The 288,358-nt window shown below is 41.0% G+C and overlaps 8 protein-coding genes, 4 long non-coding RNA genes and 1 pseudogene across 31 annotated transcripts in view; 5 read left to right on the plus strand and 8 right to left on the minus strand.

Moving 5' to 3' along the window:
- Positions 1-2,223: 2,223 nt before the first annotated feature.
- On the minus strand, positions 2,224-20,406 carry LOC128084431 (tetratricopeptide repeat protein 38-like; annotated as a pseudogene).
- A 104-nt stretch (positions 20,407-20,510) lies between these two features.
- On the plus strand, positions 20,511-28,101 carry LOC128084425 (polycystin family receptor for egg jelly-like). Its single transcript, XM_052690443.1, has 2 exons — positions 20,511-20,710; positions 21,351-28,101. The coding sequence occupies exons 1-2, from the start codon at positions 20,526-20,528 to the stop codon at positions 27,967-27,969; spliced, it is 6,804 nt and encodes a 2,267-aa protein (XP_052546403.1). The 5' UTR covers positions 20,511-20,525; the 3' UTR covers positions 27,970-28,101.
- Positions 28,102-29,681: 1,580 nt separating this feature from the next.
- LOC128084432 (tetratricopeptide repeat protein 38-like) lies at positions 29,682-53,541 on the minus strand. Its single transcript, XM_052690461.1, is given in 15 exon segments — positions 29,682-30,793; positions 31,612-31,685; positions 31,958-32,117; positions 32,998-33,163; positions 34,037-34,118; positions 34,287-34,325; positions 35,580-35,639; positions 38,389-38,508; positions 39,523-39,598; positions 41,231-41,404; positions 50,305-50,476; positions 51,245-51,326; positions 52,066-52,143; positions 53,258-53,355; positions 53,358-53,541. Coding segments are annotated over 15 exon segments (1,644 nt in total). The 5' UTR covers positions 53,527-53,541; the 3' UTR covers positions 29,682-30,699.
- On the minus strand, positions 45,447-46,947 carry LOC128084439 (uncharacterized). The gene is made up of 2 exons (XM_052690483.1): positions 46,808-46,947; positions 45,447-46,000 (listed from the first exon to the last, which is right to left on the minus strand). The coding sequence occupies exons 1-2, from the start codon at positions 46,905-46,907 to the stop codon at positions 45,480-45,482; spliced, it is 621 nt and encodes a 206-aa protein (XP_052546443.1). The 5' UTR covers positions 46,908-46,947; the 3' UTR covers positions 45,447-45,479.
- Positions 53,536-61,829, plus strand: LOC128084424 (polycystin family receptor for egg jelly-like). Its single transcript, XM_052690442.1, has 2 exons — positions 53,536-53,852; positions 55,253-61,829. The coding sequence occupies exons 1-2, from the start codon at positions 53,635-53,637 to the stop codon at positions 61,695-61,697; spliced, it is 6,663 nt and encodes a 2,220-aa protein (XP_052546402.1). The 5' UTR covers positions 53,536-53,634; the 3' UTR covers positions 61,698-61,829.
- LOC128084445 (uncharacterized) lies at positions 60,206-87,942 on the minus strand. Its single transcript, XR_008208554.1, has 3 exons — positions 87,831-87,942; positions 60,582-60,739; positions 60,206-60,372 (listed from the first exon to the last, which is right to left on the minus strand). It is a non-coding gene; the product is annotated as an uncharacterized LOC128084445 (long non-coding RNA).
- On the plus strand, positions 62,494-109,264 carry CDPF1 (cysteine rich DPF motif domain containing 1). Of its 4 annotated transcripts, none has more exons than XM_052690487.1 (5): positions 62,494-63,259; positions 95,103-95,299; positions 99,184-99,303; positions 101,517-101,628; positions 107,654-109,264. In XM_052690487.1, the coding sequence occupies exons 2-5, from the start codon at positions 95,289-95,291 to the stop codon at positions 107,795-107,797; spliced, it is 387 nt and encodes a 128-aa protein (XP_052546447.1). In that variant the 5' UTR covers positions 62,494-63,259; positions 95,103-95,288; the 3' UTR covers positions 107,798-109,264. The 4 variants fall into 4 exon arrangements, with proteins under 4 accessions (XP_052546447.1, XP_052546449.1, XP_052546446.1 ...); XM_052690486.1 differs by lacking the exon at positions 62,494-63,259 and adding an exon at positions 89,595-90,360; XM_052690489.1 differs by lacking the exon at positions 95,103-95,299 and having other exon boundaries at positions 62,498-63,259.
- LOC128084433 (tetratricopeptide repeat protein 38-like) lies at positions 65,388-80,698 on the minus strand. Its single transcript, XM_052690463.1, is given in 15 exon segments — positions 65,388-67,259; positions 67,975-68,048; positions 68,321-68,480; positions 69,445-69,610; positions 70,046-70,127; positions 70,934-70,972; positions 72,131-72,190; positions 73,416-73,535; positions 73,920-73,995; positions 75,695-75,868; positions 77,463-77,634; positions 78,403-78,484; positions 79,224-79,301; positions 80,415-80,512; positions 80,515-80,698. Coding segments are annotated over 15 exon segments (1,644 nt in total). The 5' UTR covers positions 80,684-80,698; the 3' UTR covers positions 65,388-67,165.
- Positions 80,682-88,930, plus strand: LOC128084426 (polycystin family receptor for egg jelly-like). Its single transcript, XM_052690444.1, is given in 5 exon segments — positions 80,682-81,009; positions 82,410-83,788; positions 84,383-84,507; positions 85,357-88,076; positions 88,078-88,930. Coding segments are annotated over 5 exon segments (5,163 nt in total). The 5' UTR covers positions 80,682-80,791; the 3' UTR covers positions 88,799-88,930.
- A 1,449-nt stretch (positions 109,265-110,713) lies between the features above and the next one.
- PPARA (peroxisome proliferator activated receptor alpha) lies at positions 110,714-150,067 on the minus strand. 7 transcript variants are annotated; one of them, XM_052690479.1, is made up of 10 exons: positions 149,930-150,067; positions 147,187-147,287; positions 145,362-145,414; positions 144,491-144,589; positions 128,353-128,597; positions 126,329-126,489; positions 124,782-124,920; positions 122,155-122,357; positions 119,432-119,879; positions 110,714-117,929 (listed from the first exon to the last, which is right to left on the minus strand). In XM_052690479.1, the coding sequence occupies exons 5-10, from the start codon at positions 128,558-128,560 to the stop codon at positions 117,682-117,684; spliced, it is 1,407 nt and encodes a 468-aa protein (XP_052546439.1). In that variant the 5' UTR covers positions 128,561-128,597; positions 144,491-144,589; positions 145,362-145,414; positions 147,187-147,287; positions 149,930-150,067; the 3' UTR covers positions 110,714-117,681. The 7 variants fall into 7 exon arrangements, with proteins under 7 accessions (XP_052546439.1, XP_052546435.1, XP_052546438.1 ...); XM_052690475.1 differs by having other exon boundaries at positions 145,347-145,414; XM_052690478.1 differs by lacking the exon at positions 144,491-144,589.
- A 416-nt stretch (positions 150,068-150,483) lies between these two features.
- Positions 150,484-158,408, minus strand: LOC128084444 (uncharacterized). 4 transcript variants are annotated; one of them, XR_008208553.1, is made up of 3 exons: positions 157,901-158,408; positions 157,747-157,818; positions 150,484-157,308 (listed from the first exon to the last, which is right to left on the minus strand). It is a non-coding gene; the product is annotated as an uncharacterized LOC128084444 (long non-coding RNA). The 4 variants fall into 4 exon arrangements; XR_008208550.1 differs by having other exon boundaries at positions 150,484-157,342; XR_008208552.1 differs by having other exon boundaries at positions 150,484-156,755; positions 157,196-157,818.
- A 27,171-nt stretch (positions 158,409-185,579) lies between these two features.
- The window catches only part of LOC128084443 (uncharacterized), a 119,494-nt gene continuing 16,715 nt past the window's right edge, over positions 185,580-288,358 (minus strand). For 2 of the 7 annotated variants that reach the window (XR_008208545.1, XR_008208544.1), the window contains exons 4-12: positions 281,702-283,638; positions 280,968-281,165; positions 261,707-261,872; positions 241,095-241,184; positions 226,551-226,662; positions 206,122-206,293; positions 204,863-204,959; positions 192,308-192,506; positions 185,580-188,275 (exon numbers count right to left, since the gene is read on the minus strand). This is a non-coding gene — a long non-coding RNA (uncharacterized LOC128084443). The other 5 variants (XR_008208548.1, XR_008208546.1, XR_008208547.1 and 2 more) reach the window with 4 other exon arrangements.
- On the plus strand, positions 283,629-284,904 carry LOC128084442 (uncharacterized). Of its 2 annotated transcripts, XR_008208542.1 has the most exons (3): positions 283,629-283,895; positions 283,990-284,319; positions 284,555-284,904. It is a non-coding gene; the product is annotated as an uncharacterized LOC128084442 (long non-coding RNA). The 2 variants fall into 2 exon arrangements; XR_008208541.1 differs by having other exon boundaries at positions 283,629-284,319.

Raw genomic sequence — 288,358 nt, forward strand, 5'->3', positions numbered from 1 at the left:
ATTGGAATACTGAAGAATGCATTCCACAATGGTGTCCTAGACACAAAGTTTTTATCTCCCTACTCCATGTGTCCATTAGGGAAGCGATATTTGTTATGGCTACATGAACAGCGGTGTGACCTTATTTAATTCTCCGTAAACTACTGTCATTCTCCATGTGCCATATGACTTCCATACTGGCCATACGGGAATTATATAGGCTATGTGCAGATCTTATGATCCCAGCTTTTTCTAATTCCAGCACAGTCCTCAATATTTCATCTTGCCCTGCTGTGGGAGTCTATACTGCTTCACATTAGTAATCCAGCGTGGTTCTCATGCTTCACATGGCCTCTCAACATCACCTGCACCACCCAGGCACTAATACACCTTTCACAGAGTCTGAACTCTCCTACAGTTGGCTGGAGAGCCAGACCCCATAAAACATCAATGCCAGTGGCAACTAGCATGGATTCTGCTGCTATTGCAGGACAAAGATCTTTACTGCAGGAACTCACAACCTTTTATACCCCTGCAACAAACCCTTGGTCATGTGTACTCGCCAGGCGCCCCATGCATGTTTATGTCTGGCGCAAGTAGCTGCTGAGCTTGTTTACTCATCCCAAGGTCTTTTACATCTCAGAGTGCTTTGTTTTCGTATGGTCCCACATCTCCCCCTTCTTTATTAGTTTGAACAACAACCATTTGATTGAATATAAGGAATACTTACCAACAAGCATGCAAAAACAAAAAGACACATTAATCTGCACCCTTTTGGACCCACAGTCCTAAACCTTGATATCACCCATCAAACCAACCCCATGAGTTTTCAACACGTAGCTTTTGCCCCACAAAACAAACTTTCTGAGGTAGTTGTCACATTGCTTGATGTTGAGAGATTACTTGCAGTCTAGTTGTACCAAGCGGATCCACAGAAGGTTGTTATGGATCCAAAGACGCTGATGGTACAGTCAAGAAGGGCTTTATGACTCTGGCTGGAACCCATCATGGACCAGCGCCTGTGGAAACACAAGCATAACCTTTTCCCCCAATTATTAGCAAAGCTTTCACATTTTGGTGTTAAAAGGTATGCAATAACTACGTCTGTTCAAATGTGCTAGGTACAATCGCAACACCTGCCATTTGATCTGCGTGTTTATTAACTTCTGTAAACAGTCTGGGCAAGATGGTATGGGACCAAATATGTGTGATGAAGTAACATTCCTTTCAGCTATTAATCAAAAACAAAAGGGAATACAGTAACGTGAATAGCCGCTCATTAGACACCTCTTTTAAATATGGCGCTGGGCGGCCACGCTGCCACTGCCTGCCTGGTGCCGAGACTCTCGCAGCTGGAGCTCTCCATGCTGGGCTGTGAGGCAGCCCCGGGGTGGCCAGCTGAGTGACTTTTTTGTTTGGACAATTTCGGTGCAAGTGACCTGGCTGACAACATGCAAAGTAATTCTGAAAAGTTTGATTTCATCGCCGCAAACGCTGCAGCCATGATGTTGCACTGATGCTGCATAGTGCCCACTTTATTGCAAGTGTCTATTAGCTGTAAGAGGGTAGGCTTATTCAGAGGGCGGAGAACTCCCTGACAATCCTCAGCAGAATTTTTTATAGCCGTCTTTTGTAGCAATGTTTCCCGTGCTTCCTCATTTTCCACCTGTTTAACCAGACTACTTTTCAATTTATCAACAAACTGCACGAACGGTTCACCCGGGGCCCTGCCTTATACTGGTAAACTAATGTTGGGGCTTACTTGCATCCGGGACTCTTAAAAAGGCACTAAGGGCTCAAGTCTTTGGATTGATCCAAAGCTGCAGCATTCAATTGTATCTGAGCCATTGTAGTAGCTCACTTCAGAGTGAGCGGCAAAAATAAAACAAGAGCAAGGATGTGTTTGTGTATACACAATCTGTGCAAAAAAGCATCACAGCAAATGCTTACATCATATTGGTAACAGCTGATTTTCAACTGTTCTACTGAGATTTCAAAAGGGGAGCTTCTAGGAGTCAGCACGCTCTTTGGTTAAGTTCTTCCTCTGCTTCTCCTGTTCTTGACCAAGCTATGTGTGTTTGTTGTTTATTTCACATAGCAGTTACTAAAAATGGTTCAGAAAGACCAGTTGGATCATTTCAAATAAAAGGAAGAAGAGAAAGATGGGGCAGAAAAACAGAAAAGTGCTCATTTATAGCAAAACGTAGTACTAATGAATGAAAAAAGCTTCTAGTCACATTCATGGAAAAAAAAGACAAAGCATATTTTATAGGTTTACAAACTCAAGTTGAATAACCCATTTAGAAGATTCATCCTTAGAGGCAAAGAAATCACACGCTTCTTGTTCAGCTGAGCTCATCTCTGAATTTACTGATGCAAAGCAGACAAGGTTGTAAATCATACATGATTTACATCATGTAAATCAGAAGTACTAAAAACATCATTCTTAGATTTGCATAGCAATTCATCACTTAGGATACACATTTTGTAAGCAGGCAGCAGATTTCCCAGGCTTTTGTTGCCTAGTAAGATTTCTGACATTCATTGAGTAAAAATTTATTTGCTGAAGTCACTGCTTGAAATACAGACTAAAAATGAGTTGGACCATGCCTGGGCACATAAACTACTGACTTAGCTGATACGCTGGGAACTATGACTCTCCCCAGGATTCAAAAGGATGCAAGCCTTTAAATGATTTCACACTGTCATCAATTTATAGCTAAAATATTTTTCCTTAAATGAAGGAAGAAGGCTGGCAGCAAGGCACTTGCTCATTTGAAGTCTAGGTGTAGGAACATCAGGGTAAGAGTACGACCAGCTACACATACGCTTTGCATGAAAAGGATTACATGTGAGAGAAAACTGCAGTGGGACATGGGGATGAGCCTGAACTGGAAGGAAGGAGGTGCAGGCACATGAGTTCAGGAGTGCTTGCACATGTCAGAGCTTAGGTAGTTAAAGAGGGAAGCATTTCTCTTCTGGAACAAGAGGAGGCCTTAAAATTGCTTTGAAACTCTATCTTCCTTTCATTAGGGAATTCTGTATTACTGCTCCAAGACAACGTTACCTCTGCTACCCTGCAGAGGCAGAAATCCAGAGGCACCAGAAACTCTCAGAGCTTCACAGTTCATATCACGCCTTATTTGCAGCATCAAAGCCTGATAAATCATTTGCGGCAGGATAAAGCTTTGTGTTGGTTACTATTAGCTCTCCTTCCATGAGAGCTTCCTTCCAGTCTTTATCTGCACTGAGATACCCAATGTCCCTCTCAAGTGCATGAAAAATAGTTTTAAACACTACTTTGCTAACATGGCATGTGCACTATCGAGATGGTAGTAAGGCCTGACATTCCCAGAGTTAAGGAAAGTGCTAAGATTGTAGCTACTACTCAGAGATCGCACAGTTTTAGCTGAAATCCAGGCTTAAAATGTCTAGTAAAAAGAAGATAACATGCTAAGCAACCATCCACATTAAAATAGTCCAAACAAGCAGTTAGCTATTGTCCCCATTGTCTGGTTTCATTCCCCTAGTAATTAAAGGAAACTCTGAGGGAACATACTGAAAGGAAAAAAATGTAACTTACTCTTGTAAGAGAGTGTTTAAAAATACGCACCACGAAACAGATTCTGAAGGCAGACAGATTGGTAAAGCCAGTGTAAATCAAGACTTAGTGGATTGAAAACCTGACACACTCTATTGGCTCTGGCTCCATACTTTCCTGTTCTTATGCTGAGAAGGTCCATCTGAATTGTCTGGAAAGTTTACTGATTATTTAACATATTTTCACAAAGTAACAAACTGGGCCAATGAAGGACTGAAAGCCTGGCATTGCTACTGTACTGAATATGAGCACGCTCAGAGGGAGCTGCACAGAAACTCTACTAGAAAACGGTGTCCCAGGAAGATTCAGGTAGCTGTGCATTACAAGCAGGTAATCTTCTAATTTCCTAGTGGAATCATCCAGGATTTAAAGCTGTTGCATTTCAGGTTGTATCTTCCAAGTCAGCTGTCATCAGATCTCTCGCTCCTAGGGATTCTCCAGCATGCTTTACAGCACTGCATCCCTCCACCCAAAGCACCCAGACTTCGATTGATGAGCTTATTGCTAGCAGTGAGGACAGATTTATGCCACTGAATGAACAGCCGCTGCCCTCCTTATGAGTCGCTCTGTCATTGGTGAATTTGGTCTCATCACATCACGCTCTCTCAGGAGGCACCTGAAAAAGGAGAAGAAGTAGCAGGAAAACGGGAAGAAAGTCACTGAGCACATCGCTTTTCCCATAAGACTCTCAGCAACAGCCCTACAAGAGCAGGAAGACAACACCTAAAGACCTGCTCTTGATTTCCTTCACTGAAAACATCTGGCCTTGGCAGTCAGATCAGGCAGAAGAGTTCTTTCCAGCACTGACACAGACTGAAAACCAGCACGCAGAGGGCACACAACAGTCGTTCTGATATTCTATCTACTACTCGTGTTTCAAAAAGACTTCAAGAGGCAAACAGGCAAGGCTTCACGTTGTCCTGAGGAGACAGGCGTTCCTTTAAGTGCACAGCAGGCTCAGTTAACAAATTTAAACAGAACTCTCAGCAGGACAATGAGGAACACCTATGATTTCTACTAAACAAAACTCTTGTGATTTGCACAAAAGCAAGCAGGCATATCAGAATCTGTTCATCCTATTTGCCAGGAAAACAGCTGCTAGCATGAGGATAACCTTGATTTCCAGCAGGTCACCAAACCTTAGGAGTCCATTAAGTACACAACCAAGCGGCAAGATGCCACAGGGTAAGACAGAACATCTGAAAGTCAACTGCCCTTCAACAAACACAAACGAATCATCCATACTGTAAGACTGCCCTTCTGGAACAGACAGCTACTGCGCTTCTCATCTTAGTTAAGTGTTACTACATTCAGCGCGAATGCTTGCGTGTAATTTCAGCACGGACGCAGTTGTTTGGAGCTACTCTGCTACATCCTGACTTTAAAACAGTCCTGTCACCACAGAAAGAAAAAATTACCAGGAAAAATACTCACTTAGCGAGGTTTTGTTTGGCTTGGGATTTGCAATTTAAAGCAGCATGAATCAACAGCTGGCTGAAAACATCCCTCTGAAAAAAGAAGTGAGTCAAGAGCTAAGTTAGTAAGTAACCGAGAAAGTACTGCTGCTTACAAAACAGCCCCCAAGTGAAGTTTTCCTCTTGGCACCTTGAATAGCTGACACTGCTGGTAAGTGCTGGCAAACAGGACTCAGTCACAAGCACAGCTCGCTTGTTCCCTTTTCCAGGAATCAAGGGCTCTTAATAATGAAAGCACCTAAGGGAGGCTACTGAAAGTGGACCGAGTCACATCTCGGGTCGCATCTTCTGTTCATGTCCTTTACCTGAGCATTACTGCCTCCTAGCTGGATCAGTTGGTAACGGATCGGGTACAGCAGATCGACAGCTTTGTCACAGTTCCCATTCTCAAACTCCACCAAAGCCTGCAGTAATGGCAACCCCACACTGGGAGCCAGAGAAAGCTCGTGGTCTTCGCCAGGTTCTCTGTACAACGAGAAAGTGATTAACTCTCATAAATCAAATCAGAAATACGCATATTTAATGCCAGCCTGGCACTGCCTGCAGACAGAATTACTTCTGAGTCAACCAAGCGTGATATTTCAGGTACCATACTTACACGGTTACTTTTGCTGAGGTTATTTTACTTGCACCTTTCTATTATGGTGTAGTGCTTGTGGTGGCAATGGTGATGAGAGACCATCACTAGAAGATCTTATATGTTGTTACCAACCTTGTGACTCTAGGATTCCATCATTACTCATCAGTCAATCAGATTTCATCCTTCTGCACACATTCACACACGTCACAAGCCCAAGCCTTTGCAACATATCACCTTGGCTGGGAAAAAGCCAGAGAACTCTGCACTGATTTTAAATCTGATCAAGGTGTGAGTGAAAAACACAACGCTGTTAAGTTGAAAAGCTTCAATGCACGATTCATGCAAGTAAATGAACTCGAAAGCAAAATTCTCAAGAACTATTCCAGCACTGCTTAGAAACCAATTTCCCAGAGAGGGACTATGACAGTCTCACTACCAGCTAACTGTTACTTTCTTTTAAAACAGAGCAGAAAGAACCAGCACAGACAGCTGGCACACTGCACAGTGTCCGTATTGTTCTACAGGTGAAATCCTTTATCGCTGCACATTACGTAACTTAGTACGAACACACAGCAAGAAAATACAAGGCAAACGTTCCGTAGTGGCTGTGACAAACACAAGAGATTCTTGCTTACCACGAACAGAAGCTCCTCTCGACATCAACTCACAAAAAGAATTACAGAGATGACCTAAATGGACACTGCTCTATTTAAACCAGGCCTCACCCAGGGAGGCAGCAAAGCAGAGAGGAGCGTGTGGGAACACTTCTGCATCACTTCCGCATCCCTCAGATGCTCAGAGGCCAAAATATTTATTCAACACAGTACTTTAGTTCACGTAACCTACTTGGCAAGTTCTTGAAGAGTTGTTAAAAGCTCATTCGTAGTTTTGTGGTCTTTGGCTCCAAGGGAGGACATCAACACGTGTGCATCATTGAAAAGAAGAACGTGGTCTTTGCTGTGCTGCTTTGCACGCTTCAGGACATTGTCCCACCTGTCTCCAAGCTTCACACCTATCAGTAAAAGATATTATTTAAATAACAACACCAAGGGCAAGAGCATTGCTTAGTAGTATGTATCAGCATCATGTGCCATGGATAGCACTGCTACTGAACTCAAAAACACAGTCTCTGACGTGGCAAAATTATACTGCAATGTTTAGTTACTGCCTGCCTTATCCGGGCAAAGGGTTCACTGACTGTCAGTAATTTATCACCAATACTCTAGATTGCATTATGGGAGGATCTCTCTTCTTTAAGAGATTGCTACCATCTGCCTGGAGATGATGTTCATTCCAATTCACCCACAGCAATCAAATAACGCAGAGTCATAAGATGAATTTCATAAATAAACCCAATACACCATTGGTCTTTCAGTAGCATACAAGTAAAGTTACTCCTCTTTGCCTTGTTCAGGAATACAAATTTTAGCTTTGAAAATGTAACAAGAAATGCCAATGAGTTACAGAAGTACACAAAAGCCAGAGGCTAATCAATATCAAAATATGAAGTATTTAATTTGAAATTTGCTTAGAGAAAGCTCTATAGCTTTTTTAGAGGCTAACATACTTGATTTTTCATCCTCACATCTCCAGGGACAATGTAAGCTGAACTTTGAAATAAATAAATACGTGACCCATGTTAGCTTAAGCTGAATGAGATACTAACTCTATTCCACCCAAACCAATTCAGCTTATTATTATAAATATCACACTGGGGCTTTTCTCAGGAGCAGAATGGCAAGATTTCTTCTGCAACACTGACCAAGCTTGCTCTCTAAGTGTCTTCAAACGCTTTTCTGACATGCCAGGGTGTGTGTTGGAGGGGGAGACAAAAAGAAAACCGTTCCCCTTACTGTTTAAAAAGAATTACAGTTGGATATCATACCTTCCAGGTGAAGCCTGTACAGCATCGAAGAGCTATCTACTAAATCCAGCATGCTTCTACCCGACAGGAGCCTGGGAGCTATCTGTAATCACAAGTGCTCATAAGCTGTATTACCAGGAACTTACTCAGATAATTAAACTTACATGCACTGCACAAAATCATGGTAGGTTTCAATTTCTTGCAGAAGGAAGAAAACACATATCACAATCTGCAGCATGCCCTTCAATAAATATAAAAGGCTCCTACTCACATGGTTGTCATAAATTGTCAAAGCGGCCTCATGTTCCCCCTGTAAAAGCAAACAAGGACCATGTGATTAATATTCTGGAAGACTAAGCAAGAGTGATGGGTAGCAACCAAAGATATAAATACAATTAAGAAATGCCATAACATTACATCATTGTCTCCTGACTTCAGAAACAAAAAGAAAAAAAGAACAAAAAGAAAGAAAGACCAAGATAAAGCAGGATGTACTAGCTAAAATAGCCAGTATATTTAATTTGCTTTCAATAATGAGAACAAATACTGGTGCGTGTTCCACACAAAGGAGAAAGATGAGGTTTCATCTCTTTCTCATCTTTCTTTCAGGATTCTTTGCAAAAAAATACTGTTTCATAAAACATGCACTTTCTTAAGCAAGCTGTAAAAAAGATCTGTATGGACAGAAGGTGGCAAAACAAACAAGGTACTAGACTACTGTTGAGAGCTATGCTTTCTATGTCATTACTATGAAGCATAAACAACTGATTGTGATTGTGAGATAAAGCAGGATGTACTAGCTAAAATAGCCAGTATATTTAATTTGCTTTCAATAATGAGAACAAATACTGGTGCGTGTTCCACACAAGGGAGAAAGATGAGGTTTCATCTCTTTCTCATCTTCCTTTCAGAATCCTCAACTACTGTTGAGAGCTATGCTTTCTATGTCATTACTACGAAGCATAAACAACTGACACTGTGTTCTGACCAAAGGACGGCACCTCTGCAATGACATTGGGCTCAATTCATTAAGGAGACAAATGTGACCAGTGCTAAGCATTATGAACTCCAAGGAAATTCTGCACTGCAACCTGATATGCTGGGCAAGTTGCAATCGTTACTAAAGAGTTTCACTAGATCCTAAATCACTTGAATTACAGAGATTGAACTACAGAGATTAGTGTCTTGTTTCAGTCAGTCAATTTTGAGGTCAGCAGCTTTGCACTGAATTTGAAGAGAACTTTCTGTAATTTTGTTTTCTAAAAATAGGTGATCCAAGTTCTTATATCCATCAAATAATCGTGCCAGGTGTAATCAGTGAGATTATTTCACAGCAATCCTTCAACATTCCAGCAAAGATGATGGATCTTTGTTCGGTGTAATTAAAAGTTGCCAAAATAATGGTACTACAGGACTATCCAGTAAAAACATCACTGTGCTATTTTATAACAGCATCCCTTGAAATAACCTACAAATCCCTATACATGCTAGGACTGCCTTTTAACTAGCATTGGATGAATCCTCTGTCTGGACCGTAAATCATCAGTACGAAAATATCTCATACCTTTTCCATAAAGTATAAAGCCCAGTGCCAGTAATTGTGGCAAGCAAGCATATCACTGCCCTGCAAAAAAGAAAAAGGAGAGAAATGTTATGGTTTACACAATAACTTCTCATCTCAACATACCTAGGCGGATTTCGGTTTTCCTCTTCAACTGCCGAGTGCTCCAAAAGACAGGACAGACAAGAACTTCACATCTGCTGGCCTACATGAAATCTCTCACTCTTACACTCGCTCCTTTCCAATTCAGGCAGACACTACAAAAACCAAAGTTTCCCCAAGTCTTTTTGCAGAGAAGAACTGCGCTTGGATGCCTCAGGAGAATTCACCCTTTTGCAGCACTCCTTCGGAAAAAAATCCACAAACTGTCTATCACAAGAGTAAGATTTGTCTCATCTAACATGTAAGGGTCTTGACTGAAGCAATGTGGCTGGACAGTGTGCAGGAAAGGCCCACCTTATGAGGGCCATTCCTCCTACTCACCTAGATTTCCATCTCAGACTGAGTGATCACTTCTCAAACTTATGTCTTACTACTGACCACAAAATAGATACCAGATACGTGGGCAGTTCCTCAGATGAGATGAATATTCCCTGACCATTACCAACCTCGCACCATACTTCCCAGCTGACGCCAGGAGCTCAAATGCTCTTTCCTAGCCCGTATTTCGAGGCAATGTAATTGCTGTTAACTGTTGTGAGCAAGCTGGAAATAGACAAACAGGAATATAATTCCATTATCCTTAAGGGAAAAACCAAAATACCAGAAAGTTTTTCTGTTCTCATTCTCCCTCAACACAGTAGTTAAATTTAATCTACTCACAAGTAAAAAAAGCATCTTCATTATCATGCTGGCAAGTGCTTCAATTGCAGGAAGCATAAAGATACCCAGTGAATGTCAGAACTTTTTCGAGCTGCAGTAAGTCCTGTAGGAATCTTTCCTTGTTTAATATTACACCACAAAATCAACAGCAGCAGCTCAAAAGTTAAGTGTTAGGCCTAAATCTGATCATACCACGTTTACTATCGTATGAACATACCAAACAACATATGAATAATAGTATGGGATATTCACTGAATAAAACAAAACCCCTCTTCTGCTGCTGACCTGGAGTTCTGAATGAGATTAAATTGCTAAATGAGAAATGGGCAACAAGTAGAGCCCAAATACTCTGGCAGTACAGATAGGTAATCCCAATCATTAGAAAATTGATCACTCCAAAAACAAGCAACTATAGTTAAGGCTTTAGAGAGCTCTGCTTTCTTCCACATGGTTACATCTTAACTGGCTTCAGGATGGCTAAAATGAAAAATATTGCATAAGTGAATATATACGTTTCAGTATGACAACGTCAGCTATTATAAGCCTTATTATGACAACGTCAGTTGTTATAAGTCTTAACTATACTGGACCAGGCAAGAGGATATATCAGACAATTCTACTTCTGCTTTATTCCACATTTTGTTTGATTCATATAAAGGCTATAAATGATAGAGACATGGAACTATTTTAAGAAACAGAGTCCAAAACAGAGCCATTTCAAAAATGGTTGTTGGTGGTTTTGAAGGTGCCACCCAAACTGTCATTAAAAGTACTGTGTCAAAGGATGAGATGCCTTCTAAAGACATGACAGATATGAACCTCAAGAGATGGTTGTTTGCACATCTAAGCTTGATATCTGAACAGATTAAAAACACCTGAAAAGTAAACCATCCATCTAGTCTCATTATCCGGCCTTATTCTTAGGGTGAGGAGAAATGATGACCTCAGTTGACTGAAATAATTTCCTGGGACTTCTCTCAACAGCAAACCACACAAGCTCCTGCTCTGAACATTACTATATTACCTGCTTCACGGGTAATGGTCAGGAAAAAACAGGCTGTACATCACAAACAAAAATTAAGGTTTAGTTGCAGCAAAGGACCACATAACAGACTAATTAAGCTGTCCAATACAATGTTTTTCTATATAACAAACTAGTCAGACACACAAAGCAACTTCAGAAGACTAGTAAAGAGACAGAAGCATCATTTCTCTTTTATTTTCTTACAGTTGACATATGAAGCCTTTCAGATCCAGAAGCAAAGAAAACTGACCAAACTACAAAAACAAACAAAGAAACAAACAAACAAAAACACCAAAAAAAAAAACCAAACCCAAAACCAACCACAAGAACAAACTAATTACACGAGCTTTCTGAACTGTGTGTTTTTGATGTGTTATTTCACAGCTCATCTTTGGTCATTTTTGGTACTGACGTCTGATTCACAGTCTAAGCAAAAGGCATATGAAAATATAATTGCCCACTTTGCTGCTATGAACATGTGCATATCAATGAACCATAATAATCACAGCAAAGTTTTATCTGATGCCACATCTGCCAGCAGTGACCATGGCTTTATGTCACAAAAACATCATGGTGTGTGCATGTACAACTTACACTCTTGTTGAAAAGCAGCGTGTTGTTTTACTTAAACAATACTCCCAGCTAACATAAGGCACTGAGAGAGGACACACTGCATGAACGCTTCCCAACTCGTGTGCAATTTGGCATCCGAGTAATCTCAGTAAAGATGGCTTGAAGTGGTCCACAGCACGTGCCTTTCAGAATGGACATTTTTCTGCCTCTTGCTTCAAAATCAGCATGGATAACAGCACCTCAAGTGAAGCCTTCTACTCATTTCTGAAACTTGCATTGCTTGTAACACATACACAGGCAGAAAGGAATGAGATGAAGAACTGCAGGACTTGGCTGGAGCAGGCAAAGACGACCTACAAAGATATTTTTCAGAGATGCTGTGACAAAGCTTACCTTCCAGTTGTCTTCTGTTTCCTTCATGAACGCCAACCCTTTCTCCACCTCTGCTTTCATTTCATTTACGTGAGCTACAGTATGAACAGACCACGCATCTGTCCGCTCTATATCCAAAGCCTATGAGTGAAAAAAGGAAAACGTGATGATTCTCTCAAACTGGCAAATAACCATTTATTACTGGTGACAGGGAAACAAGAGATTAATTCTACTGGCTGGATGTTAGGTACAACCCTGGCCTGCTCCAACCAGCTACACCTGAAAGACTGATTTGGACAGAAAGGAAGAAAAAGTTTTCTGGTTAATTTCCTGAATTCTACTGCACAGAGGTGAACATGTGCAAAACAGCTTCAGAATGCAGGATTCAATGAAGCTTATCCAACAACATTTCATTCCACAGACATACGTCAGAACTGGCCATGAGAGAGTTGCATGCACAGGCATAATACAGTCTACAACAGTTCCTTGCAAGCAAGTGCTTTTTTCTTCAAGACCACAGCCAGAACTGAATACGGAGTAAATAACTCCTTCTTGCTCCAATTGCCACAGTATCTTAGCCATTTTGTAAGGTTAGTGAGTAGCAGTTTCATCTGCCCCTGATGCAACAGAACCTTGCCAAGACACCCATTAGAGATCAACTCCATCCAAGACCACAAGGCAACAGCAATAATCCTGAAGACTGCAGAAGATCAAACACAACTACTATCGTTATAAAAAGGGCATATGCAGACTAATTTTGATCCCCAGGAACACTGTACACTCAGCTGCTCACTAATCCGTGACTATGTGTCTGGAAAAAAGAAAAAAAAGGGAACCCAAGAGAGGGAACCCAAACAGAATGAACTGTCAAGAGCAGATTACAATAAATCAATTTAACATTCTTTACTAGAAATTAACAGCCAGCTACACTTAGGGGGATGCAGCAAAAGGCATAGACGAAGGAATCCTACTAAGGGATAGTTATTAACAGTTTCCTATGAAACTGAGCATTTCCAGTAGCTCTTTCCTACTTCTACTAAAAATTGCAATAACGAAGAGTCAGTTTACAGCATTTGTGCAAAACATCACTCAGAGATAGGGAGCACATGACTAACAACTCTGAAAACATTTCACCATCAAGAACGGGCAGTTTACCTCACGGGCAAGCTTCTCTGCACGATCAAAAAAGTTTGATTCCATGAGTCCAAAAGCATAGTAGCCCTTCACGTAGCTAAGCAAAACAGAAAAGAACACTTCACTCATTCAGAACTAGATTTAAGCAAGGAATGAAATACATACTAGAAACAGCATTTAACTAAAACCAGTCCTTGCAATGTATTTCCTGACCAATAGGAAGAGCTCACAGCCTACCTATTATAAATGTGTGTACTTAACAAAAGACCAACCCTCCCTCATGCCCAACAGATATTCTAAAAACTAATTGCATGGCCCGAAGCATAACATGGAACTGGGAACACAATTTTCCCAATGCTGAACTGTAGATAATGGAGACAATATTTAGACTCAGTGTCTCCATTCCTGTAGTTAGTCTCAACCACTGTCGTGCCATTTTTCAAATTCAACTTTGAATTTTACCAACAAGGGAAACAGAAATCATCCACAAGTGACTTCAGATTTACATTTCAAATGTGGTGAGTGGGAGTGTGTCAACACACACTCTGGTTTGTGAAAGTGACTACTCCAGCTCCTTCAACCCACTAGGCTGTAAGCGAAAGACATCCACTGTCAGGCTGCTGCTGGTGGCGGTGGCAAACCACATTGCTGTTATAGGACTCACAGGATTCAAGCTTGCAGAGTACAGAACAATGAGCTACTCCTCGTAGGAAAGGGGAGGCTCAAAAAAGCCATCACAGCAATCAGTGACAAGAAGCATACCACCAATAATTTAAGAGCTGCTGACATTTACCCTTTTGGATACGCTGGAATTAAGAGTTGCACAGAGCAATTGTAAAAATGAAAAATCAGGTGCTCAGAAGTAAGAAAGTGCTGCCACCAAAGTTACCTGAATATCTCAAAAGTAACACATATGACTGCAGCCATCTACACTTTCTTCACTGTCCACTGTACGCAAGTACCTTAATGCAATGTGGCAAAGGTTGCATCATTAAGCAATAAAGGCCCAAAGAAACTGGGCTGTTACAGGCTCCTGGGATTAATGCTCCTTAATTGTACCCAATTAAGTGGATAAGAGTTTGCACTTTGGTAGAACTGTGCCAAAAAAATTTTACTAAAGCTCGGTCCAAACTGCTAAGTCCAACCTTCCCAACAAACGACATTAGCATAAATAGTACATAAAAACAACAAAGGATTTCACATTTTCGTCAGCTGACACTGAGGGAAAAATGACACTGCCTTCTGAGCCGTGAGACTGCGCGATGCCATAGCTTCATTACTAGCTTAATATTCAGCTCACACTGTCTTCACTGTTTGTGGAAGAGAAAAGCACTCTGTCCTGCATATTGAGGTACAGTGCGTTTGTCCACAGGAAAAAAAAGGAAAAAGGAAAGGGGCACACAAGAGCCTGAGGGCATTTTGCCCCCGCCTGCAGTGAGTGCACCATTCCATCTTAGGCGTTACATGACACGAGCCTTATCTGACAGCAAAAGTCACTGAGCGAGCCACTGCTCACTTCTGAAAACTGAACAGAACAACCTCACTAACAGTGTCAGCAGGGATGCGGGGGAGATGATCGAGCTGGCGTCACCCATAATTCACTCAACTTCATCTAGAAGCTGTTAATCTTGTCTGCACTCCTGTTTCTAACAAATCCTATTATTTAGATGTGTTGAACCGAAAACAAAAGAGTAGGCATACATCAGATACGGAGCAATTTTGAAAGTGAAGCATGACCTACCTGCTCAGAGGAACGTCGGGTGTCCAGAAAGGAAAAACACGAGCAACAGAATCTCGCATTTGTATTTGATATCCTAAGTAGAAATAAGTGTCATGGGAAAATTTGAGGGCTAGCAAGTCAGTCGGATGGTTCTGTAGAATCTGTTCCCATACATCACAAGCTTTTGGAAGCTGTCTATAAACAAGAATTTTAAACGTTGAAAGAGGACATGCATACCTGCCCCTGCTGTCAGTTCTAAACTCCTCCTATTCTGAAAAAGAGAAGATTCAACAACAAATGCCTTTTTCTTCTTGAACAAATTTTAGTTACGTTTGTGTTTTCCTTTGAGAAACAATGACAGTGTTTAAGCAGGGCACTTACTGGGAAATCACATGAGAAGTACTCTTACAAAAGCTGCAAAAGGCAAGGCAAAAGAGACATGCTTGAACCATGAAGATTTTCCCGAGATTGAACGTGAACTTGGGACAGAGAGATCTGCTGCTACCTGCTTGGGAGCTGGAAGGCTCTGCAGATGGATCTGGAGAGGCTGGATCAAAGGGCTAAGTCCAACTGCATGACATTCAACAGGGCTAAGCCCCCAGTCCTACACTGGAGTCACAACAACCCCATACAGTGGTACAGACCTGGGCACGAGTGGCTGCAAAGTTGCTCAGCAGAAAAAGAGCTGGCGGTGGCTGCTGGCTGACAACCAGCTGAATGTGAGCCAGCAGTGTGTGCCCAGGCAGCCAGCAAGGCCAATGGCATCCAGGCCTGCATCAGAAATAGTGTGGTCAATGAGAGGAGGAAAAGGATTGGGCCCATACTCAGCAATCGGGAGGCTGCACCTTGACTACTGAGTTCGCTTTTGGGCCTCTCACCACAAAAATGATACCGAGTTGCTGGAACACGGTCACAGAAGAGCAACGAAGTCAAAGGGACTGCAAAACAAGACATTTCTGGAGCAAGAGAGGGAACAGGCTGTTCTGTTGGGAAGAGGCTAAGGGGTCTACCTGAAAGGAGGTGGCAGTCAGGGGGCTGCCAGTGGAACAGCTTCCCTAGGGAAGCGGTGGAGTCCCAGCCCCTCCCTTCCCAGTATTTACACTGCAGAACCTGGTGTAATGACGGAACTTGGTAGCTCAGCCTGATCATCGTGAAGATGTTTTACATGCTAAGCAATTCTATAGTTCAATAATTAATCTACAGTCATAAGCACACAGACACCTTTGTTCCAGTGGGAACTGAACTCACAACAGCAGGGCTTCGGTAGCTTCCTCTTTACCTCTGCTATGAATTACGTGAGGTAAAGCCATGTTCACTTGTTTGATGAACAATAAAAGTGAATGGTTTCTTCTCTAGAGTGCACAGAAATTCCTCGTACTGAATGGAACAATAATGCTTTACAGAACTGCTGATACTAGCATCTCCCACTCCACTTTCTGACACTAGGAGCACTGGAACAGCTTGCCCAGGGAGGCCGGGGAGCATCCTTTAATGGAGACATTCAAGGCTCATCTGGACGCCTACCTGTGCAACATGCTGCAGGGAACCCACCTTTGCAGGGGGTTTGGCTCAACAGCTTTCTGGGGTCCTTTCCAACCCCTGCAATTCTGTGAAAAGTACTTTTGAAGAATTGCTAGTGTGGGTTCAGGACTGCATTATATTACACTAGACCTTCGAGGAGTTATGCAGAAAAGTATCCCATTTCTGCCTAAGGCAGCAGTACGCTGCAACAACAAGGCCTTGAATGACAAAACCAGCCACTGTCCCCTTCCCCACAGGGCCAGCCACTTACCCACTGGCAAACATGTCCAAGGCCAATACGTGAAGCTTCTCCCGCTCAGTCAGAGGCTGAGATCTCGACAGCGTCATCATTGTTTTCAGCGCACTGCCCAGATCTCTGTTGAGCCGCACTGAGCTTCCAGTGCCAATAAGCTCCAATCCGTTAGCAATGACATGTCCCATGACTATGGAAATCAACAAGTCACATCATGAGCAGTACAGCAATGAACCTAATTCATCTCTACGAGAGCATGAAGAGGGTTGGGTTGCCTTGGGTGAAAATGGGTCCCCTCTGTAGCAAAGACTCATCAGCTTCCAGTTTTCATTGCCCTTCAGGACAGGCATTACAGAGGACTTGAGTGAAAAACACGGAAACATCACCACAGCCTGCTCCCCCCTCTAACGATGAATTACAGAATTCTACCCCACACACCAGTTGCTACTTGCCAAAATGAAGTACAGCGAACACAAAGAAACAGGGTAGAAGGGCTGCTCCAAAAGTAATACCTCCCATTTTATTACACTGATCCACAACATGGAGGTGCATATGAAGCAAAGTAGTGCCCCTGAATTCCTCCACGTGGAAGCAATGACAACTATGGACCTTACTGACGCTTGCTGAACACTTATGGAGACCAAACAGTGGGTGACAACACAGCGAGTTGGCAGGTGATTCACTTCAGCAGAGCCAACAAGAGGCCACTGCTGCTAGTGCAGATTTTTACGAGCGTGGCACACAAGCTCTCGATCGTCCCTGGAGAAAATCCATAGCCAGCAGTGGTCACTATGTTGAAAAATTCTGTTTTGTAGCAGAAAAAGAGCCACATCAAACAATACTATCGTGCTCTTTGAATCCATTGAAAGTTAAATGGAAATAAACAAGAGGCATTATTTTGGAGTGATTTACGTAGCATCCAGCACTTCCCGTGCAAACAGCTAAAGGTTACACTTACCAAAATTTGGATCTGCAGCCTTTAACTTGGAAAGACACCCTTCAATACCTCCTAGATTCTCATCGTTGCGCCACGTTGCATACTGCAAAAGGGACAGACAGTGCCAACGACACTGGGCATCTTCTCGTTCTCCCACACAATGACAGAATGGCTTGGGCTAGAAGGGACCTCCAAGATCATCTAGTTCCAAACCCCCTGCCACTGGCAGGGTTGCCAACCAGTCCAACAGGCACTAGATCAGGTAGCCCAGGATCCCAGGCAGGTTAAAGTTAAAGGAAGCAACACAAAAGAGAATCTTTACACGTAGTACACTGAGTTTACTTAGGAAGAAAACAGAGAAAATGTCTTCTTTAAGGTACTCTGGCCACCAGCAGAACTAACAATCTTCAGTTTCTAAGCAGCATACGTCTCCTCCATGATTCTCTAGTGTGAGGGGTGATAAGCACACCAGCTGAAGCTTTTCCCTCAGCTGCAACACTCAGCAGAGCTCCCTGCTAACTGGGTTTTCTGCTGACAGCCAGTGGCTGAACTCAGCCTCAGTCTCAGGCTCTGGTTCCTCTCCCTATTCCCAGAAAATGCGCGAGAGCGTAACACCTCTGAGACCACAACTCTCCTGTTAGATTTGACTCTGCTGTGGGAAAGAGTCACGAGCGTGCGTCTAAGTACACACTAGCAGTGACTGCTTAAGTGTTCTTTCCTCAATCGATAAAACTAGATCCATCTTCTCATCTTCCAGAGAGTCAGAAATTCAAACGTCAGCTACAGCAAAGACTACTTGGTGCACAAGACCCTCCTTCTCTTATTTTTGCTTCATGTCATACCTGGCTTAGCGCAGCATCAAATAGCTTACAGGCTTCGTTGCTAGCGGTCGACAGCCCAAGTCCAGCGTCCTGCCAGGCCTGCACAATAAACAAAAAAAAGAACTGCTTATTCCATGCCCTGCTTGCCCACACACAGCCAGCAGACTTCAAAAGCAATGATTTGCTGACGCTTTCCCCCGCAGGATGGCACTACAACCACAAGTTTGTCATCACACAATATGTGATCAACTCTTTTTCCCCCTCTCCCCCTCTCCCCCCCCCCCCCCCCCCCCCCCCTTGTGTAAGTGAACTGCTGAATCACCACCTGAACTGATTGAGCACTTGGAGAAAAGACCCAATCAGCTCTGAAAGCCAAGCTCCACCCTCTTGGACCTAATTTAAGGGCTGACTGCCACTCAGGAATGCTCTCTTAGTGGAGGTTGCTCCTTTGTGGAGTTTTTTTCTGTGAGCATTCTCATTCTTCATACCAGTTTTCCACTGTGCTGGTCCTTCTGCCCTAAAACCTTGGCTCAGAGCTCACTTTATGAGGCCTTTTTGGCGATAAGGCTCTATCCAACAACTGCAAATTATCTAGGAGGGCAAGTGGTGGATGTCACCATGCCACAACTTATGATTATCAGTATGAAGATAAGCAGAATTTGGAGGAGGGTTGGAGGCCCTGCTTGAAACAACTGGCCACTGCAAAATGCAATAATCCTCACGCACAGCAACGAAGGCACCACTCTTTTTTGATCTGGAGGGCCAGGAGTATCAAGCTAACAGAAAGATATTGAAGAAGAAAAAAAAAGTGGAGATGTGGGTGATAAAACGTATCCACTAAACAAAGCTAACTGGAGAGAAATTTCCTGAGAAAAACACATGCCTTATGAAAGAACCTCCTGGGCCTTACTTGCTGCCAGGCTTCACGGTTTTCTCCCATCTTTCATCATGACTGGATTAGTTCCGGGGATTAACAGACAGTCACAAGCTACATTAGACCCATGGTACTGACTATCCCTCTTGCCTTCCTTGCTTTTATTTCCTATCTCCTTTCCACTGCCTGTCATCCCTTCCCAATCTCTCTTTCTCTCTCTCTCTCTCTCTACATGAATATATATTTATATATATATATATAGGGTATATATATATGAAACAATTTCCTCTCTCTCCTGTAACTGCTGGGAGATACAGTCTCAGGTGCTTCCCTTCCCATCTTGTCCACATATTTCGTGTCTTCATTGTCAAAGCTTTTAGGTAGACTGGGAGACATTTTAAAAACGATATTCTAAAGATTTCTCATCGAAATTTCGTTAAAGGCTCACATTCCAACCACTCAAGTACCGGAGAGTTCACACTGCACGCCTGGAAGTACTCGACAATATCAAATCACAAACTTTTTCCTTTTCTTACAACACGCAAGCGTGAGTTCAGAAAGAAGCGAGCAGAAAATCGCCGAGAGAGCAGCCGAGGCAGGGCTGCAGCTCACGGGTTACCTGCCTTCCCCCAGAGGGAAGCGGGCAGCACTCAGCCCGCCGTCCGAGCCCCAGGGCGAGCGAAGCTCCCCAAACAGCGCCTCTCGGGACGACCCCGGACGAGGCCGCACGGCGCCAGGCCCGGCTTCCCGCGCCCCTCCCAGCCGCAGCCGCCGCAGTTCCCAAGCACGGGCTCCTTCCGCGGCGGTGGCCGAAGCACAGACCTGCTCGCCCTCGCCGCCCACCCTCCCGGCAGCTGCGGGACCCGCGGGCACAGCGGGCACAGCCGCCACCTGCGGCCGCGCAACGGCCCCTCGGCTCAGCTCGGCTCGGCTCCGTCGTTGCGCCGCTCCCTTCCGGCCCACCCGTACCTTGCAGTCCCTCAGCGGTGCCATGGCCGTCCCACAAGCCCCTCTCAGCCTTCGCCCGAGCGACTCCGCGCTTCCCACAGCACGCACGACAAGGGGCCGGGCCGGGCCGCTCTGTGGGGCGGGGCGGGGCGGGGCGGGGCGGGGCGGGGCCGGTCCTCCTCTCGGCGCGGCGGCCCCGCCGATCCACCCGCCGAGCTGAGAGCAACGCGGTGCTGCCGCCTGCCGCTCTCCGTGCGGTCCGTGGCCCCTTTCGACAGCCCGTCCCAGGGGCCGTTTCGAAGCCGACGTGGTTTTTTGGCAAGCCGCGCCATGGAGGAGGGCGGCAGGTACCGGTCTGCACGTTCAGGATTCCGAGGTCGCTCGCTGACAGTTGGCGCTACGCAACCGGCAGCTGCCGGCTGGTCACTCCGGAGGACGAGCGCTTTCCATCACCCGTCGTGCCGCCATGCCGACGCTTCTTTTTCTGCTCCAGCTGCTCGCCTTTTCCCTGCTAGCCCTGCGAGCCTGCTCTCCGCGCATGCAGCCGCCGCCCCTGGCGGTCAGCTGCCTCGGAGCTCCCGGGCGCGGCTCCGCAGGTCGCAGCGGCGACGGCTGGCTGTCCTGCCTGGGGAATGGCACCTTGCGACTGCGGTATGTTGGAAGTATCCAAATAATTTTCTAGTACGGTTTCTCTAAGAAAGAAGATTGTATTCGCAATTGCAATGGCGGGCCTCCTGCAAGGAGGAGAGCCCCGACAAAACACTGTTACATCTTTGATCCCCTATTGCCTGCCGCTGATCTCTTTCTACCTTGGTTCCTCATTGGCTGAGTAATGCAGGTTCACACGCTTTCCTGATGCTTCAATACTAATACTAATCTGTCCCTGCGTAGAGACAAGCTCGGGAGGAGGATAGAGGGGAGTATCTTGGAGCCAGTGTATGGCATCCTAACATTCCCACAGAGTGGGACAGTTCTGCTCTGTGTAAAGGCCCTGACTCCTTGAAAGTCTGTTAGATGTATTTTGCTTCTGCCGCACTAATGAACAACCTCACAGTATGTCTCCTAGTTCAGAATACTATACCCATACTGGTTAGAACATTGCAAACCTATTGCAGCTTTGTGAGAAAGTGTTTGTTAGGTAATTCGGTAGCCATGTTCCTAATATATGTTCCTAAGATGTATACGGTATTCTTACTTTCCACGTCAGTTATTTCTAAGGATATGTTACAGCTTAATTCTTTAGACCAATTGCCCTTTTCAATGCTCAATGCAGAAACAACACTTTCCACAGGTACCGGCCAGCCCCAGGAGCGACAGCGGAGGCAGAGAGCACAGAGAGGCAGCCTGCCTCCCCGCCGCACTGCCGCTGGTACCTGAATTGGGATTGGGTGAAGAACACCTCCCTCTGGTCAGGGCAGCTCACGCTCCAGTCAGGCCTCTCCCTGGGAAGCGCTCTCTGGCCGGTGGCCTCCAGTCTCATTACAGTGCAGTGCTCATCTGCCTCATGCGCCGCACCCGAGTGCCTTTATCGCAACTTGAGCATTGAGATGTCAGCAAGGTGGGACGCCCAGAAGAGCTCACACGCATACCGTGATGGCACGAGAAGCGCCGCCTGCTTGTTCCATTGCTCTGCTTTCCCCGGGGATCCTGAGAAACACCAAGGGTTCGTGGCAAAAGTGAGCAGCACCCGAAATGGACTGACACCGGCTCTCCCAAGCGTCAGGGATGACACTTCAAAAGCAACAGAGCTGGCAGTGCTTCACCAGGAAGCAGCCTGCAAATTAAACTCGGTTACAATTCAAAAACCTCCTCTTCATACCTCTGTCATACGTCAGAAAAAGGGGACAACGTTTTACCTGTATGCCAGAGTGCTAGTGGACTGCAACCTCCACGTGTCCATAAAGCCTCAGTGGATATTCTATGCTGTTAAGGACATGAAAACTAATCCAGACTGGGACCAACCTTTAAATACATCAGCGATGCACGGTGTCAACACAGTACAGCTAACGGTTCCCAGCTGGACCTTGGATTATGGAATGTATCAGGTCTACTTTACTGCTTCAGTATACGTGCTCGGGACCAAAAGATCCTTCAGTAAGACAGACAGGGTTTTCATAGAGATAGAGAGAAGTGATCTTGTGGCAAGTATTGCAGGAGGCAACTTCCGGACAGTGGGCTTTTTTGATAATTGGACTCTCGATGGCTCCGTGTCCTACGACCCCGATTCACCGGAACGACTAAAGGGACTCACGTTTACTTGGTACTGCACTAAGAAGCTATTGGACTATGAAAGCATGAGAATCAGTGCGGGAAATAAATGTCATCCAGCCCAGAGGGATTTGAGGTGGCTGACATCTTCAGGGGCTGTTCAAGTGCTAGCACCGGAATCGCTCCCGGGAAACACTGTCTACCACTTCCGTTTAGTCATTCAAAAGGATAGAAGACAGAGTTATGCCGACCAAAGCGTAAACGTGCAGTCTGGCTTCTCACCTCTCCTGGATGTGGCGTGCCTTGAAAACTGTGGCAGCGCTGTAATTCCGACAGAGAGGTTTACGTTGTCAGGCAAATGCCTCAACTGTCAAACGAGCAGCCAGATAGTCTACCATTGGTCGCTTTGGATGGAAAATTCTACAGAAATTAGCTTTGACTGGTCTTCTAGAACCTCAACGGGCAGGTCTGGTGCATACCTTTCTATACATGCTCTGACTTTTACCAGTACTGCAGATCAATCATACATACTGCTACTACAAGTGACTACCTGGGGCGGTAGGTCATCCCTCTACAGATATGCATTTAAAGTAAACTCTCCACCCAGGGCTGGCAAGTGTAGCGTCAGCCCACACCGCGGTACAGCTTTCCTGACAAAATTTGTTGTCCAGTGCAGTGGATTTTCGGACAGCAACTTACCCCTGACTTACAAAGTCATAGTAGCTTCCGACGTATCCAAAACTGCCAAAATTAACTCGGTGGAGGACAACACATTTGGCACAATTGTGTACTTTGGCTATCAGCCTAGAATGCCTCCATCTCCCCTCCCAGTTGGTGTCCCCTCCCGGAGGTACGCTCTGACACTGTACGTTCAAGTGTGTGACTCTCTGGGGGCGTTTACCCAAGTGAGTCTGCATGTCAGAGCACAGAACCCAGTGAGAAGTCGACCGCTAGCTGTTGTGTTTCATGAACTGTTTGCCTCAGTGAGCGGTTTAAGTGCGCCCATGACAGCTTATCTCCAGACCGGAGACTATTTTAATGCGGGTTATTTGGCTTATCTTGCAGCTTCTGTCCTAAACTACATCGAAGCCGCACCAACACTCCCAATACCCAAGGCTCAGTTGAGGGAAAGCCTGCTTAAGGCAGCCCTGAATATTTCAGTTGAGAACACGATGGAAATTAACCAAGTGGTAGCCTCTCTTTTTCAAGTCACAGAGCAACCTGAGGAAGTGAATGCTCGATCGCAAGAGATTGCCATTACAAAACTGACTGAAGTAACCGGGGTGTTGAAAACACAGAGGAATGAGAGCCGCTGGTCTGAACAAACAGAAATTCAGACCACTGGAATTCTAAAATGCTTGTCCAACATCCTAAGCGCTGCTCTTCTGCGTCGCAGGAAGGTCAATGTTAGTGCAGTTACGCAAGTCTTCTCCATCATGGAAAACTTAACTGAGATTGTTTTCCAAGGCAAAGTCCCTGGGGAGGAAGACACTATCATGGAAACCAGCAACTGGAAAATCACTTTGATGAAGGACGAAAACTGGGATGTTGCAAATGCTTTCTCTACCACAGAAGCCTGCAGGAATTGTTTCTATCCAACACTAAAAACTGGAAACTCTTCAAGGTTGTCTTACGATGCCGTCATTTCCACTGCCCTGTTTGAGTTTGATGAAAACCCTTTCCCTTGGTTGAATTATACTTCAGAAATTGCAACAGCCATCTTGGGCTTCAAAATGGCAGAGACCAAGGCTAATGGGGATCTGCTAGGCATCCTGCCTGAAGAAGCAAACGTCCTTATTGCTAGGAAAGATACCAAATCATCAACATTTCAGTTAGCAATGGGACCTGATAAAACACAAACCTACACAACCGGAGGATTTAGTCTGGAGGTGAACAGAGATACCAAGATCATATACATCCAGATCCTGACAAAATTAGAAGTGGCTTTCCAGGTGCTCGTGTTCACTGGCACTAATGTCACTCAGAATTTTCCCATAGCCTCTTTTGATGCTTTTCACAACATGACAACGGTGGCAAGCAAAACCAAGGCAGTGGATGAAGAGTGTAACATCAAGGCTCCTTACATCATCTGCCTCACCGAGTCAGTGCTGAACGTCGCAGCTCAAGGAAGCGGTGCCCAGAGTCAGAACATTTCCATCGTCTTGCTGACCCCCTACATCACAAGGTATCCAAACATGAGGCTGGTGAGCATACACACTTTTAGCGATCACTGCTTGTTTCTGGGGGGAGTTCAAAATCAGTGGAGGGAGGACACGTGCAGACTTGGTTCCCTGACCAACTGGCAACGGGTACACTGTGTCTGCAGCATGAAGCGGAGTCACAGGAGCCGGTCAGTCCTCACTGCCTCAAATACATCCACACTTGACATCAAGTTCCTGGCAGCCAAAGTCATTGTGACCCCCAACAGAGTAGATCTCAAAGGAAACCTAATAGCGGACATCCCTAAGAACCCCGTGACCCTTCTAACAGTGCTCTTCATTTTTGCAGCCTACTTTCTTTTGTCTCTGTGGGCCGTGCGGAAAGACAGGGCTGAGATGATCAGCAAAGACAAAATTATAGTTCTGCCCGACAACGACCCCTTTGATAAAGTCAGCTTTTTGGTCACTTTGTACACCGGCAGTCGCTGGGGAGCTGGAACCAGCGCAGATGTTTTTCTTCAGCTCATCGGCCAGAACGGCACAAGTGATATCCACTGCTTGCGGCATCCACAGTTTCCTGCTTTCCGTCGAGGAAGCACTGACTGTTTTCTCTTGACTACGAAGGAAGACCTGGGAGACATCTGCGCCTTCAGGGTCTGGCACAACAACAGAGGCCCATCGCCAGGCTGGTTCTTAAGCAGAGCCAAAGTTGAACACGTGTCCGCTCAGAAGACCTGGTTCTTTATGTGCAGGAAATGGCTTGCCCTTGACAAGGGAGATGGCTTACTAGAAAGGACATTTTCCGTCACCAACCCAAAAGCACCTCTATCCAGAAAGGATTATTTTTTGATTGATCTGGCCAGTGGTCTGAAAGAGGGCCATCTATGGCTCTCCGTTTTTGCTCAGGTTCTCACTGGCACTTATAGCAGGCTCCAAAGGTTATCTTCCTGTCTAACAATATTATTATTAAACCTGTTCGTTAACATTATGTTCTTTAATGCTGACAGGGATGAAGAATCTCCAAGACACCTGAGGTACTTGAGATCAATTGCCATAGGCATTGAATGTGCTTTGATTACAATACCTGTGGAAATGATTATAATGGCCTTATTTAAGTATTCCCAGAAGAACCCAGAGAGAAGTCTAACTCTGCTTCCTATGAATCTTAAAACCTGGAGAGTACATTCGCAAAAAAGGAAACGTTCAGAAACGTCAGCACAATCTGGTAGCATTAGTTCCCCGGAGAACGTTGCTGCTCACAGCGATTCTCAGGGCCCGACGCATAACTTGAAGAGAAGAAGAACTGAGGGAAAGACGAGAAGCCAGGGAGCTCCCCAGAACAGCAGTAACTGCCCAGTTTCTGAAGGAGGTGCAAGTACCACCGGAGACAAGGAGCAAACAGGAAAGAATTCCCGTCCAAAGGTTAAGGCCAGGCGGAGACTACCGTCAAATTCCAGTTTCAGCAATAACTGCGCAAAGGAAGCAGGTAACTTGCAAGAAGAAAGCAAGCTACTCAGCGTTAGCTCTGTGCCTTTTAGCAAGAGACCACCCATAGTTTGTTGTTGGTGGTGTGTCTATCTCTCGTGGGTGTTAGTGATAATTGTAAGTGGGGTATCGTCATTTTTCATTGTACTGTATGGTTTGTCTTACGGCTACCAGACTTCGCTGGAGTGGCTTTTAGCGTCGGCAACTTCCTTTATTCAAAATGTGTTCTTTGTTTCAATCATAAAAATCAGTTGTTACTCAGCTTTGAACACAGTTCGTCCAAAATACTGTGAAAACATTCCATGGTTTACCCAGGATCTCTCTTCTGAGATTCAAGCAGAAAAGGAAGCAATGAATGAAGAAGAGATGCGGGAGAAGCACTTCAAGCTTGCCCAGATCAGAGACACCGAGCAGTACAAGCCTTTAAAAGATGAAGAAATTGCAAAGATGCTGGAAACGGCAAAAATTAAAGTCAAGGCATTCATTTTCATAAAAGATGTTATCGGTCACCTTGTGGTTTTAGCAGTTGTCTTATGTTTTGCTTATTCTACTGTGAACACTAACAGTTTCCACTACAACCAATTTATTCGGAACCAGTTCTCTCCCAGACTCCCTGCTGTGGTTAAGCTGGCAGATATTTACACGTGGGTGAACGACACCTTCTTGCCTTTGATCCACAACGACGTTCAGCCAACTTTTCTTACCGACAGCTCATCCAAAATCATCGGTTTGCCTAGGATGAGGCAAGTGCGGGCTAAAGGTACTGAGAAAACTTGTTTCCACCCTCACAGCTTTGTAAATAAATTTGTAATCAGTAAAAGCCACTGCCTTCACAAATACGGCAGGGACCTCGAAGAGAAAGGTGACTATGCTGGCACGTGGACAAAAGTCACCAACCGTTCTTTTTCCGAGGAAACCAGCAGTTACCCTGGGTTTACTTACCAACCAAACAGGGCTCCCTGGACTTACTTCTCATACGGAGATCTGCACACATACGGACCAGGAGGATACACGTTTTACTTTTTCCCTGAAGAAGGAAGACGTAATTCAACAACAAGGCTGGATTTGCTGCAGGAGAGCAACTGGCTTGATGAAAAGACCTGGGCTGTGATCATCGAACTGACTACGTTCATGTCTGATGGAGATCTCTTTTGCAGCATCTCAGTCATATTTGAACTGTCTGATTTTGGGATCATAAAACCAACTTTGTCAGTACACTCATTTGCTGTCCCCATTTTCCATCAGCAAACTAAAGGTCAACAATTGTTTTTCCTAGCTGCTGTTGCCTTTCTGCTCATGTACGTTGCAGATGGCCTCTACAGCATGGTCCAAGGAAAAAAAAATATTTCCAGGACCATCAGCTTCATCTTAAAATTGGCATTCCTCCTGATTATTCCTTTCCAGGTTTTAAAGTTCAAGATGGGAGCTGATATCGTTCATTTTTTCTTACTTTATCCAAACGATTTCATTCCTTTTCACGCAGCTTCTCATCTAGATCAGAATCTAAGGAATACTTTGGGCTTTTTGGCATTTCTTGCAGTTTTGAAGACACTAAAGTATTCTCAATTGTTTTACGAGGTGCGTCTGGCTCAAAGATCAATCTTGGCAGCCCTTCCTGGGATCTCCTCAATGGCCTCTGTGGTGATGGTGTACTTCTCTATCTTTATGGCTTTTGGCTACCTTGTGTTTGGCCAGCATGAATGGAATTACAATAATATGATTCACTCAGCTCAGACCGTATTCTCTTACTGCGTGTCTGCTTTCAGAGATACTGCATTTTCATCCAGCAGGCTGATGGGTGGTTTTTTCCTCACCTCCTTCCTGCTGGTGATGACCTGTGTTTTGATCAACCTCTTCCAAGCTGTTATTATGTCTGCCTATGGAGATAGGAAACAACTTGTCTGTGAAGAACCACCTGATGAAGCAAGAGCGGTTGCTTTCCTCCTGCAAAGGATGAAAAAGATGCTGTGTTTTCCGATCTGTAGAACGGCCAAAAGAAGTGACCCCAATCTTTGCCACGGTGTGCCCAACGGGCAAGCTGAGAAGAGAGTTCAGTGACATTCGGGCCTTGAGAAAAGAAAAGCAAACGGGGAAAAATGGTTTGTCTTGTAATAAGAGCAAAGCAAGATACTATTTTCCAGACCACCTCTAGTCTGTAACACTTGTGTTTCAAATAAATGTTTTAAATTATTTTCTTGTGGTTTTTTTCCATGGATTTTGTAGGATTTAAACTTTTGTTACTGAGATTTTCTCAGCAGAGACAAATTGTGCGGAGGATATTTTGCACCCATTTCAGCAGCACGTGTTGCTGGGGTGCAGTCTGCTGACCCAGCTGGGAAGGTAAGCGCCCAGCTAGTTGGTTGCTCACTGCCTATACAGCAGGATGGGCAGGGAATTGGAATGGCAAAGTAAGGAAAAAACAACACGTGGGTTGCAGCCTGTGAAAGAGGATTTCTGAACCCCTCTCTTTATTCTCCCTGGCTCAACGCTCCCTTTGTGAGGCTTTTTTGGTGATAAGACTCTATCTGAATACTGGGAATTTTCTAGGGGGGCGAGTGGTAGGTGTTACTGTGCCACATTACTTGTGGTCATGATTGTAGAGATAAGCAGAAGGGGGGCAAGGAGCCTTTTTTGGGGTGTGGCTTGAATGAGCCAACCACTGCAGAAAGCAGCAATGCTTGTCCATGGTATCAAAGGCACCACTCCCTGCTGGCTTATCTGGAGGGCCAGGAGCATGACCCTAACAGACAGAAAAGAAGAAGGAAAAAAATGAACTGAGAAACAGGGTATAAAAGGTCCCCACTCACGTAAGTACTTTGGAGAGGTATTCCCCAAGAAAAGAAACCACTCTGGTGGAGGAATTCCCTAAGAGTAAGAAACCCCTTAGGACAAAACCCACTGTGCCTTGCTTGCTGCCAACTTTCCTGGCTTTCTCCCATTCCCATGATATTTGGACAAGTTCCTGGCATCAGTGCAAAACTATGAGCTATGCTGGAAACTGTGGTGGTGACTTTCTCTCTTCCATTCTCCAAAGACTCCTCGCTTTTATTTTTGCAATTGCACTAGATAGCCATGCTGCTTAGCTTGTACAACTTGGGCAGCCTTTGCCACCACCACTGTCATCTCATGTACTGGGCACTGCTTGCCTGGCCAGGTGGGTCAACACAGATAGGGAGCAGGAACAATCACAGACCCACAGTGAAAACAAAAGAACACATTTCTTTTCCATTCCTCTCTAACCAAAGCATTCCCTCAACACTCAGGCAGAGGCACACAAGCATAGACACAGGCAACAACTGAAATCCACTCATTCCAGGGAGTCACCAGTCTGCTGCTCATGCCTGTTTATCAAGGGTTTGCACAAGTGATGTCTACCACTGTGCCGTGCTCTTCAGTAGGCTGTGATCTTTTCCACATCAAGACAGAAATGTCCAGCACATCCCACAGGGTACTTCACATGTAAGAATCACCTATATTGTCCGTACACGAATGTTCTGCTTGTCCAACATTCCAAGGATATCCTATCCTTCTCACCAAGCTTCCATTTTTAACCTATTCCTCCCAACATGGCCCTCATCTGCTCGCTGCCAGGCACCACCGCCTGCTGCTCCTCATCAGAGCATGCACTTGGGAAAAGAAATATCCCGAGCACTGTGCACACGCAGTGACCTTTCTGACCTGGCAGCTTGTGACAGCAATGGGCAGTTGGCAATATCCAAGATCACCTACTAGAAAGGACATATTCCATCACAACCCCAAAAGCACCTCTATCCAGAAAGGAGAAATTTATTGCTACTTGAGCAAATAACATGACAGGGGGCTGTCAGTGGTTCTACATACTTGCTCACTTTCTCACTGGCCATTACAGCAAAGGTTATCTTGTTGGTTAGCAATATTATTACTAAAGCTGCTCTTTAAGATCAGGTTCTTTAAAGCAGTCAAGAGTGAACAAGAAACTTTCTAGCTTGTGCATTACCTTTGCACTGCCCTTTTTTGTTGAAACAGAACTTTTACTGCCAAAAAGTCACTGAACCAAACATGCCATAAAGAGTGCAAACCATGGGATGGCTAAAGATTTTTTTTTTTAATTTATTATTACTTATTTTTCCAGAATGTAGAGAGAGGGGGCCATTGAGTGTTCTGTAGCGTTCCTGTTCTCAGTGCCTGCTGAAGAGAACTCCTTTTACCTGCTCTTTCTGTTTTTTCCTTTTACCGACCAGCTAACACATGAGCCACGCTGTCTCCAAGAAGTCTGCAACTATGTACCATAATAATTTTGCACTAAGCCCTCTTCCCCCACCTGCTGATAGTCATAATTTCCTTACCACTAAATAAATTTCTTATTAAGCGTGCTTACATGTATGTATCTGTCTCAAAAGGTGTGTGTCTAAATCTGTAACATAAACGTTTGAATTGTCTGGAAAGTTTACTGATTATTTAACATACTTTCACGAAGTAACAAACTGGGCCAATGAAGGACTGAAAGCCTGGCATTGCTACTGTACTGAATATGAGCACGCTCAGAGGGAGCTGCACAGAAACTCTACTAGAAAACGGTGTCCCAGGAAGATTCAGGTAGCTGTGCATTACAAGCAGGTAATCTTCTAATTTCCTAGTGGAATCATCCAGGATTTAAAGCTGTTGCATTTCAGGTTGTATCTTCCAAGTCAGCTGTCATCAGATCTCTCGCTCCTAGGGATTCTCCAGCATGCTTTACAGCACTGCATCCCTCCACCCAAAGCACCCAGACTTCGATTGATGAGCTTATTGCTAGCAGTGAGGACAGATTTATGCCACTGAATGAACAGCCGCTGCCCTCCTTATGAGTCGCTCTGTCATTGGTGAATTTGGTCTCATCACATCACGCTCTCTCAGGAGGCACCTGAAAAAGGAGAAGAAGTAGCAGGAAAACGGGAAGAAAGTCACTGAGCACATCGCTTTTCCCATAAGACTCTCAGCAACAGCCCTACAAGAGCAGGAAGACAACACCTAAAGACCTGCTCTTGATTTCCTTCACTGAAAACATCTGGCCTTGGCAGTCAGATCAGGCAGAAGAGTTCTTTCCAGCACTGACACAGACTGAAAACCAGCACGCAGAGGGCACACAACAGTCGTTCTGATATTCTATCTACTACTCGTGTTTCAAAAAGACTTCAAGAGGCAAACAGGCAAGGCTTCACGTTGTCCTGAGGAGACAGGCGTTCCTTTAAGTGCACAGCAGGCTCAGTTAACAAATTTAAACAGAACTCTCAGCAGGACAATGAGGAACACCTATGATTTCTACTAAACAAAACTCTTGTGATTTGCACAAAAGCAAGCAGGCATATCAGAATCTGTTCATCCTATTTGCCAGGAAAACAGCTGCTAGCATGAGGATAACCTTGATTTCCAGCAGGTCACCAAACCTTAGGAGTCCATTAAGTACACAACCAAGCGGCAAGATGCCACAGGGTAAGACAGAACATCTGAAAGTCAACTGCCCTTCAACAAACACAAACGAATCATCCATACTGTAAGACTGCCCTTCTGGAACAGACAGCTACTGCGCTTCTCATCTTAGTTAAGTGTTACTACATTCAGCGCGAATGCTTGCGTGTAATTTCAGCACGGACGCAGTTGTTTGGAGCTACTCTGCTACATCCTGACTTTAAAACAGTCCTGTCACCACAGAAAGAAAAAATTACCAGGAAAAATACTCACTTAGCGAGGTTTTGTTTGGCTTGGGATTTGCAATTTAAAGCAGCATGAATCAACAGCTGGCTGAAAACATCCCTCTGAAAAAAGAAGTGAGTCAAGAGCTAAGTTAGTAAGTAACCGAGAAAGTACTGCTGCTTACAAAACAGCCCCCAAGTGAAGTTTTCCTCTTGGCACCTTGAATAGCTGACACTGCTGGTAAGTGCTGGCAAACAGGACTCAGTCACAAGCACAGCTCGCTTGTTCCCTTTTCCAGGAATCAAGGGCTCTTAATAATGAAAGCACCTAAGGGAGGCTACTGAAAGTGGACCGAGTCACATCTCGGGTCGCATCTTCTGTTGATGTCCTTTACCTGAGCATTACTGCCTCCTAGCTGGATCAGTTGGTAACGGATCGGGTACAGCAGATCGACAGCTTTGTCACAGTTCCCATTCTCAAACTCCACCAAAGCCTGCAGTAATGGCAACCCCACACTGGAAGCCAGAGAAAGCTCGTGGTCTTCGCCAGGTTCTCTGTACAACGAGAAAGTGATTAACTCTCATAAATCAAATCAGAAATACGCATATTTAATGCCAGCCTGGAACTGCCTGCAGACAGAATTACTTCTGAGTCAACCAAGCGTGATATTTCAGGTACCATACTTACACGGTTACTTTTGCTGAGGTTATTTTACTTGCACCTTTCTATTATGGTGTAGTGCTTGTGGTGGCAATGGTGATGAGAGACCATCACTAGAAGATCTTATATGTTGTTACCAACCTTGTGACTCTAGGATTCCATCATTACTCATCAGTCATCAGAGAACTCTGCACTGATTTTAAATCTGATCAAGGTGTGAGTGAAAAACACAACGCTGTTAAGTTGAAAAGCTTCAATGCACGATTCATGCAAGTAAATGAACTCGAAAGCAAAATTCTCAAGAACTATTCCAGCACTGCTTAGAAACCAATTTCCCAGAGAGGGACTATGACAGTCTCACTACCAGCTAACTGTTACTTTCTTTTAAAACAGAGCAGAAAGAACCAGCACAGACAGCTGGCACACTGCACAGTGTCCGTATTGTTCTACAGGTGAAATCCTTTATCGCTGCACATTACGTAACTTAGTACGAACACACAGCAAGAAAATACAAGGCAAACGTTCCGTAGTGGCTGTGACAAACACAAGAGATTCTTGCTTACCACGAACAGAAGCTCCTCTCGACATCAACTCACAAAAAGAATTACAGAGATGACCTAAATGGACACTGCTCTATTTAAACCAGGCCTCACCCAGGGAGGCAGCAAAGCAGAGAGGAGCGTGTGGGAACACTTCTGCATCACTTCCGCATCCCTCAGATGCTCAGAGGCCAAAATATTTATTCAACACAGTACTTTAGTTCACGTAACCTACTTGGCAAGTTCTTGAAGAGTTGTTAAAAGCTCATTCGTAGTTTTGTGGTCTTTGGCTCCAAGGGAGGACATCAACACGTGTGCATCATTGAAAAGAAGAACGTGGTCTTTGCTGTGCTGCTTTGCACGCTTCAGGACATTGTCCCACCTGTCTCCAAGCTTCACACCTATCAGTAAAAGATATTATTTAAATAACAACACCAAGGGCAAGAGCATTGCTTAGTAGTATGTATCAGCATCATGTGCCATGGATAGCACTGCTACTGAACTCAAAAACACAGTCTCTGACGTGGCAAAATTATACTGCAATGTTTAGTTACTGCCTGCCTTATCCGGGCAAAGGGTTCACTGACTGTCAGTAATTTATCACCAATACTCTAGATTGCATTATGGGAGGATCTCTCTTCTTTAAGAGATTGCTACCATCTGCCTGGAGATGATGTTCATTCCAATTCACCCACAGCAATCAAATAACGCAGAGTCATAAGATGAATTTCATAAATAAACCCAATACACCATTGGTCTTTCAGTAGCATACAAGTAAAGTTACTCCTCTTTGCCTTGTTCAGGAATACAAATTTTAGCTTTGAAAATGTAACAAGAAATGCCAATGAGTTACAGAAGTACACAAAAGCCAGAGGCTAATCAATATCAAAATATGAAGTATTTAATTTGAAATTTGCTTAGAGAAAGCTCTATAGCTTTTTTAGAGGCTAACATACTTGATTTTTCATCCTCACATCTCCAGGGACAATGTAAGCTGAACTTTGAAATAAATAAATACGTGACCCATGTTAGCTTAAGCTGAATGAGATACTAACTCTATTCCACCCAAACCAATTCAGCTTATTATTATAAATATCACACTGGGGCTTTTCTCAGGAGCAGAATGGCAAGATTTCTTCTGCAACACTGACCAAGCTTGCTCTCTAAGTGTCTTCAAACACTTTTCTGACATGCCAGGGTGTGTGTTGGAGGGGGAGACAAAAAGAAAACCGTTCCCCTTACTGTTTAAAAAGAATTACAGTTGGATATCATACCTTCCAGGTGAAGCCTGTACAGCATCGAAGAGCTATCTACTAAATCCAGCATGCTTCTACCCGACAGGAGCCTGGGAGCTATCTGTAATCACAAGTGCTCATAAGCTGTATTACCAGGAACTTACTCAGATAATTAAACTTACATGCACTGCACAAAATCATGGTAGGTTTCAATTTCTTGCAGAAGGAAGAAAACACATATCACAATCTGCAGCATGCCCTTCAATAAATATAAAAGGCTCCTACTCACATGGTTGTCATAAATTGTCAAAGCGGCCTCATGTTCCCCCTGTAAAAGCAAACAAGGACCATGTGATTAATATTCTGGAAGACTAAGCAAGAGTGATGGGTAGCAACCAAAGATATAAATACAATTAAGAAATGCCATAACATTACATCATTGTCTCCTGACTTCAGAAACAAAAAGAAAAAAAGAACAAAAAGAAAGAAAGACCAAGATAAAGCAGGATGTACTAGCTAAAATAGCCAGTATATTTAATTTGCTTTCAATAATGAGAACAAATACTGGTGCGTGTTCCACACAAAGGAGAAAGATGAGGTTTCATCTCTTTCTCATCTTTCTTTCAGGATTCTTTGCAAAAAAATACTGTTTCATAAAACATGCACTTTCTTAAGCAAGCTGTAAAAAAGATCTGTATGGACAGAAGGTGGCAAAACAAACAAGGTACTAGACTACTGTTGAGAGCTATGCTTTCTATGTCATTACTATGAAGCATAAACAACTGATTGAGATTGTGAGATAAAGCAGGATGTACTAGCTAAAATAGCCAGTATATTTAATTTGCTTTCAATAATGAGAACAAATACTGGTGCGTGTTCCACACAAGGGAGAAAGATGAGGTTTCATCTCTTTCTCATCTTCCTTTCAGAATCCTCAACTACTGTTGAGAGCTATGCTTTCTATGTCATTACTACGAAGCATAAACAACTGACACTGTGTTCTGACCAAAGGACGGCACCTCTGCAATGACATTGGGCTCAATTCATTAAGGAGACAAATGTGACCAGTGCTAAGCATTATGAACTCCAAGGAAATTCTGCACTGCAACCTGATATGCTGGGCAAGTTGCAATCGTTACTAAAGAGTTTCACTAGATCCTAAATCACTTGAATTACAGAGATTGAACTACAGAGATTAGTGTCTTGTTTCAGTCAGTCAATTTTGAGGTCAGCAGCTTTGCACTGAATTTGAAGAGAACTTTCTGTAATTTTGTTTTCTAAAAATAGGTGATCCAAGTTCTTATATCCATCAAATAATCGTGCCAGGTGTAATCAGTGAGATTATTTCACAGCAATCCTTCAACATTCCAGCAAAGATGATGGATCTTTGTTCGGTGTAATTAAAAGTTGCCAAAATAATGGTACTACAGGACTATCCAGTAAAAACATCACTGTGCTATTTTATAACAGCATCCCTTGAAATAACCTACAAATCCCTATACATGCTAGGACTGCCTTTTAACTAGCATTGGATGAATCCTCTGTCTGGACCGTAAATCATCAGTACGAAAATATCTCATACCTTTTCCATAAAGTATAAAGCCCAGTGCCAGTAATTGTGGCAAGCAAGCATATCACTGCCCTGCAAAAAAGAAAAAGGAGAGAAATGTTATGGTTTACACAATAACTTCTCATCTCAACATACCTAGGCGGATTTCGGTTTTCCTCTTCAACTGCCGAGTGCTCCAAAAGACAGGACAGACAAGAACTTCACATCTGCTGGCCTACATGAAATCTCTCACTCTTACACTCGCTCCTTTCCAATTCAGGCAGACACTACAAAAACCAAAGTTTCCCCAAGTCTTTTTGCAGAGAAGAACTGCGCTTGGATGCCTCAGGAGAATTCACCCTTTTGCAGCACTCCTTCGGAAAAAAATCCACAAACTGTCTATCACAAGAGTAAGATTTGTCTCATCTAACATGTAAGGGTCTTGACTGAAGCAATGTGGCTGGACAGTGTGCAGGAAAGGCCCACCTTATGAGGGCCATTCCTCCTACTCACCTAGATTTCCATCTCAGACTGAGTGATCACTTCTCAAACTTATGTCTTACTACTGACCACAAAATAGATACCAGATACGTGGGCAGTTCCTCAGATGAGATGAATATTCCCTGACCATTACCAACCTCGCACCATACTTCCCAGCTGACGCCAGGAGCTCAAATGCTCTTTCCTAGCCCGTATTTCGAGGCAATGTAATTGCTGTTAACTGTTGTGAGCAAGCTGGAAATAGACAAACAGGAATATAATTCCATTATCCTTAAGGGAAAAACCAAAATACCAGAAAGTTTTTCTGTTCTCATTCTCCCTCAACACAGTAGTTAAATTTAATCTACTCACAAGTAAAAAAAGCATCTTCATTATCATGCTGGCAAGTGCTTCAATTGCAGGAAGCATAAAGATACCCAGTGAATGTCAGAACTTTTTCGAGCTGCAGTAAGTCCTGTAGGAATCTTTCCTTGTTTAATATTACACCACAAAATCAACAGCAGCAGCTCAAAAGTTAAGTGTTAGGCCTAAATCTGATCATACCACGTTTACTATCGTATGAACATACCAAACAACATATGAATAATAGTATGGGATATTCACTGAATAAAACAAAACCCCTCTTCTGCTGCTGACCTGGAGTTCTGAATGAGATTAAATTGCTAAATGAGAAATGGGCAACAAGTAGAGCCCAAATACTCTGGCAGTACAGATAGGTAATCCCAATCATTAGAAAATTGATCACTCCAAAAACAAGCAACTATAGTTAAGGCTTTAGAGAGCTCTGCTTTCTTCCACATGGTTACATCTTAACTGGCTTCAGGATGGCTAAAATGAAAAATATTGCATAAGTGAATATATACGTTTCAGTATGACAACGTCAGCTATTATAAGCCTTATTATGACAACGTCAGTTGTTATAAGTCTTAACTATACTGGACCAGGCAAGAGGATATATCAGACAATTCTACTTCTGCTTTATTCCACATTTTGTTTGATTCATATAAAGGCTATAAATGATAGAGACATGGAACTATTTTAAGAAACAGAGTCCAAAACAGAGCCATTTCAAAAATGGTTGTTGGTGGTTTTGAAGGTGCCACCCAAACTGTCATTAAAAGTACTGTGTCAAAGGATGAGATGCCTTCTAAAGACATGACAGATATGAACCTCAAGAGATGGTTGTTTGCACATCTAAGCTTGATATCTGAACAGATTAAAAACACCTGAAAAGTAAACCATCCATCTAGTCTCATTATCCGGCCTTATTCTTAGGGTGAGGAGAAATGATGACCTCAGTTGACTGAAATAATTTCCTGGGACTTCTCTCAACAGCAAACCACACAAGCTCCTGCTCTGAACATTACTATATTACCTGCTTCACGGGTAATGGTCAGGAAAAAACAGGCTGTACATCACAAACAAAAATTAAGGTTTAGTTGCAGCAAAGGACCACATAACAGACTAATTAAGCTGTCCAATACAATGTTTTTCTATATAACAAACTAGTCAGACACACAAAGCAACTTCAGAAGACTAGTAAAGAGACAGAAGCATCATTTCTCTTTTATTTTCTTACAGTTGACATATGAAGCCTTTCAGATCCAGAAGCAAAGAAAACTGACCAAACTACAAAAACAAACAAAGAAACAAACAAACAAAAACACCAAAAAAAAAAACCAAACCCAAAACCAACCACAAGAACAAACTAATTACACGAGCTTTCTGAACTGTGTGTTTTTGATGTGTTATTTCACAGCTCATCTTTGGTCATTTTTGGTACTGACGTCTGATTCACAGTCTAAGCAAAAGGCATATGAAAATATAATTGCCCACTTTGCTGCTATGAACATGTGCATATCAATGAACCATAATAATCACAGCAAAGTTTTATCTGATGCCACATCTGCCAGCAGTGACCATGGCTTTATGTCACAAAAACATCATGGTGTGTGCATGTACAACTTACACTCTTGTTGAAAAGCAGCGTGTTGTTTTACTTAAACAATACTCCCAGCTAACATAAGGCATTGAGAGAGGACACACTGCATGAACGCTTCCCAACTCGTGTGCAATTTGGCATCCGAGTAATCTCAGTAAAGATGGCTTGAAGTGGTCCACAGCACGTGCCTTTCAGAATGGACATTTTTCTGCCTCTTGCTTCAAAATCAGCATGGATAACAGCACCTCAAGTGAAGCCTTCTACTCATTTCTGAAACTTGCATTGCTTGTAACACATACACAGGCAGAAAGGAATGAGATGAAGAACTGCAGGACTTGGCTGGAGCAGGCAAAGACGACCTACAAAGATATTTTTCAGAGATGCTGTGACAAAGCTTACCTTCCAGTTGTCTTCTGTTTCCTTCATGAACGCCAACCCTTTCTCCACCTCTGCTTTCATTTCATTTACGTGAGCTACAGTATGAACAGACCACGCATCTGTCCGCTCTATATCCAAAGCCTATGAGTGAAAAAAGGAAAACGTGATGATTCTCTCAAACTGGCAAATAACCATTTATTACTGGTGACAGGGAAACAAGAGATTAATTCTACTGGCTGGATGTTAGGTACAACCCTGGCCTGCTCCAACCAGCTACACCTGAAAGACTGATTTGGACAGAAAGGAAGAAAAAGTTTTCTGGTTAATTTCCTGAATTCTACTGCACAGAGGTGAACATGTGCAAAACAGCTTCAGAATGCAGGATTCAATGAAGCTTATCCAACAACATTTCATTCCACAGACATACGTCAGAACTGGCCATGAGAGAGTTGCATGCACAGGCATAATACAGTCTACAACAGTTCCTTGCAAGCAAGTGCTTTTTTCTTCAAGACCACAGCCAGAACTGAATACGGAGTAAATAACTCCTTCTTGCTCCAATTGCCACAGTATCTTAGCCATTTTGTAAGGTTAGTGAGTAGCAGTTTCATCTGCCCCTGATGCAACAGAACCTTGCCAAGACACCCATTAGAGATCAACTCCATCCAAGACCACAAGGCAACAGCAATAATCCTGAAGACTGCAGAAGATCAAACACAACTACTGTCGTTATAAAAAGGGCATATGCAGACTAATTTTGATCCCCAGGAACACTGTACACTCAGCTGCTCACTAATCCGTGACTATGTGTCTGGAAAAAAGAAAAAAAAGGGAACCCAAGAGAGGGAACCCAAACAGAATGAACTGTCAAGAGCAGATTACAATAAATCAATTTAACATTCTTTACTAGAAATTAACAGCCAGCTACACTTAGGGGGATGCAGCAAAAGGCATAGACGAAGGAATCCTACTAAGGGATAGTTATTAACAGTTTCCTATGAAACTGAGCATTTCCAGTAGCTCTTTCCTACTTCTACTAAAAATTGCAATAACGAAGAGTCAGTTTACAGCATTTGTGCAAAACATCACTCAGAGATAGGGAGCACATGACTAACAACTCTGAAAACATTTCACCATCAAGAACGGGCAGTTTACCTCACGGGCAAGCTTCTCTGCACGATCAAAAAAGTTTGATTCCATGAGTCCAAAAGCATAGTAGCCCTTCACGTAGCTAAGCAAAACAGAAAAGAACACTTCACTCATTCAGAACTAGATTTAAGCAAGGAATGAAATACATACTAGAAACAGCATTTAACTAAAACCAGTCCTTGCAATGTATTTCCTGACCAATAGGAAGAGCTCACAGCCTACCTATTATAAATGTGTGTACTTAACAAAAGACCAACCCTCCCTCATGCCCAACAGATATTCTAAAAACTAATTGCATGGCCCGAAGCATAACATGGAACTGGGAACACAATTTTCCCAATGCTGAACTGTAGATAATGGAGACAATATTTAGACTCAGTGTCTCCATTCCTGTAGTTAGTCTCAACCACTGTCGTGCCATTTTTCAAATTCAACTTTGAATTTTACCAACAAGGGAAACAGAAATCATCCACAAGTGACTTCAGATTTACATTTCAAATGTGGTGAGTGGGAGTGTGTCAACACACACTCTGGTTTGTGAAAGTGACTACTCCAGCTCCTTCAACCCACTAGGCTGTAAGCGAAAGACATCCACTGTCAGGCTGCTGCTGGTGGCGGTGGCAAACCACATTGCTGTTATAGGACTCACAGGATTCAAGCTTGCAGAGTACAGAACAATGAGCTACTCCTCGTAGGAAAGGGGAGGCTCAAAAAAGCCATCACAGCAATCAGTGACAAGAAGCATACCACCAATAATTTAAGAGCTGCTGACATTTACCCTTTTGGATACGCTGGAATTAAGAGTTGCACAGAGCAATTGTAAAAATGAAAAATCAGGTGCTCAGAAGTAAGAAAGTGCTGCCACCAAAGTTACCTGAATATCTCAAAAGTAACACATATGACTGCAGCCATCTACACTTTCTTCACTGTCCACTGTACGCAAGTACCTTAATGCAATGTGGCAAAGGTTGCATCATTAAGCAATAAAGGCCCAAAGAAACTGGGCTGTTACAGGCTCCTGGGATTAATGCTCCTTAATTGTACCCAATTAAGTGGATAAGAGTTTGCACTTTGGTAGAACTGTGCCAAAAAAATTTTACTAAAGCTCGGTCCAAACTGCTAAGTCCAACCTTCCCAACAAACGACATTAGCATAAATAGTACATAAAAACAACAAAGGATTTCACATTTTCGTCAGCTGACACTGAGGGAAAAATGACACTGCCTTCTGAGCCGTGAGACTGCGCGATGCCATAGCTTCATTACTAGCTTAATATTCAGCTCACACTGTCTTCACTGTTTGTGGAAGAGAATAGCATTCTGTCCTGCATATTGAGGTACACAGGAAAAAAAAGGAAAAAAGGAAAGGGGCACACAAGAGCCTGAGGGCATTTTGCCCCCGCCTGCAGTGAGTGCACCATTCCATCTTAGGCGTTACATGACACGAGCCTTATCTGACAGCAAAAGTCACTGAGTGAGCCACTGCTCACTCCTGAAAACTGAACAGAACAACCTCACTAACAGTGTCAGCAGGGATGCGGGGGAGATGATCGAGCTGGCGTCACCCATAATTCACTCAACTTCATCTAGAAGCTGTTAATCTTGTCTGCACTCCTGTTTCTAACAAATCCTATTATTTAGATGTGTTGAACCGAAAACAAAAGAGTAGGCATACATCAGATACGGAGCAATTTTGAAAGTGAAGCATGACCTACCTGCTCAGAGGAACGTCGGGTGTCCAGAAAGGAAAAACACGAGCAACAGAATCTCGCATTTGTATTTGATATCCTAAGTAGAAATAAGTGTCATGGGAAAATTTGAGGGCTAGCAAGTCAGTCGGATGGTTCTGTAGAATCTGTTCCCATACATCACAAGCTTTTGGAAGCTGTCTATAAACAAGAATTTTAAACGTTGAAAGAGGACATGCATACCTGCCCCTGCTGTCAGTTCTAAACTCCTCCTATTCTGAAAAAGAGAAGATTCAACAACAAATGCCTTTTTCTTCTTGAACAAATTTTAGTTACGTTTGTGTTTTCCTTTGAGAAACAATGACAGTGTTTAAGCAGGGCACTTACTGGGAAATCACATGAGAAGTACTCTTACAAAAGCTGCAAAAGGCAAGGCAAAAGAGACAAGCTCGAACCATGAAGATTTTCCCGAGATTGAACGTGAACTTGGGACAGAGAGATCTGCTGCTACCTGCTTGGGAGCTGGAAGGCTCTGCAGATGGATCTGGAGAGGCTGGATCAAAGGGCTAAGTCCAACTGCATGACATTCAACAGGGCTAAGCCCCCAGTCCTACACTGGAGTCACAACAACCCCATACAGTGGTACAGACCTGGGCACGAGTGGCTGCAAAGTTGCTCAGCAGAAAAAGAGCTGGCGGTGGCTGCTGGCTGACAACCAGCTGAATGTGAGCCAGCAGTGTGTGCCCAGGCAGCCAGCAAGGCCAATGGCATCCAGGCCTGCATCAGAAATAGTGTGGTCAATGAGAGGAGGAAAAGGATTGGGCCCATACTCAGCAATCGGGAGGCTGCACCTTGACTACTGAGTTCGCTTTTGGGCCTCTCACTACAAAAATGATACCGAGTTGCTGGAACACGGTCACAGAAGAGCAACGAAGTCAAAGGACTGCAAAACAAGACATTTCTGGAGCAAGAGAGGGAACAGGCTGTTCTGTTGGGAAGAGGCTAAGGGGTCTTGTCACGGAGTTGACCAGATCAATCTATGTCCGTGACAGGGGTGACAGGCCTCTGCCCTCCCCCACCACCCCAGTCCCACAAAAATGGGAAGGAAGGAAGGGAGGAAAAGAGCAGCGGCTGTGCTTGTTGTGTAATCAGCGCAATCCACTTACTCCAAGTGGCATCAGTAGCATGATGGGTGGAGGGAACCTTTCCTTTAAACATTCAGTTCAGCACTGGCAGTCAAGGTGCCAGAATGAGCTGTGTTTCAGTACCGACTACTTCAGAAGCAGCCCGAACCCCCTCAATAAGCAGCTAAGATCTCCTTCTCATTTGGAGTGTAGCCCTCTTACGACCCCCTGTAGGCTCAACTCCAGAATCCCAGGGGTCGGCCTCGGGTCTCTCCTGAGGCTCTTTGCCACAAACTCCAAGTGGGACCGTTCTCTCCAGCAGCAGTATAGAGGATATTCTTTATACCTTGTCCCATCCGTACTGGCCTGGCCCAGTTGTCAGCAACTGCGAAATTGCGAGACCCCCCCGCGGGGTCTGATGTGCTAAGCTCCCTCCCTGCTCTAATGATTGATGTGTGATGTAGGCCCCTAGGGGCGTAGACGAAGTAATTAAGCTATATAAGGTAGTTAATACGGGTAATAAACGCCATTTTACTGCTCATCATATTGGTGTCACCTCAGTAATTGGCCAAGCTGCGGTCTCCTGGGGAAGCGGAACGGGCGCGGACTGTAACATGTGGTGACCCCGACGTGATCCCTGGGAGTGAGTCAGCTGTCTGCCGGAAGCAGGAGCCCACTGCAGTGGCGGTAAATTCAAATCTGCGGAATAGTGGAAGCCCGGGGACGGGGAGGAGGTGGCCATTACTCCTCGTCAGGCGGGAGGCTCGGGAAAAGGAGCCAAGATCCCCCTAGGACGCTAGGGGAAAGACGCCAGAAGAGGCCAGGTGTACGCTCGGCCGGAGGCGTTATGGAAGCCGTTATAAAGGTGATTTTACATGCATGCAAAATTTATTGCGGGAAAAATGTTCCTTCTAAGAAGGAGATTTCGGCAACGCTTTCGTTGCTGGAGAAGGAGGGGCTATTATCATCCCCTTCTGACTTATATGATTCTGATAAATGGGATTCGTTTACTGCCGCTCTCTCACAGAGGGCAATGCTTACTCAGAAAGCAGCAGAGTTTAAGGTGTGGGGATTGATTTTAATAGCTCTTAAGAAAGCGAAGGAGGAGAAGATCGCAGGTGACCGTGCTAAGGAGCTGCTGGGGTTAGGGCCAGGGGGGGGTCTTGTCTCCCCTACAGATTCGCCGGAGGGCAAGATGGCGCTGACTCCTTCGGCCCCACCAGAAACAACAACCCTGGAGATAAAGAAGAACGAAGTGAAGCAGGAGCGGTCATACCATAAAAAGGAGGACCCACCTCCGTACCCGGCTCGCAGCATATATCCTTCACTTAAGCCCTGTAAAGATAACGGGGAAGGGGGGCCGGTGGAGGAAAGCAGTACAACTTCTAGCACAGTTGATAAGAGGGTCCTTGAGAAAGGAGAGATGTCTGGGGGAGCTGTGATACCACCTGTGGAATGCGACAGTGGGGGCGGGACTCACCTACTGTCCGATTCTGCCTGCTGCTGCAGCCACTCCCCACGGGGCGTGGATTGTCCCGCACAGCGTTGCTGTGGGGGGGGCGTTCCGACGGAGATGGCCTCAGGGTCTGCCCAGGAGGGGCGTGGTCCCGTATCGACAGCTTCATGGGGCCCGCCTACCCTCGCTGACTGGGCTCGAGTGAGGGAGGACATACGGGCTGCAGATCCAGCAGGTGTCGCTCTCACTTTGCCAGTGGTGATGAGACCAGAGGGTCCAGCTTGGATTCCTCTGGATTCCAAAGCGGTTACTCGTCTTGCGGATTTAGTTAAGAGCAAAGGCCTGCGTTCCCCTGTCACTATGGCAGCAGTGGAAGCTCTTATGGCTTCTAGTCTTTTGCCATATGATGTGGTGAACCTTATGCATGTTATTCTTGAGCCCGTACAATACACCCTGTGGCATGATGAATGGGATAGATTACTTGAAGCTGTGGTGGCTGCTGCCACCCGTGACCCCCACCATCCAGCCAACGGCCAGCGCAGAGGCGATAGAACTAATCTTGCACGTCTCCAGGGCCGGGCAGATGGAATGGTGGGATCCCCGGAGGGCCAAGCAGCTATGCTCAGAGCAGGAGAGCTGGCAGCCGTTACAGTTGCAGCTCTTCAAGCCCTGTGAGAATTAGCTAAGGTTGCGGAACCTGTGCTTCCGTGGGCAGACATAAAGCAGGGCCCCTCTGAGTCATTTTCTGATTTTGCGTCCAGCGCTAATTGGAATGAATCTCGCCTTAGTAAGGAAGCTTCTACAACATGATGATCTGCATCGACTATTAAATCGCATCAAAGATAACGGACAAAAGACCTTGATCACCATCCATCATGACGTGAAAGAGATACATCGTGTCTTGGAGAGAGTAATGAAGGCTGGAGAACATCACTGGTGGGAGGTTCTTTTTGGTTGGTCTCCCACAGCAACGGGAATGTTTAACTTTATACTGCATCCAGTAGTTGTTATATTAGGTTTAATATTATTGTGCTTAGTTCTTATAGTTATATTATATGTAAAGACATGGCGCTTGTTAAAGCAAGTGTCCCAGCTTGATTTAGTGTTAAATAGGGATACACTGCATCGTTTCTTGTAAGACTTATCTTAAGGCTAATAGACGGTTGTAACGTTAAGGTAGAATTTATATAAGATTTTAAGATATAAGATTTTAAGATTTTAGGATTATTAAGTTAAATAGGTTGTTATTAAATTGACAGATTATAGGCTATTAGGATAGGATGTTTTGCGAATCGGGTTGTAACGGGGCAAGGCTTAACCGAGAGGACAATGGCATGTATAGGCGCAAAGCGGGGATTTCGGGGTGTACGCGGTTAGGGTCCTCTCGAGTTGTAGTATGCTTTTTGAGCATGGAGAGGGGGAGATGTTGTCAGCAACTGCGAAATTGCGAGACCCCCCCGCGGGGTCTGATGTGCTAAGCTCCCTCCCTGCTCTAATGATTGATGTGTGATGTAGGCCCCTAGGGGCGTAGACGAAGTAATTAAGCTATATAAGGTAGTTAATACGGGTAATAAACGCCATTTTACTGCTCATCATATTGGTGTCACCTCAGTAATTGGCCAAGCTGCGGTCTCCTGGGGAAGCGGAACGGGCGCGGACTGTAACAGGCCACGGCACGGGCTATCTCCTGTTTAATCTATTCAAAAGCCTGCTGCTGCTCAGGGCCCCATGTAAACTCATTTCTCATTCGCGTCACATAATAAAGGGGGCTTACAATGAGGCTGTAGTTTGGAACATGCATTCTCCAAAAGCCCACTGCACCCAGAAAAGATTGTGTCTCTCTTTTGCTAGTGGGTGGAGACATAGCAGTGATTTTGTCGATCACATCTGTCAGGATGTGACGACGGCCATCTTGCCACTTTATACCTAGGAACTGAATCTCCTGGGCAGGTCCTTTCACTTTGCTTCGCTTAATAGCAAAACCAGCACTCAGAAGAATTTGGATTATTCGCTCTCCTTTCGTGAAGACTTCTTCTGCTGTATCGCCCCACACAATGATGTCATCAAGGTACTGCAGGTGCTCAGGAGCACTGCCCTGTTCCAATACAGTTTGGATCAACCCATGGCAAATGGTCGGGCTGTGTTTCCACCCCTGGGGCAAACGGTTCCAGGTATACTGAACGCCCCTCCATGTGAAAGCAAACTGTGGCTTACATTCTTTAGCCAAAGGAATGGAAAAGAAGGCATTAGCAATGTCAATGGTGGCATACCATTTGGCTGCTTTTGACTCCAGTTCATAGTGGAGTTCTAACATGTCCGGCACAGCAGCACTCAGTGGGGTGTGACTTCATTCAGGCCACGGTAGTCCACCGTCAGCCTCCATTCTCCACTTGCTTTACGCACTGGCCATATGGGGCTGTTAAAAGGCGAGTGAGTTTTGCTGATCACTCCCTGGCTCTCTAGTTGACGAATTAACTTATGAATGGGGAGCAAGGAATCCCTGTTGATGCGGTACTGCCGCCTGTGCACCGTTTTTGTAGCAATCGGTACCTGTTCCTCTTTTACTCGCAGCAGCCCCACAACAGACGGATCTTCTGACAGGCCAGGCAAAACAGACAGCTGCTTAATGTTGTCTGTGTCCACAGCAGCTATTCCAAAGGCCCATTGATACCCCTTAGGATCCTTGAAATGCCCCCTTCTGAGATAATCAATACCTAGTGTACCCCATGAGCCCCCCGGGCCCCTGGGCCCGTCACAATAGGATGTTTTTGCCAGTCCTTACCAGTGAGGCTTATCTCGGCCTCCAACACAGTCAATTCTTGAGAGCCCCCGGTCACTCCAGAAATATGGATTGATTCTGTTCCTTCATGACTCGAGGGTATCAGAGTGCACTGTGCACCAGTGTCCACCAGTGCCTTATATTTCAGTGGTTCCGATGTACCAGGCCATCGAATCCACACAGTCCAATATACTCTATTATCCCTTTCCCCCCCCGACTGAGGGCAGGGCCCCTCTATTCATTACCTGTGGTAACTGGAGCAACTGCACTGGTGGTTGATCTGCTTTGTAATTCTTTCACCCGGGCTCGTAGTACAGGAGTAGGTTGACCGTGCCACTTCCCCATGTCTTCTCCATGGTCACGTAGGTAATACCATAAGGCAATTCGCGGTATTACCCCTTGAGCCGGAGAGCGTTTGCTTCTGACAGCTGAGATCTTTGATGGTGCACGTGAGAAGGAAGGTTCTTCGTCTTTAGTTAGGTGGGCTCGCAAAAATTTCATCATCTCCTTCAGCTCCTTTGCTAGACTCATTTGATTATCCTGATCTTCATCAAGCGTCTCTGATACTGCTACAGGTTTGTCACGGTTAATCAGTTGAGACACTTGCTCCGTCATCATTCTTGATATAGCAGCAACGGCAGCATGAATTGGGGACAGCAATTGTTCGTAGTTTTGGAGCGTAACAATTAATTCATAAACTAAGGGCGTTCTCTGTTGTTCGTTGAATCTGTCACACGCTGACATTAGTGTGGCGGCATATTTGTCCGGCGCTGTTGTCATGAGTTTCTGCCATATCTCAGGCGTTGTCCTCACTTTTTCAGGGTCACGGTTTTGGTGTGGGTGGTTAGGAACAAAGTCAGGGTCATACAACATTTCCACCATGCCTATTTCCCTCAAATACTGGATACCCTTTTCAACTGTATCCCATTTTTTCATCGCAATCTTCAAGCCATTTTTGAAGGGATGCTTTTCCTTCACGGCTATTAACACTCGTTCCCAGAGGGAGGCAGCCTCATCTGAACATCGACTAATTCCTCTATCAATAGCTGGATCTCTAGCAATGGCACCTAGTTGGCGAGCTTCATTACCATCCAGAGACAAGCTATGGGCCCCATTGTCCCAACAGCGAACCAACCAGGAAACAAGAGTTTCATTCAGGCGCCGTGTAAACTCCTTTCTTGAACCTTGGATTTCAGTCATCTTTAGAGGCTGGCAAGTAGTAATAGAGATTTCCTCTTCATCACTCTCTTCTGCACGTCTCTTAGTTTTCCCTTTTGCCTTTCGCGATGGTGGTGGTTCTGAGGAGGGCCCCTCACCTGGATCTTCCTCCACCTCCTCCTCCTCTTCTTCTCTTTTTCGTTCAAGACGCGAAGACACTCGTTTCCATTTCTTGCCCTCCACAGGAGCAACTGGTATTGTTACTGGTGTCTCCTGTGATTGATTAGATTTGACTTGGGGATTTTCCCCTTTGGCTTGAACCTCAGCTCGGAAACTCTCTCTCTCCAGAATGGTATTATATAGGGCACGGTAAGCACAAGCCAAACCCCAAATAAGTTGTACCTCCTTAGATTTATGTAAGCCACATAGTCCCTGACTCAAATACTGGCTTAGTTTCTCAGGATCCCACAGGTGTTCAAGAGTAAAATCCCATGACACTGCAGGTCCCCATGCTTCTAAAACCTTTCCTAAACCTCTCCATATTCCCTGCCAATCATCATTCTCTGGTTTCGGAAGAGACTCCTTTCCCTTAATACGAATGCATAGGAACACATTCAGGAAAACTGATGACATGCACATCAACATGACTATTAATTCAGGATTCAAAAAACGTTTGACAAACCGAGAAGAAAACCCAGAGACTGGTCTGAACATCGTGTTGTTTGTAAAATTAGCTATTCCATTTGGGATGTAGTTGTTTGTGAAATTAGCCATTCCACTTGGGATGTAGTTGTTTGTGAAATTAGCCATTCCTTCTGGGATGTAGATGTCAAAGTTCAAATCATACCACATTGAGAGTAGGTAAAACACAGGTGTCTCCATCAGTGTCATTAGGTACCTATATATGGTTGCAATTCCACAACACATAATTATGAACTGGATTATTGGCCAGTAGGTTGTGACTAACACCATTGCTTTTAATCCTTTACCCAGCACCCCCACAATAACGAGTGGGTTCATCGCTTGCTAAAAAAGGGTTAATGAATTGAAGCTAACAAGAGGAGGGAAAAAAAAGGAAAAAAAGGCACTACTCAGACTAAGTAGTGCTCAAAGTTTACAAAAATCCCAGAACACTGGCAGTACGCCTAATCTTTCAAGGTCAGGTTTTCCAGCACAGAAACCTGAACTACTGATAATGCTCCCTAACGAAGCTCTCTAAGAGCAGAGAGAAAAAGAGATTCGTTCAAAAAGCTAAAAAGCAGCGAGCCCCACGTTGGGCGCCAAAAATCTGTCATGGAGTTGACCAGATCAATCTACGTCCATGACAGGGGCGACAGGCCTCTGCCCTACCCCACCACCCCAGTCCCACAAAATGGGAAAGAAGGAAGGGAGGAAAAGAACAGCGGCAACAATCTACGGAGGAAAACTTATTTTACTATAATATTGGAATACAAGACAACACAATCTATACAATTTAATTGAAATTGAGATTAATAAATCAGACAAGATAAGAGAGAGAGAGAGTTCCCGGGACCGAGTCAAACCTGAAAAGCTTGGAACGGCTAGGAAAGCACCCTCCAGCACCCACTGCCAGGCAGCAAGAGAGCGCCCCCCCCACCTGGAAGGGCCAGATCCCGTGACTGCTGTAATGTACAAAGATAGGTAGCTGGGATTGGGGCAGTGACACTTTAATGCCCCGTACACTACATGATGTTTTGATGTGGAATACTGAAACCCAAAAAACAAAAAACAAAACAAACAAACAAACAAAAAAAAACATAGAACCATGACAGGACTACCTGAAAGGAGGTGGCAGTCAGGGGGCTGCCAGTGGAACAGCTTCCCTAGGGAAGCGGTGGAGTCCCAGCCCCTCCCTTCCCAGAAGTATTTACACTGCAGAACCTGGTGTAATGACGGAACTTGGTAGCTCAGCCTGATCATCGTGAAGATGTTTTACATGCTAAGCAATTCTATAGTTCAATAATTAATCTACAGTCATAAGCACACAGACACCTTTGTTCCAGTGGGAACTGAACCCACCCTAGCAGGGCTTCGGTAGCTTCCTCTTTACCTCTGCTATGAATTACGTGAGGTAAAGCCATGTTCACTTGTTTGATGAACAATAAAAGTGAATGGTTTCTTCTCTAGAGTGCACAGAAATTCCTCGTACTGAATGGAACAATAATGCTTTACAGAACTGCTGATACTAGCATCTCCCACTCCACTTTCTGACACTAGGAGCACTGGAACAGCTTGCCCAGGGAGGCCGGGGAGCATCCTTTAATGGAGACATTCAAGGCTCATCTGGACGCCTACCTGTGCAACATGCTGCAGGGAACCCACCTTTGCAGGGGGTTTGGCTCAACAGCTTTCTGGGGTCCTTTCCAACCCCTGCAATTCTGTGAAAAGTACTTTTGAAGAATTGCTAGTGTGGGTTCAGGACTGCATTATATTACACTAGACCTTCGAGGAGTTATGCAGAAAAGTACCCCATTTCTGCCTAAGGCAGCAGTACGCTGCAACAGCAAGGCCTTGAATGACAAAACCAGCCACTGTCCCCTTCCCCACAGGGCCAGCCACTTACCCACTGGCAAACATGTCCAAGGCCAATACGTGAAGCTTCTCCCGCTCAGTCAGAGGCTGAGATCTCGACAGCGTCATCATTGTTTTCAGCGCACTGCCCAGATCTCTGTTGAGCCGCACTGAGCTTCCAGTGCCAATAAGCTCCAATCCGTTAGCAATGACATGTCCCATGACTATGGAAATCAACAAGTCACATCATGAGCAGTACAGCAATGAACCTAATTCATCTCTACGAGAGCATGAAGAGGGTTGGGTTGCCTTGGGTGAAAATGGGTCCCCTCTGTAGCAAAGACTCATCAGCTTCCAGTTTTCATTGCCCTTCAGGACAGGCATTACAGAGGACTTGAGTGAAAAACACGGAAACATCACCACAGCCTGCTCCCCCCTCTAACGATGAATTACAGAATTCTACCCCACACACCAGTTGCTACTTGCCAAAATGAAGTACAGCGAACACAAAGAAACAGGGTAGAAGGGCTGCTCCAAAAGTAATACCTCCCATTTTATTACACTGATCCACAACATGGAGGTGCATATGAAGCAAAGTAGTGCCCCTGAATTCCTCCACGTGGAAGCAATGACAACTATGGACCTTACTGACGCTTGCTGAACACTTATGGAGACCAAACAGTGGGTGACAACACAGCGAGTTGGCAGGTGATTCACTTCAGCAGAGCCAACAAGAGGCCACTGCTGCTAGTGCAGATTTTTACGAGCGTGGCACACAAGCTCTCGATCGTCCCTGGAGAAAATCCATAGCCAGCAGTGGTCACTATGTTGAAAAATTCTGTTTTGTAGCAGAAAAAGAGCCACATCAAACAATACTATCGTGCTCTTTGAATCCATTGAAAGTTAAATGGAAATAAACAAGAGGCATTATTTTGGAGTGATTTACGTAGCATCCAGCACTTCCCGTGCAAACAGCTAAAGGTTACACTTACCAAAATTTGGATCTGCAGCCTTTAACTTGGAAAGACACCCTTCAATACCTCCTAGATTCTCATCGTTGCGCCACGTTGCATACTGCAAAAGGGACAGACAGTGCCAACGACACTGGGCATCTTCTCGTTCTCCCACACAATGACAGAATGGCTTGGGCTAGAAGGGACCTCCAAGATCATCTAGTTCCAAACCCCCTGCCACTGGCAGGGTTGCCAACCAGTCCAACAGGCACTAGATCAGGTAGCCCAGGATCCCAGGCAGGTTAAAGTTAAAGGAAGCAACACAAAAGAGAATCTTTACACGTAGTACACTGAGTTTACTTAGGAAGAAAACAGAGAAAATGTCTTCTTTAAGGTACTCTGGCCACCAGCAGAACTAACAATCTTCAGTTTCTAAGCAGCATACGTCTCCTCCATGATTCTCTAGTGTGAGGGGTGATAAGCACACCAGCTGAAGCTTTTCCCTCAGCTGCAACACTCAGCAGAGCTCCCTGCTAACTGGGTTTTCTGCTGACAGCCAGTGGCTGAACTCAGCCTCAGTCTCAGGCTCTGGTTCCTCACCCTATTCCCAGAAAATGCGCGAGAGCGTAACACCTCTGAGACCACAACTCACCTGTTAGATTTGACTCTGCTGTGGGAAAGAGTCTCGGGCGTGCGTCCAAGTACACACTAGCAGTGACTGCTTAAGTGTTCTTTCCTCAATCGATAAAACTAGATCCATCTTCTCATCTTCCAGACAGTCAGAAATTCAAACGTCAGCTACAGCAAAGACTACTTGGTGCACAAGACCCTCCTTCTCTTATTTTTGCTTCATGTCATACCTGGCTTAGCGCAGCATCAAATAGCTTACAGGCTTCGTTGCTAGCGGTCGACAGCCCAAGTCCAGCGTCCTGCCAGGCCTGCACAATAAACAAAAAAAGAACTGCTTATTCCATGCCCTGCTTGCCCACACACAGCCAGCAGACTTCAAAAGCGATGATTTGCTGATGCTTTTCAACTACCTTTTCTTGTTGTGTTCTTGTGCTGTACAGACAACTTGGGCAGCCACAGAAACATTTTCTGCAGCCGTAATTACATGTGACATTACGTTATGACAATCAACAATCCATTAGCTGTGGTTAGCAGTGGGGAGGAAGAACCAACACACTGTAAACGGTAAAACTTAACGGCCTACAGACCTCCAAATGCAAGAACGATTCTCAACTCATTATGGTTCCCTTTTGACAAGTTCCTCTGCTGCAGGCACACCTCATGTAGAACTGGCACATGCTGAATGAAGGCCCTGGTTTTCTGCACCTCACAGCAGAGCAGTGCTTTCCCACACAGGGTGGCAACGCAACCACGAATTGGTCACCACCCAGGCCCAGGTGCTTCCTTTGCCAACTTAATCACACACTGAGTTCCATCCTTGTCAAAACCAGTAGGTAGACCGGGAGACATTTTAAAAACGATATTCTAAAGATTTCTCATCGAAATTTCGTTAAAGGCTCACATTCCAACCACTCAAGTACCGGAGAGTTCACACTGCACGCCTGGAAGTACTCGACAATATCAAATCACAAACTTTTTCCTTTTCTTACAACACGCAAGCGTGAGTTCAGAAAGAAGCGAGCAGAAAATCGCCGAGAGAGCAGCCGAGGCAGGGCTGCAGCTCACGGGTTACCTGCCTTCCCCCAGAGGGAAGCGGGCAGCACTCAGCCCGCCGTCCGAGCCCCAGGGCGAGCGAAGCTCCCCAAACAGCGCCTCTCGGGACGACCCCGGACGAGGCCGCACGGCGCCAGGCCCGGCTTCCCGCGCCCCTCCCAGCCGCAGCCGCCGCAGTTCCCAAGCACGGGCTCCTTCCGCGGCGGTGGCCGAAGCACAGACCTGCTCGCCCTCGCCGCCCACCCTCCCGGCAGCTGCGGGACCCGCGGGCACAGCGGGCACAGCCGCCACCTGCGGCCGCGCAACGGCCCCTCGGCTCAGCTCGGCTCGGCTCCGTCGTTGCGCCGCTCCCTTCCGGCCCACCCGTACCTTGCAGTCCCTCAGCGGTGCCATGGCCGTCCCACAAGCCCCTCTCAGCCTTCGCCCGAGCGACTCCGCGCTTCCCACAGCACGCACGACAAGGGGCCGGGCCGGGGCCGGTCCTCCTCTCGGCGCGGCAGCCCCGCCGATCCACCCGCCGCGCTGAGCGCCACGCGGTGCTGCCGCCTGCCGCTCTCCGTGCGGTCCGTGGCCCCTTTCGACAGCCCGTCCCAGGGGCCGTTTCGAAGCCGACGTGGTTTTTTGGCAAGCCGCGCCATGGAGGAGGGCGGCAGGTACCGGTCTGCACGTAGAACGTTCAGGATTCCGAGGTCGCTAGCTGACAGTTGGCGCAACGCAAGCAGCAGCCGCCGGCTGGTCGCGCCGCCATGCCGACGCTTTCTCTCGCCCGTCGTGCCGCCACGCCGACGCTTCTTTTTCTGCTCCAGCTGCTCGCCTTTTCCCTGCTAGCCCTGCGAGCCTGCTCTCCGCGCATGCAGCCGCCGCCCCTGGCGGTCAGCTGCCTCGGAGCTCCCGGGCGCGGCTCCGCAGGTCGCAGCGGCGACGGCTGGCTGTCCTGCCTGGGGAATGGCACCTTGCGACTGCGGTATGTATCCAAATAATTTTCTAGTACGGTTTCTCTGAGAAAGCAGGTTGTTTTGGCAATTCAGTGTTGCAAGCCGGAGCAGAGAGGTGATTGTTCCCCTGTACTCAGCACTAGTGAGGCCGCACCTCGAGTACTGTGTCCAGTTTTGGGCCCCTCACTGCAAGAAAGACATTGAGGCCCTGGAACGTGTTCAAAGGAGGGCAACAAAGCTGGTGAGAGGTCAGGATACAGGGCTAATGAGGAGAGGCTGAAGGAGCTGGGAATGTTCAGCCTGGAGAAGAGGAGGCTCAAGGGAGACCTCATTGCTCTCTATAACTTCCTGAAGGGAGGTTGTAGTGAGCTGGGGGTCGGCCTCTTCTCTCGTGTCATTAGTGATGGGAGCAGAGGGCACGGCTTCAAGCTACGGCAGGGGAGATTCAGGCTGGACATGAGGAGGTATTACTTTTCAGAAAGGGTGGTCAGGCACTGGAACGGACTGCCCAGGGAAGTGGTGGAGTCACCGAGCCTGGGGGTGTTCAAGGAAAGGCTGGATGTTGTGTTGAGGGACATGGTTTAGTGGGAGCTGTTGGGAATAGGTGAACGGTTGGACTGGGTGATCTTTTAGGTCTTTTCCAACCTTGGTGATTCTATGATTCTATGGTTCTGTGACAAAACAGTGTTACATTTTTGATCCCCTATTGCCCGCCGCTGATCTCTTTCATCCCTGGTTCCTCATTGGCTGAGTAATGCAGGTTCACACTCTTTCCTGATACTTCAATACTAATCATACAAATACCAAGTAGACACAAATCTTTGCCGCCCAAACACAAATGTCTTAATTGCTTAATTGACTTCTAACAATTGCTTTCTTAACAAACATTTGGTCATAACTTTTCAGACGTCAGGTTTACAGCATAAACATAGACGTATAGACACAGCCTCAATCGTTTAATTACCCCCCTAACGTTTGTGTCCTTTCACACTGGGTCACTGTTCTGGTCATCCATCTGTCCCTGCGTAGAGACAAGCTCGGGAGGAGGATAGAGGGGAGTATCTTGGAGCCAGTGTATGGCATCCTAACATTCCCACAGAGTGGGACAGTTCTGCTCTGTGTAAAGGCCCTGACTCCTTGAAAGTCTGTTAGATGTATTTTGCTTCTGCCGCACTAATGAACAACCTCACAGTATGTCTCCTAGTTCAGAATACTATACTCATACTGGTTAGAACATTGCAAACCTATTGCAGCTTTGTGAGAAAGTGTTTGTTAGGTAATTCGGTAGCCATGTTCCTAATATATGTTCCTAAGATGTATACGGTATTCTTACTTTCCACGTCAGTTATTTCTAAGGATATGTTACAGCTTAATTCTTTAGACCAATTGCCCTTTTCAATGCTCAATGCAGAAACAACACTTTCCACAGGTACCGGCCAGCCCCAGGAGCGACAGCGGAGGCAGAGAGCACAGAGAGGCAGCCTGCCTCCCCGCCGCACTGCCGCTGGTACCTGAATTGGGATTGGGTGAAGAACACCTCCCTCTGGTCAGGGCAGCTCACGCTCCAGTCAGGCCTCTCCCTGGGAAGCGCTCTCTGGCCGGTGGCCTCCAGTCTCATTACAGTGCAGTGCTCATCTGCCTCATGCGCCGCACCCGAGTGCCTTTATCGCAACTTGAGCATTGAGATGTCAGCAAGGTGGGCCGCCCAGAAGAGCTCACACGCATACCGTGATGGCACGAGAAGCGCCGCCTGCTTGTTCCATTGCTCTGCTTTCCCCGGGGATCCTGAGAAACACCAAGGGTTCGTGGCAAAAGTGAGCAGCACCCGAAATGGACTGACACCGGCTCTCCCCAGCGTCAGGGATGACACTTCAAAAGCAACAGAGCTGGCAGTGCTTCACCAGGAAGCAGCCTGCAAATTCAACTCGGTTACAATTCAAAAACCTTCTCTTCATACCTCTGTCATACGTCAGAAAAAGGGGAAAACGTTTGAGCTGTATGCCAGAGTGCTAGTGGACTGCAACCTCCACGTGTCCATAAAGCCTCAGTGGATATTCTATGCTGTTAAGGACATGAAAACTAATCCAGACTGGGACCAACCTTTAAATACATCAGCGATGCACGGTGTCAACACAGTACAGCTAACGGTTCCCAGCTGGACCTTGGATTATGGAATGTATCAGGTCTATTTTACTGCTTCAGTATACGTGCTCGGGACCAAAAGATCCTTCAGTAAGACAGACAGGGTTTTCGTCAAGATAGAGAGAAGTGATCTTGTGGCAAGTATTGCAGGAGGCAACTTCCGGACAGTGGGCTTTTTTGATAATTGGACTCTCGATGGCTCCGTGTCCTACGACCCCGATTCACCGGAACAACTAAAGGGACTCACGTTTACTTGGTACTGCACTAAGAAGCTATTGGACTATGAAAGCATGAGAATCAGTGCGGGAAATAAATGTCATCCAGCCCAGAGGGATTTGAGGTGGCTGACATCTTCAGGGGCTGTTCAAGTGCTAGCACCGGAATCGCTCCCGGGAAACACTGTCTACCACTTCCGTTTAGTCATTCAAAAGGATAGAAGACAGAGTTATGCCGACCAAAGCGTAAACGTGCAGTCTGGCTTCTCACCTCTCCTGGATGTGGCGTGCCTTGAAAACTGTGGCAGCGCTGTAATTCCGACAGAGAGGTTTACGTTGTCAGGCAGATGCCTCAACTGTCAAACAAGCAGCCAGCCAGTCCACCAGTCATCGCTTTGGGTGGAAAATTCTTCAGAAATTAGCTTTGACTGGTCTTCCAGAACCTCAACAGGTAAGTTTGGTTCTATACATGCTCTGACTTTTACCCGTAGTGCAGATCAATCATACATACTGCTACTACAAGTGACTACCTGGGGCGGTAGGTCATCCCTCTACAGATATGCATTTAAAGTAAACTCTCCACCCAGGGCTGGCAAGTGTAGCGTCAGCCCACACCGCGGTACAGCTTTCCTGACAAAATTTGTTGTCCAGTGCAGTGGATTTTCGGACAGCAACTTACCCCTGACTTACAAAGTCATAGTAGCTTCCGACGTATCCAAAACTGCCAAAATTAACTCGGTGGAGGACAACACATTTGGCACAATTGTGTACTTTGGCTATCAGCCTAGAATGCCTCCATCTCCCCTCCCAGTTGGTGTCCCCTCCCGGAGGTACGCTCTGACACTGTACGTTCAAGTGTGTGACTCTCTGGGGGCGTTTACCCAAGTGAGTCTGCATGTCAGAGCACAGAACCCAGTGAGAAGTCGACCGCTAGCTGTTGTGTTTCATGAACTGTTTGCCTCAGTGAGCGGTTTAAGTGTGCCCATGACAGCTTATCTCCAGACCGGAGACTATTTTAATGCGGGTTATTTGCCTTATCTTGCAGCTTCTGTCCTAAACTACATCGAAGCCGCACCAACACTCCCAATACCCAAGGCTCAGTTGAGGGAAAGCCTGCTTAAGACAGCCCTGAACATTTTGGTTGAGAGCACGATGGAAATTAACCAAGTAACCGGAGTGTTGAAAACACAGAGGAATGAGAGCCACTGGTCTGAACAAACAGAAATTCAGACCACTGGAATTCTAAAATGCTTGCCCAACATCCTGAGAGCTGCTCTTTTGAGTGTCAGGAAGGTCATTGTTAGTGCAGTCACGCAAGTCTTCTCCATTATAAAAAAAATAACTGAGATTGTTTTCCAAGGCAAAGTCCCTGGAGAGGAAACCACAGAAGCCTGCAGGAATTGTTTCTATCCAACACTAAAAACTGGAAACTCTTCAAGGTTGTCTTACGATGCCGTCATTTCCACTGCCCTGTTTGAGTTTGATGAAAACCCTTTCCCTTGGTTGAATTATACTTCAGAAATTGCAACAGCCATCTTGGGCTTCAAAATGGCAGAGACCAAGGCTAATGGGGATCTGCTAGGCATCCTGCCTGAAGAAGCAAACGTCCTTATTGCTAGGAAAGATACCAAATCATCAACATTTCAGTTAGCAATGGGACCTGATAAAACACAAACCTACACAACCGGAGGATTTAGTCTGGAGGTGAACAGAGATACCAAGATCATATACATCCAGATCCTGACAAAATTAGAAGTGGCTTTCCAGGTGCTCGTGTTCACTGGCACTAATGTCACTCAGAATTTTCCCATAGCCTCTTTTGATGCTTTTCACAACATGACAACGGTGGCAAGCAAAACCAAGGCAGTGGATGAAGAGTGTAACATCAAGGCTCCTTACATCATCTGCCTCACCGAGTCAGTGCTGAACGTCGCAGCTCAAGGAAGCGGTGCCCAGAGTCAGAACATTTCCATCGTCTTGCTGACCCCCTACATCACAAGGTATCCAAACATGAGGCTGGTGAGCATACACACTTTTAGCGATCACTGCTTGTTTCTGGGGGGAGTTCAAAATCAGTGGAGGGAGGACACGTGCAGACTTGGTTCCCTGACCAACTGGCAACGGGTACACTGTGTCTGCAGCATGAAGCGGAGTCACAGGAGCCGGTCAGTCCTCACTGCCTCAAATACATCCACACTTGACATCAAGTTCCTGGCAGCCAAAGTCATTGTGACCCCCAACAGAGTAGATCTCAAAGGAAACCTAATAGCGGACCTCCCTAAGAACCCCGTGACCCTTCTAACAGTGCTCTTCATTTTTGCAGCCTACTTTCTTTTGTCTCTCTGGGCCGTGCGGAAAGACAGGGCTGAGATGGTCAGCAAAGACAAAATTATAGTTCTGCCCGACAACGACCCCTTTGATAAAGTCAGCTTTTTGGTCACTTTGTACACCGGCAGTCGCTGGGGAGCTGGAACCAGCGCAGATGTTTTTCTTCAGCTCATCGGCCAGAACGGCACAAGTGATATCCACTGCTTGCGGCATCCACAGTTTCCTGCTTTCCGTCGAGGAAGCACTGACTGTTTTCTCTTGACTACGAAGGAAGACCTGGGAGACATCTGCGCCTTCAGGGTCTGGCACAACAACAGAGGCCCATCGCCAGGCTGGTTCTTAAGCAGAGCCAAAGTTGAACACGTGTCCGCTCAGAAGACCTGGTTCTTTATGTGCAGGAAATGGCTTGCCCTTGACAAGGGAGATGGCTTACTAGAAAGGACATTTTCCGTCACCAACCCAAAAGCACCTCTATCCAGAAAGGATTATTTTTTGATTGACCTGGCCAGTGGTCTGAAAGAGGGCCATCTATGGCTCTCCGTTTTTGCTCAGGTTCTCACTGGCACTTATAGCAGGCTCCAAAGGTTATCTTCCTGTCTAACAATATTATTATTAAACCTGTTCGTTAACATTATGTTCTTTAATGCTGACAGGGATGAAGAATCTCCAAGACACCTGAGGTGCTTGAGATCAATTGCCATAGGCATTGAATGTGCTTTGATTACAGTACCTGTGGAAATGATTATAATGGCCTTATTTAAGTATTCCCAGAAGAACCCAGAGAGAAGTCTAACTCTGCTTCCTATGAATCTTAAAACCTGGAGAGTACATTCGCAAAAAAGGAAACGTTCAGAAACGTCAGCACAATCTGGTAGCATTAGTTCCCCGGAGAACGTTGCTGCTCACAGCGATTCTCAGGGCCCGATGCATAACTTGAGGAGAAGAAGAACTGAGGGAAAGACGAGAAGCCAGGGAGCTCCCCAGAACAGCAGTAACTGCCCAGTTTCTGAAGGAGGTGCAAGTACCGCCGGAGACAAGGAGCAAACAGGAAAGAATTCCTGTCCAAAGGTTAAGGCCAGGCAGAGACTACCATCAAATTCCAATTTCAGCAATAACTGCGCAAAGGAAGCAGGTAACTTGCAGGAAGAAAGCAAGCTACTCAGCGTTAGCTCTGTGCCTTTTAGCAAGAGACCACCCATAGTTTGTTGTTGGTGGTGTGTCTATCTCTCGTGGGTGTTAGTGATAATTGTAAGTGGGGTATCGTCATTTTTCATTGTACTGTATGGTTTGTCTTACGGCTACCAGACTTCGCTGGAGTGGCTTTTAGCGTCGGCAACTTCCTTTATTCAAAATGTGTTCTTTGTTTCAATCATAAAAATCAGTTGTTACTCAGCTTTGAACACAGTTCGTCCAAAATACTGCGAAAACATTCCATGGTTTACCCAGGATCTCTCTTCTGAGATTCAAGCAGAAAAGGAAGCAATGAATGAAGAAGAGATGCGGGAGAAGCACTTCAAGCTTGCCCAGATCAGAGACACCGAGCAGTACAAGCCTTTAAAAGATGAAGAAATTGCAAAGATGCTGGAAACGGCAAAAATTAAAGTCAAGGCATTCATTTTCATAAAAGATGTTATCGGTCACCTTGTGGTTTTAGCAGTTGTCTTATGTTTTGCTTATTCTACTGTGAACACTAACAGTTTCCACTACAACCAATTTATTCGGAACCAGTTCTCTCCCAGACTCCCTGCTGTGGTTAAGCTGGCAGATATTTACACGTGGGTGAACGACACCTTCTTGCCTTTGATCCACAACGACGTTCAGCCAACTTTTCTTACCGACAGCTCATCCAAAATCATCGGTTTGCCTAGGATGAGGCAAGTGCGGGCTAAAGGTACTGAGAAAACTTGTTTCCACCCTCACAGCTTTGTAAATAAATTTGTAATCAGTAAAAGCCACTGCCTTCACAAATACGGCAGGGACCTCGAAGAGAAAGGTGACTATGCTGGCACGTGGACAAAAGTCACCAACCGTTCTTTTTCCGAGGAAACCAGCAGTTACCCTGGGTTTACTTACCAACCAAACAGGGCTCCCTGGACTTACTTCTCATACGGAGATCTGCACACATACGGACCAGGAGGATACACGTTTTACTTTTTCCCTGAAGAAGGAAGACGTAATTCAACAACAAGGCTGGATTTGCTGCAGGAGAGCAACTGGCTTGATGAAAAGACCTGGGCTGTGATCATCGAACTGACTACGTTCATGTCTGATGGAGATCTCTTTTGCAGCATCTCAGTCATATTTGAACTGTCTGATTTTGGGATCATAAAACCAACTTTGTCAGTACACTCATTTGCTGTCCCCATTTTCCATCAGCAAACTAAAGGTCAACAATTGTTTTTCCTAGCTGCTGTTGCCTTTCTGCTCATGTACGTTGCAGATGGCCTCTACAGCATGGTCCAAGGAAAAAAAAATATTTCCAGGACCATCAGCTTCATCTTAAAATTGGCATTCTTCCTGATTATTCCTTTCCAGGTTTTAAAGTTCAAGATGGGAGCTGATATCGTTCATTTTTTCTTACTTTATCCAAACGATTTCATTCCTTCTCACGCAGCTTCTCATCTAGATCAGAATCTAAGGAATACTTTGGGCTTTTTGGCATTTCTTGCAGTTTTGAAGACACTAAAGTATTCTCAATTGTTTTACAAGGTGCATCTGGCTCAAAGATCAATCTTGGCAGCCCTTCCTGGGATCTCCTCAATGGCCTCTGTGGTGATGGTGTACTTCTCTATCTTTATGGCTTTTGGCTACCTTGTGTTTGGCCAGCATGAATGGAATTACAATAATATGATTCACTCAGCTCAGACCGTATTCTCTTACTGCGTGTCTGCTTTCAGAGATACTGCATTTTCATCCAGCAGGCTGATGGGTGGTTTTTTCCTCACCTCCTTCCTGCTGGTGATGACCTGTGTTTTGATCAACCTCTTCCAAGCTGTTATTATGTCTGCCTATGGAGATAGGAAACAACTTGTCTGTGAAGAACCACCTGATGAAGCAAGAGCGGTTGCTTTCCTCCTGCAAAGGATGAAAAAGATGCTGTGTTTTCCAATCTGTAGAACGGCCAAAAGAAGTGACCCCAGTCTTTGCCACGGTGTGCCCAACGGGCAAGCTGAGAAGAGAGTTCAGTGACATTCGGGCCTTGAGAAAAGAAAAGCAAACGGGGAAAAATGGTTTGTCTTGTAATAAGAGCAAAGCAAGATACTATTTTCCAGACCACCTCTAGTCTGTAACACTTGTGTTTCAAATAAATGTTTTAAATTATTTTCTTGTGGTTTTTTTCCATGGATTTTGTAGGATTTAAACTTTTGTTACTGAGATTTTCTCAGCAGAGACAAATTGTGCGGAGGATATTTTGCACCCATTTCAGCAGCACGTGTTGCTGGGGTGCAGTCTGCTGACCCAGCTGGGAAGGTAAGTGCCCAGCTAGTTGGTTGCTCACTGCCTATACAGCAGGATGGGCAGGGAATTGGAATGGCAAAGTAAGGAAAAAACAACACGTGGGTTGCAGCCTGTGAAAGAGGATTTCTGAACCCCTCTCTTTATTCTCCCTGGCTCAACGCTCCCTTTGTGAGGCTTTTTTGGTGATAAGACTCTATCTGAATACTGGGAATTTTCTAGGGGGGCGAGTGGTAGGTGTTACTGTGCCACATTACTTGTGGTCATGATTGCAGAGATAAGCAGAAGGGGGGCAAGGAGCCTTTTTTGGGGTGTGGCTTGAATGAGCCGACCACTGCAAAAGGAAATAATGCTTATGCACCAGAATAAACGACAATGTATTGCTTGTTAGATTTATTACTGTCACCGGGAGTGGCGACACCAGGCCTTCGGTTAATACGGCGCTGCCCCTTTAAGGAGCGCGGGGCGCGTCCCCGCGATGTGACGCCTCGCAGTCGAGGCGGAAGCGGCGGCCGGCCGAGCTGCGCAGCTCAGCCATGGCTTCCGGTTGTTAGCAGTCACGAAGCAGTGCGGGCGCCGGCCGGCTGCGTGCCCGGGGTCCGAAAAACGCTGCCGCTTTTCTCCCCGGCGGCCGGGATCTCCGGGCCGCGATCGGGGAGGGCCTTGGGACCCCGTCCCGAGGAGCGGGCCTCGGGGCGCCGCGGCCGAGCGCGGGCGGCAGCGGCAGGACGGAGCCCCGCGCCCGGGTGGGAGAGAGGGGCGCTCGCAGCGGGGCGGCGTGCCGCCGCAGTGCCCGGCCGCCGGCGAGAGGGGTGCGGAGGGGCCGAGCCGGAGAGCGGCCTGCCGCGCGGCACGGGGGTGCGGTCCCAGCTCCCTGCTGTTCTGCGGGGGATCTGCGTGCAGACGCTCTCCTTGTTTGCGATAACGTGGCGGCCGCGGGTCGCTTCTCCTCGCTTGAGGCTGCAGCTGCGGGACGCGGCCCTGAACAGGATTCCCGGAGAAGTGAAAGGCGGCCGGAGGGCAGCGTGCGGCGATGCTGGTGGAGGTGCGCGGAAGAGGAGCTGTAAGGAGCCTGCAGGAAACCTTTGTGTCCTGTGCAACCTGGGTGTTTCCAGGATAAGGCCGCACCAACCCGGGTGCGCTTCGGCATCGCGGCTTTGCACTCAGAACCGCAGAGCTGCGGAGACAGTCGGGCACCCGGCTCCTCTTTAAGAACGAGGAGGAAGCAGGAAGTTTGCAAGAGATTTGAGAGACAGTTGCACAGTTTCCTTCCGAATTTGCTCTGAGAACCCCCAGTAAGTATCCCCAGGTCTCAGTAATGTAAGAAACGGCCTCCCTGCTGTAGGAGAGAGGTTGGTCGTCTCCAAGGCACTTGAGCAGGTAGGAGTCTCGGCTCTGGCTACGCTGCAGAATGCCATCAGAGCAGTTGTGCCTTTGGTGCAATGGACAGAATGATGCCTTGAGCTGCCTGCCATCTCTGTGCACCTGTCAATCAAAGAATTAGATTTGTGTCCTGGTAATCATTACCCCAAACAGGTCTGTGCGTTGTGGAGTTTTTTCCACCAGGATTTTCCCCCTGCTCTAATTTTACCAATAGACCAACTTGGAAGGACCAATGGCAGCGAACCAGTGCAAAGACAGCTCGTGTTGATTTCTTTCTCTTAACTGGTGTGGAATACAAGTTGTACTGATACAAACCCTCTTGGCAAACTAATTATGCGTGAGGGTGTTACGTTAACTGTACCCCTACACTTGCAATAGTGTATTTTATATGGACAAAATGTATGTCCTTTGTGCTCCAAGACTCTGTCCTGGAGGACTTTGCTAGACAAATACCACAGAAGCATTACTCTGTACGTTGCTTCAAGTAGAGGAAGGATGTACATGTCTACAAACATGGCATACTTGTATAATCAGGAGCAAGGCAGGAGTCCCTGCCAATTCTGGTCTGCAGATCATGCAGTTATTAACCCAGCCTGACATGGGACTTTTCTTGCGGAGTTGCTAAACTTTCTAGCTTGTGCATTACCCTTGCACTGCCCTTTTTTGCTGAAACAGAACTTTTACTGCCAACAAGTCACTGAACCAAACATGCCATAAAGAGTGCAAACCTTGGGATGGCTGGGGATTTTTTTTTTTTAATTTATTATTTCTTATTTTTCCAGAATATAGAGAGAGGGGGCCATTGAGTGTTCTGTAGCGTTCCTGTTCCCAGTGCCTGCTGAAGAGAGCTCCTTTTACCTGCTCTGTTTTTTCCTTTTACCGACCAGCTAACACATGAGCCACGCTGTCTCCAAGAAGTCTCTAACTACATGCCATAATAATTTTGCCCTATGTCATCTTCTCCTGCCTGCTCAGAATGTGGAACGTGGCAGAAACCCCTACGTTGGGTATTTGTTTTAACAGATATCCCCCACTGTTTTAGAACAAGCAGTATTTCTCTGTCCTATGGAAAACTATGGAAGCAGTTTTTGTAAGCGGGCTGTGATAGCTACTTGGTAAGAGTGTCAGGTATTGAAAGAAATAAGTTCAGCCTTATTTCTTTTTTTTCCTCTTTATTTATCTATCTATCTATTTATTTATTTATTTTTTAATGCAGAATCATTCAGGTAATGGTTGTGAAGCAAAGTTTTTCAGAGAGTAAAGAGATTAACCTTCACACCTGCTAAAAATCTACAATCTTAGTGCCTGGGCAATTTCACATTATGTTGCTACACATGCAGAAAACAGGAATTTACGGTATTTGTAAGTGAGGAGGACTTGTAGCTGCTAGTCCATGTTTTAGGAACTGGTTTACACTGTAGGCTGTAAATGAAATGGAAAGAAAAGCATAAAAAAACCCAACACACCAACCCATTCTCCCCCAGAATTTGGGAACTCTCAGCAAGCACACTGGAAAAGGAAACTCTCTAAGTGAGAGTGGGCTTCTGTCCTTTATCAAAGGTGCTGGGGATATCTCTCGCTTTGGTGGCTCATGCTCACTGATCACAACAGCCTGGACAGTGAAATCTGAGCACTACATCTTTCAGGGGAAATGGTCTTGCCTGCAAGAAGGTCTGTGGGGCTGTATGCATTAGAGTGTTATGCATATAGTAGGTACAGCACTTTGTTCTGTATTCTTGGGATTTTTAAAGCTGACGATATGTACCTTATACCACCACACTCATCAGTTTTGTGTTTTGTTTTCTAAGGTGTTGCTTAACTGGATTATGCAGTCCTTACCTTGGGCTCAGCTCTAGCAAACTGAGAGCACCAGTCACGTTTATTGGAAAGAATTCTATTCCCCAAGTTGCTTAATGCTTAACGTTTTGCTGATCTCAGGGAAAAATCAAGCACTGCCTCTTACAGCAAGGACACTGTAACATGTAACCCACATAGCAGAGGGTATTTCTATCAGAACCAACTTTGCTTACTCTAGAGAGATAAATCACCAAAGCTATATTTACTTCTTTCAGGATTATGTCAAGTTGCAGTGTCTTATTATCTGATACACTGTTCCCCTCCTCCCGTATTTCCACGAAATCTTGGTGTTCCTAGTGTTGTGCTGTTGAAAAGTGTCATGCTAAGTTTAGGTTGTATTTAACCATGCTGACACTTTGACTGGTACATGTGGTCCTCCATAACTTTTCTTAAGGGACAACTAAGGGGAAGCAGAATAGCTTACATATTAATAGAGCCTTACTATCTTCACCATGGTTATAAATCTAACAAAGCTGTAACAGGGAGCAGTAGCAGAGGGAAGAGAAAATCAGTTCAGGACAGGGTAAAATATGGCTGTAGCATGCTTTTTTGTCTGTACCAGAAGGGAGATGTACTGAAATTAAACCTCAGATCTGTTTTGCCTTTTTTTTTTGGCAAGGAATAGCTGTAATCCAGAACTTATGTTCCATTCAGCGTGTTCATTTGGTTGGTCTCGTGTCAGCTATTCTCCTCCAAGTCCCTGTAACTGCAGCGAGAAGAGCAACAAATTTGTCTTCTTTCAATGTATGGACCATTTTTCCTATAGAATAATTAGGGTGGGTGATAATCACGATGTAATAAACATTGTGCTCCACCTAGAAAAAGCTGTTGAAGAGCAGAAGAAGGAAGAGTAATGAGGGAGATGGAGGAAAAAAACAAACAAACAAACAAACACCAAAAAACCAGGAAAGACGATAGATTAATTTTGGGGTGGGTGGAAAGGAAGATCCAATGGTACTGCTGCTTCCTGTGCCAGCACTGCTCAGTGGCATGACAGAGATCCAACATTCACTGTGCTTCTGCAGGCAGACGTGGAAATGGCCTCAGACATGGGCCCTAATGGCCTGCCGTGCATACCTGGGCAACCTGCTTTTGTGGTATGCATTAATTCACGCTTGCGCGATCCACATAGCTGGTCTTTTACAACCGAGGCTCTCCTAACAGCTGAGTTACTGAAGCAGGAAATTTTACTTCCAAAAAGTCACTGAACCAAACATGCCATAAAGGGTGCAAACCTTGGGATGGCTGGGGATTTTTTTTTTTTATTATTACTTATTTTTCCAGAATGTAGAGAGAGGGGGCCATTGAGTGTTCTGTAGCGTTCCTGTTCTCAGTGCCTGCTGAAGAGAACTCCTTTTACCTGCTCTTTCTGTTTTTTCCTTTTACCGACCAGCTAACACATGAGCCACGCTGTCTCCAAGAAGTCTGCAACTATGTACCATAATAATTTTGCACTAAGCCCTCTTCCCCCACCTGCTGATAGTCTTAATTTCCTTACCACTAAATAAATTTCTTATTAAGCGTGCTTACTTGTATGTATCTGTCTCAAAAGATGTTTGTCTACATCTGTAACATAAACGTTTGAATTGTCTGGAAAGTTTACTGATTATTTAACATACTTTCACGAAGTAACAAACTGGGCCAATGAAGGACAGAAAGCCTGGCATTGCTACTGTACTGAATATGAGCACGCTCAGAGGGAGCTGCACAGAAACTCTACTAGAAAACGGTGTCCCAGGAAGATTCAGGTAGCTGTGCATTACAAGCAGGTGATCTTCTAATTTCCTAGTGGAATCATCCAGGATTTAAAGCTGTTGCATTTCAGGTTGTATCTTCCAAGTCAGCTGTCATCAGATCTCTCGCTCCTAGGGATTCTCCAGCATGCTTTACAGCACTGCATCCCTCCACCCAAAGCACCCGGACTTCGATTGATGAGCTTATTGCTAGCAGTGAGGACAGATTTATGCCACTGAATGAACAGCCGCTGCCCTCCTTATGAGTCGCTCTGTCATTGGTGAATTTGGTCTCATCACATCACGCTCTCTCAGGAGGCACCTGAAAAAGGAGAAGAAGTAGCAGGAAAACGGGAAGAAAGTCACTGAGCACATCGCTTTTCCCATAAGACTCTCAGCAACAGCCCTACAAGAGCAGGAAGACAACACCTAAAGACCTGCTCTTGATTTCCTTCACTGAAAACATCTGGCCTTGGCAGTCAGATCAGGCAGAAGAGTTCTTTCCAGCACTGACACAGACTGAAAACCAGCACGCAGAGGGCACACAACAGTCGTTCTGATATTCTATCTACTACTCGTGTTTCAAAAAGACTTCAAGAGGCAAACAGGCAAGGCTTCACGTTGTCCTGAGGAGACAGGCGTTCCTTTAAGTGCACAGCAGGCTCAGTTAACAAATTTAAACAGAACTCTCAGCAGGACAATGAGCATGAGGATAACCTTGATTTCCAGCAGGTCACCAAACCTTAGGAGTCCATTAAGTACACAACCAAGCGGCAAGATGCCACAGGGTAAGACAGAACATCTGAAAGTCAACTGCCCTTCAACAAACACAAACGAATCATCCATACTGTAAGACTGCCCTTCTGGAACAGACAGCTACTGCGCTTCTCATCTTAGTTAAGTGTTACTACATTCAGCGCGAATGCTTGCGTGTAATTTCAGCACGGACGCAGTTGTTTGGAGCTACTCTGCTACATCCTGACTTTAAAACAGTCCTGTCACCACAGAAAGAAAAAATTACCAGGAAAAATACTCACTTAGCGAGGTTTTGTTTGGCTTGGGATTTGCAATTTAAAGCAGCATGAATCAACAGCTGGCTGAAAACATCCCTCTGAAAAAAGAAGTGAGTCAAGAGCTAAGTTAGTAAGTAACCGAGAAAGTACTGCTGCTTACAAAACAGCCCCCAAGTGAAGTTTTCCTCTTGGCACCTTGAATAGCTGACACTGCTGGTAAGTGCTGGCAAACAGGACTCAGTCACAAGCACAGCTCGCTTGTTCCCTTTTCCAGGAATCAAGGGCTCTTAATAATGAAAGCACCTAAGGGAGGCTACTGAAAGTGGACCGAGTCACATCTCGGGTCGCATCTTCTGTTCATGTCCTTTACCTGAGCATTACTGCCTCCTAGCTGGATCAGTTGGTAACGGATCGGGTACAGCAGATCGACAGCTTTGTCACAGTTCCCATTCTCAAACTCCACCAAAGCCTGCAGTAATGGCAACCCCACACTGGGAGCCAGAGAAAGCTCGTGGTCTTCGCCAGGTTCTCTGTACAACGAGAAAGTGATTAACTCTCATAAATCAAATCAGAAATACGCATATTTAATGCCAGCCTGGCACTGCCTGCAGACAGAATTACTTCTGAGTCAACCAAGCGTGATATTTCAGGTACCATACTTACACGGTTACTTTTGCTGAGGTTATTTTACTTGCACCTTTCTATTATGGTGTAGTGCTTGTGGTGGCAATGGTGATGAGAGACCATCACTAGAAGATCTTATATGTTGTTACCAACCTTGTCACTCTAGGATTCCATCATTACTCATCAGTCAATCAGATTTCATCCTTCTGCACACATTCACACACGTCACAAGCCCAAGCCTTTGCAACATATCACCTTGGCTGGGAAAAAGCCAGAGAACTCTGCACTGATTTTAAATCTGATCAAGGTGTGAGTGAAAAACACAACGCTGTTAAGTTGAAAAGCTTCAATGCACGATTCATGCAAGTAAATGAACTCGAAAGCAAAATTCTCAAGAACTATTCCAGCACTGCTTAGAAACCAATTTCCCAGAGAGGGACTATGACAGTCTCACTACCAGCTAACTGTTACTTTCTTTTAAAGCAGAGCAGAAAGAACCAGCACAGACAGCTGGCACACTGCACAGTGTCCGTATTGTTCTACAGGTGAAATCCTTTATCGCTGCACATTACGTAACTTAGTACGAACACACAGCAAGAAAATACAAGGCAAACGTTCCGTAGTGGCTGTGACAAACACAAGAGATTCTTGCTTACCACGAACAGAAGCTCCTCTCGACATCAACTCACAAAAAGAATTACAGAGATGACCTAAATGGACACTGCTCTATTTAAACCAGGCCTCACCCAGGGAGGCAGCAAAGCAGAGAGGAGCGTGTGGGAACACTTCTGCAAGCCACACAAACCATCCCTCAGATGCTCAGAGGCCAAAATATTTATTCAACACAGTACTTTAGTTCACGTAACCTACTTGGCAAGTTCTTGAAGAGTTGTTAAAAGCTCATTCGTAGTTTTGTGGTCTTTGGCTCCAAGGGAGGACATCAACACGTGTGCATCATTGAAAAGAAGAACGTGGTCTTTGCTGTGCTGCTTTGCACGCTTCAGGACATTGTCCCACCTGTCTCCAAGCTTCACACCTATCAGTAAAAGATATTATTTAAATAACAACACCAAGGGCAAGAGCATTGCTTAGTAGTATGTATCAGCATCATGTGCCATGGATAGCACTGCTACTGAACTCAAAAACACAGTCCCTGACGTGGCAAAATTATACTGCAATGTTTAGTTACAGCCTGCCTTATCCGGGCAAAGGGTTCACTGACTGTCAGTAATTTATCACCAATATTCTAGATTGCATTATGGGAGGATCTCCCCACATTTGCAACGGGGAGAAGAATCAGAAGGGCAGAAGTGAGAACACTTGTGGAATCACATAAGGACAGAGAAATAGGTAAAACAAAAGCAGTGCGTGTGAGCCAAGCCAAATAACAAATTCATTCACCACTCTGCACTGGCAGGCAGTTCAGCCATTCCCCTCACTGCTCACAAAGAATTACAGTGGGATATCCTACCTTCCAGATGAAGCCTGTACAGCATCGAAGAGCTATCTACTAAATCCAGCATGCTTCCGCTTGACAGGAACCGGGGAGCTATCTGTAATCACAAGTGTTCATAAGCTGTGCTACCAGGAAATTACTCAGATAATCCAACTTATGTGCACTGTGCAAAAGGAACTTTATGTTCTCATTCAACCCAAAATACCTGTCTCAAAGTTGCACTGCTAACTGCACTGTTCCCAAATACAGCAATCTGAAGTGAAGAACGCTTCCATGCTGCTTCACTTGTCTTGTTTTACTTGGTATCCAATTCAACTCCGTAAGCACAGAGGATCACCAATTTTTTCTTTCTTCCTCCTAATCTTGTGCCATAAATATTACTTCACTATGCCAGAGTTAGTAGGCAGGAGCCTGCACAACAACTTTCTTAAGGACAACATTACTTTTACAGTCCTTACAAATACGTGCTATCCTATCAAATTTGATTTTATTTACTAAGATTGAGTTGAAATGTACACAGTACAGAACCACAGCATATTAATAGAAATGCAAAGACCTGCTTCTGTGAATATCTGAAGTGCAAAATCAATTATTCGCATGAGTAACTTGAGTTTATAGGACAAACGTTTTACATCCTTTTAAAAAGCTGCCTCTTCTTTACCACCAAAAAAAAACAAAACAAACAAAACAAAACAAAAAAAACCTGAGACCTAAAGAACACAAATAAGAGAGACACAGGTTTTTGGGCATTTCACGTGGTGAGAAATCACTTCCCTAACAACAGATGCAAATATTACATATGCACAGCACACTGCGGTAGGTTTCAACGTCTTGCAGAAGGAAGAAAACACATATCACAATCTGCAGCATGCCCTTCAATAAATATAAAAGGCTCCTACTCACATGGTTGTCATAAATTGTCAAAGCGGCCTCATGTTCCCCCTGTAAAAGCAAACAAGGACCATGTGATTAATATTCTGGAAGACTAAGCAAGAGTGATGGGTAGCAACCAAAGATATAAATACAATTAAGAAATGCCATAACATTACATCATTGTCTCCTGACTTCAGAAACAAAAAGAAAAAAAGAACAAAAAGAAAGAAAGACCAAGATAAAGCAGGATGTACTAGCTAAAATAGCCAGTATATTTAATTTGCTTTTAATAATGAGAACAAATACTGGTGCGTGTTCCACACAAAGGAGAAAGATGAGGTTTCATCTCTTTCTCATCTTCCTTTCAGAATCCTCAACTACTGTTGAGAGCTATGCTTTCTATGTCATTACTATGAAGCATAAACAACTGATTGTGATTGTGAGATAAAGCAGGATGTACTAGTTAAAATAGCCAGTATATTTAATTTGCTTTTAATAATGAGAACAAATACTGGTGCGTGTTCCACACAAAGGAGAAAGATGAGGTTTCATCTCTTTCTCATCTTCCTTTCAGAATCCTCAACTACTGTTGAGAGCTATGCTTTCTATGTCATTACTACGAAGCATAAACAACTGACACTGTGTTCTGACCAAAGGACGGCACCTCTGCAATGACATTGGGCTCAATTCATTAAGGAGACAAATGTGACCAGTGCTAAGCATTATGAACTCCAAGGAAATTCTGCACTGCAACCTGATATGCTGGGCAAGTTGCAATCGTTACTAAAGAGTTTCACTAGATCCTAAATCACTTGAATTACAGAGATTGAACTACAGAGATTAGTGTCTTGTTTCAGTCAGTCAATTTTGAGGTCAGCAGCTTTGCACTGAATTTGAAGAGAACTTTCTGTAATTTTGTTTTCTAAAAATAGGTGATCCAAGTTCTTATATCCATCAAATAATCGTGCCAGGTGTAATCAGTGAGATTATTTCACAGCAATCCTTCAACATTCCAGCAAAGATGATGGATCTTTGTTCGGTGTAATTAAAAGTTGCCAAAATAATGGTACTACAGGACTATCCTGTAAAAACATCACTGTGCTATTTTATAACAGCATCCCTTGAAATAACCTACAAATCCCTATACATGCTAGGACAGCCTTTTAACTAGCATTGGATGAATCCTCTGTCTGGACCGTAAATCATCAGTATGAAAATATCTCATACCTTTTCCATAAAGTATAAAGCCCAGTGCCAGTAATTGTGGCAAGCAAGCATATCACTGCCCTGCAAAAAAGAAAAAGGAGAGAAATATTATGGTTTACACAATAACTTCTCATCTCAACATACCTAGGCGGATTTCGGTTTTCCTCTTCAACTGCCGAGTGCTCCAAAAGACAGGACAGACAAGAACTTCACATCTGCTGGCCTACATGAAATCTCTCACTCTTACACTCGCTCCTTTCCAATTCAGGCAGACACCACAAAAACCAAAGTTTCCCCAAGTCTTTTTGCAGAGAAGAACTGCGCTTGGATGCCTCAGGAGAATTCACCCTTTTGCAGCACTCCTTCGGAAAAAAATCCACAAACTGTCTGTCACAAGAGTAAGATTTGTCTCATCTAACATGTAAGGGTCTTGACTGAAGCAATGTGGCTGGACAGTGTGCAGGAAAGGCCCACCTTATGAGGGCCATTCCTCCTACTCACCTAGATTTCCATCTCAGACTGAGTGATCACTTCTCAAACTTATGTCTTACTATTGACCACAAAATAGATACCAGATACGTGGGCAGTTCCTCAGATGAGATGAATATTCCCTGACCATTACCAACCTTGCAACATACTTCCCAGCTGACGCCAGGAGTTCAAATGCTCTTCCCTAGCTTGTACTTCACATGAGTAAGAATACGAGATTACCTCACTGCAAAAAACAAAACCCCTCTTCTGATTCTGACTTGTAGTTCTGAATGAGATTAAACTGCTAAGCAAGAATTTGCTAAGCAAATTCCAGGGTGCTCAAATCACTAAATAGAAACAGGCTATGAGAACTCACTGCAACAGTTCTGGAGAAAAAACATTCCCATTTAAGACTAAGCCACACTAGCACGGAGGTCCCTCGGCTGACCTGATGTAACCCCTCTGATTTTGTGCTCAAACTCACATCAAATGATAGGCAACTGCGTTTCTGTGAGAGGAACAATAAAAACTGTCATGCAAAGAAAACCTGCACTAAATCTCCTGTGCAATTTAGCATCCGAGTAATCTCAGTAAAGATGGCTTGAAGTGGTCCACAGCACGTGCCTTTCAGAATGGACATTTTTCTGCCTCTTGCTTCAAAATCAGCATGGATAACAGCACCTCAAGTGAAGTCTTCTACTCATTTCTGAAACTTGCATTGCTTGTAACACATACACAGGCAGAAAGGAATGAGATGAAGAACTGCAGGACTTGGCTGGAGCAGGCAAAGACGACCTACAAAGATATTTTTCAGAGATGCTGTGACAAAGCTTACCTTCCAGTTGTCTTCTGTTTCCTTCATGAACGCCAACCCTTTCTCCACCTCTGCTTTCATTTCATTTACGTGAGCTACAGTATGAACAGACCACGCATCTGTCCGCTCTATATCCAAAGCCTATGAGTGAAAAAAGGAAAACGTGATGATTCTCTCAAACTGGCAAAAAACCCATTTCTATTATATCTTAGCCATTTGGTAAGGTGAGTCAGTAGCAGTTTCATCTGTTCCAGATGCAACAGAACCTTGCCAAGACACCCATTAGAGATTAACTCCGTCCAAGACCACAAGGCAACAGCAATAATCCTGAAGACTGCAGAAGATCAAACACAACTACTATCGTTATAAAAAGGGCATATGCAGACCAATTTTGATCCCCAGGAACACTGTACACTCAGCTGCTCACTGTCAGTTTACAGCACTTGTGCAAAACAGCACTCAGAGATAGGGAGCACATGACTAACAACTCTAAAAACATTTCGCCATCAAGAACGGGCAGTTTACCTCACGGGCAAGCTTCTCTGCACGATCAAAAAAGTTTGTTTCCATGAGTCCAAAAGAGTAGAAGCCTTTCACGTAGCTAAGCAAAACAGAAAAGAACACTTCACTCATTCAGAACTAGATTTAAGCAAGGACTGAAAAATGTACTGGAAGCAGCATTTAATTCAAAACCGTCCTTGCAACTTGTACTTCACAATACTGAGCAACAGGAAAAGCTCACAGCCTACCTATTATAAATGTGTGTACTTAACAAAAGACCAACCCTCCCTCATGCCCAACAGATATACTGAAAACATGGAACGCACTGATTGCGTGGCCAAAACATCACGTGGAACCAGGAACAGAGCTTTCTCAATGCTGAACTGTAGATAATGGAGACAATATTTAGACTCAGTGTCTCCATTCCTGTCGTTAGTCTCAACCACTGTCAAGCCATTTTTCAAATTCAACGCGTTTTATAACAAATTGAATTTTAACAACAAAGGAAACAGAAAGCACCCACAAGTGATTTCAGATTTACATTTCAAATGTGGTGAGGGGGAGAAACTCAAAGGCAACACATACAACTGCAGCCATCTGCACTGTCTTCACACTTTCTTCACTGCCCACTATACACAAGCACCTTCATGCAATGAGGCTTTTCCAAATCAGTTGAAGACAATGTAAAAGCAAAAGGTACCGTCGTTAAGCAATAAAGGCCCAATGTACAGGGAAGCTTGGCTGTTCTATGCTCCTATGAATGTACCCGATGCAGTCAGTTTAAGGAATGTTTAACTGATACTGTATTTGCAGAATCATAGAGGGCAAAGCACCACAGGATATTCTTCTTTTTCTGAAAATACCTGCTTAGCTTTTGGTTTCAAACTCAGAAGGCAAAAATGTTACTAAAATATGTGGAGTATTATATTGCACCTGAGGAATAAAGACCTCTGGGTGCGTTGTTCAGTTCTGTTGTTTGTTTGTTTTTACATATATACTTAGTTTTTGCAGAAGTATAAATTCATACACAACTCCACATGCCTGTCAGTCCAAGGACACAAAATAATTGCCAGATTTTTAGATAACAAGGAAAGTTTGGTAAAGGGGTATTTCCCACTGCTTCACAATTAATTAGACCACAGACTGTACGCCCCTCTGTAGCACACACTCTTCTTGTGCCAAAGAAACTGACAAAAACCCAGTCCAAGCTGCTAAGCCTAACCTCCCCAACAAATGCCAGTAGCGTACATAAGAAGAAGAAAGGATTTCACATTTTCGTCAGCTGACACTGAGGGAAAAATGACACTGCCTTCTGAGCCGTGAGACTGCGCAATGCCATAGCTTCATTACTAGCTTAATATTCAGCTCACACTGTCTTCACTGTTTGTGGAAGAGAAAAGCATTCTGTCCTGCATATTGAGGTACACAGGAAAAAAAAGAAAAAAAGGAAAGGGGCACACAAGAGCCTGAGGGCATTTTGCCCCCGCCTGCAGTGAGTGCACCATTCCATCTTAGGCGTTACATGACACGAGCCTTATCTGACAGCAAAAGTCACTGAGCGAGCCACTGCTCACTTCTGAAAACTGAACAGAACAACCTCACTAACAGTGTCAGCAGGGATGCGGGGGAGATGATCGAGCTGGCGTCACCCATAATTCACTCAACTTCATCTAGAAGCTGTTAATCTTGTCTGCACTCCTGTTTCTAACAAATCCTATTATTTAGATGTGTTGAACCGAAAACAAAAGAGTAGGCATACATCAGATACGGAGCAATTTTGAAAGTGAAGCATGACCTACCTGCTCAGAGGAACGTCGGGTGTCCAGAAAGGAAAAACACGAGCAACAGAATCTCGCATTTGTATTTGATATCCTAAGTAGAAATAAGTGTCATGGGAAAATTTGAGGGCTAGCAAGTCAGCCGGATGGTTCTGTAGAATCTGTTCCCATACATCACAAGCTTTTGGAAGCTGTCTATAAACAAGAATTTTAAATGTTGAAAGAGGACATGCATACCTGCCCCTGCTGTCAGTTCTAAACTCCTCCTATTCTGAAAAAGAGAAGATTCAACAACAAATGCCTTTTTCTTCTTGAACAAATTTTAGTTACGTTTGTGTTTTCCTTTGAGAAACAATGACAGTGTTTAAGCAGGGCACTTACTGGGAAATCACATGAGAAGTACTCTTACAAAAGTTGCAAAAGGCAAGGCAAAAGAGACACGCTTGAACCATAAAGATTTTCCCAAGATTGAACGTGAACTTGGGACAGAGAGATCTGCTGCTACCTGCTTGGGAGCTGGAAGGCTCTGCAGATGGATCTGGAGAGGCTGGATCAAAGGGCTAAGTCCAACTGCATGACATTCAACAGGGCTAAGCCCCCAGTCCTACACTGGAGTCACCCCATACAGTGGTACAGACCTGGGCACGAGTGGCTGCAAAGTTGCTCAGCAGAAAAAGAGCTGGCGGTGGGTGCTGGCTGACAACCGGCTGAATGTGAGCCAGCAGTGTGTGCCCAGGCAGCCAGCAAGGCCAATGGCATCCAGGCCTGCATCAGAAATAGTGTGGTCAATGAGAGGAGGAAAAGGATTGGGCCCATACTCAGCAATAGGGAGGCTGCACCTTGACTACTGAGTTCGCTTTTGGGCCTCTCACCACAAAAATGATACCGAGTTGCTGGAACACGGTCACAGAAGAGCAACGAAGTCAAAGGGACTGCAAAACAAGACATTTCTGGAGCAAGAGAGGGAACAGGCTGTTCTGTTGGGAAGAGGCTAAGGGGTCTACCTGAAAGGAGGTGGCAGTCAGGGGGCTGCCAGTGGAACAGCTTCCCTAGGGAAGCGGTGGAGTCCCAGCCCCTCCCTTCCCAGAAGTATTTACACTGCAGAACCTGGTGTAATGACGGAACTTGGTAGCTCAGCCTGATCATCGTGAAGATGTTTTACATGCTAAGCAATTCTATAGTTCAATAATTAATCTACAGTCATAAGCACACAGACACCTTTGTTCCAGTGGGAACTGAACCCACCCTAGCAGGGCTTCGGTAGCTTCCTCTTTACCTCTGCTATGAATTACGTGAGGTAAAGCCATGTTCACTTGTTTGATGAACAATAAAAGTGAATGGTTTCTTCTCTAGAGTGCACAGAAATTCCTCGTACTGAATGGAACAATAATGCTTTACAGAACTGCTGATACTAGCATCTCCCACTCCACTTTCTGACACTAGGAGCACTGGAACAGCTTGCCCAGGGAGGCCGGGGAGCATCCTTTAATGGAGACATTCAAGGCTCATCTGGACGCCTACCTGTGCAACATGCTGCAGGGAACCCACCTTTGCAGGGGGTTTGGCTCAACAGCTTTCTGGGGTCCTTTCCAACCCCTGCAATTCTGTGAAAAGTACTTTTGAAGAATTGCTAGTGTGGGTTCAGGACTGCATTATATTACACTAGACCTTCGAGGAGTTATGCAGAAAAGTACCCCATTTCTGCCTAAGGCAGCAGTACGCTGCAACAGCAAGGCCTTGAATGACAAAACCAGCCACTGTCCCCTTCCCCACAGGGCCAGCCACTTACCCACTGGCAAACATGTCCAAGGCCAATACGTGAAGCTTCTCCCGCTCAGTCAGAGGCTGAGATCTCGACAGCGTCATCATTGTTTTCAGCGCACTGCCCAGATCTCTGTTGAGCCGCACTGAGCTTCCAGTGCCAATAAGCTCCAATCCGTTAGCAATGACATGTCCCATGACTATGGAAATCAACAAGTCACATCATGAGCAGTACAGCAATGAACCTAATTCATCTCTACGAGAGCATGAAGAGGGTTGGGTTGCCTTGGGTGAAAATGGGTCCCCTCTGTAGCAAAGACTCATCAGCTTCCAGTTTTCATTGCCCTTCAGGACAGGCATTACAGAGGACTTGAGTGAAAAACACGGAAACATCACCACAGCCTGCTCCCCCCTCTAACGATGAATTACAGAATTCTACCCCACACACCAGTTGCTACTTGCCAAAATGAAGTACAGCGAACACAAAGAAACAGGGTAGAAGGGCTGCTCCAAAAGTAATACCTCCCATTTTATTACACTGATCCACAACATGGAGGTGCAAATGAAGCAAAGTAGTGCCCCTGAATTCCTCCACGTGGAAGCAATGACAACTATGGACCTTACTGACGCTTGCTGAACACTTATGGAGACCAAACAGTGGGTGACAACACAGCGAGTTGGCAGGTGATTCACTTCAGCAGAGCCAACAAGAGGCCACTGCTGCTAGTGCAGATTTTTACGAGCGTGGCACACAAGCTCTCGATCGTCCCTGGAGAAAATCCATAGCCAGCAGTGGTCACTATGTTGAAAAATTCTGTTTTGTAGCAGAAAAAGAGCCACATCAAACAATACTATCGTGCTCTTTGAATCCATTGAAAGTTAAATGGAAATAAACAAGAGGCATTATTTTGGAGTGATTTACGTAGCATCCAGCACTTCCCGTGCAAACAGCTAAAGGTTACACTTACCAAAATTTGGATCTGCAGCCTTTAACTTGGAAAGACACCCTTCAATACCTCCTAGATTCTCATCGTTGCGCCACGTTGCATACTGCAAAAGGGACAGACAGTGCCAACGACACTGGGCATCTTCTCGTTCTCCCACACAATGACAGAATGGCTTGGGCTAGAAGGGACCTCCAAGATCATCTAGTTCCAAACCCCCTGCCACTGGCAGGGTTGCCAACCAGTCCAACAGGCACTAGATCAGGTAGCCCAGGATCCCAGGCAGGTTAAAGTTAAAGGAAGCAACACAAAAGAGAATCTTTACACGTAGTACACTGAGTTTACTTAGGAAGAAAACAGAGAAAATGTCTTCTTTAAGGTACTCTGGCCACCAGCAGAACTAACAATCTTCAGTTTCTAAGCAGCATACGTCTCCTCCATGATTCTCTAGTGTGAGGGGTGATAAGCACACCAGCTGAAGCTTTTCCCTCAGCTGCAACACTCAGCAGAGCTCCCTGCTAACTGGGTTTTCTGCTGACAGCCAGTGGCTGAACTCAGCCTCAGTCTCAGGCTCTGGTTCCTCACCCTATTCCCAGAAAATGCGCGAGAGCGTAACACCTCTGAGACCACAACTCACCTGTTAGATTTGACTCTGCTGTGGGAAAGAGTCTCGGGCGTGCGTCTAAGTACACACTAGCAGTGACTGCTTAAGTGTTCTTTCCTCAATCGATAAAACTAGATCCATCTTCGCATCTTCCAGACAGTCAGAAATTCAAACGTCAGCTACAGCAAAGACTACTTGGTGCACAAGACCCTCCTTCTCTTATTTTTGCTTCATGTCATACCTGGCTTAGCGCAGCATCAAATAGCTTACAGGCTTCGTTGCTAGCGGTCGACAGCCCAAGTCCAGCGTCCTGCCAGGCCTGCACAATAAACAAAAAAGAACTGCTTATTCCATGCCCTGCTTGCCCACACACAGCCAGCAGACTTCAAAAGCGATGATTTGCTGATGCTTTTCAACTACCTTTTCTTGTTGTGTTCTTGTGCTGTACAGACAACTTGGGCAGCCACAGAAACATTTTCTGCAGCCGTAATTACATGTGACATTACGTTATGACAATCAACAATCCATTAGCTGTGGTTAGCAGTGGGGAGGAAGAACCAACACACTGTAAACGGTAAAACTTAACGGCCTACAGACCTCCAAATGCAAGAACGATTCTCAACTCATTATGGTTCCCTTTTGACAAGTTCCTCTGCTGCAGGCACACCTCATGTAGAACTGTCACATGCTGAATGAAGGCCCTGGTTTTCTGCACCTCACAGCAGAGCAGTGCTTTCCCACACAGGGTGGCAACGCAACCACGAATTGGTCACCACCCAGGCCCAGGTGCTTCCTTTGCCAACTTAATCACACACTGAGTTCCATCCTTGTCAAAACCAGTAGGTAGACCGGGAGACATTTTAAAAACGATATTCTAAAGATTTCTCATCGAAATTTCGTTAAAGGCTCACATTCCAACCATTCAAGTACCGGAGAGTTCACACTGCACGCCTGGAAGTACTCGACAATATCAAATCACAAACTTTTTCCTTTTCTTACAACACGCAAGCGTGAGTTCAGAAAGAAGCGAGCAGAAAATCGCCGAGAGAGCAGCCGAGGCAGGGCTGCAGCTCACGGGTTACCTGCCTTCCCCCAGAGGGAAGCGGGCAGCACTCAGCCCGCCGTCCGAGCCCCAGGGCGAGCGAAGCTCCCCAAACAGCGCCTCTCGGGACGACCCCGGACGAGGCCGCACGGCGCCAGGCCCGGCTTCCCGCGCCCCTCCCAGCCGCAGCCGCCGCAGTTCCCAAGCACGGGCTCCTTCCGCGGCGGTGGCCGAAGCACAGACCTGCTCGCCCTCGCCGCCCACCCTCCCGGCAGCTGCGGGACCCGCGGGCACAGCGGGCACAGCCGCCACCTGCGGCCGCGCAACGGCCCCTCGGCTCAGCTCGGCTCGGCTCCGTCGTTGCGCCGCTCCCTTCCGGCCCACCCGTACCTTGCAGTCCCTCAGCGGTGCCATGGCCGTCCCACAAGCCCCTCTCAGCCTTCGCCCGAGCGACTCCGCGCTTCCCACAGCACGCACGACAAGGGGCCGGGCCGGGGCCGGTCCTCCTCTCGGCGCGGCGGCCCCGCCGATCCACCCGCCGCGCTGAGCGCCACGCGGTGCTGCCGCCTGCCGCTCTCCGTGCGGTCCGTGGCCCCTTTCGACAGCCCGTCCCAGGGGCCGTTTCGAAGCCGACGTGGTTTTTTGGCAAGCCGCGCCATGGAGGAGGGCGGCAGGTACCGGTCTGCACGTAGAACGTTCAGGATTCCGAGGTCGCTAGCTGACAGTTGGCGCAACGCAAGCAGCAGCCGCCGGCTGGTCGCGCCGCCATGCCGACGCTTTCTCTCGCCCGTCGTGCCGCCACGCCGACGCTTCTTTTTCTGCTCCAGCTGCTCGCCTTTTCCCTGCTAGCCCTGCGAGCCTGCTCTCCGCGCATGCAGCCGCCGCCCCTGGCGGTCAGCTGCCTCGGAGCTCCCGGGCGCGGCTCCGCAGGTCGCAGCGGCGACGGCTGGCTGTCCTGCCTGGGGAATGGCACCTTGCGACTGCGGTATGTATCCAAATAATTTTCTAGTACGGTTTCTCTGAGAAAGCAGGTTGTTTTGGCAATTCAGTGTTGCAAGCCGGAGCAGAGAGGTGATTGTTCCCCTGTACTCAGCACTAGTGAGGCCGCACCTCGAGTACTGTGTCCAGTTTTGGGCCCCTCACTGCAAGAAAGACATTGAGGCCCTGGAACGTGTTCAAAGGAGGGCAACAAAGCTGGTGAGAGGTCAGGATACAGGGCTAATGAGGAGAGGCTGAAGGAGCTGGGAATGTTCAGCCTGGAGAAGAGGAGGCTCAAGGGAGACCTCATTGCTCTCTATAACTTCCTGAAGGGAGGTTGTAGTGAGCTGGGGGTCGGCCTCTTCTCTCGTGTCACTAGTGATGGGAGCAGAGGGCACGGCTTCAAGCTACGGCAGGGGAGATTCAGGCTGGACATGAGGAGGTATTACTTTTCAGAAAGGGTGGTCAGGCACTGGAACGGACTGCCCAGGGAGGTGGTGGAGTCACCGAGCCTGGGGGTGTTCAAGGAAAGGCTGGATGTTGTGTTGAGGGACATGGTTTAGTGGGAGCTGTTGGGAATAGGTGAACGGTTGGACTGGGTGATCTTTTAGGTCTTTTCCAACCTTGGTGATTCTATGATTCTATGGTTCTGTGACAAAACAGTGTTACATTTTTGATCCCCTATTGCCCGCCGCTGATCTCTTTCATCCCTGGTTCCTCATTGGCTGAGTAATGCAGGTTCACACTCTTTCCTGATACTTCAATACTAATCATACAAATACCAAGTAGACACAAATCTTTGCCGCCCAAACACAAATGTCTTAATTGCTTAATTGACTTCTAACAATTGCTTTCTTAACAAACATTTGGTCATAACTTTTCGGACGTCAGGTTTACAACATAAACATAGACGTATAGACACAGCCTCAATCGTTTAATTACCCCCCTAACGTTTGTGTCCTTTCACACTGGGTCACTGTTCTGGTCATCCATCTGTCCCTGCGTAGAGACAAGCTCGGGAGGAGGATAGAGGGGAGTATCTTGGAGCCAGTGTATGGCATCCTAACATTCCCACAGAGTGGGACAGTTCTGCTCTGTGTAAAGGCCCTGACTCCTTGAAAGTCTGTTAGATGTATTTTGCTTCTGCCGCACTAATGAACAACCTCACAGTATGTCTCCTAGTTCAGAATACTATACTCATACTGGTTAGAACATTGCAAACCTATTGCAGCTTTGTGAGAAAGTGTTTGTTAGGTAATTCGGTAGCCATGTTCCTAATATATGTTCCTAAGATGTATACGGTATTCTTACTTTCCACGTCAGTTATTTCTAAGGATATGTTACAGCTTAATTCTTTAGACCAATTGCCCTTTTCAATGCTCAATGCAGAAACAACACTTTCCACAGGTACCGGCCAGCCCCAGGAGCGACAGCGGAGGCAGAGAGCACAGAGAGGCAGCCTGCCTCCCCGCCGCACTGCCGCTGGTACCTGAATTGGGATTGGGTGAAGAACACCTCCCTCTGGTCAGGGCAGCTCACGCTCCAGTCAGGCCTCTCCCTGGGAAGCGCTCTCTGGCCGGTGGCCTCCAGTCTCATTACAGTGCAGTGCTCATCTGCCTCATGCGCCGCACCCGAGTGCCTTTATCGCAACTTGAGCATTGAGATGTCAGCAAGGTGGGCCGCCCAGAAGAGCTCACACGCATACCGTGATGGCACGAGAAGCGCCGCCTGCTTGTTCCATTGCTCTGCTTTCCCCGGGGATCCTGAGAAACACCAAGGGTTCGTGGCAAAAGTGAGCAGCACCCGAAATGGACTGACACCGGCTCTCCCCAGCGTCAGGGATGACACTTCAAAAGCAACAGAGCTGGCAGTGCTTCACCAGGAAGCAGCCTGCAAATTCAACTCGGTTACAATTCAAAAACCTTCTCTTCATACCTCTGTCATACGTCAGAAAAAGGGGAAAACGTTTGAGCTGTATGCCAGAGTGCTAGTGGACTGCAACCTCCACGTGTCCATAAAGCCTCAGTGGATATTCTATGCTGTTAAGGACATGAAAACTAATCCAGACTGGGACCAACCTTTAAATACATCAGCGATGCACGGTGTCAACACAGTACAGCTAACGGTTCCCAGCTGGACCTTGGATTATGGAATGTATCAGGTCTATTTTACTGCTTCAGTATACGTGCTCGGGACCAAAAGATCCTTCAGTAAGACAGACAGGGTTTTCGTCAAGATAGAGAGAAGTGATCTTGTGGCAAGTATTGCAGGAGGCAACTTCCGGACAGTGGGCTTTTTTGATAATTGGACTCTCGATGGCTCCGTGTCCTACGACCCCGATTCACCGGAACGACTAAAGGGACTCACGTTTACTTGGTACTGCACTAAGAAGCTATTGGACTATGAAAGCATGAGAATCAGTGCGGGAAATAAATGTCATCCAGCCCAGAGGGATTTGAGGTGGCTGACATCTTCAGGGGCTGTTCAAGTGCTAGCACCGGAATCGCTCCCGGGAAACACTGTCTACCACTTCCGTTTAGTCATTCAAAAGGATAGAAGACAGAGTTATGCCGACCAAAGCGTAAACGTGCAGTCTGGCTTCTCACCTCTCCTGGATGTGGCGTGCCTTGAAAACTGTGGCAGCGCTGTAATTCCGACAGAGAGGTTTACGTTGTCAGGCAGATGCCTCAACTGTCAAACAAGCAGCCAGCCAGTCCACCAGTCATCGCTTTGGGTGGAAAATTCTTCAGAAATTAGCTTTGACTGGTCTTCCAGAACCTCAACAGGTAAGTTTGGTTCTATACATGCTCTGACTTTTACCCGTAGTGCAGATCAATCATACATACTGCTACTACAAGTGACTACCTGGGGCGGTAGGTCATCCCTCTACAGATATGCATTTAAAGTAAACTCTCCACCCAGGGCTGGCAAGTGTAGCGTCAGCCCACACCGCGGTACAGCTTTCCTGACAAAATTTATTGTCCAGTGCAGTGGATTTTCGGACAGCAACTTACCCCTGACTTACAAAGTCATAGTAGCTTCCGACGTATCCAAAACTGCCAAAATTAACTCGGTGGAGGACAACACATTTGGCACAATTGTGTACTTTGGCTATCAGCCTAGAATGCCTCCATCTCCCCTCCCAGTTGGTGTCCCCTCTCGGAGGTACGCTCTGACACTGTACGTTCAAGTGTGTGACTCTCTGGGGGCGTTTACCCAAGTGAGTCTGCATGTCAGAGCACAGAACCCAGTGAGAAGTCGACCGCTAGCTGTTGTGTTTCATGAACTGTTTGCCTCAGTGAGCGGTTTAAGTGCGCCCATGACAGCTTATCTCCAGACCGGAGACTACTTTAATGCGGGTTATTTGCCTTATCTTGCAGCTTCTGTCCTAAACTACATCGAAGCCGCACCAACACTCCCAATACCCAAGGCTCAGTTGAGGGAAAGCCTGCTTAAGGCAGCCCTGAATATTTCGGTTGAGAGCACGATGGAAATTAACCAAGTGGTAGCCTCTCTTTTTCAAGTCACAGAGCAACCTGAGGAAGTGAATGCTCGATCGCAAGAGATTGCCATTACAAAACTGACTGAAGTAACCGGGGTGTTGAAAACACAGAGGAATGAGAGCTGCTGGTCTGAACAAACAGAAATTCAGACCAGTGGAATTCTAAAATACTTGTCCAACACCCTGAGAGCTGCTCTTTTGCGTGTCAGGAAGATCATTGTTAGTGCAGTCACGCAAGTCTTCTCCATTATAAAAAAAATAACTGAGATTGTTTTCCAAGTCCCTGTGGAGGAAGACACTATCATGGAAGCCAGCAACTGGAAAATCACTTTGATGAAGGACGAAAACTGGGATGTTGCAAATGCTTTCTCTACCACAGAAGCCTGCAGGAATTGTTTCTATCCAACACTAAAAACTGGAAACTCTTCAAGGTTGTCTTACGATGCCGTCATTTCCACTGCCCTGTTTGAGTTTGATGAAAACCCTTTCCCTTGGTTGAATTATACTTCAGAAATTGCAACAGCCATCTTGGGCTTCAAAATGGCAGAGGCCAAGGCTAATGGGGATTTGCTAGGGATCCTGCCTGAAGATGCTTTTCACAACATGACAGCGGTGGCAAGCAAAACCAAGGCAGTGGATGAAGAGTGTAACATCAAGGCTCCTTACATCATCTGCCTCACCGAGTCAGTGCTGAACGTCGCAGCTCAAGGAAGCGGTGCCCAGAGTCAGAACATTTCCATCGTCTTGCTGACCCCCTACATCACAAGGTATCCAAACATGAGACTGGTGAGCATACACACTTTTAGCGATCACTGCTTGTTTCTGGGGGGAGTTCAAAATCAGTGGAGGGAGGACACGTGCAGACTTGGTTCCCTGACCAACTGGCAACGGGTACACTGTGTCTGCAGCATGAAGCGGAGTCACAGGAGCCGGTCAGTCCTCACTGCCTCAAATACATCCACACTTGACATCAAGTTCCTGGCAGCCAAAGTCATTGTGACCCCCAACAGAGTAGATCTCAAAGGAAACCTAATAGCGGACCTCCCTAAGAACCCCGTGACCCTTCTAACAGTGCTCTTCATTTTTGCAGCCTACTTTCTTTTGTCTCTGTGGGCCGTGCGGAAAGACAGGGCTGAGATGGTCAGCAAAGACAAAATTATAGTTCTGCCCGACAACGACCCCTTTGATAAAGTCAGCTTTTTGGTCACTTTGTACACCGGCAGTCGCTGGGGAGCTGGAACCAGCGCAGATGTTTTTCTTCAGCTCATCGGCCAGAACGGCACAAGTGATATCCACTGCTTGCGGCATCCACAGTTTCCTGCTTTCCGTCGAGGAAGCACTGACTGTTTTCTCTTGACTACGAAGGAAGACCTGGGAGACATCTGCGCCTTCAGGGTCTGGCACAACAACAGAGGCCCATCGCCAGGCTGGTTCTTAAGCAGAGCCAAAGTTGAACACGTGTCCGCTCAGAAGACCTGGTTCTTTATGTGCAGGAAATGGCTTGCCCTTGACAAGGGAGATGGCTTACTAGAAAGGACATTTTCCGTCACCAACCCAAAAGCACCTCTATCCAGAAAGGATTATTTTTTGATTGACCTGGCCAGTGGTCTGAAAGAGGGCCATCTATGGCTCTCCGTTTTTGCTCAGGTTCTCACTGGCACTTATAGCAGGCTCCAAAGGTTATCTTCCTGTCTAACAATATTATTATTAAACCTGTTCGTTAACATTATGTTCTTTAGTGCTGACAGGGATGAAGAATCTCCAAGACACCTGAGGTACTTGAGATCAATTGCCATAGGCATTGAATGTGCTTTGATTACAGTACCTGTGGAAATGATTATAATGGCCTTATTTAAGTATTCCCAGAAGAATCCAGAGAGAAGTCTAACTCTGCTTCCTATGAATCTTAAAACCTGGAGAGTACATTCGCAAAAAAGGAAACGTTCAGAAACGTCAGCACAATCTGGTAGCATTAGTTCCCCGGAGAACGTTGCTGCTCACAGCGATTCTCAGGGCCCGATGCATAACTTGAGGAGAAGAAGAACTGAGGGAAAGACGAGAAGCCAGGGAGCTCCCCAGAACAGCAGTAACTGCCCAGTTTCTGAAGGAGGTGCAAGTACCGCCGGAGACAAGGAGCAAACAGGAAAGAATTCCTGTCCAAAGGTTAAGGCCAGGCAGAGACTACCATCAAATTCCAATTTCAGCAATAACTGCGCAAAGGAAGCAGGTAACTTGCAGGAAGAAAGCAAGCTACTCAGCGTTAGCTCTGTGCCTTTTAGCAAGAGACCACCCATAGTTTGTTGTTGGTGGTGTGTCTATCTCTCGTGGGTGTTAGTGATAATTGTAAGTGGGGTATCGTCATTTTTCATTGTACTGTATGGTTTGTCTTACGGCTACCAGACTTCGCTGGAGTGGCTTTTAGCGTCGGCAACTTCCTTTATTCAAAATGTGTTCTTTGTTTCAATCATAAAAATCAGTTGTTACTCAGCTTTGAACACAGTTCGTCCGAAATACTGCGAAAACATTCCATGGTTTACCCAGGATCTCCCTTCTGAGATTCAAGCAGAAAAGGAAGCAATGAATGAAGAAGAGATGCGGGAGAAGCACTTCAAGCTTGCCCAGATCAGAGACACCGAGCAGTACAAGCCTTTAAAAGATGAAGAAATTGCAAAGATGCTGGAAACGGCAAAAATTAAAGTCAGGGCATTCATTTTCATAAAAGATGTTATCGGTCACCTTGTGGTTTTAGCAGTTGTCTTATGTTTTGCTTATTCTACTGTGAACACTAACAGTTTCCACTACAACCAATTTATTCAGAACCAGTTCTCTCCCAGACTCCCTGCTGTGGTTAAGCTGGCAGATATTTACACGTGGGTGAACGACACCTTCTTGCCTTTGATCCACAACGACGTTCAGCCAACTTTTCTTACCGACAGCTCATCCAAAATCATCGGTTTGCCTAGGATGAGGCAAGTGCGGGCTAAAGGTACTGAGAAAACTTGTTTCCACCCTCACAGCTTTGTAAATAAATTTGTAATCAGTAAAAGCCACTGCCTTCACAAATACGGCAGGGACCTCGAAGAGAAAGGTGACTATGCTGGCACGTGGACAAAAGTCGCCAACCGTTCTTTTTCCGAGGAAACCAGCAGTTACCCTGGGTTTACTTACCAACCAAACAGGGCTCCCTGGACTTACTTCTCATACGGAGATCTGCACACATACGGACCAGGAGGATACACGTTTTACTTTTTCCCTGAAGAAGGAAGACGTAATTCAACAGCAAGGCTGGATTTGCTGCAGGAGAGCAACTGGCTTGATGAAAAGACCTGGGCTGTGATCATCGAACTGACTACGTTCACGTCTGATGGAGATCTCTTTTGCAGCACCTCAGTCATGTCTGAACGGTCTGATTTTGAGATCATAAAACCAACTTTGTCAGTACGCTCTTTTGCTGTCTCCATTTTCCATCAGCAAACAAAAGGTCAACAATTGTTTTTCCTAGCTGCTGTTGCCTTTCTGCTCATGTACGTTGCAGATGGCCTCTACAGCATGGTCCAAGGAAAAAAAAAATACTAAAACTATTTCCAGGACAATCAGCTTCATCTTAAAATTGGCATTCTTCCTGATTGTTCCTTTCCATGTTTTAAAGTTCAAGATGGGAGCTGATATCGTTCATTTTTTCTTACTTTATCCAAACGATTTCATTCCTTCTCACGCAGCTTCTCATCTAGATCAGAATCTAAGGAATACTTTGGGCTTTTTGGCATTTCTTGCAGTTTTGAAGACACTAAAGTATTCTCAATTGTTTTACGAGGTGCGTCTGGCTCAAAGATCAATCTTGGCAGCCCTTCCTGGGATCTCCTCAATGGCCTCTGTGGTGATGGTGTACTTCTCTATCTTTATGGCTTTTGGCTACCTTGTGTTTGGCCAGCATGAATGGAATTACAATAATATGATTCACTCAGCTCAGACCGTATTCTCTTACTGCGTGTCTGCTTTCAGAGATACTGCATTTTCATCCAGCAGGCTGATGGGTGGTTTTTTCCTCACCTCCTTCCTGCTGGTGATGACCTGTGTTTTGATCAACCTCTTCCAAGCTGTTATTATGTCTGCCTATGGAGATAGGAAACAACTTGTCTGTGAAGAACCACCTGATGAAGCAAGAGCGGTTGCTTTCCTCCTGCAAAGGATGAAAAAGATGCTGTGTTTTCCAATCTGTAGAACGGCCAAAAGAAGTGACCCCAGTCTTTGCCACGGTGTGCCCAACGGGCAAGCTGAGAAGAGAGTTCAGTGACATTCGGGCCTTGAGAAAAGAAAAGCAAACGGGGAAAAATGGTTTGTCTTGTAATAAGAGCAAAGCAAGATACTATTTTCCAGACCACCTCTAGTCTGTAACACTTGTGTTTCAAATAAATGTTTTAAATTATTTTCTTGTGGTTTTTTTCCATGGATTTTGTAGGATTTAAACTTTTGTTACTGAGATTTTCTCAGCAGAGACAAATTGTGCGGAGGATATTTTGCACCCATTTCAGCAGCACGTGTTGCTGGGGTGCAGTCTGCTGACCCAGCTGGGAAGGTAAGTGCCCAGCTAGTTGGTTGCTCACTGCCTATACAGCAGGATGGGCAGGGAATTGGAATGGCAAAGTAAGGAAAAAACAACACGTGGGTTGCAGCCTGTGAAAGAGGATTTCTGAACCCCTCTCTTTATTCTCCCTGGCTCAACGCTCCCTTTGTGAGGCTTTTTTGGTGATAAGACTCTATCTGAATACTGGGAATTTTCTAGGGGGGCGAGTGGTAGGTGTTACTGTGCCACATTACTTGTGGTCATGATTGCAGAGATAAGCAGAAGGGGGGCAAGGAGCCTTTTTTGGGGTGTGGCTTGAATGAGCCGACCACTGCAAAAGGAAATAATGCTTATGCACCAGAATAAACGACAATGTATTGCTTGTTAGATTTATTACTGTCACCGGGAGTGGCGACACCAGGCCTTCGGTTAATACGGCGCTGCCCCTTTAAGGAGCGCGGGGCGCGTCCCCGCGATGTGACGCCTCGCAGTCGAGGCGGAAGCGGCGGCCGGCCGAGCTGCGCAGCTCAGCCATGGCTTCCGGTTGTTAGCAGTCACGAAGCAGTGCGGGCGCCGGCCGGCTGCGTGCCCGGGGTCCGAAAAACGCTGCCGCTTTTCTCCCCGGCGGCCGGGATCTCCGGGCCGCGATCGGGGAGGGCCTTGGGACCCCGTCCCGAGGAGCGGGCCTCGGGGCGCCGCGGCCGAGCGCGGGCGGCAGCGGCAGGACGGAGCCCCGCGCCCGGGTGGGAGAGAGGGGCGCTCGCAGCGGGGCGGCGTGCCGCCGCAGTGCCCGGCCGCCGGCGAGAGGGGTGCGGAGGGGCCGAGCCGGAGAGCGGCCTGCCGCGCGGCACGGGGGTGCGGTCCCAGCTCCCTGCTGTTCTGCGGGGGATCTGCGTGCAGACGCTCTCCTTGTTTGCGATAACGTGGCGGCCGCGGGTCGCTTCTCCTCGCTTGAGGCTGCAGCTGCGGGACGCGGCCCTGAACAGGATTCCCGGAGAAGTGAAAGGCGGCCGGAGGGCAGCGTGCGGCGATGCTGGTGGAGGTGCGCGGAAGAGGAGCTGTAAGGAGCCTGCAGGAAACCTTTGTGTCCTGTGCAACCTGGGTGTTTCCAGGATAAGGCCGCACCAACCCGGGTGCGCTTCGGCATCGCGGCTTTGCACTCAGAACCGCAGAGCTGCGGAGACAGTCGGGCACCCGGCTCCTCTTTAAGAACGAGGAGGAAGCAGGAAGTTTGCAAGAGATTTGAGAGACAGTTGCACAGTTTCCTTCCGAATTTGCTCTGAGAACCCCCAGTAAGTATCCCCAGGTCTCAGTAATGTAAGAAACGGCCTCCCTGCTGTAGGAGAGAGGTTGGTCGTCTCCAAGGCACTTGAGCAGGTAGGAGTCTCGGCTCTGGCTACGCTGCAGAATGCCATCAGAGCAGTTGTGCCTTTGGTGCAATGGACAGAATGATGCCTTGAGCTGCCTGCCATCTCTGTGCACCTGTCAATCAAAGAATTAGATTTGTGTCCTGGTAATCATTACCCCAAACAGGTCTGTGCGTTGTGGAGTTTTTTCCACCAGGATTTTCCCCCTGCTCTAATTTTACCAATAGACCAACTTGGAAGGACCAATGGCAGCGAACCAGTGCAAAGACAGCTCGTGTTGATTTCTTTCTCTTAACTGGTGTGGAATACAAGTTGTACTGATACAAACCCTCTTGGCAAACTAATTATGCGTGAGGGTGTTACGTTAACTGTACCCCTACACTTGCAATAGTGTATTTTATATGGACAAAATGTATGTCCTTTGTGCTCCAAGACTCTGTCCTGGAGGACTTTGCTAGACAAATACCACAGAAGCATTACTCTGTACGTTGCTTCAAGTAGAGGAAGGATGTACATGTCTACAAACATGGCATACTTGTATAATCAGGAGCAAGGCAGGAGTCCCTGCCAATTCTGGTCTGCAGATCATGCAGTTATTAACCCAGCCTGACATGGGACTTTTCTTGCGGAGTTGCTAAACTTTCTAGCTTGTGCATTACCCTTGCACTGCCCTTTTTTGCTGAAACAGAACTTTTACTGCCAACAAGTCACTGAACCAAACATGCCATAAAGAGTGCAAACCTTGGGATGGCTGGGGATTTTTTTTTTTTAATTTATTATTTCTTATTTTTCCAGAATATAGAGAGAGGGGGCCATTGAGTGTTCTGTAGCGTTCCTGTTCCCAGTGCCTGCTGAAGAGAACTCCTTTTACCTGCTCTGTTTTTTCCTTTTACCGACCAGCTAACACATGAGCCACGCTGTCTCCAAGAAGTCTCTAACTACATGCCATAATAATTTTGCCCTATGTCATCTTCTCCTGCCTGCTCAGAATGTGGAACGTGGCAGAAACCCCTACGTTGGGTATTTGTTTTAACAGATATCCCCCACTGTTTTAGAACAAGCAGTATTTCTCTGTCCTATGGAAAACTATGGAAGCAGTTTTTGTAAGCGGGCTGTGATAGCTACTTGGTAAGAGTGTCAGGTATTGAAAGAAATAAGTTCAGCCTTATTTCTTTTTTTTCCTCTTTATTTATCTATCTAGCTATTTATTTATTTATTTTTTAATGCAGAATCATTCAGGTAATGGTTGTGAAGCAAAGTTTTTCAGAGAGTAAAGAGATTAACCTTCATACGTGCTAAAAATCTACAATCTTAGTGCCTGGGCAATTTCACATTATGTTGCTACACATGCAGAAAACAGGAATTTACGGTATTTGTAAGTGAGGAGGACTTGTAGCTGCTAGTCCATGTTTTAGGAACTGGTTTACACTGTAGGCTGTAAATGAAATGGAAAGAAAAGCATAAAAAAACCCAACACACCAACCCATTCTCCCCCAGAATTTGGGAACTCTCAGCAAGCACACTGGAAAAGGAAACTCTCTAAGTGAGAGTGGGCTTCTGTCCTTTATCAAAGGTGCTGGGGATATCTCTCGCTTTGGTGGCTCATGCTCACTGATCACAACAGCCTGGACAGTGAAATCTGAGCACTACATCTTTCAGGGGAAATGGTCTTGCCTGCAAGAAGGTCTGTGGGGCTGTATGCATTAGAGTGTTATGCATATAGTAGGTACAGCACTTTGTTCTGTATTCTTGGGATTTTTAAAGCTGACGATATGTACCTTATACCACCACACTCATCAGTTTTGTGTTTTGTTTTCTAAGGTGTTGCTTAACTGGATTATGCAGTCCTTACCTTGGGCTCAGCTCTAGCAAACTGAGAGCACCAGTCACGTTTATTGGAAAGAATTCTATTCCCCAAGTTGCTTAATGCTTAACGTTTTGCTGATCTCAGGGAAAAATCAAGCACTGCCTCTTACAGCAAGGACACTGTAACATGTAACCCACATAGCAGAGGGTATTTCTATCAGAACCAACTTTGCTTACTCTAGAGAGATAAATCACCAAAGCTATATTTACTTCTTTCAGGATTATGTCAAGTTGCAGTGTCTTATTATCTGATACACTGTTCCCCTCCTCCCGTATTTCCACGAAATCTTGGTGTTCCTAGTGTTGTGCTGTTGAAAAGTGTCATGCTAAGTTTAGGTTGTATTTAACCATGCTGACACTTTGACTGGTACATGTGGTCCTCCATAACTTTTCTTAAGGGACAACTAAGGGGAAGCAGAATAGCTTACATATTAATAGAGCCTTACTATCTTCACCATGGTTATAAATCTAACAAAGCTGTAACAGGGAGCAGTAGCAGAGGGAAGAGAAAATCAGTTCAGGACAGGGTAAAATATGGCTGTAGCATGCTTTTTTGTCTGTACCAGAAGGGAGATATACTGAAATTAAACCTCAGATCTGTTTTGCCTTTTTTTTTGGCAAGGAATAGCTGTAATCCAGAACTTATGTTCCATTCAGCGTGTTCATTTGGTTGGTCTCGTGTCAGCTATTCTCCTCCAAGTCCCTGTAACTGCAGCGAGAAGAGCAACAAATTTGTCTTCTTTCAATGTATGGACCATTTTTCCTATAGAATAATTAGGGTGGGTGATAATCACGATGTAATAAACATTGTGCTCCACCTAGAAAAAGCTGTTGAAGAGCAGAAGAAGGAAGAGTAATGAGGGAGATGGAGGAAAAAAACAAACAAACAAACAAACACCAAAAAACCAGGAAAGACGATAGATTAATTTTGGGGTGGGTGGAAAGGAAGATCCAATGGTACTGCTGCTTCCTGTGCCAGCACTGTTCAGTGGCATGACAGAGATCCAACATTCACTGTGCTTCTGCAGGCAGACGTGGAAATGGCCTCAGACATGGGCCCTAATGGCCTGCCGTGCATACCTGGGCAACCTGCTTTTGTGGTATGCATTAATTCACGCTTGCGCGATCCACATAGCTGGTCTTTTACAACCGAGGCTCTCCTAACAGCTGAGTTACTGAAGCAGGAAATCTCAGCAGCTACGAATAAACACTACGGCCAGAGCTGTCCTGCTCCGACATTTCCACCGGGGGGCAGAAGTATGTGCCTGTTAATCAGCGCCTTGTTGCAGCGTTCTTGCGTGAAGCTGTTAAATTCTCACCTAATTTGAAATTCTTTACTAAGTGCTGTCTAATTCAGAGCTGGCTGGCTGCCATAGTCAAGTAAGGAGTGGTTGTGCTAGGGTGTTGGTTTTTTTTGTTTGTTTGTTTCACGGCGTTGTTAAATGCCGTGTTAACAGGTGTTCTTTTGAGATTCATCTTGTGTTGGGAAAACCTTTTTACATTAGGAAAGTTTTTGTTTTTCAAAAAATCTATGTTGCTCTGCTGCAGTATTTTCTCTGGCACAACCTACTTAAACATTTCCCTCCAGGTGCTCAGAAAACATGCTCACTTTCTCTTCTGCGTCCGCCTCCAGGGCTGGCCCCTTGGGATAACCCCTGGCAGGGCTGTTTGTCCTGCTGCCATGGGGACTCCCACTAGTTGTCATTAAAAAGCAGCGCTTGGGGCCTGCTATGTGACCTGTACCTTGAGAGAAGCCTGTGTCCTGCTGTGATCTCAGTTCCTTCTGAGCAGAGAGAGCAATACCAGCACCCAGCTGAAGTGAGAAGTTGCTGCAACAAGTCAAGTTTAATTCAGTCAAGTGATCTTTGTGCAAGGTAATAAAGATAAAAGTTCCGAATGGCCACACTTAGCTAAACTGCATTTCTAGACTAATTCTTTGCAGTGAATCCAAGGTAAATCAGCTCAAAGAAAGAGCAGGGAGGCAGGCCAGCAAGAGACCTAAGTGTGCCTTCAGGGCAGTAGCACAAAGAAACTGGAGGGAGAGAGAGCTGCTCATCTGGGATTAGTGAGCGGGAGGAAGGTTCTGCTATTTTATTTACTAGCTGAGCAGTGAGGCAGTGGATTGTTTTTCTGAAAGTGGTGAGTACGTTCCTGATGTTGAAGTGTGTTTAAACTTATTCCACACCAAATACTGCAGAATAACTTGGTGTTTACTAGGCTATGCTCCTAGCCTTCCAATAGAGAGCATTTCTTTCCATAGAGAATCAAGCTGTGAATATTTTAATATGTCATCATCGTGATCACTGAATAGAGCAGGAAAATCTTGGCAGGAGAAAGAAACGGCTGTAATTGGAGAGGATTAAAGGTGTGTCAGTGTTGGTTTTATCTGATGCTCTTTCAAATCAAAGTCTATCTGTTTGTAAGCAGGTTGTTTCTTGTATAGTTTCTTTAGTTTATTGGTAATTTAGAAATACACGAGTCTTGTGTAATATTAAGAGGGGCTTTAACCTATACATTGTGAAGACTTGTACTAACAAGGTTCCAAGCAGAGAAAATCAGATTACTTATCTGTGTCACTGCTTTGCCACTGACCCTGACAGTTTAGTGGTGATTTATTATTTCTGGCATGCCTTCCAGACCTGTTAGCAGAATGCTCCAAGCAGAACAACCCTGAAGTTTTTAGGAGTCCCTAGAGAACTGCACTGAAAGCCATTTCCTCCATCCGTATAATGTATCAGTCACAGCATGGAGAAACACTTTCAGAGCAATGCTATCTAACTTGCTCCTTCCTTTTAATGCAGTTATTTATTCAACATAACATTCAAGTCTGTGCTTTGCCTTTCACCATGACACGTGGGCCAACCTCACATCTGTCCTGCAGCGTTCTGGGCTTGACTTGGCAGGTTTCTGCTGAGCATGCTTGTTCAGTGTTTGCTTCGTAATCAAACGTGTGGGTAGCAGAACTGTTCTTTTCAGAAGAACTATGCATGTGCTTAAAGTAAGTATGTGTTAAAGTGCCTTGGGGCTTACAGCCAAGATGACAAATGCAGAATTTAGTTCTAAACAAGGTGTTCTTAAAGATTTCTTCATTACATCCCACCCAGAACATTTGGCATGTTACTGGGGTGTGGAGCTTAAAAGAGAAAGGTGCCAGAGAAAAGAGAAATGCCCAATGTTAGTACTGCTGATGATTTGAGTCGCTCAGGCTCACAGATTTGCCTGTCATTGTGGTAAAAGGATTAATCTCTTTGGCTTTTAACTTCCTCCAGAGATCCTTCATCCTGTAGTTGGTATGCTGGAGAGGAACTAGTCCTCACTCTTACTTTGTACATCTGCTTGGAGGAGAGGCAGATACTTTGTTGTAGTTTTCGTATTGGACATCTTGCTAAGATTGTGTATAAAACCAAAGCAATGAGCCTGGAGTCTGTGATCGTCTGTCTATCCCAGAAATGCTTATGTGCCTTTGTTATCTGAGATGAAAATAAGGTTCTTTAGTTGCAGATGAGCTTTTTGGAAGTACTAGAAGTTTTGTGTGAGAGTAGGATGCATGTGTTTGGTGGTTTAGACTGAAGGTGTGAAGCACATGCATAAACTAAAAGTTTATTACACCTGTCATTAATTTTTTTTTTTGCAGAAGGATGACAACCTTGCTTTTTTATGTAACAGACTTTACTTATGAATGGGAGCATTGGTCCTGAAATCTGTATGTGTGTGAACTTTGCACTGTCAGCTAACTTTCCTAAATGCTACTGTGTAGACAAGCTCTTGGAACAAATGCTGTTTCCAGTGAAGTAAAACTTGGTACAGCTGATCTGGTGACGTATAAGCCTGGATTAAAATGGAAAGCATTGTGAGTTCACCCGTGCCTTGCAGGCAGGATCATATGTTTTTCAACTGGCATAGCCAAAAATCTGTTTGTACGTAGATATCGTTCCTTCCCAGTGGTAGTCGGTGAACAGATTCTGCTCTACATCCCAGAGGTTTATAAGAGAGCTGGTGTCCCTGTATCCAACACACTTCATCTCTGAAGCCTGGGCTGTTGGTCTGACTTGGAATAAGGACACATTCATTCCAAAGTGTGTGATCCCCACTGCCATAAATATCTTTGTTTTATGTTGGTTTTTGTTTGTTTGTTTTTGTATTTAAATTGGTGTTTTGCTTTGTTTTAATGAAAGGATCACTGTGATTATGTTGTCTATTTTAATTCAAGTGACTTTCCGTACCCTATGGGGTTAATTATTTCCCCTGGTTTAAAAAAAAAAAACAAAAAAAACTGAAAATTGCATGCAGTTTCCTAGACTGAATTTGATTCAGACAGATGAGTGTCTTGGTATTGCTACCAAGCTGCTAACTTCCAGTGTGTTTGGGGGGTCTTATATGTTAAACCTAAAATGCGAGATTCAAAAAGCAGACTTCTTACTTGAGTTTGTGTATTGTTTGAAGAATCCAGATTTTAATATTCAGGGAGAAATATATAGCACATATGTGCTTTATATCTAACTGGAAAATCTGAAAGCACTTCAGTTAATTAAATTTCCTCCACATCCCTGTGGGCAAGGTAAAATGCATAATATCCAAGGTTTACATCACTTTCCAGAAAATGTAGTTGCCTAAGGTATTTAAGAGTTGCATTTATTTATTAAATTAGTATCCAGACCCATCTGTGTTACATTTGAAGAACTCGTACCCCTGAAATGCCAGGAATTGGTGGTGGTTGCAGGAATTAAATGGTAAGGGTGATTATTCCCAAAGTTAAATTTCACAGTGTAACAGAGCACGAATTTATGGACTGAATGTCTGTCAATGAGGCCTTGTAACCATTTGAGGATCTTGGGGCTCCTTGTGTTTCTGGAATATTAGTTGTCAAGCAGTCACAGCCCTGCTTCACCTTGCCCGCAATTCCCCTTAGCGCCATGTGTCTCTAAGGATTCAGTTTCACCACACAGGGTGAGCAGAAATAGCAGCTTACTGTCACTGAAAAGGGAAAATACACGTCCCTCATCTCAGCCCTCCCTTTCTAGCTCTGTGGTTTTGCTTCTTACCATCTACTGCTGTTAGCACTTGTTGGATTCCTCTGCAAGCCAGTTTAGCTCACAAAAGCAATAAGGGAAAAAAAGAAAAAAAAAAAAAGTAGTTCTTTTGACTACATAGGTAGCTAGTAGTAAATAGTATGATGCAATAAGAGCAAAGCCATGAACCCATGATGCCAGGTACTGGATCCCCACTCTGCATGCATCAGGGTATTTCCGACTGTCTGTAGTCCTATCCTGTAGACTGAATGCCCTTTAGTTGGACATTCGGATTGGAGTGTAATAAGATAGTTAATATGCTTCTGGAACATCTTTCAGTTGAGTTTTATCAGAAACTCTGGCTTGTGGGCTTTCAGACTGCTCCATGATGCCAACCAAGTGTGGTAAGCGGGGACAGTTACGCAATTAGTTTCCAAAGCATACCCCTATCCTCAGCTGAAACAGAGACATGGCCTTAGTGAATTGAATCAGCTCTGCAGGGGAAGGGTGCAGATGGCAAGCTAAGAGAGTAGGGGATGACCTGCTGTCCCTTGGCAGAAGGGAGCTGGATGACAGCTGACATACTTTCCAAATCTGAGTTCCTAGTGTCCACCTTCTGAACTACTTGATGCCAGCTCTGGTTCACTTAAAAAAGCTGACAGGTTTACAGATGAAAACTGCATGCCGTGCAAAGTGGGAAGACTTTAATTAAAAGTTGTTGTCTTGCCAGCTGCAGAGTAAAAGTGTCCATTCAGGAAAATGGTGCAGGTGAGCAGGGATTCCTGAACTGTAAACAAGTGATTACATTATATTCATAGACTGGGGCAAGTTTTGGGCACGCATGTTGTTAGCTGTGTTTGATCTGATCATGCCTACACATAAAAATCAGTCCTGAAAGAATACTTGCTGCACCGCACTTTTTGAAAACTGCAGTTTGTGACTCTCAAGTAAAGTGATACCAGTGTAGAATAAGCTCCCAAATGGAAATCCATGGCCAAAAGTTTAAACAAATAGTATTGTAAGCACTGGAGCTGACGGAGCACACCACATTTTATTTTCTGTCTTGGAGTTGATAGCTATGTCTTTGTAACAGGTGACTGAAGCCTATCAGAAAGATGGACAATAGCTTTCCTGTATGCAGGTTCTCTCATTATTAGAAATACACAGGTATTCTGAGTAAAGATAAAACAGTCTCCTTTCCCTTTTCTGCCAGTTTTCTTTAAAGGTGTAGAACATAAACATTTTTGATGGGACCTGCTCCTCTGTCCTGTCCTGTGGTTTGAATGGGCCAACACTCTCTCTACACAAGGCATGATTACATTAGCCTTGTTTCCATAAGGAGCCAGATAAGAACAGGGAGGCAGTATTAAGCTCCCAAAACTATGAGGAAGTGAACCAGATGCAAGGAAAAAAGGCACAGTAAATCTTTGCAGCACGCACCTTTCTCATACCTGCCTCATCAGTGGAGGTCCCAAGCCTTTTCAAAGACTCCATTTGTAGTTGATGGGATGAGATGAGCACTGCAGAACTGAACTGGGATTCTGCACAGCCTATGTCATGGCCTGAGAGGCACTAAAGGAGCATAGGACTCAGTCGTGTACCTTGCTACCTAAACTCTTTCATGGATCAGGTTCTAAATTAATTGGCAGATTTTTCTTTTTAGACTCCTATCTAAGAAATTTGGAAACTTAACTGGGACATGGGAAAATAACTTGTTTTGGGAGAAAATGTTTACTAGTTAAGATTTGCAGTAGCCAATTTTCCATTGGAATTTAGTTTGCAGTGCTAGATGTTTCATGTTTTAATCTTCTTGCAGGCATGCTCCCATAACTGCATTTTGGAGCTAAAATATTTTTGCTTTTTTTGTTAGTAGCTTAAAGATGGATTCTCCCAAAGAACCTGCGCCTACAGGAGAGTTCAAGTGTCAGCTATGTGGCTTAACAGCTCCATACACATACTATGGGCAGAAGCCACCCAACACACACTCTATTGTGTAAGTATAGTTTTTCATGTTTTACAGACTTCATTTATGCTCTCGGCATTGGAAACCTTGTGCTGCAGAATAATGTTTGCTGATTTAACCCAGTTATGCGCCATATTGACCATGAATCTTAGGTTTGGTACATAGTGATTTTCTTTTTACACAGGAAAGAAATTTTTTCAAGTGTCAATGTTGATAGCAAAAATAAAAATCAGCTTTCCTATCCTGCTTCAGTACTGTGGACAGACTTGTATTTTGCATATTTCCTAACTTAGTGGCCACCCTACAATTTACCATAATTTTCTTACTAGAATAGTATTGACTATCAGCACAACCTTTCTGGGAATAGCCTATACCTCACAGCTCTGTCAGCTGGGCAGCACGTAAACACAGCATGAATCTCATATGTATGGTAAATACACTTTTTAAGAACTGTTTGACATGTGAAGTTTTGAACAGCAGTGCTTTTTTTGCACTAGACAGTTCTTGGGCATTAAAGTGTGTGGCAATTTAGTACATATTTACTTTTTAGAAGACTTAAGCCTTTTCTGTCTGCCAAGCAGGAATAGTTTGACCAGAAACAATGAAGTTAGTGCTTTGTCTGCAGACATCATATTTACCACAAAACAAAGCACTTAGCTTTAAATGTGTGAGCAGTTCTTTTGAGGTCATCCTGGTTAACAAATCCATCAGGCAAACATATTCGGGAATGAACAGGAAATCAGGTGTAAACTCTGTGTTTCACCCTTCTAAGACCACTTTGTTTCTTATAAAGTTGAAGCAGCTGTTGATTGCCACCTACTTCAGCTGAGATTAGATTTGTTTTCCTTAGACAGCTGTATTTTCATCATTCCAAATCCCACAATGCTATTAATTTTTCCTTTGTCCACTCAGAAGAGGAATGGACCTCCTTCGATCACATACTTTTGTAAAGAGTCTGGATTAAAGCTGAGTGTAAATCTTAATGCTAGGTTATCCAAGCTTGGTTTTAACATCTAGACTGTAATTGAATTGTTGAGATTCAAACAGCAAAAGAATAACGATGTAGCATAACACTTCTGTATGTGCCTAAAAAATAGCTTTGCATACTGTCTTTAGTGATTTATTTTCTTGTCTCACTAGTTCTAAATGCAGTGCTACAGGAACCATATGCCAAACATGAAGGTTTGTACAATGGCCCGGACTCTATGCTGATGATGACTACATCAAGCTTAAAAATCTTGCAAAGGAAGCTTTGCAAAGATAATCCAGTGTTTATACACAGGAAGACTTGTTAAGGAGTTGATCTGCCATGTAAAGATGCCTGCTTCTTTCTAACAATGAAAGGGTGAAAGGCATAAGCCATGCCTCTTTATGAGCGAGGGGGAAAAAGGAATGCACCCACAGATGCTCATGTACGTACATGTGTCTGTATGCAGGCAATTAAAAGATGATAGTATGAGTTAACAGTATCTTTTAAATATGTATTATACTCCATATTACTACAGAATTCAAGATTGATTTATATGCAGAAATAAGCCAGCCTTGCAGGGTGCCCTGTGCAGACAGACAACAAACTGACTTCTGCACTGTTTTGCCTAGAGCTCCCAGGAAGAATAAGGCTTTATCTTTCCCAAGCAGGTTGCCAATTTATTAATAAATGCAAATTATTAATAAATGTTTCTCTGATGCAAATTATTAACAAATGTACTCTCTGAAAACTACAGTCTCTGACACGAAGAATATATTGGATCATTGTAATGCTTTGTGCTATCAGCTCCTGCTTGCTAGTGGTGAGAACTATAGCTTTATAGCGTGGACATAATTAAGAGCAGGCTCTTTTTATTTTATATTTGGTGTATGCAGCTTTGGAAGAGAAATCCTACTTAAAGTTGTGCAGTTGAGGTAATAACTTGAGAAAGTACTAAAACTGGCTGTGTGAAAGAGTGCCTGTCATGAAAGCAGACCGTAAGGAATACTTGAAAGCAAAGCACTGAAAAAATGCCTAATAAGACAATGTTGAGATTATCATCAATTGCCCTAATCTTGAAAGCTAGATAGTGGAGTATTGTTGGCAGCAAGCAGTCACAATGCTGGTTTTGAAGAAGGGAGCTGCATAGCTGCTACATTGCATCATGCAACACCAGAGGGAAGACTGCCACCCTTTCAGCCTCCCGATTTCCCTGTTTGAACCCTTCCCATACTGTGAGATTTACCTTTAAAAGTCTGAAATTATTCTCTTACAGGATTTTGGAAGACAGTTATGTCATGAAGGACCCTTTCACCCCCGACAAAGAGAAATTCCTCATCCTTGGGTCTCTGTGCAGTTTGTGTAGAAGAAGTGTGTGTGTTGGTGCAGTAAGTAACAAACAAAACAAACTTCTTCAGTCATTTCTTTTTGTTCCAGTCCAGGACCACACATCAAAAACCCAAACATCTTATTTTTAAGACTGGCTAACTGCATGTTCTTGTTGATTACCCTGTGGTAAAGCTAATAAATGGAAACAATCAGCAACTTTATGTGCTATTTACTGAGGAGCACACTCCATCCTCTCAAGCATAGTGCAGACTCTTTTCTAATTTCTCAGCACATACAAATGCAGGGGAGTTCACATACTACTTCAAGATCTTTAGGTTTCTTCTTATAGTATTGTAACAGTGGTAAATTTTTCCTGTACAGAGGATATGAACAACCATAGGTTTGCATCTGCAACGCAAGCTCACCGTTGTATTTGCAAGAGCTCATGTAGAAATTAAACAGAGAGGAGAGTTGTGCAGTGCTGTGATAGCTCTCTAAAGAAGAATGAATTTGAATAGCAGCCAGCACCAACTTTAAGCTATGAAATCTGAGCGCAGTCCAGAAAAGTGGTATAAAATTTCAGTTGTCTTAATAACTTCTCCTCAGTGCTGGGCTGGACCCTTTGTTTGCTGTGAGTTCAAAGCAAAAATGAAGACAGTTATTACACAGTTATCACTGTCTGGAGGCTGTACTGTGCTTCTTTAAGGCAGTACAATTAATGAGAAAATTCAGGTTCTACTCCTTTCCCTCAGCATGTCAGTTTTGTGGCTGAAAGAGACTTGGAACTCATGGAGTGGTCAGGATGCATGGATGAGTCAGCCCAGGAGGCAATGTCACCTGATCATTTAAATGGACTACAGCATGTATTTGTTCAACCAGATGCCACTGCCCTAAGAGTAGCCAAATCCTGGCCTTTCTTTCAAAGTGGTCATTCCTTATCTGAGATCAGTGTGCTTAAATCTGGAGTGCAGCTAATAGTATGTATCTGAGCACACCTTAATCTTAAGTGTTAGCTTTAGCAGTTTTCAAACTCAGCCTTTTCAGCCCTTTCTTTGTTTGCTCTTTGTAGGGAGTAGCTTCAGAGACATGACTCTTTCCAAAAGTAGCTAGTAGTATGAGTTTAAAAAAAAAACAGCCAAATGAAAAGAAAAAAATGAAAGACATGCACTTCGTAAAGGTGTGGAATTTTTTTCTCATGTTTGGTGGCCATTTTTCTGGTAGGACAGAGCAATATTGTTGGCATACTCAGAGCAGAAAGTGAGATAATATGGCAGCTGAGACAGCTCATATGCCAATGCCAGACAATTTAGGTGTTGGAACTGAGGAAATTCTTCTGAGATTAAAAATAAAGGTCAAATTATGCTCACAGAATTTGGAGGGAGAAACACAGCTGAGACTCTTGGACAAGTTGAAGCGTTATTCTGATTTGCAGGGAATTATTACTGAGCATGAATTTATTACACTGCTCTAAGAGGAGTGTGAAATTAGCACTTTTCTCCTGATTATGTTTGTGTACCATTTCTGAAGTCTCTTCTGTCATGTCAATGAAAGAAAATCACAAAAAGATCAGATTAGCATTTGCAACTGGGATTTGTTTTTCTTTTTAGAACTACCTGAGGATTCCTATGGGAATCAGATGAAGCCCGAGTGCTGAACTCAAGTTTCTGGAGACAAGTAGCTTAAGGCAGTTGTGTGCATGTACACAGTGTGGAGGTAAAGCTGACATGTGAGCAAGGTCTTCCTTGTGGCAGTGAATGTCCCTGTCTGGGCTGGTGGTTGCCTCACTCACACACAAACAGCCAAAGTAATAGCAAGTGTATGGGCAAGTGCAGATCACATAGTTAGGGGTAATGAGCTTGATTCTTGCCCTAACACGTCAGGTTTACCCCTCCTATGTAATTGCACAGGATTAGTAACTCAGGCACACTTTGGGCAAACTTGAGCTCTTTTTGCTATTTGCATTCACATTTCAAGTGTGTTGAACTTATGAAGGATTCAACAGATATTTTCAAGTCTGGCAATCAAATCTATTAGAAATATTGAGGTACAGCCTCTCAGTGTCCTGCCATGCAGTCTTCCTCTTCTGAATGTGGGTGTGTTTTTTTATTTTAAAAGGTTTAATAACAGTTTCAGATAATCTAGAGTGTGACAGCATAGAAGACATTAGCAATGAATAGTAAAAGCCTCTTTTAAAACTTCTTGTATCTTTTAACACTTCTTGTGCCTATTTTAGCTGTTGTGTAAGTATGTCAGGCATTTACTTTTTGTTACCTGAGTCTTCATTATTCCCCTAATGGTATCACTCAAAGCAAAATCATAATCATAAATTATTGAAAATAAATTCCTTACCAAACTGGCCAGGCCAGATAGTGAATCATGCATACAACTATGGTTTCCAAATCTATTTAGCAATGCTGCTTAGGTAACATTGAAAGAGATCTGCAGAAATGATAATTACTGCTTTAAACACCCACACCAAAGTAGGTAAATACATACTATTTCTCTTTCATGTAGGGAAGATTAGAGTGTAGAGAGGTAAAAATTTATCCAAAGCAATAGAGAGAGCCATAGTTAGGATAATATCTCTGTGGGTTGTTTCTGGTTCCTGCTATTGCTTGACCCAACTACATCAACTGAGCCTTATGCTGTTTCCACGATGTTATAACATAGGAATTGAAAGTAAGAAAATCATATTTTCTTGGTCCTTGTTGGCAAAGAGGCTGGAGCAACATGGTGGAAAGCTGTCTGTGACAGGTTGAGTTAACATTTCTCTGTTAACTCAAAATATAGTACTAGACTAACGTGTAGTAAAAATAAGACTTGTCTGATCCCAGGTTTAGCAAAGGGATTGGATTTAATTTGCTAGCTTTTGTATCTTAGAATGAGATTTTAGGCTTTTTTTGAGACACCCCGCACTAGCGGAAGTGTCTTTACAGCTGCTGTGCCAGGGGAAGTCAAGATTTATGTTCTATATGATGTTCATAAACTCACGTCTTCAGATAGTCTCTCAAGTCTCACTAAGTTATTTTACAGTCAACTTGCATTGTACTCACTCTACTGAACCAGTCTTTAGCACATTATTGATAAATAAGTTTGGTACAAATGGAAGTAATTCTAATGATTGTTTTAAAACATGCCAAAAAAAAAAAAAAAAAAAAACCACTGCAAAAAGTAGGATAATAAAAATATTTTTAAAGTCTTTAGAAAGACTTAGTTCCTTTTTCCTGTTTCTTTTTCATTAAAGGGGAAAGGAAATGATGTAATGTGATCAAGTTAGTCATTTAAAGCAGGCATTTCCTTTTATTGCAACACTTACTAAAAATAGGTTTTAAACACTTATAAGAAGCTACTTTTAAAGAAGAAATGATGAAAGGGAGCAATTTTCATCTGTTACTGCTCACTGTAGCAGGAGCTGAGTAGACGGTGACCTTGGACATGATTGTAGGTATTAAGTGATAAACATAACACTACAACTGCTTTCCACACAACTTTCAGTCATGCAGGGTCAGTCCTGAAGAAGGTTAGGCAGACTCTTTCCTTTACATAGGGTTTCCTTCATAAGTGTGCTAAAAATAATGCCGTTATCTATATTTTTGACACAATCCATGTGAGAAGAGAAATAAACTCTGTCAGTTAGCTTTGACAGCTCAGTTTTGCCTGAACTGAATGAAAATGCCCCCTCCTGACTTGACTGTGGTTGTGGTAAAACATACTAAGGAGTTAAAGAATTGTCTAGTTAAGGATGGAGTCCTGTCAGGACAGTGATCAAAGGAGGGCTTGGATATACATAATGAATGTAATTTGTAGCAGGTAGGCTATGTTATCCCATGACTGAGAGAGGAGTCTGAGGACTCCGTCCCTGGAGGTGTTCAAGGCCAGGTTGGATGGGGCCCTGGGCAGCCTCGCCTAGCATTAAATGTGGAGGTTGGTGGCCCTGCATGTGGCAGGGGGGTTGGAGATTCATGATCCTTGTGGTCCCTTCCAACCCTGGCCGTTCTGTGATTCTGTAAAGGTGTGTGTACCCGCAATCCGGATGCGTGTGGTTCATAGGCATGATTCTGTGTAAGCCCCCTAAGTAGAAATCAGCAGAAGCTGTCAACTCATTTCAGCTAAAAGAATGCAGATTGAGCGCCTGTATGTCTGTGAGGAGCTCGGTCTTAACATCTGAGTTTCTCATCTGCAGAGTGGGGCAAAAGCCTCTCCCGCCTTTGCCACTGCTGAGCAGTATCCTCAGGTGCAGTGGCCATCCCTATGGAGCCATGAAGTTAACCTGAGGGCCTGGGGAGCCGCATGCCGTATTGTAATACAAGCAACAATAGCAGGGCCAACTTACACTCTAATCCTCCCTTTTTAACTGGCAGCTTAATGTATTAAGGATATCAAAGGTCAAAAAACAATAGGCTGTGAGACCATGCAGGGGGCTTTTCAGAGGGCCTCACACAACTCTGAATGTGAAGAAGCGTGACAGCTGGTGCAGAAAAGGACAATAGATGAAGAGAATTTGTCACACAGAGGCAAGGAGACTGTGATTTTGATATAATCGAGTGGTACCTACTGTTGAAGTGCGGAAGGTGAGTGACAAGGGAAACAAAAGTGAGAACAGAAATGCAAAAGTATCCAAACCAAGTTCTTAGAGAAAGGCCAGCCACAAACATCGTGGCAGGAGGAAAACTTTGCCTGAAGAGCAAAACCCTTGAAATCTACTGCACCCAGAAAGATGTCCTGATCCACCTGAACTGATGTCTTTATTCATGCTTAAATCCCCAAGAATAATCCATCAGTAACACCGCTCTAGCTTACTTATTAAATCCTGTTTGGAATTCAGTGATCAGCACGCCTGGAGAACCAAGAACTTCAGTCTCTCTGCAGGGCAAAAGAGTAACACTTCAATAAGCTTCTCCTCCAGTTGTCTGAACTCTGCACTGCAAATAGATTAAAATATTCCAGCAATTTCCCTTCTTCCCATTCAATAATTCTAGCATCTGGTTAGAGCTAACTGTGTGGAAAATAAGTATGGGGTCTGTAACACTCTTTAACTAAATTAGATGTGAACTATGTCAGATCACAGAGCCATTCCATTTCAAGGGCAGGAAAACATCTTTGAGCACAACAGATTCTAATACTTTGCCTTCAGTAACTGCAGCAAGAGATGTCCACTCAACCTTTAGTACGATGCATGGTTTTGGTTTTTAATCAGCGAGTACATTTATTCAAGGTAAAAAAGGTTAAAGGGTGAAATCTTGGTTAAAGGATGAAATCTCAGTTGAATTGTCTCAGCTGAATTAAATTCAGTTAGCTATTCTGATTACTGGACATCTCTGTGATATTCATATAGTATACTTTAAGTATTCTCCTAGGGCTATGCAAACATGCAAATTACAAAGACAAGTTTTCGGGTAGTTGTGGAAAAATATGCAACTGAAGTCTCAGAGCTCACTGTTTCTGACCTACATTCTTTGTGCTTGACTTTGCCCTTCTGCAATTCTCCAAATTGGCAAGAAGAGCTTTCTGAAACTTCAGATCTCAAATGCCAGTTCAGGAAGCTGAAAGATCTTCCCAGCAGGGAGAAATCTTGGGGAGATAAATGAAGATTTAGCAACAGAGAACTTTGCTGTTTAGGTGAAGCCCACAGAATCTGTTACTCCCAGAAAGATGTTCTGATCTGTCTGATGTCTTCATTCCTGTTTAACTCTTCAGGAATAATCCATCAGCAACAGCAGCTTGGCTTACCCATTACACCTTGTTTGTAATTTAGTGATCACACGAGGAATGATTCTTGAAGGAAAAAGCAAACTGCAAGGAAATTGGTAACTGTTTACTATAGCACTGAGCTGATAAAGGTCAGTCCTTTAAAATAATTGTGTATTTGGTAAGCTTTTGTTACAGTCCAGTTTTTATTTTTCACTCAGTACCTCAAGTAAGATGTTAGAATTACTGAATAGAAGAAGCAAAATTGCTGGAGTATTTTAATATAGAAGAATAATTTAATTCAGAATAAAGATTCTACATATAAATGTGGTTCAATGAGAGTGGAACTTAAGCAGTTCCATTTTGTGTATCCAGCTAATACTGTTTTCTTTACAGGAATGTAGTCTGTTCTACACTAAAAGGTTCTGCCTCCCCTGTGTGAATGAAAACTTACAGGCTTTTCCTTTGGAAATACAAGAAGATATGGATAAAAGGAAGCCCCAGTCAAAGTCTAAGAAAAAAATGGATTCAAAAACATAAATACTGAAAGACCAAGAGAGAGAGACCGTTCTTCGGCTGAGCTTTCTCCTCTCTCCTTTTTAAGACTATCGTGTTGCTCCTTTTGAAGCAGTGACCTTCATTAACTCACTGCTACAGAACACAGCTACACGTTTCCCACTGGCTTGGCTTCAAGCATCACCATGCAGCAATTGCAGCACCAGCAGAATGGCCTTAGGGTGCTGGAAAAGCAGAAGGAATGTCAGAAAGGCCTGTTTGTTGCCTTATCAAATGCATGTAGTAAAAAACTGAACAGCGTTAAAGCACAGGAACTATATCCCAGTTTCCCATCTGCTGTTTTAATGTTTTGTATGGTTCTTGATAATCCTACAGTGTTATGAAAAATCTGAGAGATTTATCTGACTTAATTCGCTATACGTCCAAGAATGTAAGTAGCAATTGTGAACCTGCCATTGTTAGCTTGGTAAGATTACAGTGAGGAAGGAAGTCAGAGCTTTATTTTTAAGTCCAAAATGATACTGGTGGGACAAAACGTCATAGATAGCCACAGAAATATCTAAATTCAAAATTCCTGTATCAGTACTATCACAGAAAGTACATGCTTTTATAATGGCAACATTTAAATTTTTTAAAATAATAATTTTTAAAAGGATACAAATCTGCAGTCACTTTGCACTCAGCTTTCCAGTCCGTCTCTGCACAGTGATAGAAGAGGTTACTTTGTATGGTTTAATATGGAAATCCAGCTACTGAAGTCAATTATTTTCTGAAGCGGGCAATTGAACAATCAGGATTTGAGAAACATAGTTTTAGTAAAAAATATATGTATAAAAAATTGCTAGGAGAAAAAGCAATTTCTTTAGTCTCTATATTGGCATCATGAATGTCTGTGCCTTGACTTTGCCATAATTACGAGGAAAATTTATATGCTAATATAGTCAATCAGTCACACACCTTGAGGATATGTCCAGAGTGCTCCATAAGCTCCGCATTCATGCTTTTATTTTATTATTAAAAATATTTGATTTTTTTTTATTCATGCTTTTTTGGTCACTGGTTCAGAACCAGTATCAATGCCTCGGTTAACATTGCTCCTTTTCTCTACTCTTTCAGCTTTGTCATTTGTTTTATACGCGATCCTTTTAGGAGGATCAGCCATGTATCTGCTAGAAGAAATCATCATAATTTTGATGAGTTATTTTATGTTATTTAAGACTTTCTAATGTCCTGGAATCTTTCACTGTGTTTTTTACTGAACCTCATGTATTGGTTTCTGCTGTTGGAGAGTAGAATTTCTTGCAGTTACTAGAGGAGCAATCATGGATATATTGCAACCTTTTTCAAGCTCTACTTTGCACTTGAGTATGAAATGCATAGATCTCTTTAGTTGCCTAAAAAAATTCTTGTTAGAACTCAACATTTCAGATTCCCTTCTGCAGTAGTAAGAGGTTACTCTTTCAAATAAAGTGATGTGCATCTTGCTTAAAATTGGTGTTATTCAATTTCAGTTCCATGTTACACACAGCTTCTCCCCCCCCCTCCTTACTTAACACAAGATCCTATGGTATGTTTACACAGGCAAATGTCTTTCTAAAACATTATCTAAGTTTTTATTTTCTTCATTTCACAATGTTTGCAGCAGGTTGTATGTTAACTCTTAGCCTGAAAGTAGGTTTTAAAAGCCTGATGAGTGCAGTTCACATCTGAATGAAAATGTGCCTTTGGGCTGTGAGATACCTGAGGCCTGGGAGGTGCACCCACACGGTGCTGGGAAGGACCTCTGCTCTCTGAGCTGTTTTTCCTCTAATTCAACCTACCGTGTGCCCTTCTGTCATCTGCGATCCTTGTGCTAGGAAAGGAAAGCTGGCCTACCTGTGATTAGAGACCTCCTGTAATGACAGCTATTATCTGTGTCTGTTACTGCTTGCATATTCTGCATTCTGATATTTCCTACTGAACGTGGGCATTATGCTCTCTATCACAATGTGTTGGTGTATGTGTGATTTTACAGATTGAATGCTGTCATCATACCTGAACTTAGCACAGCTGAGCAGCCGCGAGTCCTTCTTTACAGGATGCACAGAGCCTTTACAGTTGGGTTTTATCAACTTCTCTGAGTACTTTCTTCTGCTGAAAATGAGGCCCTCAATCCTCCAGCACACAGATGATGAAAAAAAAAGTTTATTTACTCTGCTGTGATTTTCCTTCAGCACTGTTTTACCACTTCAATAAATCCCTGGGTTTGCAAAGGAAAGAATGCATATGTATGCTACGCACACATCCCTAACAGTTAATCTACAAGCATCCACACGTTCTAGATACTTCAAATAGTATTCTGTCATTAAAAAACCCTTGTAATACCAACACGTTATATAGTAAGCTTATGTAGTACTTTTTTTTAAAAACAGACATTTGTTGCCAGCCCCCACAGTAAATGCAGCCATTCCTACCAAAGCTCGCTTTATCTACTCCTGGTCACTCGTAGAAGTACTATCCCTGGTGTGAAGTTGAGCAGCTGAGTGCTTTCTGAAGCAGAGCCCTGGATATCAAATCAAGGCAAATTTGTCTGAATTATTAATTAACTAGAAGAGCACTCCTGCCACTGGTGCTGTCTCAGAAGGAGTGACGGCTGCCATGGTGCGCAGGCACATCACCACCACCCGCCCTGCACACCCGGGTTCTGACTCTGCACATGTTGACAGGAGCTGCCAGGTGAGGACATAAGCTGTACAGGAGGTCAGAGCAGAACTATCTTAGTGTACTTAAAAGCTATTGATGCATGTATGGTTATTGGAAGGGATTCAGTTAAGAAGTGGCAGCTGCTTCGGATAAAGTACAAGAGGCCACCAGCGGAGTGTAACAACTCTGCCAGTCTCAAAACCACAACAGTAGCATTACTTATTTTCTGGAAATGAAAGATCAGCACAAGTCATTAGGTTCATTTTAAAAATACTTTATTTTTTTTTAAACCATTAAGGCAAAAACGTATTGCAAATTAATCGTGTTTACATTCAATCTTGCAGGATAACTTTTTTTTTTCTTTTTAAAGCACAGAGGTTTCCAGCAGTCTCTATACAAACAGTGAATCCAACCATTTATGTTTTAAAGGAGAAGGAAACAAACAAACAAACAAAAAAAAACAATGTAAAAAAGTTCCAAGCTTTTTCATTCTATCTCGGTAGGCCAGTAACATCTGAGAAGCCACCATCACATTACACTAGATGTAACTTTTACATTCACGCATGTAAGTGACTTTGTCTTTCCTATAAGACCCTGTGAGCCCAGGGCTGCTGTTCTTTCCTGGAAATCCCGTCTGCATTTTGGTCTGACAGAAAGACCCTCTGGAACCCAGAGGCACTGGGTGGGATTTCACTGAGAAACACATTCCATGGGAATCAGGTTTACTATTCCCTTCCAGAAATGCCAGCTCTTTGCAATAAAACACACCCCAAAATTCCTCTAAAAATAAATTTTAAAAAAAAAAGACTGGAAACAATGATTTGGGTTTTTGTTGTTTTTTCTTTTTCTTCTTCAATATCATTATCTTGACATAATTAAACACTTATTAGCTCTACCGACTAGGATTTGGCAATGCTAACAAAAATGTGCTTTTTTTCTGTCGTAGCAGATGACAATTTAACACACCATGAAGGGTTCTAACATCGTGACGTAATTGTTACATTCCTACAGAAAATCAGAGTGATTGTATAGTGAAATATCAGGAGCGATATGAAATGCAGCTCATCTGAGAAGCTGATACCACAGATAGTGTCAAACAGCAACGGGGGGGGTTCTTTTTAAAATCTGCACTATTCAAACTTAGATCAGCTTTGCTGTCACTAAGGGAGCCGGAAATGTTCTTCCACTTCCGAAACCAGAGGAAAATATCTGTGGCCACTGAGAGGAAGCCACAGCCTCCCACTGCCAGCCACCCCACGGGAGCTGTCCCTGCAGGGAGCGAGGTGAGGGATTTCCTTGAAGCAGCCTCTTCCCATTCTCTGTGTGACTGTCGGGGACATAACGGCGCAGATGAGCGGATCTGCTCCATCCCCAGCAGCTCCGAAGTGCGCTGCAGGACCGACGGGGCAAAGGCGCCGTGTCTCCGTGAAGGCAATTCCGACACCGGGCAGCGAAACTTTCCTGTGGCACGCAGATGTGCCTGAGGTAGGGAAGCCTGGATGTGGATGGCTCTTTGTGTGGCAACTTGCATATGAATCACCCGGCAGTTTTGCTAATCTTACGATTCCCATTACACATCACCAAAGAGATTTTGAATGTTTATCCTGCACTCCTATGCAGTAGGAGGAGCGTGTGCCACTATTTTGGTTGGCTAATATTTACCACCACCATTTTTTTTTTTTTTTCTCTTTCAGGGGTGAAGAATGCCGTAAAACTTTTTGCATTGTGCTGCTTTTTTTTTTTTTCTTCTTCTTTTTTTCCCCTCCATAGTAGCAATTACAGCTCATGTGTATCCAACCTGAGAAAACATACCAAAATACTTAAAATGGCTTTTAAGTACCTTATGCCTGCTCTTGCAGTCCAGTTCATTCTTAAGGCCCAGCCTGTAAGGAGATTAATCTCTCTTGTGCCTGCAGCCTACCCCTGGGGCAGAGGCAGCCCAGCTGAAATTGAGGTCCTTGCAGTAGAAATTCTGTTTTGAAACAAGGCTTCGGCGGAATCTGATGAGATAACACTGATGCAATCAGTCAAGAAGATTAAGGGGAAAAAAAGGCTTCAGAAGCTGAAGAAGCTTTAAAAAAAAAAACAAACTGTAAGCACGTTAAGGAAACCAGAAGAGGAATGCCTTTGCCCTAGGATGGATTTAGTTAGCAATGCATTTATATGATATATTTACAGTGTAAAGTGACACATTTGATGGTAGCTTTTAAAGTTTTTTTTCCATTGCTGTCTAAGGAATTCAGAAAAGAAGCAGCCATAAGTTACATTTCATCCTAACCCAGACTTACTTTAAGGAAGTCTATATTCTGTGTGAAAATCCAATTTTCAATTTGGTGCCAACTGTCAATGCCAAACGGTGACAAGTTGCAGAATTTATGATAGGAATAAAACTCACACAGGAATAAATAGATGCTTGCCTTTGACTTAAGGCCCACCACCCTTACCCATAAAAGTAAATCTTTCCTCACTGTACAAAAGGCTTCACAAGATAAAGTATGAAACAAGTATTTAAATTAAATAATTTACATATTTTTCTTAAAGTACCTCTGTAATATAATTTAGTGAAAGTTTATACCTTGCAATTATATTCTGATATTTTACAAATCAAAACGTGAAGAAATGGTATTACATTACATTAAAAAATTCCATAGTACATACGATCAATATCTCAGATCAAACCCACATATAATTTAAATCTCTAGTAAGAGGACAGCAGAGCTAATTAACTCTAGATTAAAAAAATATATATCCAACTCATTATCAAGAAAGCACTTGAGATATAAGCAAGTACCAGATACCGTACTAACCCTCACATTTTGACATTTACTAAGGGATCAGGGTTTTCAGTGAAGGTCCACTCTTTATAAGAACTTATCCTTAAGTAATAACCCGACAGCTGCAAATGCATTTGTTAAAGGCAGTTGCAGATTTTCTACTAAGTAACATGGTCGCTTTTAAGGAGAGACAGAGCTGAAATTGTTCCTCTTTAGACACAGTAGAAGCAGCTACAGCACAATCTCTGATTTCTTTGTCTGACACGATGCTCAAGTTGTCCAGGCTTTCCATTAGAGATAAGGAGGAAGTTTCAATTTACCAGTGTGTGACCCAGCTCCCGTGATGAATAAATCTCCAAAGCTTTAGCAGTTTGAATAAACAAACAAATGTTTGGATGCTTATTATAAGCTCTTTGATTTGCAAACTTGCGCTAGCTCTCTCATGAGAACGGACTTAGTGCAACTGCTGGTATTTCCTAAATCTGTGCAGGCCAGAAATAAAGCTAAAATATGCTCTTTGGCAACACTTCAGCTTTCTAGCAGCTGGCTAGAACCAAAGCACAAAGGCACATGGAAATGACAAAAGAAGAACACTTCTTTAAATGCCAAGAAAGATTCAATTTCTGTAAATGGAGAACATTCCTATCCATTGACAGTCAATTTGTGTTTTAAATAAAAGTGGATTTCCGAAATTTACGTAAGGTACAATGCAATGTTTTGTTTTTTTTCTTAAAGACAGCTGTGCACTACCAAACTGAACACAGAGTACCTTTAAACAATATATTATAGAGTTTGAAAATGAGTACTCTTAATTATTAGAAACAACCCCCCTTTTTTTTTTTGCTTTTTCTTTTCCCTGCCATTAAAGTACCTAAGGCTTACCAATAAATCAAAAACTAAGAAACAAAAAGACCCTCCAAAGTGAATAGGTGGTAGGTTTATTGAAATCCTAAATTGCACCATTGCTCCTTAGGATCCCTATCTACCTGCTGCCTCTGGTTGTAAGCTCATTCCCACAGTTAGGCACTCCTGGTCCCTAACCAGGAGTCTTCAATGCTATTACATTAAAATAAGCTAGCGTAGATAAGAATCAGATCAAAACTATTCATAGCAAATTAATAAGCCTTTAATAAATCTTTATCCTGAAATCAGCTAACTTCATTTCCCTCCATAGATTGAACATTTTAAAATATTAAATGATCACTATGATGTGGAGATGCTGAAAGCTCCTCAGTAATATACTTAAAACTTGTCAGACTCCAAACTTCTTGAAAATGAACACAAATTGAGTACTTTTGATCTAATTGGCAAATACCTACTTTAGTCATCCACACAAGTCTCTGATGTAACTTTTTAGAAGCATAAGGTTTAAATTAAGAACTTCCTTTTGCACACTTATGCAAGTGAACTGTCTGCTCTGTTTCATTCTTTGAGAAACGCACAGAATTGCAGAATCACTGGGGTTGGATGAGACCTCTGGAGATCAGAGTCCAACCTCCTCTGCTAAAGCAGGTTCACTACAGGAGGTTGCATAGAAAAGTGTCCAGGTAAGTCCTGAATATCTCCACAGAAGGAGTCTGTGGGTACATGCACAGTGCAAACCTGTAGACGGTGGAATTTATCTGGAATTTTCAGCTGCATTATCATCTTGTTTATACTTCTGTAACTCACAGATGTATTCTTGCCATACATTTAAAGGCCTGCAATTTAATTTAAAATAGAAATTGAATGCTGGTGTCCAAAGGGATTATTCAAAAAAATGCTTGCATTTTCTTTTGTTATTAAGAAAAAACGCACCCGAAGTAAGGAAAAATGCAAATAACGCACTTTCCTAATTTCCTAAAGTAATGGGATCCTGTTACAAAGAGGCTTCTAATATAGATGCAAAGCTGTTTTAAATTCTTTATAATTTTGCCAAATTTAAGTATTTATAATGAAACTTTTCAGTTCCAGTTGAGTGTATTAGCCATTTTTGGAAACAATAACAGAGAAAATAAGTTTTCTCCACAGTGATTTTGTCTTTTCATTTGTTTGTTTGTTTGTTTTCTGAGAAACTTCAGTACATGCAAGTAATGGAAGAGAACTTTCAAATTTGCACTTTGCACATGACTGTGCTTTGGGGGAAAATGCAGCTTACGCTTCTTCAGAAGACAAACTTGAGCCAGTTGGCTGTCAGAGATTCCACCGTTAGAATTTCCACCACCATCAGCTGCACGCCGCTAAGCACTGCGCACTTCCTATGGATGGATGCAATGTTTACAGATTGCTAATATGCCATTGTGAGATATTGGCTACTTCCTTAACTAAGCAATATTGCTTATCAAATACCTCAGTGCTGACTATCTTATACCCAAAAGCCACCGTTTCCTTGAGAGACAAGGCTGACTTAAAGAATTAAGCAGCATTACTGATAAAACCTTCCTGTTATTTCTGAGGGCACAGTACTTACTGTTGCAAGACACAAGACAACCTATTTCTCATCCACTGTTTCCCAGTAAAACCAACAATCTTCCCTTACTGAAGTGTTCGAAGGAGCTGTAACATAATGCTTATTCATCCCAGCTGTGGGGAGAAGAAGGTAACTGACAGGGAACGCAAAGGAGGAAGTTCTGCACATGTGGACCTAATTCTTCTATCTTGCCTTAGAAAGTCGCCAAATTTGAGGCTGATGCTTTAGTATTTCGCACTAAAACTTCTGCTAATGGCCATCATCTAGGTAAATACCAAATTGCTGTTAAACCAGTAATTTATTCAGTGCCTAGCCATGCCAGTGGGCTTGTGCAAAAACAAACGTAACTAAATAAGCACCAATACATGATGTTCTCACTTCATCCATCTTAATTAATTCAGAGAATGTTTAAGATCCTAATGTTTCCAAACAAACTACAATAAAACAAGGAGAACTTGTCATCGTGTGGCACTGAAAGCTTAACTGGTTGCAAAAATGTTAAGACTGGCTCCTGAAGCCTTTGCTATGAAACAGATAGTAAAATACAGAAATAACAAACTGAAATTACCAGATTAAAAAATGTCAAGAAAAAAAACTAGCACAGTGCCTTGTATGCAACTAGCACTTGCTTTCACATTTTGTGCATTAATCTCAATAAGGGACCCTGCAAAATGCCAGAGGCAAGCAGTTTCCTTGTAGCTTATTTTTAATCAAGAGTAAGTTCTATCGTAAAACACTCGGGTATATGATAAACTTACTCTCAGTTGTACTCTCTTTCATAACATCAGACAATTGACAAGCTCTATTTTCTTGCCACTTTATCTACTATGGCTCTAATGAGAAGGAGAAAATTTGGTAAAATAATCCAGCTATTACTTCTATAGGCAACGTCTATCAAAGATTAGAAATTATGAGTGAAGAATTGGAAAAAAAAAAAAAAAAAAAAGTACTCATCAGAAAAGTAAACAAGTTCAATTAACTCCATACTGCCAAGATACAGGAAGAAAGTACCTTTCCTATGTAATCATTTCTTCAGAGTAAGTTATCATTGCACTAGAATGCTGTACAGTTGAAATTCTTCCCCCTCTCTCCCCCCTCGACTAGGATCAGATTTTTCTGTCTGTCCAGAACTCTGGCTGATTCAAAGTTGTATTCTTAAGTCAAAACTGACTGCATCTTGAGCTATTGTAAGTTTTCCAAGCTACGCACGGTTAGACAAGTTTTTCCTCGGGGAGATTTTTGCATTTCCTTTCCTTTCCAAACAACAGTTCCACGACTTAGCACTTTTACTCTTCCAGAAAAACCTGAATAGTACTATCTGCTGTATTGTTTATTTTAATGCTTGGGATTTTATTTCATTTATTGAAAGTATTGTCTTTTCAGTGCACTAATTGTAAAGTACACCAATGCCATGCTATGTGCAGCTGTAGTGTGCTTCATGGATTTCAAGCAATGGCACAAGAAAGGTCTTTCAAATTTTGTATATACGTATGTACAGTAATACCCAATCATTTGATAAATCTAGACTGATTGCCTCTAACGAAAAATATTAGTTGTCCTTCAGTATTTCCATTAGCCAAGAATGTGTCACCTTTATGACGGTGCTTGTAGCTGGAGGAATCTGCTGAATTTGTTATTGTAACTCTAAAATGACTAAGCCAAGAGGAAATACTTTTTTTTTTTTTCTTTTTTTTCTCCTCATTTCTGTTACTTAACATTCTGATTTATTAGACAAATATATGTTCTTTAGCAATCTTCAGATTTCCAAATAAAAGAACTGCTTTAAGGCGCTTCATGAACATTACGATCAGTATTTTTCTGCAGAACTCATTCGAATGAAGACAGAAGAACTCAAACAAAAGACCTGTAGCACTCCAGTTACTTAGCTTTTACATTTTTCACGCTCCGAACTGAGTGAACAGCTGACACCAAGTGATTTTGCTCCCATCTATTATTAATATTGCTGTTGTCTTTAAATATCGTGGAAAAAATACTAAAAATCCTTAATACATATCCCTGTAGATTTCCTGCAGTAAAGGGTGTAAATGTGCATCAGATTCAGTCTTCTTGATTATCTGCACAAGTTGAGCGTGCTCTGTGACAAGCTGCCGGAGGTCCGCCATTTTTTGGAGAAGTTTCGGGAAGAGGAAGATATCATCAGGATGGTTGGTCTGCAAGTGCAGTTTCAGTACATGCACAATGCTCTCCTGCATTTTTTCAATGTGTCCTACATTTACCAGACCAGGACGATCTATTCTCAAAACAGAAGAATACATGTCAAAATTTTTGAAATATTCTTTATTGTAGGCTATCTTATGGATTCTGTATTTCATAGACTAGTATAAATTTATATTATACACTTGAGGGCAACGACAATAACCTCATCAACTTCAACAGGTTTTGGAACAGGCTTAAAGTAAACTTTTAAAAAAATGCAGTCTTAGCCCTCAGGTCAAAGCATTTTCAGTGCCCACAGTTATTTGAGGAAAGCTCATAGTACTAAATACAACCTGTGCTGCTAAAGGAAAAAAAAAAAAAAAAGAACAAAAAACAAACAAACAAAAAAAACCAACAAAACTCACCCCTTCCACTCACAAAACTAAAAGAAGCATTCAGCCTAGGAACCCAGTTCTATAATCTGCATGCCACAATAAAATAATTCAAATAGTAAGGACAAGAGTTAAAAAACACATGGTTATTTCTAAAGATGTTTTCAAGATTGGGAGCTCTAATCGAGATACAAAATATCTGGCTTTCACCCTTGGTTCCCATACATCTTGCTATAGCATAAGTTATTGACAGGATGTAGAGAAGTACCTACTAAGGATGGTTCACACTTTTCAGCACTGGATCCCACTTGCAGCTACTTACAATCCTATACTTTAACTCTCTGGGTCAAACGTATCTGTGAGAAGTATGAGGTCACAAGCTAAATTTGTTTCTTGCAAACTTCAGCTATTTCCACAGAGAAGAAAAGAGAAAAATACCATTTTGCCTGAAGAGAACTCTCTTGACTTTCGAAAACTCAAAATATCAATATGGTGTGCAAAAGTAACTCAAGAGGTGGGAACTTACTGTCTAAACTAGCACTTGAAGCATTTGAAAGTCTACAGACTTTCTCTTCTTGTAATTGTTGAGGATGCTGCTATTAACAGTGAAATGTCTTACGAGTTTGGCAGCATATAAAAAAAAGCAGGCAACCATGCCATTGGAACTGTCTTGATCTTCTTATTTTCTTTTTTCAAAATGCCTATGAATAGTTTTGAACTTAACCTTAAGTACGTAAGCCCTTTCACGAGGAAAGAAGGGATAACATTTGTGTTCTTTCTCTCATAAACAATGAGCATAAAAACAAAGCCACATTCCGAGGGACTATGAAATTGTTTTTTAAAGCATCACAAACTACTTTCTGGAATTAGCTGATCAACTTGAGTTTTGAAAATAAGTTGCAATTTTAAAATCAGAAAATAGGACGTGCATCGATAGCACTGTGCAGTTGTGCAGAATTCATTACGTGATCCAATCAGCAAATCAAAAGGGAGCAAAACCATACCCCTCTGTCTCCAATTTCATTACAAACTGCTTTTCAGTCCATTGTGTAAATGGACTGTTCCTTAAACATTAAAAAATAATAATCCCCAAACATCAAACAAAAATACACCAACACTCTTTACATTCCCCCTTTAAAAATACACAGTAATTAGACCCCTCTCTAATTTTTACTGCCTTGAAGAATAAATATGTAGCACTTACCTCCACAGCAAATGATGGCAGCGACAAAAAGTGATATATCACTATCATCCAGTTCCAGTGCATTGAATTTCATCGCAAAATCAAATTTTGGCTCCATTATATCACAGAATGGCTTTCTCAGACTTTTCAGGAACTCTCGAGTTATAAAACCATTTCCATAGGCTACCAGCATCCCATCTTTGTTCATTACAGATGCTAACATGGCAAAGATGGCTTCATAAACTCCATATTTCAACAGCGTCACTTGATCATTCAAGTCAAGATTGGAGAAGCCAGGGATAGATTTGGCAAATTCAGTAAGTTCTGTGACAGTCTCTACAGATGTACACTGGCAGCAGTGGAAGATTCGGACTTCGGCTTCCTTGTTCTGAATTCCATTGGCAACCAATTTTGCTACCAGTGTCTTCTCTGCCATGCACAAGGTATCCATATCATGTATGACAAAGGGCTACAGAGAAAACATTATTAATTCATCAATAAAATAAAAGCTATTAATCATTGCTTTGCTAAAGAAATTGGATTTGGGTGAACCTTTCAATTTTCATAATAATCTGTTTTTAAACTGTCAATAAACCTTGAGTTCTTTCATGTTTCCGCATACAGAGAAACCACGTATTCCAGAACTATGAACTGCAGTGTTTACAAGCAAGTCAGCTCTTCATACAACAAGGCAAAAAGCAAAAGGTAAATAGGTATGACATATCTTCAATCTACTTTTATGCAGGATCATAGAATCCTTAGAGTTGGAAGGGACCTCTGAAGGCCGTCCAGTCCAACAAGTCACAAGAATGTAACCTGTTTATTACTCTTATGTTCACTATCAGATTTTCATAACTATGTCATAGCTGTTCTTCCATAGAAATTGTGCTCAGCTTGCCAGCTACAGTAAGTCTAAATAATCTCTAAATAATTCCATTAGGATGTCAGACAACACTAAACTTCAGTCTTGATCACACTCTTTTCTGTAAATAAACCCCCCTTCATTTAAAAAATATACGCATTACAATCTGATGAGGTATTGCCAAGGTCTTAGAAGCCAAATATAAAAATGACACCTTGTCATCATCAAAAATGCTAATTTATTCTGCAGTGAGTTACAGTAATGCCAAGAATTAGGATCTCCTGAAATCAAATATTAATGTATACTTCAGAAGTAGGTAGATTATTAATTACCAACAACAAACCTCTCTCTCCCCTTTGTTTTATTTTTATTACTTTATTTATTTATTTTAAGATAAAAGAAAATCAAAATATATTTTCCTGGAAGAGATGATAAGGTTAGGAAAAAAAAAAAAAAAAAAAAAAACCCTCTCCTCTTTCCTGCATATTGAAGAATGAGGAAATAACCTGTTTCTACCATACTAGTTCTGATTCCTCATTGTTTTTTCGCTCATGAATTCACTGATACACATGCAAGCTCTAGCTCCTGATAATCAGACAATTCTAATTTGAGTGCAATTACATCAACTTCACTGCATGAATACAAACACAAAAATTAAGACTTAGTGATCCAGGATCCCTACACTTAAAATCCATATTGCAACTTCTGGCACAATAACAAGCTTAAAAATGACTTCATGGAGATATCTACTTGGTAAGATAATTAAAGCATAGTACTTACTTTAGGCTTATGTCAGTTGTACCCTTCAAAACATTTACACTCATGCTTAATTTTTAGGCATCTCATCAATCCAGTGTAAAAGACTGGCATTATTCATATGTTTCTCTTTTAATGTGCTTGTAAGGTTGGCTAGACTAGACTATAATACACCAAATTCCGTAATTTGGAAGACAGCTTGCTTACAATTTTCATAACAACCAATTTTTTTTTTTCCTGGAATTAACTTTTTTTAAATTTTACTGCTGATTCTATCTTCTCTATCATATATACAAGACACCTCTTCATTGACGAACATTGATTTCCTTGCCATATTCAGTCACTTCTAGGAAAATTCTGTTCACTGTCAAAACAGCAGGGCTCTCTGTAAAATCTTGGATAGCAGTTGTACAACTGCTAAGTAACTATTTCACAATATCTACTAATTAGCAATGAACAGAATACTGTAAGTAAAAATTCATAGAGAACATTCATTATTTTTTTCAAGACCTTGGATAAATTTCCTGGAAGAAAATTAAACTGTTTAGCATACATGTCCCCACAACCCTGATTCTCCCTTTCAAAGTAACCATACAGTTATGACCAGGAAGGTTGCATGAGGAAATGTGTAGTACTGTTAACAAAGAATTAGACATGTGAGTTCCTTCTCTTCCTACCAATAATACTGTTGGGTTTATAGCAGCAGAAACTCAGAGCTGCTGTATGTCCTGAAAGATAACAGTATTTAATGCGGTATCTGTGGCAGAAAAGCATTTGAAATTCCCTTCCCCCCCCCAGTCCCCTTTCATAACAGGATATTAAATTTGAACCATTTTCCCCACCAATACCACAAGGTATTCACATTCAGATGCCCCATTTTGTTTTCTGATTAAGAACTGATTTTCGTTCCCTTACATATCTACTATAATTTAGTGGTTCCTAAAGCTATTATTCTCATAGTGCCTAACAGCATTTATATTTATTATAGGGATTTCTTTTTGTATATCTCATTTCTGTATTAGCAAGTTACTCATTTTCTAAAATGATACGCTTAAGAATTGAACAAATTATTCTATCACCTTATGACCTTCTAGCTTTACTTTAAAGTTACATTAAAATTACTTACTGGATTGTTGTTAGTTTTCCCTGCAAGGATGACTCTGGCTTTAACCTTGTTCATATTGAAGTTTTTCAGGTAAGCATCATGAATTCTTTTGGCAAGTGATTTAAGATCTGCCATTTCTGAATCTTCTAGATAATTTTCACCCGTTAAAATTTCTGCTTTCAACTTGGCCTTCTCAGACCTCGGCATTCGTCCAAAACGTATTGCTGATAGGAGGAAAAAATTGGAAAAAAAATTTAAAAAAAAGTTATAAAAAAACCTGTGCCTTTTCCCATTGCTGAACAGACAGCAAGATTTTCCATTCAGAATAACCAAAGTAGTGAAATAGTCCTTTCCAGCACAGATGATGACTGAGACCTGACTGATGAAACTCATCTAGTCAGTATACTAAACTGAAGGTAATTAGACATTTTAGAACACAAACTGGTATCTGCAATGATGTAGAAAGCATACCTTTTTCCTTCTACACTACCTAAATAGTTGTTCGCTCCTTATTTTATCTTATAGCTCCCAAAGTGAGACTCAAAGTCTACCACGGGAAATCTAAAAAAATTCAGTGATGAAGGTCATGTCAGGAGCTTGGCAGAGAGTACAAGTGCTGGCTGGAAAGCTGCCTGGGGAATTACTTAGCGGGGAGATGGGACCAAATTCCAGTGCCCATTCTGGACCTGCTAGGGCTTCAGCTATTTATGCACTGGATTTTTGCTCAGTTCAAAATATACGTACTGTCTAGAGAGAACAGAACAGATCAGACACCCATACTTATGCTCAAAGGTCGCTCAACAGGACTTTTTACCAGACCCAGATTAGCTCACCAAGATCGGAGAGGATGAGAGTAGAGTTTAAGTATCCAATCTATTTACTAGGACATTCTTTTGAGGGGCAGGAGACGAGTGTTTGAAACCTCAATGGAGATAGGAGTCTCCTGTTTCTTGGGCCACTGTTCTTGCCACTTAACGACAGAATAAAAAGCATATTTTGCATACCTCTTCAATTTCATCTAAAACCAAAAGGAGCTCCATTTTACAAGGGGCCCTGCCCTCTGATAGCGGCAAAGTTTTGAAAGTACAGCTGGTCACTTTTGCCTCATTTCAGCAGCTAACCAGTGGGAGGAAAGAACCTGACTGCTTTGAGTCTAAGCCTGTGTAGAGTTAGCACTTAAACATGCCAAGGAATTTTCTCACAATATACTTGGGGCATGATCTGCAGTGTAGTTGTGGACTTCAGTGGAAGGTCTGCTCTGAATCTGGCCATGAATCTATCAGAAAAGTGGAAGAATCTCTCTCCTAAAGTGAAATTTATACTGTAAAGATCATGGCTGTAAATCTAATTAAGATTTATTTCCTGAGAAGCATGGCCTGCAAGTTAGAAGTCTTTTCCTTCCTTCCTTCCTTTTTGGCCCCCCATATGTTTGCCCCAGTAGAACTGCTGCTTCCTTCAGCTGGAGCACATGTAACCCCGGGGAAATCATTTCAACTGAGGACTAACCCTGCTAGCCAGCACAACTCTCTACTCAGTTCCTGCTCCTGAGACGTTACTTTGTTAGCTGGCACATTCTTCCCAAGCCACACAGAGACTATGCACCCACTCCCAGTGCATTTTAGTATCAGTCATGGTTCCTCACAAAGGAGCCAGACTTCTCCAGAACCAGAAAGTTAACATTCTCAGTGTTACTTCCCAGGGCTCTAGATTACACAGCCATCGGTAGCTTCCTCAAGCAGGTAGCCACCCCAGCTATCTTGATGGCCTTGTTTCCTCAGAAAGTTTGTCTTCCAACCCACAGCTTTTCACCTAGCCCAGCAACTTACTCTCAGATCACACCTGCTCTCAAGTTCAGCCTTGACACAATCTGATTTACGTAGGGAAAGCAAACTGCTGTCATTTGGACACCTAAAATATGCTTTTTTGTGGCTTGGCCTCTCCCTCCCTTATCTTCACTCCTCTTTACCAAAGTTGCTCAGCAAGCTACATACTGTACATAAAACTGCCTTGTGGGGTTGAAATTGGCCTGTAAGCCACAGGCTTACCAGCCCTATATTAAGTCATTAACACAAACAATAACATAATTTTTTTTAACTGTATATCTAAATGCTCTAAATTTTTACCATTCCCTTTAGCAAGCAATCTACCAGATACCTGCTGCATGGTCAGTACACACAGTCAGCAACCTCCTCCCCCTTTCCAAACTATCTGTCCAAGAGCTGTTGCACGGAAGCCTACAAAATATTAGAGCCTGGTCTTCTACAGATTTCTGTCCTATGTCTTTCTCTCTCCCCCAATGAAATAGTTCTCCTTCTGCTCCTCTGCAAATCTCCTGACCAGCATTCTTCCAGTACTGGAGCTTGTTTCAGAGTTAGCAAAGTTCTTGGTGTAACAAACTAAATTCACCATTACATGGACAAACAGACAATCCACACAACTGTGTAAAGTTCTTAAGTGTATGTCTGGCAGGTGTTTACCAGTTACTTCAACTAGTCATGAGGGAAATTGGCACCCTCTGCCACAATATATACTGAAAAAAAATATGAAGTTCAACTCATGTAAAGAAGTGTATAAGTTTTCCAAGTGCTTGCTTCCAGAAGCAGATCATGGGTAGAAACAAGCAAATTATTAAGGGCACTCTTACCTACCATTATGTGACATTCCAACTGAAAGGCACTTTTGAAAACGACAGTATTGGCACTTATTACGATTTTTTTTCTGAATTTTGCAATTGCGATCACATTTATCATAGATGAGTTTTAATCGGATTGTTCTCCTAAAAAAACCCTGTAAGAAGTTTGAAAAAACAACATGCAATGTTAACAAGCTGTTGACTACTAAACTTTAATCATGTACATAATTTTTTTTACTGTTCATTGATATCACTAGCAAAACAATGTGAAAAGCAAAACCTGTACGAAGGTATGAATTTCCCACTCTCTGCAATGAGGTGGTGTGTATGAAGGTGTGTACAGAATGGAAACAGGAAAGGAGGGATAGTTTTCATCCCTCTTCCCTGTGAGAGAACTGAGAACCTTGAGTACCAGAGTAAATCTGCTATTAAGGATTATGTAAAACAGTCACACCTTCCTTTTGCATATATTTTCTCAGTGCCTGACAGAACAACCTTCATCGTTCACACGTGTAAGTCACACAAACACACAGAAACAACACATTTCTATTCAGCAAATGTGAGGGGTATTACAGGGCAGCACAGTGTGGAGAAAGAGCCAAGAACACAAAATAGGCATTACAGAAAAGCCCAGAACTCATCAGATCTTACCACGATGTCTTGATATTGCAGTGTAACACCAGACTCATACTGAGAAGTAATTAATGGGTTAGCAAAGCTTTTTAAAGTCGTTGCAACATTTTGCTTCACATGACATAGTAACAGATATAATTTAGGCTGTGGAGATTTCTGACCACAGGTGATTATGAACTTGCTTTCCATGTCCTCAATGTCTAGCAGAGTTTCTAGTATTATTCCATAAGATTTATATAAGATTTATACTTGAAATATCACCTTCTGACATGGAGCAGGAGAGAAAACTGTACACATAAAATTATTTCTCTCGCCTTACATTTTAATTTAGAAAAAAAAAAAAAAAAGGCAAAACTTAAACATAAGAAAAAAAAGGAAAAGAATTTTCGAATTCTTGGGCCATACAATTCTCCAAAATCATACATTAATGATGACATTAATTTGCCTCAGATATGTGCACTGGCTGCAAAACTACAAGAGGTACAATACTAAGTGATTCAAGCTGAACAGGATGGTGATGAGGTATTTGGGATTTAGTAGTGTTATAATGGAAATGTAACAAACTTGCATGCTTCTCACAGCTGTACTCCCAACACAAATAAAACACTAGTGGAGCAAGTGGGCTTTGATTTTAAGTCATGGTTTAGTGTTCTAAGTTGTTAAACTAACTAACTAGTTCCACAAAAGCAGCATTACAATTTTCATTGTGAATTGCCTCTGCTTGATGAAGGTCTGGAATTGAGTTAAGGTATCTAGTTACAGTACCTGAACAAATTATTTCCCAAAGAAGATCTCAGATGTAGTTATTAAATTATTTTAATGGCTAAAATTATACTAATTAAACATTTATGAAACAGATGCTTATCTTTAGATAACCCTGCAAATAAAGCGACGTGATTTAGGCTCTTAAAAAGAAAATTATGACTGTACCTTACAACCTTCACAAGCATGTACTCCGTAATGGTAGCCTGAGGCTTTATCCCCACAAATTCTACATTCAATGTTTAATGCTCCACTGGGTGATTCATCTATGCTACCTGGAGCTGTGGCAAAATTAATGGATGAAGGACTGGATGCTGGTGAAAGGGTGTCTAAAAGAAAAAGGAACACTTCATAATTACTATGCTAAACCCACAACAACAACACAGAAAAAGAGCTTATTAAAAAAAAAAATAAAATTGTGAGTCAATAGTGAATAATCATAGCCATTAAGTGAATTTGGCAATAAGTGTTTGAAATATAATTCTTATTTACTTTATCAGCAAAACCACAAACAGAATACAGGGCATACTTTGCTAATTTCAATGAGGAACACAACGTCAAGTTGACAAAAAGCCTTACTGAAGTAACCCTAACAACAAGAACTAGAAGGCAAATAATGATCCTTCAAGATTCACCAAGAATACTCCACACAGAATGAGAGAAAACCAAGCTTTTTTGGACTTTCCTGCATCCCATTTTTAACTTTGAATTTTTCTACTTTTTGTCTGTTGGATGTGAATATAAAATTGTTTAACTCCCAAACTTAAAATAAGTAACTAAAAAGTACTCAAATAATATTTCACTCAAATGGAGGAAATTTTCTTGATGTAAAAACGTGCATAGGAGTGTCTTCACTAATAATGTAAATATGAAACCAAGAAAAAACATTCAACATGTATCTCCTACTAAAGACAAACAGCACAAACTATGACAGGAGGGAAAAAAAGAACCCAACCCAAACAATAAAATAGATTTCTCCTCGTGGCTTCAATTTTGTATTACAATAACCATCCAAACTGTCAATCACTCTTTCCAGAATGGGTATTAAGAGCTCATCATGCTTTTATGTTTCCATCTCTCGTGCCATAATGTTTAGAATGAGATCTATTACTGTAGTAAGACAAGGGACATATTCCTAGCTCAAGTTGAATTTGTCCAACATTTGAAGATACATTTACAAATCCCACTGACTCATTGCTCATAGTTTTAAATGATGCTCTTAACTGAGACCTAAAATGCAGTTATACAGATTCATTTTCTAAAGAAAACATTTACTTAAAGTGAAAACATACTCCTTCACATCACTGAAAACAGACATTAAAAGGAAGGTAAAATGTACTTCTGAGATATCCAAGCAATAAAAGCCTTGATCAAATATTTTTACCTTTTGAATGTAATGGAAAAATAATCTTTGGAATTTCATAAAATGAAATAAAATCTCAATTTTATTAGTAGATGAGCATGTTACAGAACCAACACCTTTCAGCTTTACCTATTTCAATTAATATTTCCACCCTGTTTGAGGAAAATATTTTCTGAGGCCAGAATTTCTTTTATCTTCATCTTCCAACTTGTACCACAAGACTTCAGCAAATTAATGGGTGTGTTATTTTAACAGAAAGATTAAGAAACACTTATGAATGTAGGTCAGCAAGTATGACACTGGAAAAAACACTGGCACAGAACTTAGACTTCATTGCCAGCATTGCCAAGCCCACAGGCAGAGTCATCAACAACAGCCTAAAACACAGGATTTTTTTAACTTATAATTTTCATTTCTTTTTACTTGTGTAATGGAATTTAAGCCTTACAAGTTCATGCTTTCCAACTTCTCTAACAGAAAAACTAGGATCTTTTGCCATGAACACTAAATACTGAAAATAAGAAGGCGACACTAGAAACTGATCCAAATTACCATAGGACTTGAATGCACACACAAATAATTGAAAAAAAAAAAACCAACCAACCAAAACTTCATGTCTCAGAAGAGCTATATGATAACTTAAAAACCAGCAGCTTTATGTTACAATGTAGTAAATTAATTCTATCCTTATGTATATTAAGGCAAAGCTATAATCAGCTCATATGTTCTTAGTGTCATTTAGTCATAAACAATAAATATTACATTAAAATGGCTTTCATTTCTATCACTTTGTATTTGTAAAAGAAAGTTTTATGGTAACCTCTCTTACCTGTTATAACTGATCCATCAGATCCTGGACCATTTCCCAGTGATTGGAACTCTGTTAAACTTAAAGCTCCAGAGCTATCGTCACCTAGAGACTGAGAAATGTCTTGTATGTTCTCCATATCTTGTAGAAACTCTCCAGATAAAGGACTCCCTATATCATCCTCCTCTAGGGGAGTAAGTGGATACAGATGGTTTTCAGTGTCCACCATTTTGGTCAAGTAGAGCAGTCACTTAAACTCCTTTATGCTGGGGGAAAAAAAAGTTAAAAATAAAAAAATAAAATATCAGCACTTACAAATTCAGAATTATATATATATATATTCATATTTGATTCAGTTACACACAGTACATTGGATAAATGAGTTCTGATCTGATAATGAGATACTACACAGCATTCTTTCTCCAGAAGACTTACACAAAGTGAATCTCTGACAGGTTAGGAAGAAAAAGTCCACAAAATACTTCTATATAAAGAAAATACATGACAAGATCAATTTGTAGATGTTGTTTTCTCTCCTCTGCTCTTGAATGTTACAAATTGTGTTTCTACATTGGGTATTATGTACTTCTCACCAAATGTCATTGAAAAATAACAAGTATCAATATGTTGTATATAATAGAGTACTCTTTCCTCACCTCATCTAACAGGTTTAGATATGTTGATTCAGATTGATTTTCTTTAATCTCTTAAATTTGTTCAATAGCTCTCATGACACTGCAGAGAACAAAGTATGCCATATGCAATACATCTTTACAGAGACTAGCAAAACTAATAGTTTTAGACCTACTTAATTCAATACATCTTCAGCAAGAATGTTCCAGCATATGCAATCCAACATACTTATTATTCCTAGAGTTAGCTTTATTTCCCACAATGAAATAAGTTTTCAAAGTTGCCTTCCAAACTCACCAACAGTGTCATCAACTTTGAGTAACAGCACAGAATCCTAAGAAGATTAAGTACTTATTTCACAAATTTCAGTTATTCTTCTATTGCTATGTCAGATGACTAATTAATAAATGCACTGCAGAATTAATAAATGCTGCTCCTGCTGCCAAGATACACTTCTGCTACAAGACACTCATTTTTAGACTGAGCAGCTAACACTTGTCTACACATACAAACACACACTGATGCATTCAATGAGTTTGTGCTGGCTTTCAGAGAAGCTTTGGCTGTTCCCATGGTTCCCAATCAGTGTTGACTTTTACAAAGAGCCATATTTTTGCTGCCATTTATCATAGAGCATGAAGCCACCCAAAAACTGGCTATATGGGGATAGGCAAATGCTCCTTTTCCAATTCAAGTGCTAGCTTATGATAAAAGCAAGAACCAACCAACCAACAAAATATAAATCAAAAACAACCCAACTTTCCTTGATGCTATTTAAAGTTTCACAGGACTGGTTTGCTTTCAGTGACATTAAACACTTTATATTAAGCAATCAATCCATGTATCTGATAATCTGTAAATGACAGATTCATCCTATATGTGTAGGTATTTATTCAGGACAAAACCCCACGATTTTTTGGCTATATAATTAACCAAAAGATTACAGTTATGTGCGATACAAATAGCTGACTATTGCTTTACATACTGAAGAAGACATACAGCCATCACTTGTATTCAGTTGTATAAAAAGATCCTGAAATTTCAGACGAGCAATATCCCTACAATCAAGCCTTTCCTCCCCAGACTGATGGCAAAAGTCTGCCTTCAATTATATCTGTGTAACTTTACAAGGTGCTATTACCAGGTGGTATAACTGGGGCCAAAATGATCTACTCTGTGCAAGAGTAAGAGTTTGATTTCTACAACCTGGTATGTACACACACTTTTTAAGTGATTTGTTTTTCAACCGCACTTAGCAGTGTGCAATAGAATATTTATCAGCAAGGCAGGGATTTTCATGTGTATCTCAACCTCAAGAGAAGCCAAGTAGCAATGGTTGTGATGCCCAACAATTTTAGAACAGGACATTGCAATGGAAAATAACAAGACTAACTCATACCATACTGAGTACCAAACTGTACTTGCTGTCAACTATATTCAGTACAGAACTTTCATAATTTGAAATTATTTCGTAAAAACAATTCCAAATGCCACTTCTGAAGCTCAACAGATGTTCTGCCTCCAAGAATTGCTTTTATTTCTCTAGCAAATTGTACTGGAAGATACTATACTCCAGTTGAGAAATTAGGAATCACTTTTATGTACTTTACTTGCAAAAAATAAAAGCTACATTACTATCTGTTTGCTTTTCATTGTGAGGGAAAGGAGTAAAGAAATCTTGATGTATGTAATTTTTATAATGAGAGAATAACAGCAACTGTTCTCTGGCAATTCAAAGGGGCCTACCTAATCTATCTCTCCAGGGAGCCATCAAGAGAAAGGGAAGAGAAGTCTGCCAGAGAATTTGATCAGCACTGTTCTGTTGGTGTGCTCAGTCTAGCACAAACACATTACCTTCCTCTGCAGACATCACACGTATACTTTGCCAAAGCATTGCTGGGGAAGTTTCAGGAAGCACAAGGCTTTGCATAGCTCAGCATTACTTGCAGCTCCTCACTGAATCACAGCCATTTCTGCAAGTGCTGCTTATTAGTCTACCACAAGTATTTTTAAAAGATTAAGTGAATACTGAAGTTCAACTTCCAATAACATCAACATTAAACACTTGATAGCTGAACTCTGAACATGGCAACAGCTCTTTCAGCAGTACAATCAGTTTTGCCCAAATTGCATCATACTATCCACTTTATAATAAATATTTAAAATTCACTAGCCTGTTTAGCTGAATTTGTATAACAAACTAACAGCTAATGAAGTATAAATAAAGTACTTTTGTTTTTAACTGTTAAATGACATACCCTTTTGTACTTTCAAATATTACTTGTAAATTACTGCTGCTTAATCATTACTGCTGATGTCAATGGTTAACTAGCTACCTTAGCAGGCACAGCTATTACATAACCATTGCTGAAGACTGCCAAAACACACTAAATCTTTCCACTACTGAAATATATTATGCATTTTTAAATACTTTTTTTTTAAGAAGCATGTATACAAAACCTTAATCCAAATCACTTAGTATGCATGCAATAAAGCCCTTGCCTTTTGTACCTCTGTATCTTGTGCACGTTCACACATGCACATGCTTTCATTGGCAGGTTTCACTTAATATGCAGGGATACTGTTCACATGAATATAAAGTCTCCAAAATAAAGAAAGTAATGAGCATGAAGTTTATATAAATGATATTCTCAATGAGTGTTTTGCTCTACAAGTAAAGCTGTACATGTTACAAGAGCAGATGGTGGTAGCTGCAGTCTACACACACATTTGTATGAGCCAACTTTTCTTCTTATTCTTAAGACTTCAGAAAATCCTATGCCACAGAGACATTGGCAGTGTTTTCTCAATTCCCTAACAACATCTTAGTATCCAATCCCCTGCCCACATACAAACACACACACAAAGTGAACTGAAAACAAGATGATAAGACACAGAAAAATGAGAACACAATTTCATGCAATTATGGCTTTAAAGATGCATAGGTTTTACTAGCACTTTCTCACAGTCTAGTATCTCTGAAGTGTGACTGTTTTATGAAGACAACCCCCCTTCCCACCACCACATTGCAAGTACCTCCTGAGCAACTTACCCAAAACTTGAAGCAGATTTTAAAAGAATCAGTCAGACTATCAAAGAAAAATGCCTACTCATGCAGCAATCCTTTTGGTTTTGGTTGTTTTTTTTTTTTGCTTCATTTTTGGAAAGGGACGGTGGGACCCTAAAGCCCTTGTTCCACATTTAATACCTGCACATTAGGTGCAATCCCTCTAAGGAGACAGATCTTTGAGTTGCAAAGGTCTCTGAGAAACAGTAACAAAGTCTGGATTTACTGCATAAACAAATTGATCGTGTAAAGGGCTTGCTTGCAAACATCAAGGTTAAAGTTGAAACAATCATTACCTTTAGGTCACTTTGAGAATGTTGTAGCTGAACATGAAACATTTAGAACTAGGGGGTGCAGCAGACAGATGCTTTCAGAGAGCTTAGGTGAATAGGAAGAGCCTGAGTAAATAAATAAACTGCAGGATATTTCCTATATTCTGCTTAAACACATAAAAATCATCCACTGGAAATAAAGTTGGGCACCTAGAATACAAAGTCCATTCTCCTATCAGGGAAGAAACACAACCTTTCTCCTTTATCCTTTGATAGCTTTATTACTTTGTGATCTTTCACACCAGCAATATTTTGTATATTCCAAAGCATTAAAAACATAAGTCAAAGAGAATTTACAATGAATGAGATGAAAATTTTTGCTGTGCTACATCTTCCTCAAGGCTGCCAGATGGATGCATGCACATATACACAAACTGAAAAACTGTGGGTTTTTTTTCCCCCTTTACACAGCTGTACTCCAAGATATCATATACAACTTGAAAGTATCCTTCCCTTTAAAACAAATCAAAATTCACATACCCTAATTTTTGAAAATTACACAGAACTTGAAAAGCTGAGCTCTTAAAATTACAAAATTCAGAAGTTTATGCAACCTTAACTTTTTTTAGGCACTATGACAGTTAATGTATACTGCACAGTGTTCTTTCCCTGGATTGTTCCCCTTAGAATTGGGCAATGCATTAAGCAAAAGTTGAATCACAGCTTATAGGACAACCCAGTCTGTATAAGCCCACAGCAGGAAAAAAGCTGTACATTTTCTGTTTGCTCAAATGGGAAGAATATTCTTTGCCTAAGAAAACTGTGAGAGAAGAGGGAGAAAATAAAATTCTTCCCCGAACAAGAAGTACTCGCAGAAATGGAGGAACACTTGAGTTTCTTAAAGGAAGGACTCATGCCAGAGTCCACTGGCTCACAGAAAGCATGGAGCATGACGAAATGGTGAGTTTTAACTTTCTTTCCTTGAAGACGCTTCTCTAATTGCATTAGGAGATGAAGAGATAACATACTTTTAATCTCACACTGAATGTACTGGTAGAACTCCGACACACTGCAAGATGTGAATATTGGTTTGTTTTTATATTACTGAGCCAAACCCCAGCAGAACTTACTGAGTCAGAAGGCAATATTTCTTGGGTCCCAGGCTTTTCTGTCCTATTGGATTTTAAAAGACACAATTCAGAAAGAGAAAAGAAAGGCAAGATTTTCATGCTGAAAATCACCAGTGCTTTTCCAAACATAAATCATTGGTCAGCACCATAAGGAAGCACTTGTAAAGACAGGATTAAAACATGAATTAACATGTTGTACAAGTAAATCAACAAACAGTAAGAGGATGCACAGGAGCAATGCTGACTAATGGCAGGTCAGGTGTGAACAGTATAACATGCCCAACAGACTGTACACTGCACTAAACAGCAGTACTCTTCAACTAGATGTACTATGTCAGATTGCCAGGGGAATACACATTCCTTCTGCGGTGCAGCCCCAGCTACTAGCCCACCACAACTGGAAGAAAATTACTGAGAAGGCCAACATGGCTTATTTAGTCAAAGTGATAGGATTTTAAAATCAAGTGATATAAGCAGAACAGATATTTTCCAGCTATTTGGAAAGGTACAACAAAGGTGTTCCTTAAGTGCATAACATACAAAATCACAAGTTCAAAATTTAGCATTTGCATCAATATCATAACCTATGAAGACCAAGTAGCCTCAAAAACACAATGGAAATGATTGCTCAGAAAATTCAGACAGATCCCACATAGAAACAGACAGAAAATGATGGGGAAAAAAAGTGGATAATCAGTAATGGAAAAAAAACCAAAACAAAACAGAGACAGACTGAAAAAATGCAAAGGCACTATGCAACTACTCTGCATTTACCGACCCAGTCCCAACCCTGCTGGCCCATGCCTGCAGCCTTCTCCCAAGACGTAGCAGCAGAAAGTAGAAGCTACTTCATGGGTCCTAGCTCTCTGAAGTGGGGTTTCATTGATTGAAGAAAGATAAATGTCTCTGAACAGGGCCACTCATTCTCTTCTAAATACAACACGTCTGCTTTAAAACTATTCAGATGCCTTCTATACCTTCATGCTTATATACTGATAGTTTCCTTTTGTATTTTCAATTATGTAACACATTTATTACAGACGTATAAGTGGTTATAAAAGTTGTTTTGTCAAGGTTGCTTTTCAACTTGCAACAGAACAGCAGCAACACTGCGCAGGAGGTAAGTATTCCAAACTGAATGCCCTCTAACTTTGACACAAGTGAAGCAATTACTGACAGAGAAAAAAAATCATAAAAGCAGAAATCAATTTGCAGTGGACAGACATAAGAGGGGTATTCGCCTCACTTAATGACAAGCATCTCATGCACACATCCAAACTGAGCAAAACTCGATGAATTTTCAAGAGTGGGACTGATTGGTCTTTGAGGCCAAAATTGCCAGAGCTCTTCAACCGCATCATTTCTCTGTTCCAGTTTACTGCAAAGCCTTACAAATATTAGTGCTGGCTCAACACAGGGAACAGAAATAAGCACTCGTGGAGAGGGCAGTGTGCTGCACAGTCAACAAACACAGGTGTATGTGCAGACCAAATCCTCTCTGAAGAATCCAGTAATTGTACCAACAGCCTAGACTGCTAAGTCAGGTGCTTACATTGCCTGAAGAAAAGCAACCCTTCTACTGAAGTGGCTGCTGAGAGCAGAAAACTCCTTATAGCTCACACAGCCTCTGGATTAAAAATCATCTATTGATTTGTATGGCCACAGAACTTTCCTATCAGCAGGGGAGCTTGCACATATCCCAGTTATCCACTACTCTTCCGACAGTAAAATTCTCATAGAAATCGAGGCATTTACTTTCAGCTGAAACAACACACTCCACCCTCATCACCCCTCCTCCTGTTCAAAAAACACAAAACAACAAAAAAACTGTTAAGATTTCCAATTCTGGAAACTCTGAGAGGTATAATCTAGCTCAAAGAAACAATAAAATATCAAATGGATTTCTAATAGGAAATCTGAAATTCAACAACCCTCCCCCCAAGTTAGGGTGGAGGGAACTCAGTAGAGAACACTCTGAATTTACATGCATGACATTTACACTGACTTTACATTACACCTGAAAATATATTTCATCTGAGTTCTGTATTTGATACACAATCAATTCGTCAACCTCTAGCAGACAGATCTGGACTTATGATATGAAGAAATACCACAGTTTTAAATTATCAGTATGATGGGATCCAAAGCCTGTCTTTAAATCAGCCACTGCAAACCGCTTGAACAACAGGAGCCAGATTTGACTTTGTCAGCAATGGGACATAAAGGTTTTGCAACCTTGCCTTCAGGCTCCAGAGACAAGACTTACAGGTCTATTGCCTTAAGTCTACATTTATCTGAAGTCACGTTTGCTTTCTTCCACATAAATAGACACCAGATGTAACAAATATGACAGTACTTAAACTTGCATCTAGGTCTTTCTGATAGAAGAATTCTGTCTTACTTAGCTCATTTCTGTAAAGAACAGAGATTGTATTATTGCTTGAACTGATATGAAGCTCAAATAGTTTCAAGTCTGCATGTGTGTATGGAATAGCAATAGGACAATCAGAGGGTTTTTTTTTTTTTTTTTTTTTTGTTTGTTTGTTTGTTTGCTCCTCTAGATGTAAACTTTAAATTCATCTATTTCTGTATTTGGAACAGAAAAATCAGAGCTATTTTCACCCTAACGAGCGCTGACCATAAACTTTTGTCGGAAATCGCTGTATGTCAAAGTAAAGCATTTAAATCTCTCTTTCAAAATACATCTCCTTCAGTAGACTTTCAAAAGACTACTGAAAGACTTTCAAAAGTCTACTGAATCCTTCAAATTTTTGTAAGACTTCAATAGTCAGGAATGCAGCATTAGTCAACAAACTATTGAATAGCTATCAAGGTTTTTTTTGTAATCAAGATCATCCTTCACTTTTGTTTTCTTCAAGTAGCATTTTTTTTTGTCTACAATACAACCCGGTCAGATCTCTAAAAGATCCCCAACACTAAAACAAGCATCACCAGAGTTATAACTGGAAAATCTGGGGGAAAAGTCTTTACTATTGTTTTGACTTCTGTTGTTAAAATCCCTAGAAATCCTGGAAAAAACAGCAATTAATGATTATTTTCCCCCTTCTCCGGCTATCCAGTTTATGATTCCACTTTAATACCAAATAATGATCTCTGACACATGTGGATGATTGCTTAGTTTTAGATGAGGGCTGCTCCAAAAGTAATGTCTCCTAATTTATTCTGTTGACCTACAGTGTCAGAAGTGGATATTGGTGGTATAACAGTAGAGGCAATACTTCTTACTGACAATATCCCATTACGTTTTGTTGTTCTGCAACAGTTGGTTCCAAGGTCCCATTCTTTAGAACACCCCCATGGCCATAAAGACAGGCAGAGAGAGCTGGGGCTGTTCAGCCTGGAAAAAAGAAAGCTCCAGGGAGATCTAACAGCTGTCTTTTAGTATCTAAAGAGAGTGCTATAAGGGGACAGAATCTTTAGCAGGGTCTATTGTGATAGGACAAGGAAATCAGTTTCAAACTGAAAGAAAGGAGATTTAGATTGGATATAAGGAATTTATTTATTTATTTGTTTTGTTTGCTTTTAAAATAAGAGTAATGGAGCGCTGGAGCACATTGCTCAGAGGTATGGTGAAGGCTCACCCCCAGAGACCTTCAAGGTCAGGCTGGATGGGGCTCTGAGCAACCTGATCTAGTTGTAGATGTCCCTGCTCATGGCAGGAGAGTTTGACTATGTCATGTTTAAAGGTCCCTTTGAGCTCAAATGATTCCACAATTCTACCATTCCATGACAGATGGCAGCAGAGGGGCAGTCTTGACAAAATGGTGCTCAACGTGGAATGCTTATGAAGCAGAGGTGTGTCAGTGAATTCCACCATGAAAAAAAAAAAAAAGTACCCACTGACATTCATTGGTGCTTGCCAAACATCTACTGAGACCAAACCATGAATGTCAACACAGTGAGGCAGTGGGTGGTGTGTTTCAGCAGTGGTGACAGTGATCTGAAAGACAAGCCACATTTCAGACAGCCGTATGCAGCTGTCACACCACAAAATGAAGAGCTCTTGTTCATCACTGGCAGAAATGCATAGCTAGTGCTAGTAGCAAATATGTTGAAAAATAGTATTTTGGAGAAGAGAATTTGCTCTGTCGAATAGTGTTATTGAACTCTTTGTAGCTGTTGTAGTTTCCATGGAAATAAGTAGGAGGTACTACTTTCAGAGCAACTTATACAGAATAGGCACATAATAACTAGCATTTCAAAAACAAACAACACCTGCCAAGACAACAGTATGTGGGAAGATTATTCAATTTACCATGTTAGTTATCATTGTATATAAAGCAAATATTCAGATTGAAGTTACTAATATCCAGTATTTTGAGGCATAAATATGGACATAAATTAACTTTTTTTAACAAGATACTCAAAAGAACAACAAGAATTTGCAGCAGTTAAACCCACAGCAACAACTCAGTAATCTCTATGCTGTAGTGTAGTTGGTGTACCAGTGCACTCTGATACGTGCTCTCTTTCAAGTTCAAATACAGTTCCCCATGTACTTCTAACAGCCCACTACAGTTTCTAATAAAAACTCCACTTCACTGTTACATATACTTCTGTGCTTGCAACACACTCTACCTTTTTTTCTTTTCCTCTCTCCACATAATCTCTAGATTTACTCTTTACTCATTGCTGTATCAATGTCCATATCTCTTCAGGTCACTGTTACATTACACTCATATCATTCCATACTTGATCGAGATTCAAATGATTACGTGTTAATCATAGCAGCCATAGCAATTTGCTGTTTAAACTTTTACAGATTCTAAATCATCTATGACAGCACCATGAAGGAAATGCAGCTCAAACAATTTAATGCACAAATACGGTTTTTGTTTTTGCCACTTATATCTGAAGACCACAACAACCAAAGATACTAGGTAGTGTTTAAAGAGGCCCTTTTCTATACACGTACATTAAAATCTAGGATTTGATTTATGACTGATACTTGAACCAATGCAAGGTCACATTCAGACAAACATGACATTTATGTATTTGCTATTTGATCCAAGAACAAGGTCACATTCACTCAGATGTGTCCTCTGACTACCTGCTGTATTTTTATTATCACGTTAATCAACTCAAAGCTCTCTGATTTTCCCCATCTGTCTCAGAACTCCTTATCTATCTTTGTGATACTGACAAGTTAATTACCTAAGCCAATAGTCTGAATTAATTCACAGTTAAAGTCACCTTATGTATACTATGTCCAAAATTAAAACAACTTGAACAAAGCAAACAAAAATAAGATGGTTATTTATGAACTACATGCATATATTTGATGTCCTAAACTATTATCAATGCTCTTTTTTTAAAAAATAAGAGCATATGTATGTATATGTATGTATATATGTATATATATATATATATACACATACAAATATATATACCTTATATATATATATATATATATATATATAAGGTCTAATGTTCAAGTCAAGGTCTTTTTCTATGCATACAGCATTTACAAACAGCCTACACATCTGTCCTAACTTGCTCCTCACTGGAAACCAGATCCTTGAGACTAAATTGAAATGTTGCAATTGTTTCCTTGCACATGTGAGTAATGCATCTTAGATTATGCAAAGTGACTTCTCAACGACATTCTAACCATGCTCTGACATTCTACAGCAGCGTCATTTGTTGAAGGATAAAGATATAAAAGAGCAAGAGGCAAATACAAATTGCATTTTAACATGGTGACTAAATGATTATCTTCAATATAATCAATTTTTGAGTAAATAAAATGTAAGCCTCTTGCTAAGTCTCCCGCAAAGTACATTTTTACTACATGTGGTAAAAATAAACTTCAGAAGGTTAAAAATCAAAGACATCTGTGCAAATAAAATTGTCAACTGAAATTATAATCTATGTGTATACAGAGGCTGTGTCAGGCAAGTTTCTTGGTTGTTTTCCATTACACTTACTGATGATACTGTAATATAAACGTTTATAATTCAGAAATCTTACTTGTTCATGTACTTCATTAAGAAAAAAAAAATTAAAACAAAAAAAACAACACACGATTGTCCTATTCAGAAAGATGTAACCTTTCCTGCTAGCAAATGAGATGCTTTAGACAGAAAATATTTATATTAATCAATTGTCATTAATTTATTAATTAAAGTCAATTGTCCTTAATTTATGGAATCAACTGAAGTCTTCAGTGAGAAGCAATTTCTAAACCTTCAATAATATTACAGCAGTCTTTAGGATTCATGTATATGTACAGATGTCTTAAAATGCATTTCTGCAGACTAGCGTGTAAGAATTAATTTTGTTTTATCTCCACAGAGCCTTACATGTGCTATATATGTTGGTATGTGTTGTTAATAATTCCCTTCAGGCAAGATTGGTAATAATGTACTCTTAGGACAAAGAATTCTCAGTGTGTTGTGAATAGAAATATCTGCCTTCAGTTTAAATTTAAAGTGAATTTAAAATGAAGGCTGAGAAACTGTTTTGTGATATCCCTGTATGACATCATCTTTGCTGATTATTCAAGACAGCAAAGAAATTGTTTCTATAACAAAAATACTTCAGCTGACTATAACCTAATATCAGGCTTGACATTCTGCAACACAGTCTAAAATATTTTAAGGATACCAAGTAGTTTTGAGTTACCTGCCAATGAGATTTCTGAAGTTTTACATAACTTCATGAGTTCAAGCAATGAGATAAAATCTTGGCAGTATTAAGTTGTGACAGTATAAAAATGTGGAAGGTAATATTCATATTGATACTTTTTTTTTTTACTGTCAGTAGCACTGAAACACTGGGAAAAGTGCAACTGTTGTATGAAATAAAAAACTTAGATCTCTACTGATTATCTTTCAAAGACATAATATTTTCATGCCATTGTCACCTTACATCATCCTATCGTTTCTCCCTATCTTTCCTTTTCTCACCATACCTCTCCCCATACAACATCTCTGAACTACTGACTGGACAAACAGTGTGCATGTGCTGCAGCTGGTTCAGAGCTACATGTTGCAACTGGCTCAACACTGCTCCTGTGCCAACTGGCAATTGACAGGCCAAACAGTACAGATAATTTTCAAATTCATATTGCATCATTTCCTCAGTGGGGTCAATAACACATTTTCCTTTCTTCTTTACAGCTTCCAACTTTTATAGAAGTTCTACTATTTCAAAGCCTTTGCAACCACCACTCATTTGCCAGATTGTGGGTTTGAAGACTTGTAGGTTCAAAGCTATTGGTAGAGGAAGGCAGACTCTAATGCATATTTCTGAATTTCTGAAGTAACTAGACTAAAAGATATGAGAAAATAATCCTGAAGATGGTTATTAACATAGCACTTTAGAAGCATAATTCTTCTGATATTTTACTCCCCTCTAAAAAAAAAAAAAAAAATTATATATATATATATATAACAGTTTGCTTTCAGTTTTACATTCACTAATGTAGTTTTACATTAGTTTTACATTCACTAATATCTGCAGAGCACAGAAACTGTACACAGAAGCTGTGTGATGGATGCTTGAAGTTATGACAGTAACTGAAGTATTCTACACTTCCACAGGGTCCTTCACTCCTAATCACATACTCTTTAAGACAATTGGCTGTCCTTGAAATAGTGTAAAATAATCACATTGGCTATGGACTTCTGACTTGTAGGCAAAAATAGTAGTTCTTAGAGGCATTGTAATAACAGTAACAATGCAGTTACTGTTACAAACAAAACAGTAGCAAATAAAGCAAAGAGCTATTGTTTTGAAACAATACTTAATAACCAAAAATGGATTGGAAAATTGGATTCTCTAGCATATTGTTTCAAGACTATTCCTTTTATCTTTAAGATAACACACAGCTTTGACTGAATCTTACCTGTTCTTCAACCACAACCTGAGACTTGCTGTCTCCCCTTTTTAGGGCACCTGTCAGACACAGCTTCCTCACCTGGTGAACTCCCCAGTTTTGCTATCTCTGATTTCATCATACAGGCCCTATCCTGAAAAATCAAAATGAAAAACCTACAACTTTGCATCTGGATGTGTAACTAGAGTAGCTCTCCTACAGATGCTTGGCATTCCTTTGAAATGTACCTCTTTAAAAGGAAGCCTCATCTACAGCTTAAAGTTCCATCCTGGCTCCTTGTTCTGGTTCAGGAAATATGCCTACTTACTTCGACATGTAATGCTGCAGTTTCTGATTTAGGTATCAGCAACACTAAAAAAGTCTTTTTGCCTCAAGTAAATCTTCTTTTCAGCCTCCATCACTCTCCCCATCCCCAAATCTCAGATTTCAGTTTTTGGCCTTACACCAGCACGCTTAGATTCAATGCTCTTTCAGCTGTCTTAGCCTTCTCTTTCATAAGCCATGTTAACCCACCCTCAAAACACCTCCTTCATCTGCTTGAGTCCTCCAGTCTTCTATCTCAGCTCCTGTAGTATCTGCACAGCTGCACTCTTCTCACCATCTGCAACCGCCTGCATGATTCGTTATCAAACATAACAGACCATGATTATTTGCTAGTTGAAAAGCTTCAGTGAAATTTACATCTGTTTCTGGAAGAGATTCAAGAAGTCTGAATTTGCTTTCTTAGAGGAGAAGAACATTACTATCTGTTTTCTGTGGTTTTATTTCACTGATTAACTTTACTCCCCTGCCCAAACATCTAGCAAGATATATCTGATAATCTAATTTCAACTTAGTAAGACTGTTATCCAATAGAAGAGACTGACCTTCATATAAAATATTACAGATTGAATCCCCTTCTTCTTTTGAAAGTTCATGGAGAAATCCCAGTGAGTTAGCTTTCATGCTTTTCTACCAGTAGGCAAACTCTAATGTCTCCTATACACAGCATCTGAGGCTGGTTTATTTATTCCTCAGGGTATTGATTTTACTCACTCCTTCAAAGAATTTTTACAGGCTTTCATCACTCAGTGACTACATTTAAATTTAAAACAAAAACCAAAACCAACCAACCAAAAAAAAAACCCTGCTAAAAATAAACTAAATTTGATTTAATGGCATGCCACAACTCAGAGTACCTAGAGTGCAATTCTTTCATTTCAGTTTTGTTCCAGTAATTTAGAAATTCCTGCCATAAGAAGTTTTTCTTCACAATCATTTATCACAGAAACAAAGCCTACAGTGAATTAATATTGCAGACTGAAGTCCTGTCAGTGGGTATGAATGCAACGGATCTACATTTTTTGGCAAATGGACATCAAGCACTTGTACTTCCAGGCTACTGACAAGTCAGATAGAGGATATACTTGGTTCACATGACTTCACAGTTCTAAATCAGGTCACTCACAACAGTACAGAGATCACAAGCCTCTCACTCCTGCGTGATCAAAAACGTCAGAATACAACCAATTATTTTCCTAACATCTAAGCTCTCCGTTTGCCCTTTGCAAGACATAAAGGCTATCTACCTACTGGTTTAACAGCACTGTATTTAGTGCAGCGTCACCACTACTGCCTGCCTGTCATTCCACCACTCTCCTTTTTTTTTTTTTTTTTTTTTCAGTAAGGAAACAACTACATTTCAGAAAGGTGGAACAAAAACCATCAGACTATTGAAACGATCAGGATAAAAAAATCTTGTTCATGAAGTCATATATATACTTTCATTACTTTGCAATTACTTTGCAATTTTAGCTGACTGATCAAACTTTGAATAATCAGCTATAGGGATACAGCATTTACAGCAGAGTCAAACAGAAGTTCGGTGCTGCAAAATAAAGTTGCATTAAGGTTCGGCCAGCTTAAGTAATCTAATAGCTCCTTGACATCAAAAGAATACCCCTGCCATCGCTCCCTGACACTGTCCCCACCTCCCCTCTCCTTCATTTCCAGCCCTGCAGTCCCAGCCTGCCCTTGTGTTGGATCTCACACTCATCTGATCTCCCTGCCCACAAGTATGGCAGTAAATAAAACAAAGTCAAGAGTACAGGCTCGAGCCACACTGTAAGTGCTCTCTTTGACACCATTTTGGCCCACCTCAGCTTGGTGTTCTCCCAGATAAATGCTCAGGCAGGGTTAAGGGGACAGCAGAGGCCGAACAGTGAACTGTTCTCCATTGGCAATTCAGAGGCAGCCACTCTGGTTTGGGAGGAAGCCCAAGCTAGAGTGCAACCTTTCCACTTAGCTCTGGATCCAGAGAACAGTCCCTGTCATATTTTATTACCTAGTATAGACACAGCCTCAGTGAAACAATTTGGCTCCAGTAAAACATAAAAAACATAACATGGGAAAAATGTAAATAGACAGAGATAGCTGAACAGACTCACTAAAGGGCAGCAATGAGGAGGGACAGAACCACAGAGCCGACAGCAAAGGAGAGAAGCACAAGTGGGAGCATGACTGATCTTCAACAGCAATTGCCAGATCAGCTCAAGCCATGCCATGCAATCGCACTTCTTGCTGCAGGGCTCTCAGAAACAACAGAAAGGGAACATCCCATTCTATTCTTTTTTTCCATACACACATATGCCAGGTAGAAAAGAAATAAAACAATTGATAGCAGCAAAATAAGCAATTCTAAATTCTTAAAGGATAACTGCTGTTGAATTCTCACAGAATTTATCACAGAGTTTATAACCTCAAGAAAATGCAATTCGCTGTAACCTTAGAATTATGGCAGAAGGCTGAAAATCAGGTGCCCCAAACACACATGTAACAGCTCAACATTTAGCAGCTGTTTGAAAACATTGGCCTGCTTATGTACAGGCACTGTACATCTCTATGGAAGCACAGTACATCAGAAGTGCAGCTGCTGCCTTTTTCAGAAGCAGCATCCAGTGCTAAAAACTACTCTCATCTCACAGCTACCTGTTTTGTGAAGCTAATACCTGACTTATTTCTAGTTTGTCTGGCCTGCATCTGTCTCTTGCTCTGATGAGAATAAATAATTAAATAAAATAATAAAAATTATTTTCAGGCATAAAAAACAGCTTCTTACATGTTCTTCTCTTTGGGCAGCTACATGTAATATGAGCATACACACTAAACCATTTTCAAATTTCAGACATGTACAGCTTAATAATATAAGTATACTCACAGAGCAAAATTCTCTGTAGTAAGGCTGTCAGAATCAACAAGGGACAGAACACTCCTCTTTGTATGGCTCTCTTCTAGTGAAACTGCATCCACACAGCATCTTGCATTGACAAAAAAAAAAAAAAAAAAAAAAAAATCCACCCAAAAAAAACCCAGTAACACAGCACACTGATTCCAAACTATACGTATCTACAGACTAAAAATGATTTGAAGATCCACTTTCAACCTTTGCCAACTATACTGACCAAATGTCAGTATCCAATATTCTGTGCATAATTATACCAGTTATTTTTTCAAATTATTCTTAGAACTACTAACCTCCATGACAAATCTAGTTCTAGCCTCCATCAGAAACATGATGTTTACATTGGCAATGAGTAGTTCCTGCTATCCTCCCCTGAAAACTGCCAACAATCCCACAATCTTCACTATGAACTCTGGGCTGAGATTTCGTTTTATTTTCACATGAGTGGGTAAATTTGTATAATGTTGTATTGGAACATTCACCAGCCCCATGGCAAAGAATGCCACCAAGCACTGTCTGACAATAAACCAGGAATCTCTAAATCAGCCTCTTTTGACAAAGCACTCACCGTCTCCACATTTCCACCCTTAAATCCAAGTGGTTTCATTCTATATTTTTCATTCTAATTATGCTGGGAAACATTTTTCATAGGTGTTGAATGAAGATGTGAGAAGGTTTTGTTTTCTTTTCCATGAGCCCATAATGTTACTCTAATGCCATGTGCTTAGTAACATTCTTGCTGAATCTGTAACTAACAGGCAACTAAGAAGCATCAACAGTAATAGAAATCCTCACTTTCAAAGAGATTTTACTAATAGACAAAAGTTCTTACCATCTGGACACTCACATTCTGGTTTAAGTTCAGTGATTTCTTCTGTGAAATTGTTTTATCAGTCATTTCTGGTAAACAATTAAAATAAAACAGGCATGTAGCAGTCCATGTGTTTAAAAAAAATGAATTACAATACAACTATACATGAAGACTTAGAACTTTCTCAAACAGTGTCACTGTGCTAGATATGTAGATATATCCAACAAGAAGTAAACCCTCTTTCAAAGCCTTAAAATAGAATAGTTTCAAATGACTTTTTTTTTTTTTTTTTTTTTTTTTTAAATCTAAATAACATTAGGGCAGATAGTGATAGCAGTATTTCATGCACAACACACCAAACTCTAAGCTACTCGCAACACTAAATGCTCTCAGCTCTAATGTATATATATTTTGTTTGTTTGTTTGTTTTTTACACATTTAGATGAATAATTCATTCAGCCACCTATTCACCAAACACCAGCTCTGATTCTCTTTTACATACTTACCAACAAACTGGACTACAGAGAAATGAAAATATAAAATAGAAAAATGTTGGACTAATTTGTTTTCATATGCATTACAGCTGGCTGGAACCTTACAACTTCAGCAGCTGCTAAAAGCCAAGAAATGACTCTCAGTTTCTCATGGCAGATGCTTTTTTTTTCTTTTTTTTTTTAAACCAAGATTCTTCTGCTATTAGGAAAGTTTAATAATAATTAATCTTTCCATTTATAAGTAAATTTAAACAACTTAAATGGGGAGTTTGGTGGCCCTGCATGTGGCAGGGGGTCTGGAGATTCATGATCCATAAGGTCCCTTCCAACCCTGGCCATTCTGTGATTCTGTGAAAACCAAATATTATTGTGCTTTAGCAGTTCTAGAGAGGGACAGTTAACCTGCCAAATGCTTGCAAATATATCTCATGCTGTCAGCATTTCCACAGGTATGAGATAACTTGAATCTAAAATGATACATTTAGTGAATATAGTACAGCAGAATGAACTATCCTCTTTGTTGGTTCTCATCTTTCAAACTGCAAAGTACCAACAAGTTTCCACAGCATGCATGTAGAGCACTTTAAAACACATCGAAGAAACACAGTGATGTAACAAGCCTAAATCAGGATTAGAAAACTGCTGAATAGTATTTTATAATTTGTAATAATCTGTGCATAGAGAGCCCTTCATTGGATACAGATTATACTTCACAGATATGTCAAATACATATGCAAGGCACTTATAAATAAATACTGTTTCATAAGCAGAAACCATTAGAACTGGTATGAGGAAGCCGGATCACAATTGGCAACACCTCAATGCCACATGCAATCTGGTCAGACAGCAATCTTCCTATATCCATATAAAGTTTGACAAACATGCCAAATATCACACTTCTCAAGACAGAGCAATTTTCACTTTACTTTGAGTCTAGCGCTGATTTAGAGCCTAAGCTTACAGGATAAGTACTTTTTCACTCAGTGACCATTCAGCGCTCTCCTTCAAAGACTTGTTCAATATTTAACCTTACAGGCCTGGTCCTGAGAAATGTTGAACACTCTTAAACACTTCTAAAAATATTAAGAACTCAGAATTCTTCTGCATAAAACCTTTACACACTTCCTTCTATGTAGAAGTTGAACACAGAGAACAGACACCACAGCATAAGGAAATCTTGCTTATTCTGTTCTCCATGACCTGCCCTTTATCAACTGTTTGCACAACTTTATTCAGAATTCTTTCTTGGTCAATTGACTATTTTTACATCAATTACTCCTTACAGATATACTACCTCAAATGTTTTTTTCCTCTCTAGTAGTTTGGGAACATTGCCAAAGTAGTTCTCAGCCCCCATATTCACTTACCACTTCACGCAGCATCTGGCAAGGTTGAAACAGAAGCTGCTTTCCATAATCTGTTCCCTTTCCATTTCATGTGCACATTGGTGATAGCAAGTGGCTCTTCACTAAAACAAACAAACAAACAAAAAACAAAAAAAAAACCTTCTGATATTCTATAAAAAAAAAAAATCAGTAAAATTTCTGAAAGCTTACTAATCTAATTTTATGTTGATAGTACGTAACATAATGGCTTTTTCTTATTCTTAAAGTCCCTTCAGGAAAAAAAAAAATAAAACAAGCAAACAAACAAAAAAACCCAACAGCTACCAACAAGCACTTATTTCACTTGGGTGAATACTAATTTTTTTAAAATGACTGAGGCTAATAATACGTGCCTAATTTTACATGAAGACTACACTGACATCTAGCTAACTAGGGTCTATGACTGGTACATCCCAACAGCATTCAGATTTTTTTTTTCCTCTATACTAAAAGTAAATAATTAATTAAAAGCACTCAAGATCACTTCACTGAAAGCCTTCTGGTATTTTTACTATGTACTGTAAAACAAAATACTTCTACTCATAAGGAACATCCTCACAAATGTCCAAGTGTTTATGTGGACAAACGGTTAAGGTTTTTGAGGAACACACACATGCATCCCACAAGATGTCTTTGCAATTGGCCTTTCAGCTACCAATCACACCCCAAAGGGAGAGATTTTATTGTAACATGTAACCATTAAAGGAGAAAAAAAAAAAAAAAAAAAGGCTGCACATACATAGCTATAAAAATAAATTATAGTTTGATTAAATTGGCTCCATTCAGCTCAAAAACACACAAATTAAACCATTAAGGAGATTTTGCAAGTGATGCCAGATTTGATTAAAAATGTTAAAATTCCAAAATGCTGCAAGAAAATGTTTCATTTATAATAGATACAAATTCAGCATTATTTATTTTTCCAGACAATTATGGCATTCTCCTGTTCCTGGATATATCTTGTAACAGACATTCCAGTTGCAAGAGCGACAAGTCATAGCGCAGATCTCAGCTGGTAAGTTAAAACATTTCAAACAGGAGCTAAAAAACTAATAATAATAATAATAATAATAATAGGTTGTTATTTGCAAATTTGAAGAAAGAGCTTCTTCAAAACACTGAGAATAAAAAAATATATGCATTCCTCTCTTTGATCAATTCAGGCAAACAGTGAGCACTATAATCCATTTTCCAGAACAAGATGAATACCCTGGGCCACCCATCCTACTGTGCTGTGCTGTGATGTTTTCTCCCCTGAAGTTTTTATAACACTCAACATAAACTATTAAAAACAACTGAAACGCAGCCTCTATTCCATGGTTTAAACCTCCTAATTCCCTTTGAAAGCACTACAGTTTGGAGGGGCATGCACAGGAAATTAAGATATTGAACAAACAAACAAGGAAACAAGAACAACAAAAAAATCCAGTACCCTGAACTGCAGGTGAGAAAAATGCCAGAACACGTGGGATTATACGAGACAACAGAACTCTCTAAGCCACCTGACCGTGCAGGATGAGAGTCAATACAGGGCATCAGCAGACTGATAAGTACTTTTTTTGGCCTATGTCAAGCGCTCCTTCCAAAGATGGGAAAAGCAAGAGGGTGTGCTATTGACGCGGTTGTACAAACCTCCGATAAGGTCTGCGCGTGCACTCATCCTACTGAAACTATGCACTGTGCTACATAAAAACTATAAAGTTGCCACAAAAAGCTACTAAGAGCCCAGGGCTGCTGGCTGGGCAGCTCATGCCAGTGAACAAAAGTTACGACGCTGGTTTAGCTTCGAGCAGCGTGTGACCACATCACATGTACCACCGCTACCCTCAGTCCCAGCACTCCACCAGGTATCCTCAGCATTAAGACAGCGATTCAAAATATATCAAGGGAGCATTTTTACGGTTTCCCGCTTTACTACCTGCGAAGACCGCGCGAATTTCAGCCAAATAATTAATGCGAGACGCTAACAGGAAAGTCTGCAGGTGTCCTACAGCCCTGCAGGGGACGCCGGAACCAGGTCCTCCTAACCACGGACCCTTCCAACTCGAGCCACCCCGACTGCTCCCCAGCACCCGCCGTGTCCGCACAGCCCCTAATGCTGCCCCCTGCCTCCACCCCAGCCCCACTCAGGGCCGGCCCTCGCTCGTCCCTCAGCTCCCGGCACCCACAGCATCTCCTCGCCAGCAGCTCCCCGCCTCGGCTAGCGGGACGCGGCGTACAACAGGGCAAAGCACAAGGAGAATAGACGGGAAAGGGAAGGCCACGCCATCGGCAGCACCAGAACCGGCCCGCGCCCCCGCCCCGAGCCCTAGACCCCCCCAGCCCGGCCGGGGGCTGCCCCCGGGCAGCGCCGCGCGTTCCTTCCGCCCGCAGGCACAGCCGTCAGGCTGGGGCCAACGGCGTCGCGTCCCCCACCCACACCCGCCCTCCCGGTGCCGCGGGCCCGCCGGCCTCCCGGCGCGAGCAGCCCCCGGCGGCAGCAGCCCCCCGAGCTCCGGGACACAGTACCCCGCTCCTGCGCCTGGCTGAGCGGCTCCGGGCGGCGGTGACAGGTACCGGAAGTGAGGTCGCGGCACACACCCCCCGCCATGGCCACCCGCCATTGGCTCGGCGGGCGGGCTTAGGGCGAGTGCCGGCGGCGCCGGGTGCCTCCTCGCCCCCTTTTTCCCTTCTCTCACCGCCATTCCGCTTCCATTCCCGTCTGTTCGCCCGCGCCGGTACTCACCGCTGTCGAGAGAGAGAAGGCGAGACCGAGACTCTGAAACTTTCAGTCAAGGGCGGAGAAAGCCCCGCGGTGCGGAGAGACGGAACGGCCCGGCGCGAAGGCGGCCGTGTGGGGACAAAGTCTGCCCTCGCAGCCCTCTTATCCGCCCGCCCGAGCTATTTGCGGCAGGGGCCGGGCGCTCACGTGAAGGCGCGGCGCTCAGGCGGCACGAGGGGGGCGAGTGACCGGTGCCCTCCCGCCTCGCGGTGCCCACACAGGGGGCTGCCCTCACCTCGTCCTTCGTTAGCACGGCCCCCCGAGCTCTTTCTTGCCTAATAGAGCACGAAGGGGTCTTAGCGTGCCGTGGGGAAGAACCGCTTTGGGACTGTTCCCTGAGGGCCTTGGCAGGATCTTGGGGCAGCATGAGTAGGGCCCGAGGACGTGGCTATGAGGAACTTTGTTCTATTCTGGAAGTAAAGGCAACATCTACCGTGTAAAATCCCTATTCTTCACTAAAAAACAGCATGGACCTGAAAAGTCTTTCACAAAGCTTTGTTTATTTCTTTAATCTCTTAAATCCTCTCAAGGTAACCCAAAACACAAATGCTGTGGTTTTATAAAGGAGTCAGCCTTCCCCCTCCCCCCTCATTACTTCTCCTTGACTGCTTCATGAATACTACATTTCTTCATTATCCTCATAATTGTTGTGGTTATCACTACAAAAAACAAAAAACAAAAACCAAAAACAAACAAACAAACAAAAAAAAAAAAACCACCAAATATATATGTATATATATCAGTAGCTTGCTTTTTGTAATTGTATAATTGCTCTGTTAATTTCATATTCTTGCTCAGTACTGTCTGGAGTAGTCAATGGAGAAAACACAACCTGTTTCATGTGCTTCCAAAGGGAAGATCATTTACGTATATTGAGCATACGCTCATGGCTTCTGCTTATTTTTATTCCTACAGCTCAGAAAATAGAAACACAGGACCAGAAGGGAAAGAAAGACAGCTCTGCCCTGGAGCCTCAGCTGTATTACAGCAAGCACCATCTTCAGTTTCATACATTTCTCAGCCTCTAGGTTAAGCACACGGATCTGTATGCTGGAGCACTCACTGCAGAAACAGCAATGATAGAGCTTGTAGCACAACCAGAGAACACGCTTCAGTGAAAACTAATCAACAGCAGCTGCTAACAGCAGAAAACCAAAGCTAAGGAAAGCTGACATTACAGTAGTTGAAGGCCTTTTCAAATGTGTTCTGGAGGCAGCCCAACTTCTCAACCAGTTGTGCTCCAGCCAGGCCAACACCCAATGCTGCAAGAATTAGCTGGTTTAGAAAGTTAATACCTGATTTTAACACCTTCATATTTCCACATGATCTGTATGTAAGGGAGCTCAGATGATAACGAGACAGTAAGAGATATTATCTGGGGAGATCAGCTTTTCATTGTTTGCTTTTGCTCAGTTGTTGTTGCTGGTTTTTTTTTTTCTTCCTTTTTTCGTTTCCCTGAAAATATAACCAGTTAAGATGAGCTTCTGTACAATTACAACTATATTTTGTTTTGATTTGAGTTAATGATCAGCTCCTAAAAATACTATTCTTTGCCCTCTTTCAAGGAAGCTACCCAAATTTACCTAGCTTTAGATGGTTTGTTCACATGCATACTTCTTCTGCTAGTAAAATAAAATAAAATAAAATAAAAAATAATAAAAAACAAACAAAACAAAAAAAAAAAAAAAAAAAAAAAAACCACAAAAACTATACTTCCAGGCTTTTGCCTTTTGAATTTATGGATTTTAGAGATTTGCCACAGCCAGGGCTTTGCTTTTGCAGTGAGAAGCGTGCCAAGTTGTTTAGGCTTTGCCCTACCTCTTGAGCTTAGCTGTCTTTCCTGAGGACTAAGAGATATTTCGTGTGTGTTTTACTGGGTTGCACATTAATGTGATCCCACACTGAGTAAAAACTTTAAAATGTTTATCGGAATTTAAAATAATTTGTGGGCCATTTCCTGTTGACAAGCCATGGGTTCCCCCTCCTACGCTCTCTGATAGTCAAGCTTGCAGCAGCCTCTGTCTGTAGCAGTCAGTGAAGAGTACCATGTAGCCCAAGACCCCTCCACTGGGAGTTTTTTCTTTTCCATAAAATGTGTTTTGTCCATAAAAATGGCTGGTGTTGCAGGATGTATCTGCAGTACATCCATCTCACATTTCAAACATTTGTGCAGGGCACTTTGCTGATTTCTTTGGTACTGAAAGTGATTCTGCATGCAGCTTCCTGATAGGGTTGCATAAATTTGTATCACAATTCGAATCTTAATAATAGTAAGTATCAGAAACATCCATTAGCTGTTCAAATGTGCAAGCTTTTAGAAATCTGAAATTAGATTATTTACCAGGCTTTTAGATGGAATAAGCTATAATTACTGTTGCATTCTATTAATGTGCAATAACAATATTGGTGTTGCTCAATGGATTGACAGTTGTGAAACAAGCAGTCAGACTTGTGCAGTGGCTGATTTTCCATCTTTTCAGCATCTAGCTGGCTTTGTCAGAGGTCTCCATCACACGTAGTCTTTCTGTAATAAAATGTTTTCATTTGCAAAACAAGAATGTCTTCCTGGCTGTTAAACAACAGGCAGGGAGTCTTGCAGCATCTGTGTGGAAGAAGGTGAGCGGATCCAGTCAGACCATGGATCACAACTTTGGGAATGGGATCAGCAAAGGCTTGCTGTGCCTTTGCCAGCTCCTCTAGCTCCTGGTGACATGCAGGAAGTGGGCTGCCCCTGCACTCAAATATTTGCTGTGGTTTCTCTTGCTTATCCAGTGATAGGAATTTTAACAGACAATGTGTCTCAGTTCTGCTGTGTCATCATGAAAGACTTTCTTAACAAGGTCACTACAAGCCATAAAGTGGGGCCTTTCCATTAGACATTTATCTGAACAGAAACTGCAGCCCCAAACAGCACATACAGTGTTTCATAAGCTGGAAAAGCACACAAGTTCCTTTTCTCTTTCTGTGGCTAATGATTTAATGATGAGCTACTGTTCACTCACTGAAAATTATTTCAGTGTAACCGTATTACTCTTCTTAAAGGAAAAGAGGTGGACAGACTTTCACAAGAGAGCAAGCTTTACAAACAGAAGTCACTAACAGAAGTATATAAAAACTTTTGAGTGTAATTTAAGACTTTTGTGCATAATTTTGTGCAGGCTGAATCCTGCCCACTTGTGATCTGTCAGAGTAACGTGAAGCCAAAAGTCCTGAGTGATAATAAATGGAAGATGACAACATGAGTTATATCAGTTAAATACATGGCTTACGTACATATGCAATATGCAAATTATTCTTAAAGGACTGGTTCTCTCTCCAAATCAACCCACCTACACAAGCGAACTGGTGAAACAGAGGCAAATGTGAGATGAGCCCATCCTTACCTTTCTTGCTGTCCCACTGCAGAAGTTTCACAGAAAGGTCTGTGCTGGGATTAACTGCTGTTTTAGGGCAGGCTGTCTTTGAGGGCTGGCTGGCTTTAGATGCAGGTCTCTGGGCTATATAAGAGTAAACTTCTAAGAGTGGTAAATGAACACATTCTAAGATAAATGATCTCAAGCACACCTGCCTCATTTTAATATGACAAGTCCTGGACAGAACCAGGGAGCAGGTTACAGGCTTACACAAGCCCAATTTTCCACAAAACTCTCTAGATATTGGATTATTTTTTAATCTAAGTAAGGTTTACTTTTCCTACAAAATAAGAGATTAAAGTTGATAGCTATATTTAACTATATTTAATTTTCATTACAGATGTTTAAGATGCTGTTCCACTTGATGTAGACTGTGGACCAAGACAGTCATTTCTAAGATATTTTCTATCCAACTTTGAAAGTGAATTTACTCATTACTTCTTACTTACTAGTGAAATAGTTCATTGTTTGTCAGAACTTCAAGACCAAATGCTCCAGATGTCAGTACATCTCTTCCTGTCTCCTGTCTGAACAGTTGTATTTAAGATGCTGCTGCTCAAAACTTACCATTTAACCCTTCTTGGCCCAAAGTGTTTAGGAATTCTCTAATAAACAATATCCCTTTCATGCTGATGCTTTCATAATTACTATTGGCTGGCTGTTGTTATTGAAAACAATTGAAAGAATTGTGGATTTACATTTTGCTTAATGAGATAGTTCCCCCAATATTATTGCTGCAACTCATTTATTTCTCCATTTTAATAAAAAGGTGATTTTTTTGTTTTTTTGTTTTTAAGAAAAACTGTTGTTGGTGAGCAAATGCCTTTCTTACAGTAACAAATGATTCACACATTATGGGTAAATGAAAGGGGAAGCCCTGTCCAAGATCTTCCAGAGGGGAAGCCCACTCCTGACCCTTCTGTAACATGTCAAACAACCATCGGGGAAAGTATTAGATTGAAAATAGTTTACAGGAGCAAGCAAGTACTCTTAACAATCATCTGTTTGGTTCTTTCCTAAATACGCTCTACCTCTCATCCAAGTGTCTTCCTCCCCCAGTGTAAGATTCCTTTCCTGTGCATTTTGGTTTCACTTGGCATTCTATTACCAGATTCAGCAGGATTTAGCAGATTGAATAGTATTTAAATGTTTCCTGCTTCAAAGACAGCATTTTTCCTATCCAGGCCTTTCACTTCCCTGCTTTTGCCCCGTTGGCTCAGCAAATTCTCTGCTGCTTCTTCTTCCCCAGTCTGCATTTCATATTTGGTGTCTCATTTGTCACACTGAGGTTCTCCTCTTGGGCGACATCTTTAAACCTCTCTGTCAACAGCACCATCACTGTGATTCATGTCTTATTCATTATTTACTATTGCAACATATTTTTTGCCCTTCGTTCTTCCCACTCTTCAGTTAAAGCTATCCTTTACTCTCAAGCCTCTTTAGTATTTGCAACTGTTCTGTACTCCTTTCTAGTGGCTGCTTCCAACAACCAACCCTTCTTTCCTCTAATACCTCTAATGCCCTGTGCTCTGCCTACTGTTCTTTAATAATCATGCTAAAATCCACCATGTTCCTGAAGATCAATACAGAACACTGAAGCAATAAAAAATGCATGGTGGATCATGTTTCTTAATACAATTAGCAGCTTATGATAGGTTCTCTTTAAGACTTGTACTGTGTCCATTTAAATACCCATGCAGTGCATGCGTATGTCCTTGCATGCTTAGATTAGCACACACTACAAATGGTAAGTTCTCCCAGCATACTTTGATCAATACTTATTTATTCTTGTCTGGCTTTAGTTATAGCCTTAATCTAAGCTTCAGTAGTTTATGCGCCTTTTCTCATGTATTATGCAGAGTTTAGGAAGGAATTACCATGTATATGTCAGCTTCCTGTGATCTCAGCTCTTTGCAGCCCAGACACAGAAATCAAAACTACAGTTGGAAGTGATGTTTGCCTTCATACTAGGGATTGCACTTCAGCCCGCGTTCTTCATGCACCAAAGGTATAAGTACATTAATTTAGCAAGCAGATGCAGTGATTTTAAAAGTTATGTTTCTGCTGGAGCACCCAAGCAGAGTCAGCGTGAGTCATGTGCACTCATATTTGTTTTCCTGCAAAGTCCAGTGGTTTGGCTTAAGCTGCTTTTGAAGGTGAGTTTAAAGTTAAGCGTTGGGTTTTGACCTTTTTTTTATTTTTAAGGCAATTCAAGGGAAAGTACAGGTTGCATGCTGCTTTGAGAGTGGCAGAGTGGCAGCACATGGAAAGAGCAAGTTGAAAACAAACTGGGAGTTACTAGGACTTTGTATCCACACTTTTGCACTGCTCCAAGAGCCTTAAAGCAAGTGGTTTCTTTTTTCTAGTTGCTTTTGCAAGCCTAAATACAGTCTTCGAAAACACCTAATTTTATTTTTTTTCTCAACCTGGAGAAAGAGAAAGATATTTCTGTCAGTGTAGGTTTTCAAGTACATCATATCAAGTAGAAATTTTGAGTTTGGGTGCTAGGGTGTGTAAATCTGATACTTATTCAAAGCAATTAGCTGAGTAACTATTCTGCTTAAATTGTTTTCCTACCCTGTTTTCCAGGCCATGACTAACTCTCACTGTGCTACACCCATTTTTTCCAGCTTTCATGACTGATACTTTGAGCACATGCTAGAACAACCTTTTATGAAGAACGATCACATGTTTCATTTTTGGGCTCTTTACTCAATTATTACATATCCACAGATCAGATTTTTAAGTAAAAGAAGCTTGCAGTTGGGCAGATCCTTTTCAGGTGCCGCTTTTATCTTCACACTTCAACTGGCCATGACCTCGTTGAGGTATTTCTCACTGTTCTTTTTGCTTTTTTTTTTGCTTTGCTTTGTCATGTGAAAATCACGATTAACAAGTTTTTGAAAGCAAGACAGTCCAAAACTGTTTCAAATGTTTGACCAAATGATTTCCAAACAAGATATCTTGTTTTGTGGAAGAGGCCAGATGAGATTTGAAAATGCATGCAGATTTACTGTGCCAGGACACATCAACAAGCTTATTTCTTGTTAGATGTTCAGAGACAGCTCATCTGAGGCGAGCAGCAGTAAGGCCGTAGATTCCTGATACTGTAGACTCAGGAACGTCTCAGCACTACGTTCTCACTGTTCCCTCACTACCAGCAGTTTTTAGGGCCATTCTGTGAACCAGATTAGGAGACCTGTTCAGCTGAAAAATAACTTTTAAAAGCTGCAGGAAATAAAAATCATTTCCTGATCTAATTCCTGGCATATGCCCCATGCACTGGAGAGACAGTGTGCTGTGATGAAGAAATGCTGTCTGATTTCTTCCATCTGCAGTACTGCTGGAACCTGCCTGGCACCAAATCACAGTCAGGCCTAGGCAAAGAAGTGGAGAGCATGACAGCACTGAGTGAGCCAAAGAATCAGGAAAGAGAAAAGAGCTCATTTTCTTAGAAGGTAGCTACAGGGAATCCTGAAAAAGAAGGTGATTCTCAAGTGGATGAAGAAGAGTTAAGCTAGTAAATGTCTTCAGGACTGTTGCAGGTCCCCTTTGTTTGGATATGCAAGCAGCAGCAGGAACCATGACGTTCAAACCTGCTGAATTTACGGAACACCAAAGCATCAGCTCCTTAACACTGTACTTGTCCAAACTGTAATGAACAGTTGTAAGTAAGAAGATCTTATGGAGCTGTGTTTAGCAGGAATATCTGTGTGGGAGAGGGGTGGATACCTTTGGACTTTGTTAATAATTAACTGGAGGAGTGTGCTAAAGCCTATGGAATGGATAGTATGGCAGTAAAAATACCGTGACTCACTGAAGTCTGAGGTTAGCAAACGGACAGAAGTAAACAAAATCGCGCATGACAGATCCTTCTGCAGATAGACTTGTTTCTCTTTAATGAAACTGTCTGAAATGCTTCCTTCGCTTCTGGAAAACACATGTAAATAAAGTGATTCTAAGCCTGCAAGAAATAAAAATTGTTGCATTCAGAGCTGGATATGAATCCAAAGCTTTTTTACAACATTTGCAATATCCAGCCTATCTTCTGAACATTTTTTCTTTTCTCATAATAAACCCTATGTTAACATCTTGCCAGTTAAAAAAAAAAAAAACACAAAGAAACCTTCTTTTCTCAGGTCACTTTGCTTGAAAGGAAGTGAAAGCCAGGATAAAAATGTGGATATGTAATTTTAAAAAGCAACAGAAGGACATTCTGTGAGCAGCAGGCCTTTCCAGTCTGCTTTTCATTGTATGGGTGTCACTAAATGGTCAGTTTTTAACTGAGTTGTTTTATAGACCTTCCCCATTTTTAAAATTATTATTTCACTTATATCCATATAAGTATCTCCTGCTATCCCTTTTTACCTCATAAACCTTGGCTTGAGGTAACAACTTGTTGCTGCACTTGGTTCCAGGAGCAGACAGATAAAATTCCTCCTGTTTGAAAGAAAAGCAGCAAATATTCCAAAGTTGCTCTCCTACCAGCTACTCAGTGCTTGGAGGGTTTGCATGTACTTACTGGGAAGATTCCCTCTTTTGACAAACATAGCTGGAGACCTCAAATGTTCCCAAGCCAAAGGAAGTGCCAGGAACAGGGCACACAGAATGGCTAAGTTCTGTTCCAGAAGAACCCGAGTACAAGAAGCATGGTACAAGAGTGTTTAGAGACTTCACATAGATTTTGCATCTGTTTTAAATCATGCTACCCAACTGCAGTTCCTTTGATTACCTGGTCCATCAACGTGCACGTCTGCAAATATTTGTTAAAGAACTCAAAATATTTGCTGTTTATCCTGGGGTGTAATATTTCATATATTTGTTTAATGTCCAGGCTAGGATTTTCAAATGTATCAGCTTGCTCAATATACCTTTAATTTATTTCCAGCTGCTCTAGAAAGAAAATAGTTTCTTCTGTATACATACCCTATGCGTCTATTCTTGAAATGTTTACATTCTAGGAGTTAACCTGTTGAAGCTGTGTAAAAGATAATGCTTCGTGTCACTCTTGCACATGTCAGCAGGTCTGTAGTCAAAAGAAAAAAAAAAAAAGCCTTTGCTGCAATATACTTGCAGTGAGCACCCTGCATCGCTGAAAAGATAGGGTGAAGACAAGGCACTGCTATTTTATCACGGGGTAAATGAGGCTAAGATTAATCAAGGGTGTGAGGGTGTTGACATCACTTAATTGCTTGGTAGTAGAATTACAAGTGCTGTCTCTCCACTGGAGATTTTACAGTTAGATTAGCTATTACATATTACTGTGCTCTAACACAAGGGCTTTGCTGTAAATAAAAACAAACCAAAGCCAATTAGAATGCAAAGTGAAAATAGATCTTATTTTGAAGGGCAAATGCCATAGTTTAATTTTAAGAATGGAAAATGAGCGACAGGATCACAGCATGGCAGAGGCTGGCAGGGTGCTCTGGAGGTCACCATCTCCCACCCCTGCTCAAGCAGAGTTCCTCAGGGCAGGGTGCTCAGGCCCAAATCCAGGCTGCTTCTGAAGTTCCCCTAGGATGAGGCTCCACAACTCCTCAAACCAAGGTGTCTCTGGCTCCAGAACTGTACTTTTGGTGGTTATGGCAACAGAGTGGTCCTTTAGGATTATGTCCATGTTGCCACTCAACAGTGTTGAAAACAGAAAATTCCTTTCCCTCCTGAGCTTTTTTTCAGGCCCCTATCCCTGTCATTTACCTTCTTTGGGCTCTAGCAATTTTCAGACACCCAAGCAAGTAAAAATTTGACGAAGATTAACCAAGTGAGTAAAACTTTGGTTAATCTTAGTCAGATTTTCACTTATTAAGTTGGCAAAAAAGACCAGATAATTTTCTGTAGGTGCATGAGTTGGGCTGACTCATCGAGGAGACAGCAGACAGCAGAGCAGGCCCACAGGAGAAGAGATGGCCTCAGCCAGGGCAGGAGGAAGCTGGATCTTCCCTGTCGTGGCTGTAAGTTGTTACATCAGTTCAGTTGTTTGTTAAACCACACCTGGGAGGAAGGTGGCAAAGGCCACTCACTGAGATGTTTAAAAGTAGATCAAGGAGTGGCTGAAATCACTGGTGGGGTTTGGTTTTCCATATGACCAAGGTTAGTTATTCCTCTTTTCTACCCGCCTTCTCTAAGCTCCTTGGCTAGGGCAGTGTTCCCCTCAGCAAGCCTCCCATTGTCCTTTCCTGCCATCTTTAAATCAGTTATTAAAGCCTTATATATTCCACACACTTTTTTTTTTTTTTTGACACATTTTTAATAGACTTTATACCAGAGTTGTTGCTCCTGTTTACCTGAGCAACCATGGCAATTCTCTGTGACAAACATCTCACGCTGTTCAGTTCTGTAGATAGCCTATAGATAGCTTACGATTCTGAGATATTTTAACAGCTTTCATTTGCAACTAGCTGCAGAAAAGTCAAATACCTGAATCAGTTGTTATCCTCAAAGAATACTCTGAATTACATACAGGAAAATGGATATAATTAAGTAATAACATTGAATTACCCATTTTTTAGAGGTTTGAGCCAAATCAAACTGTTCTTAATCTAAACTCATTTAATTTCTGATTAAAAATAAAAAGATTAATACAATGCTGAATTTTTTAAAAACTGCAGTTCCTAGAAGTGCACAGTTGGAACAACCACACCTTTTTTTTCCTCCTCTCTCTTATATTGACCTTTTTCACTCCAGAAATAGATGTTTTACAGCTGGTGTATATATTATGCTTATGATGTTTTCATTTAGAAAGATATCTACAGATGTTAAATTAATCTAGACAGATTTTATTTACCCTTGAGACTTAGCTACAGTGTTTTCTCTTGGAAAGTATTCACGTTTTATTTGGCTCCATGGTTCATGAAAATCTGGCAGTCTCTGCACAAATTATGGCTGATCTCATGCTTTTTCTCAGACATCCTCTCATGTACGTACATATGAAAGATGTGTATAGTACTACCTGAGGATGTACTTTAGAATCTGTTTTGAATTCGGTTGCTAATTCAGTGGCCCTGCTTTTTCCTTCTGAAAGCAATTTTTAGTTCATTCATTCATTCAAATGGGACTGAGCCTAGCAATTCTGCTCTCTAAGTAGCCTCCTGGTAGAGCTACTCCATACTGAAGAGATAAACCAGATCTTCAGATATAAGTTTGGCAATACAAAGGTATCTGTGTGTTTATATACAAAGAGAATCTGTCTGTTTGCAGCTCTCTGAACATGTATGGCTGGACTCTATACTGCTCCAATGTGAAACACCAGGCTGTACCCAGAGCAGCCTGTACTGGATATGAGGCTTCTGATAAGCTCCTGGATACCAAAGATTATTGAGTAAATGTGTTTGATACTGCAGTACACTGTAGTATGTTGTTTTTTCCATTACTGAGCACAAGTCATCAAAGGGCTACTAGAAAGTAGACAATTCAACCCCAAGGCTTTGGGCTTCAGCAAAATGAAATCTTACTTTTAAAAAACATTCATGTGCCTTGAAAAAAAAATATCAGTGCAGCTTTTTTTTTTTTAATTTTTTTTTTTTTTCAGTCTGGATTAATCACTTGAAGTAATGTGCTAAATACAGTGAGCCATTCTTTTTAGGATTGCATGGATCAAGCCACAGTTCTTGGCAAGCACATCCTTCATACCATGCATGCTGCAATCCACCATTGTTATTTTTTATTCATGGCAGGAGAGCAGAATGATTACAGCAAGTTAAAGGATAGCTCCTCCCTGAGGATCTTATGCTATAGCAGGAGATATCACTCAGGAGGAGTGGGGGAACAAAAGGGTTGCCATAAAGGTCGTGACAAAAGCCTGATGTGGCACATGATGTTCAGACTGGGGCTCAGTTATGGGTAGCTGGTATTAAAAACGGGGAATGAACTTACTGCTGAGATGTACCAGATGCAGACATACTGTGAAAGAAAGGAAAAAAGACATTGTTGGTAGTGTTGACCTTGGAGTGGGGCCAGGAAGTAGAAAGATTCTGTAGACACTTCAGTCCTTTAGTCCCCATTAGGACTATGAAACCTATCCACCACATGCCCTGTGGGGACCTGAGCAAAATGACAAGGTTTTATCTCTTTTTTTATGGGTGTTCTGTGAGATAAAAGTCTTGCAATTATTTTTGCCTTGCTGGATTCACCAGTGTGGAAGTGATACAAGCACAGAAAGTTATTGAAAAACCCAAAACAAACATAATAACAACCACAAAACCCAGGAAAATTACATTCCAGTTTTTCCCAGTATCATTACCATAAAGTATCAATGGTCAATGTGGTAAAATTATAGCGTTAAATGTAGTAAGAAAAAATTGCTTTTTAGGAGAAAAGATATAATACCGTGTTTTGTTCACATCAGGCAGAATGCAGTCTCAGGTCTCACATGAGAAGACACTGAACATGAAGAGATTAATCAGTGTATCTTTTTTGTTCCTCCAGCACAAATGGAAATTACGTCTACCTTATGCTGACAAAAACTGCAGTAGTAGTAGTGTCCTGATGTAAGGGCACTGACATATGCTGTAACCCTATCTAGTAACTGCTCGAAGCAGTTTTGCATGTCCTCTTAAGGATGATATAGAGCTTCTCTTTTCCTGATACTCACAAGGCTGTACCTTCTGCTGCTTTTCAGAAGGTCACAACTTTTTAGTTGTGCCTCTTTCCAGACGTATTTGTAATGCTTATCTATCACACAACCTGGGTTTAACTGCAGTGTAAGAGCTGCAGCTCTTTCATGTTCTTATCTGCATTACTATTTTCCTTGCCCTGCTGCCACAGATGAGATGGCTTTTTTGCCAGGTTCATAGTACAGAAATAAAACACACTTTCTTTTCCTCACAGCCCTTATACATGAATGCAGAGATGGTGATGGTATCAAGAAGCAAACTGAAAAGTTGCCTGGTAGCATAAGTGCTTCTTTCTATAACAGTACTAGATATACCAATGTGCTTCTGAAGCCAGAAAAATTCATTATTTAATAAAAGTAGTGAAAAACACACACAATATATATTGTAGGGATCCCAGGCCTGGTGACAAACCAGGAAGTTTGATGTTTATAGTTGATACTTTAGCATGACTTTACCATTCAGCTGGCTTATATGACTATTCAGCAAGCACCATATGTAGCAAATGAAGCTTAGTGCCCACCTCAATTACATTCAGATTTGCTCGAAAGCAGACAACTTTTAGCTTTAATAGAACCAGTTTCTGTCATTTAGAAGTATTTCTCCTTTCACTGACAAAAACACAAATACATGATTTCCATTAAGCTCTTTTGTTTTTTATTCCCAGTAACAAAATATTGCCTCTACAAAAAGCAAAGAATATCTGCCCTGGCAATTATTTAAAAATAAGAAAAATATATTTTATGCTTAAATTACTCTCTAGCAGGAATGAAACACTGCATTCCTTCCTCGGAGGATGTTCTCAGATGCAAACAAACCAGAATCTATGCAACTTAGTCACCAAAACCACTAAAGTAAACCTTGAATCCAGTTTTAGGAAACCATGAAGTTCTATTTTACACTGCTCTGTGAATAGTTTTGTATTACCAGCAGTTGGCTTAAAATAGTAACAGAACAATTTGCCATCCTCAAAAAAAATCATTCGATCATAAGAAAAATATTTGCATGAAGTAAATGGACATTGAGTAACTGCGAACTTTTGTACCGGTGGCTATGTTGCACCAAGTCCCATGACAAACAAAGGGGGGAGACCAGGAAAAAATGGACATACATACAGCAGTTTGTACTGCTTTTCTGTTGTGTTGTGAAGAGTATCCTCCAAAGAGTGACAAAGAGGTTACCATTACTACAAATCCTAACCACACCCAAACAGAACAGAACAAGCTTGCAGACCCAATTCTTCCTTATGGCTAGTTCATTTGCCTGATACTTGGAGCTCTGTGATTTTTTGTCCTTCCATCTGAAATCATCTAACAGAGACTTTTGTAGTGGAAAGAGTAGCAATCTGTCTTCGATATTGCTTGAGTTTTTTTCCTGGGACGGATCCTGACAGCTATGCTGCACTGTGAATTGTAACCCTTAGTTACAAGTTGAACCACACTCACTGCTGAAGAGAGGGGACACTGATGCTCCAGCACACAGAAACTGCAGATGCAGTCTCCCCATGTACAGACCCTGAAGTTGGAGCTATGAGAAACTGATGTCTTTATCCAGCTGTTGCAACTTGGAAACTATCCTTACATTCCCTCTGCTTGCTTGTAAATCGTAAGAAAAAGGTTTAACATCACTAACAAAAGAAGTCACAATTCACCTGTGGATATGATTGATTTTACAGCTGGGTCCAAGGTTCCGTGATTTCAGAGACTTGGGAAATATTGAGGATCTCTAAACATTCACTGTATTGCTTCTTCTAAAAATGAAATTCTTTTTAAAGCCAAAAAGAAAAATGAGGCTTTCTCGTTTGGTAAGCTTGGTATTGAATGAAATAATCACAGTGAACCTTTGTGCATTAAAATAAAATCCTACTTTTTTCTCCATTGTAAAACACTAGTGAAGGGACAGGAATTCCTTGTCTGAGTCATAAGCAAGGGCAGCTTAGATGAGTCTTGAGCCACCAGGGCGGATGGTCATGCTCACCTGTGTCATGCAGACTAGCAGCATGATTACAGGCTTGCCCTTCAAACACTAGCAGCTTGAATGATCCATTTCAGAATTCCCTCTGAATTAGGACTTGGTCACGAGTTCACCTGATACTTTTCAAACACACCTGGAAAATAATTTTAACATGTAATGACAATGAGTGGGTGGCTGCACTCAGGGACAATGCTAGTGATAGCATTTGCTGCCAGTAATCTCTCTGAGAAGGTTTAGTGCACGTTAATAGCCTGTAAGAAAGAGCAGGCTTGGAAGATCATGTATTTTCTTGCAGTCCACCTGAACAGTGGAATATGTTTCATTCAGGTGGAATATACTTTAATGAGAAGCTGGATTCTCTTTGAATTTCCATGGGAAGAAAAAGAAAAAAAAAATGAAAAATGTCTAGCTTTTCACTAGCAAATCCAGAAATGTGAAGCACTGCAATAGTGGCAGTGCCTGGGTCTGATCAGGACACACCCAAAGGGCTCTGTCCATATGCCCTGGAGCTCTCTCTCATTACTGGATAGTTTCTACCAAAATATTGACCCCAACCATTAATTTAAGAAGGAAAGGCTAACCGAGATGTGTTTTATCTCCTCTTCAAAAGCCAAAAAAAAAAACAAAACCAAACCAAAAACAAAACAAAAAGCCTGCTCTTGCTTAGATCCACAGAACAGAGGAATATCATGGAAATAGTTTCATGGATGGGCTGGTTAAGTGAGAAGTTGCCTTCTGCTGAGCTGCTTTGGTTCCTTTAAGTAATGCCATTAATCATCAGGAAGTACCCTGCATTCAAGTGACTATAAGCTTTCTTATTAAATCCCTGTAGCACAAGCTATTGCATGCTGTTGGTCTGTAGATGGCATCGTTATAAGATCACTAGTGAGTATTCATAGGGAAACGTGTGATGATGGGAGAGAAATAGCACAGGTGGAGTTCTCCAGGGCAAGATGCAATTGCAGTGATGTCATTGCCTCTTACTGTTTTAGTTAATGTTCAGTTAACGTTTTTTACTGAACTGTTTTAGTTTAACAAATATCTTATTGTAACAAGCTGTCGATTTTTCTTTGGCACTTCTGAGCGCAAAAAATATATTATAATCCTGTATACAAGCATACATTTGCTCATGATCTGTGAAAAGAATAATATATTCAGAAGTGGAATAAGTGTTTTTCTATTCATGCTTGTCTGCATGAATATTTTCTTCACTTTGGGAAAGACCAAAACCAGTAAACATTGTACATCCTTTGTATTTTCATACAAGGTAGTATAAGTGATTGCCTAGCTAACAACTTGCTGGAAAAATTAAGGGTTCACTTTATTTGAACTATTTCCATACATCAGCTCTTCTCCCCCATTTCCTTTAGATATTTCCTTTCTTTCCAGCACCCCCCACCGCATTGAATGGCAGTTCCACAGTACCTCTCATCTGGGGGATGCTAATTCTATTCCAGGCTCCTGCTGCTTGGCCAGTTGACTGCTTCCTTTTGCACTGATACGTGTCCATGTCAATAGGCAAACACTAATAATCTACTCCACTTCTGCCATTTTTTACATATTTTGTGGGAATTTGATTTCACAGAATCACAGAATCACAGAATGGCCAGGGTTGGAAGGGACCCCAAGGATCATGAATCTCCAACCCCCTGCCACATGCAGGGCCACCAACTTCCCCATTTAATGCTAGACCAGGCTGCCCTGGGCCCCATCCAATCTGGCCTTGAACACCTCCAGGGATAGGGCATCCACAGCCTCCCTGTTCCACAGCAGCCTGTTCCAGCACCTCACCACTCTCTCTGTAAAGAACTTCCCCCTGACATCCAACCTAAATCTCCCCTCCCTCAACTTAAAACCATTTCCCCTTGTCCTGCTGTTATCCACCCTTTCAAAGAGTTGATTCCTCTCCTGTTTGTTGGCTCCCTTTAGGTACTGAAAGGCTGCAATGAGGTCACCCCTCTGTTCAGCCTTCTTTTCTCCAGGCTGAACAAGCCCAGCTCCCTCAGCCTGTCTTTGTAGTGGAGGTGCTGCAGCCCTGTGATCATCTTAGTGGCTCTCCTCTGGACCCTCTCCAACAGCTGCTTGTCTTTCTTGTACTGTGGGCTCCAGACCTGGATGCAGTACTCCAGATGGGGCCTCATAAGAGCAGAGTAGAGGAGGATTTCTTTTAATCTAATATTTCCCTGGCACTGTGGGGTCTACATTGCTACATTGCACACAGTCCCACTGTTCACCCACCAGAACCTCATCTAAATGCAGGGATATGCACATCTGCCACCAAAGGAGAAGCATATTCATCTGTTTTGGGTAGCTACAAACTGCTGTAGAAAACTTCTGCACACAATTCAAAAAGTGCAAATACTGAAATTTAACATTTATTTTCATCACCATTACTAATGTAAGCTATGATTTCTCGTTACTTTTGGCGCTTCAGTAACTCAAACTAATGCATGTATCTTCTTTGTGTGTCTGGAAATTTCATCTTCATACATAGCAAACTACAACGCTCCCCAGGAAATGTTACCAACTAGCTTTTCTAGAGTGACTGCTAAAATACTTAACAGTCTAGATTAGTCTCTGTTGATGGTTGTTTTTTGTTGTTGTTCTTTTTTTTTTTTAGTATATCAAATTGAGAAAGGCACAAATAACACATCAACACTGTGACATTGCCTGTCAGGAGAAATCAAGCTACAATTTTTTATACAAAATCACAACTAAACAGTTGTAAGCATGAACAACTAAACACTTGTAAGCATTCTGATCTCTAACGAATGTTATTCCTGTTTGTATTCATATATATGTTATTGGTGTGTAAGAAAGAGAATAATTTTATCCAGTTTGGAGTGATTTTATTTTCAAACCATGCAGTACCAGTAGTCATTAATGCCACTAAAGATAATGATAAACATCTGACCTCTAGTGGCAGCTATCTCAAAAAATATGAAGAATTTAAAAATGAAGAAGTTGGAGGAGTTGGAAGGAGAAAAGAATGTGGTTAAAAAATAAGATGGAATTGTAAAAGGTAACCTGAAATTTCACTAAGTCCATTGTTAGTATTTTTTTTTTGGTTTAGATATCTTTTCTATCAGAATCATTGTTTGGGATCCAGGATAGTTTTGCTTCTAAAACTTTTCTTCTCAAATCTTTTAAATTGATTACTCTGCTTAAGACATATGTGAATGATTTTCCACAAAGAGGTTTTCTGAAAGAAATATAGCAATATTCTAACAAGCTTTCTATCTTCATGCAGAAAAGTTTTAGTAAGTTTGTCGTGTTGTTTGTTCCCACTTGGTGCATACACAGTTAATCAACAAACACATTCAGATTCTCATTGGACTTCTCCTCAACCAACATGTAACATTTCCCAGAGAAAACTGATGCTTCACTATCAGCACTCTGCATCAAAATCTGTGTTCCTTTTGGACTGAAAATACTGTCGCTATTCCATAAACAAAGGTCACAGCCTTCCTAATCAACTGGCTAATCCAAACATTAAGTCCCCTCAAAGAGAAACAACAGTGTTGTTTTAAACCCTGTAGGATTATATTTCAAAGCACTAGCTAGCATCGTTACAACACAAACTTTCTCCTAAGCCAAAAACATTGGCTGCAACCTAAGCCTGTTTTTCCTTCCAGCTTCACGAAGGCTTCGGGCCAGTCTAACAGTCTTGTTAATGTAATAGTGACAAATCTGGGGCAATATTAATTTTAAAGGTTCATTATTTTTAGAGTTTGATTTAGAATAACTTAGGCTTATTTCCTGAAGCCAGAATGAAAATGGAGTTATGTAAGACTAATCTGTTAGCACTTTAAAAGCAAATTGGTACAGCTACATGAAGATATCAGCTCTGTAAAAAAAACAAAACAAAACAAAACAAAACAAAAGCCATCTAGCAAATATTGCAGCCCCTTTAAATAATCAGTATGATGTAATAAGGGTAAATTTTTGTTCTTATGGTTGACAAACACTGATTTGAGAAGCGTCTACTGTAGACCAAGATAAAATTGTTTAATTTTAATACTTCTCATTAAAAATGATTAAAGTATCACAGTTACGTGACACTTTATGTGTAAACACAGTTCTATACTTGATCTGCTTATGCATTTTCTGCTTAAGAGAAAAACTTCCAAACTGTTTCTCTTTTGGAAGCCCGTGAGAATCAGATTTTTTTGGTCTGTTGAGACTAGTTCAGAATCTCCTTCCTTATCTTCAAGGTGCTTTGGCAGGAGCCCAAGATATCCAGTGATTTGTCCTACACAAGATGTCAAAGTAAATTAACAGAAAAGATGTGAATTTATAGCAAATGTAAGTAGCATGCATATAATTCCTTTATGGACACACATTTAGGAGTCAGCTGGCCATAACTGCTCTAACTTAATTCACAGTTGAAGTGAATTAAAATGAAGTAAAATGGTTTATCAACACGGGAGAGACACTGTACAATAAGCTTATTGTAAATTCACAGTTCACCAGCAACTTCGCTCTGACTTTTCTTGTAGAAATACAGCATGCCCTCAAGGTGCCTTTGTAAGAGGTAACTTAATTTTTTTTAGGGGGAAAAAAAGAAGCTATGTATGGAAGTGTAGGCTGATTGATAGCAGGTGCAGGAGTGATTGTATTTCAGTGGTGATACATGTAGAAAAAAGGTCAGCATCTGTCATCTGTTCAGTTGAAGATTCACGTTTTGTTACCACAGTGGCACTTCCTACACTGTAGGGTCCGGTTTGAACGAGGCAAAGTAGTCTAAGGCAAAAGCATTTTCATAGCAGGGGATCAGGCAGCAGATGTATCATCCTTGTTTATTGCTCAGGAACTTCACCATGTAGGAGAGTAGACAACCATTAACTATTTCTGAATAAAAACATACAAATGCAGTTACACGCTTTAAATTGACAACATTATCCAGCTTGGTTTAACTTTACCAAGTATTTCAGCCTTAATTTTCCCCTAAACGATTTACCACGTTCACTAGATTTAATGGCATTTCCTGTTGTCATAAACCGATGCAATAAGGAATATGGAGAAATATTTCTGCATGCAGTACTCCATTTAAATTTGATCAACGTAGTTAGGCAGACCCTGACATTATTATCCAGTTACGAAAACATCACTGGCCCTATTCATTCAGCCAGTTCTGCTCATTTTTCCAGGCACAGAAAGTTTGCACTGTAGCATTCCTTGTCTGATTTGGTTCCTGTCCAATACCTGATGAGCATATTAACAGTGCTCCCATTCATACGTTACAGCCTGCCAGTTCTATCTAATTTTAGTTAAGTTGCTATTTATAGTTAGATTGCTGTGTTTTCTCTTGTGAAAGCATTGCAACCTCTAGGCGTGGGGGGGAATATGTTTTAGTTCTGTTTGGCACCCTCAGAATTTTTCACATTTGTAAGTTACCTACGTCCAAAATACTCTGCTGTTCTCCCAAAGTAACAGTGATGCTGCCTGTAATGATTTACACCAAAAATATCTTCTTTTGTTGCTGTACTGCTCTCTGATATTGGTAACACCTACCTCCCATATTTCTGAATTGCATTGCAAGTGTTGTTTATGTTCTTCTGATGTCTTATTTTGCTTCCATAGAACATATACTCTAATGATGCTTCGTTCTTGCTCCAATAGCCACAAAAACTTAGAAGCCAGAATAGATGAGAATCACAATATAAGAGTCACAGAAAGCCAGAAAATAATCTTAGCACTCAGCTTTCTCAATTGTCATCTGAGTCCTAGGCAATATGTGCATCAGAAGCAAAGGGCACCAAATCAGCACCGATTTTGATTGAGTTGAAACTCTCATTCAGTCTAGCTGGAATTATTCTGAAGTTGACTTGAACTGGAACTGAACCAGAAAAGTAGTTGGAGAAAGAAATAATGGTGTGATTTGGTGGATACCATGACTCAAATGACAAAGAACAATTTCTGCTCTGCTAATTCATAGCTGACTGCCCCACATGGTAAGAGTCCATAACCACCATTCCAGAGGTCACAGGGCTACAGGGAACAGCCTTTACTCTAACTTTTGGAGACAGAAACTTGTTTCTATGAGTAGTTACATCAGTAAGGCTGTGCTTCTCCCTCTCTCCTCCCCAGCCCAACACAGATGTTCCAGAAAAATAACTAGTTTAGATGTTGCTGTAGATACACACTGCAGTGTTGCCTAATGAGAGTTACAGGTAGAGCTGTAACACTTAGAGCTTTAAGAGGGCTCTAGATTGACAAATATTTATATTAGTTTGAGCTTGATTTATGGTAGATGAAAACGTTCCGTGCATGTTACTGGCAGGATGGTATTGAGAAACCTTCACAGCTGCAGGCGTGTTTGGGTTTTTTTTTGAGAGGATGTGGAAAGAGGAGAGAGAGGCGACGGCTCCGGCGGAGGGCTGGGCTTTGAGCTCGGTTCTCCCTGCTCACTGCTCAGCCGCGGCCGCCGCCCAGCGGCCCGGTCAGGGCCCTGCAGGCACTCACTCAGCACAGGGCCCCCGCCGGGCCCGTGGGTGTCGCCCGGCGCCTCATGCACCGCGCATCCCAGGCCGCTCAGAGTATCGTTGAGCTTTTATCGTTGAGCTTTTTTGCGGTCGCAGGACAATAACAGATCAGAACAAAACAGGTTGTTTTTTTTTTCTTTCTTTCTTTCTTTTTTTCTTTTTTTTTCGCTCCCCCTTTCCCCTCCCCACCGCGTTTTCGGCACTCGCACTGCTGGCGGCAATTCCTATGTGAAGAAGGGGCGGCTGACAGTGGAGCAGGGCTTACAATCACAGGGATGCTTCTGGGAGCCGCCCAGCACAGCACTGTCTTGCTGATCTTAAATATGATCCGCGCTGCCGGTGCTGCACAAATGACCACAGAGGGTTAAAAAAGACACAATAAAAGTCAACTGTGATGCTCACAAGGATCACAGCATCACAAGATCACAGAATCACAGAATCGTGGGGGTTGGAAGGGACCTCCAGAGATCATCGAGTCCAACCCCCCTGCCAAAGCAGGTTCCCTACAGCAGGTCGCACAAGTAATCTTGCACAGGGCACTGCTAAAGATCACAACAGCTACGAGGCAAGCTCAGCAGGCTGCATTCTGAACTTGTTGCTCAGAAATCAGGATTTTTTTCTGCAGCATTTCTCATTCCAGTCTGCACATGTACTTCACCTATTGGGCACACACTGCTTGCTGTTCTGCAGCCAAAGACTTTCTTTTCCATCTTGCCCACTCTCTGCTCTCCAGGAAAACACATTGTTTTTTTAGACTAGGAGAACATTGCTTCTGTAATAACTTTTTCCAACCAAATCCACTATGCTTTTTTTTTTTTTTCCATGAAGATTTCATGCTGTAATACATTTGTGAATAAATTCTTCCCTCGGAACATTAAAATTAAACCAAGAAGCTTACTGCTTACATCAAAGCCAATACAAATAGCCTCCACTGGGGACTGAAGTAAGCAGCTCTGCAACCCAGATCTTGGGGGGAAAGAGCACCAAGCTGAAACAGAAGTATTCAAAAGTGCCAAAAGGGAAAGGAATTCTTTCGAAGAGCAGCTTTATGTTTAGTCAGTAACACTTGCAAAAGAGTTGAGAAATTTTGCAGGAAAGCACTGTTATACTTGGAAAACATGTAAAATTATATAAAGCAATGAAAAAAGACATTGATATACTCATTTTTGGGGTTTGTAAGTCATGAGCACTAGAGCATCAATGCTTTTCTTTCTCATCTCTATTGCTCCTACTGATTTTCTTTATTAAAATTTTGTAGAATTTCAGGTGTCGCACTTGCTGTCTTTGCTAGGGAGCCTTGCATGTACATCCCAGAATCTCAGCTCTAGCAAGCAACTCTTGAAGATGGTTTCCCAGAGTTTGGAAGGTGAAGCCCCCAGTCTATATACCTGCTGTCTCTGCACATGTAATCCTTCACAGCTCTCTGATGACCCTGTCAGACCTTCCTCCAGCCTGTCTTCAGATTCTCCTTATTTCAATATGATGTGTTATATTAAACCAGTATTATCTTCATATACATACTGACATGAACAGTACTGAAACACAATCATTTTCAGCTTCGGTGTTTCTTTCTTATTCCTCTCTTTACCTTTTCTTCCCTACTTACTTCAATATTCAGTGGACATTTACACCTGCAAGTCAGTAACTGTGCTTCTAAAATTTCTTCTCCCCTGACTCTTTTTTCCATGACTCCTTCTTGCACATCGGGAATGCAAAAGCTTTAACATCTGTTGAATACTGAACTGCAGGGGATTCTTCTGGCTCTCTTGGCTTGCTGAACCTCACACATTTAAGAGTTCAAATGCTGTTCTAGGCAAATTTTCAGTCTCAAGGCCATTTCACATGGAATTGTTTTAAGCCAATACATACAGTTCATTAGAGTGTGTCCTGTCAGCCAGGAAGAATTTGCAATTTGAGAAACTCAGACAGGATTGATCGGACTCATCTTCAGACTCCCTCCAGCATCAGACTTCTACCTCCTGGCTTAGCTGACTTCTTCCACTACTAGTTCATATTGCTGTCCTTCTGGTTCAACAGATCATTTTTCCAACTTGATCATGTTGCATATATGCAACCTCATATTTTCACGACCAGTTGAATCACTCTCTACGTCCTTTCTTCCTCCTGCTTCTATTTTCCATGTTCATGATTTTCCTCTCCTTTAGGAGAAGATGGACAAACATCCTATTATTGGCTGTCAAATGTACCTTGGCTTGTATCACTTTTAGCCTACTAAACGTTTGGTTTTAGCACCAGGCTGGATACATTTCAGGGTATGAATTATAAATACCAATCCATTAGTGCATATCCAGGCTTCATCCTGCTTTTCAGGAGCTCCTTGTTAGTTGTTAGTTACAACACACTTAAAATAAACAAGTAAAAGACCATTGCGCCTTTACTACATTTACTCTATTGATACAAAAAGCAAAAAATGTAAGAAGAAATAAGTAGAAATTTCTCCCCCCAGATTTCTTTTTCTTTCTCTTTTATGTGCATGTGCTTTTAGAATATTACTGTTCCTTGAATATTTGAATTTCTTTATGATGTAGTTTGAACTCATTTCCTTTGGCTTTACCTTCCATGTCACCCTACTCATAAGAAGACAGCTGCCATGGATACAATGAAAAAAAGGCAAAATTTGGTTTAAGGCCTATATTTTGATAAATAATTGCTGTTCAATGTTTGTTGTTGCTGTTTTGCTTTGTTTCATTTTGTTGCTGGCTTTTTTTTCCCTTGAAGCTAAATCCTTTAACTGCAGGCCTTACGTTTTGTTGCTTTGATTTGTGTATCTTTACTGATGTAAACAGAGCTTCAGTTAATAAAAAGAAACTCTATTGCTTTATTATTATTATTTTTAAAGCCTCCTCTAACTGCAAAATGTCTTAAAGTCTAACAATAGCTGACTGGGATACCCCTAATTCAATAAGCTTCAGGAGGTTTCTTACAACATTCATGAATGCAAGATCTATCTCTACTGATCCAGACAGGTGCATGTTGGCCACAGATGCAAGAATGAAAGAAAAGTTTTGGACACAAAGGCTCCATGTCTCACTTTTGTTTATGTGTGAATGGATGGCATGCCAGCAAAAACTCTGCATGGATACAAATCAACAAAAAGCACTGCAGACAGAAATGAGAGGAAGAGATTAATTTTTGTTCGGAGATACAAAGTAATGTTATTTGGTCCCCAGCATGAGTGAGCCCTAATTTTCAGGGAGCTAATTAGAAATGTGGATGTCATTTTGAGTGAGAAGCTGTTTTGCCTTTAGAATACTGCTTTAATACACGATGACAGGACTCATTAGTGTCTTTAGATATATGCTTTTTAAAAAAACAAATTTTTATTTTTAGATGCCCTTATTTTCTGAGGAAAAAGTGCTGAGAAAGGAAAGCAGTCTAAGCCTTCAGTATTATTCCCCACTCCCATAACAGTTGTCATCCTCTGCCTTTTCTAGCTTCAGAAAAATTAGCATCAATCTACTGCTGGTCCACAGAGATCATCAGTGTCAGGACCACAGCATAAGGCATGAACAGGACTCTATTGCATCCTCAGATAAAAAAGAGACGTGCACTTTTCTCACTGGAAATATTCTAGACTTTGCTTGACAGTAACCAGGATAGCCTAACCTAAGTCTCTGTTTCCAACTGTGGTTTGGACCAGGTGATCTCCAGAGGGGCTGTCTGACCAGACTTCACTGTGATTCCATAAGGCAGCCACGGTGCAAAGGGAGGGGAGAAAGGCAATGTGTGCAGAGCCAGGACAGACTCAGGACACAAGTCAATGAGGGGCTGTGTGTCATTAAACATCTACAGAACATCTTGTCAAACACAGCTAATATGAGCAGAGTCTGCCTGATGCTAAAGCATCAGTGAGACATCCTCAAAAACTGCTGAGCTTACTTATAGCCAGAAGATAATATATTACAGCAGGGCTGCCATATCCATTAACTGCCAAATGTAGTTACTCCTGAAAGTTCAGAGATGTCTGGCTATTTAGAGCATGGGAAAATGTTGCCAAGTCTCTCAAATTAGCCAAATAACTCAACAGCTGATACACTCGGCATGTAAAGCAAAGGGAGATCAACGCGTTTAGTTAACAGGATGCCTTTATTCAGTGTGCACAGAGACTCACTGGATAGTATTATTTGAGAGGCTTCTTGAGTGAAATTGAAGTCTAAATCATCCAATGTATCCAGGAAGAGGCCTATATATATTTCACATGCAAGAGTGAGAGATTGCGTCAGCGGATTTATATGTATCAGTTTACTTTTAATTAAACTTTGTGCTCTGCTCTGGAGCCTGTAGCATTTATTGCAGCTGGGGAATTGTGGTTTACTGCAGCTCTTGGTTGACATTAAGTAGGCTATAGAGCCAGAAGAGTGTTTACAGGCCCTCGTTATTGATTCATGGCTGTTTTCTGCTTGCAGCTATAAAGTAGAAAGCTAAAGCTGTATTAAGAGTTTGGGTTTTTCCCCCAAGATGAGAATTTAGATTTACCAGCAAGAGAAAAATGAGCATTTTCAAAATTCAGAACTGACCTGTAATTTCTGTTCTTATTTTATCAGCAGCGTGGTTTATATTTGAACCTTTTGTTGTGTAGGAAACAAAAGGCTGCATTCAGCTCCAACTGTTAGGTGTACAGCAACAGAAGGAATAAAAAGTTCAGCCCCTCCAGTTGCTGTTTGATAATTAACCAGTATCTCACAGTCATCACAATCTGTCTTAGCAATACTAAAGAAAATCTCCAGTTTTTCTGACCTTAAATTTACAGCAAGTCCTGGAATATAAGCAAAGAATATTATCCCTGTTCTACGAATAAAGACATCAAGTGCCTCTTCTATGTTAGTGCGGTATTTTGACCTTTTATTATTTGAATGTGCATAACATCAGCAAGAAGTGCTGCTGCAATACAGTTTAAGCTATGACTTTGTACATCCATTCTATTACAGAACTTGAATTATGTGTCCCACTGGAATGGTTGTAATTGAGTGCACAAACCAAGTGCACAAACAAGAGGCTCCTGACAGAAAGAACAGAACCAGAGGAACATCTTCATGACTCTTGTATAAATCAAGTGCCTGAATTTTTACAGGTACAGAAGCATAATGAACAAGGGATTTTCACCCCTTGCAAAGTCTGCTGTCAACTCAAGATGGCTTTTAGTTGCAAAGTCTATTTCCTAAACAAAGTACAGATGCCTCCCAAACTGCAGTAGCTTTGAGATCTATCTTCATCGTGTTCATCTCCACAAACCCTCTTTTCCAGCCAAGTCACTACTGCAAAACAACCATATCAAAAGGAAAAGCACCTAAGCAAACACAAAGCCTTTCACAACTTTTAAACTAAAATGAAAAAGCCTCTTCTCAGAATTATCCTCTAACCTTTGGAGGAGCCATCCTTAGCTGTGACAAGAGTGGTACGCCTGCTGTAGCCATTCACACACATTTCTCTCACTGTTCTTTAAGCTGCTGCTGTTGACCTTGCCAGGGGGACTATGATGTACTCAACAGAAAGGAGTATCTCCACCACTTTAATCATAACGGCTTGTGTGGCAAAAAATCTCTTTTTGAGCATTTGTACCTGCCATTCCCTGGGTCTCTTACTGCGTGAGGCAGGACACAGTTGTTCCCTGCTCACCTTCTCCACATCATCAATAATCAAAGACTAAACTGAGTGAAACTCCCCTTAGCAAATACATAGGGTCTTCTGATGAGATATTATCACAATATTGGAAAAAATAGGAGGTAGCCTGTTCAGACTGTGAGAGGTTTTGGCAGATGCTCTGTTACTAATGGCAGAGTATATTCAAAGTACCTAACAAGTAAGGATTGATAAAGTCATTATTCTGCAATGCCTGCTGCAACGTTAGCATTTGCAAAATATACTGGTTTTGATGTCACTATTTGCAGCACATACTGTGAGGACACAAGCACAAGGAATTAAGTAATCAGTTGGAAAAAAGAGGTGGAGAACAAGTGGATTCCAGGAGGACATGCATCTCCCCTTCCTGAAATGTTACATCACTCACCCTAACTCCTTCAATACCATTCTGGATACCGTGTATCTCAGGAGATGATCCGAGCCACAACTTTCTGGGGCAACACTTTGCAAACTGTTGCAACTGTTGGAACAGTTTCTTGTTGGCCATCCCATCTCACGCACCATGAGAGTCCGGACCTCCAAAGATGAGGGGTTTAAGATGTGGATGATCAGCCAGTGAAATTTCCAAGGAGCATCCAAGGCCTGACCTGCTCTGATTTCTCTTGCTTTAGGAAGAGCTTGCAGTGCAATATATCAGAGAACTGGAGACAGCATCGCTCTGGAAGCTAGCAGGAGCAGGTGCACATTTGGACTGCTGGATGCCTTCCTAAATAAATAAAGTGTCACAAAAAATCCTTGCTATTGCCCTATGCTGTAAGCAGAAGGGAGATAAATTTTCTTTCTCAGATAGAAAAAATAATAGATCTTTGAATGGGAGGGAGCACACCAGAGCTTTTCTAATTAATGAAGAGAACGATGCTGGAGCTGGAAGCAAGAGGGGATTATGGCACTTGCATGGGAGAAAAAATGTTCCTATTCCCAGCTTCTGTTTCAAGATCAGGGCCTCAGCAGTATGTGCTGGCTCAGGGGTTATTTGTTGGCTGTCATTACAGCTTTCTATCCTCTGGCCAGCTGTTTTGTGCTGCATGTTGACACAGTGTTCAGTGCAGGCTGTGGTCCTGCAGGTGAGTCCATGCAGCTCTGCCCTTATGCACATGTACATGTGTGGCTTTTAGGTCACACATTCACAGTAGGGACAGCATCTGGTTTTCTTCTATGTGCTACAGTTTTGAGATAATTGATGAATACATACTAAAAGTATTATAAAACAATTACTTGCAGCATTATTTTTCTTGTCACATCATCATATTGAGGAAACCAGGCACAGCTTTTGCTCCACTTTTCTATGAAAGCCTATCATAAATTATTTTCCTTCAGCATAAAAAGCAGAGAAACTGCAGGATATGGCTAACCTAGAAAAACACAAGTAGGTGATGCAGCACAAGGTGGCACTCATAGTGTGGGGTACCTTCGTGCCTCGATGATACGCATCTTTCTGGTACTTTGTATGTAAAATTAATTCGAAAATGACATTTTGGGATTTCCTACATGTACTAAATTATAATAAAAGTCACCTGTGAATGGCAAAGCCTCTCATTCCAGCCAATTGCAGATTTCTCCCCAGCCATTGGTTAGAGCTGTCAGACAGCCAAAATCCACTTGAGATTGAAAAGGTGTGAGCTGTAAATAAAGGGAAATCCTGGATCACCACAAGGTGTTCAGCTCCGACACTTTGACCTCCCTTGGTCCCTTCTATGTTTTGTCCAGATCGTATTTCTTCATGCACTGTCTGGTTTAAAAGCCACCATAAATCTATGGTGTGAAGCAAGAATAACAGAGAAGGCACTGTGTAATACCAGGGGCTATAATTCCATCCAAGGCATTCAGGAGCGGTCGTAAATCAGCATGGTGGAGCTTCAGCTTTGAGAAGCGGGACCAGAGGCTGAGGTGAGAGCAGACTCCATCCTCCACCTGCCCTCAGCCCTGATGCAGTGACAGTCTCTGGAGCATGCCCATCTACTGCAACCTGCCTTCCTGCTGCAAAGCTTGGGGCTCCTCAGGAAGAAGGCAAAGTAGAATCACAGCTAACTGGAGTTTAAGGAAGGAAGTGAATGAGAGGCGTCATGCTGGAGGCAGGGGAATAAGGATGGGTGTTTGAGGGATTTGGATGGGAGTTGTCTGGAAGGGTTGTAGGCATAAGAAGAAGTCACATAATTTCCAACAAAAACCAAAAGGGATTAGAGAGCATTCCTTATCACTCATGGTTTCCTTCTATTTTTCTTTCCTGTGGTGTTTTCTATGAAGCAGTATGAGGCTGTGCTCAGCACTGTGAAGCTTGGACAAGGCTCACTCAGAACCAAGCAAGATCAGGATGGCCACAGCCTAGGATTGTCACCAGCAGCTCAATAGTGTTCACTGAGGAGAAATTTGCTTCTGGGTCTGCCCACTTTCGGTTGTAATTAGGGACAGGAATCAAACTGTAACCTCAACTCAGCTCCCTGTGCTGCTTCTCCTGCATCAGAAACAGCACAGCACTCTGTTAGCCTTCTCCTCCTTTCTGAGGGTCTTCTTTCTGTGCTGATCCCTCACAAATTCATTAGGACCAGAGGAGAGACTTCATGAGATGAGTGAAGGTAGATTGCATAGAGATTGCAGTAACGACCAACACATTCTGATTTTTTGTTTTTTAATTATTATTTTTGGTGACAGAAAGCATAGTGTGCAGCTAAACAGGACCAAAGAACATTTTAAATATTACTGGGAAACTGTGCACCTCGTCCCACTGCTAACTTTGGTGGAAATAAACTGCTGAATGAGGCCTGCTGCTGCTTAACACCGGAGCGCTGTGCTCAGTGTGCAACATCAGGCTGAAACCAGCTCCCTCCCTGTTCCCTTCATGTGCTCCAACACGCTTACCTCTGCTTGGCATCACCAGCACAAACTGACCACCGCGTGTTTTGGCTCACGGACAGTCAAACCTTTTTTTTTTTTTCTTCCAGCTGCACATGTTTTGCAGAGTTCAAGAAGCTGAACACAGGAACACATGATTTCCAGTTGGGGATACTTTCTGTAGCTGTTTTAGCTTCACTTCAGAAACAACTGTTCCTTATTTTGCGTTCACTTACTCAAAGTAACGCACACAGCTTCAATCATTAGAAACTTGGGACTAGCTTGAGCGACAGACACAGCACCATACACTGGATAACACATTCTCCTTTTCTTTGCTTTAATATGGAAAATCTTCTTTCAAGTGTGGAACACTTCTGAACTATATTCTCTTTCTGCACAAATTTTAATAAACCTTGGGAATGATTACTTTTCTTATTTCCTTTTCTGTCACTTGGTACAACACACTGAATGTCTAAGGCTTAATGAATTTTAAAGTTCTCATTTTGCTACAACGGAGGATCTGAAAATATCTTAAGGTTTGGAAAAGCTAATGAATTGCAAAGAGGAATGAAGTGGAAACTAATTTGTCCATTTGAACTTCAAAATGTCAGTGAGGTCCGATGAAGAAACAAAAGTTAAATCACTAAACTCTGGGCCACCAATCATTGCATTTTACTTGTGTTAAATGGTAAAAAAAGAAAAAAAAGAAAAAAAAAAAAAAAGAAAATATAACCACCGGCTTTGGACATGTTGTCATTTAGGGAGAGAAAGAAATTATGATAGTCTAATTCTATGTCTCGCATACCTAGTCACAGCAGAAGTCATTGTGATGCAACAGCAAGTCAAGGCTAAATAAAAATAGGACCTATGGGATTCCAAGCTGATTTTCAAGTAGCGGTTGCTGGAACCCCATCTGTCAAGCTCTTTAGCAGCTTTTTAGCAGATTTAGAAGACATGGTAACAAATTCAGGTTAAAGACAGATAAGTGTGGAGCAGTCACTTGGGAGTCACCTGCTCAGAAGAGTGATGGCTGAGATGGGCTGGAGCTCCCAGGCCGTGGGGTGCAGCGAGCCACAGTTTGCTCTTCACAATCCCACAAGAAGTGAGACGTTTCCATCAGCAAAACTGAGATGGTTGAAAAACCTGTCCAGCTGTGTGACACAAAAAAGATTAAGCTGCCACTTCTTACAAAAGCTGCAAGAGCTGCTGTAACAGTAATGCCTCCCCTTTTATTAAGTTGGCCCATGAAATCAATGGTGGATGTTGGTGGTACGGAAGTAGAGATTGAAACTTCCTGCCAGTGTTCCATTGCATTTTGTTACCATGTGACAGATGGCAGCAGAGGGGCCATGTGACATAACGCCATCTGACACGGAAGAGTGTATGAAGCAAAGGTGTGTCACTGTGTTCTTCCATGTAGAAAAATGGCACCCACTGACATTCACTGCCACTTGCTGTATGTTTCTGGAGACCAAACGGTGAATATGAGCACAGTGAGGCAGTGGGTGGTGCATTTCAGCAGTGGTGACAGTGACATGAAAGAAAGGCATATTCTGGATGGCCATGCATAGCTGTCACACCATGAAGCGAAGAGTGCTTCCATCAGCTCATCCATGTCCATTGGCAGGTTATTACCAGGGAACTGTGTATGTAGATGAATATCAGCTTTAATGTGTAGGAAACAATGGTGGCAATGTTGGAACATTGCAAAGTTTGAGCCACGTGAGTCCCACAAATACACAGGAACAGAAACAACACCGTATGCAAGTTTTTCAGGACCTACTGAACCAACACAAAGCCAAAGGTGACAGTTGCCTGGATTGCATCATTACTGGTGACAACACATAGTGCCAACAGTAGTCAAAACAGCAGTTCATGGAATGGTGACACGTAAAGCCCCCATCAAAGAAAACCTTCGAGATGCAGCCCTCAGCAGGCAAAGTGATGTGCATTACCTTTTAGGATAGGAAAGCAGTGATCCTTCTGGATTTCTTGGAACCCGGACAAACCATCAACACTGCCTCCCACACTGTGATGCTGACAAAGCTGAAGGCCTGAATTTCCAAAGTCAGGCGAGAGAAGGCAGTCTCTATCTTGCAACACTGTTAACACCATAACCTCAGTTTGAAGACTGTGCAGCACACTGCCTGTTGTGGTTAGGCTGTCCTACCATACTCCCAGCATAGTCCAGATTTGGTGCCTTCTGAATTCCATCTGTTTGGGCTGAGGAAAGATGGACTGCATGGGCAACATTTTCCTAGCAACAACATCACCACAGCAGCTGTGAAACAGTGGGCCATCTCCATTAGTGCAGATTTTTATGAACACAGCATGAAGATTCTTGTTCGTTGCTGGTGAAAATGCATAGCTAATAGTTGTGATTATATTGAAAGACTGTGTTTTGTAGCTGAGAATTTGCTCTTATCAAACAGTTCTATTGTTTCCATGGAAATAAATAGGAGGCCTTACTTTTGGAACGACCTATGTAAATGCCAACTGCCTTCAGTCAGATCAGAAATCAGAAATTACTTTATTTTCAGCTTAGATGTTTACAATGAGAATATATGAAAGGTGCTTTTATTTGTGTCACTTGTAAGTGCATCAAGTATTTCTCTCTTCCAAGCGTTAATTAAAAACATGCACTAATATGCAAACCGCTGCACACTTTCAGTTGATTGAGAGACCTTTTCAAAAGGCTAATGCCTTTGTTTGCATTGGGAAATCTCACTTGGGCTCCTCGAGAATGGAAATACACTTGTTCACGTTTGAATATGCAAGCTGGACAGGGAAAATCTCTAGTAGCCAGGCCCTGGCTGGAATACAAAAATAAGCCACATCAGGCAACATGGTTACAACTTGGTTGTCTCAACTGGTGTCTCATCCAGTTTTGATCTGTGCTGGAGACAATGCTTAGCAGTGTTCAGCAACCAGACAAAAGCCTTCTTATGATCAAATGCTGAGCACAACTGGCAATCATAATTGTTAAATGTTAGATGATTAAAAGTGCCAAAGTGACTTAGGAACACAGATCTACTTGAAAATCAGAGGGACATTAGGCCTAGTTTTTTGATGCCTTTGTCTTGCCTTTTTAGCAGTGCTGGCACTGATTTTTCTTCTATGATCTGGACATTTAAGTCACCGAGTTCTAGATCCCTGTAGGTATCAAGTATACACTTGAAAGAGCTTCAGCTCTCCCGTTTCTATGAAGTGCATTAACTCACCTATTAACTCAGACCAACGTACAGAGCTACAGGTAAAAAGCACAACAGAGAAAGACGTGGGGATCTAAACATGCCTTGCACATCATTTGCAGGGCACTGATGCCTCTGCTCACCATGTAGCAGTGCAGCACATGCCGGGAGCTGCCTGAGGCAGCCTTTGGAACTGCTGTCCTGCCCCTGCCAGGCTGGCTTACAGCTGACTTCTGCATCCATCAGCCTGCTGAGAGGAAGAGATAGTATATTCCTGCTCAAAAGGCCATCTGATGGTACTTGGCTTTTGTCCCTCCCACACCTTCCCACCTTTGATTTGCTTATGTATTCCACAACAGAAATGATTCCTTTAGTAATCTTGGCAACCATTATTCCCATAACTAGCATGTATTCATATTCTGAGAACTGTATAGCATTAGTTACAGAAAACCTCCAAGCCCAAACAGCTTTTTGCTGTGACATCTCTAAAGTAACTGCTGCGCACAATTACACTCACGGTAATTACAATTCAGACCTCCGGTTCTCAGAACGGTGTGTATTATCACAGATGACTCCTTCTAGAAATTTAGTTCTCATGTAATACTTGTCTCTTGTTTGGAGCACAGTCCTAGGAGCAGATGGGGAAGCTCTGCAAGCACAAGGAAGACAGGCATTTTTCACCAGCTCTCTGACTCCTGTATAGCAATTTGGTATGTCATGCTGAATCTGTAATGACACTGGCTGGCATACCAGCTATGGTCTTACTGCATTTCTGGATCCACTCCCTATATAAATCTCCTTCCTAATTTGCCCTTTCAGGGAAGATCTCAGGGGCTATTTCTGTGTTCAAGGCTTTTGCCCTCTCAGGGCAGCCTCAAAGGTACAGTCTCACAGTGTGCAACTTGTAGCACTCATGCACAGCAACAGTGAAAGTTTTTACAGCTGGCAGCACACACTTCTGCCAGAGTTATCCAGCTGGTCTGAAAACGTTTTCATTTGTTTTAGTCTGTTATCAAATTGAGACAAAATTTTCACGCTGGGCATTTGTTTTAGGAGAATAGGGAGATTTGCATGTTAAAGTAAAACCCAAAAACACGGCACTATTGAATGGGCTCAAAGAAGACGTGTAATGTTCCACAAATCCACGAGACAGAGATCTAAAACCTGTGAGCAGTAGCCTTCAAGGCAGAAACTTGATTGATGGTTTCACTGTCTATGTGACCGATTTTGTCTCAAAAAAAAAGTACCCTCCCTCTCCAAGGCAGAAAAGGAGAACTAATACCACCTGCCCAAGAACGTGGTGGATACCCTGTCCCTGGATGCAGTCAAAGCTAGGCTGCATGTGGCTCTGGGCAGCCTGGTCTAGTGCTTGGTGACCCTGCACATTGCAGGGAGATTGAAACTAGATGATCACTGTGGTCCTTTTCAACCCAGGCCATTCTATGATTCATTCCATGATTCTACAAAAATCCCAGCCTCCCAGAAAGTCCTGTGAGCACTGATTTTCACCTGGCCTGCTGTAGCCAAATGTACAGGCTTCATTCCAGCAGGAAATACTCAGCTTCTGCTCATCAGTTAGTGCTGTTACACTAAAAAAAAACCCAAAACAACAAACAAGCAGACACAGATTATAAAATCACACATTATGTAGCTTATGATTGCGTGCTTTCCTCTCACTTAATGAGTGCCACAGAACAGTGCATGACCTCAGAAAGAACTAATGCTGTGTTGAGTTTAAAAAAACACCCTTGTTTTTAATAAGAATTCCAGCTGAAGCTACTACTTATGTTTTGATACAAGCATTTCTGCATACAATTCTGAAAAACATGTGGCACCATGGAGTTGTGCTTTCAAGTTTCTGTCGCAGTTCCCATTAGCTGTAATGACGCCTACTGCTAGGGCCAGACCTGATTAACCGTAGGCTCACATACTGCTCAATACAGGCACACGTAGATCCTAGTGCAGCAAACACCACGGATTCTTTTGGCCCTTTGTTTTAACACGATTGCCAGGATGACTAGAGTCTGAAAACTCACAGCTCATTCCCAAGAATACAATGCTGATCCAGACAGAGCCAGAAGATTTTAAAGTGACTTCAGGGAAGAGATCTAACAGGCTGTGGTAGAACGTGCAGAACATTTTCCCTCTTTTTACCCCTTTCACCGGTATGGAACATTTGCTATGTATTTACTGAATGTAAAACTAAGCAAGAAATTTCCACACAGTTTTGCATCTTGGAGCGTAGCAGCACGTTTTAAGCTACACATGGTGCAATCTCTGCTCACACTCATCTAAGATGATTTTGCTGCAGCTGAGAGCCTGCATTTCCAGCAGAAGAAGGAGTTCAGAATCCCAGAGCCCTTGAACATGGCCAGCACGGCAAGTATCCTCACAGCAGTTTTAAATTAAGAGATCCTCTTTAAACAATGAGAAGATTAAAACCAGCCACAGTATCGCCTATTCTCCTGAGTTTTTCAGACACAGAGTAATCTTTCCTCTTCTACCAACTGCCTTTATCTCTACGAACACAAGTCAAATGACATTCCTAACTGTTTATCAACGGTATGAACAAATGGCCTTGTTTTGAAGCGTTCATTGACCTCAAAAACCCTCAGAGTCCAGCTATGTGTGATATTTTTGGATGAGAGAAGCAATGAAATACCCAGTTCTGCTGCTGAACATAGTATCAGTTTATTCGCTCTAACCATGGATCTGGGCTTGCTTAGCTACAGATATGACAAATTTACTTTCCAATTTACAGAAATCAGATGCTGTATAATTAAAATATACACGACTGACTCTATGCAACCAGCTTGAAACCTCTGATCTTAAGTTAACATTCAGTTTTACATGATTCCCATTTCCTGAAAAGCTTTGCATGTGGAAAAAATTATTTCCACAGTTGGGGTGGGTTTTTTTTGTTTTTTTTTTTTTCCTTTTTCTTTTTCTTTTTTTTGCATTAAGACTACAGTTTGTATTTCAAAATGCCTTTAATGGACCCAACTCACATTTCCTGGCCATGATTTTCCAGGTACAATTTGTGCCTTTTAGGTAGTCAGCAAATTCACTTTCAGGACTATTTAAATGCCATGAAAGGAGACTGCTTTGATGAGATGAAATGAGCAAGTGAGGATACAAAATCAACGTCTGTTTTTGTCTTTTCAATCTGGTCCTTGATTTTCATCATCACAGCTTTTTATCTGTAGTACAAAATTGATCTGCTGAAGAGTGCTGTGTGACAATTATTTGTAAAACACTGGAAGATTCCTGAGGGGGACAGAGGGCTGAACAAAAACAGCACGCTGCTAGTAAAATTTGTTGCATTCAAACTAAAATGTCCAGGAAATATGAACAACTTGAATGCAAGTCCACAGCATTTTTTGAATCATTTCCCTGAAAACTTCAATCCTCTAAAATGAACCAGAAACAAAAGAAATCAAGAACAGACAAACTCTTGAATAGCAGAACTTTTTTAATTCTGTTTTTCCCATAGAGACCTTAAAAGAGATAATTATTTTGTAGGCAGTTATTAAAAATAATGCCAGACACTGAAGTTAGATGTATTAGGGACTGGGTAACAACAATTGTATGTAGACTTACTTTGTTGGTCACAGAAGTTTATTTTAGCCTCTGGTTTTTCTGTGAATTAAGATACTGATGTTATGCTGCCTATCAGGGAAGGCAGTAGGTTGTATAGTTATCTCCTGATTGGGGCAAAATCACTACCCTGAAACCACACAACCTACTACCTCATCCTGTTAGAGCACCAGGCGGATCTTCTGAAGCAAACTAGCATTTCACCTACCATAAGTAAGATCCCCTAAACACTTTCTAGCCCACATTTCTTAGCCTCAAAAAGAGCATAATTATGTCCTGTCAGCCCTTCCTCAGATTTCTTCCTGGAAGTCCATCAGAATTGGTGGGGTGACTCTATAGACAGAAGAACTGCAGTGGAAAGCACTCTCCTTCCCAAATTTGTACAATGTAATAAAACATGGGTCAAATCACAATTCAAAAATTGATTTTAAAAAATCTCTTCCCTTAGGGGTCAAGCATTTACTGGTTCAAGAGCAGAAAATGAGACATCTTCTTTGTATTATTATCCAAGTCATCACTTGTTCTCAAATTATGCTAGATGCATTTACATAACTGTTGAAAAAGTGGCACTTAAAAAAGGTGGAATATAAATACAAATGCCACAAAGAAATGAAGTAATGGATCACCTTTTTCCAAATGGCCACTCCTGTGAGCACACTGGTAGATGGAGAAAATTGAGCATAAACAAACCTTGTAGACTAAGATAAATCTGTGCCCTCTGACACCCCACTTTCTCTGAGAAGATGAAAAAAAGGAAACTGCTTTCCAATCCAAACGATAGAGGAATTCAAACACTTTAAGGACATTTCTTTCGTAAGAACCAAAACCAACGTATAGACAGAGCCAGAGAATGTTACAGTTGAAATACATTTGCTTTGCATTTTGAAGACATATCCAGCGATGATATCACAGCCACTTCAGGAAAGACAGTAGATTGTATAGTTATCTGACAGGCAGGGCATAACCCTAAAACTATACAACCTACTACCTCACCCCAAAGGACAGTCAGACTCCGATCAGAGAAACCACAAACTTTATTTCCAGAAAGCTGGATGACTTGCTGATGACCTAGAAGACAAAAGACTCCGGAGACAAACATTATCAGTCTTAGTTCTGAAAGAGTTTGCTATACACCAGTTGACATTTTGCTTAATGAGCTCTAGTTTCATGTTTTAAAAGCTTAATAGATTTGCAATATGTGAAGTCATGTCAGTGACAAGATACACAAGAGGGAAGAGGATACGGAATTCATTTTTAATAAATGCACTTTTGTACTTCCAGTTCTGACATGACTGCATCTTAACAAACCAGTTTTGTTTGTTAAAGAATGGCATCACAGTGACTTAGAGAATAGATGCTGAATTAGAGGGATTTGTTCTGCATTGCCCCCTAGGTATTCCTCTGTTATCCTAGTGGAGAAAAACTCAGTTTCTCTTACTGACTTTCCCAAGTTCTGCATGGGTAAATCTTTAAGATTGAACCAAGAACTTGCTGACTGTCAGAAAGTATTATGGCTTACTTAAGCAACATGCTACTTCTAAAGGACAGTACCTCACCACTGAATCAATGGCCAAATTAAATGTACCCTACTGTAATACACAGACATTGGTTAATATGACTAGCAAAATTGCCACTACTGTATCATAATCTCACACCAACACCAGAGTTTGAGGGTGCTGTCACTCCCCACCATCTGGTTTGATGCACATTGCACTCAGGAAAAATCCAAACAAGTGACAAAAACTATGATATCAGTCCATATTTGTAATGTAAATAAATAAAGTTTTCAAGCAAGTACTCCAACTTCAAAAGCTAATTTAGAATCACAGAATCATAGAATGGCCTGAGTTGAAAAGGACATCAAAGACCATCTAGTTTCAACCCCCTGCTGTATGCAGGGTCATCAACCACCAGACCAGGCTGCCCGGAGCCACATCCAGCCTGGTCTTGAATGCCTTCATGGATGGGGCATCCACAACCTCCTTGGGCAACCTGTTCCAGTGTGTCATCACCCTGTGTTTGAAAAACTTCCTCCTAATATCTAACCTAAACTCCCCTGTCTCAGTTTAAAACCATTCCCACTTGTTCTATCACTGTCCACCCTCGTAAACAGCCATTCCCCCTCCTGATTATACGTTCCCTTCAAGTCTTGGAAGGCCACAACGAGGACTTACTGGAGCCTTCTCCAAGCAAAACCTGTTTTTGTTAATTGCAAATTAAAGACAAGAATACATGATACACACAGAAAAACTAGAGCCATCCTTTACAACAAAGCAGATCTCACCCCAAAGTAGGTAGGTCATGTTTCAGGGCAACTGATGGGATCTTCCACTGCTCTTAGCACAATCAAAATCGGGATGCAGAAAGAGAAAACACGCATGTTTCAACTTCATTTCAGTGCACATTGAAACAATTATAAGGTGAGTGACAGCCAGTGAAAAAGCAGACAGCAGCTTCTCTGTACATTTTCTCAGAGGCCCATTCACAGCACCAGCTTTCTCTTTCCGTTGTTATTATTCCATCAGATTGGTCCCCAGGGGGCACCCGTAATCTGAAAAAGACAAGAGACAAGGAATAGTGAAAAACAGAAAAGGTTGTAGGCTTTGGGTTTTTTTTTTTTCAGATTGACTTACTGAAGTATTTGCTTCTTCACTTTCTGGGAAAAACACACTTCTAAAGAAACTAGAGGAGGAAGGAAAACACAAATGCCTAACCAAGTTACATAGCAATGTGCTAATCTATAACAGGCAATGTTACACTGTGAGCTTCAAAGATCACTTAACTACACCGGACTGCAGCCACCTGTAGGAAGAGGCTACTGATTGCTGCAACCTGTACATGGGACATACTTGTGACACCAAACTGCAATGGTGCAACTGTCCTCTCTCAGGCAGCTATATTGGAGAAAATGCTGAACAACTCTGAATTTACAACTGGCAACACCAATGGCACTGAAGATCACAGTAGATATTCTTCATATACTATACAAAAAGAGTAGCAAGAGACATTTCAAAACCTCTTAAGCTAGTAACTACTATCAAAGGAAGTCGTTTGGAAAGTTCTGCAGCACAAAGTTCCATAGTTTTCTCTATATACTTAAGGGTTTAAAAATTGCATTTTCTGAGAGTGAGCTTTTTTGGCAAAGTCCGTTCCTTTCTGAATAATCCTCTGGAAAGCAAACAAACCAAAAAACCAAACAAGCAAACAAACACAGAACTATCCTGTCCCTGTTTTTTTACATAAAATGTTTAAAATTAAACATCTTCTTTATGTGTGTGGTCAGAGATTTCAGTGTTAGGACTTCACAATTTATACAGGAGCTTTGGCTGAAAGTCAGTGTAGAAGCTGGTGAATTTTGGAACCGCCAGGTGAGTGAGTACCTGTGGCCTGTGCAGTCACCTCACAGAAACAAAACCCATCCTTATATATAAATCAGCATTATGTAACATAATTGGAGGAAAGCTGAGTACGCTGTGTTTTACTTCAAAATGAGACTTCTGAATAAGCATTTCCTTTAGGGTGAAAGAAGAAAAACAAAGTAACCTTCAGTGTAGCTGCTCTTCATGCTGAATAGTCCAGCGAAAGCAGTTCAAAGGCATTAAAATGATATATTCACAGTAGTGAAAAGCCCAAGCTCCTCAGAAGACTCAAATCACTGGAAATTTCAGATGGAAATTCTAAACTTGAAGTGACTCCAGTGATTCCAATGGCAGAAGTGAAAACACAGATTCAGACAGTGGCAAAATTTTGGAAAGCCTAAGCATGTTGTAGTGATTTACATTGCTGCCTATCTGTAGCATACCTTGGCTTTACTTTCACTCATAGGTGCATTTCTCATTAGGAGAAAGGAAATTCACCTTTTTGAAAAAATGCTGCATTTTTAAGGAACATTTCAAAAGGATTCACTTATTTCTAGTAAATACAGCTAAGCTTTTGATAATGTTGAAGATTTTTTTCAATATATGAAGTTCTGATATAATATTGCCTTAATGTATAATCTGCCACATAAAAAGTAATAATTTAGTTTACAAATACTGAGTTATTTATAAATTGCTATAAGCTTTCTGTCATACTATTTTCTATAAGATCTGTTATTATGGGTATGAACAGTTTAATGTATTCATTAGCAAATAAAAATGGAAAAGAATGCACTTTATTCAACACAAAATTAATCATTCTTCTGCTCTCACAAGCTGCTCATAAACTCACTTCAATTGATTAGGTCACAAAACAAGGATGAACTTTAAAATACTTAATGAAAGAAAAGTGCATGCTCATTTTCTATGAAGAAGACATGCAAACAAAATATCTGGCAAGAGTTTGTAGTATTAGCAACTGCTTAATACTAAGAAAAATATGACATTTCCATATTCTCTCAATGTTCAGTGAAAAATGTATTGGAACAGATGTTAATACATACCTTAGCAGTCGCTATTAAAAAGGTGCAGAGCCAACTCTGCTATTTCTATGATGCAACACGAAAGATGACAGTTTTAAAGTTGAATTGTTAATTAAATTAACATAATTAAAAGCCTTAATAATTAACAAACTCTGGGACAATACAGAACAAGCACTTTGCAATTTTTGGAGCACATTCCACACAAAAACTTGGAATGATCTGCAAACGCAAAACCTCCCTGTGCTCCCAGGAAGAAGGTAAATGCCCCAGGTGCATATGTGAGCAAGTGCACAGAGACTGCAGTAGAGAAATGTGTGGCTCAAGGCAAGCCCCAAGGGACCCTGCAAGGCTGAGGGGATGCATGCAGGTCTGATCAGTGGCTTCCAGCTTGTTTCCACATCATGACTATTTTCTGGCTTCCAAAGTGGTGTCCAGTCACCACTGTGCTCCTGTAGGCTGTTTTTTTCATTCATTTATAAATGTCACAATCTTGTGCTAATGAGAGTGGTTGCAGAGTAAATGGTGGAGGTTCTACTACTGTGGATGCTGATACCACGGGAAGCTTTCTGACTGAGTCCAACAGCCTCTGAGCAGAAAATGAAGCTGATACATTGTGCTGTCAAGCCAGACAGCAGTACCATGGCAGGTAACTGTTCTGAAGATTTCAGACAGAAGCTAGTCGGAGGAGAGAAGATCATCTCCTGAGATCTACATGTAACAAAGTTCACATACAATATTTCCAGGTCTACTTTTAAGTAAATATAACAAAAATAACACACTACATTTTCATGTAGATTACATCCTTCAAAAAGTGAAAAGTATTTTACAAACACAGATTTTGCAACTCCTGTGAAACACGATGTATATAGTGACTTAATCCATTACTGAAACACAGCTGCTTCTAAGACTGGCAACAACAGTTCTTTCACAAATTGTAAAACATTACCATAATTTTATAAATTAGGATGGATTCTGCTGCAGCTTCAGAGGGGCACAATAGGAAATATTCACAGCATCAAGTCTACTACACTCAATTGTTTGTCTAAATTTCACATTAGAACAGAATTTAGAAGCAACTGACTGTACTGAGCCCTAATTCTATTAAAATTAGTCACATTATTTTGTCTTTTTAACTTTCATTATTGCACAGAACATTATAGGTGCTGTAACACAGTTCTATTAAATAATTTCACATGGTCACTGAAACCATCCTCTTTATCAAACTGTTCAGAAAAATTTGGCAAAAAGTAGCTGTTATACCAGAACTCTGTGGAATATGTGTTTCTGAGCTCTGTAGTAATTTATGGATGTTCCTAAAACCTTGAACATTCTAGATATGGGGTAAAAAAGGCAACAGCACATAAAAACATACATCAGTGCAAGTAATTACATCTGACACACTGCAGCCTTACAACTGCAGACCTGTATAAGGGCTTCCATACTCTCATGTGGACTCATTCTAACTTCACTTAAATTCCTCCACATAAGTAATGCTTATGTAACACTTTTCATAAAAGGTTTACAGTGTCACATAAAAATGGAACATGCTTAATAACTGCTGCTTTAACCTACTGAATGGGTGTACAAGAATCTGGCTAGAATTAAAGACAAGGAGCTGGAGCTGGGTGTACATCAAAGGGGTTCTGCACCTTCACAGACATGTTCCATAAATGTATGTCAAGCATTTCTTACCCTGACCACTGTGAAATGTCTTGAATGATAAACAGATACTTCAAAAGGACATGCAGTAGGAAAAAGATCATTTTCTATCAAAGCAGCACCTTGTTTTTTTTCAATGTCAGATCATACCTTCTGTTTATGCAAACTGTAGCACTTACACTGACATATTTTATTCTTCTATTCCATTTATTTCTGAGTTCTGCTTATGTAATACTCCGAATGCTAAAAATAAGCAAAACTACCCAGAATGATAAAAACATTCAGCATCTCTCAAAGCTTCCATAAAAAGAGAAGCTAAACCAGAGCTAACCACTGGCTACTTTGTCTGTTGCACTTGTATTCCTCAGCAAATCAATAATTAAAGAGACACCTGCTTTGTTTTTATTTTAAATAAACTCCATAAGAAAGCAGAACTGTTTGGTGTATTAGGAGCTATTTGTTTGTACAACTTAAATATTTGCCCTTGATGTTTTCCTAGCCTAATTTTTCTGTCTGCTCACTTACCAGCTGATTTGCTGTGCTGGCCCTGGTGGGCTTTCTGCCCAGCCTAAGCCGGCTGCCAGGCGTGACAGGGACATCTGTGGGAGCAGCAGCAGCAGGATCTCAGCCTGAGCAGTGCTTCCCAGCTCCTGAGGGCAGAAATGACATTCAGCAGATCCCAGGGGGAAAATGGGGTGAGGCCAGGATCCACGGGAGACAAAGCCTGTGTAGGAAGGGCAGAGCCACCATGAGTAAGCGAGATGTGTCTTACAAAAAACAAACGTTACAGGCACTTTTCATACCTCACCAAGCATGAAGGCAAAAAAGCAAGGACTGGCTTATCAGGGAGATGACTCTCTGCAGGAAGAGGAGGTGAAGCTGTGACAAATTAGGGATTGTTTCTTGTTAAGAAAAAAGCTAAGATAATGTCAGTGTTATTTTCTCTTGTCAGAGACAGCAAAGAATAAAACCTGCACATAACCCTTTTCTTCTTTCCTAAACATTCATAATTCATCCCCATGCACTATCTCAGATTATATTTCACATAGGTGATAGAAAAGTGAAATACCAATGACTCCCTTCCCCCCAAATATTTTTGTTTTAGGATGTTGATTACTGGATCTTTTTTTTTTTTTTTTTTTTGAAGAACTGTCTCCTCAGCTGAGGTCACCTGGATTTGCTTAATATCGCTGAATATGAAATCTGACACTATAAAATATGCACCCTATCTTTTCTTTGTAAGTGACGCCTAGCTCTTCAAAATCACACCTTTCCCAATTCCCCGTGGAAATAACAAGTCCAACTGCAGGAACAATCAGGATCAGTATCTTCCAACCCATCTCACTATATATACTTGGCCATAACACAAACAATTATTTTGAGTAATGTTTCCAAGCACTTCTTGATAGAAAAAAAGTGTTCACTACACAGAGAATCTTAAATAAGGTATATGCTTAAGTTAACTAGACTTGGCTTTTTAACAGGTGCAATTCATACAATGTCACATCTAGCCTATGTGCTATCACTGATCACAACCTTTATTAATTGCAGTTCTTCATGTAAACCAGGAAAATAATGTCAACCAAAGACACAAGATATTGTTAAAACTGTTAATCTGATGTTCTCTCAGAAACTGACATCCTCACTGCAAATTCCTTTTCAGGAAAGCCAGATTTTCAGTGTGAGAAGAATTTAAATGCTTGGAAACTATTTTTTTGTTCTAAACTGTGCAGTAAAACAGTATATGTAAGTTCTGACTTAATTAAGCACCAAGAGAGAATGTCAGATGGAATAATACATTCTAAGTCTCATCAATAAACTAAATTTCACGTTACAGAAATGCAGTTGCACTAATAATTCTGGTTTGTAGACAAAACAGGTTTGTCTTTTGTCTTTTGCACCATAAATAACACTCCCACTTTAAATTTTAGTCCTTAGTGAGATAAGGCAGTTTATGAGTAGTACTGAGGAAATTAGTAGTTTGGAACCCAGGGTTAGACCAGTCATCTAAATAACTCAGGTTTATATAGATTTATTCTACAATTTTGTATTTACACCTATGCACACTTTTATTTGTTATTGACACAATCACGATAAAGTTAAGGAAGTGCTAACAAAGAATAACGTTGTATTATATCAGCTAAGCAAAGTTTGTAAACAGTTCTATCTGTCATGATCATTTCAGACGTGCAATATTTAGAATTGTGGATAGCATTATGTGAAAAACTGGCATAAAACCAGCAAAACATATAGTATGTTTGTTTTAAAACACTGCTAAAAGTCAAAAATTAAATTCCACCTCAGAACAGCATTCTGAGGTTTGGACTGCATTTGGCTTGAGCTGCTATGCTCAAGCTTCATCCTGATGGTGAAGCAGAAGTCTGGAAGTCTATGTACATTAAGACAGAGAAAATACTTATGCAGTCCTTACAAACTATAACTGCACTGGGCTGGTTATTTCTGGTTACTTGTATTTTTCTTTCTGGAGGTTAAACACCCGAACAAGAAGTTTACTTGCAAAAGCAGAAGTATTTACACTGACTGTGTTAGACTATAATCAATCCACATTATTTAAAACCCTAAGCAGTCCTAAATTCACAGCCAGTTCAGCCTGTATAAGGAACTACTACTGTTTCACCAGGGACCAAACTAACATTGTGAGGCTGCATCAACATACCACCTCCACCCACAGGAGACTTCTATGGGGCCATAAGTGCTGAAACACACTGGAAGGGGATGCTAAGCACAGAGAGGGATGAGGCTTCACCTTCCCATGGTGTATCAGGTGACAGTGAGAGAACTCCACCTGTTAAGGGACATGGAAGCAAAGGCCTCTGCTGAGCCTCCCCACTCACACAGCTGAAGACTGCATGCATGCCTCAGCTTCTGGAGATGTGATTGCTCCTGACACAGCTGTGTCTGGTTCATGTTCTGCCTTTTGTCTTCACCCTTAGCCCTCCTTTTGGAGCCTGAACTGGGCTTTCATGTTTCATATCTACAAGTCCTGGCAACCTCAAAGACCTTACTGCTAACAATGCTGCTAATTATTAAGATGCCTTTTACTTTCCAATTAGCGTTTTTCTTTGGATACCAGCAGATGACCTCTATGTATAATAGCAGCTTTGTTACTCTTTTGTAATATGATTCAAAATATACACATGTGGTTTTGCCACAACTCTTTTGTCCCTGCTCTGATTGGTTATTGTGATCAGTTATTGTTACTGTCAATGGAAAGAAGGCTTATACATACACTCTCTGCACAAGTTAATGAGATTACTGGTCTCATTAGCCATCCGATACAAAGCCCAGTCCAAGACCCAGCTCAGGTTTGCATAGCACAAACCTTAAAAAAGAGAGGAGGGAAATCACCAAAAGTTGCTGATCCTTGCCAGGGCTGTTGCACCCTCACTTGCAGTCTCCACTCCCCTGTGGGACCAGGCATCCCAGACTGTGCTGGCCATCAGCATGATGACCTGCAGGGATACTTCAAGCACAGCAAGCTGATGTCAAGTGCAAGGGAGGCAGCTGCTGTAGATATGTGTGCCAAGGGAGTCGAATTAGGAATCTGGAGTGCCCTGGGGTGACTGGGGCAGTGACACCGATATGGCACATATCTGCACAATAAATACTCTTCATGAATTGCAGGCAAGGAGCTCGGGTGGCCAGACACACAGCTCTGCCTGCTTTCTGCCCTCTGTACAACCTTTGGTTTTCTCAGGTGACTGAGACTCTCAATACATTTACCCCAGTGTAAGTCTTTTTACTTGAGACTAAAGCTTTCACTAGTTAAACACTCATTAATGAACTCGAACCATGGCTTCAGGTGGTGGAGAGTAAGCGGATCTTTGCCAGCATTCAATGATGTGTTACAGACTTTGTGTCCATTATTCATGATGTTGTTGCTACAGGCTCTAACTTTACATAAACCAAAGTCACAGGAGAAATGTTATGATGAGCAACTGTGAAGAGTACAGGAAAAGAATGCCATATCAGCTGCTATTAAAGACACAGTTTAGTATTGCATTTTCTGATTTTGAAGCCTTTTGGGAGTGGAAACAGAAATTTTCTGTGAAGAGTGCCAAGGTAAAACAGAAAAATTTTGAAGATGGTCTTCAAAGTTAATTTATGTCTTCTGGATAACTCAGTTCAAATTCCCCAAATATAAAAAATACACAATCTTTTATCTATAAATAAATGTACTTCACAGTTCCTTTTAGATCCTTTTTAAGAACTACTAAAATTGTATCCTAGCTATCATGTGAGCTATTGCTCTGCATCTTCTCTGGTATGCCAGAATTTAGGACCTATTGGGAAAGCAATATATCATATCACCTATTAAGTTATAAATATGCACACCAACAGCATCAACTCACCAACAGAGCAAGCAGACTTGAAGCCACTGTCCAAAAAAACAAACTTCCTTTCCCTTTATGAACATAAAAACCAGGCATATGAAAATACTGACTTTCTTATTTCCCAGCATTTTTAGTATACACACAAGACAGTAATTCAACTCTGCCTGCAGGATGAATGACTTCAAAATAAGCTTCAGGCTCAGAATCCACGACATGTAAATTAAGATATACTTCATATGATATATCTTAGTCATGAAAATGGGTCACACATTTAAGGCATTTCTAGACTATATTTACTGATGTAAGTATTTTAAATATATTCTCATGTTTATAGAATAATAATTTAATTATTTACCACATTTCATTTTCTATGAACTGTAAAAGAACTGGATTTCTATTAGCTCTCAAAGGGTGAAAAGTCTGAGTACTTCTTTGTAACCTTTCATAATTTTATGTAACACATGCTCAATTCCACAGGGAACTTCTACTCCACTATGTAGAAAAGTTGATACAGTAGAAAAAGCTGAGGGGTGAAGATCACACATTGCACATATTGAGATTCTGATTTACCAGTATCATGAAATTTTCAAATTTTTACTATCTTGTAGCATTTTAGAACTAATGGGATTTCCTCAAGACTTTTGGGTGCTGAGTATTTGTTCAGCAGATTATGACCAAACCATTCCAGGATCAAATTTAAAGGAAAAAAAAAAACAAAAAGGGAAAAAGAGAGAAGGTAAGAAAGAAAGATCAAAATTCTATGTGTTTAAAATGTGAGTCCAGTTTGCAGGTCAGAATGTATATTCAGACAGCCCAAACAATCCAAGGAAATTTGAACTGGCACAACTATCAGTATATCCACTAGGTGTCACAAAATAATCACACAGACGAGAAACAATTATATGTACTACATGCACATCATGTACTACATGAATTAAGTGGTGCTTTGAAACGAAATCTGTTATGAGCACAAATGCAGGAAAATGTTACGAAACTCATGAATATACATACTGTCAGCAGTGTATGGGAATATCAGACACGACACTCAAAAGCTGTTGCAAACTGGGGTGTATGTCACGTAACAGATTCACATACAAATGTGTAAATGCCCGATTAAATAAAACCTTCATGAATCATAAAATTGATATTACCAGTTCTCTGAATCACAACTCTTAGGCTACTTGCTTTTTTATGTTCCAGTTACTTAATTTTCTATGTTTGTATTTTGTCAGATTTTCTAAAAGAATGTGAGATTCCTTCCTGACTACGAGGAAAATGCTGCAAAGAAAACAAGTTCTGAAGAGTTGGGGGATAAGAAACAAAAAAAAATTAATTAATATTGCTGTGAAATCACAACAAATGGTGCACACTGGAATTGAGAACAACATAACGACAGATGCTTCTTAAATCCAGACTCTTCTTATGGAAAGGTATGCTATGAAGATTTGGGTAGAAGAATTACCAAACTGAGAAATTAACCTCAACACTGGGGGCATTTAGATGTTTTAAAATATTCCTGGAACATTCTAAATTCATCATGTATGCACCTGCACTCATCCAAAACACTGACAGCATTAAAAGATCAAGCCCAGATTGCTGAGACAAGTAATCCGGTTTTCCAAATGCTTCTGTAATGACAGTAACTTTTTCTCATAGCTGCATAAAATTTTTATGGGCCACACAGTCTGCAGTGTGATTTATCACTATCCATGCATGTACACACTACACTCAATTAAAAATACTGTAATCAACATCAAATGCAAGATTAGAAAGTAGAATAAGTGAGTCAGGTACGAGGAGAAAACATGCCCTTGATGTTTGTATCATACGCACAAAAAAGCTATATGCACTCTGCTGACAAGTGGCATTAAAAAAGCCAATCTAAGCAATGTTAATAACTCTCTGCCCTCTTCAGAAATACAGTAAATGAACATTTGCTTTAATACTACACTATCTGTTCATACATCATTTTATTCACTTTGTCACAGTAAGTTGTACAATGTAAACATGTAAATGTAATTAAGCTCACAATACGATTTGGACTTTTTACATACTATTTCTTCATAAGATTTACTTTGTAAATGTCAAAGCTGGACAACAGATTTCAAAGTTTTGAAATACTTTCTAATTTCAGGATCATGGGAACAACACTTTTCTTCTATCCCCAATTTCCCCTCCTTTTGAGCCAAACAATCGAATACTTGAGCTTATAGGAATACAGGTACAAATTAGAGAGAAAAAATATTGGGTTTTTTTTTTTTTTGCTTCTAATGCCAGCATAACTTTACCTGTATGTTCTAAAGGAATCTGTTGATTGTGAAATAAACTTTCAGAAAAAAACCCAAAGCTTTTCTCTGAAGTTCTTCCAACACAAAAAGTATTATCTGATTTCAAAGAACCCTCCAAACCATGCAAAATTCGTATCACGAAGTCAGTAAGAATTTTGTTATTTGATTTCAATGAAGCTATGAGTTCACCTCAGAGAGAGTCATGTAGAAAAAAAAAAACTGGTCCTACTTACCACAGAATCCAATAACCACAGAATAATGAAGTTTGGAAGACCTCTGGAAAACCCAATCCTCCTCAAAGCAAGTCTAATGAGATCAAGTTGCTAAATTCTATATCCAGTTGAATTTTGGATACCTCTAGGGGTGGAGGTATCGTAGCCAATGTGGACATTTGTTGAAGTGTTTCAACGCTCCTTGGTAAAAACGTTTTCCTTATATCTGACTGGAATTTCTCATTTTCCAGCTTGTGTCTGTTAGCCCTCATTCTATTCTGCGGCACCTTTGAGAAGAGCCTGGCTCCATCTTTTCCCTACTCTAAGATCAATCAGGAGCTGTGGATAGCATTAAAATTGCTCTTTTGCTTTTCTTTCTCCACTTGGGCAGACCCAACTCTTTCAGTCTCTCCTTGCTCACCATGTACTCCATCTTGGTGGCCCTCTACTGGACTTGTGCTAGCAAGGTGGTTGCTACCTTGTAAATTAAAACTGGGCACAGAACTCCAAATAGAGTATCACGAGTGTCAAAAGGAGAGGCCCACTTCTCTACAGCTGCTGCATTTAGTCTTGCCAGTGCAATACTGAATGCAAGTTGGTTCTGCTAGAAGGGCATATGGCTACCTCATATTCACTTTGGGTATTAAGACTACCAGATCTGTTTCTACTGAACTGATTCCTACACATCTGGCCCCCAGCCTGTATCACTATCTTCTCACTCATGACACTACTTCTCAAATTAACAATATTAAGAAGGTATTGTTTTTTTTGCTTCTTTTAATTTGAAAGCACATATATCCTAGGCCTCCCTGAGCCTTAACATACGAAAAGTAGAACAGCTCAGAAATGTGAATGTATAGCAAATGTACATCCTATTACCCTAGCTCTTAATGCTAGAGCAGTACTTCCACCCTAATCTTACACAAGTTTTGGTTTATGAAAATATATTGTCTCATCAGCAGCATACAAGAAACTTACTTGTGGTTAAGATGCACTAGCAAATCCATGTAGTTCAGAGGTCTAGCACTTGTGTAAATCAGTATTTCACTTAACAATGGAATAATTTAAAATTAAATTGAGAACTATAATTATACTTTACTATCATTCAGTTCTTTGTATCTTCTGCCACTGGAAATAAGCTCGAAAGAAGACATCCAAGCCCAACCACAATATTCTTGGGTAGTTTGTATTAGATAAGAACATTTACACTCTTAACTACATGATTTTTTTCAGCTCAATTCAATATGAGTAACTGGTTCAACTTGGTTTCTGCTCATTAAAGAGCAGTTGGAAGGAAATGGTTAATCATTGTTTGCCATCTGCTGTAGAAAATCCACACTATACAGAAACATTTTTGCAGCCAATCTAAAACCACAATGCACAAAGAGAGCAAAAGGAAAATACTGTTTTCAGCTATATATTTTTCTCAGTGCATGCTAAAATTGTAAATATTTTGTGGTTAACCCTCTCTCACTCTTTGACAGCACTTTCCTGTGGACAGTGGTCTCTGTGGTACATACCACATCATTTAGCAGTCCCTATAAAGGTACAGCAATAGTGCTATGGAGAAGCGTTAGTGGTCTGCTTCATAACAACTTAATCATGGAGAGCTAACCTATGAAACCATAAGGCCATCTTTCAGAAGGTCAGAAGGCCACAGGCCAATGCCACCTGTGAACTTCGCTGTAATCCAGAAAAATATTATCAACATTAGTAGTTTCAGCTTTTTTCCCCCATTTTTCTTCACATGTAAATAATAAACCATTTCCTAGCCCATAGGCCCTTTCTAGCATTTCACTCATTTCTGCAATTGTCCCAGGAAGGCTCTGAATTCTCTAAATCTCTCCAGGCTGTTTTTTCAAAACCAGCTCTAAGTTTTTCTAAACATAAATTCTAGGACTTAAAATTATCAAGCCAAGAAAATGCAAAAGATGCTGCCTTCTCAAAGAGAAAGAGAAATGAAAGAGGAAGATTGGTGACTATTCACGCTATTTTCTGGCTCATCTTCCACATCTGGTAGTACTGACTGGGGCTGTGTCATAATTAGAGAGGGAAGTAAGTTGCTATTTTTGGATTGTTTTTTAATCCACAATCTTCCACAAAAATTGTATTTGTTTTAAAATGAAGAAAAAGACATGTGAACGACGTAGAAAATATTCCACTTAAAAACAGAAAGATTGCTGGAAAAAGGCAGTTCATAAAGTTTTATTAAAATACTCATTGCTAATAGGTGGCAAAAATATCAGAAGAAATGCTAAGAGTAAGAAAATCAATACTGCCAAACCCATTCTTCTATCAAAGATCTAGCACTAGTGGCCATAATTCAGGTTATTGAAGTCTTCTTTCAAGATTGATTAAAGTTCATTTCAGCAATATCAGCAGGGATGCCTGGCTCCAATGATCTTAATACTGAGAGTGCTAAAGCCTGCAGTTTTCTAGTAGAAAACAAAAGCTTGTTCCTCTAGGCCTTATTGCAAATACAGAACTCACAGCATATCCAAAGACCTGTCAGTCAAAATATTTTTCCTTTAAAAAAATCTCATAAAAAGAACACTGAGAAATAATCCCTCCAACTTCCTTCTTTTGCAAGCCATAAACTTTAATCATCCTCCTCCTCTTTGCAGATCTCTGAGGTATGTAACTGGGAAGACTTATTACACATTTCTGAAACCTGCAAATAGCTTCTAATCTGGGACAACTTGTACCACCAGAGATCTTAAAAGAGGGTAATCCAGTAAGCCTTTGGAGACTTTAGCGTTCACAACCCAGTGCTGTCTAATATGCACTGGGGGGATTGCCAGAGAGTGATGTTAGAAGTCCCCCTCTATCAGAGCCTGTAGCAAGAGAAAGAAAGATTTAATGAGAACAGTGCACAGTAGTGCACTGTTTGTAGTAGTGCACAGTTTTCCAAGAACTCAGAAAAAGATATTTTCAAATCAAAGAGTAAAATGGAATACAGAAAGGTTCTCTGGATATTCAAAGAGTTGGATTCATTTCACAACTGTATAACAGATTTTCAAGATTTTCTTTGTCTTCTTATACAAGTATTTTCAGAAAAGTAAGTTCAGTTCTCTTGGGTTTTTCATGTACTATAGTAACTAGTCAGACAGGCAAACTACAACCCTGCTTATTTCCCTGAGCTGATCCATGCTGAATGATTTTAAGTATCACTGTCAAGGCTATATGTCTTGAAATATTCACATCTGTGTTTCACTTCCACACCTGCAAACTATTATGTCCCTACCTTTATGAATTGAGGAGTACAAATTTATAATGTCCACGAACCAGCTTTGAGAATCTTTGGTGGTAAAGTCACACTGGTATGTATATTGATAGATGGAATCTGTTTCTTGGGGACTCAATCCTACAACTGTTTTCAGTAAGAAGGGAACTGTAATTCTACAAATCCCCAGAACATGATCAGGAGATGTCACAGGTGTCAGTAAGACAGGCTGCTCTAAACTGCAGGGAGTCTGGCTTTTGAGCCAGTCCCAGGAATGAGGAAGGTACTTTTCATACCTTTCTTTACGTGAGTAAAGTGTCCTCTCTCAGATGTATCTGCGCTGATTTCAACTGCTCACTGTGCATGTTATTATTATACTGTATCTTATTACAAAGCGGAGGTATTTAGATAAAGATCTGACTTCCCTTTCTAAGCACAGCAATGCTCTTTTACAGTCACACAGTACTCATCAATTCAGATTCTGGTTTTTAGAGATTAAGACTATATATATATATGGACATCTCAAACCTACCTACAAACTCCTAAAGAAGTCTTAAAATTCCCTGCATCTACTCATTAAAGTCTCAAGATCGTTTAAAATTTAACTAAAAGATTTGAGATTGGATGCTTTAGGAATAGTGGATCAATTCTCAAGACCAAAGTTCTAGCACTCCAAATCACCCTAGGTGTTTAAAAGTAGCATTCTGTCAGATGGAACACAGCTTTTCTTGAATGTGTTTCTCCAGAGCTGTTCAGAAACACTTCAATTCACTGCCCATAATGGTGAGACTGGCATAATTTATGACCTGAAACACCAGCAAAATTATCTCATTCATCCCTCAGCTGGACCCAGCAGAAGCTGCAAGTCAAAGGCCACACCAACAGGAATTTGATACCAACTGACATTATACAGCCATTTTTTTCTAGGAAATTCTTCTTTTTATAAGTTTGATTAAAAAGATCCATCAGGAAGACACATCAACAGCTTTCTACCGACATGTATATAAGTAAAGCACATTATTAATACTAAAATATCATCTCTAAGCCAGCAGGAATCAGGCACAATAAAACATAAGGTATGCTCAAGTATACACAATCTTAATCTATGACAAGACACAGCTATATAGGGCTGCACTCTTGTAGACATAACAAAAGACATAGAAGAAGTCCATACTCTGTTTTATTCTTCTGGATAGATCCGTGTCTTTGGTTGAGGATTATATATCTTTATATATGTTTTCCATTAATATTAACAACCATTTTTGTAGCACTCGACATTTTACCTGTTCTGTCTACATCACTACATCAACATTTATTTATCTATCAGTGATATCATTCCATCAAGATTTAATAGCTATTTTCTACAGTTCAAGCATGTTAACACTTGCTTTCACCTATGGTACAGCTCATCCTTCTCCTTTTAAAATTCTAATGATGTATAAAACAAAGTACCCTTATACAGCATGACTCAGAAATGCATTATATTCCTTTCTTCAACTAATGGTAAAGGAAATGAGTACAAAACAAAGGCAGAAGAGTTCTCTATTCTCATGTATAGTTTTATACTGAAATCCTGAGTGTCAAATGAACATGGCTTTTAGGAAAGTGTCAGCAACTGTAAGAGTTACATAAGATAGAGATAGAAAAATATTTTGCAAAGAAAAATGACAGTCACTTGAGAAGATGATTTATACTTCAGTTTCAGTACGCCAACAGCCAACATGTGACCTGACATTTGCTAAAGAAATCAAATAGACATTCAGCAAGATTACAAAAGCAAAAGCATTAATTGTTCCATACAAGCAGTTCCTCTTTGTACTAGAGTAAGATCTAGAACACTATGAAAAAAAAAAGAAAAAAAGGTCACAGTAACAGGTCTTCCTGTGCATTTTGTTTTAACTTAATTTATGAAAGCCAAGTTATGTTGTTTATGCTGGCCCTTTTGCATCATGTGTCATATTCTTTATGGACAAGAAAGATTGGCAATTCACATTCCCTGTGTGTTTTAAGTTACTTTGCATGAGAATTTGACTGCTAAAGCAGTGCACAAGGAATGCATGGGTGTTGACATACACATTCCACACCTGACTGAATATGACAAAAAGGACAACAAATGCAAGGATGTCCAAATAAGGAAGATGAGCTGGTTGGTGAGGTGAACTGGCTTAGATTGTGAGCTCTGTTATATACTTCCTGTATGATCTGAAATGATTTCATGAGCCCCTGGGGCTCTGTTTTATCACTTTTTAAATTGAGATCATAATTCCCTTTCTCACACTGAAAGGCTTAATCATTAATAGGTTCAATTCAATGCTGGGCAGATAATCAATACAAATTTTATGCGTGACTGAAGAACCATTTAACCTCAGATCTTAAGTGGCATATAGCCTTGTGTCAGCCTCTTAGCAGCCACTGCATAAATATTATATATGCACATTACTGAGAGTATTTGAGGGACATGAGTTGTCAGCAGTACTGATATTGCATTCCTCAAGTTACAAATCTGCAGAAAAACAAACTTAAGAGAACATGTCCTTTAAATACAGAGCAAAACAAGAACTAGCACATTTATTTGTAATGGTTATACATGACAAAGAAAAGAGAAAGTGGTATAACTTGTGCACTGAATGTTCAAGTGCAATGATTTAAATGAATTCATGAAATGATTATCTTAAAGGCTCAGAAATCAACAGTGTCTGGGAGGATTTCATTTTGGTGTTGGGAGAAGCAGTGTTTTTACTGACTTCTCCCAAGAACACAGCTCATGAATGTGATCATCATTTACTTCTAGAAATACAGCTACAATTCAACACAGTAATGACTTTTAAGATGTATCTTGATACTTATAAAGATATATACTTACTCTGGCAATCAAACAGAAGAAAAAGTTCTTTTCAGAACACCTTTCCCTAGGACTATTTTTAAAGCTTATTGCCAGAATTTATCTATCATGAAGACCTCTACACCAGCAAGAAATTCTGCACTGTGATTGTCATAGATACCTTGTCATTTTCTTTGCATAGATGACCAATTTTCACTTCTTTCCTCTTCTAACTTCATTAGTTCATCTTGTAACTTGGCTCCCCCTAGGTCATTTCTCTTTTTCAAAAAGGAAAGGAGAAAAAAACTGTAAAACATTTCCACTATCATTATGAGGGAAGAAAGTGAGCAATGGACATACAGACACTAAATGCAGTTCTTCCAAAGAGTTCTGTTTACAAGGAGTTTGCTTCAGTATATAGGCAGTAACCCACTTTACACTTATTTTGAAAGCCCTGATCAAAGGTAAGAGGGGCATTAATGGTACTTTACAGTCAGGGAAACACTGACTTAAAATTACTGAGACTATTCAATTTAGTTGCTACTAACCTTGAAAGCTTCAAGTAAAAAAGTCTCCTCTACTTCCACAGCTAAACAATTTTAAAGTAGTTACCAGATATTTTTTTTTTTACTTTTACTCCTAAATATTGGAATTACATGCAGTCCTTTAAAATTAGTATGACTAGTGGTAGTAGAAAAGTTAACTGTGCTTTGACTAATCAATCAGGAAAAGATATCAATACATCAGGTCTAAATTATTCATAACATGTAGTAGTCAGCAGCTTAGTCTCTCTGCAGCCAGCGATACTAATAATTTTTTGGATAGTAAATGTGTATCATTAATACCTTTACAAATGGATGGTAATCAGACTTCAATATAGACACCACTGATTGCACACAGAAATATATACAGCATGGTGAAATAACAATCTTTGTTTTCTTGCCTTGTGATCATTTTAGGACCACGACATGACACTAGATAAATTATTCCAGGTCATCCCAAAGAAGTGATGTTCTCTGCCAGTTCATCAACCTACTCATTTATTCATTCTCACTCAATTCACTTATTACTGATTTCTATTTTCTCCAGCTAATTCTGCTGCTTTTTTGACGAAAGGTTACTCTTTTCCACAATGTCCTTAGCATTTGTATACATAGAACCCAGCAAATCTCCTTGACACACTAACTTTGTCCAATAAGAGTCACCAATGCTTACCCACGGTTCATTCCAACCCTTTTGTTTTTCTGAAAATATGAACTGTGTTAATGCTATGTTTCTATAAACTATTTGTCTTGTTTTGCATTATGTACCAAGCTAATTTTCTATTTTTTTCAACCTCTTTCATTATTGGTCTCTCATGCCACAATTTACCCTTATACCATTCCCACACTTTTCTTAGGTAAGATTTTTCTCTCTTTTACTGTTGTTTCCATAACTCACCTTAGAACTAAAACATTCAGGCTTATTTTTCTCAAAGTCTTAGCAATTCTTTATTTTTCTTTTGTGGTCAGAGATCAGCACCTCTTCTTCTACTTGTCCAGTGACATAATACTTTGTTCTCTATGTAACTTATTCTGAAATGTGCTAGTTCATCTTGCGCCATTCTGCACAGCTGAAAGAAGAAAAATGCATGTATATATTTTTCCTTAAAATAGAGCACAGGTACTATACAAAATGTACATGAAAATAATCCTTAGCTTCAGTCATAAATGTGGCAAATGGGATCCCACCAGCAGAAAACAGTCCAGACACAAGATGGGACAGAAATTCTGCTGGTAAAGAAACTCTTCAAACTTGACTGCCTTAAATTGTACGAAGAATATGTGCTGACACAGTACCATATTGAGATTTTATAGACATGTTTTTCAGACTATTCCATTATTACACTAGGCTACAATCCTGCAGATGTTTAGATATGACAAACTTCAGTCATACCAGTATTTGTATTATTGGGCCTTAAATTCCTTCTCCAGAGAGTTAAGGAGAAACCTCCTCACTCTTAGATTCATAATAGAAGAGTGGCAGTTGTTAGGTATTGCTCTTGTTGAAGCATGAGAATGTACTACAAGAAATATTAAACTTCTGTCTCTTTTCTGATAAAGCATTGTGCCCATGCTTCAAACCCTTCAAAGTCTTACTTAAATACGCAATTCAAATTAAACAGGTCTACATTTTGTTTTGAATTGGGCTATTATCAGACATCATTTGAAGGTCATTGGGATAAGCCATCCTTTTTAACAGATCTGAGCTTCTGAATTCCCTGCTGTGCACAAACTTAGACATTTCCTGGCTTTTTGTTTTTACTTTCTTGTTATGTGTTTAAATCCACATTTAAAAAACGTCTGGGGCAATTTATCAACTTGGTCACAGAGCTACTTCTACTAGTAGCTTATAAAAAGAAAAAAAAAGACCAAGGTGCTGAGGGGAAGGGGTTGTGCACAATCTGAAATACTGGTAATTTGACAGCTACGATATAAAAAACAGATTTTTCTTTTTCTTTTCTTTTCTTTTCTTTTCTTTTCTTTTCTTTTCTTTTCTTTTCTTTTCTTTTCTTTTCTTTTCTTTTCTTTTCTTTTCTTTTCTTTTCTTTTCTTTTCTTTTCTTTTCTTTTTTCTTTTTCTTTTTCTTTTTCTTTTCTTTACTTGCAAGGTTAATCCATGTTTTTTTACAAATTCCTGACGTATGCAACAAGATGTACAGCAAAGAGGAAGAATAAAATATCACGCATATTCAATATAACATGCAAATGAAACCTCATTGTGGCCATTTAATGTAGTGAATTAGCAAATGAAAGATGGCTGGTTTGTTCACGACACTCTGGACCAGCAATCCTACACTCAGAACAGGAATCCAGCAAAGCACAAACCTGAAGTACCAAACCACCACTGGATACCTGTAAGCATCGTGGAGAGTGCCGAGGCTTCAAAATAAACTTATTTCCTTGATCCTAATGAGATATTTCTTTTTAAAGTCTACTTTAGGAATATACGTATTTTAAAACAGAAGAGGAAAATTCTCTGGTTTGGGAGCATAACTAGTCCATTTCAACAGAAAGAAACATGTAGACATGCTAGCAGAACAACACTCAGCTCCTCCTATTTAGTTCATGGTTTTATTTATGTTATTTTTTACTAATAATGATAGCTATGCAATGCAGAATGGCAATAAGCCGTATAACTAACAGATACTGTACACCAAAGCAGTAAAGACAAAATTCACTGTGCAACACTAGAAGATGTTCACTTCAAGGAGAGAAAGCTTGCTATCCTTGTATTTGATTAAGCAAATGAACACAGCTCACAAGATGGACCAAAACCTTATTGCTATTTCTTTTCAACTCCTTAAAGTATAGATTGCAAGCATTTTTTTTGGAAGATTTGCCACCAAATGTTTCAATTTACATTATCTCTCAGCTGGTCTTTAGAAATCAGAAAACCACTGGCTCCACTTTCACTTGCATTATTTCCTTCACGTTGTAGAACAATAGTAGGCAGCAATTTAAGTAAGCCCTAAGTAGGCTATTGCACTTTCACAACTTCTACAGGTTCTTCCACCAGTACTGGTCAGACTACAGTCTTATCTTTTTCCCATATTCAAAGTTCCCTGTGCATGCTATCTGATTTCTGGACTGAAAATATTACATATTCTTAATTAGAAAATGCTGAGATCTGATACAAGTGTACAAAGAATTAGAAGTACATTTCTGAGTAGATCTCTTCAGGGAAATATTTTCTTTCAGAAATATGCTGACATAGCCTATAGCACCTAGATTTCAATAATCTAATAAAGCACATGAAATTTCCAGTCACATTTATATTGACAGCATTCCCATAGAAAAACTCTCACTTCAAATAATGAAAAGAAGTTCCTGAACTTACCCAAATAATAGCACTCAAGTAAAACAATCACAATACTTGATCCCGTTCCACAGGAACTAAAGTATCAGTTCACTGAGACATACTATTAAAACCTAATCACAATAGGAAGTACATATCAGTATTATGAATTATAAAGATGCTACTCCTACTATCAAGACCAGACTGGAGTTTACTTCCTCTAAAATTTTTTAGTAATACTTGTAATATTTAGGTAGGATTCTGAACAAAAAGTTGCTTACATTCAAAATGGTCCTCGAACCAAAACCTACTAAAAACAAACCCTACTAAAACGCAGCAGACAATGCTCAAGTGGGATCTCCATGATATGGCATCACTGGTCTCATTTTAGGAAAGTGCTGATCTAGACTGCCAGACTTGCTAGAGCTTTTGCTCTAGTCCAGGCTGGTAATTCTTAAGTTCTTAGGATTTTTAACTGAGGAGACTGTGCTGTCAAGTTGTGGCAAAAAGATAGGCAATATGCCTATCAAAATGGCTAGGCTGTAATAATTTACAGTCAAACGCTGCAATAGAATACAAGCAAGAAGACCATCACTGCAGATGGGGAAGTGCTAGAACTGAAGTCCAGTTAATTCAGATCCTGAAAGTGCCTCTACAATTCCCTGTGGAGCACATTCCACAGCAGAAATTGTTAGCCATTGATAGCTCCTAGTTCTAAGATTCGTATCTCACTGAAATTTTGCATGGAAAAGGCTTTGGCAATAAAAATAAAGTGCAGAGACATCATCAAGAGCACCTTGTAAAAAGAACTGTGAAACCTGTAATGGCACATGTGTCCTGTTACAGAAATGTGGCCCCATACACTGGAACCACACCACCACCAGGAGGGTGTCCTTGTGACCAGCCTGAGTACAGCCAGAAGTACCTTGTGGCTTTGGAGTGACAGCACCAGAGCACCATCCCTTGTGGGATCTCTGGCTTTGCTGGGGGGACCACTAGGCCTTCACTGAGAGCTATGTGAAGCAAACTTACTGCTCCTTTATGCCAAACATGGCAAATGCCTGTCAGAGGTACTGATATGAATGGTTCTCCATGCATTGGTCATGAAAACCAAGCCAAAAAGAACACAGCTCGTGAGTTTGCTAAGAATTTGCTCCTGTGGTGAATCAGTAAATGCAGTAGTTGTATCTGATACTGCTTTGATGCTTTTTTTTTTTTTTTTTTTTTTTTTTTTTTTGTCATTAACAAAGAATATGTGTAACTTCTTGAGCGAAACCCCTGTTCTGGAATGTGTTGAACAAATATTTTATAAAAGAGGAAAAGTTCGGCTTAGAGTAATTTTGCTGTCAAGCGATTTCTTAGAACTCAGAGCCAAAACAGGTAACAGCCCTAAGGAAGTGCTGTACTGCTTAAAAGAGCTTAAGAGTCACACTGCACACTTTGCACTGGGGCTTGAGGACAAGGATGGAAGCAGAGTTTTGCCAGTCAAATAAAGATTTCCCACATGTTTGTCAACGCAATTTCCTTCATCAAAACCCGATAAAGGAGCAGTTAAAGAAATGCATACTTAATGAGGCTGCATGCTAATGAGGTTACTTCTATATTACAGAGTTGGGATTAGCCAGTTAATTTTTCAAACTATCTAACTTGGAAAATAGCGTTTGGCAAAGTCTCCTGACATCTGCCACAACTTTATTTAGCCTCCTGCATTCCCTGGAGGTACTGCATATGAGCTGCTCTGCAGTACGCACTAGAGCAACTGCAGACAGAAGGGAATGTAGACAGACATGCAAAGTGTTTAAAATAGGAAACACAGGCTCTGTGCTGGGGGCTAGCATAACAGGTGTATATATATTGGGAGCTTATATTAATGAGGCTTCTGTTACACATGCACAGGGCTGCCGGCAGCCCTTTCAGAAGTAGCTGGGTATTTTGGTAAAAGTCAGACAGAGTAACCTCGTAGTAACCTCCAGTCTGGCTCACAGCCACTAGGGAGGCTTCTGAAGGACTGTCCCTTGGTGGTGCATTGATTAGATTTCTTCCCATAATACATCCAGTGTTTCTGCTCAGCAAACCTTACTGACAATTGAATCAAGAATAAAGAGTGAGGGGGGGAATAAAAGCTGATCTCCACGTGAAAGTGGGCCATAAAATTAACAAGGTTCTCAACATCAAATAATTCTATCTGCTTTCTTGTGGTCAGAAAATCAGTCTGTAAAATAAAAAAGCAAGCACTGAAGGAAGAAAAACAAACTGAAAAAAATCAGAATTCATGCAACGTCAAAGTCAAGTACTTAAACATACAAAACACAAGAAATCTAAAAGCTTAACTTCTCCTAGTGACATTTAAATATTTCCTTACCCACATACTGCACATGCATCACTTCTGTATACCAGTTATGCTGTAAAATGTACATCTTCAACAGTCTTTCATGGTGCTGTGGAAATGCTAATATAAACATTTCTTAATTTCTGTGTCTTGCAGCATCAACAGTGCACAGAGAAAGCACCTTCGTCAAAACAAACAAAAAGGCCACACATGCTTGAATAAAATGTGCATGATTAACCGGGACATAGCAAGTCTGCAGCAGAGTTCTTTCTCTTCTAAGAATATTGGTTCATATAGACAGTAGGGCATGATATTTCTTCCCACCTAGAACTCTCTAATTAAGCTGCTGGATGCAAGAAGTACACAGTCGTCTGTGCTGACTTACTTCAGTGAAAGCGCTGAGCCTGTCCGGCAGGACACGTTTTGAATTCACAATACTTTAATTACCACTGTAAACAGACTTTCATAGAAACTTTTCAAGTGAATGAGATTGTGAATGCAACGATTCAGCACAAAAGTTTCTCAGACCTGCCGGATTCTTTAATAACATTTTAATCAATGCTTTTTGCAGCATGCTAATCTGACTCCTGAGAGAGCTGATAGTGTCTGTACAAAAGGTTAGGCTGGTAGAAAATCAGGAACCCGAGACTTTTGTTTGTGGTTTACTAATAATTTTTACTAGAATGATCCCTAATTGTTAAAAAAGAAACTAAGCCCCAAATCATCATCTGTGGAAAGACAATGGTCATGCTGAGCACTGTAAATAAGCTGCCCATTCATTTAAGAAGGGAACACCACTTTCTATCACCAGTGAATCATCTAAGCTGCAAATAACAACTCTCACCTACTTGGTAATTCATAGAAGAAAAACTATGATCTTTCTAATGTTAACACAATCCAGTACAAAGCATTAAGGTAGGCAGGATGAATAGGACTATTCATGACTTCAACTATCCCCAATGCATGATGAACGATAAAGCAAGAAAATGGCATATTTTACAGTATCTAGAGAAAGACAGGAACATAGTAAATGGGATTGCTTCAATAGGAAATAAAAATACACAAATAATTCATTTATATATTCTCTAATAGCAAATGCTCTCAGAATGATCCAAAAATTGTATGCATAGATAGGAAGACTGGTGTAGCAGACATCCTAATTTCTGAAGTTTTATAGCCATATTGGGATACCAGACTAGATGTAAATTCCATCCATTGAAGCTACAAACATTACCACAACTGGGTCCTGATGAACAGAAACAGAAGAAAAGTGCTTCGATACATGGAAAAGAGTTGTCTAGCATCAAGGGGAAACAATGGTAACGACCTGCAAATACTGGCATTTGTTTGGGGTTTTCTACCTGAGTTTTTTAAAATTAATGAGTTTCATAAAGTAATGCCAAGAAGAAAATAATCACATAAGTACTACCTAATTAAAAAGACATCACCATAGGAAGCCTAACACAGCTGGTGCTAAATTATTAGCAAGCCTTTTTACTTTTTTTGTTTAAAAAACTGATCTGATCATCTTTGACCCTTTGACATTAACTACGGGAAAGGAATGAAAGCTGACCATTCACCTGGCACTAGCTTACATTCCTAGCCACTGTTGATCTGTAGAGACCTGCTGAGTGTCCAGGCACCATGCAAGTGAACTGCTTGGAAAACTCTTGCTAAAACTTGCAACCTATATTCAAGAGGAGAAGATTTTTACTTAACATTAAAAAATAAAAAAATTAAAAAATAAATTAATCAATTACAAAAGAAATCCAAGCATGTTTAAGAAAGAGGATCAGATTTTTTCATGGAGCTTTCAGAGCTTCAATTGTGTAGCGAATATATTCTGCACAGACAGGACTTAAAATATTCAAATACAACTTGAGTTTTGAGTGCCATTGCTTTCCCATATTCAACATCTTCTCAAAAAAGGCTCAGAAAAAAATCAGACACTTGAATGACACTCCACTGTGCAAGTCTGTCCTAAACCCCTCAGGCAAACAAAGCATAGAATTGCATGAGGAATAAAAACATTTATTAATAACATACTCTACTAAGAGGCCTACTAGGTCTTTTGTTTATGCCACAGATATTTAGGTCTGAACTAAGAACGTATATGAATTTATCTGACACACAAAAGTGCAGTAACTTTAAAAAGCATAAAGAGCATGTGTAAAAATTAGCTATTATTGCAAATTTCTGAAGAAGGCATTCTTGTACAGAGACTGAAGAGTTTTGCAGAGACTCCACAGAGTTTTTCATCCTTTCTGCCCCCTTAACATTCTGGGCAAAAAACTCCAGGCTGTTCTCTTGCTTTGGACAGAATAATAATCAACAGTCCTTCTCAAATTACTTGAAAGCTAATAGATGTCAGCTGAGAGACTCAAAACTAGAATTATTTACCTGTTTAGTTACTGGATGCACTCTTGAGCGCTCTGTACATAATTTCTGTTATTGCAGAATGGGCATATTCTAGCCAGCATTTGTCCTCTGAAATTTCCATGTGCACCAATGTGCCCCAAGTATACTAGAAAGGACACAGCAAGACCCCCTCACCTCTACGTTTCTCAACATGGAATACAGCTTCTGACATTCTGTTAATGAGAAAGTAGTCCATGGGATGTACATGTGGATAACTTACCCCCAAGCACTTTGGGTACTATGCAGACAAAATGCCTGCCTTTCTTCTTTCAGCGCCTGCCTTCAAGCCATACCGGTGGCTTACACACAGTAATTTGATGTACTAGGATTCAACTAAAAATAGATGGCAACGAAGTTCTGCCAAAAGAGGTGTCTGCTCTGGCTCATTCCGCCAGCAAATGGTGTTTGCAAAAACTATGCAAGGAACCTCACATGGCTGCTTTCCAGATGTCAACATAGCAGACACATCTCAAGGAAGCAGAACATGCTTGCTGTCATTAAAATTAAACATGTAATGGGAAGGGACCTAAGGGAACAAGTCCAGTTCCTTGCTGCCACAAACAAGCACAAAACGTAAGCCCTTGTTATTGCTACTTCAAAAAAAAAACAAAAAAAAAAGTACAATTTATGCACATTTGTACAATATGTACAATTACCTACATCTGCATGATGCCCATATGATCGGCTTTCTGAAAGAGTCTACTAGACATAGGAAGCTGTCCTGAGAAGAAAATGGGAAGAAGCAATTTTCAAAACAATTATCCTAAAAGAAAGTAAAGCATCTGTATGCATCTTCCACCCTACAAGCCACAACACTACCCAAGAAAGCCCAGCATACACTATATTTTTAGAGTGATCTTCAATCAGGTGTGGCAATTTCTTTGCCCCTCCTCACTTAGTCTATAATTGTGTTCCTTACATGGCAACTAGTCTTGCTCGAAGTGCTTACTCCATTATATAATTCCAGATTGTTCCAGCAGCTTTGAGATCTTACTGTACAAGTATGGGTGAAGAAGAAAGGAAAAATAATTCTATAGAAGTAGTTTCATATGCTTTTGCACTATTGTATACGCCGTTTTCAGAGGTGTTTGGCACTAAGGGTGCAAGGTATTAAAATGATTGATTGATTGCTTTTTAAAAATAGCAGTACTGTTCTGATACTAGGATTAACTATTATCATTAAGATACGGCAGAATTTTAAACAGCTTTGAATCTGCACCCTACTGTGAATGTAAAGCACCCTTCCCATTCCCCCTTGCCCACATTCTACGCACAAAAAGGAGTTTTTCATAAAGGAAGCAAATGCCACTAACTGCACTGCTTGCTCAGTTAGCACCCCATCCATAGGACCACGACAACAATTCCACAGTATCCCTTCAATTCCTGTAGTACACTTTCAGTTTGCTTTCAGCAAACTTGAAGCCTCCCTTCCTCCCTTTTTTTTCTGAACAATATTGGTTGCTCTATGGGAGAAGCTTAATTATAGTGATTTCAAAGGTTCTTATTTTTAAACATCCTATATACTGTAGATCAAATCTCTGTCATTGAAGGGGTTGTGAATAATACTCAGAATAAATAGCATAAATTGGTGGCCTAGTGCAATGCGAGCAGGTTCTGATTCAGAGCTGGGTTAGCAACTGCAGCTACAGGGAGATCCTGCCAGCAGCACGTTTATGCCAATAGAAAAGAACAGTTGATGGCATCTACCCAAGGTCAGCTCCTCAAATTCGGGAGCTGGTCTTCTTCCAGACACTGCAAAGTCACTTGTTTAAATGCAGCCAGTCGGCAACAATTAAGCATCTAAATAAAATATGCAGAGTTTGTGCTCCCTTTGAAATCTCCTCCATGCCATGCTGTTTATTTTCTATTTCTCACAGTCTTCATTATCCAACAATCAGGCTACAAAATGGCGGTCAGAGTGAGGCAGACATTTTGTAACTGTCTCATTAAAAGCTAACGGAACAATGGAAATGCACTGAATGAAAAGAAGCAATTTGAGGAGCCGAATGGAGCACATAACATTACAGCTGCTGAGCTTTTAAGCAAATCCTTTATCTAACTTTGCATAAAAGTTGAAACAAAGCCATACTGAGACACAATCTGACCATATTTAACCCCCCATGTGAGTAAAATGTAGCCCGGCATGGCCCTTTTTTGACTTAAGTACAGCTCTTCACCTATTGGAGCAAAGGCTCATCTGTCCCCCTATCTACTATGCACCACATGGAGTCAAGACCACCCACTGATGGTGACTCAGTCACTATAATCCTAACCACATTCTTCCCTTGAAAGTCCAGAAACTAGTGTTTTCTATTACAACTCCAGGAACTTTACAATGTTCAGCACAGCATTTAAAGCACTTTCACCAAAAGCAGTTAAAAAGTGGGATCTTTCTCTATCTCTGCAGATACCTTTTCACTTCAATGTACAATAAGCTAGGAGCAGCAAAAGCAGGAAAAAAAGTAATACTATGGCTAATAAAAGCAAAAAAAAATCCAAGTTTCAATAGGCACTCAGCATTCCTTTCCAAACTGTATGCCTATTACATTGTTCCTAGAATTATTAACAACTGATGCATCCTAAGAGGCAGATGTGCAGATCTTTAGGAAAAAACTTCAAAGCACACCCTTCTTAAAGAGGAACCTGCCAAATTTTAGGTTTCAAGATTCAGGCATTCTTACACTGTTCCCTCTGCAAAAGAAACAAACAAAAAAAACCCCTAAACCAAGCCAAAATAAAAAAGTTCCCACAATAACTTTAAAAATATATAAATTGCTACAAAAGTCCTATTTATTTCCATGGAAATGACAACGGATACAAAGAACACATAACACTGACAGAGAAAATTACCAGCTACAAAACTGTTTTTCAACATAGTCACAGATGAGCTGATCTGGACACTCTTCATTTCATGATCTGACAGCTGTGCGCGGATGTCTGGAACATGGCTTGTCTTCCACGTTGCTGTCACCAGCGCTGAAAGGCACCACCCGCTGCCTCACTGCGCTCACATCCACTGTTTGGTCTCCATAAATGTTAAGCAAGCATCAGTGAATATCAATGGATGGCCATTTTTTTTTCTGCATGGAGGAATTTAACAACACAGCTTTGCTTTATATGCACTTCCATGTCAGACATCAGACATCATTTTTCAGACTGCCCCTCTGCTGCCATCTGCCACATGGTAACAAAATTTAATGGGACAGTGGTAGGATCGCTCAACCTCTGCTGCCATATCATCAACATCTGCCTCTGCTGTCGTGGGCCAACATAATAAAAGACGAGGCATTACTTTCAGAGCAGCCTTCATTAAAAATTGTGTTTTTGTCATCCCCCTATAAATCAAATATGGCTGAGGGGATTTTGCTTACATTTTTTTACTTATATAAAATCAGCTAAGAGACTGGGCTAATGTTATGTTTGAAAACAAAGATACAGTTAAAAAAAACCCAAACCACTCTGGAATTACAAAATTAAAAAACAATCATTAATTTGACTTTGAGGTATTTGTAGTGGATGAAAAAAAGAAAAATCAACCAAACAGGTAAGACTTAATTTCACAGACGTTACCATGGGCATACTGACATCAGAAGAAGCAAGCCTAAAGCAACACATCTCTCTTTCTGCTTTTCTTACCAATGCTTGCACTCCAGCATGATACCATTACTTCGATTCAAAAGACCAAGCGGTAAAATAGGCAAAGAGAGAGGACAGAGGAATGGGAAGAAGTGGCTGGCTCTCAAGCGCTGAAAGTTTGCTCACCAGGCCTAGGTGCAGGGGGCAGAGGGAACCAGCTGCCTGGATAACTAGCCTAGAGGCTTACTTCAAAACTTTGTATCTTTGTGGTAAATGAGAGGAAGCTGGTGTGCCTGGTTGTACAGAAGGAAAAGAAAATGACTCAGCTCCAGTCAGAGGGTCAAACATTCTCAGAAAAGGATAAAATTTAGCCTACAGTTTACCTACCACAGTAACAGATCAACCATAACACTGTTTCTCTCTGTGCCTTTACTCTAGAGAGATTTCCAGCCTACACACTGAACCTCTGGAGAGATACAGCAAGTGAAAGGAGATTTGTTTGGGCTGGCTGGACCTGCAGTGTATGTAAGAGGACAGAAGGAGACCTATTACCGCAGCCTGCCCCCTCTGCTCAGCCAGAGCCATTCCGGCTAGGCATATGTGCAATGCTGTTAACATGTGGTGGAGGTCCCACTGCAAATGCTGCTGCAGTCCAGAGAGAGATGCATCTGAAGAGACCAGCTGCTTGCAGCCTCCTCGGTACGCCAGTGAAGGCTGAATCTTACAGCACAATATAGCCTTCCGTGTTTTATGGGAGATGTTATTTCCCTGAGACATTTACTTTGCAGTGTCCTGTATCTCTGTGGCGGGGCCAGCAATCTGCCGCACTGCTGTGACAACAGGTGGGACAGCTCCTTCAAAGCACGAATAGACCTGCCAAAATAGGGATGCCTGCCAAGCTTAGTACATACACACTACGTTCAAAGGTTACGAACCGTCTCTAAAACCACTGATTCAAAAGCTACATGGGTTATAGTTGTGCTTTGCTTTCATTACAAAATTCTCCAATCATGGAAAGAATTCTGAGTTTTACTACAAACTCCGAAAACAGGCCAAAGTTGAAGAAGACGTTCCCTAAGGGTTGTAATCCTTCAGAGGATCTGAGGTAGAAGAAAAGAAGCTCTGAGTTAATGCAGGGTTTCACACTTTTAGTGTGGGTAACTCGTGGTTTCACAAGTTTTCCTTGCAAAGGCAGGTGAAGTTCAGTGGTTTCTCTGATATTTTACCAAGAGTGTCTGGGTTCATTTGAACTTGAAACTTAAAGCAGAATCCAGTAGCTGCAATCTTAAACATGGTAAGACAAAGATTAAGAAAATAAACATCTGCATGAGCTCCTGGGAAATGAATACAATAGTTTTACCTGCTGAGACTCAGGAAACTAAAAGTTTCCACACACTGCTTTCACTTAGGGAAAACATTAGGGAGGTACGATGGAGGCATGCTTGCATGACGTTTTTTACTTATCAAAGTAGGGAAACTGAGAATAGACTACACAGTGCTTGTTAACTTTCCTTCTCACTACTTTTCTTGCAACTGTTCATGTATTTCTGGAAGTTAAGCAGTGCTGTCCCCACAGGAAAATCTGCTGTATTACATCCTCTCCACCCCCCCTTCTCCCCCCCACCCTAAGGCTACCAACACCTACTTTCAACAAACAGGAGAAAATGAAAGAGAAGTTGGTGCTAGCCCTTAAAGTTAGCCCTAAACAGTTAAAAAGGCCAAAGAGTCACACTGAAGCAATATTTCTCTTAAAACAGCACTTTTCACCTGTCTTCTCTATATCTGCAAGCTTTCAGAGCTGATAAAACGAATGACTTGGAGTCACTTCCAGTACCTCCATGAGGTTAATCATAGTAGCTCATGACACTGTGAATCTCTGTGATACTCTGTGACAGCTTGCTGATGCTGAACTTTAAGTAGCCTCAGTCTTGTGGTTGTGCAATAAAAGCCAGAACATAAGCCAGAGAGCCAACAGTGTGGAAGAATACCATTCACATGGTCACCAGTGGTCTACAGCCATATAACACATCAACTTTGTTTTGCCACGTTAGAGTAGGAAAAATCATATCCTGTAGGGTGTTTGCAATATAAAAATTAATAAAACAACAGGCAAAAATTTGAAGAAGGGTTCAGAAATCATACTGAAAGCAGGTAATGGGTTAAAAAGATAAAGGATCTTAATTATAAAATATTGTATTTCTTTAATACGTTTTAAAAAGTACTGTAAATGTTTTTAGCAGTGAAAAACACTAATACTGTTTAAACTTGATTCTACTGTTATATCCCTACAGAAAGAAAAAAATTAACTTTTGTCAGCATTGGTTTTTGGTCTTCTTTTGTGAACTATTTCTTTATCATTCTTGAATACTGGAAATTATATATGCTGATTCTAGAAACACGTCGCCCAGAATGCTCCTTGTTCTCCAGTTATCCTTCAACACAGCAAAGTTGTAAGAAAATCAACTATTTATAACAAAGTTTTTCAAACAGATCTCTTCAGGAGTCACTACTCCATTCTCACTCATGCTATAGTTGCTGCCTATTTAACTGAGTGAGGCTTTGGAGAAGGGCGGGAAAGTATTTTGCAGACAATCATGAAATATAATGTCTGGTCTTTTTCGGATGCTGTTTTGCATCCATATTTGATATATCTGTTTCCTAGTGGAGGAACTTAGTAGTTACACAGATGAGAGAAACGGATACTGTGGTGAGTATACAAGTGCTGTATTTTTTTACTGTGAAGCTGGATAATATTAAGCTGTAAAAAAAAATCATCTCTAATAAAATGAACTATAACAAGAAGAAACTCCAGAATACTTTCTTGTTCATGTAAAAAGCAGTGGATTTACCATTACAACCAATGTTTCCCTTTATCACTTTCTCTTCATCATTTATGTAAAACCAGTTGCTGTGACAGCTTAAACAATTGTTTTAATAATGCAGTGTCCCCCTATATTTTAAATACTGCAGGCTCCTGAGAAAAATCTACTCATCAACTCCTAAGACACAAAATGCAGTAAAAAAGGGAAGTCAACAAAAAAAAACAAAACAACACAAGACATGAGATACCTGTACAGTGAACACATTTTGCATGGAAGTGGTGTTTCTGGTCCACAACTGCAAACACAAGCTTACTGCTTATTATAAGCTTTACTACACTTCCTACTACTCCCCATGGTGCACCAATCAAAACCAATCAAAATTGTGCCTGTTAACTTTGCTACAACACACATAACTCAATGCACAATGCAGGGGCTGTGATGATATAGTTTTAAATGCTAAGATCTCCGTACAAGGCATCAGTTAAATTCAGGTGTGAGGTAATGATGAAAGGTTCATGAAGTGTTGAGAGAGTTGTTTCTGTACATCTGAGCAAGCAGATGTAGACTTCAAACCAGTCTACACAGATGAGGTAAAGGAGATGTGTCTTTGCAGGAAGAGATTTTCATAAGATCAGAAACAGTCCTAAAGATTACTCGCAGTTGTAGAGACAAGAAAGAATATAGGTCTGTGAAGAAAAAAAAAACAACTGGTGGGAAATTATGAGAAGGAAATTGTGAACACCTCGGTTCATTGGAGTGAAATGCTAACTGTATAAATTCTGTCTGCATGTTCTTCAGATATGGACTTCTGTGTGCTTTGTGCTGGCCTGGAGAGACAGCTTCGTATTCTACAAGGTTACACAGCTCACTAACAGTTAATAGAGAACGTATAAAAGAGAACAACTACACATTGTCAAGGGAGATGAAATTAAATATCCCAGCAGACATTCCTATTCATATGACATTCTGGCCAACAGGCTTCTTCGTACACTGAAGTGATAACAACACAGTTTTCTTATTAATGTTAGTTCAGTGGGAATTCAACTCAATAAATATTTCAAATTAGCAATTTCTTTCAGCAATTTTGGGATGGCAGCATAACATCTGTATCTGTCTCTCTGTAAAGCAACAACAGATAGCTTAAACTTCAACTTTGCCTCCCTGCAACATTAGGCATTGCATTACTAATGCAGAGCTAGGTTATCATTCTCCTTCTAACCTTAATGAGTTTTAAGTTATCTGAGTGGGGTTCAAACTAACAAGAATGGGTAGCAGCAGCAGCATAGCATGGTGCGTGCAAGGGACTGTACTATCTGCCTTAGGAACTGATCCCTCACACTGCTAACATGCAGACAGCTTCTGGGACCCAGACTGGCTAGCTAGACTTTGGTTTGGTTAAGTTTTGCTAAGACACATTTTTGGCACAGACTTCAACCTAGTTCTTACTTGTGCGACAGTGAATCCACTGAAAAACTGTGCTTGGACTACCAGAATGATTTGATTAGTGGCACAGCATGACTGGATTAGCAGCTGATACACTGTGTTAACTCAAGTTTCGAGTCTCTCGCCACTTCTCTATTGCATTACCCATTTAAATGTCAGTAGCACTTGTTCTTCAAATCAGGCTCCTGAAACCAATGGACTGGCTGATTCAAGTGAAAAGCACTACTCAACAAAATTAGAGGGCTTTGTGGGTGACTGAAGTTGAGTTACCAGTAACAGTCAAGTTGGGCCTCCAGTTAACTATCTCTTCAGTGCAGACAGATCCTTATTGTACAGATTGTACAGATGCAGATTCAGAGTACATAAGATTTTTAATATTCCTTTTTTTCCCCCCATAAAGTACTTACTTTCTTAACTACACTGATGAATGCGTAATTAACACCATGTTTCTAAGTTTACAGAGCAGATTGGGTTTTAAAGATATTTTGAAGCCTACACACTGCATAATCTATTCCATACACAATTTTAACTTTTCAAAGGTTCCTTCTGATACGTCAGATGTTTCTGAGTAGGAATCACGTACAAATTACTTGGGTTAGAATTGCTACTCTCATGAGTTTTATGTTCAAATTTTCAGTTTCTTCTTTCTTTGCAATAGTGAAAGAGTTAATGTCACATCTAAATGGGAGTTTGCCCTTAATAAGAAAGCATTAAAGCAAGCCAAGAATAATAATCTAAATGAAGGCCATTCTTTTGCCTTTTGTCAATATTTTCATAGCGACAAACAGATCAAACACATGATATTTTTTAAGGCTTGTATTTTTTCCCTCTTTGTAAATCATAAATGCTTTGGTATATTTAATTTCAAAATGAGCTCCCTGGAGATTAGGCTAACATGATGGATTAAAAAACCTTCAGAAACTATTACATTTTAGATGGAAAAATACACAAAATGTTCATTTGCTGCTTCCCCCAGCTCATTTGCTGGCTGTTTCTCTTTCTCCTACACCTAAAAGAACCAAGCTGTCTGCATTAATCAGAAAAGTTTCATAGTCTTGCTCTCAGACTTCAAAATGCTTTTGCACTTTTTTTCTAATTAAATTAAAGATTTAAGACTATATTCAGAGGAAAGTACTCAAGAGCCCAAATATTTTCTGTGCTACACTGATTTGGCATATTCATGCGGGAAGAGGTAGAAAACTCACTCCTGCACTATGAATTCAGGCCTTGAAAAGCACAGGGAATGCTCGCATCTTGTGACAGTCTGCACAAGTACTACTTGAAATGCTTTTGAAGATCCAAGAGCTTGTTACTCATAAATTTTCACTTGTTTTAAACAGCCTTTCTTAACAAAGATAGAAGACACTTCTCACTGAGCTGCATTTGTAAGACTTGACTAACTTATCCATGCAAAAGCATAAGGACAACAGCTCACTGTCCAGGCATGGAAAATATTCATCTTGCTTGTCAGAGGGGATTTATTTGGTGGACTTGAAAGTCCTTTCTCCTGTCCTTCTGTCCTTATCATTGCACACCACTGGATGGCTCCTGAATAATCAGTATAGCTCTTAACAAAAGGGAGCTGGGAAAGGCTTTTTCCCCCACGAGGTAAGTTCCCTGGAAAAGGCTTTTGTATAAACTGTGAACTCCGGTCCAATTGCAGATGGAAGTGAAGGAAGTGGTGGCAATGAGACAGCCCAAAGTCTGCCTGGACAGAGTGACTACCAAAGCCTCAATCCAGACAGGGAACCTGGGTGGGACCACCTCCTCTTTCATGCAACAGAGAACAATTTTAAAAATAGAAGCAAAAGTGATAGGACAAGCTTCTTTTTGAAGAGTCATCCAGCTGGCCTTGAGCAGCAGCGATGCTTACTAGCATGAGACAAGCTCATACAGAAGAGCCAATGAGGAGGCCTTGTGATCACCCCTTTCCTGTGTGATGTGAGCACATCCAGCACCGAGTCAAAGTCAAAGTGTGTCCTCTGGAAACTGCTGCAGTGGTAAGGACAGAGACAAACCACTGGCAAATGGCATCCAAGGTTTTAATGGATTTCTCAGAGAAACAAAAGTCTCAGAGAAACAAAAGCTTCAAAAGTTTATGAATTTCAGCTTTAGCAAGGACACAGTTTTGAGTACTTACCATAAATGTAAAACAATTGAAGTGTTTTGTTGTTTTGGTTTTTTTTGCTGTGTTTATTTTGGAACTGGCTATTTTTAAGGTCACAGTCCTTGCTAAGGGAGGAAACTGTATCTCTAGGGTATTGGGAATTAAACAGAGGAAAGAAAAAGGCACAGAGAAAGTAGCTGCCTTTACACAGAGAGCTCAAATGTTTTGTTTCCTTCCTTGTTCGGTCTGTAGTAAAACAAAAAAAAGAACTTTACAGTAAACACTGAATCATGCATTTAAAAAAAAATTCTGATTTTGACAAGATTTCTTTTTTAACTTTTTCCCTCCTGGAATCCCTTCTGATAAACTGCAGCATAAAGGGACACTATCACTTCTCGACTAATTTCTATCACTTCAAAGGTTAGGCTTACCACTCTCCACTGTGGTGACTTCTGTAATGGGTCAAGCCAATTATCTCATGTAGTGTCCTACTTCGGAGATATGAATAAGGAGGTAAAGAAGGTAGCAAATGTTTCCACAGTCTTGGAAAAGCCAGTCGAGATAGAAATCAGCTACTGCAGAGGGCATGAATTGCACTGACACCACGCTTCTGTGCGAGGAATCAAAGGAAACTGCTGCTGAAGGGATGGTGCAAGAGAGGAATGGACTGAGCAAAGAGAGAGACTTTGAAGACAACCAAGCTAACTACATGGTAGTTAAGTGCAGAACTTTACACCTATCAGCTCTGCCCGTGCTTTAGGAGGTCACAACAGATGTTACCACAACAAAACTACACTGCATACTTGACAAAAAGAATTCTAGTATTAGGAGTTAAACTCTGGAGTGTTAGGTGTTAAGTAATGCAAAGCAGGATCAATGCCAGCAGTGATATGAAAATAAGCTTCATAACTTAATTGCTCATTTGCAAAATACCAATGTTATTTATTTAAGCTACTATGACCTTTTTTCTGATGCACTAGTAATGTAACGTTCATGTGTGGCTGTCAGAAGAGCATCATGATAGAATACTAATACCTTAGATCAGGAGCTGCCCAATTTATTTTGCTGCAGTGGTACCCTTACAGAAATAGAGCTACAGCTCTACCACTGTGCTACAGAGTAGTACTCAATGTGCTACTACAGCTGTGCCTCACTGAGACAGGGATTACAGATGTTTCCAATTCTAACCCAGGCTCTGTATTTGCATTGGATGCACTTCTCAAATGTCTTTTTCTCACATGTGAACCACAAGAAATACACCAATATTTTGGAAATCCCTCTTCTTAGCTAGCGTCTGTTCTTCAGCTTGCATCCCAAATTATGGTATGTCAGGTACACTCTTCCAATTGCCAAGAAGCATCATTTTAAGGTTCATAAGATGCTTTCCGTGACTCTACTTAGACAGATAAAGCACGTACAGGCAAGGAACTCCACGTGCACAGCAATTCAGAGGATACAAAATGTCCACTAGAGTGAGGTAGAGAACATTGTGACTAAAACAAAATCAGAAGGCTAGGAATTGCAGGAAGAAACTCTCATGCCTTAACAATGGTACAATGCTAGACATAATCTGTTCTTTACTGCTTTTACAAAGAAGTCAGTAATAAGAGACGCAATCATTAATCATTAATCAGAAGTCTCTACTTGCTATTTTGGCCCAGTGCGGGTAAAGAACACCAATGAAGTGTAGTAGTTATCAAAACAGGAGATGAAGAGAAATTCTGGAAAAGGGTGAGGTGAGTAGATACTTGCATAAGAGTTCTGCACAGAGGAAAAGTAAGGAAGGATTTATCCAAATGTTTCTTAAATAGAGCTATTTTGCTTAAAGACCTGGGCTCTCTAACTCACACTCAAGCATCTTCTACCTGCCTATACTCAATTTATCTTTAGGTGATATCTACATGTTCATATGCAAAATACATACTTGCACCCGACCTTCCAGGGACATAAAAGTGGCACAGCTTTTTCTCTTAATCACCCGTATATATTATGTAATATACTTCAATGTAAGTATGTAAAAATACAGATCAGAACTAGTGTAAAGGGAAAAAAGTTTGACCTCTCCATCCCTTTTAAACACATTAGAAGGCTTTAATATAGTCAAGCTACACTGTTAGCTGTATTAACACAATCAAACCTTCCCTGAGGTGTAAAGGAACTGTGCATGCTAGAATGAGAGACCAGTACACTTAAGAACTAATAGTATTAAAAACCATATGGTTACCACATTAAAAATTAAGCCTTTAAGAGTTCAGGAAGGAGATCAAAAGCCTGTAAAGCATATTTAGATAGTGAATACATAACTATTAGATTTCTGTTGTGGAACCAGCTTTATTTAAAATTTGCTGTATAGCAGCCAATACATAGTTCTGAATGCAATGAGAATCTCCTAAAGCAGATGAAGTTATTCAGTAGAGTTTGACTATAAGACTATTCTTCCTGACATGCAGAGGAATGTAGGCTTACCAAAAAAGATGTAACAGAAACATCAAATAATTAATTCTGAAAGAATGTGGAAAGATACAAAGAGCATTGTGTGTCATTTGACCAAAACCAGAACACAATGCTGAAGTGCTGTGAAGTTTTCTAGAAGTTTAGGATGTGGCAGGATGTTCTAATTAAGTATAACTGTACTGAGCAGTGATGAGGCTGCATCTTGAATAACGCGTTTAGCTTTGGGCCACTCGCTATTAGAAAGACGTTGAAGCCCTGGTGTATGACCAGAGAAGGACAACAAAGCTGGCGAAGTCTGGAGCAGAAGCCTTACGAGAAGCACCTCAGGGAACTGGGATTGCTCAGCTGGAGAAGAGGAGGCTCAGGGAAGACCTTATTACTCTCTACAACTACCTGAAAGATTGTAGTAAAGTGGGAGTTGGCCTCTTCTCCCATGTGACTAGTGATAGGACAAGAGGTAACAGCTGTAAGTTGTGTCTGAGGAGGTTCAGGTTGGATATTAGGAAAAATTTCTCAAAAAGTGGTGAGGTATTGGAACAGGCTGCCCAGGGAGGTAGGAGTCACCATCCCTGGAGGTTTTCAAGGAAAGGGCAGATGTCGCATTGAGTGACATGGTTTATGGTGACGGGTTGACAGTTGGACCGCATGATGCTAGTGGTGACTTCAACCTTAATGATTCTATGATTCTACACTATCTTTCAGGAATGTGCTGGTTTTTATTCTCCAGTTTTCTGGCAGCATGAACACTGCACAAAATGTAAATGGCTTGTGTTTTTAGCAATGTTTCTTAAAAGTATACTTTAACTATGAAGGAACAGAAAAAAGATCTGCTCATGTGAAGGACCATGCTCTCAACTCTTAGCGGACTTCAGAGACTGACTTACCAAAATGATTCTGTTTGGAGTCATGGTACTTCTCAGTCTCTCTTATTAGCTCTGAATCATATCTGGAAAGACTACCAATAGGCAGATTCTGGTTTGCATCTTATCAGTGAACCTAAAAGAAAGAAAATAATTTTGTTCAGAATCACTTTTATTCTCCATGTCTCCAGAAACCTAATGTAAAACTTAAGTAGTGATATATTTGCAAATTCCACTGAGGTGTTAAAGATAACATCCCAACTCATAATTGATTTCATACAAGATGGAAGGCAATTTTAAGATAAGGTCTAATCTACAAGAGCTTTTTAACCATAACATTTAGAGCTCAGGTTATATTCAGGCATAAGTCAGAATCTCACTTATTTTTCTCTTGTAAGATGTTTTTCCAGTGATATGCTGATTTAAAAAAAAAAAAAAAAAAATATATATATATATATATATATATATATAAATATTCACTACTTAAAAACCTGGAAAAACGTCAATTCCTGAATTCTAGACTCTCACTATAACTATTTCAAACACTCTCCCTTGTGGAAGAAGGTACTCAAGAACAGCATAGCTCATGCACTTTTACGCTAACAAGAGGACTGTAAGAAAAGCAAAAATCTGTAGTTTTTTGTGTGATTCGGGTGAGCATGCAGCACAACAGGCTAAGGCATCAAAATACTTATGCTATACAGTCTTGGCACATTAAATGTCCAGTCCACTATTTAATAAAATCTGTATGAGTGAAGAATCTGAGTGAAAAATCTGTATGTGTTGATAACCAAATCATGAATCCTCTTCTCTCCAAAACACATTAGACTTCATATAAAGAATAAAATATTCTGATGATCTCTGCAACAAGTATGCAATTTAAACATTCTGGCTTTCATAAACTGTTTTCTTACTGCTAGAAGATTCAGGTACAAGTATCTGAAGTAAAGAAATTCTGTTGCATTCCATGCAATAAATCAGCTGGTGGGAAAAAATCACCTACCTTCTACACTATGTCTTGTTAACTAAGGATAATCACAGAATCACAGAATCACAGAATCACCTGGGTTGGAAGGGACCTCAAGGATCATGTAGTTCCAACCCCCCTGCATAGCAGGGCCACCAAACATCCACATTATCCACATAATCTGAAACTCCCTTTCAGAACTGTTCAGAGGTTGTATCATAACTGCCCAGCACATTTAATAATACATCACTGAGTTGCAAAATCCAATTGTAGAGACAAAAATGTTTGCTATTTATGTAATTACTTCAAACATCCAAGCAAAAATAAACCTGCCCCTATTAGAAAGTTGTTGTGAAGGTAATTTCAGTTTCAGGAAACTGGAACTACACTTGATAAGTAAGGACACACTACAATAATGGTGTTTTCCATCATCTTCAGGTCTGTAAAGGTGCTGGGAAAAACAAACAAAAAATCTTGCTTCAAGGAATAACCCAGTGCCAATATCTACAATGAAAAAAATCTAACAATCTACGAATTAATTTATGTTCAAATATGGTATCCTCCTTTTTCTGAACTCTCACTTTATACTTCTTCAGAATGTTATACAGAAATGCATTTTCTCATTCTTCCTTTGTGAGAGCTGTTAAAAAAAAACAAAAAAACAAACAAGGCTGCTGGCAGAAGTGGAATGGACACCAACAGTGAAAAAGATGTAAATGTCATTGATAAAACATCTTCTAATTAAGAAGCAAAGCACACCCATGATGGAATCTGATTTGCTTTTTATTACTTTTAAAACTTCACAACTTTCAAATTTCAAATAATAACATGATTATTCTTCTGCTAGGGAAACACAGCTTTTTAACATATCATCAGTGAGGTTGCTGTGTTATTCATATATTCTACATTCTTTCAATCTTTCCTAAGGTCTTTCCTTACGGACATTAAAGGTACGGCTCATTAAAAAAAATCAGGTGGGACTCACTGTCTTAAAGGAAAAAGTTTAAATTACACTACACCAGCAAAATGCAACCACTCATATTTCTTTTTCTCATGTTTCTGTGCTCCTAAGGACATAAATAGTATTAATAAAATACCCTAAGTAGCAGCTCCTGTCGTTATTCACCAAAATACCTAAAAAAGAAATTTGATGCAGCCCACAATAGCTTCAAATAATTCACAATTAGCCTCACTTTGTCTTTCAAGTCAAAGGAAGTGTATCAGGATCCTGAGTTCTAAGACGCAATTTATTACACGTTTTACTATGTACCTTCTGTTGCAAGTACTGAATTGGCAAAACATTTTTTACTTCTCAAACAGTGCACTGAGAACACACACATGAATTTAAAAAAACGTTGTTCACACAATAAAGATATGTGTGAATTCAACAACGTCTCTCCCCATTCAGACACACATCTGTATATTCCTTGGCTGGACTCTGGCAGTTGTTTAGGAACAGTTCTCTCTGCAGGGTGCTTTGCTATGATTTGATTTTTAAGGGAGAAGTGGTATTTAGTCTTGCTAATTACATTTTCCAGAAAGTGCTTCTGACACATTCTTTCCCCCCTCAAAATCACTTTTATGATTATCAGTACAAACTGAGCTCCTAAGAACGGACTATTTTCTAAAACATACAGCAGGTTGAACAGGCCAAAATGGAATCCATTTTCTTTTCTTCATATATTTTTTTTCCTATGATGGACAAAAAATTCTGTAAATCCATATTCCAGACATTGCTCAATCACCTTTTATGAATAGTATTTTTGAAAGATAACGTAGAGTAAAATAAACAACAACTTTCTAAATTATAAATAATAAATTAGAAAAAGATAATCAATACTTGGCTTCCACCATCAAGCCCATCAACTCAAACTGCTTTGTTTCTATAAACAAAGAAGTTTTATTCCACCAGTAATGGGAATCTGGTGTGAGCCTAATCCTTCATACAGAGAATATCTTGCCTTTTAACCCAACTCTCAAAGCCAGCTGTGCCCTGGTTACCTCCTTCACATGCCATGTGTCCTACAGCCTCTTAATTACAACTCCTTGCTTTCCCTAGAAATGATGGTGACAGTGCTCACACTGTATTTTGTGTGCCTACAAACAACAAGTGCTCATTTCACATATTAAAGGTTTACTTCAGTTGTAAACACAACCTACGCATTGTAATACTGTTGGGATTTCCCTCTGCTTCACTCCATCAGGAGCTTTACTATATCACTACACATGACAACCGATCTGAACTCATCTGTGCACATACACATCCATAAAATATGTGTTCTACATGCTTGCCCTCTGAAATACAAATTAAGGAAATGTTGTTGCTGACAGCCTGTTCTTTTGTCTGCGCATTACTAACAGGAGAACAACAACGCACAGTGGATTTCAATCAGAAATTAAAGAGAAATATTCTGTATATTTCGCTTTCTTCATATGCACAACTAAATCAGGTGTGTCTTCTCATACTCATGCAGATAGATACTGCTTTCATATAGTTATAAATAATCACCAGAAGAAATTAGCAGGGAGAAAACACATAAAAAGCCTTACTACTCTTGTTTATTTACGCACTGTATTTCAAAGTACTTTTTCCTCTCGTAAGTCAACTAGTTGGGCACTGTTTGAAAGAAACAGCAAGAGGAAAAGAAAGCAAGGCTTTTTCTCAAAGAAACTAAAAGCAAACTAAAACAGAGAACAATATTCAGTGTTATATTAGAAATGATATAACAGAGTCTACCAGCTGGAGGAAAAATGGCAAGCTAAGCAAATCCCTTTACGTCTCCCATTTTGTTAATTCTTCACAGGCATATCTACCTACACAAGACTTAAGCTGAAATCCCATTTAATCTCTCCCTAGACCATCCAGGAGACATCCTATTTAAATATGTTCTCATTTTCTTCACGTCGTGTTATGTGTTTCTTCCCTGGGAGTGCAGTGTATTGGCCTGAGAGGGTAATGCAGGTAACATTTAATATGTAATTGTACAGTAATAGTAGCATTTATCAACTCTGAGTTCCACTGGCACTATTAATTCTCACAGAATATACCCATGTAACTGAGGCCACATATTCTTGAACTTTGAAAGCACTGCAAACCATTTGTAACACCAAATAGAAAGGGAGCGAATTCAAGAGCAGGCATCTGCACAAAGACCAGTGACTAAAATGAGTCTGTGTCCTGGTTGCAAGAGCTGCCGTTAGCATTTTCTCTCACCTTCCTGATAATACAGCATTTCATAATCACAAAGGAACAAGAAAAAAAACAACGAACTATCTATAAAGTACTCTGGAGTTTCCCTTTCAGTGGCATCTAATACTTCTGTTGTAATTTTTACACTGAACATTCATTAATTCAACAGCAAAACAATGGAATAATCATGGAGTATAAAGGAAAAAAAAATTTGTTTTGATTTTGTTTGTACAATCAGTGTAAAACTAATCCTCTGGGCATACACACTAGGCACTAACATATTCATCTAGCTCCAAGGATCCAGATTACATATGTAAACTTAATGATGTATCAACTAATATGTTTCACTAAATGCAGGTATAACCACAAAAAAAACCAGAAACTCTCTATAAAAATAGAGAGAATTCAGTTTACAAAAAGATCAGCCTCTGCTTTTTACTAGTTAGTGGTACATGCTGCTTTAGCCTGAAATATTATCTTTTTCAGAACATTACACTGAGTTCAGTGGCTGCTTTATCATATGCATTCTAGCTCATTCCAGCACGTGTCACTGGAATAGCATGATACAAATCAAACTTGCATTCTCACCTGTACTTAAATTCTCCTAAACTATACTGCTGTCTTGAAAAAGTACAATGCGTGGGATAAATTCAACAAACTCTGCACTGTTCACCACTAACAGCACACAGGAATAACCTGAAAAGTTTAGATGTATGAAAAAATTCACACATTTGAATGGGTCCTCCACATCTCAGTGAGGTTTACCCTGACCAGTCACCAAAAAGATACCAAATCCTAGTCAACAGAAAAATCTATGTGTCTTTGCAACAAATGCATCTGTTGCCCAAATCCATTTTCCAGTTCCACTGCCCAGACGGATGAGCTGTGCTTGCCTACCTGTTGGTCAGCCTCTCGGCCTCTGTTCTTCCTGAAGGCCACAGACACCAACACTCCGCCTAAAGCATGGCTGGTGGGAGATCTGCTGTCCTCAATTCATGATTAGTGGCCCAAGTAGGATGCATACAGAAATGAGCTATGGCAGGTGGCTCAGAGAACAAGTTCACACACACCATGCAGAAATCCGGCCTTTCTAGAGACCTGGGAAGATCTCAGTATCCACTCCTCCTGTGGAAGGAGGCAACAAACTGAGGAATTTACAAAACTACTCCTTTATACAAAAGCTGATCAACTGGCATGCACCAGGTTTGGTGGCCTCATAGTCTCAGGTTAAACACCTTACCTGAGCCCTGACAAACAAAAAGACATAAGAAAGCATTTCTGTAGTTAAATGCATGTTTTCTTCTGATTGTAACATGCTAGCTCCTGAATACCATAGCATAGACGGAGCACCTGAAAACAGTTCTGCTATGTGCATTTTACATATTTTTATTTTAGTTATCTGAGGAGAAAAAAGTTTAAGTTTCAGAAGTTAAAATTCATTAGACTTATAAGCTCATTTATCTACGCAGAAAAGGATCAGCAATTGGAAAATAAGCAAAAAATATTTTCAATCATCAAAGTGACAGAGTCTGATATAAAGGAGGGAAGAGAATATTTGTATTTTGTTTTAATATGCCATTTTAATATAATAGCTCCTTCGATATTTGGCAGTTCACTTAAATGTTTTAACATTCTAAACTGTATCTTCTCTGAAGTGTATCATGCTAACATTTATTCCCTCAACCGTTTTCACTGAAACAGAAACCTAGTAAACAGACACTCAATTTCAGTAACTTAAAGTAAATATGGAGCTGTACCTTTGCCTTCAACCTCTGTCCATCTCCGCTGTGCCCAGGACTATTTTCATTTGCCAGTGATTCCTTAAGCTATAAATGCACAGTAAGAGACACAATTGGCTGCATGACTGAAATGGCTCTCCGGAAGGAGGATGCAAAATCTGAACTGTCACCTCCAACTTTGTTTCTCAGTGACACCAAGGCAGAGTTCCACAAATAGCTGGGGAGTTATATTAAGAGGCTGTGTGATGTCCTGCCAGGGTCTTTACTAGGCCTGCAGAGCACTAAGGTTATACACTATTTATTTATAGAGGAGGATGATACTGTACAAACCATATGCGGTTTTAGTAAGCTTCAACTTCTAACCTAAACACTTCTGTCATTTTGTGGAATAACGATTGTACACTACATTTTCAGAAATGGTATTAGAGTACACCTGTGACTGTGTCCTCTTCAGCTAATGTATGCTCTTGATTCAAGAAAAATCATCAGATGTACTTAAATCTCTCTTATTTTGGATACAGCTTACTTTGTGCTATGGTTTAAACCAAATTTACAGGAGATTTGTCTCTTTTATACAGTTAGACTGAGCAGTGCTGACGTGAGGATTACCTCTTATTATGTGCTTGTACAGCTTAGCACAACCATATTGCTTTTCTCCAGACATACAATGACTTTCTCCTTTGCATCTGCACAATACACTGAATAAAAGTATAACCTCCATAAATGTACACTTGTCAGTGGTAACAAATGTGACTTTATCAGAGTTGGTAAGGTTATTTCTCACCCCAGTCATGCCATTCAGTAACTGTGGTCTTTTGGTCAGATCACTTCTGCCTTGCCTCTGTTCTCCTGGGTCAGAGTAGGAGTGTGCTGATATTTGCTAGACAGCTGTTGTGTGGTTTAATTATCTCCACAAAGAAAACAGAATTACTGCATACTATTGTTCAATGTCTGTCAGTAATCTCAGCAAATCAATCAGTATTTTGAGTACGTACAAATACAGGCTGTTCTCTAAAAACTGAACACCTTTTCCCCCTTTTTAGCTAAAGAAGGGTCTAAGGTGACTAAGTCATGCTGTGAGCCCTGTCTTCACATCCAATCAGGCTGACAAACACATCTTGTGCCCCTCTCTCCAGATGCTGTTTTTAACGCTACCAATTTGCAAACTTCACAAAGCCTTTAATAAGGCATTATAAGAAAAGCTGAATATCAGTCCCAAGTGTAAGAAAAACACTCCATTTTAACCTGCCTGAAAAGCAGCATACAGCCTCAAGGAAGGAAATGGTTAGAAATACATAGGTATTTTGGATTAAGAGACCTCTGTTGTATCTGTACAGACCTTTAGTACACGTGAGACAAAGTGCTCACCCGAAGATGTATAACATCACAGGTTTTAAAAGTTTGTATTTGAGATTTTTTGCTTAAGTTGCATTTATTTTGATAATAAAGAACATTCTGCCAATTCAACTTAGAAATAAACTGAACTCCTACAGTATTTGAAAAAAAATACAGCTATTAGTTACCTTCCTTATTACACAAATCTGGCAATTTCTGGCCAATATCACAGTCATGCTTTTTGTGGTATCTTTTTACATCTTGATGGGGTTTTTTTGTTGTTGTTATTTTGTTTGTTTGTTTGTTTTTAATGATTTTCATCTTTCAGTGCCAGCAGCATACTGTTTATGGCATGTTCTTACACCTTCTCTCTTATTTCTTTTTTCCTTTTCATCTTTATGATGACATTTTATTCCTTTTGAGGTGCTCCTTTTCCCTTTACTGCCCGTCTCCTTAAAAAATACTAACAAAAAACCCAGAAACCTGTATTGTTTAAATTACAGGATTAATACTGAGCATACCTATTCACTTCCTGCACTGAAATAGTTTTTGTGTTACTTAAGGAAATCTGCAAGCAGATCTTTCAGTGCTATAAGTCCAATGCTGACATCAGATCATAAAGAGGGCACCCACCAATTCAGTTCTTAGGATCACACAGAGCCAATAGTGTGGAGTATTTCTTCAAGTTCAGCCTTTTGTTCTACTGTCTAAGTAGTATTTTAAAATTTTTGACACTCTGATCCTTATCTTTCAGTGCCTCAGTGTGTCATGTGAAAATACATATAAAAAAGTATTCTCCCAACCTTTATCATTGCATAAAAGGAATTTAGGATATATATGATCAAATACTGAACTACACATAGTTTGAGTGTCAACCCAGAACTCTACTATGTCTGATTTAAGATCACCACTGTTATAAAACATAATGCCACATATTTTATTTAGTTTAATAATTTGCCAAAAAGAAGATTCAACATTTAAGTTAAGTTTCAGTGGACTAAGACTTTCAAAGTCTGTTTGCATTAAAAAACCTCAGAATGAAAGCTAGTAAAGAGGAACTCCCACAGGCAACCAAACATAATAGTCTTTCAATGTCACACTTTTCTAAGTACGTCTGGCTGGTCGTTTGGTTTTGCATATGAAATCTTAGCAGTCTGCCAAACTGCATATGTAAACAGTAATTTTAATACTTTGCTCTTTACACTGCTTTCCATTTGAGGCTCTTAATGTCTTATAAAAGCACAGCAAGTAGATGTGCTTTTTATTTTAGATGCTACAGAAGATGCTACAAAGGGGTGACTGTCTCAGAAAAAGAGCAGCTCAGGCAGACAGAATTTTCTCATTTTCAGCTCTGCACTATGCCCATTCCAAAGGACAGATGAACCTGCTCTGTCTTCTCATTCATAATCCAAGAGCTTGTTGATGGACAGAGACCACAAGGAACTCATATTATACAATTTTCACCCCAAAAAGCTTAAGGACAGTTTAATCTTAAACATGGCTTGCAACTTTTGGCAACATCCTTATTTATCCACCAATCTGCTCTAGCGGGAAAGAAACCATACCAACAATCTCTTAGAAAGTAGAAATATTGACAACTTCACAGTCTTTTGGATCTTTGTCTCTTTAAGTACTATTTGAGCATTTTTTAACACATTTTCAGACAGATCTTGTGTCTCAATATGTAACAAACCAATGACTCCTGACCTTGCTATATTTTTTAATGCCAAGGTTTTTTAATGCACCTTTCCTCTTCAGTTCTCCCTTCTCACTCCTGGTCAGATCTCATCTGTTGGAGAGCTGGAAATTACTGAACTTAGTGATCTCAGTGAGATTCCAGTTGTTTAGGAGGTAGGAATGAAGGAAATCTAATACATATCAAACGACAGCAAAGTCCAAAGTACGTGGTGTTCATCAAGCAAGTAGGTAGATGTGATTTTAACATACGTGTTCCAGCACAATTACATTTTATAAATACAAAATACCTCAAGAATAAAATGCAAACAATGTAAACTACGCCAGTATTTGCTTAGTCTGAAACATGGTAGTAGAATTAAATATGCTTAAATGCTTTCTTAAACTAGCACCTATCGTGAGATTTTCTGCTGTTACCAAACATGCCCATGCTTAGAACTGATATGGCAGCTATGACATAAACTCCCTTTATGACATAAACTCCCTGCGCTCCCTTGGAGCGCAGACCTTTTGGGTTAGTAGTTACCTCATTTACAAGGCTACCCTATCCTGGACTACTAAATTATGTTGATTTACCCCACTAAGCTAACATCTTCCCAGAATTACTCACATTTCAAAATATAATCTCAATAATCCTTTACCAGCTCTGTTGTCAGATTCTATAATGCATTCTTTCATCTATAACTAGGAGGAGGAAGTTCCAAAACAAACAAACAGGCAGTGGTTCTTCATAACACATTTTAAGCTATGGGGCTCCTACAAAATAATGTAGATGCTCAGAGTTTACAGGGCTCGGAGGAAGAGCGTACGAATTTTCAGAATAGAAATCCACTATGGTTACTAAATAGAAAGGAAATATGCCTAACTGAGTACATCTCTAGGATGGCTGAACATTGCAGGATAATTCAGCAGAAATATGATACATAATTTACTTGTTCTTACTCACTTCCTTAGGCATTCTGTTTTGGCTAGAGCTGAGGACAGGTGACAGTTGGAAGGGCGAACAGCCCACCTCTCTGCTGGATGAGTCCCGGGACTCAGCCCGTGGGCTCAGATCTTCCATCCCTTCCTTAGGAGATACTGTAATGTGAGTAGCTCTTTGCTACCTGCTGTGAGGAAATAGTCAGGAACTGGTCCACAAAATGTGAAATACTAAAAATTATGGTTAATCATTCCTGTCTCAGTCTGTTGGCCAAATTTGAGCAAAAAATCTCTCATTTTTTAATCCTCTTATTTGAGAAAAAAACTACCATTATTTTTTCAGTATCACCCAAAACTAACTGCACATGAAGTTTCAGAATAATGCGTCATTATGATTTTTTTCACTGTCATAATAAAAAAATTTAAAAAAATGTTGATGGCATTAAAAAAAAATCAAAACTGCTCTTCTGACCAGCAATCTAAGCACTCCATAATATTTTTAGTGAAGACATCAACCAGAAATGATTGAATCTGGGAGGATCACTCCTCTGTTTCTTTTAAATTCCTCCTACCAGAACTAGAAGCAAGGAGAAATTCCAGACAAGTTTTCCTCATAAGTCTGCCAGCTGATTCTGCAGATTCAGCTGAATAACAGATTTCTGTGCACTTCTCTGAACAGATCCTCCTAATGACTCCTAACAGGGTGTGAGAATAAAATTAGAAAAGAGGTGGGGTGGACATGATTCAAGGAATGCAGAAACTTGACATATCTGTAGGTATCATTTAATACTTTGCAAGCAGGCACGTATTTATTTTCATCTTGTAGGTGGAAATTTTAAGATGCTGAATCTTGAAATGGATTATAATTGTGTCAACTGAAATTTCATTCAACAGGACTTGGGAAGCAATCCCACCACTTATCATCCATAAGAAATTATTTAGTTTCAGCATAACACAAAGGACACAGTTACTTGGAAACATGGAAGCATGCTTTCAGTCTCCAGAATGGAAGGCAAATTTTAACATTTTAAGAAATCTACAACATTGTTTAGATCGAAGGCAATAATTTTGCCTCCTCTCTTTATTCTAAGAAACACATTTGTTTCCTTTAAATGCTGGGAATTGCCTTTCATTACCAAAATTGAAAGCCTGTTTATGTAGTTTTAGCTCGGTGGGATTACCATCAAGGTGCACAGATCCCACATACTGCTCGAGGTTCAGGGTCATCCTCAGTGCCTTTTTTTTTCTTTTCTTTTCTTTTTTTTGAAGTACAATGTGAGAAAAATCAAGCCTCTCTGAGGTTTGGAAGTCAGCCCATCTTTATATCATTTTTCATATTCGTTTTCCTGTGGATTAAATCAATCCTCCCACTATCCATAAGAGACTACTGGGATCTTTCCTGTGAAACCCCTTATTTTCCTCTAGTGTACTTCCCCACGATGATCTCATTCTCCACTCATATATCTTCACATTCCATCTGTAGGCTGATAACTCATCAATTTACCCCTTCTTTCATGTCTTGTCTCATTTCATCTCATCCCAGCTCATGTCTCTTCTCTGGTGTTCTGTTGTCAGTTATATTATAACCCAAGCTTAATTCACACCTTAAATTCTCTTCCTTCCGCACACAATACTTTATTATTTAATATATGATACTGAGGTCCAACTTCTGACCCACAGAAAAAGGGGAAACAAAACCATTTATCTTTTTGAACATTAGCAAGAAAAAGCAAGAAAAGCAAACTTTCAGACCACCAAACTTTCAGTTCTGGAACTTGCAACATGATGGCAGTCAGTTAATTTTTTTTTTTTCTTCTTCCCCAACATCCTCATCATATCTGGATTTTACAGCTGATATTTAACCACTGTTGCTACATTTGCTTTGCTCAAGCTTGGGCTGCATAACAGGTACAAAGACATCATTTTGAAATCCAAACATCATCGTCAACAGCAACCAGACACCACTGTCACCATTCAACACTGAATCAATTTCAAAAAAATAGCCAATACTCCAGCACTTTTTGAAACCATTGCCTTCGTTACGAGATGTAGCAAACAGGAATGAAAGACCTGGCTTATACAATTAACTGGAATAATCTTGCATCATATCCTGTATTAATACTTTTTTTTTTTTTTTTTTTACTAATACTTCCTACACTCAATATAGAGTGTTTTGGAATGAGACATACTAGAGCTTTAACAGTGAAGTTTTCCACTCTGGAAAGTTCCACTTAAAATGCCATCATCTTCTAGAAATGCCATGTTAATAGACTGATAGAACTACTCCTCTGAAAACTAAAATGAAAAAAAATTTATTGAATATAACAACGCTTGTGAGTAGCTTTATTATAACTGCAATTTATTTAGAAAATACAAAATATTTAGAAGGAAAAAAAGTTTTGCAGTTAAATTTTATGTGCAATTTTTTCCTCAAAGAAGGAAAAAAAAATCCTTTCTAAAGTAGCTTGTAATTCACTGTTATCCAAATTATATATAGTTTGAGATTTGTAAAAGGAAAATCTGATTTTTAGATTTTTCTTATTTTGAGGAAATCAGATGTGCTAAAATGACCACAACGTGACGTTCAAAGCCAGGTTTATTTTCCTCATGATTATGAGTTTTTGAACTAAGTAAGGTCTGTAATTCACATCTAAAATACAGGATAATTGATTTGACCACCAATTTTTCTCCTTTGGCTACAAAACTGTTTCTTAATTTCAGGTTACAGAATATTCTCAGATACTAGTCTTCCTATGTATTCTCAGCAGAATTTGGATAAGGCTCATTTGTCCTGTCTTACAGCATGAACTCTTCTGAATGAAACATGCAACTGAGTAAACACCTTAAAAGTTAAAATGATTTAGATACAATTAATCTTTCTTATTGGAAAATAGTACCACTCCTGAAAGTTGAAGAGAAGAATTTTCTAATTCTACATTGCCAGCTTCTGACAGCAGATTCCTGTTTTTTTCTTCTGTCTCCAAAATCATATTCTGGGGATATTTCTGAAGGCCAGTGATCTGGCTTGAGGTTCAAAAACACTGGGAAGCAAACCAGGAATTTTTGTTGCTGTCATTACATTTTAAGATGATGCTACTAGCAACTGCTTTGCATTGAAAGACCAATGTTACATTAAAAAAAAAAAAAAAAAAAAAAAAAAAAAAAAACCCAAACAGCCAGTAAAGAAAAAATAGATAAACGAGACTGCTACACTGTCATTCACTGATCTCACATCTTACATCTGTATTGTGTGTTGCAAAATCAGGTGCTTCAATTCTGCATGCAAAGCATCTGAGGTTCACTCAGATGAAGTAAACTGTACAATGTGAAACCAGCAGTTTAATAGCAAAATTCAAGAGAGTAATCAATATACTGTCCACCAACACGCTGCCAAAATCACTGGAATGCACAAATAATAGAACATGAACTTGAGTAATATCTGAAAGCTGGTAGTGCATAGTTTGGGAAGAAAATATTTAGGGTGACTTTGTTGTTCAGTCGTATTTACTTTTCAGACAGTCACATATGGTATAATATTTAATAAGGATGATTTCTTGCATAATGCTGACACAGATGTCAATATACACCCTTTGGAGGTAGCTGTGCTTCTGCTGGTGGGTTTCTTTTTTTCAGCTTAAAATATGTGATTATGAACAACAGTTTGCAATGTTTGTTTCATAATCATTTCATTATAATAATGAGATAAAGTAAGACTGTAATGATTATAATACTAAAACATTTTCTTAGAATGCACGTTGCATTGATGCATTCTGTGAACAATACTCTTACCTTTATGCTTGTTAGCAATCCAATTTGCTTCACTAAATTAATCAGTTATAAATAAATAAAAATATAAAAACAGTCAATATCACTACACTATTATTGTAATACAAAAACGTATATGATTACAGGCTGATAAGTCATTAGTTTCCACATCTAAAGCAGATCTGCTCACAAGAAAGTTTGAAAAACAATCACACAATCTTCCTCCTTGTTTCAGTGAAGTAGAGACTAAACAGACATCTGTACTACTTTTCCCTTTGCACCAATAAAAGATCTATTTTCCTAAATCTATAAATCTACAACCTTGCTCTAAACCATCCTTGCTATCGAACTAGAAAGCCCAGTTTCTACAGTGAAAGAACTGCAAATGCCAAACTTTTTTTCAACTGTGTTTAAGATGTTCATTCTATTTGAATCTTAACAAAATCTTTGGAGTACACAAGGCCTTCTCTCACCTCTGGGCACTCAAATGAGTTTCACCCTCATGACAGCCTCACCTCTGGCTTGCTCAGATTCCAGGATCTAATTCAGTTCTCCTGGGATCATTGGGAATTGACAGTGCCTTCTTCAGATGTTGCCTTTTCACTTTTCTCCAGTGGAAGTCAGGAAAGAGCCAGCTTTATCCTCAGCTCCTTAGATGGCTGTGAGTACTCTGGGTAGTAATAAGGTAAAATCTGACTTAGCTAACAGGTAAGACAGAATATCCAGCAGCCTAAATATGTATTGAACTTCAAGCTGCAACTCTTACACAGTACCTGTTCAATCACAGCTTCATCTGTTAATTGCAGCTTTACTGATTCTTGTGACTTTTTCATTCATTTTATGTTGTTTTATCATCACCTTTTGTGAGTTAACACAAATATTTACCCTCAAGCCTGTAAACTGCAGAGTACCTTACATCATGCAACTACTGGTATACATAATAAAATCACAAATACCTGAACGACTTGCAGATCAGTCTCTAGCATCTTCTTCTTGTTTCTTGAGTTCATTTTGCCAGACTACATCATCATCTTTTTCCAGGCAGCCTGAGACAGATAAAGTGTAACAGCAGAAGAAAAAGCTGAGTACAGATTTAGTTAGAAAATGCAGAATAAACACACCAAAAGCCAAAACATCATAAAATAAACATTTAAGTACTGTTACCCCCTACAGCCTGTTTTACCGATAAATATGACATATCATGCAGAGCAGATAAACAAGAAACAGTAAACAAGCCATGTAATTTCATAGATGATGGAAAATATTTCCACTGTTCCTTTAAGCAGAGTTTTGAAGCTTTTGAACTGAGCTGCACTCAAGACTATTGGCAGTGCTTGATGCATTGCTCAATTTAGATATTCTTTGCCCCCCCATCATTCTCATTTTTTCAGTTGAACCAGAAAAGTACATTAGCTCAAGTGTAATGTCTCCCTTATCATATACAGACACCTCACTGTGTTAACACTGGTGACCCAGAATATACACACTGGAGCAAAATTACTCTTGAAACCTAATGAAAACTTTCTCCTATTCAGGAGCTAGGAGATTCAGAAACCATTTGCAGCATGCTAAGGGAAAAGTATCTGCCATACATACCAGCATAAACTTGCTCTGAGTAGACTGCTCTGCCAGTTCATACAAGCAGAGAATTTGGGCAATGCATGTGTAACAAACCACCTCCGTGAAATATCTTTATCAGAGTAAACACTAGAGATAGCCCTTTTCTTTCCAAGTCACTGAGAAGTCTTTTTTTGGGAAAGCATCAGATCATCGGTATTAACATAAAGATAATCAGTACACACTCAAATATTGGAACTTCACGCAGATCTGGATAAAAATTAACTGCATATTTATTGCTGACATGGCCTACTCAATTTTAGATTCACATTCATCTGAAAAAAAATAGCAGTCCATGTGATCCGAGTACTAAAATCCCTTATATCCTATCTACTACAAGTACATAACAAAAAAACCATACATATATAGTGCAAATAGCAACTAGTAGATGTGTATAATATTAGGTTTTCATACCTTCATAAGTTTAGCAAACACTGAAGGCAAGCTGCCCTATCAACTAGGCACTGCAAGGGGTCTAACAAGTGTATGTGTAACTCCTTACCACCCGCTGCTGCTGCAGGCCTCTGCCTCACCTGGTTACAGCAGATTGCAGACCAACATCTGAGGTGCTCAAAGGTCTCACAGCAGCATGCAGGTCTCATTTAAATCCAGTAACAGATGACTGAATCACTTCTATCTGCTTAGTTTCGTCTTAACGGTAACATCAGAATCTGCACAGTGTTCTAAAATACATCTACTGTGCAGGTGAGGGACTCCTGATGCAAGTATTCTTTCATTAATATTGGTAAGTTTTAATCTCTCGTGAATACTGATGCAAGCCTTTTCAAAAACTTGGGGCTCTACGATTTTAGAATATGTCATTTTCCATAACAACAATTAATGAAGATTTTGGATCCCTCTGAGGACTCCCGAGGCTGACCATCCAAAATCACTAATTATTTTCCAATCTGAAGGCTAGACACCTCAGAGAAAAGTTGTGGAGCGGACACTATTTGGAAGAGATCGGATGATTTACACATCAATGACATCCCACAGAGTTCAAAACCACATCCTTTCCTGGTAGCCAAATTCGGCCATTAGCAACAAGTACATAATCTCAATAAAGTAAACTGTAGGGCTAGAGCAGTAAAGGACAGATAATGAAAACTCCCTGCACTGAGTAACTGCGGGGAGTCTAAACTGAAGATCTAATAATTGGTCTTATCTCTATCAAGGTGCAACAGAATAAGCTGATAAGTGCAAGAATGTCTGACAAGGCCCTAGGGCTCCTTACGGCTTGCAGTGAAGCTTCATTATTGTCAAGAATTTTAAGGATCATCTCATGTGGAGAGAACAAGAGGCATTTCTTTTTCCTGCCATGCTGCTGATGCGGATATATGCAAGGTGCACTTATGTAGATAAGACACGCTTCTCCCTTCATACAAGCCACAACAATGCTGAAGTTTTACTGTTGGGTTCTCCTTTACATGTCTTCTAAGGCATGCCAGCAGCAGGTGCATGAAGAATGGCCCCTGGTTGAGCTGAAGGTCTGCTGTCTTGTGGTGCAAGGAGCCCAAAGGAAAACTCACTTCAAAGAGAACTCCTCCTTGAAGTTCCTACATTTCCATCTGCTCTGACCAAGCCTTATTTAGGACACATTAGTATAACATATTAGTATATTCTTGCAAGTGTTTCGATTAAGAGGTTTATTAGTGCTTATGAAGATCACATCAGTAGCAAACATTTCACCTTTCAAATTGAAGGAAACATTTTGCGCAGTGGGAAAAGAAGCGGTCCTTCCTTCCTCAAGCTTTTACATAAGCTGATTACTACAGGTAGGAATGCAGGCACACACTTTGTGTCTTTCTGTATATGATGCCTAAGTGTCTAAGCATCAGGTTTATGAAACTCTTCCTTCAAAACCACAGCAGTTTCTCTCTGACATATGCAAATGATATGGTACCATGACAAGCAGTCCATTTTGCACCACTAATATCAAAAGATCCTTCTTTGTCTTCTGAAAGTGCATTTAGTTTGCAAACAACTGTGCTCTGTTCTGATCCAGACCTTCACAAGACACTTTGCCTTTTAATAAAAATGGCAGGGAGACTGCCACAAAAGAAGCAGAGCACTAAAATAATGGGACTTAAACTGGCCACACCTGAATAACAGCACAGTTTGCTTATGATGAGATGCAGCTACCACATCATCTGTTACCTATTCAAAGCACCAGTTCCCTTAGGATGAGCTACAATCAAGGTATATGAAGATATTTAAACAAGCAAGCTGTAGCTGACCGAAACCACACCCCACAAGGCAACAGAGCGGAGACCACTTTGAGATGGCCGTACAGTTTAAAGGATGCATTAACATCACGTTTATGTTGCCTTATAGTATTTCAGGCATGTTGAACTCACAGCTCATGGGCTACATGCGGCCCAGCACAGCTCACAGTGCAGCCTGCTCACTGCCACACTGCAGCAGCTCTTCCCCACCAAGCCAAACATCAGGGCACTATGAACCCTATCTGGGCTGAAACCAGGGCATGGGATGCCGTGCAGAGCAAGCTCAAATTATGGCAAATGAGTTGCTGCACTTTGATATGCTGGCTGAACACAGTCCTGTGAACAGCAAAAAAATACGAAGCCGTGCTTTCCATTTTGATAAAAACATTTGAGGTTTCAAGATTGCTGAAAAAAAAAAAAATCATCTGTTTTTTAATTTGCAACTCTGTTTTCATTCAACATAAATGCATTATTTGTGAATTTTCAGATGGAATGCATAGAGTTGCAATTAAAAACTGGATCACATCTCTTTACCAGACTTTTATACGATCTCTCTTACCAGAGAGAAACATCCCTCACTTCACTGTTACGCTTTATTCAGGCCATCACTTTTTGACATCACGTTTGTACATTTGTGAACAACTGTTTTGAAGGATGGGAAGAGTAAAATCTCATAAAAAATCTCTACTGAACACCTTGAGAACTAAGAATTGCAGTCACTACCATTGAAAGAGACTGATGCATTGGTTTCACATAACCAAGGTCAAATATCACTCCAGTTTTATGTTTTATTGCTCTCTTTTTTAATATGTTTTAATAAAAAACATTAAAGAATAAAAAGTTTTGTTATTTTTTATATACATTAACTGTATTATATATTGAACGAGGGCTGCTCTGAAAGTAATGCCTCCTCTTTTATTATATTGGCCCACAACATCAGAGGCAGATGGTGGTATGGCAGCAGAGGTTGGCCAGTCCTGACAATATTCTATCGCGTTTTGTTGCTGTGTGACAGATGGCAGCAGAGGGGCGATCTGACAAAATGGCATCTGACACAAAGGGGTGAAAATGAATTCCTCTACGCAAAAGAAAATGTTACCCACTGGCATTCATTGATGCTTGCTGAACATCTGTGGAGATCCAACAGTGGATGTGAGCACAGTGAGGTGATAGTGCATTTCAGCAGTGACAACAGTAGGTAACTCCACTAGTACAGAATTTTACAAGCACGGCGCTTGTAAAATGAGCTCTTGCTCATCACTGGCAAAAATGCATAGCTAATTGTGATGACTATGTTGAAAAGTAGTGTTTTGTAGCTGAGAACTTGCTCAATCACAGTTACTGTGCTCTTTGTAACTGTTGATGCTTCCATAGAAATAAATAGGAGGCATTACTTTTGGAGTAACCTAAGTAAATCCTTTGTAACTACATACAACTCCTCTTCACTCAGGGCCACACTTGCAGCCCAAGCAAGGCAAAAGGTTGGATACTCATGCAGAATCCAGTTCAGAAAATAACAGTATGCTTTGTTTATGAGGATAATATATATCTACAGGTAAAATGTGCTTCATTGTCCTCCTATTTTAGTTCTAATTTAACTGCTTCTTCCTTCTCCATCAGTGTTTTGCTGAACAAGCAGGGCAAATGCTTTAGCACTGAATCTCAACTGCAACATCCTATGCAGCAATTAAGCAAGCTTTCCGCCAACAGCAATTCTCGCTTTACAGGTCATCTCTTCAGTTATGTGGAGGAATAGGAATGTTTCAGAAAATCCTTCATATAGCTGTTTTCAAACCAACTACAGCATAGGTCTCTTGTAGAGTTAAAACATATTGACTATAGCTGGGTCGAGTGAATGGTTATGCCACGTGATATTGCTTTCAAGTTTACTGATGCTCTCACGCAGTTCCGAGCCTTTTTTTGTACATGTGTTTTCTGATAGAGACGAAAGAAACCATGTTAGAAGAGATGCTAATGGGAGGTCTGGGTTACCCTACAATTTCCTTTCTCAAGGTGATGACAGATTTTATCATTCTTACTTTGTGACTAAGTTTTATTAGTTGAGACTATAGTCAAAACTTTGAAGTCTAACTTAAATCACCTCAATATCAACCAACAAAACAAAATGAGAGCTGCATTTACACAACCTACAAGAAATTATTTTGGCAGGCCATAGCACACAGTCAAACATAAATGTCTTAGTGTCATGTCTTGTAAAAACACAGCCTCTAGCACAAACCTAGCAGCTTTCAAAACCCAACAGTTGCATAGTACCACTTTCATTGATCCTGGATGAGGAAATCCACATGAAATAACATTTAAATTGAAAATCTGACCCATAAAGTGACTCACTCCAGAGATCTGCTCTCTGCCAAACGCCACTTGTCCAAGTCTGCCATCATTCATCCCATCTGTCCTTCCAGTTACACCGTACCAAAAACTTCGTGCCAATAAACTACAGAGGAGCTTGCTTCAGGAAGAACTCCAGCACTGCATGCAGAGAGGGCAGATGGGGTTTGCAGCATGCCACAGCATGACCATCCTGGGCAAACCGTAACGTACAGAACAGACCGAAATGTAGCCAATGGTCTCCAATCCGTAAAGTGGACTAACGACACTGTCCTGTCTCACACAGCTCTTTAAGCCCTTGACATGAGGAAGGCTGTGAAAAACTCACATGCTACAGGAACAACAATCAGAAGATACAAGCAGTCTTCATTTCTGCTGAACACAAATAGCATTACCATTTGGAAAAGCCAAACTTACCATTTAGAACCTCAGCAAAGGATTACGACCTGACTGGAGACCTGCAAGTTAGAAGATGTACCTTACAATAACCCAATTCATCCAATAAGCACATGTAGTTCAATGAGCCTGTTTATATGAAATCCACACTGCTATCTTTATTACCACGCTTGAGATGGCCACAGAGAAAACAAGCAAGCAAAAATCCCTCAAATCACAAATCACTTAGCCATAAAATGCCTGACATGTTCCATCAAGAAATTAGTTTACAATGTTTTGCCTTGAAGGTTACATTTATTATGCACAAGCACAGAAAACAGGACAAAGGACAAAACATCTGTATTCTAAATCCAGCAGTCTGAGGCACGGAATAAGAACGTTCATCCTGTCCTAAGAAATAGTGTAAAAGACTGTCCAAAGTAAATAAATAATTTGTAAAATGTTACGCAAAGCATATTTTTCAGTTAAACATTTCTCTCTTAATCCTTTAAGGACTAGAATATCATTAGTCTAATTCAAGACTATGTGCTATACTTCCTCTTTCCCCTCAGAACAAGGCCCTACCAATCAATGTGCATTCGTTTTGCAAATCAGCCTCTGTGAGTGGCCTGCTTTCCTCTGCAGCTGTACGCTAGCTTCACCGCAGAGCTGAAGTCAGCTGCTCTAATGCTTGCCTCTAAAACATAGAATGTCAATCACTTGCACTACTCACGAGAATTAGCACAACACAAGTCTAATTAGAAACTAAACACTGTATTATCTGCAGTGATTTGGAGATGGAGTAAACTGATGCATGTTTTAAGAACCTTTCTTGCTGCACAGTAGTTCATGATAACACCCACCTCACAGTTCATTAGCAAATCAAAATATTACACTGTATAAATACTACTTTGCTCTTTTACGTTTTACAGAAGCCCTGGGTCTCAGAAGCTGCCATTACAGTGTATATGTGATTTAGCTCTATTGGAACATTATAGGAAATGGAAAACAGCCCAGACTGTCCAAAAACAGCAAAATGGCAGCCAATACACTGTATACTTTGGTTCTCTCTCTATAGAAGTAGTCCCAACCAGCCTCAAGACATTTTAAACTGAAATACATATTGGCAGAACACAAAGAAACTATATACTATATGACGCTGCACATGAATTCCCAGTACTTCTGCACTGAATTTATTTCTTTCTCTTGATCTTTTGTGCAGAAAACAACGTAACCCACTATAAATCTAGAGAACGCTAACACAAGCTTCAAGTAAAAATCCAAAAGCGAGGAGGAAGAAACCCAGCAAAGAACTGAAGTCAAAGATGCAAATGTTTAACAGCAAAAAAAAAAAGACATGAAAGGATACACAGCTGTTTTTCTGCATGGTTTCTCAAAATGGGAATTGGAGAGCACAAATGTAGACCATGTTCTCACTTGTAGTTGAGATAAACATTTACAAGCTATTCATTTTAAACAGGAAGACATAACATCAGGACACGACCTTTAATTTCACTGAGGCTGTGAAGGCAAACAACCACAGCTCTGCTGCAATGCAGTTAACATCCAGGAAGAGACGCATAGTATTCCCTGCTCTGTTATTACAGGTGTAGTTGATTTTATATTCAATGAGGAAGGTGCAATTTTATGGCTGTGTGGAAAAATCTTTAAAATGCTTGCGGGTGGATGTTAATGATGCCAGACCGGTGTTGTAAAACATGGCACAAAGATTAAGTATTGAACAAATTGTCTATGTGCCAATGAATAAGCATCTAGGTAAATAATCCTAAACCATACATGCATATATTTGGTGTCATTACACTGTTACTACAGATGTGTACCTTTCTTTTGTTGGCTAAAAAGAGTGCAATTCTGATGCTTTATGATTAGCCTTCTAGCTGGAAGCTGACAGAACTTGAAAGACACTAACAAAAGATAGTAGAAGATTAATTTACAAAGAAAATGTGTGCATTTTGAAAAGGCATAATCTACTCGTAGCTTTAAAGATGAAACAAATTTCTAGCTTGTATAACATTACCAACATACAAATCTAAGCAGACTTTTTTTTTAAATGTAGGAAATAAATACAGAAGACATCTCTTCATGTCAATTAACAAGCATATATTTACGGCATTTTCTTATAAAAATGAAAGTAGGTAAAAAGCTGGGTGACGAGTTTGGACTCTTGTACCCCAACGTATCAGTGAGACTTATGGGAAAGGCTGAATGATTTGAAACTTTAGTAAGGCATGTTGGCATTGGTGTTTTCAGAGTTACTAGTCATTTCTAAACCCTGGATCACAATCTTTAAAGAAATGTTTCCTAACGTGCATGCCAGCCCAGGACAGAATATGTTAGTTAATTCCTTTGGGAAAAAATACTGTACATATATATTAAGGATAAAACTATTTCCCAGTCTCTAACTGGCTTCTCATCATTAAGGACCTCAAATAGAACCTCTGATTTAGCTTACTTTTACTTTCTACCAGGAGAGAAATGAGGATCCCTTCAAGATCTTTATTTCAGGCTTCAAACATTTAGTTCCACTCCAGGTTGCAAGAGCACACCAAAGCTTTGAAACAAACAATTGCGAAAGTTTGAGAAGTCTTTTTAAAGAAGTACTAAACCCAAAGATGGCTTAGACATAGAAACTAACCATACTGAAGAAAAAGGGACTTTCACAATATTTAATAACCTGGTGAAATGCTAACACCTTATTTTCTGTGAGAAAAATATACAGAACTATTTGAGGTTCTAGAATTCTTAGGCCAATAGTACAGAAAACTACTTTTACCTAAAAGTTTTCCCATTCTAATATACTTCTACTGACATTTATTTTTCCTCAATAATAAAATGTGCAAAAATCAACATTACTTGTAACTCTAGCAAGTATTTTGAACACTGAAAATGAGATTAGCTAAAACTCCAGGTTCTACAGTATGCATCAACTCAATGAAAATAAAAAAATATCTAGATAAAATGCATACAGCTGTCTTGCATGTGATTTCTGAGTACAGTGCAGACTGTAAAGATGCCTAGGCATGGTATTATACATTTCTACAGTTCTCCCAGTAAAACTGTCAGAGTACTCAAAAAACATGACACAGATCTTTCAGAAGCCAGCAGTGTACTGAGTGGGGGTGAAACCAAGGCACAGAGAGATGTGCAGGAAGCCTATAGAAGAGCTGGGAGCCACTCAATCCCACTTATTTAACCACAAGATCAGCTTCCTTGTTTGAAGACAAGCACAGGAGGTATTTCAGAAGCATCTTCTGCCTCACCGCTCGGGAGGAAAATGGTTCACAATCTTACAATGAGAAGAACACATCCAGCTGTTACCAGGTTTCATTAACCATCTACTCCTCAAGCACCTTGTCAAGTTTTAGGAACATGTTTAGGAGAACTTGGGCCACAACTAATTGAAAGCTTGGATTCAGATTTCTAATTCCAAACAAAACCCAGTTTTACATAACTGCAGGCAGGGATAGGAATTATCTAAAAGCTTTTGCTAAATATCCATTGAATCCCAAATGAGGGTCTGAAATAACTGAAATAAACAAGGCTGTCTATCCCAGAATCACAAAAGAATTGAGGTTGGGTTGGATGAAGCCCTTGGAAATCATCTAGTCCAACTATATGAATATTTGAACACAGCACATTTATTTGACCTAAAATTATTAAGGGACAAAACTAAATGGAAGAATCCCAATTTAAAGCAACACTTGACTGCTGGAAATCTAAGTAATAATTATCACAGCACATATAGTTAAAGTTTATTTATGATTACAAATTCAGGAAAAAGAAGGAAAAAAATGATTTTGGGAAACACACAAGTCACGGAACTTGCCTAACTCTAGTTAGAATGGTCCTGGATGGCATTTTTATTCACAGTAATGCTATTTACATGATGAATTTTGCTGAAAATTTCTAATTTTGTTTTCATTTCATGAAATTTACTATCCTTGGGTAATATTTTTATTTTCGTATGAGATTAACCTTTTACTTATATTCAGATGAAAAATACCAAACCTTAGATGGGTCAGTCTTACAAACGGGATGGAAACATTCAGTAAGGTAATGGGGTTGGGCTTTGTTTTTTGCAGAAAAAACAGTACATCCAGTTTAGCAAAACTCCACCTCTTGCTACAATGTGTATAAAGCCACACGTTCTTCCTTTTGTTCTAAGACTGCTTTCAGGTTATAAATACTATGAGCTGGTTTTTTTTTTTTCCTGAAAATTAATTGCTATGAATCCAGGCCATTGTGGTCAAGTGAGAAGCAGCACAGGACAGGACTGAAAAATGAGAATGTCAGTGAAGCCTTGAAATGCTTTATTAAACACAATGTCTTAAAAATCTGACATACATACATAACATGTATATGTATATTTTAGGTAGTTCTCTATACCTGGTAGTAAACAATGGTTATGACAAGGAGAATGTTAATTTGTCCAAACCAAACCATAAATAATAAATGCCAGCATTTGGAAATCGGATTTGTGTGGGTGGACTGTTTTTGCATCCCTGTGGATTCAATGGCAGGATCAAAGATTAGGAAAGCCAGAAATAAACTCAATCTGAATACTCCTGAAGTAAAAGCACCTGGCATTTCCAGGACAAGGAAGGGTCTGTTTTTCCTGACACCCACCCAAACGTTTGATGAGCAGAACACTTTCAAACCAGTAAAACAAAATTTAAAAAATTAAAAAAAACCATATTCTTCTCCCACCTTTCCCACAGCTGCCAATTTCTACTTTATCTGTTTCTTTGAGTTACGAGTTAGAGCGAAGGGAACAACAAAGCTGGCATCTCGAGCTTCACTTTTTCTTACTACTCTAATTAAAATTAGTTGAGCTTAACCTCCTTCTCCCAAGCTACCTATCTAGACCTGATTTTTTTTTCAGCTTTTCCAAGACACAAACTGTTTGTTTTAATTTCAGTTGTGCTGAAAGCAATCAGAGAATAACTACACCCATTATGAGTAATGACAGCAAAGAGAAGAGGCAGATCTACTGGCTCCTACTGAGGAAATTGTTGACAGCTGTCACATACCAAGTCACTTGATGGTGACAACCAGACATGAACACATACACTTCTACTTTTGGTCAGAATTACAGAGAATGCTGTGACAAGTCAGGTTCAAGCATCTGAAGAAATGGTTGAAGAGATCACAGTGCTGTGTAATACCATAACATAATCAGAATTTGTTACAGATGCATTTGGGAATCTAGACATAAATAGTCCCTAGAGCACAGCTCCCACCAATATGGGTAAGAGGTTAAATACTACAGTCAACATTATGGACAGAAGGAGCCTAAACAATGTCCCCCCAACATACTTAATTTCTGGGAGAAATTCAAAGCTAACCAACAATTCAGTTGATTTCCATGGAAACAAGATTTCAATTCATGAATTGAAATCGTATGAGGGCCAAAAAATGCCAGAGATTCCAAAAACATTTTTCCACTCTGAGATTCTCCAAATAAAAACTTGATAGTTAGCAGAATAGAGATAATAAATTCACTTGGGCCTTTTATTCCCCGATCATCTACACCGCTCTTCTGTTTGGTGTCATGCTCATCTACCTTGTATACACAGTTATATTCTTTGAAGATTTCATTAAATGCCTTAAATAAAGACACTTCCATATTTTTTAATATTTTAATAATTTAAAGAGCAGAAAGTGTCCATGTAGGGAAAAGGCACAGTTTTGCATCTCACAAGTCACCTCTGGATCTGGATATAAAACACCGGTATTTTAGGGGAACAGTTAAATACATTTTTATTCTATTTTCCAGTAGAAACATACTAAGAGCATTCCCGGATTCAGAACTATCACGTCTCTACAAATAATAAATTATTATTCCTATGGAACACATCTGTAGTAGCCAATTTCTCTAAACAAACATGGGTCACTGTTATACTTTCATCATAGTATTAACAGGCTCTCACAATAAATACTTGCAGTAATATTTAACTTTGACAGAGACAAAATTGTGTAATAATTATTTTGTAATTTTCAGTGTTACAGCGAAGGAGATTTTTCACTTTACATCATTTCTCATAATCTATGCAATAAAGCTAGATCTGCAAGTATCCATTCAGACTCAAGCGTACAGGAGAGCATGTAGTATTCTGCATAATACCAGAATTGATTCAATTGTTGGCATTTTCCTATTTGTGCAGAATTTTTTCAGGTCACATACATTTAGAGAAATTTTACGACCTCTGAAGAGATCATGTAGCATTATGGACCTGACACAGCTCAGATTTTAAACACACAGGGAAAAAATAAGAAGTTTTGAAACTTTGCTTTGCAGCTCTTAAAACAAACTGATTTATTTCTAAATTGAAAAGTAACAAGTAGCTTCTATAAGCATGAAGACTGATGAATGAAGTCAAATGATTTAACTGAAATTAAAGAGCTTGATGGAAATTTTATCTGGAACACAGCTAGTGGTCTGTTCACTTGTTTTTTTCTTACAAGTATCTTTACTATTCAGTTCAGATCTTTAAGATGGCTGAGTATCTCTCCATTAATTTTTCAGTTTTACACACAATTTTCTCTTTGAATAATCCAAACATACTGCAACTGTATAATGAAAACTAGCAGAATATTTCACAAACATGTATTTGTTCTACTACAGTTTGTTTATTCTTTCTACATATGTCTAGGTTAAAAAAAAACACCCTCTGAACCTTCAACTGATGTAATTATATTTAATCCCTGCCAACAGTAAAGGTCTTCAGGTACACCTTTCTCAGACTTTTTAAAACTTCTTCTATCCTACTGGAGCTGAGAGTTGGAGGAGTAGTAAGTTCCAGTAATCCTCTTGTAGACTGAGGTAGTTTAACTGTGTCTGCTCACCCAACAAGACAATTCCAATTCTCATCGTTCAAGAGAGAGAACGAACAAAAGCTACATTACCCTTCCGTATCAGCCAGAAGCATACAAACTCATAAAGGTAACCTGACTGCAAACATCAGCTGCTGTACCAAAAATTTACAGGCACAACATAAAATAATTTAGGAAATTCGAGACCGAAATCTGCTCAAAGTTTTAAAGAAAAAAAGCACATGCATTTAGAGCTCAACTCAAATCCATTGCTTGACTCCATAATAACCTAAAGAAAGCGTGGCACACTATATTAAGTTAATAAAAAGCCAAACAAATGTACAGCTACTAAATCTGAAAATTCAAACCTTAAGTTCCTCATTATAAAAGCCACAAGTGACTTTCTAAGCAGAACTACCCAAACCACTGTGCTGCATCCCTTGAGACAATCATCTTTCCTTCTCATCTTCCTTGCTCCTTTTGTAAAGAGGTATGAAAGTTTAGTTGTCTGAGGCCCAACTATTTTCAGGCATCTTTGAGCACTCACCAGTCAAGGGATGAGATGACCATATGCGATGAAAGGACAAGGTTAATTCACAATTTCTGGTTGCTGTTAGCGTTTCATGTACCACATAATGAGTAACAACATGAGAGGCCTCTATTCTTCTAAGATATAATTGGCTTTTCTTTAGAGAAAAGCACACAGAAATACAACAAACGGGGGTAACATTCAGGTCATCCTCAAACAGATTAACTTCCTCAGCCTCTTTCAAGCATTATCTTCCTACTTGTCCTCCTCTGGGAGCTGCAGGCAGGTCACCATGGCTTCTCTCCTGACAGCTGCTGCTCTGCCCTTCAGGGAAGCACTTGGTGACCGGCCAGGCCAGGGGCTACCACTGCAAAGACACCTACAGACTGCTGGCCTTTGCTGCCTGCCTACCTACTCCAGTTTAGTTTCATGCACTCCAAGCTCTAAAGGCATCACCTGCATCCTGTTATGCTGAAACAGAACTAGCTTGCACCATGCCAAAGACCCACTGAAATGCCTGTTGGCTTCGCTCTGACCTCATATCTGACCAAGGCTGGAAGCCCACGAGGTATCAGCTGTCCTCATACTGCAGTCCTGCTGCTCCCTATTGAGTTACACTCTAGAATGCATTCCTACCAACCCCATAGCTCACTGCCCTTGTTTCACTGCAGCCTCACCACGCTGCGGTGGCAGTACTGCTGTCTCCGTGCTCCCACCACTCTCTGAGATGCTACTGATCAAGCAAATGCAGTAGTTGCAACCAGTAGCTGAAAAAATACCTGTCAGCCCTTTCTGCAGTGGACATATGATACGAGATGCTGAATGTACTCAAGCCTTGCTGCACACTTTCTCCTGTATCCTGCAATCTCTCTGCATCTGTACATATACCTGCTTTTTCAGTAGAAAGGCTGTACACAGCACTGAGCCTTGAGTAGTGATGATTTTCATGCTCCTTCCAGTACATGCTCAGCGCCAGTGCACTATCACAGCTGCATCCCTTCCCCTTCCATCTCTGTCAGGTTTCCCGGATTCACTCAGACCACAGCCTGTGCATTGCATAAGTGGCTATCATTATTTCACTCCCTTCCCTGGACATTTCAAGCTGCTCTTAATGTTCTTTGCTTCATTCCTCTAGGGTTAGACGTCTTTTTCTCAGCAATTCCTCCTATAAACTGGAATCACATGTCCCACAAATGATCCTGTCTCTAATTAAGAAATCTTTTATGTCTCTAAAGCTACATGTGCATGCCAGAATTCTCAGCTCCACGATGCAAGCATCTATCCTCTTCTCTACTTTTGCTTCTGGGATTTAGAGAAAAGTATCCCTCTGCTACTTTGGCTGTATATTTTCCTCAAATATTTTTCTCAGCTGTCTCAGCTGTTTGCATATTTGCTCCTGGCAATTTTATTTCACTTTCATTTTGTCTTGTGAAAATGTAAAACAGCTGTATCTTCATTTTGCCACTTTTATTCCCATTGCCAGTATCACATGCAACAATAATTCTTTATATATACATGAAATCTTCATGGCCTGCAAATCTAATATTTCCAGTGGTCCAGTTCCTTGCAGGGGGGTCTAATGTGCCCATCTCTAGGTGCGGATAATCAGATTTTTCTCTCTGTTGGTCTCTCTCAGTCTGTCTGATACTAACCATCTTTCCACACAGAGTATGCTAAGTACGTAACTCTGTTGCTCTGACAAGTGTGGCAAACACCTCCAATCTTCTGAAGTCTCCCTCACCTCTCTTGTCCCTAAGTATTATGTCTCTATTCCCACATTTGCTGTTACCGTATTAAAGAAAACTACAATATTCTCTAACAGTGTTAAAAAAAAAAAAAAGTGACAGTTGGTCCCAATTAAAGGTATACACCTTCGCTTGTCGATTTCTGGAAGCATTGCTTGCACCTAACAAATCACCTAGCAGAACAATTTTCTGTTCTGCAGCAGCACAGCTTCTCAATTCTGCAGCAAGCAACCCATCTCCCCATTAATTCATGCCTCTAAGAGCTTCTCAGCTCCATAAACAGAAAGATTATGTTTTAATCAAGGCTGTAAGCACTGAAAAATAGTCAGAAGTTCTGCTCAGGGAAGATACTGAAATCTGTCCCTCCTGCCGTGCTGAGGTGCTCCACAGGTGCCTAACACCTCAATTCCCCCTCCTGCAGAGCTGCTCTGCTGAGTCACCGCCAAGGGTGTGTCTGTGGGGCACTGCCTCATCTCTCCTGGACTCCAATTTCACACCTGGAAGTGGCCATTAGCATCTCCTAACACCATGCACTTCCAAACGTATAAGAATTAACAGCCCCCACAAGAAGGGACACAGGACAACAAATGCAGTATTCTCAGGTCAGCAACAATGCTACATTTCCAAGAAGCAAAAACACTGATGCTCTTTAGAGAATAACTGAAAATGCTGCAAACAAAGATGTAAGAATGGAAACTGTTTTGAGAGGTTACTGCATGCTTAATTTCACTATCCACTATATTCACTAGTGGCTATTTCAATAAATTCACCAAGCCACAATACCAAAGGACAGCTCACATGTAACTGTTGTATTCGCAGAACTGCGTTCTGGATTGTATCCTCCACTGCCTCTCCTAGAAGAGTAACTGAGAGCCAAATTTAAAGGCTAAGATCTGGGATTGATGCAGGCCTTTCCTTTTGCAAATGCAATTTGAAAGCTCAAAATAATTGTAGCTAAAAATACGATAATAGAAGGGTTCCGGTCTTGCGCTATAATGAACTGCAGGCTCAATTGTCTGAAGGAATAAAATTACATTGATGAGATGGGATCAAAGACAAACTAAAAATCAGACATTTCCTCTTGAGGGAAAGAATTTTAGGAGGGTCACGCTTTTTCAAGTAGTCCCTACTGCAGTTAAAAGGCTGAGAGAGCTCCTAGTCAGACTTCTTTCATTATCAAAACAACAAAAGCATTGGGTACACAAGAATCCCAGTGTCAGAAAACACTCAAAGAAAAGTAAATGCAGCAGTTCTGACTACCAAGTAGAATGCACGACCAGTATTTCTTTGTTTCAGAAATTAGCTACAGCACAGACAACAGAACAGCATTAGTAACAGCTCAAACCATCTACTATCCCTGGGCAGCACACCTCCTGTAAAACTTCAGAGGTGCCACCACTTTTTATTCCTTGCCAACATACGCATTTGTCACAACTGTTGGGATGCCAGCCATTTAATGGCAGAATGCAAACAGCAAGACTTTTAAATCCAGTGAATACTGAAAACAACTTATGTCAGTACCTTATTCTAGAGCTTCAGAATAATACATCAAACAGTTGGCACAATTAAATGTAACAAACATAGAAGTGCTTAATCCTTCACGCTTTTATTTATAAACAAAACTGTTTATTCGGGGCAGTTTTCTGAATGTCAGTTTTGTGGGCACAGTTTAATCATCCAATAATGTTTACCTCAAAAAAAGTGAAATTAAAAAAAAAAAAAGCAGAAAAGAGAGGAAGTTCCCCAATCCCAGGCTATACAAAACCAGTTTTATAGCTGTACTTTCTGATTATGTCGACCATCACAGCAGACTTACTTGCAGTTTGTGAAACTCTTCCATGTGTGGCACTGATGAATTTTATTTCTAGCTGCTAAGCCATATCTAAAAATGGGAAAAGACACATCGTGCCTTCTTTTATTCCATAATCTGCATTTGAAGTCAGAGTAGTAGAGACCGCATGAATCTATGAACTCAGAGCCACCTGTGCACCTATTACCACAGTAGTTCCACATTTACATCAGAAATAACATGCCCTAACATTCACTTTTCATTGATGTTGTGTGTTCCAGAGTCTTGACATAACAGAAGCAATTCCCACCCACTAAAAGGGAATTCATTAAAAATACATACATGAAGCATATCCTGAATATCCCGCGTCTAGATCTCAGAGCCCTGAAGTTAGTTTCTTAAAAGCAGACCCACATTATCCCCCTTCTCAGGCCACCTGAGGAGAGCTTACCTTTGACCTTATTAAAGGTCAAAACTAAAGAAAAACAATGAACCTCTTTTGGGAGGTTCTTATGAGCCACACAGTCTGAAGCATGCATCAATGCTAGGCACCAATTTGTAAATGGGAACAAAGCTGTAGTTCCTATTTAATCATCTAGAACAGTTTTATGAGACAGGTGGGAAAAAGCACCTCACTTCCTACATGGAGATAACACCTAGTGTTTTAAATATAGCAACTATACACATTTTATTTTTATCTGTCTCAGGTTCCTCTTTAGGTAGCTATGTAGCTTCCAGTGATGATAACTCATATTATATATTATGCTAATCATTGTTTAATAATTCACTTTCATTAAGTACTAATAGAAACAAATTATTGGAAGTACTGAAGTTACCAAGAGACTGAAAATACATGGTATTCTGTTTGATAATCTGTAAAATTCTAAGATTTATGGAAAATAAAAGCAAGAATATAACAGCTACCAAAATACTTCAAAGTATTTTAATTGAACTTTTACTTTGCAGCCTTTTTACTTCTCTCCAAGTTACCCAGTGAATTTAACTACCTTCTTACTCTACTCCTTGCAAGCTCCTTCTGTCTCTCAAATCTTCAAATTATTTATTATTATTATTATTATTATTATTATTATTATTATTGAAGATAGCTATAGCTCAGCCACTTTTTGTTACAGGTCTTTCTTTTGGCATAACATACAGGAAAAATAGCTACATACTGAGGACAGTTGCTGGATTTATTTCAGGCAGCAGCCTTTACCCTTTGCTGGTTTGAGCATCTAAAGTAGCTCTTGCTCCCTGGGCCAGAAACTGAAAAATAAGTCAACTTAATAAAAAGTCAACTTAATTTGAATCTGCATTTGCATCTCTTCTCAAAATGTCTCACTCCTCACTTTGCAACAGGTAAGACAAGACCAGGCTGACTGACACCACTTACTATTTTTACCTGGAGCAATGCAGCATGAGCAGTGCTGCTGTCAGTGAACCTCATCTATCAAGGAAACCTGAAGCACAGAGAACAATTTCTCCCCCCCTAAAGTATCCAGAGTAAGTGTACTTGAAGTAAGTTTACTTATTGAAAGACTTCTGAGCTGCATTCCGAATAAATTGAAAACCAAAACAATGAGAAAATAGCAAGAGTGCTGAATGTCAGACTGTCAACAGAAGGTACAGCAATTTTCAGAATGAATTTAGATTACCGCCAAGGTGGCTGTGATGCAAAACAACCACTGCAAGAAAGTACTATTCTACTGCCTAACAGGTTAGCATTTGTTGTCACAATCACAGTTTGTCTGCATACTTATTTTAATTACTCGTGGCAATATCATTGGGCACTACTTTGACTTAGTATTAGCAGCATTTCTTTCACAGAGAACGAACATTAACTTGCAAAGACTTTAACCTTAACAAGACATCATGCCATTAGAGCCCTTGGATTAGATCACTGTTATAAACGCACCATGCTGGAGACTGCAGTTTCGTTTCTGATCTTGCAGTTCATTCTGAGGCTTAGTTCTCAGGAGATAAACGTATTGCTAGACTTACATACATTACAGATAGCATAAATACCTATTTTCTCAGTAACAACAATGAACCTCTTAACTGGTCTAGTTTTCCTATTTTTTTTATAATCATATTATTAAGGTGAATTATTTACATTTTAAATTCTGCGTGAAATATAGGGGGACACGAATCTCAGTTGTTTCAACATCGCTGTCACATAATTCAAGACAGAAATCAAAGATGGAAACTATCAAACTGGTAACATTCCAACAAGGAAGTTACTACTCCATCCAATTATTTTCAAGCCTTGAAATCTGGCCCCTCAGTGCCTTTCCAGTAGAGATGCACACTCCAAAGACATCCCTAGTTTCTGTAGAAATGCATGATCTTCAAAGACAACACAGACACAGTGCTTTAAACCTAAGCAGCGTTGGGAATCAAATCATAGACTGAAATGGCACTTAGAGAAACTGCATTAGCTGGCAACCCTCCTTCTCACACAGCAAGGTCCCTCCAGGACTGGTATCTCTGTGGAGCTCATCTGTGTCAGGACTGACACAAAAAAATGCACAACTCATGAAGTTACAAGGTCTGTCACATACATACGGCTTCGTCCTCAGACACAGTAAATCCTAAACAGTATATATTTATATATACATGTGCATGCACCCATATGATCAGCCATATATATTTCTTATGCTATACAAAGTACATCAGGATTCCTGTTCACTTCCAGTTTCATTTTGTTCTTGATATAATATATGATATAATATTATATCAATATATAATATAGTTGGACCATACAGCCTACAGGTCAGGGCAATGGAATCATAAAAGCAGTTTATACTAGACATTTCTAGAAATCAGACACTGATGTAATGGTTAGTAAGTATCTGCACCATTTCCTTAGTGTCTCTGTTGATCTGGGGCGTGCCCAGCACGTGATATAAGGGTACAGATATAATATTATCTACATTGTTTGGAATGATAACAACAACAACAACAAAGCATGCATGTTTTGCCTTCATTGCAGACATTGCAAACGATAGGGGAAAACCAGAGCTTTATTTTTTAAAAAAGGAATCCAGGCACTATCGACTATCCCACAAATACTTATTACCAACTGCAGTGCTTTCCTACCACAAATATTCCCTTTGATGTCAGCAAGAAAGAAGAGATGCAAAGGCTGCAAGAATGTTTATGCCCACTGCTGTCTTAATTATAAACTTGTCTGACTACAAACAATTGAAAAATAAGTTGTTTGGATGCCCTGGCCAAATTCCTAAGGTTATAAAGTGAGCATTCCATTATTTATTATAGGAAGCATTTTATACCACTGTGAATGTAAATGCAATAATAAGAACTGTACACACTTAAAGAACCAGGTCTTTAGCGTGAATATTGCTTTGCTGCTAGCACAGTCTGCCCAGAGAAGCTGTGGATGCCCCATTTCTGGAGGCATTCAAAGCCAGGCTGGATGGGGCACTGGGCAGCCTGATCTAATGGCTGCCAACCCTGCCCACAGCAGGGAATATGGAACTAGATGATCTTTAAGGTCTCCTCCAACCTAAGTCACTCTATAAATTTTAATTATATATATGACTTGAAAGAGAAGCAGGAGAAAAAAGAATAATATAAGAAAGTACTGCTACCCTTTGGAAAGTACTCTATATTACAGTCAAAGAGAAAGTATTCTGATGACATGTCTATATCATACAGCAGTAGAAAATCTGGAAGTACAAAAAATTCAGCTATTTCTTAGGAATGAAGCAAGCCAAAATTTACTGTATTAGTTAATGACTTATGCTGTCCTAACTCATACTGAACACTATATACTTCCTTGTTTGGAAATACACTATCAGAAATAGAAAAGCCAATGTATATTTTCATTTTTGAATATTTATTGAACAATATTTATTGCAATACGTAGTCCTGGTAATTAATGTGGGCTTACTGCTGTTCCAGTTTTCTTTACATGAAGAAATAAGGCATAGAAAATTTCTTACATGGAATTGCTCTGAAAAACATTTCAGCACAGAGGTCAATTCACAAACACTATCTTCTTTCCTGACCTAGAACTATACCTTCACATTTCCTTTAAACTTCTACTTTGCAACTCAGTTGTCTTGTTATTTTTTCATCTTACCACAAGTTGCAGGAGAATTTTCTGTGAGTCTTGAAGATGACGTGGTAGGAAACTTCTAATCTTGCATTTTGAAGAATGATTCAGACAAAGAAAAGCTATTTCACTTGAAAACTCAAATTCTGCTGCTGTGTATTTCACACATCTGGGCTACATCCAGGCTGAGACACTGAAAAAAAAAAAATTTGCCATGAAGAATCACAGAAACATACATCAAGTGAAGCAGAAACCATATATGAGAGCTGTCTTTTTCCTGTCTTTTGTGTTAGCCATAAAAAAGATATCTGAACACTGCATTTAGATCTCAGATACACACAGAATTAAGTACATAGGCTGCTCCAAAAGTAATAACTCCTATTTATTTCCATGGAAACATCAACAGAGATGAAGTATTTGACACAGCAAGTTCTCAGCTATAAAACAGTACTTTCCAACATAGCCACCATGATTAGCTAAGCATTTTCGCCAGTGATAAACAAGATCTTGCATGCCATGGGCGTAAAAATCAGCACCAGTGGAAATGACCCACTGTGCTCACATCCATAAACATCCAAGCAAGCATCAATGACTGTCAGTGGGTGCCATTTCTTCCACATGGAGGAATTCAACGACACACCTTTGCTTCACGCACACTTCCATGTCAGAAATCATTTTGTCAGACTGCCCCTCTGCTGCCATCTGTCACACGGCAACAAAATACAATGAAATGTTTGTGGGAAGGTTCAACCTCTAGTGCCATAACACTAACATTCACCTTCGACGCTGTGGACCGACAGAATAAAAGAGGAGGCATTACTTTCAGAGCAGCCCTCGTACACAAGTAAAAGTCAAAGAATAAAAGATTTACAGAAACATCCACTTTTAAAAACTGGGTCCTGTATCAGAGAGTAGGCAGGAAAGCACAAGACATTCTTTAGTGAACACATTTTAACTGTGCAAGGGCGGCAATTCTCAATCAGCTGCTTGTACAAAGATTTTATTCTTTCTCTGTGCCATTTATTGCAACACTGCTAGATATTTCTCAATCCATTAGCTTCGTGATTGTGCTGCACAGAATGACAGCTTTTGTCAGGGAACTGCCCTGCACCACTGTGGAAAAAGCAACAGATCAAGGAGCCTGCACATATATTACAAACTGCTCTCTATACAGTGAAGCAAACTATAAAAGAAAAGAAGTTATCTGCATTGTAAAGCAGGATGGCAGTATTGTTTTGAACTGTACACCCCGTGCATTTCAGCAATGTGAAAAGGACAGACACCTGCTTTTTGACTTACAAGTCACGTAGCCTGTAAAATAACATAACATATGTTCAGAAGTATGTGTATACATATATATATATATATACACACATGAGTGCATATACACACACATAGGTGTAACATAACCATTTCTGAAACATGCTGTGGATTATTTCTTACAGGAGTTGTTTTTCAGCATAGAGAGTGCCAGTGCCTCACTCTGTAATTGTGCAGCCTGTTAATTCAGATTGCAGATTTCCTAAGGACACAAGACAGTGTTCAGGAAGCCAGAGATGAAATCAACATCGCAAGTTTGAATCTAGCTCCAGGTAAGACTAATTGATGGCTGAAGTCTGGCTGTGCTTTTTAACAACAGAAAGACCTCTACAAAGCTGCCATCTTGGTAAAAACCCATCCTGCAGATGCGAGGCTGAACTCAGCATACTGGAGGAGAATCATTCTCATCTGCAGCATCTTGGTGATTCAAACCTTGCAGAGACAGGAATGCATGCTGCCCCACTCACACACGAGTTGACAACTGCAAGGTTTGAAAAATCTAAGAATTCAATCTTCAGAAGTTATTACAGAGTGAGATTTACTTCAAAGAATGCTTGTCTTGGACAGATAGACGTGTAAATAAAAACTGATTTACATTTTATAAATAGAATATATTTTCACATTTAACTTACATGCAATACGTAAAATATTAAATTTAACTGTATCTATGCAGACTACAAAACCATACTTTCTGCAGAAACTAGATGCTGCTTTATTTGCCAAGCAATTTATATCATGGCAGGGTGATTCATCTCAATGCCTACTTCCAAGTGTGTATTTCAGAGTATTAATGTATATGCTCCTCTGCTCAACACCTTAACAGCTGTGCCAAGCAACTACAATTTTAGAACTTGACAAACATGCTTCCTCATATAAAAGAAAAACCAACACCCTCATCATACGGGTATTTACTTTACAGAAGTTTGAACTATGCAAAAAAGCAATAGACCTTGATCTTGCTAATGTGGCTTAATTTGATTATGACATCACAAATTTCATGACATTTGGTGTCGTTCTTAAAGACCTACTTCCTGCAGTTGTGCAGTTGAAAGACAACTAATGATTCTTAAGACTAAATATATATTTATATACATATACATACACACCCCCTCACTCTTATGGCTAAATGCTTAAAGCATGCATCTCAGCCACTCAAAAACCACACAGAAAACTAAAAGAAACTCCACAGCATTTTAACATCTTACATCATTCAAACTATGTCCTAATTTTTGAATCCAAGTTAAGATTTCCCTAAATTATTTCCTGAAATCAGTAATGCCACACCATCAATACAGGAACCTACTACGAAAGCCAAGACCAGGCCAGGCAACAGAGTCAGCTCCTGTCAGTGCTTCCAGTTGAAGGCCAGCAGAACTGTCTACACACTTCAGGCAAGCTTGGTGAGAGAGTAGCATCACGCACGCTCTTGCAGCACCAACCTTACACTGGACCTACATATGACAGCCCCAATAATCACAGCCAGGCCTCCCATCACTCCTCAGCTTGCTGAGCCCTGCAGCAACACAGACAGATGTAGGAGGAAAACCTCCATGATAACTGAGGAGCTGAAGCATCAGCCCTGTGAGAAGAGGCTGAGGAGACTGAGCTTGGCAACAGCAGCTTCTCCAGCCCTGAGAGAGGTTACCAAGAAATCAGAGCCAGGCTGCTCACAGTGGTGTGTGATGGGAAGACAACACACAACAGTAAGCTGAAATATGACAAGTTCAGGCTGAAAACAGGGAAGAACTTTTGTACTGTGAAATTGGTCAAGCAATGGAATCTGGAGAGGCTTTGCCAGCTTCCATGCTCAGAGGCATTAAAAGCCTAACTGGAAGAAACCCTGACCTATCTAGACAGACCTCTCAGAAGACCTTGCTCAGGGCAGGAGGACCAAGTAAGAGGCCTCCTGATCTATGCAGCTCAAAGGATCCTATGATCACATTTTGTCTTGTCAATCGCCACTGCCTTCCCGCATCTTTTCTGGAGTTAATCTCTACTGGAAAGACTTCAGCTGCTCTACCCACTCCTTAGAGCCCCAGCTCTGACACCCAAGAGTGTCTCATCTGACACCAGCACTTCTTTTTCTGAGAGAGAACTATTCTTTCAGGCACTTGAATCCCAAAGTACATTTGATTCATTTTTCAAGTATTTTTGAAGTACTTTTGATTCATTGTTGCTATCTAGTAAGTAAACCTACTACACTAGCAACATGCAAAATAGAGAAGGAGCAACATACCAGTAAAATATTTTTCCTCATCAGAACCCAATTCAGTTCAAGACATTTTTCCCTTCTCTCTTCAAGAAATATAACCTCATACGGCCCCAACATATTCTTTTTTGTGGGGAGCCAAATCAGCTGCTGAAGCTACTGGTATAAATATACTTCCATTGTTTTTTTTCCTTGTATGCATTATACATCATCAGCTCCCAAAGCATTCTGTTGTGCGGCAGGCAGCTTTCATACGCAACAGAAAATCAGAATACATGAACAGCAAGACCACTGAAACAGATCTCCACAAAAGTACCTGTTTTTATGCCTACTGTAACATGGAGACTAAAAATGCAATGTATGAAGGTACCTAGAATGTCTACTGCCTGATATTTGAAAATGCTGCTGATTAGCTCTTACATAAAGTACTGGGTACATTTCGGTACAGAGTTTATTACTGAACTCTAAACACATTGCAGAGTGAAACTCATTAAAAAAAATCCAAACACTCCTAGTAAGAAATAAAGTCATAGCTGGCCACCCCAAGGTACCTGTAAACCCAGTCAGAACATACCTATTGTACTTTTATTAGAAGACCATCTTCCTAAAGTAAGAGGTTTTCATCGATTCCTGGAGTGCTTTAGCTTCGTTTCTTTTCTTTTGCCTAGCAATACCTTAGCTTCATTCTCTTAGTGTATATAACATTCCCTAAGGAAAAAAAACAGGTTTCTACTTCTGGCACCAAGATACTATTGAGCTCTGCAAGCTATTAAGAAGTCCCAGACGATGGCAAAAAAGTCTCCCAAGGCTTATTTAGAACAAGTAGAAAAGACACAAGTCTAAGCGTGCCAGACTGTGTGCCTCTTACACATATGGAAGCCTGCCTCAGAAGAGAAAAAAAGTTTCATTATGTATGAGGTCCAAAACATCTGTGGTGAGCTCCAAAAGCAAAATTCAGAAGAGCAGGAGACAGGCAGTGCTCCCAGCTGCACTCTCCGTCAGCAAGAGTCCAATGCCTGTCTGGGAGCAGGTGAAAGTGGAGTGGGATGATCTGTCATTGTAAAGACAAAAAAAATATAGGGGGAAAAGGGTACATGGAGCAGAACAACAGGAACAAAGAAAAAACAGACTAAGGCACAAACATCAGCCCATAAAAAGTTTTCCAGAAGAGTTCTCTCCCTTCCAGTTTGGCAAAAGAAATATACTGAAGGTAAGAAGGGATAATATTACAATGGCTGTAACATGGACCACAGAACCCTCAATAACAGAAGTCAGAATGACATAGCAGTAGACCGGTAGGAATGAAGAATCTGAGGTGGCTTTCTTATTTACTCTTTCTTTAAAAGAACAAATACATCTTTCCAGGTCAATCTTACAAGTTTTCTTAATGCTCTTGTGAGCTTTTTTTTTTTTTTTTTTTTAACTGTAGTCACACCATGTACTCATATTAACTATTTGCTTCTGTGCATGCTGTACAGATGATAATGTTTCACTTCCAAAAAGGAAAAATATAACCTTTTTATCTTTATGACAACTGAAACTTTGAGTTACACTTAACCCTCTCACCAAGAAGAAACTGCTTCCAGCTTCTAGGGACACACTGTGCATGCATCTTCTTGCTATTCAGTAAAGAGGGAAGAGAGAGTTACATCAAATATAAAGGAATATTGATTAGGCAAATATGAATAAATCTTTCTAAGTATCTGCAGCCAATTCTGACAGAAAGCAAAAGCTATTTACTTCCCCATGTATGTCAAAATCATCACAAGTATTTGTCCTGCTATGTAAAAAATGTACCAGCTTTTTAAACACTGCAAATTAAGCAATGGTTTCAGTGATATCCCCTGCTAAAACATCGCTCATCTCTCCAGGGCTAGGGCTCCACCTGGAATTTGAGGCTGTGCAAGGAGTGATCCTTTAAACCCCTACACATCTAAGAAAGGGCACGAACATTCACACTGTGGTGGATCTTGCTGTCACACATCTATGTCACTTTCCCAGCAGTTGCTCCTCCTAGCTGCTGGAGATTACGACTCTCTGCTTGCTGATTGAGCCCGGAGACCTAAGCATATTCCCACAGCTTAGCATAAAGCCATGAATTTTACACGATTTGAGCAGAACCTGGGGTTTTGCAATGAGGTAGCTAAGGTGTGGGCACACACTCCCAGCTGCAAATTCTGCTGAGGAAGCACTAATCTATAGCAAAGGGCGGAGCGGAGACTTTGGGACAGAAACAACTTAAACCACTTCAAGGTCTGCCACGGCTTGTCTGTCAGCACCACGGCTTTGCTCCTGTAAAGCAGCCTATCGACATCAAAGGGACCGTGCATGCTGGTGCAATTACTGACATCCACGTATGCAGAAAAGGCCAACTAAAATATGTAATTTTTAAACGTATGCTAATGACATCATTTTCACTTAACTGAAATACTACGCATACTTGCTAGGAAAAATATTGCAAAGTTATTGCTCATTTATTTAAAATAAGGTCAATTTTGTCAACATTCACGGAAAATTTCCCAACAGTACTCTTGCTAATCTATGCTAATCTGTATACACCAGCAAAACCTTGCTAGAAAAGTGCCTTTACGTATCTAGGAATACGCTTATGTCTAAACAGGAAATTTTAAGTTGTTTCCCAGACTGTTCCTGCATCCAATGCAACCTGTTTATTTTGACCTCAGTTCGTAGAAACTGTTGATGCCACGGTAGAAATATGCTGTGTGTTCCAACAGGCAACAAACAGTCCTAATGACAGAATACTCCATCTGTGCTGCCAGAGCGTGAGCCTCACTCTATAGCTTGTATATGCTTCAAGCAGGAAGGCTGAAAGCACAGAGAGAGCAGGGATGCAAACAGCGCTGCAGCCCACACTGCAATGTGCATTCTGACTTAACCAAGCCAGTCAAAATAGGCCTTCGTACGGAGTCTACTATCTGCTGAATTATCTACTTTACATCAGTATACTCCAAATGCACCAGCAGCACTTTTGTGCTAGCCTCCCTGTTCTGATTTTATTACGTACACACTTAGGGTTTTCTTGTTTTGTTTTTTAGTGTTTCAAAACTACAAAGTCAAGAAAGCTGATTTAAAACTGTTTGGTGTTATCAAAAGGTAAGTGTTAAAGTGTGCAGAACATATGGCTCTATTTATGGTAGGCTAGCACACCAAATTCAAGGGAATTTTCCAACCACCTCATACTTTGTGAAAGGTACATTACAGAAACATGCATGTGGGGATCCTTTAATTAATCTTACAACCTCACTTAGAAGAAGATTCTCTTCTTATATGATGCAGCTGTGGAGCAACATCCACTGGTACTGGTAGCATGAAAGAGCAATCCTTTTCTTTTACAAAGGTCTGGTACCAATTACCATGGATTTAGAGGCACTATATAAAAGACAGTGCTGATTTGTTTCTAAATTTGTATCTTGATTAAACTGTCAGACTACAGAAAAAAAAAAAAAAAAAAAGCAGAGTGTACCTGATGTTAAAATGCTACTCCAGTATATTACTGAAGAAGCACAGTACAATTTTGAGACACTTACAAATGGATCTATACTACAACTTGTGGTTAAATTTTAAATTTTTGTCACACCAAATCAAATGGAAGAGAAACAGCATTTTATATTTAAACTATAAATTCAGCATGTTCCAAGTTGTTTTTAAAAAAATTCATCAATTTAAGCTAATAACAACCACGTTATTATTTTCAAAATGATTTTAAATATATTTTGGTACCAAAAAAAAAAAAAAAAAAAGAACCAATTTCTCAGGAACACAGACGTAAACCTCCATGAGTTGGAATAGCATTTCTCAGCATTTATCTCAGTAAATAAAGAATTTGGTCTCACTCTGCTAAAGCTAAGTTATTTCCCCCACAGTGGCTTCAAAGATACTGAATATATTTCAACTATCTAGAATTTCAACATGTAGGATTAGTGCTGTAAACATGCACAGTGATTGTGGTCTAATGAAAGAAAATGTCAACATAAACACGATGAAGCAAAAGCAAGATCAGCCGTGCAGAACTTCCAAAAAGTAGTTTAGGAATTAAACTACCGTTATTAAAATGACTGTGATTAAAGTTTTAATAGTACACTCAACCACTTAGTACAATGCATATATTGCCCAAGAAATAATGATTCGTTTTCAGTTGTGACTGGAAGCCCTCAGTTTTCCAAAAGCCCCCGTTTTCCCCCATTGCTCTTCTATGCCCTAACACAAATTTTTGACGTAATTGTACATAGCAGCTGCATAAGAAAATAGTTGTTCTACAGCAATTATTCAGCATGCACCCTTCCAGAGAGGGAATATAAGATAAAGTACTACATCATGAAGATCAGGCATATTTTTGGATCCTCAAAGTAGGGTAATTGATCCTCCCCTCTCCCCACATTCAAATGTGGAACTTTGCTGCAATGGGTTCTTTCCCACACAAATCAAGCCTTAGCTCTTTTGAATTGAAACAATATGGGATGATTATTGTGGGAAATTTTTTACTGTTACTGTAATTTAAAACTTTCTGTACCCAATTTTGCATTTTCTATAAATCAAAAACCCATTTCACTTAGGGCTACAATTAAACAGAGGAAATCAAAGACTAACTTCTAAGCAACTCTTGCTATTAATCATAGGATGAACTAGTAGTACAACTACTTTTACTGCAGTTTCTTTCTGCCTGAGAACTACATTTTAATCTAAAGCTTGAACTCTTTAGAAGAGACTGTGCCACAGATGAGAAAAAATTAAATAAAGGTATACTTAATGGTACAGCACTGCATGCTATTTCAGATGTAATACAAAAAACAAACCATACTGACTTCTGTAGTAAATCCCCCATCCCCCCAAGAAATAACCCAACCCTGAATCACAATGCAATACAATCAATCAAGGTTATTCATGGAAGGCTCTCTCACCTTCTGACACAACAGAAGCCTGGTAAAAACTACAGCTCAAGCAACGTTTGTCCCAATGCAGTGCTACTGGAGAGACAGCTGCTTAGGGTCTGATGCTGCAATTTACAGGAGTTATTGGGCTTCTCTCTTCACCACAGACACAGTGACATCTTTTACTTTATGTCCCTCAACAATTCTTTTTCTTCACCTTTTAGAAGAATAATTTACAAGAGTAATTAATTTTAACATCAATATTTAAATTAAAAATATGATACACAAACACAAAATACTGTTGAAAAATGAAACTACGTGGGATACACGAACTTAGGACTTCTGTTTTGTCAAATATGAAGTCAAAATGATACTTCATTACTTTCTAAAAAGAAAAAATCCAACCTAATTGGTAGACAAAATGAAATACCTACTCGTAAATCACTGAAATACACATTTTATCAAGGCTTCCTGAATTTTTTTCCTCTTTCAAAAAAGTTTCCAGCATCTTCATGGTTTTTGCATCTTCAGTGCCCAGATATCTGAGGGGATGCTGTAACACACACCACAAAGAAATCTGTCTAAGCCACTGCATTATCTCCAGCTGTACACTGACAGTAAGAATAAGAAATAATAGCAACTGAATCAAAAAATATACACTCAAAATAAAAACTGACTTCTATTCAAACACATTTTTGTACTGTGCAAGGCCTCTGCCAAAGACGAACCCTGTCCTGATTGTGAGGTAAAACTGAAATATCTCCTGTAGAAATTCCTGTGTTTTTACATTTGGAAAGGCTTCTTACAACAAACACGAAATGAAAGCTAACAAAACAACAAAATCTTTTTTGATGCTGACTTGCTATTTGAACATTGTGCTTCAGTAAAACACCAATAGAAAAATTGTCACCTCCTAGAATAAGTATCAAAATAAGCAATTGACTTAGCATGGAGCACTGACTGAAACACTGCTTTACTGTTCACTTTCTTCCTAGCTAAGATTTCTAACGTATTTGCAGAACCCTTTATCTCTGACAATGAGCTCCGGAAGCAATCAGCATCTCTGTTTCCCAAAAAGTGCATTCAAAACATGTTAGATGGTCTGTGATATGGCGAGTTCTCTGGTCTTTGCTTCAGCATGGTGAAACTTGCTCACCATTTTGATCATGCTGTACATCTAACTGAAGGGAAGGAAAACTTCTAATTCTGACTTCTTTCCGAGCGCCAGGCAACGGCAGGCATGGGCTGCAGACAAGATGCACAAGCCAGAACAGTTACAGCAGCCGTAATACTCTTGCCTTCCAGGACTTTTGGGAAGACCAGATCTATAAACTGACGTAAAGAGTGAAGAAAGAAAAAGTAATAAAACCCCCCCAAAACAAACAGCCTGGAAATTTCACGCAAACAGTATGAATGAAGTGGAGCACTTGCTGAGGATTACTACAGAACACTTCAGAAAACTCTGGCTATAGGCCTCCTGTATTTTCATTTCTGGTTTAAAGCGCTATTTTTCACACAATCCTCACTAGCTGCAGATAAGCGAAGAGGATAAGCAGTGGTAGGAGACAGAAAGGACAAAGAAGCCATACAGTATGGAAAACGTGGTGATAATTTGTTTATGAACTCTACTAGACTACCAGTGGATGCCGAAGTCCTGTGCAAGCACACTACAGAATTTAATTGTCACATACACACAAATCAGAAATGTAAGAGGAAAAAAAGCATTTTTACAGTCCTAATGAAACTAGAGCTGGTCTTCTGCAGCGATGGAAGCAGCACCACTCAGGCTGGCTTGAAGCTGCCCACGTGGTGGAACAAGCATGGCTCCCCTCTTGTGGTCTCGTTGCTAGCTTCCCAACATTGCACACGGCCGGCACACCCAGGGCATGCTCTGTGTAGTAGCACCTTGATGACAGTGAAATCTGCAGGCAGGACAGCTGAGAAAGCCTGTTCACACTTGAGCTGACTGTACCCTGCTACATAATGCTAATACTGCAAAACTAGGCATGCTTGAATAAAACCGAAATTCAACTGCATTCAGGCAACAGGATCAAGATAGCAGTATTCTTAGAGAAAAAAAAAGCAAACAAAAAAATCTAAACCATTTGAGTGCCATTATTTTTTCAAAAGTTCCCTCTCAGTTTGCTATTCTGCAGGGAGCACACAAAGCATTATGATCTGTAAGTTTTTGTTTCCGTGGTCCTTGTTTGATATTCTGTAGTTATTGGTTTCCCGCCTTTTTTTTTTTTTTTTTTTCTTAAAGTCAATGACCTAATTAATTTTCCCATACTATTTTAAGACATACTAGACTTTAATTACTCATACAGCAGAATCCTAAACTGTAAGGCAGGCAATTTCACTGCACCTTGCTGTGAGCTACCCTGATCAGACAGGGACTTGGATGTGGGCTATTTCCACACAGATGCTGCCTCTGTTGCAACCTCTCCTATTAATTCTGAACAGATAAAACAGAGTGACTGACGTGAAAGGTGGGGGCAAATGAAAGAAACACCACAGCAAGTAAGCAACTGCAGCACATAACCTTCCACTCTCGCACCGAACTGTGGGAGGCAGCGGAGCCTCCTCCTACAGCTCCAAGCAAAAGCCTCCACTCAAAGGAAGTGGAGGACTGGAACAGCAGCTGCAGCACAGACCAAGACACAAGATGCAGCCTTGTGCAAAGCAGTATTTAACCCCTCAGATTCCATAAGCACTGCCTTGCGAAACAGTACACAACTCTTCCCTCTTCTGCCTGTTTATTCAGATCTCAGCTGTTCCTCTCAAAAGAAATCTCATGCCCAACATCCAAGTTACCTCCTGCCTTCAAGCAGAAGGTGCTCTGCCAGAGGAGGAGGAAACTTGAGGCGGCTCCCAGTGCTGCACCCAAGGCTGAATGTGAAAGTACCTCTCAGCTTCTTACCATTCTTCCACACCAGGGCAATACAACTCACATATAACTTATGGAGGCCTGGTTTCAGGACAGTAGCATATATAAGATACATATTTTACAAATCAAATGATATTATATTAAAAGTATAGGAGAGAAACTTGACAGACTTTTCGGTGTGCAGCTTCTGTTGATCATAAAGAGTTAATCCCATTGAAACCAGTGATACAAAATTACTCTTTCTGCCCCCCTTTATTCCAGAAGCTACTCCAGAAGCAGTAAACCGGAAAGGACAGAGAGAAGCTGGGTACTATCAGAAGCATTCTCAGTGGGACTTCAGCTTCACATTGGCCTTGAACCACTTACCTGAAGAGAGGCAAAATTCACCACACAAAGAATGGCTTTCCTTTTTCAAATTGCCATTAGAAAGTAATACCAACCAGGCAGTAATAAGAAGAGTAGCCACTGATTGTCTGGGAAAGCTTCATTATAAACATTTCTGAAAAATACTTGTACAGAGCTTTAACAAAGCTTGCAAGTGCACTGACAAAGTAGTTTTTCACCTTCTTCTCTTAGCACATAGAACTGTGAGACTGTCTATTCATTATTCCTGTACCTTTAATTAATGTTTGGGTTAGATGGTGTTTCAGGAGGAACATGCGGATGACATATGAAGCTAGGAAATTCAAGGACGTGATGCTCACTGCCTCAGACTCTTCTCCCTGTGAATTTTGGAGCAGCACCACACGTGTGAGCGCCCTTTAACATATTCGGCTCAGTGGGGAACAAAAGTTAAAAGGCTTACAGCAATTATTTTGACAATAATGGAACTGTGCTTCTGTGTACAACCCAGAACTTCATTTAGGTGTAAGGCAGCCATACCCAATCAACTGTAAAAGATGTATACATTTTGGGAAGATAATTATGTTCCCATTAAGTTCCTTGTAATTTGTTAAAACCAATTGCCAGAGGTGGACTCTTCGTGATGTTAAAGCTGTTTTTCTTTTTAAATCCCTGGTGAGATAAAGTAGATCAACTTCTGTGCTCACTTGAATTCTGTATTGGCCTGCTTTTCATACAACTTTCAACTTTTCTCTCCAACATCAGCCCTTTACCTGGACTCAGAAAAAAACTCTAGACCACCTTGCTCCCTACTGGCTGTAGCTGCAGCCAAGTGCTATTCCTTTTCTGCTTGCCTTCAGCCACACCACGTTTTGACTCCTGGAAGTATTTTGAAGGAAAATACAAACTCACAAAAGAGATCATTTTTATCCTGTCAAATGTGACCCCCTGAGAGCATTCTGTATCATACAGAAGGAACTGCCACTCTAAACAAGTAGTAACTAACATCTTAAATACGTACACCTGAATACCATAAATTCAACTTCAGTTTTAGCTACACCAAGTAGGATTGTGTCCATACAAAAACACGAGTTTCACAGGTGAAACATACATATACTGTGGAGCGGGTTATATTTTAAATGAAATAATTTTACAGAGATATTCAAAAGGCACCAAGGAGACAGTAGAAATAATTGTTTTAGTATCATTTAAAATGTAAATGTTATGTAATATGTAATTTAAATGTAAATCTGCACCTTAAACCTTCAATCCATCAACGTAAATCTCCAGTTAAGAAACAAAATTTCCATGTGATCATGTTAATTCCTCCTTCTATAATAATTAGAGAATGAGAAATGTATAACCTTCCATTAAAAAACTGGTAACTATCTTCATAACAGACTGAGTTGGAAAATTATTTAAAAACTGGTTACTAATAAAAGTAGATTTAAAAATGTAAATGGTTTATTCTTACATCCAAGCAACAGAGAAACCATGCATTTCATACTGCATTAAAAACTAAAACAAAACCCACGATGATCCTCTAACAGCAGAACTTCTATGTGCATGCCCCTTGGGCCCCTCTCTTATGGAGTTTCCATCCATTTTGAGATAACACAATCAATTCCTTCCTAAGCATCTTGAAATTCATAAATGCATGCTGGAGTAGGGAGAATACCAATGCTGTGCCCCTTAAAATAGGAAAGTAAGATTTTGATACTCCTCAGTTTAAACTAGACAAAGAAAGAAGGCAAAAAAGCAAACTGCATTAAGTCTGTAAGGTCACACAGAACTGAGCGTTCTTTAAATGTACTTTAAGAGTCATTCAAGTTCAAGCTTCCTGCATCAGGTTTTTAAATTAGCGTTACTTCGCTTTAAGAGTACAATCCTAAATGCTCTGATATCTGTGGGAGACTTTCCACTGACTCAGTACTGGACAGACTATTTAGTTTCCTATAGACAAATTAGACAATAAATCTCACGTGCCAAAATTAATAAAAGTAATCATGAGGACTCCCTTTAAAAAAAAAAAAAAAAAGAAAAAACCTAGAAAAATAAATATAAAAAGGAAAAAGGAAAAATACAGTTATCTTGTCAAAGAGTAAAATCTTTTCAAAATAATGCTTTTTGAACATACAGATGTACAAGTAAATACACTGGAGTTGTTTGAGGATGAGAAGCAAAACAAATACAGTGAACAAAATCTCTTTGATGCAGTCACACAGCTTTCCTATCCTTTTGCATACTGAATTGCAACAAAAAGCAAGACTAATACTGAAAAGGCTTCTAATGCATTTAAAAGCCTATGTCAAAGCTCCGTGCTTTTCCTGAACTGAATCAAGTAACTGTCTATCTAAAATACTAGAAATATTTGTAATTCTACACTTATTGCATCTTGTGGATAAAGCCACAGAAGCATTCATATTTTCATCATCCAGACAGAACAAAGTCCCTTCTATCACCCAGCCTACTGCAACTCTGTAATGCTCGTGACTGTGAGCAGCCTATTAGAAAAATATAATGCTGATTTTTGATACAAGTTGCATTAAGTGCATCACCTCTACAAAAACCCCCAGCCAACATCCCTCTCTGATGAATTAACTTAGATGCGAAGCATTCTGGCCTGCCACGACTGTAAATCACAAAATCACTACCGTGTCTTTTTCTAAACTACTCAAGTGTCACCGCCTGCCCCCCCCCCTTGCCAGCATTAAAATTGACAGACAAAATGGTGCTGCTTCTTGTTTTCTAGAGCTCGATATCAATTGGGTTCAGTGTCTTTTTTTATTTTGGAAATTATCTAAGACAAGGAAAAAATAAAGACAATAAGGAAAACAAGGCCCCTTTTAAAGAATTCATTTTATTTTTTTCCCCAGTTTGGCATTCTAAAAATATTTGTCTGCAGTTACAAAAGCACGTGACCTCTTTTGTTATTAAAATTGAAGACGCATTCTTCTTCTGGAAATGCCCATTTACATTGACAAAAGAATTTCAGAAGCCAAGTGAATGCTACTGTAAACATATCTGTATGCAGGTATCTGAATAAATGGGCAACATGCAGAGCGTACATCAGATTTAAAAGGTTATAAAATATCAGTCAGCAATGCAGACATAATTAATCTGGGGCTATAGAATATTATGACCTAATTAATATTTAATAAAGTCAAATTGGTTATTATAATAATTTTATTTTTCCTTAGCTCATCTTCCTTCCCTTTGCAAAATTTTCTATCAGCATCCTAAGCAATTTACTCTCAATTTAACCTATTTGTGTTTTAACAAGTTTGAGAAGAGACAGTCACTACGAAACTCCAGAGACACTGGACAGGAGCTAAGTGCTCTCCTCAGCTGGTAACAGCAGGGCATGACAGCTGAACTAAATACAAACTTGTACATATACGTATGTATGCTACCAGAAATCTATGGACTCCTTCAAAAAGAAAAAAAAACAACAAATACCACCACCAAAAAAACAAAAACAACAACAAAAAAAAACACCTTCCCTAATTTAAATAAAGAATGCAGAAGGCAATGCATCAACTATGTAGCTAGTAGGCAAGCAACACTCACTTTTTTATTCATACAAAACTCATTTGCTGTTCTCAGTGAGAAGAAGCTCTTTGGAGGCTCACTGCCTCCCTGCTCTCTCTCCTTTTTATAAAATAATCATGATCAGTGCTTCTATTTGCATTTCGGAGTACTGCTGCTGGATGTTAGTTGCAAGAGTTCTGAAAAAGTTTTGTGGACGATCCTGAAAACCGCTGCAATAGTCAAGTCTTTACTGCAAACTATTACGTATATAGGCTTAATTCAAACCCCATTTGAAGTAAATGAAGAAAAACCCCACTGCTCAGATGGACCGAGGCTTCTGGATCAGACCTTTTGTTTCTAGAGGTATGGCACAGCACATTTCAAATGCTTGCAGGAAAGAAGAGCGTGCAATCACTGAACAACTGGTAACACTAATTTTCTGCTAAAACATGGCTGTTTTTACAAAGGGCAACTCAAAATGATGAGAGCTTACATTTGATGGTATATGTTTTTAAAAGGCTGCAAAGTGGCTGATTCTGGGCATTGTATCCTGCATATATGCCTACAAAACATGCATCATAAAGTGAATTATGTCTGATTTTGAAGACAACAGATTTTCTGAAAACATGACAATATTAGGATCACTAGGAGATTTAAAAACATTCCGTGTAAGTGCAGGGATAGCTGTGGAAAAATTTTTGTAGCATTCTTAGGAAAAAAAACACAAAGTGACTTGCTTGCTAGTGTTAAGTCAAAGTCAAGATTCAGCAGTGACTTCCACAAAATGTGCAGACGTTAATGAATATCTGGATAGAGAGGGATGGATCTAGAAACCCATCAAACTTAAACACGTTCTCTCTGTTGCAGCCCGGGCACAGAGTTAAATGCACAAGTGCAGATTTACACAGTCAGTACAGTTTACAGCAGTACAAACTAAGGACTTGCAGAAGTGCACATGCGCTTGAAAAAATCTGCCCCGCCATTTTATATCTACTGGGATCACTCTCCTCGTGAATGCCTATTGTGCTGGCTACAGCCATTTCAACTTTTTGTCTTCTGGTTGCAATCATAAGTCTAGCTAGCTGCAAGCATGCTGAATACATGAATATGTATCCCTGCAAAAACCAAAAGCACTGTGCGAGACAACACATGCTATATGAACACACACACGGCTGTGAAGAAACATGCTTTACAGTACGTCTTAAGAAACAAAGACATGCAATCATCGTATTCCTACAATTACTGTATTTTCAATCCAGTCGAGGCCGTATAAATCAAAATTAAATCTGCATCACAGAATTGCTTTGTTATAGATGCACGTCCCCCCACCATCACCACCATGGCGGGGGGAGGAGGAGGGAGTGTTGATTACCTGCACCTGTTTCAAGCTGAGAGCAACTGATGCAGTTAGCAGGCAAAATGCCTAATTAGTGCGCATTTCCATGTTCTGGAAGGAAGGCATCACGACGACAGGCCTGCCTGCACTGCAGCACCATGTGAGGAGGCCACAAGCCAGAGACAGGTGAAGGCCCCGATCTGCCAGGAGCACACTTCGTGTGGAGCTGGGCCTGGCCACAGGGAGCCCACCTGCCTGCAAGTGGCTGCCAGAATGCTTCGGGGACGTGAATTATACACGCGACCCCCAAAAAAAAACTCCAGGAAAAACCTGGTTGCAACAAGGCCTTCCTTCCATTCCTCCTTTGTATTTCTCCCTCACAGTTACAAAATGACTGTGAATACTTGGCAGATGTGGGGAAAAGCAGTACTGTACCAATGCACCCATACAAAACAGAAGCCAGCCTGACGTTACTGCCTAGCTTCGATGAAAACAACTCAGGGCTGCACCTACATCTGAAAGCGTGAACTCCTTTACCATTCTCTTACCCTTTCTCCACTCCACCTCCTCCTTTTCCGCTCCCATTCGCCCACAATAAAACCTCCCGTAGCCCGATCCAAACCTTGCAGTCTTCACCCGGGCAAAATTCCAATTTATTTCCAAAAGTTTAGCCTGGATAAGAATGCCACACATCCAATTTAGCATCTCCACACATCACAATCCATCTACGTGTAAAACACCATGGGCTGTGCTCACTCCATGCACGCTGCCCTCTCCCCTCCACGTAGCAGAGCTCTGTGCAGCCCTGCATTGCGCTCACGGGCCTAGCAGATATCTCTCCTGCACTCCCTGCCCTAGCACCACCTGGTGAAAGCCAAGGCTTCGCTCAGGAGAGCCGGGAGCCCAAGAACATGACCTTCATTTACCAGCAACACCGTACATCTCTTTCTGGAAGATAAAAATCCACTCGGAATAAGGGAGAAAGACAGTCTGGAGCAAAAGCAGTTTCTTCTTTTAACAGAGCACCTTAGATTATTTTCACTATGTTCCACTAAATTATTATCTGAAAATATGCTAAAAATTCATCCTAGTCAGTTATGAAAAAAAAATATTTTCATGAAGAAAAATATTGCCTATGCTTTCAATTTTTCATTCCATACACCAAGTATTTTTGAGGAAACTATTTGGCAGTTGGACACAAAATGCTTTCAAATGTAAATGCCTTAGCTCACGTGCATAATTCCTGAAGGCATTCATTTGAGGAGCGGAACATTTCTATCAGCAATTATTTCATGTTCTAGACTAAAATAATTTTGAATTTAAAACCCAATCTAATCAACAGATTTTAATCCCTCTTCTCCAATTAGCATGCACGTGATCTTTATGCACTGCTACGTCCACATTCAGCGCAGTTGAAGAATCCTCACCGTGAAACAAACCAGCAGTAAGTCAGTTCTGCCTCTTTCACTTCCACAGTGATCATTTCTAGCAAGCCACCACAGAATAATGAACTCACACACCAGAAGCAATTTTATATTCCTTTAAGTGCTACTATTCGGCAACAAGACAGCCCCAGCAAGTGGGACAACCTATGAGAAAAACCCTCTATAGATAAACAGCATCACTGGGGGCAATATAATGGAGTGCTCTGAAATTCCACAGAGAAGATTGTTTAGGAGTTTGCAATTTTAAAACAACTACTACAAGATCAAAATATGAGTTAATATTTTATCTGCACTGCCCTGGGCAGCTACTACATGCCTCTGAAAAGTACTTGGAAGAAATTAATTGTAGCTGAGCTATCACTGAGCCATACGTTCCCGAATTCCTTTCTTAATCTGCACAGTTCACCAAAACAGTCTCTGCTTACTTTGAGTTTGATCGGCCAATAAATACTACTTTACTGCTTGAAGTTACAAGTTATTTTTTCAGTTTACGTTACCATAAAACAGCTCAAATGCAGTGTCAATAAGGAGATGGTTTTGATACAGTACTGACAATGGCCTGAATTTAAAACTGGTGCTGTGCAAGCCACTGAGTATTTTCTATTTATTTTGCAAAGGAAAAAAAAAAAGAAAAAAGAAAAAAGAAAAAAGAAAAAGAATTTGGATTTGCTTTCTTGTATCCATGAATTTAAATAAATAAATCAAATTAAATGAAAATATTCAAATATTTTACATGAGCATCCAGGTTTCTTCAGCATAGAAAAAAGCATTTTGTTATACAAATACATATGGAAGGACTAGGTATCATGAAGAGGCTCCTTAATTTCCAGATACTTTAGCTTGCATGTGCACTTGGCTGTATAAAGCACAGAAAGTGTTACAGGTTAGGCAATTTCAGAGTAATTATAAATCTGTAACCCTCTGCCAAATAATGCCTAACACAGAACATCCATAACTGCATGCTACTTAGACTTAGCTATAAATGGCATTAGTCTAATATTTAAGTAATACACTTAAGTAAATTTCTTCATCAACCCCCAAAGAGCAAGTGAAAGAGTGGGACCGAGCGCGAGCACGTACCTGCGCGTGTATGTAGAAGATAAAATAGAAAATACACTTAGAGCACTTACGGACCTTTACAGGCTATCAAAAAAATCATTGTAAGAAGAGATGATACAAATGGCAATTATAAAGCAATCCTCAACAACCCCAGCTACCAGAAAAATTAAATATGAACCCTAGAAATACTTATGCCCAAATCTACATCGCTAAAAGAACTGGGACGCATAACTAATGTGATACAATTACTGAAGATTATCTCACAGTTACCTCAAAAATATGAGTTCAGGACGGGTATGGTGTTGCCCAGGCGTACAAATGGCACAAAACCCCATGGACTCGCTCCCAGGCGCATCGTGACTGCTCTGCACGCCGATGTCTAATAACGCCTGGGACACGTCGAAATATTAAATAGATATAAAAACTTGCACCGCCCAACTTTGTCGGTTTCTTTTCTTGAGCTTCTTTCTGTTTAAGAAATAAGGGAGGGGATTGCCATTGAAGCCAGCAGCTATTCTGCAATCAATGAAGGCAAGACTGGCACAAGTCCTGGAGATTTGCATTCAGAAATAAAAGCTGTGATCGACCTTTGTCTGCTAAGAAAACGAAGCCCGCTGCTTCTCGCCAGCCTGGCGAAGGGAGGGGCCGCCTCGCTGGGCAGGGAGAGTCCAACCTAAAACCCGCCGGCGGTGGCAAGTATCGCCGCACCGCGTCCCTCTCGGCCAGCCCTACGGGAGGGAGAGAGAGAGGGAGGGAAGCGGGCTTCGACCTCGCCACGCTGCCGGCAGCCCCGCCGAGGCGCGATGCCCGCGCACTTTCTTTCCCCAAGTTGCGGTCCCCGCTTGCCGGGGCTCGGCTTACCCCTGAGCGGGCTGCAGACCGACCTCGGGCGGCGGCGTCTCCGCCTCGCGGCTCGGCGACCGCGGGAAGGGCGGGCGGGCGGGCGGCGAGCCGGCGGCCCCGCAAGTGCACGCAGGCCTGCGAGGAGGGAAGGCGGTCCTTACCTAGCGGGCGGCTGGCGGCTCCTCCGCACGCTCCCCCTGCCACAGCTGCTGCCAGCTCCCAGCGACAACAATGGGAGGCTGCGAGGGGTGGCATGGAGGGGAAGGGAAGGGAGAGGGGAGGGAGAGAGAGGGAGAGAGAAGGGGAGGAGAAAGAGAAGCATGTTAAGCTTGTCTGGTAGTTAACAAGTCTTGAATGAAGAATGTTAGCAAACAGACAAACAGCATGTCTGATGCATGCTAATAGTCCTGGCTTCACCGCTGACACTATGAATAATTCAGTAAGAGGAGGGTGGAAAAAAAAAAAAAAGAAAAAAAAAAGAGGCGCCCTCCATCCTCCCTTCACGCTTTCCAACGTCTGAAGAGAAGACAGGAATAAAAAGTATGCCACAACTTTCTCCTTCCGCCCTGCAGCCCGGGAATACCCGGCGAAGAGGCCGGCGAGGCAGCGCGCTCCCGCCAGGGCTCCTCCCGAGGCTCGCGGCTCCTATTTTTTGCCGGCTATTAATTTCCCCCACTCCCTCTTTACAGCCTATTCCACTCCTTTTGTCTGGGAGCTGGCACCTGTCCCAGAGGCAGCGTTTTGCTGCACATCTCTCTCCCCTCCGCCGCGGGGAGCAGACGGGCCCCCCGCTCTCCGCACACCCCCGTGTCGGCCATCGCGGGGGGCTCGTGGGCTGAGGGGGGGGGGGGGGGAGGGGGCGCTCGGGGGGAGCGGAGCCCCGCTCCGTGAGGCACGGACACCTACGGCCGCCGAAACAGAGCTGCAGTACAGAGGCAGGCAGAGCGACCGGCCGTTCCGTGAGCTGCGCGGTGTGCCGGTAGTGGGTGGGCGGGGGGGATGTGACAAATAAAAGCCCTCGTTCTCACAGCATACAAACTAGCGAAGCCCGATTCATCGCTCGGCCAAAGAAATCAATTCCCCTTAACCGAGGAAAAAGAGAGAGGAGAGGGAGAGAGAGAAAAGGATCAGCGGAGGGGAAAATACTCGGAGTTTTAACCTCAATGCAACGAGATACAGTACGGCCGAGCCAAGCGCAGGAAAGACGGAAAATTAATCCGTTCTTCAGCAGTGAAAGGAGGGTTAAATAGAGAGAGAGAGAGAGACGAAGAGGGGAAAAAGCAGCAGCGCCTATGCACAGCATTTTAAAAAGTTCTGCTCTGGCAAAGGCCGTCTGAAGGGGAGGCCCTTGCAGCAGGAATGCGAGCGGCGGCAGCAGCGTCGTTCCAGAGTCCGGCCTCCCCCTCGCAGCGACTGCAGCCGAGAGGCGGAGGAGGCCGCGCTGGCGCGGCGCAGGGCCGGGGCTGGGCGATAGGAGGGCGGCACGGCACGGCGCGGCACTGCCGAACGGCCGCGCACAGCGCACCGCAGCGAGGGCCCGGGATCGTGCGGGCCGCGGAGGACAGAGCAGCCGTGAGGAGAGACAGCGGGGCCGGCTAATGGAGCTTTTAATTGGGGGCGGGAGGGGGGGAGTGGGAGGGAAAGGAAAGGAAGGTCCTGCGGAAATATCTTCCGGGATTAAAACAAGGAGCGTCGGACTCCCGTCTAGATGCGGCCCTGTAGGAAAGCGCTGCGGAGACACCGCGAAAAAGCTGCTCGGAAGACCCACGGCGCTAAAAACGGGGATTGGAAAAAAAAAAAAAGTAAATGGTGTGTGTGACAAAAAAAGCTGGGTGATTCTGTTTTCTCATGCCCTCGCTCCTCCACCAGCTGCACAGCCAAGCGCAGGCTGCTTGGCCCTTATAACTATCTTGGCACGGAGTCAAAAGCTGATAAGCATTTGGGCGAGACAGCTCAACTGCTGTGCTGGAAGAAAAACAGCTGCCATGATTTCTGTTTGATTGAGAGCGCTTACACACACGCACAAAAAACACATCGGGCTGCAGAGACGGGCCACGAATGCCTGAGGATTCAGCTTCAGAAGAGCAACGCACGTTTCCTTAAAAAAAAAAAAAAAAATTAAAAGAAAAAGAAAGAAAGAAAGAAAAAAGTTTTATACAGTTTTGCCTCCATTCCTCCTCCCCTTTTTAAAGAAAATGTACTGCGTAGACTCGCTCCTCTCCTTCCCATCCCCCTCCATAACCTCAAGCAAACTCGAGGAATTGTGCCAAAAGTCCCGTTGCTAGTTACCGAGTGCGTTTTTTTTAAACGTCCCTTTGATACTTCTTCCCCTTGTGCTTGCCATGGAATATGCAAGTACGATAATCTTTCCATTACTTAGGAAAAGTAATTAAAAATGAAAAGAGCTTCTAGCAAGCCTTCCTTTTTCTACTTTTTTTTTTCTCTGAAGGGGCAGAAGAAGGGAGGCGAGAGAGAGAAGAATATTTTTTCTCTTTGCAGAGTCCAACATTTGGCTTTTTCCATTTGTGGCAGATCACTGTAACGCTATTGTAAAACAACTTCCTGCCCCTTTTGGCTCCGGTTCCAGAAGCTGCTAGGCTAAGTTCATAGCGCAAACTTTTTTCCCCCTTGCCGAAGAAGAAAGGCAAAAAAAATATTCCTGCACATTATTTTCCTCCTTCTCCGGCTAATGGACTCACAAGGTGAATTCATTGCAGCTCTGTAAGAATGTCACACAAGAGACAGCGCTATCCCAGCTGGATAATTCATGAGCTGAAAGGTGGGGGCATTATAACTATACGTCTGTCTGTGTCTCTGTGCGTGTGTGCATTTTAATTCTGTAACTTTGAGTTGTGAGTTATACAGGTGGATAACGAGCTAAGCTGCTTCATCTGCTGTACTAATTTGTGTATCTATCATAGCGCAGATCACTGGTTTAGCACATACACCCTCCTGCTTTCCCGTTGCTCTCGCATTCCGAGGTGACCTGCTAAACCCTCCCTCCCTTCCTCTAGATGCTGGGTCTGATGAAAATGCCCACCGAGGACTGCTAAACCCTCCCTGCTAGGAATGAGATGGAGCAGTCTGTGATGCGAGCCAAAAGGGAGAAAAGAAGGCCTCTACAACTTGCTCTCTCACGATCTCCCTCTCCCTCTGTTTCTCTCATAGCAACAGCATTTCTTGGTACGCCTGCTTTGGCATACATCAGCATTTCTACCCGTCCAAGTGTCCTTTTGCGTCACATCTCGCCATTTCGCTCAACCAATGAGATCTCCTGCTTGCAGTAAAAATATATATACTTTTTCTGTTATTGGTATATTCGAATTTTTTTAAGTGCTTTCCTAATAAAAAGCGTTGTCGAGCATTCGGTTTGCCCTTTGTAAAAAAAAAAAAAAAAAAAAAAAAAAAGACTGCAGGATTCAACCTTGTGAAGTCTTCTTTGTGGAAAATACGTTACCATCAGAAAAAGGGAAAAAGAGATTACATGGCTACTTAAGGGAAGTTGTAGTTGTCCCCCTGATTTAATATTTATTTTGCTTATGCTATCATTGCTCCCCCAATGTACTTTTAGAGCAGCTGGACAGTTTCAACTAACTGGAAAAGTCAATACCACGCTGTTTCTAACACTTCTAAAAATATTCCTGAGGAAAAAAGATAGTAATGTCTTATTCCTCTAAATATTGATAATGAGACGATAGAAAGAGTGAGATGGAAAAACAGTAGGTGTGTGATCCTATTCCTTGCAACTCGCAGATCCTCACCCCCTTCCCCCCCCCCCCCCCCCCTCAGTGGCTGCTCTCAGACCTACTACTTCCAAATGCAAGCTCCTGTAAAAAATTGCAGAGGTCTTCACATCCACAGAGGTTTTTTTTTTGAGATGCATTTCCTTCTTACATAAACTCACTGACTTCTAAAAATATGGTATTTAAGTGATCTGCTGTGGTAATGACAGTGGCAGCCTTACAGTAGGCTTGTAATGCAGCCCTCCCAGGAGCTGCATGCACTCTGCCTGATACAATTGCTAAAAGCAAGAATTACAAAGAACAGGGTATCCTGCATTTAGCAGGACATCCTTTCCCCCTATATATTATAAAATATATTAAAACCCATCTCATTGTTTTTGGCCATGACACTCCAGACAGAACGCAGTAAATGTGATTACATCTGCTCTATTAAAATGCACAATATTAGCTAAGTCTAGAAAGCACAGAGTGGCATGTGGGTCTCAGAACGGCTGGCTGAGCCACATCTTGAATGTACTGCAGTGACATATTTAGGGAACCTCTGCTGCACATTTTTATCCGGCCTCAAATCTCACGAAAACGCTCACCACTGGCATTCTGAGGAGAATAAACAGTTCCTTTGTAAGCCAGATACATGTTTTATGGTCTACCCTTACCAGTTTCTATTTTTTTTTTTAATACTGTGAAACCACAAAATGTTTTTAATATTTATTTTTAGGGAATTACAGTAAAAACACACTAGAGGTTATCAGGATGTATCTGACAAGATATTTAAACAGCAACTTTCCCACAAAGTTTTATGTTGGTAAAATCATACCTAGGCATTCTGAACTCTTCTTCTAATAACTTGTGTCTGCTGTGTATGGGCTGTAGATGTGTATTCATAAATCTTGAGTGCTTAGAAAGTAAAAGCAAGCATAACTTCTGGAGTACAGACTTAGCAACAGATAGGCGTGGTATCCCGCTAAAAACTCTTATCATTTTTATTTTGAAATAGTGATGTCTGTGATAGCATTTATTTTTAACAGACATGCACAGATGAGAAATGTTAAGAGACTGTGATGATGCATTCAACAGCTTTTGATGCCAGTGTGATATAAAAGACAGACCACTGTTTTAAGAAAGGATGAGGCTCACATTATGAAGAGCTTAGCTGGCAGTATTTTACTTGCATTTAATGGGATCCCCCGAAGACTTTTTGCCCTTTCTCTGAGACGCTGTTTTCAGCTCCTTATTTACTATTGTATTTTTTATATAAAAATACAGATTTCCTTGTCCGTTACTCTTTATACCTATCCCTTTCCTTCTCATTTTTTATTCATAAACATGCAAAGACAGCTGAGTTCCATCTCTGCTTCTGTCTCGTAACTGGGATGGTTAAAAGTGCATCTCATTTACACAACTGCAGCTCACACTTGCCCACTGTATATTATCTTTTCTCAAGGAGATGCACAAATACATCATATCTGTCACCACAGCTGTAAAATAGGATGGCAAGTAATCTAACTGAAGATTACTGCTGTACTAAAAAAGTAAGGATTCGGGAAAGCAATTAAGGGAAGTCTAACTCGCATGCTTCACTTAAGAGAAATGGAATTCAAAAAAAGGAAGCAGAGGAATTATTTTAACACTCATTATCCCTGAATAATTTGAAATTATGTAAATTCTAAAACAGCCATAGTGTTGAACTGAAGTTTGTCTATTACATCATTTTATAACACTTTTCTCTCCCCTTATCACAACTTCTGTCTATTGGAAACTCATTGACGCATACTTCTCTAATGCACTAATTTGTTTTCTTTCATTTGAACTTGGAGTGCTATCACATCTACGTTTTTTGCAGTACAGACATCAAAACATTTCTATACAGATTTGTGATCTTTCTAAATAATACAGATCATTTTCAATATTGGAATGTTTCTACACTAACAACCTCCAGAAATGTTTAATAAAATATGACCAGGTACATGTTTTTTAGAAAAATAATCCAATCAAATTTATTAAACTTTTAAGATAAAGATGCCCATAAGAGTGAAAATTCATATTTCTGAATTTGTACTTTTCATATCTATAAAATAATCCCAGTATTTGTTACATAAAGATCACCAGGAATATCTATACTTTTTTTTTTTTTTTTAAAAGCATCTTTTAAAAAATAGAAATAGAAGCAAAGCAGTTTGCCCATTGTTTCCTGATGGGATTGATGGTGCTCTGTGGGATTATAGTTATGTACACATCATAGAAATGTACTTCATTGAATAACTCACATTAATTCCAGAGGATCAGTGGCATATTAACCTAGAGGGGAAAAAACATTCAAAATACCAAATACAGACAGTTTTGATGCAAGCGATTCTGAAATGTAAAGGCACAGCTGAGCAAGGATGCATTTCCAGCATCCAACATAATGAAGCATTTTGCAAAAATGTTTCCTTCAGTACACTGTATATTAACGATAATGTTTTACAGCAAAGTTGGCATTAAACTGGTACCAGCACAAAGGAAACTGGCAGTAGGACAAGCTTTTTGTTTTTTAATACTTTTTTCTCCCAGAGGAAGGAAGTATCAAACAGTGCATGACATTAGCAGTTTTTTAAAGGGTGTTACCAACACAATTTTGTTTATCGTGCAACTTTTCTTTTTAACTATACAAAACTGTATGCTTGAAACTGATGATATTAATAATTTTCTTGTATACCATTCCTACTGATGAAAATTCACATCTCAAGCAACTAATCAAAATCCAAGATAAGATTTTATTTACTGGCTTGTACTTATTTATCGTAAATGTGCTATAAAGTTCGTGGAGGCTAATTTAACTGCAGTATATATTTGTGAAGGAGATGCAGGCTGGAAGCTAGGCAGCGGCAAAGTCACGTCAGATAAGGAGAAATCTCCTCAGCTGTAAAACATTGCTGTTTTGTTTTATTGACAGTGCAACTAAACTTTAAACCACGTCCAGTTTGCCCATTACTACTTGATGCTCTGACAGACTGCAGTCCATTCCTCTCGCTGAGCTCAGACAATGCAGCTCCACTCTGCAGATTACCGTCTCCTATGATTTTGGGATCCCAC

Source organism: Tympanuchus pallidicinctus, unplaced genomic scaffold (assembly GCF_026119805.1).
Source record: "Tympanuchus pallidicinctus isolate F22 unplaced genomic scaffold, pur_lepc_1.0 scaffold27, whole genome shotgun sequence".
Classification (NCBI taxonomy): Eukaryota; Metazoa; Chordata; class Aves; order Galliformes; family Phasianidae; genus Tympanuchus; species Tympanuchus pallidicinctus.

What these genes read in the sequence shown, in the direction of transcription:
- LOC128084425 (XM_052690443.1), top strand. Translation starts at nt 20,526, where the DNA reads ATGCCGACGCTTCTTTTTCTGCTCCAGCTGCTCGCCTTTTCCCTGCTA. An exon ending in AATGGCACCTTGCGACTGCG is followed by an intron (nt 20,711 to 21,350) that starts GTATGTTGGAAG and finishes CACTTTCCACAG; the next exon opens with GTACCGGCCAGCCCCAGGAG.
- LOC128084439 (XM_052690483.1), bottom strand. Translation starts at nt 46,907, where the DNA reads ATGGGGAAGTGGCACGGTCAACCTACTCCTGTACTACGAGCCCGGGTG. An exon ending in AGTTGCTCCAGTTACCACAG is followed by an intron (nt 46,001 to 46,807) that starts GTAATGAATAGA and finishes CTTTGGCTAAAG; the next exon opens with AATGTAAGCCACAGTTTGCT.
- LOC128084424 (XM_052690442.1), top strand. Translation starts at nt 53,635, where the DNA reads ATGCCGACGCTTTCTCTCGCCCGTCGTGCCGCCACGCCGACGCTTCTT. An exon ending in AATGGCACCTTGCGACTGCG is followed by an intron (nt 53,853 to 55,252) that starts GTATGTATCCAA and finishes CACTTTCCACAG; the next exon opens with GTACCGGCCAGCCCCAGGAG.
- CDPF1 (XM_052690487.1), top strand. An exon ending in CCCAACACACACTCTATTGT is followed by an intron (nt 99,304 to 101,516) that starts GTAAGTATAGTT and finishes ATTCTCTTACAG; the next exon opens with GATTTTGGAAGACAGTTATG. An exon ending in GAAGTGTGTGTGTTGGTGCA is followed by an intron (nt 101,629 to 107,653) that starts GTAAGTAACAAA and finishes TTTTCTTTACAG; the next exon opens with GAATGTAGTCTGTTCTACAC.
- PPARA (XM_052690478.1), bottom strand. Translation starts at nt 128,560, where the DNA reads ATGGTGGACACTGAAAACCATCTGTATCCACTTACTCCCCTAGAGGAG. An exon ending in ATGCTTGTGAAGGTTGTAAG is followed by an intron (nt 124,921 to 126,328) that starts GTACAGTCATAA and finishes AACTTCTTACAG; the next exon opens with GGTTTTTTTAGGAGAACAAT. An exon ending in GGAAAACTAACAACAATCCA is followed by an intron (nt 119,880 to 122,154) that starts GTAAGTAATTTT and finishes TTTTCTCTGTAG; the next exon opens with CCCTTTGTCATACATGATAT.